This window comes from Triturus cristatus, chromosome 1_2 (genome assembly GCF_964204655.1).
Source record: "Triturus cristatus chromosome 1_2, aTriCri1.1, whole genome shotgun sequence".
NCBI lineage: Eukaryota > Metazoa > Chordata > Amphibia > Caudata > Salamandridae > Triturus > Triturus cristatus.
In genome coordinates, this window is record NC_140580.1 from 912,480,874 (window position 1) to 912,769,231 (window position 288,358).

Below are 288,358 nucleotides of genomic sequence, written 5' to 3' on the forward strand. Positions count from 1 at the left end.
GGAAGGTGCTTCTGTTTCTTTGGGTGGCAGGTTATGGAACATTTGAATTCACATCAAATGCTGACACTACCTCATTTCAATACAAGGATTGGTATCATGGCTCTAGCGAAGAAGAGCAACCCTGTGCAACATGGTCTGTAATATACAATGCTAATTGTGTGTCTACATGTTAACTGTGTTTTTATAGTGCTTAGCGTCTAGACGCTATAATAATGTTTGGTGTCAGAACTGTGGCCCAGAGTGTTGTAGAGACATCTGGTTTCCACTGTTTATCCTAGTTGTATGTGTAGTATATTTCTTGTGTGTATTAAAGTACTTTTCTTTTATAAAAAGTAAAGCACTGACTGGACATTGATTTTATCAGCTGGTAGTACGGTGTGCATTGTATTCTGAATATCTAACCCCACCTCACCTCCTTGAGTAAGCCTTGGACTGCTGTGCCTCGCTACCCTGAGAGTGTCAAGTGCTTGAGAGGAGTGCTTGGTTACCCAGTTTTTGGTCCACCAGTACTGAGGACCCAGGACAGCAGCAGGGGGAACACTTCAGTTGATACGATTGGAGCACAGTAACCCCTGAGTGCCCAGGTGCCCAGGAAACTAGGTCTAACACATGATATAGGAAAAAAGGTCAGTCTTTTATTTTTGGTGATTTTATTCGGCACTTGCAATACATATAAATTTTGTTGCAGGAAAATAAAATATTCTACAGAAATGTTTAAACTTTAACAGTTGAAAACTGCGAAGTGTTAAAGGGAACAAAGTGAAAGGGAGGAACACGTATCATCTCATGAGTGAATAGCTTCTTTGCTCATGATTTCATTCTTTCCATCTGGTATTTTGCAGTTTTGCATTTGTCAATAAAATACTGGATTTCATGTATCAGAATGAGCTCATGATAGCTTGCTAGGATAAGTGTTTGCGTCTGAGATCTGTGTGCGACACTTAATTCCAATACACTAATACTTTCTTTCCTCAGTGTCTAATAGAATGAGTGCCATCTAGTTAGGGTTGGAGAAGTATCAGTTATTTCTAATGATTCAAAACTGATATTAGAGGCTAATAAAGTGTGGTCAAAACAGACATTTTTCTCAATAAATGATCATGCACTGCCATTTTAACCCTTTCTTGAGTCAAACCTGCGACAGCTAATGATGTAATTTCGCATGCGATTGTATACAGTGAAGGGCTTGGAGCCTGCCCATTGCTTCCTCTTTGTTGGCTTCAATGCCAGTATTCTGCACTGCCTTCAATTTGGGCAGCGCAGGCCAAGCGTGGACCAAGCACAGATTGATTGAACTTAATTATTACCCATCCGCTGCTTGCGCTGTGATTGAGGTATTATTTCTTCTTCTGCCCTCCCACGCCGAAAGGCCCTGTCTGGTGCTCCCTTCCTTCTCCTCCACACGGTCCTAGTTTTGCTTTCCCCACCCCATCCTCCTCCTGCTGTCCTTAATTGCTGCATCCGCCTCTCCCCCCTCATTTTGCTTTCAACACCCCAGCTTTTTTTGCACAGCAGCGCTGGATGGTGTGCTACTTAGCTAAAAAAAAGCGATGTGGTGCGGTCACTGCTGGCCAAAGTCATAGAGCTTTTTTTCCTTGACTTTAAGCCATGCTGCACAGTTCGTCGTGCTGCTGTGCAACATGTCAAAAAAAATTGACAAAGTCACCAGATCTCTCATAGGCATTCTCCTGGCTTTGCAATGCTTGTTTTTCTAGCTGGTCCCATTCCTGAGATAAAGCAGCAGCGGCTGCCCCTCTGGGGTGCCAGGGTGCTAACCCACTGCTTTCTTCTGCCACTTCTGCTTGGCATATTGCAGCTTTTACATGAAAGCAAACGATCGCATGGACCTTTTTTCATGTAAAAGTTGTAATCTTATCATGCCAGCAGAAGAGGGTGCCACTAGATGTATTGTGCATATGTCAGGCAGAGGCTGTTTCAGCCTGGCCTCTCACATACACAATACATATCTGACATGCTGCTCTATGCTCACACAGTGCAGCATGTCAGGTAATGGAGGTTCAAGGCTTGTCCATCACACACCCTCTTGCCCAATCAGAAGGTGGAATAGAGTGAAAAGGTCTACCTCGGTACATCCAACCCTATTTCAACTTCTGATTGGGTTGAAGCTCATGGGGGTGCCTCTGGCTGTTGCAGCCAGACAGGAGTTGGAAATAGTGGTCCTGCTCAGATAAGTTTTTGTGTTTAAAAGTGTGAGTGTGTCTTTGTCTGTGCTCTAGGGAGCGCATGTGTATTTATGTGTGAATGTCATTGTGTGCATGCCTGCAACTTCGTGTGTATGCATGTCTGCTTGTGTGCGAGGGGAAAGTCTGGCCTGGGGGTTGGCAGGCTAGGCCCGAGGCAGAGTGCTGGATTGTGCTTTTGGGCCTTACCACTTAAATAATCTACCAGCTGCCACTGAGATAAAGTATTAGTATTTTAATCTGTACTCTGATTTTCTTCATAGGACAGCTAGGACTGCCACAGTGATAATAGCTTGTATGGCCTTCTGACTGTAGGAACATGGTAACAGGAATTTTGTACATATTTAAATACCATGCACCCTAGACTGTGGGCTACAAGATTCAGATAGGGGTGACTTATTAATATTAAAATGGAGGTTTATTGGCTGGTCAAAGCGGGTTATTTTACCAGATCATGCTGCAGATTCAAAACTTTAGCTTCTTCTATAAATTTCTGTGGGAGAGCTTTATCTAGGGTCACCCATGTGCAAGATATCACAGAGGAAGAAAAAGGGTGCTGTGCCACAAGAGAGTCAGGACAAGGGTCATTAACCTGCATACTGGATTGAATTTCATAGTTTTGAATACTGCTGCGAGTTTAAAAAGTACATTTATTTCTAAAAAGATAAGCACTGGGCTTAATATTGAAGTTATTGTGACTTTTTCCTGATTGTTGAGTTCTTAGCTTGTGCCCACATCACTGCCACCCTGAGAAGCCTGTGATTGCTCACCCTCACTACCGTGAGCAGCCAGTGAGGAAAGGTTTGCACTGGGCCCAGTTTGCAGTGTAATTGCAGGCCGGGCCTCAGGACACCTGTGGACAACGCCCTCAGCCTTCATGGTTGGTGCCCAGTTGCCGCTGGCTGCTCTGTGGCCCCTTAAACGGGGCCTGACAAACATTGTACCAATGTGTGACAGAATCCCTGTCAACATTGTAGAAATCTGCTCATCTCAAGGTAAAGTGCTGGATGTTTGGGTTACTTGATATAACCTTTTGTACTTGAGATTTAACTCAACTTTGATCAACATCACCCCAACCCCTGCCTATTTGGGCACACCGGAGGTCCCGTATCAGCAGAAATACTCATTAAACATACTCCTTTAGTGATAATCCCTGACAGTGCTGACTTCTTAAAAGCAACAGTTATTAAAGGTATCCTGGCCCTTTAATTTATATTGAAGACATTGCTGTGCTGAAAGAAGACCCACTCTCCGACTTTAGCCAAGATGCTGAAAGGGCATTTGATCACATGGAGTATGGCAGAAAGGTTTGGGTTTTCTCTATAGTTTATGTAGCCTTGAAAGACTCTCTTTAGGAGCTTCTTTACACTTCTATTCATAATTCAAAAGCCAATCAAATGAGCATTTTTTGAGGCATAAGACAGGGTTGCACCTTTTCAACTTTTTGCTTTAATTTCATTCATTAGTATTTCAAATTAGACATGACCTTGATCTCTCAGGGTTCAGTATGTTTGTTACCTACTGTTTTATGCTTCTGATTTAATTTGTATTACCCAGAACTACTTGCTGGAATTGCTGAACTTTAAAACTTCAATCCTGGTATCTGAACAGGTATCCCAATCAATCACTTTTGAATAGTCAGAAGCCCTACATTGTGCTCCCCTATCCAGCCAAAGTGATTGAGAAGGCCATTAACAAGCAACTCACAACCCACCTCGAAATTCACCACCTTCTAGCCAACACACTATCAGGATTCAGAAAAACCACAGCACCAAGCCAACACTCATCCTGGCCACCGAGGACATTCGAAACATCCTGCACCGATGAGAAACAACGGCCCTCATCCTGCTCGACAGCTCCTCTCTCGACCTTCAACACTGTCTTACACAACCTAATCAGAAGACTCCACGAGAGTGGCATATAAGGATTCGCTCTCAAATGGATCTGTTCCTTCCTCACGGGAAGAACGCAAAGGGTCAGGAAGCCACCCTTCACATCAGAGACCAAGAAACTGATATGTAGTGTCCCACAGGGATCATCCCTCAGCCCCACTCTTTTCAACATATATATGACACCGCTTGCCAACATCATCCGATCACAAGACATCACTGTCTTCTCCTACACCGATGACACCCAACTCACCCTCTCCCTGACAGACAAGACAATCACCACCAGAACCAATTTCACCAACTGCTTGACCATGGTAGCAGATTGGATTCGAACCAACTACCTGAAGCTTAACTCTGACAAGATGGAAGTATTGGTCTTCGGCAACAAGACCTCCCCCTGAGATTCCACCTGGTGGCTGTTGGAGCTAGGATCAACACCCACAGACCATGCAAGAAATCTAGAGATCATTCTCAATGACAAGCTCAACATGATGGCTCAAGTCAACACAGTGTGCACCTCCTGCTTCCACATCGTATGCATGCTGCGACAGATCTTCAAATGGTTGACTCAGAACAACAGAAAGACCGTCACACAAGCACTCATCACCAGCAGGCTGGACTATGGCAACACTCCCTATGCCGGAATCTCCAAACAACTCCTAAACAGACTCCAGACCATCCAGAACTCAGCGGCAAGATTCATACTTGAGCTTCAACGCTGCACCTTCATCACACCACACATCAGGAAGCTTCACTGGCTCCCCATTCAGAAGCGCAGCCAATTCAATCTTCTCACACACACATGCAAAGCCCTACTCAACACAGGACCAGAATACCTGAACAGCTGCATATACATTCACCAACCCACCAGACACCTACGCTTTCCCTCACTCTCAATCACACACGCACCCTGCATCCGTGAAAGCAAAACTGGAGGTTGTTTATTCCCCTACATTGCACCCAAATCATGGAACGACCTCCCTCATACATTAGAGTCTCCTCCTCCTCCTCTCACTTAATGAGGTTCACAAGAAGGTGAATACCTGGCTCTTCATATAAGCACCATGGGATCACGTATCTTGCCCAAGTGCCTCGTTACCCTCTCGGATGATTAGTACGCTATACAACTCAACATAGCATATTCTTAAAAACTAGTTGTTTACATTGCATAGTATTTGTTTCAGGGTTTCTCCTTGAAATTACCTTATGGTGACGGATGAAATGTAAGAGGTTGAATAAATGAATCTAGAACAACTAACTTTCAACTATTGTCAAACGGTTGGTACAACATATATAGAAGGGTGGTTGGTCGACCACCCCTCCAAAAAAGAAAAAACTAGTATTGTGCTTCGGTTCCACAAAATGTTACATTTTGAAAGACCAATGTTTTGCAGTAGGAAGCACAGAGGATACTGTAACACATGTGACTTTACTGTTACAAGTTCTGAGTCTCACAGTTCCACAGTGATCTCCTTGATATATTATCTTGAGACTTATTACTCAATGATATACCTTATGAATTGGGTGATCCCTCTGTACATACATGTGTTTTGTATTATTACAACTGTTTCTCCTATAATATATAATGGACAACTGGTAAAAGATGTTGACTGTCTCTCACTTATCTTTGTGTAGTGTATTCAAGTACGTTTACTGCCTGATATTCGGAAAGGATATGGAATGCAGACAGCAGCTTACCAAGATTGTATTGCCACAACTGTGTATATGAATTCAAGAGTTATTCTGGAAAAGGATTGTTAACGTCACAACTCAGTACAATTCAGATTCACAAGAATCATTCAAAAAGTAATGTTCAATCACAATACCACCTTTAACAGATCTGTCCAGAATCTGTTAGTGGAAAGCGGGACAACTCAGACGAATGTCAAGGTCATGAAGTAGTTCTGGACCACTGGAAACAGTATATGGGATTCACAGAAACAACTGTCTTCAAGCACGAAGAAACAAGATGAATCTCAAATTTAGTAGGATGAGGAGCAAGGGGCTGAATTTATCGGACATAGGGCTAAACTGCCCTGAGCATGTAGCGCTGCAGCATGTATGACAGCAACAGTTTTAACAGTTGCCAAAATCAGGAGTGACCCCAGAGTTGTGACCTCAGTCTTGATGAAGCATCACACTAGCAGTACAACTCTGGCCTCAATGAGGAATGACCCTGGAGGCATGTTCACAGCCTTTGTGAGGTCTAGCTTTGGAAATGGGACCCAACTTCCCTGCAACAAGCCTTGGTTTGTCATGACCATGGGGACGTGAGCCCCCCCTCAGAGGAGGGACCTTGAGGAGTCTGGCCAGGAGGTTTGACGCCGAGGAGTTAATCTAGAAGTAGACCCCAGCTTTGGTGAAGTGTGGCCACAGATGTATGGCTTCAGCCTCAATAAAAGTTATTCCACAAGGGATTGTTGGGTTTTTAACCCTGGAAGTACGACCCATCCTCGAATGAGAAGTGCCCTGCAAGCATGCCCTACCCTCGATGAGGAGTGGCCCTCTACATCACCCTCCTGCATTGTTGAACTGTGAAGATAGAAGCATGAATCCAGACTCTAGGAGTAATGACCCGGTGGTGTGACCTGCCCATCGGTGAAGCGTGACCCCAGAGATATGACTGTAGCATAGGGCAAGTTTGACCATCTTCCAAGAGGATCAATTGTAAAAGTGTGGCTGCAGTCTTTTTTTATGTATTTTGATTAGGTTTTTTGCATGATGATATCAGATTATAGAGAACCCCAAGTGGGCAATTCACATAAGACAGTATATAAGCATTAACAACATGAGAAATCTGCAACTCAGTCTCGTGCAGCATATGTGAAAAACAATAGGGGAAAAGGGGTGAGAGAGAGAGATAAACAATACTCTGGGCCCAAAGTACTTGGGTAAACTAAACAACAGTGCACCTGTGATGACTGATGTGTACAGAACATCTGCTTACAAAATGAACAAACATGGAGGAGCTCAGGCAGGAGGTTTCGACTTCGCATCGTCTTGTGGATCAACTATTCACCACAATCAGGGGCAAATGAGGCAACAGTAGCACTTATACAGGAGACAGAGAGCCAAGGCAGCAATAACTAGTTAACAAAGTCACGCATATATTGCAATGTTAGACCATTATCAAACATGGGTCCCATACTAAACGTACCAATGGCCTATTCAGGAGAGGGGTGACTGCCATCCTTTGAGTTCTTGGACATGAACAAGTCCGAGTCTGTAACACTAGACATCCCCCCCCCCCTTCTCACCAGGTCAGTAAACTCTTGCACTTTCACATCTGTCCATTTCACCCGTTCTGCCTGCACCCTGCTAGCATTGGGGCTCCCCCTTCCTTCCATTGCATTGCCATTTGTCACTTAGCCAGTATCAAGGCCAGGCCCACAAACCTGGTTGCATCTCCAGTCTTCTTGGACTATGACATGATACCAAGCAGGCAGGTCTTAGATGTACCTGGCTCAGGATCTCACCATTTCACCAGTTCTGCCTGTACCTCACTAGCATTGGGGCTCCCCCGTCCTTCCATTGCCTTGCGATAAGTTACTTAGCCAGTATCAAGGCCAGGTCCACAAACCTGGTTGCATCTTAAGTCTTCTTGGACCACAACATGACACCAAGCAGTTAGGTCTTAGGTGTCCCTTGCTCATTCAACTCAGCTATGTGGATGATTTGTCGCGACACACAGGAAAGGTATGGGCTGAGCCCAGAACATATTCAGGTAATCTGCACTGGTGGCGTGACATCTGGGGCAGGAGTCCGATGCCGTTGGAAATATCCCATGGAGTTTACTCTGTGTAAAAAAAGACTATGCTAGTATATGGAATTGAATTACCTGGAAAAGGACATTTGTAGACACTGTCCTGGGGAGACCCACTGCCCTCTTCATCTCACTATTGGAAATGTCTGGTTCACACACAGTTCCAGATCACCTTAAGCGCAGTTAATATGTGGGTCACCAGACGCTCAGCCCCCTATTGTTAATGCAGGGTGCACTGCAGTGTGTATGTCCGCGATAGTCATATTGTCACCCCTATGTTTCTCTAAAAGCGTTGGAGAGTGCATATTATAGGCAAGAAACTGGCCAGGAGGCATCATGGGGAGCGCTTGCGTCAGTTCATGGAAAGAGGCAAAATGGCTGTCAATGACAAGATCACTGAAGTATTTCACCTGCCAGCGCCCAGATACAGGACTCAACCCTGTTCTGCAGCTTGTTGAATCGCGGTAGCGACAACAATGGTAGTCGGGGTGTACAAGGTGTCTCTGTACGTCCGTGCGCGAGGTGGTGCATTTCCAGCTATATTTGTCTACCGTCACCAAGTAAAAAAGAGCACAGGAGCCATCACAGGAGTCCAGCAGGTGCGTAATGATTGCTTCACCCCTGAAGTAATTGTAATATGCTGCGTTGCGGGGACCACATGCGCACTGCGGCGCTAAATAATGGACGCGTCGCTAGTGTATAGTTTTTAACTATATCCTAGCGCCGCTAGTGTATAGTTTGCTAGCATGGTCCCAACTAACTCGCTGGGCCACACCTATTTATTTTTATATCCCTGGTGCATTGCGTCATGCACCGGAGCCGATGTGTACGCTCCATGAGTGGGTGAACTGCACCGTCACCCCACACATGAACGTTACATTCCTTCTAACCTTTATTTAAACACTACAAAATGCAAACACAAAATCTGTTACCAGCTCATGATGATGAGTCCCCTTTCCGCTCGACACCGCAGGCCCAGGTCACAGCCCTCCACGTGTCCTTGGTTCCTCACATCATGAATCCTGCAAGACGGGAGGATGGGGCAGGATTGCTCGTCAGATGGTACCTTGAACGCCCTCCCTGGGATGGGGACAGCGACGGAGGGATTTAATTTGAGGCGCAGTCATCAGGGGACCTTGGTGGGGGGCTGGACTGCCTTCTCCATCGGCCACATCAGAGGCAGCCGTGGGGGTTACTCTCTGATGGGTTTCACACTCCTCAGACACTCTCTCACTTGGACTGGCCGCCCCTCTTTCCGAGACTGGAGGGTCAGGAGTCCCTGCGTGAACCCTTTTGAAGAACGATACATTTCGTGTGAGTTCTTCCGTCCCTCTCTGAGCAGTGACCATCACGCCAGTCTGGCGAGTTACTGTCCATTGGGACTGCTCGAATGGGAGGCGGAATTTGCTCCCCGGGTGTTTGTCCTTGACGTAGACCCTGTCCCCTTCACCGATGACCGACTCTCTAGCTTTTTGGTGGACACTGGACTGATCATTGGTGTTGGTCCTTTTGGCTAGGACCCGGGCGCTGTCAATCGGGGTAGGAGCCCAGTTTGGGTGATGGGGAAAAGTGTCTCGTACCACTCAGCCCATGGTCGCTGGCCCCGGTGCTCTCTCCGTTGTGAGATGGTGCGTCAACCTTTACTCTCTCAGGAAACTGTATATGGCTCTTTCCAGAGGCGCTTCTTCGGCATGAGCAATCCGAATGACCTTGTTGAGGGTGCGCATGAACCGCTCAACTTCCCCGTTTGCTTGCGGCCAGCGCGGTGTTATTTGCCGATGGTAAATGCCCCAGGCCCTGAGATAGTCAGCGAATTCTTGTCCCTGAAATGGTGAACCATTATCTGTCTTCACCACCTCGAAGATCCCGTGGGTAGCAATAATCTTCTCCACCTTGGTGATCACCTCCGTGGCGGTTTGGCCTCCTACAATTTCTACCTGGGAGTACTTTGTGTAGTCATCTATGACTACAAGGGCATAGCGTCCATCTGGCAGGTGTCCAAAGTCTATGCTGACACACTCCCACGGTCGTCGGGGTTGTCTTCTGTGATGATGGGGGCAGATCGCTCCGGTTGACCTGATACCTGGCACCACTGGCATGTCCTGATAGCCTGCTCTACCATCATATCCATCCCTGGGAACCACACTTTCGTTCTCAGACGACTTTTCGTCTTCACGACACCTTGGTGTCCTAGATGTGCGAGGTCGACCGCCTGTTGAGCAAGACTGGACGGGATGACGAGTCGCGGGCCTCTCAAAAGGCACCTACTGTTGTCGACGGATAGCTCATCTTTGACTCTCATTAACGACTCCAACGTGACCTTTGCTTGCATAGTCCGTCTGGTCATGCTGGTCTGGACGAAGGGCCAGTCGTTGGCTCGAATCGCTAGCTGCAGACATTCGTCACTTCTGGAAGCTTCCACCAGCGTGTCGAGCTTCATTGGAAGCTGCCGGGACCATTCGGCTATGAAACAGACATATTCCTCGGTGTCTTCGGCCTCCTCTTTTTCTGCTTTGGTCGCTGCCCTTGGGTGCCTTGAGAGATAGTCTGCGGGGTTGGACGAGCCTAGTTTGTACTCGACCCTCTAATCATATCCTTGTAGCTGGAGGATCCATTTTTCTATCCTCGGTGGGGGCTTCGAAGCGGACCCTTGGAAGAGAGGTATAAGAGGTATAAGAGGCTTGAGGTCTGTAGAAACTGTAAATGGGTGGCCATACATGTAAATGTGAAAATGCCGGCAGGCCCAATGAATGGCGATCGCCTCCCTTTCAATCTGAGAGTAGCGCTGCTCGGTTTCCGTCAGCGAGCGGCTTGCGTAGGCGCCCGGGGCCTATTCTTCATTACTTTGCTGTTGCGTGAGCATCGCTCCTAGCCCATAGTGGCTGGCGTCAACGGCAATGTTGGTAGGCCGGGCCGGGTCAAAATACGACAGCGCGGTGTTTGCGGATGCTTTGGTGTCTCTGAAAGCTTGTTCTTGATCGGGCCCCACTGCCACGTGGCAGCGGTCGTCGTCAGTTCCCGAATGTGCTTCGTGAGGTTGGTCAGATCTGGGATGAAGCATCCACAGAAGTTAACCATTCTTAGAAAGATCTGCATTTCCGAGATGTTGGAGGGTGCCGAAGCATCCTGGATGTCTCGTACCTTGTCGGGATCTGGGGCTACTCCTTTTTACGAGAACATATACCCGAAGAAGCAGATTTTCTTGTGCAAGAATTGTCATTTTTAGGTCTCAGCTAGCGAAGGCTGCACTTGCGCAGTCTCGCTCGCGAGATTTAATGACTTTGAGAAGTGGGGCTTTAACCCGCCCCTCTTCTCTCCTCTTCTCCATTGGCTGGCCTCTTAAATGCTGGTCAGCCATTGGAGAAGAGCTTTGTCTCTCCAAACAAGCCCCGTCCTTTTTGGATTCGGGGGCGTGTTTTTTCGATTCTTTCTCTCCTCTGGAATGTAAACATTCCAGCCAATGGCAAGAGGAGAGAAAGAAAAAAACACGCCCCCGAATCCGAAAATGCCGCTCCGTTTCTCCGAGGCATTTCTGCTTCACCTCGGAGAAACATGGTCACAAAGTCGGCGGGGTCCTAGGGTCGGTGTCAGCCATGCCATCCTGACACTCTTACGAAAGCTGAAAAGTGAATGTACTTAAAGAAGCATAGAACACCTGTATCTGTTCCAGTGATACAATGTTGTTTTTGTTGAATTAAAGTCGATCGCGTTATCAAAGATCCTCCATTTCTTAGCCTGACGATATTTATCCATCGAAAAAAAAATTCTCGATTGCCATCCGCTTTTGGGTTGTCTTTAAGCGCATATCACAGTTGCGGCATGTACAACACAATGTATGTATATAGCATGGCCAATTTTAAGTGTAAAATCTGATAAAATGTGTTGTTTATAGTGTACTCCCTAAGGTCGGGCGTCACAGAAACTACATTTCCCAGAATACATGTGTCCGAGAACACTTGTATGTTGGTGTTACTCTTAAAGACCCGGTGTTCTTAAAATGTATGGCGGCGAGACAAATGTTAGTCTTTGAGATACTTCCATCAGTTCACGTCGAACCCCTATAAACTGTACCCCCATCTAAGACATTTGCTTGCCTCTATGTTTGAAAAATAATTCTGCTCCACTTAAATAGTGGTCAAACTTGAGTGGCGCCACATAAATTTGTATGGGCGGGACCCGGTGCTTTCCACTGCAGCCTCTTTTCCGCTGCCGGAAGTTCCGGTTGAGAATAGTGGCCATTTTGTTTATCACTCCTTTCAAGGGTACTATAGTGGGAAGTGCACCCGGTGTCCCTGCTCTCTTTGCAGTCATGTTTCCTCTGGCTAGAAGTGCTCTCTCGCTGTCTGGTAAGGACGGGTGACATTGCATGGACGCGTTCGCTGTGGTGCTTGAAGTCCAGACGGCCGCTGTTGTTTTTATCTCTTCCGACACGAGTGATATTCTTTCGGGGTTTTGCTTCTGTCAGTGCAACCTCACTCTCCGTGCTCTCAGTAGCCGAGTATACTTTATGCAAACCCTTTAATGGGAGAGGAGGACATTTGCATAACTGCAGTTTTTAAATGCTGGATAACAAGTATTGTTTTATTCGCGTAGTAAAGATATAGTCCAAAGGCTATCCTGCTTCCTGTATAGAGCTGGTTTTTGTCCGACCACTAGACATAACTGCAATCCCTTGCTGCACCAGCCGCTTGTAAAACTCTTGACATTTCTGATCTGCCTTTGTTCCGAAAAGATTAATTCTACGTTATTGTGATACTGAAAGGGCCTTCTATCCTGCATCTGTTAAAACCGGTAATGTCCTTTGCATGTCAGAGGTAAGTCGTGCCCTTGAGCATGAAGTTCACCTTACTAACGAAAAATGCAGGGTTTGTTAACTAGCACTCCAGGTCCTTAAGGGCACCCGGGCAGGCTCCTGATTTCTATATTCAGACATTTGACAACATGTTGTTACTAATTTGGCTAGTTCTGATGTGGCCACCGCGGAGATGTAACAATGACTGATATTTTTAATATAGCGATTTATAATACACTGCTGCCATGTGTAATCACTCCTTATCTCTGTTGCGTCCCCTATTTAATTCTAGTCTTTGTAGCGACACCTGAAGGATGGTATTCTGAGTCAAGTGTTTATCTCGCTTCACAATACCTATGGCTGAAGGAACAATGCCATTGCAACCCCTCATTTTAGATTCTGCAACTATAGAAGCTAATCCATCTTGCACCTACTTTGCCGTTGCCTAGAATTCATGTTGGCACGCAAACTATCCCTTAAACCAATGTTTCAAAAAAAATTAAAATGGGATATTTCTCAGAGGGTTTAAAACCCGTATTCCGTCTGAGATATCCCGGTTTGTCAAATTTATGAGCATCATATTTAATAGATTTAAATCTTTTAATAAAAATTTATTTTGCTAAGCATCAACATATGTATCCATCTGAAGCAGAAGCCAGAAGAGGAAGTGCACTTTCATAGACACTGTTAACATTTGAATATATCATGAATATCAGTTCCTGAATATTCAATGGCAAACATGTTTATGAATTGAGGAATTTGACCCTAAAACACAGTGACCTCAAACAAGACCTGAGTTTAACAGACCGTGGTTTAAGTTGTATTTTAATGAACTATAATTTTTCTTAACCTCTATTTTTTAGTCTTATGGGATTCTTTGCTCTCTCTTTGTTTTAGCATCCATATTTTACTAATTGGAATATTTTAAGCAACTTGAAACAATAATTAAATTAGGGATTCAGAATTATTTGCGAACTGCATCAAAGCATATTGCCAAAATAGACACTTTAAAAGCGGGCATAAAGAGAATTCTGTTTAAAAAAGATAATTGTATTCACTTGCACCCCATAATGTTTTCTGGAAACAGTTTCCTGATGCAATTCTCACACCTGACAAAGAGAAATACCGGTTAACCCGATGGACCGAAAAAATAGAATGATTTCATAAGAAAAGCGTGGTGTTTGTTAGTCTAGAGTCTGAACGAGAAACATAATGGTTTTTAGACTGTTTACAGGAGCACTGATATCTAGACCATGTGCTCTGACCTAAAATATGTTGAAATTGGTTATAATTCAAAATTATTGGTATGTTTATTTTACCTAATTCCCTAATATATGGTACAAAGTGTACGCAGGATCTGTAAGTTAGATTCCACTAGTGGAGTGCTGCATCTATTGTGCCGGCCACTATACTAACAGTGTAAACATGCTTCATGTCTTCCATTGTAGCCTAACTGGATGTGTAAAAACTGCAATTCACCATGCCAAAATAATCCCTTTCAAGAGGTCTAAACCTTACGCTTAACTAACAATGTCACCTCTAAGTAGTCCTTATAGCCCTTCAGGCAGGGTGCATGGCATTAAAAAGTAGGACATGTAGCCTTGAATCCTGTCCCTCTTTAAACATTTAGGTTTTGATTGCCAAGTTGTGCATTGCAACCGTAGCTTTATGGCTTTCGTTTTAACTTTTTACATGCATCTCTCTGTCAGGTCTGACGTGAGTGGGTGGCTCTGTGTGTGGGTGGGTGGGTGGCTCTGTGTGTGGCTGGGTGGCTCTGTGTGTGTGTGGGTGGCTCTTTTTGTAGGTGGCTCTAAGCGTGGTGGCTCTGTCTGTGTGTGGGTAACTGTGTGTGTGTGTAGGTGGCTCTGTGGGTGGCTCTATTTGTGTGTGGGTTGCTCTATGTGAGTGGCTCTGTGTGGGTGGCTCTGTGTGTGTGGGTGGCTTTGTGTGTGTGGCTCTGTGTGTGGGTGCAAATGCAATAGGTCTCGCATTTGAGAGTGATTAAGCTATTGACATTGTAAATAACAATGCCGTTTCTTTAAATGTTTTAAAAACAAAAACATAAACAAAAATAATGTCATGAGCAATACCAATAGCTCTAACTTTAACAATGCCGAGACCATTGCATAGTAAATGCTTGTTCTTTTTTGTAGTATGAGGCCGGACGCTCGGATCCGTTGGAGGACACTGCGGAGCCGTCTGTGGTGATCTTCCAGGGACGTGGCGTACACCAACAGGTCGTCGCTGACGTTGAGGACTCCTGTGAGCCCGCTTAGGACTTCTCTAATGGTGTTCTGAAACACCTCGGCGGCGCTCGAGATCCCGAAGTTGAGGCGATTGTATCTAAGGCCTACATGGGTGATGAATGTAGTGACATATCGGGAATCCACGATCGGGGACACCCATGGGGTGGGTCCACTGACCTTCTTTATGATCACTTGCCGTTCCAATGCCTCTAGCTCCTCTTCAATTTTCCGTTGGAGGTGGAACGCTGTACGTCTGTGTCTCAGCGCCACCGGTCGAACTGACTGGTCGATGTGAAGTGATACCTCTTTCCCTTTCAGGCATCCTATCCCGTGGAAGATGTCATCAAACTCCTCCATCATGGCTGCTAATTCCTCTTCCTGGACAGCGAGGTCAAAATAGATCAGCCGCAGCTCTTCCACCGCATGGTCACTAACTAGCATTCCGCTCCCTTCTTCTGTCACATACACCGTGTTGGGGACCCTCAGCTCTTGATGCCGGAGTTCAGTTTTGAAGCACCCCAGGAGTGGGATGGGTGTCTTCTGCCCACACGCAACTACACGAATCTTGGTTCGCGCGACGGTGGGCATGGACTCCGGTTTCTGTACTCATTGGTGGCCATCAGTTCGATTGATGCCCCTGTGTCTATGGTGGCCTGCACATCTTGGTGGTGAATCTGAATTCGGCACTTTGGGAGCCTGCGCCTTTTCTGCGGTGGTTGGTCCACTGCGAATACGTAATGGACGGGATAGTCTCCTGTGTCGTCATCCATGTCATCACTATCTTGTGCGTCTCCTACGGTCTGGGCCATTTCTTTCTGGGGCTTCGATGATCTGCACACTGTTGCAAAATGGTTCATTGGCACGGTGTGGCCCTCACGACGTTCGCCTGCTCAGTCTTGATGGGGCGGTGGAGAGCAGCCTCCATGTGGGATACCCTGGCCTTCGCCAGCTCCTTCGAACGTCCCATGGTGAGGATGTCTGCCAATGGTTTGCCGGATTCTAGGAGGATGTTCTCTCTGAGCTTTGAGGAGTAGCAGCCCTGTATGATCTGGGCCCTGATTTCTTCCTGTTCATCCGGGAAGCCGCATGTGCTGGCCAACTCCTTCAGGCGCCCATGGAACTCATCTAGCAACTCCTCCGCCTCCTGTTTAGCCTGCGGAATATGAATCTTTCATAGTCCCTGTTCGCCATAGGCTCGAAATGCGCATTGAGAGCGTTTAGCAGCGTCACGTACGTCTTGGGGGTGGCCTCTATCAGCGTTTTGTATATGCGATGTATGTCCTTACCTCCAAGGTGGAGGAGCAGTGCTCTGCGCCTGTCACGGGCTATGCCTGCCCCTTCGAAGTAGAATTGAAGACGTTCTATCCAGTCCTTCCATTTAGGGCGAGTAATGAGGGAGCACCATCAACTATGAAGGGCTGTATGACCCGAATTGTCGCCATTAGGACGTAGCTTGTGGTGTACCTCGTGGCACGTGCATTGCCTCACTCTGGCTGGATGGACAGCCGCCTGACCGATGGTAACCTTAGCTCTGCTGCACAAGGCCTTGTTGCACGGTGTTCTGTCTGCCCGCACCAGTATTCAATGTACACCAGGGGGCGCTGGGGGGTCGAGCACCTGCGTGAGCGAGGGCCAGGCCAGAGCCGACTTGCTTCGATGGCGCGCTGGGGAGCCGAGCGCCGTGCGGTGAAGTAGCGTGCGTTCGCTGCCTGTTCGTCGCCAGTGTAATATGTTGCGTCGCGGGGACCACATGCGTGCTGCGGCGCTAAATAATGGATGCAACACTAGTGTATAGTTTGTTAGCACGGTCCCAACTAACTCACTGGGCCACGCCTCTTTATTTTTATATCCCCGGCGCATTGCGTCTTGCGCCGGAGCCGAGGCGTACGCTCCATGCGTGGGTGAACTGCACCGTCACCCCACGCATGAACGTTACAGTCATCACCTAAATACTGCGATTCCGAGTTGTCAGTCCCCAACCCACCATAACAGTCACTGTAGTTTCGCCGCCATGTCATAGAATTCAAACCAGTGGCGTAATAAACTCGAGGGGGCCCCGTGCAAAGTACATGGAGGAGGGTCCCCACGCTCCAGACCCAGTCAGCAGCGCTCAGACAAGCGTCCCACAGCCTGAGCATAGTGCCGTAGGGGTCCCCATGAAAATTACTCCTCCCTGCACTGCGGGGCTGATTCAAAGACGGGGACCCTAAGCCACCTTCGGGCGGGGGTAGCTGCAACTTTTCTTAGAGAGCATCTATGGCGTGCACCTCCCCAGATCAGGCTATCCGGGGTCCTGTTTAACTAGGAGATGGCTGCAGTCTTAATGAGGAGGCTCCTGGCTCGATGAAGCGTGACCATAGAGGTGGGACTCCAGCCCGAGTGTAGCGTGACCCTGGCGGTATGATTTCATCCTCTTTGAGGAGTAGCCACAGTGTATTATTCCAGCCTCAATGAGATTTAAGAAGTGTCCGTGCGAGCATGGCTCCAGTTTTAATGCGAAAGGACTTTGGAAGTGTGACCAGTGTCTCCCTGAAGCTTTATCCTGAAGGTAAAGCACCACCCCCCCCACCCCACCCCAGCTCAATGATCTTTGACCCTCCAAGTATAGCTTCTGATTCGGTGAGGTGTGACCCTAGAAGTATGACTCCAGCCTTATTGGGGGACAACCCTCTGGGCCACAGTGTCAATGAAAAGAGATATGACACCCCACTCCCAGCCTCAATGAGGCGCAACCCATAAGTGTGCCTCACGCTTCAACGAGGAGTGACTTGAGGGCCTTACCCCATCCTCCCTCGATGAGAAGCTTTCACGAAGGCGTGGACCCAGTCTCGATGAAAACCACCTCTGGATGCAAGACACGCCCCCTTCGCAGGTGTCCTCAGCTGTTTCGAGCTGCCAGATGCGCCTTGCTCTTCCAGTCAGGTGAGGCGCAGAGCAGGCTTATCCGCGCTTAGAGAGGCTTAGCGCACACAGGGCCCTTTCTTTCCTCTGTTTTCCTTGTGGGTTGCAAGATCCCCAGCATGACTGGAACCAGACCCGGGTTGTCGACAGGTGACGTCTTCCCAGAGGGCGTCAGGATCACATTACGTGTCACATTCGCACTCATCCAGCTGAAAGGAATTGTTAAAGGTTTCCTTCCAGTTGTGGTATTTCAAAATCCCTATTCGATGTAAAATCGCTTCCTCTTGTAATTGAGCCAAAGTGTTGGAATAGTGGCATACAGAACAATTGGGTAATTTCCAAGCAGAACAATTTCTCTGGAAGGCCTCAGGTTCCTGACTCTGCCCCAGCCCTGCGTTTATCCGTCTCTTTATCTGGCTTTCATACTTCCTCTGACGTACACTTTCCTGCTCCCTCGCTCAAACACGTTAATTTGCCTCTCTAGCATAAAATATTTCATTTGATGTATTTAAGATGCTCACATTTCGCTGGGAAGAGAGCTTCAAATTGGGGTAAGAGCTCTTGGAAGAAGTATGAGTGGCTCCCTCCAGAGATATGACAGGAATGCTTCTGCCGGGACACCGAGTGAATGCCCCGATTACTTACCGGTAATCTTCATTACTCCGAATTAGTCTTCCTCGCCACATGACTAACGAAGTGAGCTTCAGCTCCACCACAGAACCCTCCAAAGCAAAAGTTAGCCTCCCATGCCTCCCATCCCTTCCCAATATGGCCGACCCCTACCCCCATGGACACTACAAGAGGCGGGCCGGCCCACCCCCAAAGCCTGAAACTATCAAGCCAAACATGAAGCCGATAGCCAGACAGGGAGGGAGGGACGGGAACTCATGTGGCGAGGAAGACTAACTCGGAGTAATGAAGATTACCGGTAAGTAATCGGGGCATTACCTCCTCGTTAGTCATCCTCGCCACATGACTAACGAAGTGAGCACATACCCAAGCCAAACGGCTTCATGGTATACAACAAAACACCACCAAGGCGAGAAAAGGTAAACAAAACAACTTTATTCCAACGTGTAATGAAAACCACAGAAGAACACAGCCCAAGAAGGACATTCAAGGGGAGGCAGAACCAGCACTCAGGACAGCCCCCGCAAAATCCCCAGGAAGAGAGCCCCCCAGGACCACCCGGTAGTGCTCCATGAACATGTGGGGAGAGGACCACGTAGTCGCCCGGCAAATCTCCTCAGTGGACACATCCTTAAACGAGGCCCAAGACACCGAGACACCCCGGGTGGAACGCCCCTGGACAGACCCCGGGAGGTCAGACCCCTGGGCGCTGTAAGCCAGCAGGATAGCCTGCTTCAGCCAGCGACTGAGAGTGGAAACGGAAGGCTTGTGCCCCGACCGCACCAGGCCAAAGGTCACAAACAAGCTATCACACTGACAAAAGGAGGCGGTGCGATCCAAGTAGATCTCCACCGCTCGACGGACATCCAACAAGGACAGGGGAACGCCCACCGAGGGGGAAAAGGAAGGCAAGGAAACCTCACGAGAGCGGTTAGCCAAGGAGGGAATCTTAGGCAGAAACCGGGGATCATGGCGCAGGACCAGCCGGTCCGGCAGGACCCTCAAGAAGGGGGGAGACCGAAGAAAGGACCCCAGTTCGCCCATGCGGCCGGCCGAGACAATGGCGACCAAGAAAACCACCTTGAAGGTGAGGAACTTCGGATCCACCGACTGAAGCGGCTCAAAGGGAGGACCCTGCAGAGCCCGCAGGACCAAGGGAAGGTCCCAAGGAGGAGAGAGGCAAACAGCCCTAGGCCGCCTCAGAGAAAAGCTGCGCAGCAAGCGGGCCACCAAGGAATCCAGGAGGTCCAGGTCCGGACTGCGGAAGACCCGCAGGGCAGCCCACTGAGCCCTAAGAGTGGAGGTAGCCAACCCCAGGGAAAAACCCTCCGCCAAGAAATCCAGAACCCTCATGGGATTCACCGAAACCGGGTCAGAACCCAGCAAGCCGCACCAACGGGAAAAAGAGGACCAGTGCCGGGAATAGGACAACAAGGTCGAAGACCGCCGGGACCCCTGCAATAAAGCAACCACCCCCGGGGAACACCCCTGGGCCAACAAGGTCACCCTCTCAACAGCCAAGCCTGCAGATGGAGCCGGCGCAACACCGCCCCGGGCAGAGGAGGGCCCCGCAAGGGGAACGGGTGATCCGGAATCGGCCAGCAAGACTGAATCGCCAGCTCGCCCAGGAGAGGATACCAGGAGCGGCGCACCCAACCGGGAACCACCAAGAGCACCAGGGCCCAGTCCAAACGGATTTTGCAAAGGACCCGAGGAATCAAGGGAAACGGAGGGAAGGCATAAAGGAGACCCCGAGGCCACGGGAAGGACAGAGCATCCACCCTCCAGACCCCCGGACACGGATGGAGAGCGCAGAAGCAGGGCAGGAGGGCATTGTCCGACTCCGCGAACAAGTCCACCCGGGGAAGGCCAAACAGGCCCACCAGATGGCGAAAGACCGACGGCGACAGGGAGAGGGCACTCAAAGGCGCGAACACCCGACTGAGATGGTCCGCCACCACATTCTCCGACCCCGGGAGATAGACAGCCCTGATCGACAAGACCGCACCCTCCGCCCAGGACAACAGTTCCCGGGACAGCAACCACAGGGAGCGCACCCGGCAACCCCCCTGGTGGTTGATGTAACACCTCACCACCTGCTTGTCTGTCCGAACCAAAACATGATGACCCTGGAGGGAGGGAGCAAAGTCCTGGCAAGCCAGCAGTACCGCCTTCAACTCGCGGTAGTTGGAGGAGCAGCGGGACAGAAGAGGACCCCACTGACCCTGTACCGACCGGGACCCCAAGGTCGCCCCCCAGCCCAGGTGACTGGCATCGGTCGTGACAACCCGGGATGGGGAGACCAGAAAGGGAAGACCCTCTGAGAGATGGGACGCCACAAGCCACCAACCCAGGTCGGACAGGATCTGGGGAGACACCGGAACCGGAGCTTCGTAGTCCTCGGAGCGGGGGTCCCAAAGTGACAGGAGGTGATTGACCAAGTGGTACAGGTGAAGGCGAGCCCAGGGAAGAACATTGATGGTTGCAGACATCAACCCCTGAACCCTCAACCACAGACTCACAGGAGCAGAATCCCGCCCCAGAAGAGCCCCCAGATCCCGCCACAAGACACTGCGGCGTGCCAGGGGCAAGAACACCTTGCCCTGAAGCATGTCCAACCGACCCCCAATGAAAATCAAGTCCTGGGTGGGTTCGAGGTGGGATTTTCGGAGGTTGATCAGGAAGCCGTGGGCAGACAGGACCTCGCAGACCCTCCGGACGTGAAGCCTCCCCTTCGAAAAAGAAGAAGCAGAGATTAACCAGTCATCCAGGTAGGGAAAGACCCTGATCCCCTCCCGGTGAAGAACGCCCACCAATGGCGCCAGGACCTTGGTGAACACCCTCGGGGCAGAAGACAAACCAAAAGGGAGTACCTGGAACTGGAAGTGGCAGGAACCCACACAGAACCGGAGGAAGGGCTGAGAAGACAGGTGAACCGGCACATGGAGGTAGGCATCCAGCAGATCCAGGGAAGCCACCACCTCCCCCTGGACCTGCAGCGGCAGAATCTCCTGCAGAGAAAGCATTTTGAATTTAGCGCGAGGAATGAATGAATTCACACGTTTCAAGTCCAAAACAGGCCGAAAATCCCCAGACACCTTCCTTACCAGGAACAGAATGGAGTACACGCCGAGGCCCCGCTGAGATGGGGGAACAGGCCGGATGGCCCCTTTCACAAGTAGGTCGTGGATGCCAGCGAGCAAGGCCGTCCGTTTGTCCGGAGAGGAAGGCAGCGGGGTAGCGCGTCAGGCGCCCGGAGGAGGAGAACTGAAGGAGATGGTAAGACCCTCCCTCACGATCCGAAGAACCCAAAGGTCCGTGACAGAGGACTCCCAAGCCGGAAGGAAGTGGCGGAGACGGCCGCCCACCGGGAGCCCACCTGGCGGGGCCAGAAGATAGTCAGGACTTGGGGGCGGGGGCGGAAGCAGCAGGCTGAGACCGGGACTTTGAGAAGAAGGGAGCGCCCCGGTCAAGACCCCTACCTCGAAAGGGCGCACTCCCCCTGGGAGCGGAAGAGGTGGAAAACGCCCTCTTGGGACCCGGAAAGCGGGCCCTGGACGAACGAAGGGGGGCCAGCAGTTTCCGGTCCTCAGACGACTTTTTGATCATGTCCTCCAGGGAAGACCCGAAAAGCTTTGGTCCGGAAAAGGGAATCCTCATCAGCAAGGCTTTCTGGGCATCCTCAGCCTTCCAGTTGCGCAACCAAATCTAGCGCCTGGCCTGAATAGCAGCGCCCCCAGCAGCAGCAGAAGCCCCCAAGGTGTCGAAAGAAATGTCAGACAGGAGACGAGTCTGCTGTTCCATAAGCGCCAGGGTAGGCACCACATCCGCCCCCTGGTCCATCAGTTCCGCCAAGGACTGGAAATCCTTCAACAAGGACTGCACCATGTAAGACAGGTAGGCAGAGGCATGAATGGAAAAATTGGCGGCCGAATAAGCCCGCTTGGCCGCGGCCTCCACCCGCCTGTCAACAGGGTCCGAGGGCGAGGCATCCTCGGAAATGATGGAACCCTGCGAGGAAAGCCCCGCCATCAGAGAGTCCACTTTGACAGAGGAAGGGTACTCCTTGGCAAAGTCCTGGATGGCATAGCGCTTCGCCAGGTACCTCGGGAAGGCCTGCTTGTCAACCTCCAACCATTCCCCCTCCAACACCTTTCTCACGGAGGAATGAAGAGGCAGAGACTCCGGCTCCTTACGCTGATACTGTAAGAAAATATCCTCCGAAAAGTCCGAAGCCGCCGGAGCCGGAAAAGCCAAGTTCTGTTTAATGTGAAGAAGAACATCACGCAACTCCTGACCCTGCACATAGCGCCCCCGGAGATCCTCCTCCTCCCCCTCAGCGTCTGAAACAGAAGAGGGATCCAAGCGAGGACGTTTCGGAGAGGAGGGACCTTGCCCCGAGCGCTGCGCAAAAGCAGCCGCCACTGCAGCCTGAATCATCCCCTGAATAGATTGCAGGGTGATCGCCTCAGGAGGAACCTGGGGGGGAGGGTCCTCCCCAACCGGGACATCACCATGTTCCATGACCAAACATAAGCAAGGACGCCAGCACAGCCAGGACACCAGAACAGTGAAGCGAAACTGAAAAAACACCCGCTCCTAAATAGCAGAGAAGAAGGCGGGAGAAAACACCTGAGAGAACCAGCGCGGGACCAGCCAAACCCCGCCCCCGGGACAGCGAGCCGGGCCCCGGGCAGGAAATTGACGAACGGAAGCCACGCCTAACAGACACGGCACGGGAAGACTCAAGCAGGAAGGACCCGGGCAGAGACTCCGCCGAGACCAACACCATCGTGCCCCTGAAACCGGAGAACAAACACCCGGAAGGCAGGTAAGCCAGGCCCCCCAGCCGCCACCCGCCACAGCACCCGGACGGGAAGGCGGGCGGCGGCAGCACATAGACCCGGGCTGTACACACGGGTCGAACCCCGCAGACTCGCCAACTGCCCCCGCGCAGAAGCGGGAGGCGCATTTAATCAGAATGTCAAGCCCCCGCCCGAGTCAGAGACCGGCGGGCGAAAAAACAAACGGACATCGCTGCACAGCCGCCGCCTGCACCTAGGCAATGAAAGGCGGCGGCGGAGACAACGGGAACGGAATCCGAGAATACGCCTCCAGAAGGGGGGAACATTGCGAGCCCCCACCCTCGAGAAGAGACATATAAAAAGTCCGCCCCCCCCCCCTGACAAACCCACGGCCCGCTAAAGCAGAGCCTAACCGGCTCGAAGGAGAAATAAACAAAAAACGCCCCAAACATACTGGGGGCCAAAAGCAGGGGGAACAAACAGAGTCCAAGCCCTAGGGTCCGCTAGAGCAGGACCTCCAACCCGAGACCCACGTACCTGCTACAGCAGGCACCACTTACCTGACGCGCTCTGGAGAGACGTGTGCAGAACAAAAAAAAACAGGCTTTGGGGGTGGGCCGGCCCGCCTCTTGTAGTGTCCATGGGGGTAGGGGTCGGCCATATTGGGAAGGGATGGGAGGCATGGGAGGCTAACTTTTGCTTTGGAGGGTTCTGTGGTGGGGCTGAAGCTCACTTCGTTAGTCACGTGGCGAGGATGACTAACGAGGAGGTAATGGCAGGCCTATTGTCTTTGCGGGTGTGTCCCGTGACCCCATCCCTTGGGTGGACCCTTGAAGACTCCCAAGAGAGTGAGTGGGTTACAGGCATACAAGTGGGGCTTCCTGGGTCCTTCTTAATGGTCAGGACCTCACGTGCACGGAACGCAGAGCAATGGGGTGAACTGCTGGCCGGCGCTTCCTTCCGGTGCTGTCTACCCCTTCTTCGGCATTCGCTGCAGTAAGCACACAACCCAACACATTCATGTAATACTGAAAAACTACTGCTCCAGCCCCCTACCTTCAAAAGGGAAAGATGTATGGCTCAATCCTTCTCAGGCTGTGGGGCTAGAATCTGGAACTCCCTTCCTCCGACCCTCGGAATCACAGCCTCTATCCGGACTTTCAAAACAGATTTTACATTTCTTCTCTTCCTCAGGCACTATCAGGCTTAATTCAACTCTCTCTCTCATGTCCCTCAAGGCTGCTTGGCATTCATTTGAGCGCAACTCTGTAAATATGTCTTCTATACCTGTATTAACCTAATTCTTGCACCTCTTATTATATCTTTACTTTTTTAATTATCCTGATTGCAGTGCTTTAAATGGGCCTGTACTGTCCAGTACGGAGTAACGGCACTTTTTTTATTTTGAGAGGGCGTGTACCGGCTCTTCTCAAGACAGACATAATACTTTTAATTGGAGAGTACCGGCACTTCTCAGAAACAAGCAGATAATCTGGTACAAAGTACCTGCACTTCTATTTTCCCATTTCAAGCACTGTTTGTCACTTGTTAGCATGTAATTCTCCTTATGTAACGTACTTGGTTCTATTGTAAAGCGCTCTGACACCTGTGGGTAAAGTCCGCGCTATATAAAACTGCATCAAATAAATAAATAAAAACCTAGTCTATGCAGGGCATATACGATGAGGGTGTGGAAATCAGCAAGTTCCAGGCTGAAACTTCCAGTACCACAATTTTGCCCTTGGCATCCCTTAAAGGACACGGAGGGCGGCGGGTGCATTTAACTTCTCCTCAGCAAACAGTGACATTCTAGAAACACCTAAATCTCCGTGCCCTGGCTATCGCTCCATCTTGCTGCCCTGCCATAGAAATCCGAGCACCTGCGCCAACAATCACATCCAAGTTAATGTCAGGTGTCAGCCGGCACCTGAAGTGACCTAACTGTAGTGTGCCACCCGGCACCGAAGCCACGTGCAGACACACGTCCTGTCGCCATGACGCCCGGCACAGCGGCAGGCCATAAAGGGCTGCCTGAGTGAGCGCACAGGTTCAGACAGGCCCGGGCCTCTTATTTCGTGGCTTTTGTGGGCGAGGATGTGACCTCATCGCGTCCTGCGCCCTCAGCCACAACGCCGGGGACTGCACCAGGGCCCCTCTGGCTCACACATGAACAGGCTCTACCGCCCTAGATGCCCCCTCGAAAGCATCAGTGCCTCAGCCAGCAATCGGAGCCTGTGATCCTGCCCAAAAAGTTCAGCACCACCCAGATATTAAAGGATTCGGGCAAGCTGCCTGGACTGGAATTTGGGAGGCCCCACATGGCCTTTTCTCGTGCATTGTACACACTAGGGTGGCTTTGTCCGCATAAGAACGCACGAAGGTGAAAGGATGTGGCGTAATGACCAGAACCGGGGAACCAAATTCGAGTCTCTGCCTTGGCTCAACATCATGTGATTCTTGGCAAACCACTTAATCTCCCCTTGCCTAAAACAAAAATAAATGTGTCCTGGTGTAATGTAACTGGTGGCACTCAAGGGTTCAAGCGCTCCAATACCCTCGGGTCCAGTCCGCACTTTATAAAACTTCCAAAATACAAAAGTGAGATCATGACAGGCTTCAGATCAAATTATCCCCACAAGTACCTACCTTCCGTCCAGCCAGCCAGTGTTTAGAAGCTGCGCTTGGCCTTCGCAGCACTACCAGCCGACTACCAATCGACATTCAACAGTGAGTGATAACGAAGAAGGAAGCCTGCAAAGCCCACTGAGAGGCGCCGGAAGCAAAACCCGCAGTGCGCCTGTCGCCATATGGGGAACACCCCCAACCTGCTCTCACCCTTTAATGAGCGTGTCGCATCTGCTACATCGACTTCCTACTACTAGAGATCGCCCACCTCTTCCATAGGTTATGATGCATGAAGGCACCACCGGTGAAAGTGCACATCGACTGCCCAGTGCAACCAACAGCCCTAAAACTCGGAGAATTCCTTTCCACTTCCGCCTTTTGGTTAAAGCAAAGCTCTAAAAACTGAAAAAAACTGGGGTAATCACAAACGTGTCTGGTACGACACTAGGGGTATCACCCATGGTTGTAAAGACCAAGCCAAAGCAGTCAGGTGCAAATTGATTGTGTATTGCCATGAAGATCCCAAACAAAATCATCAGGAGGGAGGGTGGGAGGGGACATTGCGCACACACAATTGATGACCTGTTCATTGACCTAAAGGGTCTTGGTGGTTATCAAAGTGAAATCTCAACAAGGGAGACCACCAGATCCCCCTGGATGGCAAGTGCAACTACATACCACATTCTCAATGCATACACATGGGGTTGCAACGGTATAACCAAGGATTTACAATGCAATGGTCTCGGCATTGGTAAAGTTAGAGCTATTGGCATTGCTCATGACAATGCCGTTTCTTTAAATGTTTTAAAAACAAAAACATAAACAAAAATAATGTCATGAGCAATGCCAATAGCTCTAACTTTACCAATGCCGAGACCATTGCATTGTAAATGCTTGTTTATTTAATACAAGTTGACAGCTGGGGTGGACAGATAGACAACCAGAATATATCCTTCTGGCTGGATCCCTTTGAACCCACGGGGGTGGGAGGGCTCTAGGCGACAACATTATCTCACAGCCCGTGCCCCTGCATTCATATTACACTATCGCTGTATTCTCTGAGCCCTGTCTTGTCATGTCTGCATGCTTGCAGTGTCTCAAAGCGCTTTGAAACAGCAGACAGGCAGCATACCAGCGCTACATCACAATTTGTAAACAAACAAAACAGTTCAGACACTCTTTGTCACTCCTGTTCTTTACAATGATGCCCTTATCTGTTCTAAGCCAGACCCCTAAACCCCAACCACACACATAGCGCCCAGAAACATTAAGAGGAGCTCAGACCACCAGTCCGGTAATAGCGCCAGAGGTACATGAGGCTGGGGGTGAGTTTGCATGAAAATTCATTGATTTCCCTGTGTGCCTCGCTGCGCTATGTTAGCACTGAGTGCGAAATTCTAGTTTCACAGAGCACTGTATAGACTGGATCGCTTCTGGGTGCTATATTTAAATGTAATGCTGCGAAGGATGTCCCAATGACAACACAGGAAAAGAAATTGATGCAAAGGAATTGCAGATCACACGCTTTTCAGGTTGGGCAGGTCCAGCCCCCTTTAGATTTATTTCACGCGTTGCATCATGGTATTCGTAGTCTCAATTGGCAGTCATTCCTTCTCAGCACTGTAAGTCTTCACAAACATATGTTGATTTTTCTGTAATCTTTGTCAACAAAAAAAGCATCTACTTACAGTGTAAACAATGACGCAGTTCAAAGGGCAAGCGACAGAATTGCCTCTCCGGGGGCGCACGCACCCCTGCGCAGGAAGCAAGGCTCCGAGGGACCACGTTCATATGCTTGAAAGCGTGAGAGACCTCAGCTGAGACAGCGCACGGGGTGCAAAGCGGAAGCCGAGCCACTACAAACAAGCATTGGCAAACCCAATGTATCTGGACTTGGCAAGCTGTCGCAATGGATATTTTGCAAGCGGCACAAAAACAAAAAGAGAAAACAGGCAGCTACCTGACCAATCCACTATATGCTTGCAATAAATATTGTGAAATTAAAAATAATAACATCGGACTGTTTTACTGGTGATGTTTTGTCACAAGCATTTCAGTTGTATCGTGCATTTTATTATTATGTGACAGGGAGAAGAAAAAATCAACACCGAACAAAACAATTAAGTTAAGGGGAACACTTATAAAAGCAATGTGTTAGGTTGTGTCTCCCAGACCGTGCAAGAGGTCTGGTTGCACACAGAGGTGCAACTAGAGCCCAATTTCGAGGGGGGGGGGCTAAGACATTTTTTCGCGGGGGGGGCTGGGCTGAATCTTTAAGCAATAGGCAGAGTGGAGCTGCAGGGGCTCTTAGAAGGGGTGAAACACCAGCGAGGCCTCATTAACATGCAAATGGTCTTTCAAAGACCTGTGAAGTGCTCGGGTGCGGCTGTGTGGGCACTGGGAAGCTGTCTCATCCCGGGCTGCCACACACGAGGGGGGGGGGGGGATGAAGCCCTTTGAGTCCAATTGGTGTTGCGCGCCCGGTCCCTGGGGACGGAGATGAGGAAGTAAAGGGGGTGGGGGGAGGAGTAGAGAGGTGGGAGTGTAGGGGCCGCCACAAGTGTCACCAGACAGCTGGACCTTAACGTTGTGCGCAGGCAGCCTGGGGAAGCTCGAAGCAGGGAAATCCACAGCAGTAAGTTTCCTTGCTTTGGCCGAGGCCGCAGGGCAATTCAGGCCAGAGACGGGGTGGCAAGGGCGAGTGAGGTCCTGGCGAAGGCGCAGAGACCCGGAGGAAGTGCGGAAGCGAACGAGGGGTTGGAAGCGGGCGAGGTGAGGGCCAGGAACACCACAGCCTTTCTCCGAGGCAGAACAGAAATGCCTCGGAGAAAGGCAGCGTCGTTTTCGGATTCGGGGGCGTGTTTTGCTGTTATCTCCTCCAGCCATTGGCTGGAGGAGAGAATGAGACTTCTTGCAAAAAACACGCCCCCCGATCCGAAAAGGACGGGGCCTAATCGGAATGACTGACCTCTTCTCCAATGGCTGGCCAGCATTCAAGAGGCCAGCCAATGGAGAACAGGGGAGAAGAGGGGCGGGTCCAAGCCCCTCTTCTCCAAGTCATTAAATCTCGGAGCTAGACTGCGCAAGCGCAGCCTTCGCAGCAGAGACCTAAAAACTGTACTTTGTAATCTCTTCGGCAGCTGAAGTCTTTCAAAACGCAATCAAAGAGACATTAACCAGACTCAAAGGAGTCCTGAATGTGATTCACAAAATCTTAATATATACTTGCAACAAATTCAAATATATCCGCTGCCTCAGAGCTACATTACGAAGGATTTTTAGACAGCAACCTGACCCTCCATCAACAGAAGTGAGAATTCAGGAAGATAGAAGTCCAATTCTATTGGTACATCTCCTGCTCTGGCATTAGATTAAGCCCAATGAAAGTTAGACATTAGAAATGCTGCCCATCCCCAGAGCACGATTGAGGTGCAGGGATTCCTGCGGATGGCAAACTATTGTGTAATTTCACCCCCAATAAGGCCATGCTATCTGAGCCCCTACAAGTTTTGACAAAGAAGGGGACACAATGAGAGTAGGGCTGGCCTCAACATGACACATTCCTGTTGATCAAAGACCTTACTTGCAAGACTTGACCGTCAAGTACTTCCTCCCAAACTGCAGCACAGAGCTCGGCATAAATGCCAGCCCAGTGGACATAGGGGTAGTACACATGCGGGAGAAAGCTGTCAAGGAATGGGGAGCCATTGTATTTGCAAGCTCTGTCCAACACAGTACAAAAGTACCCCCAGATTAAGAGGAAAGTCCTAACTATAAAGCGAGGCTGCACTTAATTCTGTTGCATCCTTGTGGCCAGCACTTCTAGGTGGTGAGTGACTACAAAGCCATCTTTCTGCTCTATGCAGGGACAGCACCTCATCTACCACCCCTGCCTTGAAAATTGGACACTTGAACTCCAAAAACACAGGTTGACGTTCGCTTACCAACCTGGATGCAACAATCAGACAGATACCCACCGCTGGGCAAGCCAACACACTCCCCATAAGCCAATGATACATCCTGGTACTGTGGTGAGTATGTAGTGAAATTAATAGTACCAACAGAGGCATTCTACTCCGGAGATAGGATCATCACCCCCCATGATCTACGGCATCATGTAATCAACGAGGCTCACAAGGACATAAAGGAGCTACAAAAATCAAGGCAAGACTAAGGGAGAAAGTATGATTCCCATGTATGGATGTCTTGGTAGACAACTTTGTAAATAAGTATAGGTGGTGACAGGCTGCAGGGGCCGTGGACTACCCAGCCCTGGTAATCACAGAAGATGAGTTTACCGCCAACTGTAGTGTAGCTAGTGAAGACTATATTTATTTAGGATTTGTAGAGCGCGTTGCTACTCAAAGAATTCCGAGCTCTGACAGCAAACGATGCAAAGGAGCAGCCACCCCATTCGTTCTTCTTGAATCAAGGCACCACCACCAGCACAGCACTCGAAGAGTAGAGGGATCTGGTTGGGTGATAGGGAGTAAACCTCTTGGACAAATGTACTGGACCTACCTGATAAAAGGCCAGATGGGCCAGAGTGAGACATTTGAACTTGATGTAGTCTTTAATGGGCAGCTAATGCAGCTTCTTCAGGTGATGATGGATATGGGCCACTCTGGCGACACTTAGGAGTAGCCAGACTGCCTCATTTTGTACCAGCTGAAGTTTCTGTAGCCGTTAGGCTGGTAGACCCACATACAGAGAATTTAATCAAGCCAGGACGGGATGAGAGCATGAATGACTGTCTCCTGGGCCAGAGCAGGAAGTAGGTATAAACATTTCTTCAAGGATTTAAGGAGTCCCAAGCATGTGCCAACCACTGGTGACACTTGAGCCCAAAAGAGATGAGATTGTAAAATTTGAACCCTGGATCGTGCGCAGACGTAGCTGGGGATGGGGGGTGGGGTGGGGGCAGGATAAGATCGGGCCGGCAGTTTCTATCCCAGATGGATGGAGGGAGCCAAATAGTAAGATTTCGGTTTTGCTGGATTTACACAGTAGATTGCTGTCATAGACAACAGAAAACCGCTGCAAGACAGGACTTAAATTTACTGTAGACATTGGACACAATCTTATCCAATGTTATCAGTAGCTGCGTATCAGCAGCATAAGACATGATCTGGACACCAAAAGATTCCACCAGTGATGCCAATGGGGGTCATTAAAATGAATTGGACTCAGGAATGAGCCCTTGGCTACTCAAAATTTTAGGACATTCGAGGCAATTGGTGCAATCCAGACTGATTGACTTCTATTCGTTAGGAAAGAGCTGAACCACCAATGCCTATGTTTAGCAGGCGCTGGAAGAGAATGGCATGAGAGATAGTGTCAAAGGCCGTGGATCAGTCTAGCAATATCAATGCGACTTGTTTACCTTGGTCCACCGTCATTTTTATGTTTTCAGTAACCTTGACCAACATAGTCTGCGAACTAAAATGCAGATGGAGAAAACAATTGGGATGGGTGCAAAAGCTGGCCCTCCTCCAGGAAATTAGACAACTGTCTATTAATACACCTCTCCAGTATTTTAGGAAAAGTCGGCAATAAGGAGATCAGACTAAAATTGCTTAAAACAGATCTATCAGCCAAAGGTTTTTTCAATAATTGTATCAACCGAGGTTGTTTCCAACAGCTAGGAACAGTTGCAGGTCAAATAGAACTATTCAGGAGATGATTTGAAACAGAAATAATGGTATTCAGACAGGCAGGCAAAATTCTGAGAGGACAAGGATCAATAGGAGAGCCTGATTTACATGATTTTAAGGCTTGTCCTGACTCCTCCAAATAAATGGAGGAAAACTTGCAGAGGGCGTAAGAAGAGAAGTTAACTGGGCAGGAGGATGAGCTTTTAAAATGGTGGTAAAGTATTACTGTTTTGTGACCGAATTTGGTTGCAAAACAGTAATACGTACCATACCAATTTGGTATTTGGAAGGGACGGCCAAACCACTCCCCTTCCAAATACCAACTCGCAAACGCAAATTGCAATTCAGTAACAAGTTACTGAATCCCATATTGCATTATGTACATCTGAAAAAGCATTTTCCGGTCGCAAACGGCTCGATTCTGAAAATCGGACCGTTTGCTACTGGAATAATGCTTTATACATCTCACCCCAAATTACCAAAGTGCCTCAGCTCGCTGAGAGCCAAAGATAGAAGAATCAATCCGAGATAACCACAGGCCAATGGAGAGGTGGAAACAAAACCATTTTCATTCGCGTGGAACATGTTGGAAATTTGGAGTGGGCCATCCACAACGTCTTATGGACGTTTCTTAACACCCCACACTGCATCACTTATGAGCCCCAGCAACCATACCCTTTGACTGGCACATCACCAATACCATCATAGTGTCATCAGGATGAGTGCCAGTGCCCCCATGATCAAAGTCAATTGAGAAGCTAACTGAGCCACAAGATTCAGAGGCAGTGACCTCCAGCTAGGGGATATGGTACTAGTCAGGAACTGCCACCCTGGAGGGAAATTCAAGTTGCCAGGTGAGAGTGAGCCATGGACGGTGGTCAACAGAAAGGGCACCACAGTGGTGACTGCCACAAGAGGAAACAAGTAGGATGAACTACAGTGTCTCTTGGTTTTTAAATAATTGTATGTATCATCTGGGTTGGACATGGATTATTTCTGGGTTGGACATGGATTATTAGAGCCAGTCAACATTGCAATATTGGCTAAATAGCCCCTTATAACAAGTACATATTTTTAACACGTCTTAAACCGACATTTTTAAATACCTTTTAATCCTATTTTATTGTGTATACTATGTTTAACTCTGCTTATTAGTGATGATTTGTGCTAATTAACTCTAGTATGTATTTTATCTTATTTTCCTGATCTTTTAATATTTTGTGGAATTTTGACATCTGGAGTTTTTAGTCATGAGTGGAATGATTTATCGCATGTCTTTTATGATGAAATAATATCGAAATAAAGACGTATGAACTGAACTGTATGTATCATCTGTCTGTCTAAGAACCAAAGAGAAGACTTGAGTGGCACTGGAGAAGCCGAGTTGGATGGTTGGACCCCCTTAGTGTCACTAGCAAGCCTCTCCTCACCGATTGCCACCCCAAAGCCATTAGTTGTCCCAAAAGTTCCCTAGCAGCTCAAGCAGTTTGCCTTGTACCCGGGAGTCAGGGCGAGAGTCCCTACTATCATTGACCCAATCCACTACCATCTTAGAAACTGAAGATTGAACAGAATTTACAGAGGGGCTGATGAGTGAGTGCATAGTTTGATGCATGTTAATTTAAATCTACGTGGGGAAAGGCTATGTTGTGCTGCCAGGCTGCTACTCCAGAGGCAAACACAAGTTCCTCCACCTCGACTCTGGATGTTGCGTTGAGTTATAAATTAAGATTGGCTGATCCCAGGCCAACATGTACCCCTCAACCAATGTTTGTGTCTTCTGTGGGTGGGGTGCGTGCCAATACTACAGTAATTCACTGCTTACAGAATAGATTTAAATCAGAGCTGTGTTGTGTTTTTTTCTCATATCACTTACAAATATTGGTCGTTGTTTCTATTCTTGTTTGCTTTTACTCATACTGCATCTTTTCAAACAACAAGGGGACCCAAGTAAAGTCAGCCAGGGACCTCGGGAATCAATTATTTTGTGCTACAATGGTCCCTAGGGAGGAAGGGATAGGAAGTAACAAAGGAATACAGACTCAATCAGTGCTGTGTTGGTTAACTTATCCAGCCGGACAGAGGTTTAATATTTAATTTATCAGCAAGTTTTCTGGATATAAACAAACACAAATACTGAAAAGTGGGACACAAGCCTGCATCCTACTACACAAACATACAAACATAAAATAGGGAGAACATTTAAGCGAGGCTCAAGCAACGCTTACGGTTTGTTTTGACAAGTAGTATGAATTTTAAGAAACAAATCGCAAGTAACGTCTCAACACAGTTAATAATGACCACATTTAGTTCATGAGGCGTTTTAAGGTGTCAACGACGTTTCGATCCAAGTGAGCAATGCGTGGATCATCTTCAGGACATTATATTAGCATGCCTGTATATAAGTGCCTAAGATAACTGTAAATTAGACATAGGTCAAGAGAAGGGAGGAAGAAGACATAAGGAGAAAATTAGGGGGGTGTATATCATCGGTATACAGCCTCGAGAGAACACAAGCTAGTCTGAACAAAAATTTTGAGCTTCAAAGAATTATCAAGACGCATTGGTAAAAAACAGTGGTAATAATGAATCACGTGGTGCAGTGAGAAGGAGTAAGTGACTAAGTGAGATTATAAGTCTTGGATTTAGCGTGACTGCATACATTTAACGCTTGGTTTTGGTCTTTACTTGAGGAGAGTCCCTGTCTGTGTATCCGCCACACTACATGACCTCTCTCCGGTACAAACTAACACCCCCATTGCTTTCAGGCCATTGTGCTGCCATCACGAAGTCGTATTACACGTAGCCCCTTCTGAAGTGCTCCCTGAAGTGCCCCTTGATCCTCGACCTGCCAGTACCGCATATCTGCGATGGCCGGTAAGCATCATCGCACACACTTTCTTCCTCACACTCCCGCTTCCTCACTGCCGCTAATTCTGGGTACTGCCCCACTCTCGTAGGAGCCCCTACCGAGCCCGGACGTTCCCGCATCCGGTGTTGTCACACCCACAGTCTCGTTGCAGGCCCTTTGAACACCCTGTCCGCTGCGCACAGCGGTTATCTCTGAGCCCCTATCCTCTTGCTGCTACATTCCCTTGTCTGCCAAGCACGGCGGTCATCCTAGAGTTCCTACCTTTTCACTACGGCATCCTCTTGTCCTTTTTAAATCACGCAGTCACTGCACCGTGTTTTTATGCTTAAATATGGTCTAATACCCGCAACAGAACCTTTTTCCTCACTCACTGCGACGTTCTTGATCAATTTCTCTCTTTTTCTCCTCCACGTATCCACTGCTCCGCAATTTTCTTGTTTATTAAAATGCTAGTCTCCTACCATAAAAGCTAATACTGCTGAATGTATTAAAACCTTTACAACATGACACGATTGTTTTGACCAAGCGTTAAATGTATGCAGTCACGCTAAATCCAAGACTTATTATCTCACTCAGTCACTTACTCCTTCTCACTGCACCACGTGATTCATTGTTACCACTGTTTTTTACCAATGCGTCTTGATAATTCTTTGAAGTAAAACTTTTTTGTTCAGACTAGCTTGTGTTCTCTCGAGGCTGTATACCGATGATACACCCCCCTAATTTTCTCCTTATGCCTTCTTCCTCCCTTCTCTTGATCTATGTCTAATTTACAGTTATCTTAGGCACTTATATACAGGCATGCTAATATAATGTCCTGAAGATGATCCACACATTGCTCACTTGGATCGAAACGTTGTCGACACCTTAAAACGCCCCATGCACTAAATGTGATGTCATTATTAACTGTGTAGAGACGTTACTTGCGATTTGTTTCTTAAAATTCATACTACTTGTCAAAACAAACCGTAAGCGTTGCCTGAGCCTCGCTTTAATGTTCTCCATATTTTATGTTTGTTTGTGTGTGTAGTAGGATGCAGGCTTGTGCCCCACTTTTCAGTATTTGTGTTTGTTTATATCCAGAAAACTTGCTGATAAATTAAATGTTGAACCTCTGTCCGGCTGGATAATTTAACCAATACACCTTTACTAATACTGAAAGCAAATACACCAGGAAACAACCTTCACAACGCGGTCATTACACCGCGATACCTTTACAACGCGGCAAAACACACAAGATGATGGACGGAATGTTGCACATTGGCAAAACATTCACCCCCAGTCACAGATCTGGGTTTAATCCATCGTTATTTTGCTCACCACGCCACCCCAGGAATGTTGCACATTGGCAAAACATTCACCCCCAGTCACAGATCTGGGTTTAATCCATCGTTATTTTGCTCACCACGCCACCCCAGTTCAGACATGGCCATATGCAAATCAGTCTTGACCCTGTGCCTCATGGGAACAGTCCAGCCCGAACTGCCAAGCCATGTCTTTCCTGGACCGGAATCAAGCATCCTAGGACCGGATTTGGGGTTTCACTCCTCTTCAGCCAAGATAGCTTGACTCCAGTGGCGTAGTGAGCACCGCACCCACGTCTGGGCATACCCTTTCCACATTGGGCGAACAGCAAAACACACAAGATGATGGACGGAATGTTGCACATTGGGAAAACATCCACCCCCATTCACAGATCTGGGTTTAACCCATCGTTATTTTGCTCACCACGCCACCCCAGTTCTGACATGGCCATATGCAAATCAGTCTTGATCCTGTGCCTCATGGGAACAGTCCAGCCCGAACTGCCAAGCCATGTCTTCCCTGGACCGGAATCAAGCATCCTAGGACCGGTTTCGGGGTTTCACCCCTCTTCAGCCAGGATAGCTTGACTCCAGTGGTGACCGCGTTGTTACTACGCGATGCATCGCAAGCCTAAACAACGAATTCCACTAGGGGGCGCTGAGGTGTTGGAAATGAATTCCAACACCTTCCCTACTGTTGCGCAAACTGGAGTAGCAATAGTAAATTATTCCTAAGTCCAGCGCGCCCCCTAGTGGAACTCGTTGTAAAAACTTGTGATGTAAATGCATTGCTTCCTAACAACACAGTCGCTGTAACGGCCGCGTTGTAATAGCACGCGATGTAATCCATCGCATTGTAAACAGCTATGTTCAAATAAGACTCCTGGTATTTAGGTATGAAATTGTCTTTTTAGGTCTGGCTTGGCAGCTATGTTGTCTGGTAACCTTATTTGATCAACCTAAAAAAAAGAACACTTCAGGAGTGCTACAGAGTGTGGCTTTGGCTCTACCAGCATATTGGTGGACAGGAGTATATATTTTGATTGGGCAGGATCTGTGCTCTTCCACAAAAAAAGTGCTTCCCTTCCATGCAGCTGTGATTATATTGTTTATCCATCTGCCTGAGCTATCAGCAGTATGGTTCCTTAACCTTTCAATGCTGTAATGCTGGTAAAATGTTTTAGGAAAGTATATCATTTACTGTGTTTGTTTTTCTCTGGTTGCAGCCAAGATGGGAGGAGGGCATTCATGAAGAATGTTTTGCTGTTTTCCAATACCAGATCCCTCCCCATTCATCATTAACTGTAGACTTCAGAGTGCTGTTGTGTGCTTGAGAACAGTATGGAATGCCCAGGGCTACACTAATCTACATACATTTTTAGTTCTGGCACGGCAGCGCAGCTTTTGTAGGACCTTATTTGCTCAACAACAAAGAGCTTTCAGAGTACTACTACTATGAGGGTGGGCTTAGGCTCACCCACATGTTGGTCCCCCTGCTTACAAGATTTAATTGGGCCGAATGTGTGTGCTTTCACTAAATGCTTTCACTAAAAAAGAGTGCTTGTACTGTACTGTTTGGCTAGTGACAAAGCTTATACTCAGTACAGCCGGATTGAGTTGGTTATGGTGGCAAGCCAATGATCATGGCTGCAGGCCTGATCTGTTGATTATGAAATCTTACAATAAAGGCACTGGGCTTGACATAGTCATTGTGAAAAGCATATCTTAAAATCAAAAGGCATTTAAGGGTGGATTGGATTACTCTATATTAAAGCCTAGAGATGATTATTTTGTTACATGGGATCTCAAAGATTAGCGAAGTAGGCACAGGTTTTTGTGTTAGTTATCCCTTGTGACAAACTGTGGATATAGAAGATTTTAGACTTCAAGGGCCCGATTCACAGAACTAACTTAAGACAAAATCCTAAACTTACTACCATTTTGGTATTCACAGAAGGCACTTACTCATTTTGGTATTCACAGAAAGCACTTACTCATTTCGGTATTCACAGAAGTTTGGAGTCCTAACTTTAGGACTCCTAAATGCCTTCTGTGAATACCGAAAGTCTTAAAATTAGGATTTTTCTCAGTTTAGTAGTAGTATGGTTAGGACTCCTAACTTTAGGACTCCTAAATGCCTTCTGTGAATACCGAAAGTCTTAAAATTAGGATTTTTCTCAATATAGTAGTAGTAAAGTTAGGACTCCTAACTTTAGGACTCCTAAATACCTTCTGTGAATACCGAAAGCCTTAAAATTAGGATTGTTCTCAGTTTAGTAGTAGTATGGTTAGGACTCCTAACTTTAGGACTCCTAAATGCCTTCTGTGAATACCGAAAGTCTTAAAATTAGGATTTTTCTCAATTTAGTAGTAGTAAAGTTAGGACTCCTAACTTTAGGACTCCTAAATGCCTTCTGTGAATACCGAAAGCCTTAAAATTAGGATTTTTCTCAGTTTAGGAGTAGTATGGTTAGGACTCCGAACTTTAGGACTCCTAAACTGAGAAAAATCCTAACTTTAAGACTTTCGGTATTCACAGAAGGCATTTAGGAGTCCTAAAGTTAGGACTCCTAACTTCTGTGAATACCGAAATGAGTAAGTGCCTTCTGTGAATACCAAAATGACTAAGTGCCTTCTGTGAATACCAAAATGGTAGTAAGTTTAGGATTTTGTCTTAAGTTAGTTCTGTGAATCGGGCCCCAAGTGAGGCCCTCTAAGGAGGTATGGTATTGTGCTTAGTAAACTAACTTTATATACCTTTCTAATTTTATCGCTGTGTCCCTGATAGTTGCCTTGTGGAAAAGTTTACGCTCAAAACAGTTCACCAGAATTGGTAAGGTGACACGCTATAATCCTGATGGATGCACTACGGAACGTTATGTCAGATTCTTTAGGTCTGATCTGCTTATTATTAAACAATTATAGCAAAAGGTCTAGTATTATTTTGTGTTGAAAGCATTTGTTAAAGCCAATTGGATTTTAACAGTTGGTTGTTATCACATTGTGTTACAGGCTGTTAGACTTGGCCCTCTCTGCAAGATCATCTCAAACTTTTTACATTCTTCCTACTGTTTTGCTGAACCCGTTTTTGTTGGCTTTTAGAACGCTGCACACTTTACCACTGCTAACCAGTGCTTGTGCTCCCCCTTTTAAATATGGTAAAATTAGCTTACATGCAATTGGCACATTTAATTTACTTGTAGATCCCTAATATAGTGGTACTACATGTACCCAGAGCTTGTAAATTACATTCTAATAGTAGGCCTGTAGCACTTATTGTGCCACTTACTTAAGAAGTCTTTTAAGCATGTCTCAGGCCTGCCATTCGACCTGGCAAAATAATCTTTTTGTCAGGCTGAAACCTTCCTTGTTAATACATACAAGTCACCCCTAGGGTAGGCCATTAAACCGCCCATAGAGGAAAGTGCAGTGCATTTAAGAAGCTGAGCTGACATGTACTTTTAAGTTTTATAAGCCTTGGTAGTGAAAAACTCTTAAATCCAGTTTTCACTACCACAAGGCCTACCTCTCCCATAGGATAACATTGGGTTACCTTATTACATCTAATACATGATAACTTTAAATTGGGAGCAGGTAAAAATATCGAGTTTGGTCTCTAAAGAATTGTAATTTAAAACCCTCTTTAATGATAAAGTTAGATTTCAAAATTCACAATTCTGAAAATGCCACTTTTAGAAAGTGCAAAAAGAACAATTGATGGACAGAATGTAGAACAATTTCATACATTCACCCCAGTACAGAGATCTGGGCCTAAATCCATAGTTTTTTTGCTCCCCATGCCATTCCAGTTTGAACGCAGCCATATGCAAATCAGTCTTGACCCTGTGCCCAATGGGAACAGTCCATCCCGAACTGCCAGGCCAGGTTCTCCTCTGTCTGGAAACAAGCATCCTAGGACCTGTTTCGGGGTTTTGCCCCTCATCAGCCAGGATAGCTTGACTCCAGTGGCATGGAGAGCACGGACACACGTCTTGGGCATACTCGTCCCACTCGGGGTGACAAATGCAAAAAGAACAGTTCATGAACAGAAGGCAGAATAATGTCATACATTCACCCCAGTACAGAGATCCGGGCCTAAATCCATTTTTGTTTTTGCTCCCCATGCTATTCCAGTTTGAACCCAGCCATATGCAAATCAGTCTTGACCCTGTGCCCAATGGGAACAGTCCAGCCCGAACTGCCAAGCCAGGTTCTCTCCGGACTGGAAACAAGCATCCTAGGACCGGTTTTGGGGTTCCACCCCTCATCGGCCAGGATAGCTGGACTTCAGTGGCATGGAGAGCATGGGACCCACGTCTGGGCATCCCCGTCCCACTCGGGGTGACACATGCAAATAGAACAATTGATGGACAGAATGCAGAACAATGTCATACATTCACCCCAGTACAGAGATCTGGACCTAAATCGTTTTTTTTCTTCCCATGCCATTCCACTTAGAACCCAGCCATATGCAAATCAGTCTGGACCCCGTTCCCAATAGGAACAGTCCAGCCCGAACTGCCAGGCCAGGTTCGCCCCGGACTGGAAACAAGCATCCTAAGACCGGTTTCGGGGTTTCACCCCTCATCAGTCAGGATAGCTTGACTCCAGTGGCATGGAGAGCACAGGACCCATGTCTGAGCATACCCGTCCGAGGGTGACAAATGCAAAAAGAACAATTGAGGGACAGAATGCATGCAGAACAATGTCATACATTCACCCCAGTACAGAGATCTGGTCCTAAATCCGTAGTTGTTTTGCTCCCCATGCCATTTCAATTTGAACCCAGCCATATGCAAATCGGTCTTGACCCTGTGCCCAGATCTCTTGACTGGGGGTGAATGTTTGTTTTGCTCTGCATTCCATCCATCATCTGTGTGTCTTTTGCTCTCTATCCCTAAGTACGCCGGGTATGCCCAGGCCTGGGTCCCAGGCTCACTGTGCCACTGGATTCAAGCTAGCCTTGCTGATGAGGGGTGATGCCCTGACACCGGTCCCAGGATGCTTGTTTCTGGTCCAGGGAGGACCTAGCTTGGCAGTTCGGGCTGGACTGTTCCCATGAGGAACAGGGTCAAGACTGATTTGCATATGGCTGGGCCTAAACTGGGGTGGCATGGTGAGCAAAAGAATGATTTATTTATTTAAACTTCTAGAGCGCGCAGCTACCCACAGTGGGTTTCCCGGCGGCTTAGGGACAGACTGAAGAGGGGAAGGAATGTCAAGCTGATTTTACTGGGCTACAAGTTACTGCTGGAAGAGCCAAGTTTTAAGCCCCTTACAGAAACGAAAGAGATTGGTTTCTGTCTTTAGGGACACAGGAAGAGCATTCCAAAAACGAGGACCTAAAAAGGCAAAGGAGCGGCCCCCCATCTTTGCTAGCCCAAATCTGGGAACAGAAAAATCACCGTGTACTGATGATCTTAGAGTTCGACTGGGTTTAAAGGCCTGAATAAGGCCCTGAAGATATTTTGGGGCTGACCCGTGTTTGATTTTAAAAATGTGACACAGGGCTTTGAATTTAATTCTGTTTGGAATTTTAAGCCAATGAAGGTCACAAAGTGCTGTGGAAGCAGAAGTTCTCCTAGGAACATTGCAGAGCAGACGGGCAGCAGCGTTCTGCACAACCTGAAGTTTTTTTATGGTTGTTAGGTCGGCTCCAAGATATAGGACGTTGCCATAGTCCAGGCGGGAAACAACCAATGCCTGGACTACCGTTCTTTGTGTGGAGAGGGGCAACATCCACAAAATCTTCTGAAGCCATCTCAAGGTGGCAAAACAGATAGAGGCCACCTTTACAGCCTGCTGTCTCATTGTAAGTTTCTCATCAATGATAAACCCGAGATTGCGAACTGCAGTTACAGGTTGCGGGGTAGGTCCCATATCATTGGGCCAATGGTGGGGGCCCCAGAGATCCTTGTTCTTGCCTAGTATCACTACCTTGGTTTTATCACCGTTAAGCTTCAAAAAGTTAATCTTCATCCATTTGGAAACACGAATCAGACCTTCTTTCAGAGCAGAGGTGTTATTGCACTCTTTATTAGAGAGAGAAAAAATGATCTGTGAGTCATCGGCGTATGAATACAGTGTGAGACCAGCTTCCTCTACAATAGTAGCTAGGGGTCTTACATAAATGTTGAATAATGAGGGGCTGAGTATCGACCCCTGGGGAACACCATACGCCGAGGGATAAGTTGTAGAAGAAGCAGAAGAAGAAAACACCTGAAAAGTGCGATCTTTTAAAAAAGATGCTATCCAGGCTAGAGCCGCACCCTCTACTCCCAGGGACCGGAGAGTCGCGAGGAGGATGGAATGGGACACAGTGTCGAACGCCGCACTAAGATCGAGAAGGATCAAGGCTGATGTTTTTCTGCGATCGACACTGTGACGCAGACTCTCGGTGACTCCTAGGAGTGTGGTTTCAGTTGAATGATGCGCTCTAAAGCCTGATTGGGACGGATGTAAAAAGCCCGAGCTCTCCACAAGATGTGTTAATTGTGTATTTATGTGCCTTTCCAGTATCTTTGATAGAATAGGGAGCAATGAAATTGGTCTGAAGTTAGACAAGTTGGTGATGTCCGCTCCAGCCTTTTTTAATAAGGGAATTATCATTGTATGCTTCCACTCCTGTGGAACATATGACTCAAGTAATGAAGAGTTGAGAAGATGCATTAGCACTTGACGTGGACTAAGTTCAAGTAGTTTTAAAATCTTGGCGGGTACCGGATCCCGTGGGGAGCCAGATTTAATGCTATTTAGGCAATGGAAAAAAGAGGCATCCTCAAAAGGTAACCAGTTTGCAAGTTTCGTCCTTGTGAAGAGTGAAATATCTGGGGTCAGAATAGGGTCTGGCAGAGGTGTATCATTAGATGTAGAAGTACTTAATGAGTCGTAGATGCGCTCTACTTTAGATATGAAAAAATTCGCAACAGAATTGCATTGAGCCTCTTCCAGTACGGGAGGGGCTGGTACCGTATCTGCTCCAGTTAATTTCTTCACAACCGAAAAAAGAGTACGAGGACAATTTTGGGCATTAGTTACTGTGTTCGAAACATAGGCAGCTCTGGCCATTTTACAATGATGATGGTAGTCCCTAAGGGCTTCCTTGTAGGCTATTTTACGGGAGGCAGAGTAAGAACGTCTCCATTTTCTCTCAGAAATCTTACAGCTAGATTTCATGCGTTTTAGATCTTCAGAAAACCAAGGCGCCGGAGGTCGATGAGATGAGGAGTTTTTGAGTGTTAAAGGAAGAAGTTCATCGATGGCAGAATTTAGTCATTTGAATACTTCAGAGTTTAATACAGATGTGGATGTGTTGGTATTAGGAAGAGTATTCGATAAACGTGCGTTAAGATCACTAGTATTGAGTTTGTGCCAACGACGTATAAACACATCCTTACTACTGCTGTTTTTATTTTGATTTCCTGTCTGAGATAAGGCAAGGTGTACAGCATAATAGTCCGACCATTCCAATGGACGGGCAGGAAAAGAACATTCAAAAGGAAGATTTGAAAGAACAGGGTTCAATAAATGCCCAGCAGAATGTGTAGATCCAGAATTGCATAATAAGATATTTAAGGCTTCCAATTCAGATAAAAACAATTTACTGACATTACATTGACCATCTTCCAGATGGAGGTTCAGGTCGCCAAGAATGGAAAAGTTGGCCGCTTTCAGGGAGAGAGGAGCAATAATGTCTGCAAAGGAAGTTATCCAGGTGTTAATGATGGATTTAACCCAGATCTCTTGACTGGGGGTGAATGTTTGATTTGCTCTGCATTCCGTCTATCATCTGTCTGTCTTTTACTTTTTGAAAGTTGGCATTTTCTTGTTTCAGCTGTTTGGTACTTGCAGCCTGTATCCTGGGTCACATGACTAGGTGTGGCTGGCAGTTGCTCTTTGTGTCTTGTTCTCAGACAGTGAGACAAAGAGGGAATAGGTGTTGGCCAGATGGGCCATCTATGACTTGATAGAGGGGGCAGAATTGTCACCTACCACACTTGCACATCACAAGCCTCTGCCTCAGCACACTCACAAAGGGTTTTGCAATAGTCTGTTGCTCCTCGGACAAGCTGGGGCCAAGGCAGGTGGTCAGGTGGGCTGTAAATTCCAAACACCACTGGGGATGGAAGCCTCCAGAACCTTCTCCTACTTCAAAGCTGGCACCATGTATAAATAGTGGCCCACAGACCCAACTCTTCAGTACCCATCTAGATTCTGAAGAAGATTCTGAAGAAGGCGTGCTTTGCCGCCCTGCTGCAAGAAGGAGTGCTACTCTGCCTCCCTGCTGTCTGAGTGAGTAAGACTAGACTTGCATCTGGAACCCAGGACCACCAAAATAACTCAAATAGCTAATTGGCTGACCTCCTGATCAGAGCCTCAGGGACAGAAAAGGCTTCAACTCTCTTGAACCCTGCACCTGGTCTCTGCCTGATGTAAGTCCTAACACCCTCCCCCCCCCCCCCCCCCCCCAAGTGGCTCACCTCCAGTCCTGGATCCTTGGAAGTGGGAATAGAAGTGCCTTGCCAGCCCAGCTGTGGTTCTTAACCAAATCTAGTGCAAAGCCCCACAAGGCCTCGCCACACAGCTACAAGCTTCCCCAGAACCGCCGCAGAGTTAGGTGGAGCCCCGCAGAGCTTTGCTGCCCAGCTGCCCACCTCACCGGAACCGACACGACTCAGCACAAAGCCTCGCCACACAGGTTAATGGGAAACAATGCAGCATGATGCAACCCAATGCAGGACCTCGCTTCGTGGACCTTGCCAGGCCTTAGAAGCTATGCCAGATGACACGAAGCCTACCAAAGCCTTGCCATGCAGACCATGCACCAGGATTTAAGGAACTCGTTCAGCTGGCCTAAATTGGTCCATGTTTCCAACCCGTCCTCCATCACGGTTGGCCTGAACTTGTGACTTTGCCCTGGTCTGGCATGTCCAGGTAACCAGAGTTGGCGCTTTATGCTTTTATGCACTGTTTTCACTTAAATCTTTAAAATTACATATCCCTGGGTCTACTGGTTGATCTGTGTTGTTTTGGTCTCAAATAATGTTTTTTAATGTATCCTATTTTTCTAAATTGGAGTTCGATTTTTCGTATGTTTTCACTTTATTTCTGTTTGACGTGCTGCATAAATACATGCCTCTAAGTTAACACTGACTGCTTTTTGCCAAGCTACTAGAGGGTTGAGCACAGTTTAATTTAGGGTTTGCTTGTGTTTCACTATGACAAAAATTGTGGTTCCTGCTTCAGTAGGTTTCACCCTCCTGAACCAGTAACCCAGTTTGCTACACAGGCTACAGACAGGTATTTTCTCAGATTACCATAGCATGCAAGGATTTTGGCATTGGCCACCCACTCAGACAGACTCTGGAGGTTTTTAAAGTCATGGTTTTTGTTAGGCAGTACTTAGAGGAGTTGTTTATTGTTTTGCAACTTTATTGTTCTATATATCTGTAATTTTATAACTGTATCCATTATGGTTGCCAGTTTATGCGTATTGGAATAAGGCCTGTGTTGGTTAAGGTGAAGCCAGTGCTAAAAGATTTAAATCTTATTGGTTCATTGAAAAAAGTAATGCCAGCTTCCGTAGGGTTGATCTGTTTAATATGAAACATTATGACAATGCCATTAGGAATGACCTACTTAGGATAAAAAACACTGTGCTGAAGCCAATAGGCTGATATTTTGTTAAATGGAATTTCAGTGATTACCATAGCAGCATGGGTTTTCATGTTGGTGATCCATCCCCACAAACCGAGGGGTAAAAGATATGCACTGTGACAATCCTTGTTAGGCTGTCTTGGGGGAGATAGTATTTTGCTTTGGCAACAGTAATGCTGTATATATTAGCAATTTTATGACTGTGTGCCTGATGATGTCCTTGTGGGAAGGCTTCTGCTCAGTACAGGGAGCCTTGAGGCTTTTTTGATGACAAGCCAAGAACAGCTCTAGATCTGATTGGTGTGCAGGAAAATATTGTGCTAGAAGTCATAGGTCTGATCTGTTTATAATGAAAAGTTACGACAAAGGCAGTTGGCCTGGCTTTTTAATTTGTTAAAGTCAATCGGTCTACAGCAATGAATTGTTATCCCACTCTGTTACGGGCTGTTGAGAGGTATTTTGTTACATGTAAACTCACGGATTACCAAGGCAGGCAATGCTTTTGGTGTTGGTCACCCAATCAGGCAACCTCTGGGGGTAGAAGATGTTCACTGTGATTATTCCTATTAGGCTCTATTGAGAGGGGTTGTGCATTGTTTTACCAACTGGAATTTTATACATATTTTAATATTTTAAACACCACATGATGGTTACCAGTGAATGTGCACTTCAGTTGTTTTGTGTTGGATAGTAGAGAATAGAGGCCCTATCACTTCACTTGGAAAACATATGTCTGATTCCCTAGATGTGATCTGTTTAAAATGAAAGTTATGAGAAAGCAAGTATGCCTGCCTTGCTTATTGTGAAAAACTTCTGTTAAAGATAATAAACTTTTATGGGTAAATTTGTCATTATTCTGTGCTAAAGCATATAGGCAAGTATTTTGTTACACGGAATCTCAATGATTGCAATAGTAGTCAAGGGTTTTAATGTTGGTGACCTGCTCAACAAACCATGGTAATAGAAGATTTGCAATATGCTAATCCTTAATAAGCTTTATTAGCAGGGATTTTATATTGTCTGATAGAGACTTCTATCCACAGATTCCTTACCTTAGAATTATCCCCAGGCATCAGACTCGATTAGGACAATTTTCATGAGCTGTACCCCTGTGTGCTGGTAGGTGGTGTAATTCGGCTCCGCATGGCATTGTCCGCGCTGGAATTGATGTGCGTGGTATGTATATAGGCGCTACCCAGCGCGCTGATGCCAGTTCTATTTTTTTGTTCCAGGCCAGTAAGCGCAGATCCAGAGAATAGCTATCCCCAGGCACTTTTTGACTGACCTTTTTTCATACCTTTTGTCAATAATATTTGAGACTTTTTCTCCTGGTGTGGCAGGGATGTCCACAGGAAGACTGGTTTCAAGCCCTGTGGCACCTGTCTTCAGCAGATGTCGGTAACAAATTCACACATTTGTCTCTGGTGCCTCAAGCGCAACCACAATGCCAAGTACTGCGTCAGTTATCGCACCATGCACCCCAAGGCCCTTGAAGGAGAGATCCCTCAAGGTCCTTGATGCTCGAAGTACGACGCTGTGACAGTCTCGATCCCGGTCGAGATGAAGGTATCGAGAATGGTCACAGAGCCATTCCAATCGCTCGTAATCGCAGTCAAAGTTGTACAGGCATTCAGATAAGTCCCACAAATGGAAGAAGAACAAGAAGTTGAAGAGGTCTTCGATCTCGCCTCATATGTCAATGTTATCTGACGAGGCAAGGGAACACCACCATTCGAGGCCTGGCTCTGCAGTTGAGCCGGTGCCAGGATCGTCTTTGCGCCTCCCGGGGTGTCGGAGTGCCTCCCCGAGTGCCAGAGTTACCCCTGCATAACTCCATCAGTTTTTTGAGGCTATGCACCTCATATTTGGAGACCTATTTTTGCTGGTGTACCTTCAGGTTACGCAGGTTTGAGAGGGACCCTACTAGTCTGCTGCCAGTGGGTTTGTCCACGGTGGCAGTAAGGCTCCTTGGATCCATGGACGGATCTGGAGTGGCACTGGTCAAGCCACCTCAAGCTTCCCTGGCACCGGCTCCGGTGCCCACTGGCAGCACAGTCCCCATAATCATCCCCGACTCTGACATGAAGTCGGATGGGCATCATCCGACACCGACTCCGGTACCAACTGGAGACATTCACCCAGGCCCGGGCTTGTACCCTATTTCTATGGGCTAGGACTTGGGGATGATTGGGAGGGGCCACTGGACCTTGATTAATACCGGCCCCTAGATATCACTGAGGACACCTGGTGTGAGGATATGGCGGATGCCAGTGGTCTGGACGCCTCCCCAGATAATGGCTTGGTCTCTCCTCCTACCATGGTTATGAAGAAGGGACCTTCATTTGCTATGGTGGTGAGGACGGATGCTGAGGTCCTGGACCTTCAATTGCCCTCCATAGCTGTCAAGACAAACATCTTGATGGAGGTGCTTCAGCCAGGACTCAACATAAACAAACTGCTTCTCCTGTTTGAGGAAGCCCTCATGGACGTCCTACTCAGGCTCCTCTGATTAATTTGATTGCCCGCCGCCACCATCCCGCCCCAGAGGACCCTCTGTCAAGAGCCCATGCAGGGCTGAAATTTCAGGGCATTTCCCTGGTGGTTCAACACCTGTCAGTCTCTTTGAACGCCAGAGCGGACAAACTCATCCGCAGATGCCTAGTGGATCACAAGTGCCATTTCCAGCCGGAGCTAATGTAAGGTCTCTTACAGCAGTAGGGAGAGCCTTTGATTTACCTGTTCACCACTGCAGAGAACGTGCAATGTCATCAGTTCTGCGCGCTGGAGTTTCCAAGGCGGCTCTTGCTTGGAGACGCTTTTCGTCTTGAGTGGAGCTCTGCCCTCCTATACGCCTTTCTACCAATACCACTCATTCACAAAGTTCTCATGAAGATCAGGAATGACCGAGCCCAATTAATCTTTGCGGTGCTGGACTAGGCTCAAAGAGACGGGTACCCCGAGCTGTTGAGCATGTCCATCGGTCCTCTGATCACGCTGCCACTTCGGGAGGCTCCCCAGTCACAGCAGGATGGGAGTGTTCTCCACCCAATCCATTCAACACTCCACCTTCATGCGTGGAGATTGAGTTGTGATGGTTGACAGCTTTTGACCTCCGCCCGAAGTCTATAATGTTATTTTGGCAGCTAGACATCCCTCCTCCAAGACAGTATACACCTGAAGTTGGAGCATGTTTGTGGCATGGTGTACTGACAACCAAGTTGACCCCTTGTCTCCACCCCTGTCCCAAGTTATTTTGTTTATACTTACCCTGGCCCGGCAGGGCTCTGCATTGGACACTTTGAAGGGTTATTTATCTGCTATCTCACCCTTTCGGCTGTTGCCAGATCAGCCCTCCCTTTTCAAGCCCCCTGTTGTAAATATGTTCCTTAAAGGTCTTCAACACAATTTTTCCTCCAGCTCCCTTTGTTTTGCCTCAATGAGGCCTAAATTTGGCTGTTACTTTATTGGTGTGTCCAATATTGCTGCTGCTTCGTAACTGCTCTCTTCGGCTCCTCATCATCAAGACGGCCTTTCTGGTGGCAAATACATCTTTCCAAAGGGTCAGTAAGTTGCACGCACTGTCATTTCAGCCTCCGTACATTTCCTTTCATCCAGACAAACTGGTGCTTTGTCTCAAGCATCCTTCTTGCAGAAGGTAGTTACCCCATTCCACAAAGGCCAGACCATCACATTGCCTACCTTTTACGCTTCCCCTCATCCCTCTAAGGAAGCAGAGAAACTCCACCGCCTGGACCCAAAAAGAGCATTGTCATTCTACCTACCTGGCCATTTCGGGTGGATGATCAACTCTTCATCGGCTGTCAGAGCCAAGAAAGGGAAGGCTGTGCAGAAGCAAACCATCTCCTGATAAATCGTCCTCTTCATAAAGATCTGCCAGGCACTGGCCAAGAAGCAACCCCGGGAGGGCTTATATACTCATTCTACCAGAGCAAATACTGCAACCACTTTATTTTTTATTTTTTTAAGCATGCAAAGTTACGGTCCTGAATATCTGTTAGGCTCCAACCTGGGCTACGTTGCACACATTAAGCAAACACGACTACCTAGACAGTTGGGTCTGCCAGATGGACACTTTGCCAGTTTGGTCCTGCTGGACTTTCTAGTCTAAATCAAGTTTAGATACCAACCTCCGTGGAGGTATTACTAAGGTATTGATTCGAAGATAAGGAATCTACTGCTAAAAGTCTTAATCAGACGAGCAAGTTACTTACCTTTAGTAACGCCTTATCTGGTAGAGAATCTATCTAGCCACAGATTCCTTACTGGCCCACCTATCCTCCCCGCTCTGTAAATAGATTTTTAATTTAGGGCTGTTCCCATTTCAGGGCCTTAATTTCACACACCATTAGTCAGTGTTCTTCGTAACTCTGTGCTTCTGGTGTGGAAAGTCGCAAAAATAAACTCACATCAGCACCCTGGGGTGGCGCCTATATAGGCACCCTGCACATCATTTCTGGTGCTGATGAAGCCATGTGGAGCCGAACAATGCCACCTACCAGCACGCAGGGGTACTGCTCATGAATAATTTCCTGATCCAGTCTGACGCCTAGAGATAATTAGACAGAGTCTCTATCATGTAAGGCATAATCAAAGGTAAGTAACTTGTTTGTTTTGACTACTGCAATTTTGAACATAGTTGTAATATTTTAACCATAATCTTGATAGTGGGAAAGTTTATGCCCAACACAGTCGGTCTGTGTGAATTATGGTGACAACCCAATCATAAAGCCTGTAGGCTTCGTTGTTAATTATGAAAAGTTAAGGTAATAAAAGTAGTCCTGGCATTTTGATTGTAAAAAGCATATGTTAAAGTCAATATGCATTTAAGTGTCGATTGTTATCACTTTGAATTAAAGCCTACATTTATTTTTTTGTTACATGGAATCTTACAGATTCCCTTAGGCAAGGGTTTTTGTGTTAATTATCCCCTCTGATAAAGCATGGGTCTAGAAGATTTGCACAGTAAGAATCCTTATTAAGCTCTCCTAGGGCTTCACTGCTCAGGTGATAAAATGTAGACAATTCGCCACCTCTGCACGGGCAGTTCTATGCCCCACTGAACCTACCAGTACCCCTCTGTCGACATCTTCCCTAGCCACTAACACTGTCCATGGGGAACACGTACACTCCCCTGCAGATCCACCCGTGAGGCAACAAACCCTAGCTTGCTCAAAGGTGCACCCCAGTAGGCCAACAGTACCACTATGGCCAACAAGGTGATGTGGCTCATTCTGCCCCCTAGCTCGGACTTCTGTCCCCAACCCAGTGCAAGCTATGACTTAAAGGCTAACAACCAACAGAGGCCACTAACAGCTGTCAGTGGCATGAACCAGGCCCATCCTCCTGGCCATCCAATGCCAGATGGAGGCTCCAAGCTGGGGCCTTGTGTAGGCCTCACTTCCAGCAGGTGGTCTGGCAAACAGTTTCCCAACTGCTCCAGACAGTCCATTGACCTCTTAGGTTCCTCAGAGTGGGGAGGCTACAGCTCCGAGTTTCAACCCTCCTTCCACTCTTACTCCCACCATCTCTGGGGTGACACACTCACACTGCTCTGCTCAAAGTCCATACCCCGAGACTGAACTTGTCTTGTGTGTGGCAGTCCAGGACTTCCTGGAGAAACATGTAGTCCCTGTCAAGAGTAACACACTCTGGTAGTGTCATGTAGGGCTCGTTCTGGAGCAGGCCTCCTCTCTGATGTCTCTGACACAGAGCAGGCAGCATCTCACGGTCAGACTTGTCCTTACCAGGGTCAGTCATGGGGTGCTTCCTTCTCAGAGCCGAGAACCCCTGATACTCTGGTCCTTCCACTGTGGGTGGCATCCTTAGCCCACCCTTTACTCTTCATCTGGATCTCTATACCCTACATTGCGGGACAGTACTACTAGGAATCATGCTTTTGGGGTGCCCTGGACGTCAATGGGCACTTGGGGACTGACAGTGACCCTCCTCTGTACAAGTAACCGCTCCCATTATAAGGAGTACATGGCCATAGGGAAGACATTTTCCTGCTAATGGACATGTGTTACCCTACAGATCTCTCCTAGGAACTCTGTTCTGGGGAACCAGAGTTCCTACCACTATGTTTTGGCTGTCACAGGTATTTCGCAGAGCAATGGCAAGTATCGCAATCACTGTGACCATCCGGAGTACCCTCTCCTGGATTACCAGCTTACCTTCTGGGTCGACCTCCGAACTACGGGATTTTAGGATATGCTCTACTTTAGCCTCCTGGTAATAACCCCCCTCTAGGGCGATATTAGCCACCCCTTTGAAGTGCCCTACAGAGTTCCCCTTCTTGTGCCATGACTGGAGATAGTCATAACACTGGGACAGGTAAACAGGCACTCTTTTGGGGGCCCTTTTTTGAACTTCTCTGGATTATGCTGACCGCCCCCCTCCCCTGTGGAGGAGAACCTGAACCACCCTTCCTGTGGTCACCCACTGGTGCCTTCTGTGACCCTGTGGTGTGAATTTAGAGGTCAGCTTCCAAACTCTGTTGGTACAGTGAGCTTGGTGTCTCTTAGTTAGTGGCGCAATTCAGTAAAGCAATTACTTTAAATGTGCTCCTTTTCTAACCAAATTGTACAGTCCATAATATTCCTTTAATTTGCTGCCCTTTACCCAACCATCCAGTTCTGTGCTATAATCCACAAAATCCACCCTTGACTGGTGTGGCTTCTGCCCATCTCTGAACTTCAGGCATACTTCTCATGGGTCAAAACAAACTTACTGATAAGTACTTCCTTAATGGAGGCATACTTCATCTAGTCAGCTGCCTCTAGGGCCAATAAAACATCCCTCCTAGCACTAGGCATGTGCTTCCACAGACTGGCCACCAGTCCTCCTATTCATACATAGGACTATCTCATATGCTGCAAGCCACATATCTATGTCACCACATAACTAGAAACCAGGGGTCAGATGTACCACCGTTTTTTGCAGTCGCCAATGGGAAATTGGTCTGTTTGTGACTGCAAAATAGGTCTGTGCAATGTACAAACCCTATTTTGTGAATCGTTAACCTATTACCGACTCGCAAAATTGGGTTTGCGACTCGCTATTAGGAAGAGGCGTGCCAAGGGCGCCCTTCCAATAGCGAGTCGCACTTCTATGTATGATTGTTCTGAAACCGCAATTGCAGTTGCAAAACACTCACAGTTTACCACCTACTTCAAGTAGGTGGTTATCCACCCGCAAATGGGAAGGGGTCCCCAAGGGACTCCTTTCCCTTTGTGAATGTATGCGAAAATATTATTTAATAGCAGGCTGTGGTCCCACTGACCACGGCCTACTTAAAAAAAATTCAACAGAAACTTTTCATTTTTCTTTTTTAAATGCATCCTGTATTCCTTTAAAGAAAACGGGCTGCATTTTTTAAATAAAAACTACTTTATTTAAAACGCAGTGACAGACATGGTCTTCTGCTGACCCCCAGCAGGCCACCATCCCTGTGAGTGCTGGCCATTCCCAAAAGGTTTGCAAATTGCAACCTGCCTCATGAATATTAATGAGACAGGTCGTTTGCGATCCCATTGGGATTTGCAAACAGTGTCCGAGACACTGTTGTACATTCCATTTTGCGAGTCGCAAAATGTCGCAATTTGCGACTCACAAACTTGAATGGTCATACATCTGGCCCCAAGTCTTCAGGGAAGTGGGCTCTTATCTCTCCAAGTCACTTCCCTTTTTCTGCCATCCTCCTCTCTGGACTCAGAGGCCATCTGGGACCTCAAGTCCATCTTGCGCTTCATCTTTCCTGGGCCAGCAATTCCTTCTCCTCCTCAAAGTCCAGTGTTAACTTCATTGCCTCCAGTGCCAATATTGCTGCTGCCTTTTTCTCCTCAGCAGCCAAAGCCAACTTTTTCTCCTCTGAGTCTAGGGTAGACAGCTGCACTTTTAAGGCCCTTCCTGCCCGTCTGTCTGCTAGCTCTCAGGGCCTCTGAGGTAGACAAACTGTGGGCCAATACACTGCTCCGTGCCCTGGGCAAAGCAGGTGATGCTGCTCCTTGGGGATATCACTGTGCTGGCACTGGGGCTTTCTAAAGGTCTTAATCATTTCTATCTTCAGCTCTTAAGGTGCAAAAATTGAGAGAAAGAATATATTCAGAAAAAGTTCAAAATGACCCAATTAAGACCAATGCCAATTCAAAATCCCAAAATTGTAAATTGAAAAAGTAATTTATTTCACCTTAAATTACTGTGTGGTACTGCAAAACACAAATCCTGGATCCCACTACTGAACAGCAATTTAAGAAATTGGACTATTATTTTGGGTGGGTGGCCACACAGAATAAGACGGATTTCCTATAGCTGGTCTCTGTCTACAATGGCATAGTGGGTAAATAACATTGGACAGTTATTGATCTCCAGTGGCTGAGAGTAATTCAACAATTCCTTCTGCCACTTTGTTGTTTGCTGTATCTGAGGACCAGGAGTCCATCCAAAGTACACCCCCTTTTGAGAGGCACTCCTATCCTTTAACTGGGCTGAGTAAAATGGGCTGTATTGTATTGTATTGTATTTCGTTCTTGTAGAGCGCAACTGTCACCCTACGGGTATCCTGGCGCTGTGGCGGCAGCAAATAATTATTGTAGGAGGGATAGGTTGTAAGGAGGAACGACTCTACAAGGAACAGTGGTGAGAATCCTCTATCCCTAAAACTCTCAGTTTGTGTCCATGCCTTCTCCCAGTATCACTTGCAAACCCACCATATGACTATCTTCCTGCCTGGCAATGTTTAGTGGGTCTGAAAGTGACATTGTAAGCTTTGAAACACCGCAAACTGCATCTAAAACCACTCAATGGTTGTGGAGATATTTAGGTTAAAAGCCCCATTTGGTGGGAACCTCTGTTTCATGCTAATGAGCAGTATTTCCTAAAAAAAAACAGACTAAGGGCCTGATTTAGATCTTGGCGGATGTGATACTCTGTCACAACAGTAATGGATTTCCCGTCCGCCGAAATATAAATCCCATAGGATATAATGGGATGTATATATCCATGGACGGGATATCCGTGTCCGTTGTGATGGAGTAACCCATCTGCCAAGATGTAAATCAGGCCCTAACTCTTTACTTGACTGTTGTTCCACATAAACGTGGTAGTCAGCCGTCAAATGATTGCACTTTTGATAAAGCCTACGGCAGTGTCTTATTCCTTGTGAAATACCTTCATCAAAGTTTGTTTGTAGTGGTTAGGCGGGGTGGTTTATTGTGAAAACCTAGCATTAATATTAATAAGCAGTTGTATATTCTTTATGGAGACCTTTTTTCAAAGCCAATGGGTAGAGTTGTATTTATTGTGGAAAGCCTCAACTACACAGTCTTTTTTTTTTAACTATGTTCATTTAAATCGGGGGTGTCCAACCTTTTGGTGCCATATGAGCAAGTGAAGCGATCCTGCCCTGGGATGTTTCAGGTAGGAGTTGATCACATGCGAAATAGCAGAGCCACTAATAGGGCCAATGGTGCATTTTCCAGCCAAATGTGTTAGTAATTGATCTATAAGTAATTTGTTTGATTTAGTGCCATTTCTGTCGGGGCACTCTGCTACTCTGAACAGAGGTACTTTGTGAGAACCCAGTCAGTGTCTCCACTGTAATGTGAGTGCATTATAAAGGTTAATTATTAATTATAGAAATAAGACTAGAAATGAACTGTTGCTTGTTACCCCTTATTAGTTGTCTGCTTCTGTAGCCAGAAGGCTGGCTAAGTGAGGTGGACTCTAGCTTCAGACAAAACACCTCTGTTTTAGAATACAAGAGTTTGAATCCCAGCATGGCAGACCTAGCCTTCCATCCTACAGAGGACAGTAAATTGAGAGGCAAAAATCAGGTAATTTAAAACACTTAAAAACAGCAGAAGTGCTATAGTTAGTGCTATATGTAATAAACAACCAGGTTTCTAATATCTGAATTCAGGGGCGAAGTGGAGGTCATAAAAGATTTGCATTATCAAAACTTGGATTGTGTAGGAACATTAGGATTTTAATGCATGCATGGTGTAATATGGAGCAGAGGTCATTGTTAGAGCTCTTTGGATGTCAGTGGGACTGCAGATTAATACATAAGAGTGAAATGTATGGATGCATTTAAACTGAACACATGATTTGTTGACAGGACACTGCAGACTAAACAAACCTTGGGGTTTTCACCTCACTAAGCCTGCACTAAGATGTTCCCCATTACCTGCTCAGTATTCCCTCAACTCTTCTTGCCTGCCTCACCTATAGACTGGGCAGGGTAAAAGCAGAGAATACAGTGGTACTGTTAGTTACAGTCCACTCTGGCCTGAACGCTAGTTATTGTGGAGGCCTATGATGGTCCTGTAACACTTGCAGGCAAAGCCTGAATTGGACACTGAAAAGTGATTACCAGAATGAAAATCATTAAATATTTTGGAGGGTTAAGGTGCCTGCTGCAGTGCTCTGCATGTAACTTGCAAGGAATCCAGCGTTATTGCTTACATCGTTTTGTAACCTGATATCCACGAAGTTCCTAACCTGAAGCTCACAAGTTCCACGAAAGAAGTTCAGTGAGGCATTCACCGATAGAGCCCATTTCTAAAGCATTTGGAAGGGCTGTATGACCTTGATTCTACACCACTTGAAGTTATAGAATTTATTTTATGTAGTGGGCTCCAGCCTCTAGATGAGTGCTCCAGCCATCTACTAACTTAGAGGAAGATTACTCTGGCACTCCCCAAACTATTCTTCAGCTTCATGCTACTCCAGGTTGTTCCTTAACTCGTCCTGATGAAGACCCGCATAGATGTTTCTGAGTAACAATGAGACTTTGGGTCGAAACGTCAACAACTTACTTAATATTTGCCTGTGCTCATTCCATATCCCCGAAGGGCAGCCAAGAAGAATTATCTTTCTTCCTGTATACATGGGACCTAAAAATCATAAAACCATACCATATAAGAAGGCTGTTTGTAGGAGATTGTTTCACTGAATCGCAATCTGTATTTTGTGCTCTCAGTCACACTCTTTCACTTGCTGCACTGCACGAGCACCTTCACTTTGCACCTATGGATCAGCATTCATCAACCTTTGTGAAAATATCTTAACTTATATTTGTTTCCAATCCAATCCAAATTCCTTTATTTCGGCCAATTAGGCCATAAAAGATACAATCACACAATACATTAAAAAAAAATCACAGAGAATAAAAGTAGTTAATAAAATCAGTAAAATCAATACACAAAGGATTGCGGGCATCTCAAACCAAGAAATTCATTGGACAGACCGGTTGTTAATTAATTTGGACCTTATCTGCCACATAGCCATTAAAAATTTTGCAACTGCAAAGACTATATGCGGACTAGTATTTGTTTTCAGTATTCTATACACCTGGAGATGACTCCTAATGCCCAGGTTTCTGCATAGCGGAATTAACCAGTACCTTCTTGGTCTATTGTAAGCTGGGCAAAAGAAAACAATGTGGGTTTCTTCCTCATCATGAATACAACAGCCAGGGCAAGTTTTGTCATTATTTTTCGACCAATTGTTTCAATATATGCAAATACTGTAACTCAAACAGCCCCTTGTGTGTATTTGTATAAATGTTCTTTTATATGCCTTTCTTCAAATGTTTTTTCTTATATATTTGCGCTTTAGAGGATTGACACCCCATATAAACATGACTAAACAATAACTACACAATTGTATTTGAAACAGTCGTTCTGCTCTGACAGGACCGCTGTTCTTTTTGCACTACATGTAACCGGGCATCAAATCATATATTTGAATCCCGTCAGGAGGGCTAATACACTGAAATGTTAATATTTACTGTATTCTTGTTTTATACGAATATGTGTTATACATTTATTATACGATTATGTAATGTAATAGTTAAAATAGTTGAGTACCAACAAAATAAAACATAAACCATAAAACAGCACAATTTAGTTTGGTAATAAATATCTCCTACTATTACATGCCAAAAATAGTGTCGTGCATGGATGGTAAATGTTAATCTATTTTCACGTGAACACCTGCATACATATGACACTTTATGTCACATATTATAACACCGATTTAGAAAGACATTTTCAACCGTAAACACGCATTTACAGCTGCATTTAAGCCTGCTAAACATTCACAAAAGGATTGCTAGCAGGTGTAAATGGTTTTACTACTAGGTAATTGTACACTATAACAGCACACAATTACGCGGTAGTAATCCACGGGCAAGGGTATGGGAGTTGGCAGACCAAGTCACAGTTTGCTTTGTAACTTTGGCACACACACCAACTTATGACTATCTAGGTTCACAAACTCCTCTCTGACTCATCCCTTACCCTTGACGCTTACCTGAAGAACTGGGGCTACTCCCCTTCTAGGTTGAGAAGGGGAACAGAGCACCCTAAAACGCCTACGTGAAGAAAGTTCTCTACAGAGAAAAGAGTTTTTCCCGTGAAGGAAAAGAAACTAAATTCTATTCTGCAGTTGGCTTTTCACAATGCAGAATTGTCGAGTTCTTACAACTCCCTATTGGGAAAATGCTAACTCCCGAAAACGTCCCATGATTTTTCAATAATATGCCTGAAAACCTGCCAAGGTCGCAGCTTTCAATGTATACTCCTCAGAAGATTTGTGAATTACAAAAAGCAGGTCATCTACATAGGTTCATCATGGGAGTGCTCCTACACGCATCTTTATCCTGTAGAAATCCCAACTAGGGGCAGCCCCATTTGTGTTTACAGTGCTCCTACAGACCCAACTTTTCTACCTTTTGGGACTTAGGCTCAATATGCTTTGAAGCGGTGTGTTATTTTCTTTGCAAGTGTTGAAGAAAGGATGCGCTGTTTCTTGCATTAAGCAATTGCTGCTGCTCTCTGGCCCTGTTCTTCAGATATAATCAAACACAGTTTCATTAGAAATCCTTTGCATTTCAATCATAGAGGATGTCGTGCCCTTTCTTTTCTTTCATCTTCTTTCATCTTCTTTTTATTGTTTTTTGAAACACAAAAAGAGTGCACACCAGACACTGCACATGGCACCATAAACATAGATGCACAAGTTATTACAGACATCTGTTTCAAAATCGACCGTGACAACAACAAAATAACTAGAACACATTGAAGGGCTAGATGTGCCACAACATGTCTCCTAAAGGAAAGAGTACCTGGAAGTAAGTCCTCCATTTGCTCCATATTCTCTTATACTTCCCCGGACAACCTCAGCTTGCTTATATTGTTTCTACAGCCAGAGCACAGTAGTTCATACCACGAAGCCATTAAAAAATCGAAGGGACGTAGGCTGGAAGCTGTGTATTGTGAAATAATGTAATAAAGGGCTTTACAAAAAAAAAAAAATCGAAGGGACGTTAATGGCCCTCCATTATCTATCAATATCACGTTTGGCGCATAAATAACCGACATATGATAGCAATTTGTCTTCTCCCGACCCATCCCAATCATTGGTTATACCGAGCATAGCACATTTGGGATCTAACAGAAACCGGAATCCCATCACCTACTGTAGTGTGGCGTGGACCTGTGCACTATACATTTGAATGTCCAAGCCATGTGAAGGAAGGGCACCGTCTCCAATTGGCACCTGTTGCACATCTTCCTCCGGAATCTACCCATTTTGTACTTTCTGTCCAGGGTATAATAAATCCCATAGAGATATTTGAATTGTATTAAGTGCTATCGCATTGAGGTCGCCAGTCCCCTGGTAGCCACCTTGGCCTCAATCCAATCCTCATCAGCCAATTCACCTAGGTCAGCTGGCCACGTATCCATCAATGACAAGAGTGGATCCAGGGAGTTCACCACCAAGGCTTTATATAAACTTTAAATGCCGTTCTTATCTATATGTTACAGGATCAATTTGGCCTCTATCGCGTTAAAATCAAGAAGAGGGGTTTGTTGTGTCTTTATAAGTTTCTGAGATGTGGCACAATTGGAAAAAACTAAAAAGTTGTGTTTTATGCATATCAAATTCAAAGCTCAAGTCAGCATGGAAATCACAATACCCACAGTGGTGTAAATTTAACCAGTTTTTTATTCCAGGCCTTCTGTCGCAGTGTTCTGTAGCAAAACACTCCTATCAACCTGGAGACTGAAGTCAGAGAGATGGATGACTTATGGCCGCATAATTGTGTTAGTATTCCTTGTCTCTCAAGGTAACTCAATTTAAGTCTAATGACAGGGCTGTCTCAATCCACATACAACAAAATAATCTAGACAGGTGCCTAGAAAGACAAGTGCACTACAAGTGCCCAAGTGGGGCGTAATCACCTTCAAGCATGAAAATATAACTTGGATATGTCGTATGTATCAGTAGTAAATGAACAATTACTCACAAAGACAAAACAATATAGAACATTGAATACATTGACATACGTAGATAATTCTTAACACCAAAAACAAGTTTTCATCAATGGAACTGAGTTCATGTGTCTTTTTAATTCTTTGTCAATAAAGATGAAACAGCTTGACAGAACGTTGCTTATTCTCAGCAAAAGTCTGTACTTCCAATTTCACATGTCAAATCCCAATGCATTTCGGGCTTTAAATTTAGCCCTTCGTCAGGGGAATCTATAAGAACGAACAATATTTGTATCAATTAACATATAGACATCAAAGATTGTCATAATCAACACATGTACAATTATGCTGCTCAAGGAAAGGCAGGGTTCTAAGGAATAGCATTATGGTCTTTGCAACAGAAGCGGAATACCACCACCAAAGCAATTGTGAGGAAAAGTGGAAAAGCGAAAACCCTATATTCCACAATTGTGAACTGTTGTTGAAGACAGTGTGTAATCTAAACAGGACCAAATCATACCTTGATGTACTACGATGAGTGAAACACAGCTAAAAAATCGAGAACGGAGACCTGAATATATCTGTGCAACACCTGAAGTTACGCTGCAGAAAATGAAAACGAAAACTCAGAAAGTCGTCCCAAGTGGATCCACACCGACCAAACCAGTGAAAATCCACTTACCAGCAATATGTCTCAATGTCAGGTTGAGCGTCCGGGTGAACCTCTGTTTACCGCCGCAGATAGCAACACGCGAAAGGTTTAAGAATGCGGTTGCAATGATATTCAGCGTTTTAACTATAAAAATATAACGAAACCCAAATGTCAGGATTCTAATCTCAAAAACTAGCTGAAGCTAAAGTTTTCCAATAGTAAAGGGACGCTTACCCAATCAAACTGTAATCCACGCGAAACAAACACCAACAATAGCGTTTGGAGAGCAATCCGTGTTAGCGTGTTTAAAACAGAACTAGTCATAGAAACAGGACTGACGTGTAAACTGCTCTAATCCGATGACAAGAGGTCGCCATCTTAGAAAGAGAACTCTAATCCAGTCGTGAACTACACCAAAACTAAAGACAAATATCATTAAAAAACCTCATTAAACCGGATATAGAAAAAAGAGTGGAAAAAAGAAGAAGGAAAGCCACTGATGCAACAAACCTATAATGCTTTACAAAAGTCAGGGTTATTTAAAAAATGATATCAACACAATACATAAATAACCTTTTGTAAATATGCAGTGCAACCCCCGGGGGGGAATTTTAAAGAAAACAAGCCAATTCAAACTTGTCATTGAGCCCCTTGGGCAAGAGGCTTACAGCCAGTCAGTAATGGCAAGCATCTGGGCAGCCCAGTAGTAAAGTTGTATGTCAGTAATCCCTAGGCCCCTCCATTAAACAGTGACTGGACACATTTGTTAAAAGCCACAAGTGCCCCACCGCACAGCCCCCAGAGATAAGAGAAAAAAATTGGTTTGAAGACTTTTAAAGAATTAAGGAGATGGACGGTGTGCATAGTTTTGCAATGTCTACAGCTGTTGCCTCAATTATATAATTTGTATACGCTACCTTGACCATTATCGAAATAGAAAGTTTACCCCGAGCTGCCAAATTTCCCCAACAAAGGGACCGTATTCAGTCCCCAGTAATCAGTCGGGTGCAGCAATACATATATGCCCAAATATTTAAAGGGGCCCGTGAGACACGAAGGGGGGAAACATGAAGATCACCCGATTCTTCGAGCTTCATCAGCGGAATAAGTGCCCCTTCCCACTTTTGTTGCTCTAATTACTGGGCTGTTTTGTATGGAACATTTTAGGAAGTCAACTAAGGTGAAAAAACTGTAGTCCAGGGGCTGTAGGTCGGACCAGGCAGATTATTCCTTTTCTGAGGTTTCTGTGGCCTCTCTGGACCTGGCATAGCCCCATCTGAGCCCTACAAAGCTTGCAGAATCGGTCCTCCAAGACCTAACATTGATCAAGATCACCCCCTAGTAGAGAGGAACCTGCCTCCAGTGTCCAAGGGTCAGGACTGAGCAAATCACCCTTCTAGCCCTCTGAATCCCAAGAGGACCTTGCTGACCTTTGTCGTACACTTCTGACTCGGAATACAGCACAAAGCCTGTGGTGGTAATGGGCTCCATTATCCCCTTATAGGGTTTCTGTTTCAAAAGGAGACAGACTTGAGTTACTGGTTTCACTCTCTCTTGAGAGAAAGATGCAGTTGCTTCAACCAGGAGACCTGTGACCCAGCTGGACAACAATGATTCCAGTGAGAGTGGTTCAGGCACCTTCTGAGACCCTTCTCTTCAAAGGGGTGTCAGCGTCCCTACAAGGTCAGCCTGCGGACATTCCTGAGGTCTCTCGGCTCTCACAGTGCTTCCTTGTTAAGGATGCCTTAGTGCATAGCTCCAGGTATTCTACCACCCGAAACACCTCATCCCTCTCAGGGGTCTTTCCCTGAGGTAGGGCCTTTGTGTGTAACCATTGGCCTTTTAGAGAAGTTCAGGAAACCTCTACATTCCTGGCCATGGATGCTCCCTTTTGGGGACTAACACTGCGCACCCTAGGAGGGCCTGCATCCTCAGTATCCTCTATCAGTCCATAAGGGTCCTCTTCATAGGCCAATCCTGGAGCCTAAAAGAGTAGGACATCCTTCCTCGCAATCCTTACAGTTCTAGTAGCAGCCTAGACTACATTACAACACTTAGTTTCTTCAAGGTCATCTGTCCTCTGTGTGTGTGGAGCAGGATACATAGGCCCTGAACCAGTACAGCCTTGGAGTCTGACCTAAACTTTTGCCTAACCCTTTGTTTGTCACTTCTCTCCTCCTCTGAAGGTACTTCCTCTTCCAGAGCCTTGAAGAATTCCCCTCTCCTGGTCCTCCAGCCACTATGTGTTCTCCCATCTAAACCAGAGTCCCTCTCTGTGAAGTTCAGCCAACACAAAATGTCTTCTGGAGTTCTCAGCATTAGGCTCAGCTGAAGCTCTTTCTCCGTGCTTCCCTTGCACCACTGTCCCCAAGGGATGTCCCTTTGAGACATTTCTGGTAGGTGACCTGGTATTCCTCTGGGTCATCCGCTAACAAAACAATGATACAAGGTTGTTCCTTAGGAAGCGCACTCAGGGACGATCCGCTTATTCACTGACAAGTTCTTCTGCTATTTTGTTCCCACACAACTAGAACAGACAAATGCATGCCAAACTTTTTCACACCCTGGTATTCCAAAGACCTTGCTGTCAACAAATAGTCCATTTGCAGGCAGGAAATAAATTGAAAGAAAAACAGAAATCCCTGCAACCTCATGCTATGGAAGTCTGTCCGCAGGACACACAGACAAGTCATCACATTCGCTAAAGACATGCACTATGCAAAAACCATCAATAAAGCTGCCAACAGAGATTGAATGCTCTTCAAGAAGTTCATGCCTTGCCTGATCCTTCAGTCATACACTCCACTGACCCTGACCTCTTCTTAAGTGAAAAATACAGAAGACTGACAGCACAATGAAAGCAGCAAGTCTGCTTCTCTTCTGACTAGGTGTCTGTACTGCATCCTACAATGGTCACCCAGTCCACACCATCATCCTGAATTGAATGAATACGAATGAATACACATTTATATAGCGCATGGCTACCCAAGGGCATCCCAGCGCTTAATGTGGCACCTTAGTCAAACTAAGAACAGATCACAGAAAAAGAAAAGTTTTAAGCAGTTTCCTGAATTTAAGATGATTTGATTCCAGCCGTATATGATCGGGAGTCCGATTCCAAAACTTGGCGGCATTATATGAGAACTGCCGACCTCCCGTTCGAGATCGCTTAATCGTGGGAACTACGAGTAAGCGTTTATTATTGGATCTCAAAGTCCTAATGGGGCGGTAAAGTTGCACCATAGATTGAATCAATGGGGAACCTTTCCCAGAGATGGCTTTATGGACAATGCACATTGCCTTGAAACGAATCCTATCCTGGATGGGAAGCCAATGCAAACCAGTAAGAGCTGGTTTGGCTGTGCTGCGTTTGGGAATGTTCATTAAAAGGAGAAGCTGCACAGTTCTGAACAATTTGCAGTCTATTAGTGGTGCACTGTGACGCACCCAAATAGACTGCATTTGCATAGTCCAGTCGAGAAAGTATCAGTGCCTGAACTAGAACTCGTCTAGCGACGAAAGCAAGAAGAGGAAGAATCTTCCATATCATCCTGAGAAGTCCGTAGCAACTAGCTGCGACCTTGCGAGCTTGCTCTTTAAAGTCCAGCTTGCAGTCAAGCCAGACTCCCAGACTCTTGGTCTGTTCTTTTGGAGCGGGTGGGGGGTCAAGACAACTGGGCCAGAGAGAGTCTATATTAGCAGGGACAGAATAACCAAGAAGCATGATCTCTGTCTTTGCCCCATTCAGTTTTAGGAATGATTTGTCCATCCACTCAGGGATCTTCCTAAGGCATGATGTTAGGCCAGGCTCAGAATTGCCCTGTTGGCTAAGGGATACCACCAGCTGGATGTCGTCAGCATAGGTGACGATCTGGATCCCCCAAGGACACACCATTTCTGCAAGAGAACTCGTGTAGATGTTAAACATGGTAGGACTTAAGGAGAATCCCTGGGGGACTCCACGCCGCAGAGGAATCTGATCTGAGGAAGCTTCATCTTCGTAGACAAAGAAACAATGGTTTTCGAGGAAGGACTGAAGCCAGTTCAGGGTGACTCCAGCCACACCCAATTCCCTCAATGCTACCCCCTGTGAAGAGGTTGTCTTACCCTCGACTTTCATCAAAGCCCTCTCTGAATAAACTCTCTCATCACTACTGACAATGCCTCCCTCACGCAGGACAGGCCCTATATGCTGGTTCTGAAGGAACTCACACTACACCCTGATGACCCTACTCATGTCCAGCAAATCACTGAAGTACCCTTTATTGACAAGATCATCGAAAGAAGAGTCTACTCACAACTCCAAGGTCATATCAGTTCCAGCTATCTTCTGCATGACTATTAATCCGGCTTCGAATCACATTGCAGCAGGGGGACAGCTACCTTACAAATCATAGCTCATGGCTTTCTGACCACAGATAAAGATGACTCCTGTTTACTGATGGTAGCCAACATTTCAGTGCCCATTGACACGTTTGATCATCCTCCCCTTATACACACACCTTGAAGTCTGTTATAGGATTAATTTGCACTGCCATTCACTGGTTCTACCTCGCCAACTGACACCAACTCATCCAACACCAATTCCGGGGCCTCCAGGTCTCAGAAGGTCCCTGCTCTCTTTGATGTCTCCCAAGTTTCCTTCTTGCCCCCGGTCATCTTCAGCCTGTACACGGTGCCCTTTGAAACCCTACTGCTTTTATATCAGCATCACAAGTCACCAATATGTGTATGGTCCCCAAGTCTACTTAAAATTCCCCTCCGCTTTAGCTATCCAACTTCTCCAATACTGCCTACGCCCCCTCTAGGCCGGGATGTAAAGGACAGAACCATTATTATTATCAAAGACCAAAAAAACAACTATCCAAAGTGTGAAACTTTACAGCACCCAAAAACCACAACAGAAAGAGGCTTCGGAATTTACATCTGCATCCGCCAGCCAAGGATAAATACTGAGCAGGAGCCCCAGGAGTCGGCAGAGTTTCTCACTGATTGATGTCCATGTCCCACACAGCTTCTTGCGATAGCCCAGATCAATATGCCTGGTGATATCTGTCCATTTGCTAACAGTGCCCCAGTCCTTTACTGTCAAAGGTTAGATTTTTCTGGGATCACATCTTGAGTACAGGATTTGATTGGGCCGAATTTGTGTGCTTTCACAGGGATAATTATCTTGCTATCACGATAGGTTTCAAAGGTTCTATTAAGGTAAATGTAATAAAGATGCATTCTTTCTGAAAGTCATGTGCCTATCTAGCTGAACTTGGACCTTTATTAACTGAGATAATATTGTTTAGACTGTATTTAGCTCTAACATTCACCAGGCCTCCAATGAGGTTGGCCTTCACTGCTCTCCCACAGCTACCACTGGTGTGTCCAGAAATGTTTGGAGTGTACAATTCTTGGATCCAGAAATGTATGGAGTGTACAATCCTTGAATCCAGGATACTGGTCCAGGAGGGACAACTTGCAGCATCCCATTTGAAGCTGCTAGAGTCTCTTTACAACCGTCAGGAACTGGAAATTCCTGGCACACTTTTTGTCATTCCCACGTTTTAACAATCCCCCTCCTTCTGCCTGCCACTCTGTCTTGTAATATTTCCAGCACTCTTCCTGTTACGGTTCATCTATTTCCCTGTTAATCTCGACCAGACGTACTTCTGCATTGCTTCATGTGCTCAGAGGTTTTTCAGGGCCCTTGATGTGAAACTCACAAAAGATGAAAGTCCCAGGAAGCAGCTGACCAGGTATTTGCTGAGGTTTAGTGCTGATAAGAGGAATTGACTTTATGGCTTTCTTGGTGGTAAGATAAATTGCTTTATGATCTTCTGTACACTGTCAAAGGTAAGAACTGGTTCTCGATGGGTACTTCAAGCTGGGCACTGTTTGTTCAAATATTCACTTGACGTTTAACTGTTTAATTGCTGAGCTCGGAGGTCAGGGGTTAATTTCCCACACTAAGCCCAAGTGTGCCTCTTCGTTTGACACTGGCTGCTTCGAGTGCTGCATGGGAGGGGGGCTGGGCAGAGAGAAACTAGACACATTCTCAACAGGCAGGTCGACTCTGAAAAACTGCTAAGTTTAGGACCAATCGGTTATTTATCAGACGGGACTTATGTGCTTTTCGCGGGGGGGGGGCGGGGGTTTGAGGTAGGGGGGCAGACCACTGTCGTGCTAAATTGTGCTGCCTGGAACAGACTTTATATATTATAGATAGTGCTTGTATCTATATTTACATCATAACAAAACCTATTAAATTCACTGGAAAGCACAGTTAAAAACTGAGTTATGGTTCTGGAACAAACGTGTAAAACCGCTGAAATATGGCAGTTTTTATTATGAACTCACACAACACACAGCGTAACCCATGGCATCTGCCGTGTGCATGTTTGTGGTTTCACATGTTTGAGCCAGAACCATGGCCCAGTTTTATCTGGGTTTTTTGGTTGAATTTCATAAGTTTTGTTATTTTGTACTTAATTTTCAACCCCCACCGTGCTCTGCCTTTTTTTCTGTGTGCAGAGAGGAAAGGGCATAGGGCCTGGCCTGTGACCAGTCCCAGGGCCTAACCCATCATGGCTCCCCTTCCTCCGCTTTGCACTGAGTTTGGCCATTGGCTGGGGAGGTTGGGCCAGGGCCTGGCTGTGCAAGGAACTGCGCCCAACCTCCATTGGTTACTTAACTACCACTGTTCATTCATTGCCTTCGGCCGTGCCTATTGCAAGTGGAGCACTGGTAGGGTGAACAGATTCTCAAAACAAAAAACCGGGGCAGGTGTCATAGACATAGAAGTAGGACTGACAGAAGTACCCATGGCTTTAAGTGGGATGAAAAAACAGGGAGGGGTCTCTCAAGGGGTGTGGCTGATGTAATTAAGGACGTGGCTTAAAAAAACACATAAACTAAAAAAATCTGTACTTAGCATAGCGTCCCGCCCGAAAAATGTGCTGCTTCTGTCATTGTATCCAGATAAATAATATAACGAGTAACATCACACCTAGAACAAGCCTGGACTATTGGCTTTGTCAACAATATAACGAGTAACATCACACCTAGAACAAGCAAGAGAAATAAGCAACAACTTTGAATTTGCTGTACATAACATTGAAAATGCCTCAGTTCTGGAATGAAGAGGCAGACTGTGAAAGAACTATGGGGCATATTATCAAGAAACGGTGTTAACATTATCGCCGCTTTAGCGGCAGAAAACTGCCGCTAAAGCGGCGATAATGAGCTTGATAATATGCCCTTGAGAATTCCCATAGAAGCCCATGTTCTGGTGTCAACATGGGCTTCTATTGGAATTCTCTGCGGCATATTATCAAGCCCATTATCGCCGCTTTAGCTGCAGTTTTCTGCAGCTAAAGCAGCGATAATGTTAACGCCATGCTTGATAATATGCCCCCGAAACGGATCTCTTTAAAAGCAGTGAAGGGTGGTACTGATGCAGCAGTAAGCTTTTTTTTCTCCGTGAGGGCAAAAATGAAGAGCCCAATAGAGACCTGTCTCAGCACCTATGAGAAGTAAAGCAGGCGCACCGAGCGAGACACTATTTAATAACCGGGACATTTAACTGTTTAACCCGGGCACTACGCAAATACCAGGACATTCCTTTAATTTGGAGCAAAGTGTCGGGACACCGGGACACTGCTCCAAACACCGGAACCGTCCGGGGACAACTGGGACATCTGGTCACCCTAACTGCACAGGGCCTGTATTGCAGCAAGGCCCAGCACCTAACCTGCGGCGCGCTGCACAGCACATGTTGGGAACAAGGCCTGGCCTGTGGTCAGCCCCTGCACCCTACCTCCTTCTTTAAAAAAAAAAACTTTCATTTTAGTGTTTGGCTTTCCTTATGCTTTTTTGTAACATCACATGAAACTCGTGAGTCGGCTCCGACTCTGGAGTCAAGGACAAAATAGTGGTCGAATCCAGCACTTAAAATGGCCGCTGGCGTACTTGTGAGGCTGCTCGGACTCACGACACACGGGCTGAAGCCAGTGCTTTTTTCTCAGGAGTGCCTTATATTTTCTACACCTCCAGGTACCTCTCACCACAGCCCTGGGGTCAGTAACCTTTTTGATTGGTCACCCATGGCTGTGGAAATATTTTTTCGCAACAAAAATTGTGAGTGAAGGTTAGCTCATGAGTTTCAAGCTGGCCAAAAAAACGTGTCTAGCCCTAATCCAGTCACTCATGTTGTGTAAAATATCCAAAATGTAATTCGCCTGATTTGAATGTCAGAGATATACAAAATTGTTAACCCCTCAAATCCAGCCTGGTGCTCTTTTTAAATGCGAATATCTCAAACACTTACTTAACGGATATACAACAAGTTGATTTTTTTTTTTTTAAGCATGCTTTCAGAGTAACGTTCTACTTACTTACCAGGTTTGGTGCGAATCAATTCAGTGGTTTTTGCCCTATTTTTTGGCAAATTTCCTATGGAAGTTGAAATGGGAAACAATTCACTTTTTCTGTCCCCTTTATTTTTTTTTTCCTTTTGATGAATCTTAACAAAACTTGGAATGCCGAAAGTTAGCTTCCTGAGTTAGTGGATTGCAAATTTTCGTGCAAATCGGACTGCAGGGTCAAAGGTTATATTAAAATCAAGAAATGCCTTTGAATGGAAAGTGAGGATAGCCCCTAACTACACTGTAGCGACGGCAACTGTGTAATAATATAATCAACATATCTTCCGTGTCACAAGGGTGATTTTCAGCTGTACCTGCATTATTTAGCTTAGAGCAATAAACGTTGTTGCCTCCTTGGACTAGTAGTTTCATTATTAATTTTTTTTTTGCAGAGTTTTATATAGCGCGAACTTGACCCGAATCAGGTATCAGAGCGCTTTTACATAGCACCAGTTACGTTACATGAGGACACACATTCATTTTTGGTAGGCACGGAGAGATTAAGTGATTTGACCAGAATCACAGGATGTTCAGCGTCATTGCCGAGACTCAAACCCAGTTCACCAGGTTCGAGGTCGACCGCCCTAGCCGTTAGGCCAACTCCTCTCCCCTATTAAGAATCTGAGCAAGCAAGTCCGAGCAAGTTATGTTACGTTGGCCAAAAATAAAAGACTGGCTAAAAATCACCCGTATGACAAGGAGCCAGGCCCTGCTTAATATGAGCCAGAGGTTGCAGATGAGGACCACTGGCGCTAATTTTGAGGACGAGCTTCTATTTTTCATCATCAGACTTTCACCAAATGCAAGAGAGGGAGAAAAACACTAAAGGGGGAAGAAAGAGGAAGAGGAAGATGAAAAAACAATGACTAAGTTTGAAAAAGAACCTGCAAGAGTGAGATATAGGGCGAGAGAGTATCTGATGGTGGATGAAAGAGGCATGAGGTGGATTTGGAACTACTCACCTTTGGAATTCAGCACCCCTGATATTTGTAGCAACATCTGCGGGCTTTTCAACAAAACTTTGCACCCAGCACATATTGTTTTACAAATTAAGCAAAGGAGCCAGGTGATCACTATATAATATTCAACCAATAATGTCTGTACCGACATTGCATTGATATCACTTTTACTGACGCTCCGGTGGCGTTGCTCTCTACCCCATGTTTACAAGGTAGCGTTAAGCTAAATAACTTGATTTAACGCCACCTTGTAAATATGCTTCTAATCGCAGAAGTCCACCGCGGCAAAGGTGCTTGCAATGGGGGTTGCAGTGGGCGTTCTGCCGCAACACCCATTGCTTTTTGACGCTGCCCCATTCTTACAAGGATGGGGCAGCGCCAAAAACTAAGACTAGGTACAACCTGGCCTTAGGATGGCGATACGAGGAGAAATTATTACTTTTTCGTCGTATTTTGCTCTTTCTATGTGGGCTGCATTCTGAAGCACACATAGAAACAGCAAAACTCCTTTCAAGATTATGTGCAGGAAGATGTCCCTTCCTGCACATAAACAATTAGCCCCTGCAGCGCAGGCACCCTTGCAACATGGCGCAAGGGCGCCTGCGGTGGCGATAGGCAGCTTTTTTGTGCTAGGGGAAAAGCAGGGTTGTGCAAATTTTGGTAAATATGGCACATCCCTGTGTTAAAAAAATGTCGGAGTGCTGCGTTACCAATTTTGGAGTAACACCCCGCTCTGACATTTTATTGTAAATATCCCCCTTTATGCACTGCTGCACAGCTGTATCAACCAGCATTAGCAAAGCCAGTAGGTCCAAAAGAGACTACTATTGGCGTTGCCAATACTTGTTTTATCACTGGGCCTGAACATCAATTATTTTTTTCGACGCTTGTTTTTTAGAGTGTCAAGTGGCATTGGCAGGCATGCAGTGCCTTGCTACAGGGCTCCCACTCCTCACCCACTATTAGAAATATGCCTCCGAACTGGGCCATGCCATGGGCCAGGCCCTGCAGCCCAGGGCTCCTCGTTTGCATATGGGTGCCTTGAAGGAAGATTCAGCAGCCTGGATCAAAGGCATGATACTAGCCATTTGGGCCCAGACTCTGCTTAACAGCAGAAGACAGGACAGGAGATGACTTTTGAGGAGGAAGAGAGGCAAGGTCGAAATGTCAAAACGTCACTCAGCAGACACTAGTGGGCCAGACAAGGTAAAGCTGGGCGCTTGGCCGGACTGCAGTGGGGCAGCAGGTGTGGTAATGGCTGACTTCAGGTCTGCTAATGCTGCCCATCGCTAGCTGTGTATTTTGATGTTTAACGATCCATGGCCTCAGACAAACCCCAGCTTAGACCACCGATGCGCAGTGATGGCACTGTTTACAACCACTGTTTGTACCTTCTGAGCTGCTTTGTGTTCTGGGCTCTTGCATGTTTGCCGTGTCTCTGAGAGACCAGAAGCGGCTGTGGGGCACGTTCCTGCTAGATAGTGCGCCCAACACCAGCACCGTCTTACCCGAGGCTTTTATTTTTTGGGGCGAGTTTTATATAACGCGAAATTGAGTATATCAGGGCGCTTTTCATAAGCACCAGTAGGACACATTCATTTTATTAGGCCCGGGGAGATTAAGTGATTTGCCCAGAATCACAGGATGTTGAACGTCCCTGCCGAGACTCGAATCCGGCTCCCCACCTTCGAGGTCGACTGCACTAGCCCTTACTTTAACACTGTTCAATCGGCTCACTTATGCAAGTCTATAAAAATCATACTATCTCCCTTCTTTGAGGGATACAGCAATAACCAAAAGTATGGCCAGATTTCGGTTTCTGATGGAAGGCAAAGAGCAGGGCTTTAAGTGGGCCGGGTCTCACCGGTGCCCAGTGCACCGGCAGTGTTTTTCAAAGGGGCCTCAAAACGGGTCTCTATCGGGCTCTGTTTTGTGCCTGGCACAGGCGGTCCGTTTTTTTCCGGACTGCAGTGACGGCACATCGATGTGCGCGTGCTCGCTCACACTGCTCACTTCTCACTAGTGGAGAAGCTATGGCATGACGTCATGCCAGGTGAGCGTTGTAGGGGACGGAAAATCCTTTAAAGAGTCATTTTCTCTCTGGATTTCCCTTCTCTTTTTGAAACTCAGGAGCAGCAACATTGTCCTGGTGTCACCAGGGCTTTAAGTGGAAGCTTTTTCAATATTATATACAAGCCATAGTTGCTGCTTATTTATCATATGCAACTAAAAACCATTGACAAAGCCAATAGTCCTGACTTGTTGTAGGTATGCTATTACTTGTTGTATCATGTATAGCCACGCCCTTAATTACACTGGCCACGCCCCTTCAAGAGACCCCCCAGTTTTTTCATCCCACTTAAAGTCCTGACAAAGAGGATGAGGGCGAGACTGTGGACAGTCTGCAAAAGCACACACCAGAGTCCCTCTGAGGGCTTGCATGGGCCTGTGCTTGATGAATGGAGCATCAGCGAAGACTTGATGAAGAAGCTTCAATTGCTGCCTCTGTCAATGTTTTCAAAGTTTTTTTCAAAGTTTGTTTCAAAACTCATGACCAGTATTGCTTTTTGGGCCTGCCGCTAGTGTCAGGTTTCGCTCTCCCTCGCCAAACCTCATGTCTTCCATAAAATTCATAATATACATAGACACACACATACACAAACACATACACACGTTTACATACATACATACATACAGTGTCACCCTCTTTATCCATTGGTTTGTCATGCACATTTTGCTTCCACACACCAGTGGTGGGTGTAACACAGACCCCTCCAATACCTGCAGTGTAGGGGGGCCCCAACCCTTCAGGGGCACCTGTAAACATCAGGAGACCCCATTCAATAGACAGCCAATGACTATCTGTTAGTCATGGGAGACTTGTGAAACCCTCTTCACATTATGCAGGAGGAACCCTTAATTTAGCATTATGCATCTGCCACACAGCACAGAATACAGCACTGGGCAATTATTTAAAAATATATTTTTTTCCGTGGTACTTTTTACCACTTTAAATGCCAAATGCCCACGTTTGCAACACACATAATTAAAAATCTCTTGCTTGTCAAGGTTAGGCCTGGTAACTTTGCCAATTCTTGATTAGGATGTTTTCTGACAGGGAATATGGAGGCAGAAGCTTGTACAAAAAGATGGAGCTAAAACTGATATAGGTGTACTTCCCAATCTGTACTGCTTGACATTCAGCAGAATAGAAATCTGAAAGCAGAGTGATATTTTTGAATTATATGACGATGTTCTTTTACAAATTAACTTGGGTGATATCAAACAAGTGATTTTGTTGGCGATGTTTGGCTAAAATGGGTGGGGGGGTTGTCACTGTTTACTAATACAGCCGGCTAAATAATTCCAAGTAAAAACTCAGAATAATGTCTTTATCTAAAGGCAGCATTGGTTTGAAAGTCACCCTGGCTGCCAAGGCGGTCATCTCTTGATGACCCTGAAGTTCTGAACTTGAGGCTTAAGCCGCTCTCTACCTGGTGTCCTGACATGTGATCGACTCTCTCCATTCCTTCTAGATTCATCAGCCTATGTGTAACACTTCAGATTTCACAAGAGCCAGTACCCCTCTGAGCATGTTAGAACCCTGCACAGAATATGAGCCATCGTGTATATTTATGCACACACAGAAACAATCTGAACATTGTTATGTTTACATTTTTTAACCCAAAACATAAAAAATAACTTTTCTTACCACGCCGATTTCTTTCCCATGCATCTTTTTTATCCGTTGGTTGCACCTCATATGCAGGAATATTTACAGTCAACACTCTTGGCACGGTGCGAACTGGCATGCCTGAAGATGTTGGCAAGGCAGGCTGTGTACACATCGCTCTTGCTTTAAATAGCTGGGAGGTACCAGGCTATGTGCAGATACTGGGCCTTCGTGTTGCCACTGTTAGAAGACCCCAGTGAACAGCCAAGACTCTGTTGGCCCATACAGTGCCAGGTGTGTAAAGCAGATATTTGGGTATATTTCAGTTCACCTTCCAACATAAGATGTAATAGTACACAGAAATGCAGGACAAATATTACATTGTGCTGTATTGGTATTTATACAGCGCTTTCCAGACCTCTTGTGTGTCCTAAATTGCTTTCCTCATTGTTGAGTAAGTAGCTTATCTGTATTTATTATTTAAATAGCTGTTCGTGGTACTGACCAAGTCACAGACATGCTCTGATTTTCATCAACTTCCTGGGCACCATTTGAGTATGCGTGAGAGCGTGCTGGTTGAAACAATTCTTCTTGCAACAATGAACCAGTGAAGGGCTTTTAGGGTAGGGAGGATACAGTCATGTCTACTTACCATTCCTGGTTCTTGCACAGGTTTCCTCTTCACCACTGAGTGGGACACTCTTGGGGCCTAGGCTCATTGGCCCCTGCGGCTATCACTCACGGTACAAGAGCGACAATGATCCCTGGGTGTGGAGAACCTCTGTTTCCGCTTTATTTGTCCCTGCCACTCTCGCTCTTTATTTTAGTTGGTTGGTGCTGGGGGACTGTTTAGGTTAGGTTGGGTTGCATCAACATTTTTGATCTTACCGTTTACCCTTAAAATGTCATAATATCACTCTTGATTAGTTTTATAACCGTTTGGATTCAATTTTCTTCATTTCTCGTAAACTGGTTTTGTCATACAGTTCTCCATGCAATGTTTTTTTGTAATAACCATACTCGCATCAAGACATGTTTTACCTTTCTATAGGAAATCATCCTCGATGTATAGCAAAAGGAACTCAAAGCGTCTTCCTATGGGTTGTATATTTGGTATTTCAGTGTGGGGCAACTCTCCAGGTCCTGGGCCTTTTGGGCCAAATTCATGGTGAGTAGCGTGCACACATGCGATGAATATTTTGCTCATTGCAAGTGTGCACTCTCTTCCTGCTCGCTGGTCCCAGATCACAACCAGGCCTATGTGCACTACGTGAGCCGGGCAGCCAGCACAAGTGGTCTGCAATCCCCACTGTAAATACTAAAGCAGCGCCTGTGCCCATTCATTTGCCAGAATTGGTTTTAACCATGAGACTCAATACACCAGTGGTGATGCGCTACTTGAGCGTTCTTATAAATGGCCTGCAGTGTAAAAGAAGGCAGGCTGTCCCCGGTCTAGAATTTGCTTGCCCCTCGTAGAGCATTGATACAGGTCAGGAATTGCACAGAGAAAGGGAAGCTGCGTGAGAGCACAGAGCCTGGCAAAAAAACTAAAAACAATTCTTAATGAGGGATGTGACTAGCTTTACACCCACCACACTCCAGGCCTGTCGTAGAATTAGTGACGTGCCAATTTACGCATACGCACGTGAATTTGCGTACCTGCACATTTTTGCCGATATGGCCCTGCGCAAAGTGTATTTTTTTCCACCCTGGTGTCCACCCGACATAGAGCTTTATGGCATTCTTACTTCTACCAGAAGTCTACGCGCTGCTCACACATTGGGAGGCGTGCACTTTAACCCACTGAGCTGTCCTTCTGGCACTGTGCTACTTTGACAGGCTATATAATGCGACCTGGTGAGGACAAGCACGTGAAACCAAAAATTAGAGTGAGGGATGTAAGCATAGCTGTCAATGAGTCCTATGTAAAAGAGGAAACCCTCAGACAGTATTGTTTGTTTTTTAATCAGCAGGACTTTGTTTGCTGGGATTTTTAAAGCCATGCTGACAATATTAAAAGCTAAATGACAGCTCCCAGAATCCAACGCGAGTCTGTTGTCAATGTCTCGCATGACGTAGGCCACTTAGCTGTAAGTCTAGTTACCTCATTCGAAAGTGTTTTAGTTTTTTTTTAAGCGATATATAACTTCATCTTCTACATCTTCTGCCTCTTCTGGTTACATGTGCTTATCCGGCAGGTGGGTGGAGTTGGCAGGTGATTTCCTTTGAGCCCAGGAATCAATGTTGGCTTGTCTTGCTGTAAAACGATATCTGCAACTTAAGCGGAGTTTCGGTTCAAACAAAGGAGTTTGTTTCGGGGCAGTGGCTGGCTGGTGGCAGACGTGTGTGAGTGCGTCTGTGTGTGTTTGTGGAGCTAGGGTGTGTGTGCGCAGGTGGGGGTGGATGAGGGGGGTGGGAGCGGGCAGGAGTCCTCCCTTTGTGTTCAGAAAAAAAAGAAAAAGTTACAAATGTGAGAAACCGACCTGCTCCCTTAATTGTACCGCACCTGTGTGCGTAACCCCGGGCCTTTGGGCACCTGTTGCGCGCCTGCGGTGGAATGTCAGGGCTGTGCATTGTGGCGGAGGCTGCTGGCCACTCCTCGGCGGTGAGAACGGCGCTCAGACAGTGTGGGAACTCTCCTCCCCTCGGCCTGCCAGCCTCGCACTATCTCTAACCCGGGGCTGGGCCCGGGCCTGTGAAGTTAATGAATTAAAAGAGAGGGCGGGAGCGAGGGAGGGAGGGAGGCAGCGGGCGGAGGGAAAGGAAGCGGACAGAAAATTCAGGTTTCAAGGCAGGTATGGGAGCCATTTAACACATTTATGGTATGTCCCTTATCGCCAGCCCATCTGATGTGTTGTTGCACAGGCCTCGGCCCCAGACTGTGGGAACATTTCTTGTCGCTCACCTATTGTGGTTTGTCGGGTCACAGGTGAGTTCACAAGCGGCAAAGGAGGGACTGAAAGAACACTCACTGTTGTGATGGGGCTCGCGCTGCCCGTTTGCAGAATAAACAACTCTAGGCCTGGGCACCTGCTCCTGGCGGGCACTTTAGCTTGAACCGAAAAACATGTTTTGTCTCATTGACTGGGTTTCACTGCTGGGAGCTGAAGCCACTGGCAGATCCGCGAGAGGGCCGCGCCCCTGGGAGGCCGGTGGGGCTGGGACAGCGTCAGTCCAAGTCAGGTAGCGTGCCGGGCACTCGCCTGTCGCAGTACTTGAAAGTGAAATATAAAAGTGCAGGTGCTCAATATTGTAAGTGCCAGAACAATTCCATCAACAGTGCTGCACCAGTGCTGGTACTTCTTTTCAAATCAAAGACGGGCAGGTACTCAGCGTGCGGCTGTCTGTGCCAGTTTAAGGCAATGTCTGTTCGTCGATCTCCTCATTTAACCTCAGATAAATCCACTTCCCTTTGGGAATGCCAGGCCAGAAAACCCTTGCTTCCTCCCCTGGTGCCAGCCGGTTGGGTTGGGCATATAATAACAATCACTGCCAAGCCAATAGGCGTGGTGTCGACTGCCAGCCTTTTGGGTGTACAGTGGTTGCTTTTCCGTATTTTGTAAAACGTTATTGCTGGGGAAAGCCCTTGCTATGAAGTTGGCTAAAAACACCCCCCAAAATTTGTTTTAAAAAACCCAAATTGTATAGGTACTTCCCTGCACTGAGGAGCATTTGTGCTTCCTTGGAAGGAGCAGAGAATGCCATCACTCATCATGCAGTTAGTCAGTGGCTGGAGTTAGCTTTCCCATTGCACCTTGCTGTAGTGGGAGGAACAAAAATGTGTTTGACAATTTAAAACGCCAATGAATGAAGAGGGCTGCTGAAAGCCCCAATATAATGTTAGTAAAATCAGCAGGCCTTGGCTAATGCCAGACTTAAAATCTATTTTGCATTAATTATGAAAGCATATGTTTGGTTTTCTAGCTATTGTGTTGTGAGTGTATTTGGCATGGGCTGGTTTATCTGCTGGTACATTGGTTGAGTGATGGAAAAAACTATAGCATATCATTCTTTTGTGTGAGTCAGATGATTAAACTATGGTTGGTTGTTGACTGCTGAGTGTTATGATATTAGTGTTAGTGTGGGGCAGAAAGTTTATGATTGTGTTGACATTACTGTATAATGGGAGACATCCGTTAGATCGCGGTCTTCACACAGCAATACCTTTACAACGCAGGCATTACAACGCAAGTCATTGCAACGACTTGCGCTGGAATAGAATGCTTTACTATTCCAACACCTTCCCTACTGTAACGTAGGCTGGAGTTGGAATAGTAAATCATACTATCCCTAAGTCCAGCGCCCTCCAGCGCAAGTGGTTGTAACGACTTGCATTGTAATGCCTGCGTTGTAAAGATATTGTGGTGTGAAGACGGTGATGTAATGTCACATATTCCTGTATAATACCCAAGCTAACCATAGGTCAGCAACTCTCAGCTTACCTTAATATAGAAAGTAGATGTTGGATTGTTCCATTTCTGTGGGTTGTAAATTGTAGATTGAAGTTGAAGGTGTGTCTATCTTCCTGGGTTCAGTTCTGGGTTGTGGAATGATGTAGTTATCTTGTAGATAACTATGCTTTTAACTGTCTTACGAAGTGTATATGTTAACTTCCTGGACTCTTCAAATCTGGGCAGGTAATGAGTTCCAGAGCTTTGCGGCTTGAATTGAGATAGCAGTGCCTCCTACGGATTTCTGATGGTAAGGCGGTATGATGATTTGTGGTGCAAGCACGTGATGGAGCAGGTAAAGCAAAATTTTGTATACCTTCTCTATTTTGCATGAAATTTAATTATGTAATCATTCTAAATATTAACTTGTACTAAATTGTGTAGAGTGGTATGATTAACCAAAAATTGCACCTTAATAAACACGAGACTACACGTGGGACTAAATGCTAATTGCATGGCTAATTATTAAATAATTAACTGTGGTACGCAAACTAACTTTAGGATGTGTTGAAAGAGAGAATTGCATGATACATGTTGCTTTTGTGATGGTTTGTGCTCCCAGTGCTGCAGAATGGTGAGTATTATTGCTTTAAATGTTGCTACACGCTAGGAAAATATTAATATATATTGGGATTAGTGCAGGTTTAAACATTAGAATCTTCATTTCTATATATTAATTACTGTTATGTTTGTTTTTGCTTAAGTTGGCATTCAGGCCTACTAGGCCGCAGTACATAAAATGGAGTTTGGAAGTGGCCACCGTCATGTGAGCGCGATGTCGACTGCACAGACTCGGATGGCTCTGAAGATTTCCAAGCGATCTCCGATGAGAAACAAAATGTTCCTTGTCAAGGATAGGAACGTGGAGGACTGCCAAGACCAAGACTAGTGTGAATGGCTGAGGGGACAATAAACGACCTGTACAAGAAGGCTTACATGTTGTTACTTCGGAACTTTCGCCTGTGAAACTACGAAAAAGAATACAATTGGGAAGATGTCATGCCTGGTCTCATGGGAAACAGGCAAACATGGGAATATTGAATAGACTTACAATTTTCAGAGGGTTTAGCCAATCAGAACACTTTCTACCCCTAAATTGTTGCGCATTGTCCTAAAAGTAAGGAGGAAAAGAGTATATAAGAAAAGGATTTAGAAGAGGGAGATATAGGCTGTTGGTGTGGAGAGTCGATTTTCTGGATTGTTGGTTCGTTGGTGCGATCGCCTGGTCCCTTGGCTAAATCGTGGGGACTGCGTCGTGCTGAAGGAGATTTCCTGGACTTACCTGGGTTTTCTTTGATTATAAAAGGATGATTCCATCTGAAGGGATTTTGATTATTGCTGTGGGTTGACGGGTTCTTCTGGAAGTGGTCGCCAATGTCCCAATTTAGGTAAATATACATGTCATGTCAATTTATGTTAAAGATCAAAGATTGGAAATCGCTCAATAGAAAAATTGTTGAACTGTAATCCTGAATATGCCAACACAAAGTGACCTAATTAGATAAACTAAACTTTGATTAATAAGAAGGGAGTTTGTGATTCTTTAATAAGGTATTGAAAAGCTAATCGAAAAGGTTCCGAAGCTTTAAATGTGTTTTAGCTGGTTCTAAATCACCATCAACCAGTCCAACTAATTGGTCCATCAACCAAGTTGTGGAGTGCCTTGATGTTAAAGTTAGGATTCTATAGGTGCAGATGTATATAATGTATATAATGTAAAGGAATTACTCCCAATAGGTAATAAGGTACACCCCACATGTCCAGTGCTTCTTTTCCTCCTGTGTGCAGATTCAAGCGAGACGTATGTGTGTTGGTGTTATGGGCCCCACCAATGAATGAATGTATGAATGAGTAGTGTGGTGACGAGTCTGTGACATAGGGAGCATATGTAAATTTTTCATTTTCTGCTGGAGCACACGCATTGCAGTGTCCTGTTTTGTATGTATGCTTGAATTTAACTGGTAGGCCCCAAGGACAACGTAAAGTGCCTTGAATAGAGCTCTTCTAGTAACAGATAGCCAGTTGAGTGGTTGAAGGACTGAAGCTATGCATTTCCTTAGGTGAACGTGGCGGAGGAGTCTTGCGGCAGCATTTTGAATTAGTTGTATTTTGCGTAAGATGAACTTGCATGTGCCGAGGTATAGGCTGTTAGCATACTCCACAGATCATGGTTTCTGTCTTGGTGCTGTTGAACTTTAGGTGGTTACTCATCATCCAAATGTTTATGGCACAAAGGCAGTCATCAAGTTTTGAGTTTTAGAGGTCTTCCGGGCCATACATTTTTAGAATAATTCACATGTCATATGCATAGTTGTAACATATGAGGTTTAGTGCTTTTACCAGGTTTGGTAAGGGCGATAGGTATATGTTGAAAAACTAAAGGGGTCATGATGGACAACTAAGGGGTGCCAATGTGTATGTTGGGTGTGAGGAGCTGGTTTGAAAGGAGGTAGGTTGACAACACTTTGTCCCTGAGGTAAGACACAATCTATTTTAGAACATTGTCATGTTTTTTTAGTTGATGAACACTATGTAATAGTGTATGGTAGTGGACAGTGTCAAATGCAGCTGATAAATCCAGAAGTAATAAGCAAGCCACTCTGCTCTGGTCCACTGTACGTTTGAGGTCATCCTAAATTGATATGATAGCTGACTGTGCCTCTGCCTGGTTTGAAGCTGGACTGCTGGTTTGACAATTCTTATGTTAATTCTGAAAGTTGAGTAAGTGCTTCTCTTTCAGATATATTTCCTAAGAATGTTTATGGGCACTGCTGCCACTGGTGGGTATTGTAGCACTCTACTGCTGACTGTTGAGAGCGGTACTTGGTGGGCCTGTGGTTTTAATCTGAGAAGTGTGTGGTTGTAGTATGTGGGAAGAGTTGGACGTTGTACTTGGGACTAAGACACGTGGTATGGTTGTCTCGAGGTGAACATATTATTGCCAGTATGCTTATCGGTGTTTATAGGTCATGTGAGATGCACTTCATTCAAAGACACCTGATTGATACATCATTGCATGGAGGCTGTTCAACATGTCCTTTGTGTCATGGGGGAGGGGTGTAGATTGGTCTGTCATTCTGTGATTGATAGGCGTTGCCCTTTAGATGGATTGATGATTACTTAAAGGTGTGAATTTTCAAAGAGAGTTCTAGGGAGAAGCAACATTAGGCTGGGGATACCCATGGGTCCCTACCACTTTCCCATTCTCGAGACTCTTCGGCTATCTCAAGGCAGAGGGCCATGTTGAGTGGGGCACATGGGTTGCTTGGCTGCTAATCTGCTCCCCCCTGCATGAAGGTCACTTTTGGCCCTGCTGAGGGCATGGGCTGCTTATGGGCAGGAAACTTGGCATGATAACTATGAAGCCATGTCTGGACTGAGTTCACAGGAAATAGCAGGAGTGGCCCATGCAGTTAAGAGCAGTGGGGCCGGTTAGGGGGTGGGATTTTGTCACACGACAAAGAGCGAAAATTAAATGTTTATTTAATTTTCCCTCATGGTCATCTGTTGAAATCCCCCCTCACCCAGCCCCACTGCCCCACCGCTCTTACCTGCACGGGCCGCTCCTGGGAAGTAGCCTTGTTATAAAGCCAGGACACCTTGAGCTCTCCTATTCTTCAATGCAACCTTGGCTTGGGCCTGACGCCACAACCAAACATACCCACCCACGCAACCCACTTTAGAAGCGTTTTGGTGGCAGTAGAATCACAAATATGACCAGTCAGTCCAAAAAGAAATCAACAGGAGATGGCACTACAGAATAGGGTGTAAGAGATCTTTATGTTGAAAAACCGAATAAACAATGCTTGTGGTTATTGCAACTAATTATTAAACATTCCATTAATTATATTTATAAATACAGGACATTAGTGGTCAAACATGTACTGTTACCATCAGACAATTATTGCACTCAAGGAGGCTTTAACGCTTCAGTCGAGTAGTGTTATTAGCAATGGAAGTAGATAGAAGAGAAGTCATGGGACTCTGTAACCTGTCTCTCGTAATAGCCACCTGCATCAATGTATTCTCACTACTTTTTCCCCTTTCTTTTCTCTCCTTTTTCTCTTTTTCTTTCTTTTCTTTCCTATTTAGTTTTCTTCGAAAAACCGACAACATACTCAGTTTTTACGTTAGCAATTACATTATTCTTGTTTTTTCCATTTAAAATGTTATTGTAATTTATTTACTGTTAAGTTCCATTGTAAATTTGCTTTGTATTTTGGTATAATATTACTGATGTTTTTATTTTAATTATTTGAATGCTTGTAATTTCTATTACTCTATCTTATTTGATTGTGATATAGTATCGTAAAAGAAATATGGGATACTACCTATTTTGTGCACTGTACACTTTTATTCTCTGTAAATTTGTCCCCAAGGTTTCAAGGCTTTGTGTGGCTGCGTAGGGCACATGGCTTTACTCCTGTTCCACTGCTAGTTTTGGGACACAGTAACCTTGTGGATGGAGGGGCAGAACCAGGATGTGTGTCTGGTAGGGCAAAGCCCTGTGATTGTCCCCCAGGATGAGGGTAGTTTCTCCTTTGTGTATGGGTGGAAATGAGTTGGACACTCGGCCAGGCGGCTGTGAAAAGTGAACAGCCTCCAATGTTGGCCTGCTCATAGTTTAAATAATATGGTGTGTTGTATGTATGATTAACTCAGAAGTATGTAACCTTATAATATTGTTCTCAAGAATTGTTACAGGGAACACCTGCACCTAAACACTGGTTATTTGATCTAACATGCATTACAAAACGAAATGGAGGGGGATTCCGATGGATGATGACGAAAGAAAATTAATTATTTATTTAATTTTCCCTCTGCATTGTCCCTCGAAATCCCCCCCCCCCCACACCCGGCCCCACCGCTGTTACCTGCACGGACTGCGGCTGGTCAATGGCTGAGTTGGAAGGGGAACTTGGCACATCTGCAGACTAATATTTATATGGCTTTACATGAAAGATAGGCATTCCCAAGTGGGGTAAGATTGCTGAGGCTGCCATAAAGGTTTTCCTGCAGAGTACTCCCTCCATCCAACTTTGTACGGCATCAACTGCTTCTGACCACTAGAAGTTGTAGAACATCGGTGAGTTCGATCCATTAGGTTTGGTCATTCAACCATCCACTGGAAGCTGTAAGACTAGATCTTTTGATGTCAATACAAAAATAGACTGGGTCTCAGAAGGTATCAAAACAATGTATCAATATAAGCTGAGGTGTAGATAAATACTTCTTTAGTACCATATACGCCTCTCCTTTTCAATATGAGGTAGTCACCACCAGCTTTATACCTTCAATTTTAAAAAAACAAACTACAAATTTCTTTTACAATTGGAAGTCCCCACTTTTTATCTCCCCTGTCCAAAATTTTATATTCACTTTGGTCGCATCGTGGGATGTGATTTGTTCACTATCTAACACCACATTCTTGTTTGCTTTTGGACACTTTATATATAATTTTTTATAAGCGAGATGACAGCCAGTGATGACAAAAGTGGGCATAGCTGGTGAGTACCAACCAGCAAGCTCGATTGGTGGTGCGCACGTGAGGTGTCATCTCGGCTTTCACATTTTTTTCATAATTTTGTTTGACAGTTCACTTGATTGACTTGTTTTGTATTTTGGACAGGGGAGATAAAAAGTGGGGACTTCCAATCGTAAAAGAAATTTGTAGTTTGTTTTTTAAAAGTTGAAGGTATAAAGCTGCTGAAAAGGAGAGGCGTATATGGTACTAAAGAAGTGTGTATCTACACCTCAGCTTATATTGATACATTATTTTGATACCTTCTGAGACCCAGTCTATTTTTGTATTGACATTGTTTGAGTGGAGGGCGACTTGGTGCCTTTCTTTCCCTCTATAGCTCCTAGTTGTTTGTATATTTAGGACGGCGGATCAGCCGTGAGAGCAATTTTAAATATAAAAATGTTTCTTTGTATAATTACCTTTTAGACACACACTCATTCTGTGGTTTCCTATTTCTCTCGTGTCGTTTAGATCAGTGTTCAAACTAGACTCGTGCCCATAAGTTAGGCAAATGGATAGAAATTGTTTGGCATTTTCGGACGATCAGATTGCGGCAATTTTGGCAGGTCCTTCTTTGTTCCCAGATGCCCCTCTATTGAATGTTACATCAGCAAGGGAAGAGTGGGAAAAGCTCAGTACGACTAAGAAAAAGCAGGTTAGAATAGCGCTCCATGGGGCATTGATGACCGAATATTTGAGAGCAGGAGCAGCCCCTGCAAGCCTTTTGGTGAGGATAGAACCAAAAATTTTCTTAGAAGACTAAACATTTAGATTGGATTGGAGTTATATAGCCAACAAGTGTACACATGATTGGCTAATCCTCATATTTAATACTGCGAAACGGTTGAGTGAAGAATTACTCAAAGAAATTCTGGATTTAGAGGAGAGCATTAAACGAGATACTACTTTCATTGACACCAAAGAACAGCTTTTAAGAATCCAAGAGGATCTCAGTGATTATAAAAACTATATGATCAACCAAAAAATTAAAGGGTTAAAACGCAATCTTGATCGCTTTTCTCACGAATGGGCTTTTCCCTACGTGGAGGATAAGTATTACCATTCAGGTTCTGAACAACTACACTCAGTGGGGAGAGGAAGGGGTGGAAGACAACAAAATAAGCGTACACCTAATAACTGGACTTTTGATAATACCTCTAGTGAAGAGGAAGAAGGAGGCCAACAGACTAATCCTGGCCGAGTGAGGTTTAACCAACAAGAGAAGAGTAACGAAGATTTAGGCACCCTACTTTGTTCTTTTTTAGGACAAAGCCAAAGGGGCAACAGAGGGGGTGGTCAGGGCGGCAGAGGTCGAGTGCGTGGCAATCAAAACCAGCAATGGCAAACACATTCCCCGAGGATAACACGCTGTCATGGGCGGAATCAGGTATGAAGAAAAACAATATAGTGGTAAATCTGTCAGACCATACCCTCACCACGAGTGAGGAGAGGGTTTTAAACAAAGACCTTGGGTTTGTTCCCACTCCAACCCATGATGCTTTTAAATGCAGAGTGGAATTTCACGAGACAATGCGAAAAATAAAACTTAAAAAGTTCTTTGCAAACAAATCACAGGATCCATCCCCAATGTTTAACACTACATTAAAGAAACCTCCTCATTTCTGCCCTCCTACTACGATGGTGGGTTTAGAAGTTGTGTTTTTTGAAAATAAGGTGTTACAAGACATTATGACATTTGAACAGAATGGAAAAACTCAAAAATGTAATAATATGAGCCGTGAAGATTGGGATGCGGTTAAAAGTTTGCAGAATAACCCTTTACTTACCATAAAAACAGCTGACAAAGCTGGAGCAGTGGTTGTGATGAACTCTACCGACTATGATACTGAAGTGATGAGATTATTGGGAATGCGTAACAACTATCACCCACTTAATCACGATCTGGTCAATGAATTACAGGAGACGATCAAAATTATGGTAGACATTGCAAAAGAAAACAAATGGATAACAACAAGAGAAGCGGAGTTCCTGGTTAACAACAAGCCCAGGACTCCGGCCTTCTATATTCTACCTAAAATACATAAGCCACAACGTCCTCCTCCGGGTCGGCCGATTGTGTCAGGGCTCCAATCAGTGTTGGAGCCCCTTTCACAGTTCGCTGACTTTTTTCTTAGAGAGTCAGTAATTAATCAACAATCCTTTGTAAAGGATACTACTGAGATCCTTAACATCTTGGAGGACTTGTATTTTGATCCGGGTTGTGAATTGTTGGTTACGATCGACATAGAGTCACTCTATACCTGTATACCCCAGGATGCCGCGCTGGTAGCAGCAGCGCGAGCTCTGAGTGGGCAAGAGTGGTTCTATGATGCACCGCAGTCATTTGTACTGCAATGCATAGAACTTGCCCTTACCGAAGCTATTTTAGCTACAAGAATAACATGTATTTATAAACCACAGGCACTTCAATGGGCGCTACTATGGCGCCTAGTCTGGCCTATATTTATGTTGGCCAGTTTGAAGAACACATCATATACCATCAGTCTAATCCTTTCCAGAGGAATTTACGCCTCTGGAAGCGGTATATAGATGACGTGTTCTGCATTTGGTCAGGGGGAGAGGATACTCTGCTTGAGTTTTTCAATTGGCTTAACCAGCAAGATGCCAGTTTGAGATTTACATGGACATATAGTAGCCAAAAGGCGGTATATTTGCATTTAGATATCCATGTAAAAGAAAATACATTGTGTACTGGAGTCCATCAAAAACCAACTGATAGGAACTCACTCCTGTCATATCAATCATACCACCCCAGAGCTCTCTAAGATAATTTGCCGGTGGGACAGTTCTTGCGGTATCGGAGGAATTGTTCCTCCACCGCAGTATTTCTTGAACAATCAGAGGGGCTATGTGAGAAACTTGAGATGAGGCAATATCCCCGCAAGATCATTAGACAAGCAAGAAAAAGAGCGATAAACACTCCACGGAGTGTGTTGCTTGAAAAGAATGAAAGGGTGAAAGAAGAATGTGTGCCTGTGGTAATGACTTTTGATCCATTAGCAACGTGTATTCGACAATCAATACGAAAACATTGGTCATTATTCTCCACTAAGGAATTTACTATGCCCCCACCGAGATTCGCGTTTAAAAGATCTAGCAACTTGAAAGATAAACTAGTGCATACCCGAGTAGAAACATTTCAGAAATCAAAAGAGACGACGGTTCCCCCAGGACATTATCCATGTGGGTCGTGTTCAGTATGTAGTTTGACCAAGAAGACACTGAGTGTAGTTTTGAATTCAGGACAGACATGGTATCTGACACATTTCAGTAACTGTAACACCACGAATGTGGTGAACAGGTTAACATGTCAATGTGATTTACAGTATATAGGTCTTACCACGAGAAAGATCAAAGTTAGAGTGCAGGAACATCTCAGCACCATTAGAACAGGGAAGTTAACAACAAAACTGGTACAACATTGTCATGAAAATAAACATACATTTACCTGGGTAATACTTGAGAAAATAGTAGGAGACCCACAGAATATTGAGGGCCTTTTGGCCTCGAAAGAGGCACGTTGGATTTTTCAAGAGAGAAGCGATCAATGTGGGCTGAATGACCAAATTGAATGGAATAAGGCTAAACAATGAGTATAGGGTAATGAGATTGTGGGCAGAATGTGAAAACTTTGGTGTCTTTGAGATGTAATACAGGAAATGCCTTCTTGCTTAAGCTCTTGATTACATTGAACATTTAACACGTTTGGCGTGCATATTAGCATGTAATCCTCCCTGTTTGGTATCTGTGATGTATGCTATTCCGAAGAATCTCTTAGTTGGGGCATGACGCATTGTATTGCCTGTGTTTTGGAAATGCTGGACCCTAAAAGAATATGTCCTGTATCAATGAGAATCTGTATAGTATTCTTTTGCACGAACACATACATTATGATGCAGTAAGGCTCACTAGTTGTTTGAAAGCTAGATAATGTAGGTCGGTCCTATTAGGACAGCATGATTTGCTGGAAGAATGGACTAATCAATGATGACAATTTCTACATGTGATGAGTTCTGAAGAATAATTTGGCACGTACGATGTTGTTTTGAAAAATAGAGAATGGCTTTTTGTTTGATTTACACATGTAGATAAACTTGATAAAGTTCAATAACCGGAGCAGAAAAACTAAAATAAAATTGACATTTTGTAGGTGTCTGATAATTTGACACAGATACATAGGAAAAGGAAAAATGTTGCCTTGCATATTTTGAAATCAACGAGTCGGACAAGTTCTGTTTCGTGTTGAAAACGGGAGTGTTCTAGTATTATGTGTATACAAGCAATCCCGGTTCAAGATGGCGACTACCGCTATAGCAGGGTGACGTCACCGGCTGCCTCTCGCGAGAGCATTGAAATGCAGGCGTCTGACTGCGGAGATCAAACGGTCAAGACGATAAGCTCCTTGAGGCCCCTCGTGGTAAGAGTAGATGTTTGGTGTGAATAGAGTGTTCTCTATGTGTCCGGCGTCTCGGTTTATGAAGCGGAGACGTGTGGATGAAAGGATTTTGTTATGAACTTCGGAATATACACGATGGTGCACAGATTCTATGAGAGATGTTAGTAATGGTGCGTGTGCTCCTGTAATTTTTTCAAGCGGGGCGGTTTTGAACATGGAAACAACCTGAAAAGAATAGTAGAACACGTGTGGAAGTTTGTGAATTCGAGGGACAGTTTGAAATATTGAAGTAGGAGAGCATTTGTTTGACGATGAGAAATATCTAAGGGGTGTGTTTTGAACCTGTGGCTCTCCGAGAATGTTTTTATGATGGTCTGACATATGAAGGAACAAAAGGATTTGCATTACAGCTGAATGCGAATCCAATGTGAGGACTCATATATGGAGCCCAGTGTGTGACCTATAAAAACGAGCCGGTACGAGGAAGTTTGGCTCATTAAGGGTAAATTATACATCCTTGTTAGAGAGTTTATTATATATAAAAAAAACTTTTTAAAAAACTATCATTTTTGAGAACGGGATAATATGAATGAGGCTTGTGTGTCTATTTGTTTTTACCTTTGGCAGTCCCCGGAAAAGTTACTGAAGTGTCCATTACTGGTGCCAGGCGACCTTGTTTGCCCTGAAGAAATTGCCTAAAAGTGTTGTGGCGATGAAACATGTTGGCACATTATAATGGTATGCCTGACAAGCAACCTTTTTAATTTGAATAAGGTGCACAGAGAAGGAATAATAAAGTTGGTCTTGTGAAAAGTGCATCCTCCTTCAATTTTATATTCACTTTGGTTGCATCGTGGGATGTGATTTATTCACTATCTAACACCACATTCTTGTTTGTTTTTGGACACTTTATATATAATTTTTTATAAGCGAGATGACAGCCAATGATGACAAAAGTGGGCATAGCTGGTGAGTACCAACCAGCAAGCTCGATTGGTGGTGCACACGTGAGGTGTCATCTCGCCTTTCACCATTTTTTCATAATTTTGTTTGACAGTTCACTTGATTGACTCCTTTTGTATTTTGGACAGGGGAGATAAAAAGTGGGGACTTCCAATCGTAAAAGAAATTTGTAGTTTGTTTTTTAAAATTGAAGGTATAAAGCTGGTGGTGACTACCTCATATTGAAAAGGAGATGCGTATATAGTACTAAAGAAGTATGTATCTACACCTCAGCTTATATTTATACATTGTTTTGATACCTTCTGAGACCCAGTCTATTTTTGTATTGACATTGTTTGAGTGGAGGGCGACTTGGTGTCTTTCTTTCCCTCTATAGTTCCTAGTTGTTTGTAGATCTTTTGATGACCTAATTCTTCAAATGGAATTCAGGCGCACTTCTCTCTTAAAGGGGCCATACAGGAATGATGTCACATTAAGGGCCCGATTCTGATGCGGTTTGGAAAGCTTCCCGACCGAATCGGTTTGGAAATGGTTTCCGACCCACTCGGATCAGGAGAGTCCGTCCGACCGAGTACAATGCATCCGGATGCTTCCAGATATTATTTGGTTGGAGTCCCATTGACTTCAATGGGAGCCTATGTTCCTATCGTAGTTGGGCCCTCGGTCGGGAAGACACGTTCCTGCTCCTACTCGGAATGAGCAAATGCCATTAGGAGGCCTTCCTAACCGCATCATAATTGAGCCCTAGGTGGGAATGCTTTCCTAACCGCATCAGAATCAGGCCCTAAGTCTTAAACCCATGGCATCATCAAAGAGGCACTCAGTAATTTATATTGTTGGTGATACAGGAGGATTGGGTAAAGAGAAGTGGAGAAGTGGGTGTTTCCTTTTCAAAGTAGGTGGTAATGTCACCCCCGGAGAGGATGCTTAATACTCTGTCTGAAAAAAGAAAATAAAGGAATTGGCAGCTAAACAATGGTTTGGTCGGAGATTTCAAGAATTGCTTTGGGAGTTGGTGAAACGATGGACACAGGTTTGCTGCATGGCTTGGTAGTAACTAAAGATGTGCACAACTTCATATTTTTGAAAATATTGCAAAATGTTCTGTCTGACTACTTTTATGGAAAACATTTTCTCCTCAAGGCAGTCCCTGCAGCCAAAAAACGTATGTAAAAATATGCACCCACATAATTAATTTTTTTTATGTAATATGAATAATGGAAATTTCAAACAAGCCTAGTGGTAACATATCATTGGTTGGTTTTAATCCAGATAACTAGAAATTATAAACTCAAGTTTACGCAGAGGTCACGATCACCCCTTGCCACCTCCACATACTTTGACAAATCCTTTCCATTTTTGCCCTTCTTCTTGGGATCACTCTGTTCCTTGCTGTGTCTGTATCTATATCTTGTTTGGGGTACTACAACATCTGTATTCAGGGCAGCCAGACAAAACCATCTGCAAAATTCAAAGCGCTGAGGAGCGCGCTGCTTGCCTCATTTTCCTCTGTATAGCTGCTACCACATCATCACAATGCCACTTGCGCTGATTGCTAGTAAGGGACAGGCTCCCATATAAAGCAAGCATTGGCAAAGGTAATAGATCTGTATTGCATTTTCAGTCCTAAAACATTCCAAAAGGTTATTGCAGTGGAAAAAAACAAAAACCGTTCCTTTCTGCATACAATGTATTTATGAGACAAATAATTTATTGTTGGGATGACTGTGTATTTGAGGTGTAAATATACTCTCTCGACATTGTAATGCAAGCGCTACATAAGAGGTGAAGTTATGCACTAAAAAGCCAATAGCATCAAGAGAGGAAAAATGCTCTTCTGGGTGGAGCCAAATCCTACTCCATGTATATTTTAAAGAACTGGTAAAAATAGGTCTCGCAGAGAGCTAAGTTGCCAAGCAAGACTAATAAAATTATATTGTGCATCCTTTACAAGGCCTTGGATGGAGCTGTGAAACTCTGGCTCCCATATCCAAGGTCTTGCAGACTCAGCAGCCTTTGATACCTTAATTCGTTCATATGTCAAGAAATCAGAAATACGAATAAATAGTATACCACTAGGTATTAGGCGCTGAGGGGCATATGTATCAAAAGATCGGTTTGTGAGTCCTTAATAGCGAATTTTAGCGAATCACTATTAAGGACTCGCAAAATGAAATGTATGTCGGTTTCACAATATTAATTGCGATTCCTACGTATTCCTATGGGCCTAGAGGTCCATACAATGAATGGGAAGACATTCGCATTTTGCGAGCACCCATTAGGTACTCTCAAATTGCCAATGCAATTTCAAGGGTGCAAGGGTGTCAAAAGGATACCCTGTTGCACCCCTGAACTATGCATGTGTGCACATGTGGCACACATACAAGCCCTAAGGGCATGTATGTGCACCACATGGCACTTTGAAAAATGCTAAAAAGTGCATTTTTCTAGGAAATCGCAAATCACCACGAACTTGAAGTTAGTGGTAATTTGCGATTTCTTAAGGCAAATTCGCCCAACTTGGGTGTTTCCAGAATTGCATTTAAGGAATCACAATTTGCGATTCTTTAAATGCATTCGCAAACTAGGGAATCACAAATTTTGCGATTCCCTATTTTGCGATGTCCTTTTAGGATGATACATCCCAAAAGGCTTTTTCCCGTTCACAAACGGGCCGATTCTGAGAATCAGCCCATTTGCGAACGGGAAAAAGGCTGGATACATATGCCCCTTAGTCAAGCAAGCGTTCGCAAAACCAGTAAGTCAGGTGTTAGCTCCCAACTTTTGGCTTTGTCCATGTTTGTGACTGGTTTTTGCAAAACTGTACAAGGGGACTTGTGGAAGAGCACAATGCTGTCATTCACAGAGAGGTAGGCCGGCGGCTGAAGTGGGCTGACCGTGTGCCCCATGCTGTATGCTTTAGTGGGTGGACCAAGAATGTGAATGACACAACAACAGACCAATGGATAAAGACAGCAGGCCGAAAGCCCCTGTAAGTAGGGATATTATATATATAATTGTATTAAAATCAAAAGGACTTTGCTGATGCCAGAGGTAAAACAACACAAAACTGTTTGCATCTGGATTTTGCCCATTTACCCAAGTGAATCTCATTTAATGATCAGGAACGATGGAGATTCTGGACATGCTGGTGCTTTTGGAAAGCTGGTAGGGCTGGGCCAGACTCAGTCCTACTGAGCCGTCACAGGAATAAGAAGGCTTCACTTCGCATGTAAAATACTAGACCCCCCTCTTGCAGCTGCACAAACAGCGTCGTTTTCCGAAGAGCAGAGGCGGAAACCTGAGTGTTGACTTTCCACTGACCCCTGCGTGCAGTCCTGGAGACCCGGAGAGGTCAAACTCTCTTCTTTAAGGGCCTTTCTCGGCAGGTTTACAATTTCAAAACCCCTTTCTTCTTTTCTCTCCTTGTGAATCCCCCCACAGCTGGAAACCTTTCTTCTTGCACCTGTCCAACAGAAAGCTTCCCTTATCTTTTAAACCCTTCCAGAGGCGGCCGGCCTACAGGAAAATGAAAAAAAATCCTTCATAATGGCACCTCTGAAAAGCTAGTTACCGATATCCCTCTCCCTTCGTAGAAATGTCGTCTAAAAAGTAAAAGATTTGTTACCAACAAGTGCACCACATTCACCGGTCTCAGGGCTAGAATGTGACAATCCGTCTCAATACAAAACTTTCCAAAGCTTCCAAAGTAAATGTCAGAAGAAGGGGCACTTCCCTCCAGCAGGGGGCTCCGGAGATGGACAGAGTACTCCTTATTTGTACATTGTACTCCAGTGAGGCCTCCAGCACTAGTCTCATACAGTTTGGTTGGTGCCTTCAGACCTGGGAACATTACTCCAAATCTAGACACAACACACCGGCCAGCCCTACACTGATTTGATTGGTCCTTTAAGGCCTCCAGTGGTGGGTACAGTGCTCAACATCTGGACAGAGTACTCGGTTGAAGCTTCTAGAGCTGAACATATTGCTTTAACAAGGCCTTCAAAGCAGTTCGTATTAGTCCATGTCTGGGCACAGCACTCCTAAAGAGCCTCCAGAGATTGACAATTTAAACATTGCGGAGCTCGACAAGGCATTTTATCAAGCAAGCATAAGGGGAAGTTGTTTGCTTGCTGCCCCTTCCAAAAAAAAACGCAAGTTACAATAATCAAAAAAAGGGCAGCTGAGGAGCATGTGGGGGCAGATCTACTTCAAAAGGTCTGAAGTTTTCAAAAGCAAAAAGGGCCATGGCATGGCTGTGATGTCTGAAACTCACAAATAAATAAAAGGCATTGAAGGTAAAAAAAACCTCACTTTCTTAATTATCTTCCCTCCAAGCTTGAGTCCGCCATGTTAGCCCAGCATGAAGACATTGCCGAAAGGGCCATGCAGAGCAGGGAGCTCAGCGCCTTCTGCATCTTTGCAGAATCCTGAAACCAGTTGGCATGACTTTTGGGTACTTCTTTCTGACAGGAGGGGACAAGCAACAAAGGGGGGGGGGGGGGTTGTGTAGCGGATGAGAGAAGCAGCAACGGGGAAAGGGGCAAACCAGACAAGTAACAATGCAGGAGGTGTGTGGGGATGGGGCGGGTCAAGCAACAATACGGGAGGGGGAAGAAAAGAAGCGGGTGCAAGGAAGAGGAATAAACAAGCATTTACAATGCAATGGTCTCGGCAATATTATAGGTAGAGCTATTGGTATTGCTCATTATTTTTTTATTATTTTTGTATCCCTAAATAAATGGCATTGTTATTTCTATTGGCATTAATTTTTTTTTGCATATGTGATACCTATTGCATTAGCAGAGAGAGAGTGAGGTAGTGAGATAGAGAGAGAGAGTGAGGTATTGAAATAGAGAGTGAGGTAGTGAGAGAGAGTGAGGTAGATAGAGAGTGCGGTAGATAGAGAGTGAGGTAGTGAAAGAGTGAGTTAGTGAGTGAGGTATTTTCTGACGTAGTGAGATAGAAACAGTGAGTGATGTTGTGAGATAGAGAAAGATTGAGGTAGTGAAAGAGAGAGTGAGGTAGTGAGGGATGTTGTGTGGCGCTGAATGAAATCATGCTGATAGGAGTTATGTGGCATGATGGCTCTCTTGGGAGGAATGCAAGAGAGAGGCGACAGAGAAAAGGAAAAGCTGGTAAGGATGAGAGTGCATAACATGGGAAAAAGACAGAATGAAGGGGAGAGAAGAAAAAGGACGCAGGAAAAGTGGATAGAGCGGCAAGTGAGAGAAAGGCTAGAGGATGGAAGAGCGAGGAGGGCAGAAAAGGGAATGAAAGGAGGAAAAGGGACAGCAAGAGGAGTGCGAGAAAGGAGAAGGAAGAGAAAGAAAGGAGAAGAGTGGTAAGAGTAGAGGAGGAGGGAGGCAGACTCAGAACGGGGAGAGCTGAACCGGCTGCAGTCAGTGCAGTCGATGCTGGTCCGCACATGAGCCTCACTGAACTCTTGATGTAATCCCTACATGTTCATGTTAAGCTAGAGCTTTTGAACTGTGGTGTTCAATCCGTGGCTTTGGGATTTTCTTCCACAGCAGCCAATCAGCAAGCAGGTTCCCGGGGAGGCGAGCGGACCGCCATCAGAGCCAATCAGCAATCACGCTCCGCTAGACTTTTACCAGTTCCTAAAACAAGAACTCAACTGCCACTCGGCATACCTCCGAGTCAACCTCAAACATATGCCAGAGCTTATCTGCTGACACCCAAACCGGCTCGCAGGAAGGGCGGGGTGGCAGTGGCCGGCCAACCACATCCACCAGCAAGGCCCTCGATCTCTGAGACCTGTGGGTGTGCCAAAACACAACTCACAGAGGGAGAGGCCCCACGGGGAGTCACAAGAGCAGGCTCGCGTCCATTCCGAATGTCTCTACCTGAGCTTCTCGCTCGCCCTTCACTGTGTGATGCGATGCCCCTGGAGGGAGGGGGGGAGTTTGGCTGTAAAGCCCCAGATTCCGCGCTCGGCTCAGTGGCCTGTTTCTCACCTGCAAGCCAGTTCTTGAGCTGCACGTTTCAGTCGCTGCTTTCCGGCACTCGTAGTTCGAGTGTTTGAAGCAATGCCTCCGCATGAAAAGAAACTAGCTGAAAAGAAGCAGTATGCTTGACACCAGCAACAGCAGACCGAAAAGGACCCCAAATGGTGTTCTGGAACTTAACGGTGTTGCTGATCCGGAAGGTATTCCTGACGCCTCTCACAAAGCTCTAGTACACAAAACTAACGAGACCCAGAAGATGGAAACACGGAACAGGCGCTGATGTGTCGCATTTGTATAGCACCTCATACCCCGACGAGGCTCCAAAGCGCTTCTGGGCTACCACGGAAAAAGCAACTCAGTTTGCTGTGCCTGCTTAGTAGATTGTGGATTTATACTGTGGGTTGTGGGCCAACGCGTTTACAAGTGCAACACACATTAACACAGCACACATTTTACCTCAAAGATCAGTAACATCCTTGTCCGATGGGTATAGAGAAAATGCCTCTCCCTGTAATAGATTACAACCTTTAAACAACCGTTACCAGTACCTGGCGGTAGTAGCCGCCATCGACTATGCGCTAAACCACACTCTGTGTACTGCTGGCATTGAGAGGAAAACTCGAGTCCATGTCACAGAAAAGATGCGAGAGGAGGACGAATGAACAAAATGGAGGCAGGGTGGCACCGTTCTGACACAAAGGAAACGAGTCTTTCAAAGGGGAAGTAGGTAGGAGACACCACCGCCTTTCTCCGAGGCGAAGCAGAAATGCCTCGGAGAAACGCAGTGGCGTTTTCAGATTCGGGGGCGTGTTTCTTTTTCTCTCCTCTTGCCATTGGCTGGAGGAGAGAAAAACACGCCTGAGAAAGGGCGTGGCTAAAAAGTGGAAAGAAGAGCACGGAACACGTCCCCGAATCTGAAAAAGACGGAGCCTATTTGGAGGGACGGCTCTCTCCTCCAATGGCTGGCCTCCGTTTAGGAAGCCAGCCAATGGAGGAGAAGCAAAAAGAGAGGCGGGCTAAATAGCCACTCTAAGAATCATTAAATCTCCGACTTCCGGTTCTGCCTTCGGCAGACCGGACGGTCCTCGACCTAAAAAGGACCTCTGAAAGCGGGAAGCAGTGGAAGGACACAGGGTAATGGAAGCAGTACTTGGACCATGCTTCTGGGTAAGGTATAAAAACACAAGGAGGGAGTTAAACCGGCATTTTCTGACCAATGAGAAGCAAGGGAATGAAACTGGTGATGAAGCAACCAATTGCAAGCAATGTGCAGACTGTAAATCCCTTGTAAGTAAATAAAATATATTGCAAGCAACAGTGAATGTGTTGTCTCAAGTGAGACCTAAAGTATAGGGAGTGGGGGAGGAGGGAAGTGGCAAGCCGACAAAGAGGCGAAGTTGCGCGTTAGACATACAGAAGGCCATAAAACAACCAACAGTGCCCGCAAAACACATAGGGGCTCTAGGGTTAAAGCAGGAGCATGTTTAAGGAGGAGGCAGGGATGGGTTGTTCCTGAGAGGAAACAGCCTTTACCAAGCAGCGTTTACTACGCATTACCTTTACCACTCAGTCTTTACCATGCAGGTAAGTACCACACAGATAAGTAGCTGTACCTTTACCACACAAATATCATTTCTAATAACATACTTTTTATGTTATTAAAAAAAAGTGATTTGAGGCTTTAGGGAAGGGTGGAGGTAAAGGGAAGTAAGGGTGTTTAAGGGTTGAAGGGAGGGTAGAGTTAAAGGGAGGTAAGGGTGATTTTAGGGTTTAGAGGTGGGTGGAGGTAGTGGAAGGTATGGATGATTTTAGAATTCAGAGGAGGGGAGAAGCAAAGGGTGATGAGGGTGATTTAAGGGTTTAGAGGTGGGTAAAGGTAACAGGAGGTTAGGGTGATTTTAGAGTTCAGGGGTGGGTCAAGGTAAGGGTGTTTTTTAGGGTCTGGTGGGTAGAGGTAAAGGGAGGTAAGACTGATTTTATGGTTCTGGGGTGGGTAGAAGTAAAGGCAGATTAGGGCGATTTTAGAGTTCAGGCGTGGGTAGAGGTAAAGGGATGAGAACAAAACATACACCTTTTGAAAACACGTGTGTTTGATGATACATAAAACATCATCCAAATGATAAAATAGGTAAACAAATAAATAAATGTGGCACATAAACACATTTTAATTCTTAAAACCACATGCTGTCTGGCAGCTTTCGTAGAGGAATAAAGTATGTTTATAGCTTCATAATCAGTAAAAGCGACAGGCAGCCAAAATGTATATTTGAGGAGTAGCTGTTTTTTAATTTAGATGATGTTTTATTCATCATCAAACACGTGGTGTTTTCAAAACGTTTATGTTTCCATGCTTACAGCTCAGAGACAATATTGTAGCGTGGAAATTACTTTATATCGTAAAGCAATTTATTACTTAGTTGTTTGTATGCTTTTCAAAATAAGTCTACCATATTAAGTAATTTGTATACTACAACATTTTCATCAACTCATAATCAAATTGTCATGCAAAAACAAAAAGAAAAATTATCACAATCCCAGTGCAAGAAGCACGGAAGAACACTAATGAAGAAATCAATCAGTACTTGTTCCATTTTCCAAGGAGTAGACAAACATACAACAAGCATTGGCATAGCCAATAGGTCTCGCCTTTGGGACCTTATAGGTGGACTACTGGTAACAACATTTGCAAAACAAGACACTAGAGCAGTAGAGACCTACCTTTCTATGTAAAGAAAAGACAATCCAAGTATACGTAAATACATACTGAAATGACTCAACCTAATCCCTGAGTGCAAGGAAGGATATGGACCCCCTGTCTGCTGTTTGAAGGATGAATCACAGCAATAAACAAGGTTCAGTGGTGGGCCCCTCAGGCCTTTCTGCCCCGGTGCAACTGCTCCACCATTGAAAGCTACGTACCTGGCATTACCCTATACGTTCCACGGTTTCTGCCAAGCTGTAATGTAACTTATTAACATACTGTTATCTCAAGATTAATATTTACTCTTATACTCAAAAATCCAAAAGCATGTCCTCTGGTGATGCCCATAGTACATTTCTAACTACACTGCTGAATGCATATGGCACCCTTAAACTAGGGCCTCGGGGCATCACAGGGCATTCTATGAGGGCACAAGTTGTGACAAGCTATCTGCGTACTTTGAGGGAAGTCAGGGGGTATAGCTGGTCATCTGACAACATTCGTCTGAGGGGAGAGCGGAGAGTGAAGAGGTTTGGGGCAGGTTGTAAGAGGGTGCGAGGAATGGCCAGAGAGAGAGAGGGAGAATGATGACACGTGAGGCGGAGGGAGGGAAGTGGGCAAAAAGTGAGGGAGGGAATTGAGGCTGACAAAAATGCTGGAAAATAAAAGGGGGCCAGGTAGGAAAGAAGCGGGGGGTTGTGTTTGAAAGGGGGAGTGAGATAAGGAGGCTGAAAAGCAAAGGGCGAAGCATAGAGGTGAAGAGGGAAGAAGGTGTGAGGAGCAGGGAGCTGAGAGAAGCACGGAAGTTTAGTGAAGCAAGGAAGATAAGGATCAAAGAGCAGTGGAAGAAGTAAGATAAAGGTGTAATAAGAAAGTGGAGGGGCAAAAGAGGCATGGAGAAACAGAGGAAGTAAGTTCAAGGAGTAGGGAGCGTGGAAGCAAACGAAGGAAGAGAGGTGAGAACGGCTTAAATGCAGTCATGGGAGAGAAGAAAGGAACTAAGAAAGAGGGAGGTGGAAAAGCAGAGTGGAGAGATGGTGGAAAATAAGGGGGTAGAGGCAGAGTATGGAAAGGGAGAAAAGTGGGGAGGGAACGATTTTCTTTTGCAAGCAATTAAATTAGTTTGCAGCAATACCGCCAAATCTGAAGTGCGTCTCTATGTGGGATGCATAACCATTTTTTATGCTACTTCTTAATTCTCAATTTAACATACTCCCAAGCCCCGTAAACACATCGGGCCCGATTCACAGAACTAACTTAAGACAAAATCCTAAACTTACTACCATTTTGGTATTCACAGAAGGCACGTACTCATTTTGGTATTCACAGAAGGCACTTACTCATTTCGGTATTCACAGAAGTTAGGAGTCCTAACTTTAGGACTCCTAAATGCCTTCTGTGAATACCGAAAGTCTTAAAATTAGGATTTTTCTCAGTTTAGTAGTAGTATAGTTAGGACTCCTAACTTTAGGACTCCTAAATGCCTTCTGTGAATACCGAAAGTCTTAAAATTAGGATTTCTCTCAATTTAGTAGTAGTAAAGTTAGGACTCCTAACTTTAGGACTCCTAAATGCCTTCTGTGAATACTGAAAGCATTAAAATTAGGATTTTTCTCAGTTTAGTAGTAGTATAGTTAGGAGTCTTAACTTTAGGACTCCTAAACTGAGAAATATCCTAATTTTAAGACTTTCGGTATTCACAGAAGACATTTAGGAGTCCTAAAGTTAGGACTCCTAACTTCTGTGAATACCAAAGTGAGTAAGTGTCTTCTGTGAATACCAAAATGAGTAAGTGCCTTCTGTGAATATGAAAATGGTAGTAAGTTTAGGATTTTGTCTTAAGTAAGTTCTGTGAATCGGGCCCATCTTCAATACGGAAAAACAGTCATCTTATTGTAGACTGTTACTGCAGACATTCCAACAGTAAATTACTTTTAAAAGAAATGTCACAAATCGCATTCTCAAAGCACATGTCTTTGAATTTATGACTAAATCTACCGCACCTTGACAGACCTCCGACAATCTCCATTCTCTTCCGAACACTTTACTCACCGTTTCTGAGTTCTGCTGAGACATTTCTTTCCTGATTGCGAATGTATTTTCTAGATTAAATTCCCGTCTCTGAAGCCTGCCTAAATACGCCAGTGCTATACAGAAGTTTAGTGACGCAAGGAAGATAGGTAGGAAAGAAGCGGGGGGGGTTGTGTTTGAAAGGGGGAGCGGGATAAGGAGGCTAAAAAGCAAAGGGCGAAGCATGGAGGTGAAGAGGGAAGAAGGTGTGAGGAGCAGGGAGCTGAGAGAAGCACGGAAGTTTAGTGAAGCAAGGAAGATAAGGATCAAAGAGCAGTGGAAGAAGTAAGATAAAGGTGTAATAAGAAAGTGGAGGGGCAAAAGAGGCATGGAGAAACAGAGGAAGTAAGTTCAAGGAGTAGGGAGCGTGGAAGCAAACGAAGGAAGAGAGGTGAGAACGGCTTAAATGCAGTCATGGGAGAGAAGAAAGGAACTAAGAAAGAGGGAGGTGGAAAAGCAGAGTGGAGAGATGGTGGAAAATAAGGGGGTAGAGGCAGAGTATGGAAAGGGAGAAAAGTGGGGAGGGAGCGATTTTCTTTTGCAAGCAATTAAATTAGTTTGCAGCAATACCGCCAAATCTGAAGTGCGTCTCTATGTGGGATGCATAACCATTTTTTATGCTACTTCTTAATTCTCAATTTAACATACTCCCAAGCCCCGTAAACACATCGGGCCCGATTCACAGAACTAACTTAAGACAAAATCCTAAACTTACTACCATTTTGGTATTCACAGAAGGCACTTACTCATTTTGGTATTCACAGAAGGCACTTACTCATTTCGGTATTCACAGAAGTTAGGAGTCCTAACTTTAGGACTCCTAAATGCCTTCTGTGAATACCGAAAGTCTTAAAATTAGGATTTTTCTCAGTTTAGTAGTAGTATAGTTAGGACTCCTAACTTTAGGACTCCTAAATGCCTTCTGTGAATACTGAAAGTCTTAAAATTAGGATTTCTCTCAATTTAGTAGTAGTAAAGTTAGGACTCCTAACTTTAGGACTCCTAAATGCCTTCTGTGAATACTGAAAGCCTTAAAATTAGGATTTTTCTCAGTTTAGTAGTAGTATAGTGAAACAGAGGAAGTAAGTTCAAGGAGTAGGGGGTGTGGAAGCAAACGAAGGAAGAGAGGCGAGAACGGCTTTAATGCAGTCATGGGAGAGAAGAAAGAAACTAAGAAAGAGGGAAGTGGAAAAGTAGAGTGGAGAGATGGTGGAAAATAAGGGGGGAGAGGCAGAGTGTGGAAAGGGAGAAAAGTGGGGAGGGAAGAGATACATCAGGAACTGGAGGTGAGATGGAGTAATGAGTGATCAGAGAAACTGCACGAGAAAGAGAAGAGGGATGTGGAGATGATGAAAGGAGGGAGGGGAGAAGCGATGGAGAAGAATGTAGCGCGCGAAATGGCAAATTACAGGAGAGAATATATCAGAAAGAGAACAAGCATTGGCCGTGCGGCCGTGAAAGCGACGCGGCCGCGCGGCCGTGAAAGTGATCATGCTAGGAGCAGCAGCTGTTTTTAAGCACACTTGTGCTTGTGGCACCATCCACCTTGCGGGAGCGGGCAGCAGCCAATTAGCATGCGCTGCTGCTCGCTCCCGTAAGGTGGATGCCGCCACACGCACGAGTATGTGCTTCCAAAACCAGCAGAGCCAATGCTAAAGGTCCTCCTATGCATGGCATGCGCGCTGTGTAGGCGAGACCTAAAAACAAAACTGAAGCCCACACATGCTCACCAGTGATAAGCAAGAAAATAAGAGTGACAATGAATCCAACAAATGTTAAGTAAGGGTCCAAAGCCCTTTTTAGTTGTTTTTTTAAGTATAAAAGTTCTTTGCAAGCGACAGCGCGCGCTGTCTCGGGCAAGACCTAAAAAGTAGTTCCCTAAATTGAGCAGTGGAAGAACACAAGTAAAGGACCTATGCTCCGGAAGAGAGGGACAAACACAAGCTGGACAGGGAAGCCACTGAATATGAAGCAAGTAAGAGATTGACTATAAAGTCAACCGGTAGGAAGCTATGGGTGGGCTTTAAACCCACTGTAAGTTATTGGTAAGCTTGCAATCGATCATTTTCATCCAGACAGCTGTTCATTCTGGTAGGTAGGCTGGGCCCAAAAAGGCCTTCAAACTTGCACATCATGCTTCAAATTAAGACCCTGTCCTCCAATCAGGTCTTCAGAGCTGGTCTTATTTCCGCAATAAGGTATCTGAAAGAGGACACAGTTCTTCATATCTGTAAACAGTACTCTGTTGGTGTCTCCGGAGCTGCTCCAATAAGGCCGCCAGAGTTGTGCAAAGTACTCCGGCTCTGTGGATACAACACTCAGATAAGCCCTTCAGAGCTGGACGTACTCAGATTCCAGATGAAGTCTGCAGAGCTTTACGAATTACTGTCATGGGCCTTCCCACTGATGTGTAATGCTTTATCTCTGCTGTGTTACTGCTAATAGGCGGTAATCTGCTCTGTCCACCTGAATGCCAGCAGATGCCCCCTCCTTAGGACCCAAGCCGTCTCTGTTTTGCTTTACATCCCTCTACCATCTCAGTCCACTCCTCCTAACTTCATCCTAACCACTCTCCTCTTCACCGCATGTTAGTTGGGTCTGATGGCTCAGTGGAGTGATGCATCCGCTGCTAGCATGTGTGTTTGACTCGACAGGACCCAGTGGTGTTCACTGACTCCAGCCTCTGATAACATTTGTTATTCAGCGCCATAAAAGCCTCAAAAACTCAAATATTCCACCCGTGGCTGCTGCTGGTCGGTTTTGCCATCTCATGTTCTGCCCCCAGTACTTTTGGCTCACATTCACAGAATAATGCAACTTGACATACAATGTTAAATTGTGAGATTTAAAAACAAGGCATGCTCAATGAATACTGACATGTGTCTCTGCACTTTACAAAACAACAGCAGCACTGGATTTTTATTGAAAATTAGACATCGGTTTTTGTATGCTAAAATTTATATATTTGAATACAATGACTGTGTTTGGCAGCTAAGCTTGGGCTGAAACTAGTGGTAGGCATGGGCTTGTGGCAGGTACCCCTAGCTTACCTTTTAGTACCTGTGGCACTGCCTTTCTAGCCCTGGTCTCAGGAGTCATGCAGACAGTGGCAAGGACAGAAAGTTAGCAAGGTCCTAAGAGCTCGGCCCTACTCTCTCTAGTATCTCCTCCTCACCCTTCCCCTAACCACTCAGCAGCAAAAGGGAGGCTGCTAAGGGACTTAGACAAGGGATAAAACCTATGAACGTCAATGGGATAAAAAAGTGCATGCTTGCACATCCGCTACTCCTGGTATTTTGGGGGATTGATGCCCCTGCATCCTATCCTTCTTGTTTGATCTCGCGGATTGCCAGATAGGCTTCTCAGAGCAGTTATCTGGGCAGATCTGCGTCTCTATGACACTGCCAATAACACAGAATCTGCTATGGTGCTGAGCAAGGTAATCTCCATCACGCTAGGTGAGTAGGCACTAGCAACAGGAAACCATTACTATACGAGTTGACACCAATTATAGAGAAGTCAATTTTACAGGTAGAAGGAAAAGGAACTACAGGTGAAAAGAGAAGCATGTTTTGCAATGCAGAGGGAAGCAGTGGAGGAAGGCAGCAGAGTAAATAAAGGCCCAAACGGGGAAGACAAATGACTAATGTGGCAACTGAGGCTGCAAAGCGATATTTTAATATTTTGATGTAAGGAAAAAATGAAGGGATGGAAATTTTGGTCTGATCAGTTACAGTAACCTCAATCGTCTTTCTTCATGGCTCTCACCAAGTGAAGACAGGATTGGTAAAGTGGATTAGGAACTGCATAGACAGCTAGTACATCGAGCCTGCGTATCCTAAGGCTAGAAGATGCTCAGTGGGTACCACTGGGAAAAGAGTTCTGATCCATCGCAGTTCATGGCATATCTCAGGGGATTGGTAGGTAGGAAGGGTTCCATATTTTTATGGTTTAAGTGTTTTTATTGTATATCCAACATAAATATATGCATGTAACTACTTCAATACACGGCTATTGTGCGAGCCCCCGCCAGACAGGTCAACATCGTATCCCGTGTGTGCATCATGTACAGAGTCTGAGCATCACTTTGATCTGGCGCAGCTCTTGCATATGTAACACAAGACAAAACATATCCCCCCAACAATGAGAAACCCCTCCCCCTCCCCACACCCCCGTGCTCCGCGTCTTTCCTAACCCCTCTGATGAGCTGCTAGTGCCCTCCACCTTCCGAGGTCCCAGCAATACGTAACAGTCTGAGATATCGGGGACAAGTGACTTCCCTGAATTGGGTTCCATATTTTTAATGACATTACATGATACAGCATATGAGAGAGACTGGAAAAAAGTTAAGTGGTTTTAAAAGATGCCATTGAACCATGGCGGTCGGCCATTACTCTGGGACTTGCCTGCTGTTACCTCTTCCCCTTCAGCACTTCCCTTTTGAAACAAGAGTCGAGGCAACGTTTCTGGACTGGTTATAAAGCGATGTTTTGAGTATTGCAGTCAGCACACGCTATGGCGTGAGTTGTATGCGTTGGTAATTTTAAATATACATTTTCAGTAGTTTGATGCATTCAGCCAGAACCCCCAAAAAAGTTTTTCACTGTGTTTGTAGTGAATTTCATTCTATTTTTAATGAAGCACTTTCCAAACCCTGCAGCCACGGCCTTTGGCCATCAGGGTCAGACTGACCTCTAGGTCAATCAGACAGTACCTGGCGGGCTAAACAGACAGGTCAGTGTGTGTTCTGTGTTTTGGGCTGTTAGTGGGCCTGTTTTATGGTCTGCTGTGCAGATTTTAACTGTTGATTCCCCTCTTATTAAAACAAACATTACATGCAGCAAGCTTAATTCCATGCAGCATTCCATACAAAAAATAGTGCTAAAATTAGACTTTTTTTGGCTTTCTAATTCCCTAATGGGGGCCACTTTAATTTTTAGGCCGACCCTGTTAACCACGAAGAGAGGGGGTTGGCTGCAAATCCTGACCAACTTCTGCAGCTCTCAGCCTTTGGCCTTGCTGAGCCGGGTCTGGATGGGGCTGCACAAGGCACACAAGTGAGTCTTCACAGGGCATGGCTCAATCTGCCAAGCTCTGTTATGCACGACCTTTGGCCATTCACTGTTGGGAGTTTGACAAAGGCTCTGTGCCCTATGTGCTGCTGTCGGTTAATCCCTACAGCAGGGACTGGGTGCAGGCTTTGCCTACAGCCAATACCTGTGCCCTACTCACCTCAGTCAGCCTACCTCCTTGGTGCATGACCTACAACTGTGCTCTGTGGGTTAAATGTAAATATAAATGTATTTGTAAAGCGCAAACTACTCATCCTTATGGGTCTCAAGGCGCTGGGGGCCGTTGTGGAAATTAAGTGAGCTATTGCCCAGAGTCACATGGTGCTGAGCTGAGCTGCTGCCAGAGCCAGGGATCGAACCATGAGCCCTTTGCTCCGAAGTCAGCTGCCCTGGCTGCTGCATCACACCTCTCCACTTGGGTGGAGGGCCTGGCTTGCGGCCAGACCCTCTGTCCATGCCTCTGACATTATTCAACATTTGCTGTGAAAGGCCTTTGGTACACAGATGTGGTTTGGCACAGGGCCAGTGGGGGCGCTTCTGTTGCAAGCATGCACCACCCACTGCATGCCGTCTTCACCATGCACAGTGGGGGTTGGACGAGCACCCCAGAAACAGGCTCTGCGCTCAACTTATCGCTGGCAGCCGTCACCACTGCAAGCTTCGTTGTCCTCTTTTTAATGGGATAGTAGCTTGCTCTTTTATGCACTAAATGGCGGCTCTTTACAGCACCTACAGTAACTGCCGGTGAACCACGATTCGCAGGCTTTGAACGTTTATTGGGGTGTTTCAAAGTGCATTTTTCTAAGTATGCAGGTGGTTCCCAACACCATCTGAGGTCGTTTTTTCCACAGCAAGAAAATCAAAACTCAGTGTTGACTCCAAAAGTTTCAAGATAACAGAAAACAAATCCGGAGACCCTCTCCAGTCAATCACAACGATGACAAAATCTAAATGTGATTTAAAACGGCAGAAATAAACACAAATTCGACACATTTAAGATGGCCCTGAAACACTTGTAGATGTTTATTTCTCAAAAAATACTGAATAGATTTACACCAAACTCATGAACACATACATGCTTTTGGAGTAAAGTATTGGTTTCATGCCAATTTTCACAAAAGTTTGTAAAGAAGTTTGGGCTGACTAATTTGGGAAACACCTCTTTTTCCATACACCCTTCATTTTTTCCCCATGGACGGATCATAATAAAATTTGGCATTCTGAACCTTAGCTGACTGAGCTGGTAGATTGCCAAAGTTCATGGAAATGCGCCCATGAGGTCAGAAGTTATAGGCAATGGAAATGCTGTCTGACTGCAGCTGTGTAATATATATATGTATATTACCTACCGGCGGTCGCCAGTAGGTAGTTATAGGACTCGTACCCCCCAGGATGGCCCCCGGCCCTGCCCCCAACCAAAACCCACAAAGCGATGCTTGACGACCAGAGCTGTGGGTTAAAAAGGCCATGTTTATTACCAATCATCACACAAACATGACAATATATAATTCATACAATTTAATACGATATGGATTTATCAAATTCAATCGTTAATTAATACTTATATTTAAGTTGCCCCTATCTTCATGCTCCATCCGCAAGTCGGGCAGAACTCAATTTATTTACACTAAGAACGTTGTCTATTGCTCCAGCACTAAGGGGCCTTCTGGCTCGCGTCCCCCAACCAACTGAGAACCACGCAAGGCGCAACCCACCTGCGTCCTTGAGGGGTGAGCCCCTGCCATCTGGTCCTTGTCCGCCACCTGAGGGGCCCACCCCTCCACCACCAAGCTGCCCATCGGGGCTCGTAGGGAATAACCAGGGGCGGAAGCCCCATGCCCTATTTTAAACTGGCGCCCTTGCCCCCAGCCGGTGTCCTGTTCTCTCTGGGGTGAGCTTACCGTCTCTCCACCTCAGTGCTGGCCTAAGGAGTATGCAGGAGGACTCCCCTTAACAATGTAAAGGCAATTTATGTGGCCTCTTTACCGCCGCTTAGAATATTCCACATGCAACACCTCCCCAAGCTCTAACTTTAGGGACGGGTGGGTGGGAGATTACAGGAGACCCCTGCATACCGGGGCCGGCGCAGTCAGAAAGAGGGCGAGGACAAGGGCAAGTTGCCCTAAATAGGCCCACGCCCTCTCACCCCTCGAGGCGCCGGCTCCAGACGGAAGTGACGTCACGTCGCCGCTGACCCGGAAGTACTTCTTGCTGCAATCCGGCTTTCTCCAAGGACGAGAACCACCAAAGGGGAGGGACGCGACCGGGTGCCCGGGGGGCCGAGTCCTAAGTGCGCGCTTCATTATATTTCGCGCTTGGCATAGGACTCGTACCCCCCAGGATGGCCCCCGGCCCTGCCCCCAACCAAAACCCACAAAGCGATGCTTGACGACCAGAGCTGTGGGTTAAAAAGGCCATGTTTATTACCAATCATCACACAAACATGACAATATATAATTCATACAATTTAATACGATATGGATTTATCAAATTCAATCGTTAATTAATACTTATATTTAAGTTGCCCCTATCTTCATGCTCCATCCGCAAGTCGGGCAGAACTCAATTTATTTACACTAAGAACGTTGTCTATTGCTCCAGCACTAAGGGGCCTTCTGGCTCGCGTCCCCCAACCAACTGAGAACCACGCAAGGCGCAACCCACCTGCGTCCTTGAGGGGTGAGCCCCTGCCATCTGGTCCTTGTCCGCCACCTGAGGGGCCCACCCCTCCACCACCAAGCTGCCCATCGGGGCTCGTAGGGAATAACCAGGGGCGGAAGCCCCATGCCCTATTTTAAACTGGCGCCCTTGCCCCCAGCCGGTGTCCTGTTCTCTCTGGGGTGAGCTTACCGTCTCTCCACCTCAGTGCTGGCCTAAGGAGTATGCAGGAGGACTCCCCTTAACAATGTAAAGGCAATTTATGTGGCCTCTTTACCGCCACAAGGGGGACCAGGGCAGACCGCCCTTCGCCCTCCCCACCACGAGGCAACCCCTGGATCCTTCATTTCCTACCAATCCTCCGGTTCGGAGCCATGTCGGATTCAAATGCCTGGATTCCTTCTCCTGGATCCCAGGTATACCTGTGCCCACCTTTGCAGTGAACCCAACGCTCCCCATTTTTCGGCTGCATCAACAAGCAGGCCCCCTACCCAGGGCAACGCTAGGCCATACCAGCCTTCCCAGCTCTTGGCCGAAATTTAACAGGGCATCTAACCATAATTGTGGCTCTTAATTTCTCCCTGGCGTCCTGAAACCACGCTATCTTGGCAAAAGACCTACCTAAGTATGGGTAAAATCAGGCCGTCGTCATTTGCTAGCTGCCCATGTGTGGGTTCGGAGTCACCCCCCGACTGCAACTCGCGCAGCTGCTTGCAAAAGAGCCATGCTGACCCAATGCGTGGGCAAGTGGCCCCATATCTACCTTGCTTTTGGCAAACATACCCACTCCCTCTTGACTGCTAATGAGACACAGTAAGAGATCTAGACTTGCTTGATCTGAAGGGGAAGGGAAAGCTTTTCACCAATCCTGAGTGTACACAGACACCGCATCAAAAGACCGTGTTAAGCAACTGTTCCACTCACTGTGAGGAAGCGCGCATAAAGAGGGCACAAGGCATGCAGTACTATCTGGCTTGTTGCGCATAACGTGGCACCACTCCTGCTTAGGATAACCAACTACCCCGATCGCCCAGCTGCAGGAAATAATCCAGCACGCCATATGCACTCGCTAAGCACAAGTCCGCACCTGTTAAACGAGGGCCTGCGCGCCCCCCAGGGCATCCACCAGCCACTATAGTTCCGTACCTAGTAAGCTCAGGTCATAACCTCTCCCAGGGAGTAAGCTTGTACCTCACAAACCCAGTGAGCAGGAACCGCAGACCCCCCCATTGACAAGTTTTGGTACTGCTGATTTGAAATAGAACAGGAGGGTGAAACTAATAATGCCGATTTGGATTGGCCCAGTCCTATCTTCCTAAACAGCCATAGTCATCCTCCCAGATGTGTCGCCCAGCAGGTACCTGAGTGAAACCGAAAATAGTGATGCCTTATAAAGGAAGGTGTGCTGAAAAACCCCCTTTTCCCCAAACGTCTTTTGTGCGAGTTTTATATAGCGCGAAGACCGGAAGGTATACGCGCGCTGCACGTGGGCCCCAGTCGCGATATAGACATACACAATAAATTTGCTATACATGGTCACATGGACACTGTGCCGTTTTTGGCGTCATTTTTCCAAGGGCAATCAATCTCATATGACGAATGGGTCACCTGCTGGCCCTTCCAGTGAGCCCGACGTAAGCTGAGTAAGTGCAAAAAATTACCAGACCCAGAGGAGGTGTGGCTACTTACAAAAAGGGGGGGGGGGTTACAAGATGCCTACAAGGGTGGTGTTGAAAGGACACTTTAACCCCCCTACCCCAAGTATCCTAAGGAAGGTACGCGGCCTACTGGACCTACTAAGGTGAACTCAGATGAATCCTGTTACCCGAACAAGCTATCCATAAGCTCTAGTTTTGCAAGCATGTTACCTGGCTGTACACAGCAGACAATGGGACACATGCTAGACCCCATGAACGGGCAACTGACTTATGACGGAAAAAAGGAGAGATTCCTCCAGTCTTGCGAACATACCTGTGTAAGGTATACAGCCCCACCCCTACCCCATGTACGCTCTCCCCTGGAGGGAGCAATGCAGCAGAGGGGGGGGGGGGGGGCAAGGGACCCAGAGATGGAAAAAAGGTGGCAGAGCCTCAGCGCACTACACCAGAGCTCTAATTGCGTTACCGGAGAACTCACGCCATGTTGTCATTAAGCGAGTCTGGCAGTAGCCTCCTTGTACCCCATGTTTATCCGAGCTTTTTTCCCCAACCCAAATGTAGAAGGTGAAGTGCACAGTGAACAGATGATATTGTGCACCGATGGTATTGTGCACTGCCAAGAAGTGCCCCCCGCACATAGTGAGATGATGTTTATTGTAGGCAAACCACGGATTTTATCTTAAACCTAATTAGCGGACGTCAGGGCATCTGACCCCCTGGTGTCCCAGATGCGCACTCCTATGCTCCTGTAAAAAAGAACCCTCCACCGAGCGACCTGTCGAATTCTACCCACAACAGGTAAACCCCTTCTTGTGCCAACCCTGGCGTTTACCCTAGCAACGTCCCTCAGCAAGACTTGCGACAAAAATCCCCAGTATGCAAGATGTTGCACTACCCCTCAAATGTCCTCCACTGCCCTCTTGGCAGTATATCATCCCACTGATTAGCCCAGCTGATTCCGAGCCCCCCTCACGGGCTCCATCATGTTACCGAACGGCCCGCCAAAACGCGGGAATAAGCGAATTGCCCTGAGTCGCGCAATGTCAGGTGTTCCCGCCGGAATTCAAGCCCGGCTCCTCGGAAACGCCGACGACTCCCCCAGCCGAGGGCCCCACCGACTGCCCTTCGCCCTGAGCACACCACTACCTCCCACTCGCATCGCCCAGATCTTGATGCCCACATTTGTAACCACAACTTAGCCTAAACACCAGCTTTCTGCCTATCCGTCTACTCACTACATCAGGGTTCTTGCTAACTCAGAGGTCCCACCCCATCCGCGACTCATGCTTGAGTAACCCCACCGCTTTCTGAAAAACCACTGAAAGCCTCCCGCCTACCTTGCGACACTTATTAGATGCCATCGGTTACCAATTGCAACCAACACAAGATTGGAACAAGGCACTCCCAGACGTCTTATCTCGAGCACCCCATGCCTGCTGAGCCGCCCCCGGCAGTAATAACCTGCCTAGTACTACCGGTCTGACATGTAACACAGCACAATTACTCAGGGTCCGCTCCATCACTCAGGATCTGCCCAACGACCTTGAAGACCTTAATCGTCACCTACGGCTTGACCCGACCCTTATTAAGCCTAGCCCTCCTCGTCCATAGCCCCTTCGGGCCTCTGGAAAAGCGTGAACTACCCGAACGATCTAGCGATGTTCAGCCGACATCAGGGCATTAGCAATACATCATGAGCTAATGTCCCCTAGAAGAGGGTGCTGTGGAAGTCGCCCACTGAGTAAGCAAATCTGGTGCCAAGCAAAAAGCTGAAATACTTACGAGTAGAGTAAGCAGTAGTGAAAAGGAATCTATTAAAACCCTTCAGAACATAGAAAGGGGCCTGAAACCTTGCATATATACGATAACACAAGGCCCGGTGACGAACTAGCAACATACAAGCAGAGTAACGAAGTGCAATGAAGGCCTTCAGACTTGACTAACCAGGGATCTCCTGGGCTTCATCTTTTATCACCCACGTGAAACCGCGCTGCCCAAGCCATGGACATGTATGACCTACAAACCAATGCAAATGTAAAACACTGGACGCCTATGGCAACCGACGGACAAACGGCCGTTTCAAACCTTAGAAATCGACGGGGATTTCCACACTAAAGGCCGTATAAAGCTTCGGTGCTCTGCAAAGGCAGCGAACGAAGGCCACTGGAAAGCTGCTATGTCTATAGTCATTACAGAAAGCAGGCTATGTAAAACCGAGGACATTTACAGCCACGAGTGACAGTGCGGATTAATCCCCAGTGACCCTCAGTTGTAACCTTAGGAAAAAACCCACCAAACTACATGAACAAACATTGGCACAGGAAAGAGCACAGCACATTATTTGGTAGCTAAAAAAGGCTAATCTTGATAACCCACGCGCTGATGCTTATATATGCCTGTTAGCAAACATAGCCATGCACATCAATGGGGTGCAAGTACCAAGGCAGCATTTCCCACGAGGGGCAGCCCAACCTTTTGAATGGCGACAGGTCGAGCAGCTGACGCGCACGCCCATCCCGCAACCCCAGTGAATTTTCCGATCGCATGCTCTCAAATTACGATGGCCTAGCCAGAGGCCACATTCATGACCTGATCACCCCAACAATACTTAACTTTCGACCGAGGGGAACCAAGAACACCCCTCATAGTCAGAAATACAGGTAACCACAGGCAAGGTAGCGAAGACACGGGCCTATTTAAGAAACTGATGCCCAATCCCTTCCGCCGCTGGGATACCGTAACGGTGACAAAGCAGCCACTCCATTCCCGCGTGTTTTTTAATTCTATTGCGCCCATCTACGGCCGCGCTCCCGGCCACTTCTACAACAAACAAAGAGGCTCCCTTCCCTTTACCTCATAGCTCCACCACACCTATGGCACAATCTTCTCTTCCAAGCCGCGCCGCACTCCCGGCCACTTCTACGGCAAACAAGGCCGCCATGGAACTCATCCGCTCACCCACTTCTGGACCCGCAGCCATGCTCTCCCACAGCTGCCGTCCCTCAAGCGCCACAAGCACCGATCCTCCAACGACGCATACTCGATGGCCCCGACCACGACGAGATTACAGGAGACCCCTGCATACCGGGGCCGGCGCAGTCAGAAAGAGGGCGAGGACAAGGGCAAGTTTCCCTAAATAGGCCCACGCCCTCTCACCCCTCGAGGCGCCGGCTCCGGACGGAAGTGACGTCACGTCGCCGCTGACCCGGAAGTACTTCTTGCTGCAATCCGGCTTTCTCCAAGGACGAGAACCACCAAAGGGGAGGGACGCGACCGGGTGCCCGGGGGGCCGAGTCCTAAGTGCGCGCTTCATTATATTTCGCGCTTGGCATAGTTAGGACCTCGCTTCTATTGAAAAGGCGTTTTTTGTTTTGCCAATTACTTTGGCACCGTTTGACGAATCTTTAGGAAATTCTCCAAAAAGAAAAGGTCTATCCAGGTCAGCTCCTATCCTGAAAGATTGAGGGTGATTTGTCAAGTGGGGGCTGAGAAAAAAGGGGGGCCCCAAAAAGTGTTTTCTCCATGTTAATTTCCATAGGAAATGTTAGCCAAGGCTACAGCCCGAACTGCTGAACAGAATGACACAAAATTTGGCAAAAAGGTAGCTCTTGGATCAGAAAGCGACCTTTTTTTTTAAATTGTGTAAATCCGTTCAGTAGTTGCAGAGAAATTTAAAAAATAAGAGTAAAAAAAATCAGTTTCCCATAGGAAACTTTAGCCAAGGCTACAGCCCGAACTGCTGAATGGAATTACACCACATTTGGCAAAAAGGTACTGGTTGGCTCAGAAAGCGACCTTTTTCAAAAATGGTGTAAATCCGTTCAGTAGTTGCTGAGAAATTGAAAAAAAACAAATATCGATATCTAGGGGCGTGGTGGATCCGCGAACCCTCCCGACCACGAGCTTCATTTTAATTGGCTGCCAACACTCCAAACCAGGAAGTGTTGGCAGCCATCTTGTGACTCGGTAGAACCGAGTCACAAGAAAACAGAAAAACAAAGGTGAAAAAAAAGAAAAGGGGGCAGGGTAGAAACACCCTGACACCCTAGGCCTGCTCAGGGCAAAAAAAAGAATTTTAAAAAACGGCCGAATTTGCGCCGGGGTCACGAATCCGGCTGAGAATTTTTTTAAAAAACGAAGCGCGGAAGCCCGCGCTTTGTTGTATTGAAGCCCCTGGGTGGGCCAGGTCCCGGGGGCATGGAAAAAAATATGGGGGGCCGCAATCCCCCCACACTGCCTTGGGGACTGCCACCTCCCCAGGGCAAGATGTATGAGTTGGGGGGGCACGCAGCCCCCCCGCAGCCCCAGGTAACGCCAACCCCGGGGCTAATTTTTTTATGTGTGGGGGGCCTCCAAGGCCCCCCCAAGCCCCGGGGACCGCCACCCTTTTATTAATTAATTTCGGGGGGCCCGCTGCTTTTAAATGTTAATAAATAAACCTGTGGGGGGGTCTGAAACCCCCCACATGCCCCGGGGACAGCCACCTCCCGGGGCACTAAAATGCAAATGCATTTACAGCCACCCTGTGGCGTTTGGATTTTGGCGGCTTGCCTGAGCCGCCGAAGGTGCCCTGCTGTGTTTACAGACCGGCGGTTGTGCTAACAGCATGACGGCATATGGAGCAGGAGCGGGATCGGGGGTTTTGAGGTGTCGGTTCTTGGAGTGAGCTGTATGCCGCAATCCACTTGGAATGAACAACTGCAGATTGCATACGACCCACTGAGGTAGAAGAAGGGCACCACAAGTACTAGAAGGCTATAGGAGTGGCTACGCCCACAGAGGCGGCGATTTGAATTGAACACAGGTGCTCCAAAAACTTTTTACCATCCCGCAGTCAAAAGCCTCAGTTCCTGACTATAAGAAATGCGATGAGCATGAAACGCATCGGACTTTAAGGCGACTTGAATGACAGTAGTTTTCTCCTGAATGCGGCAACTCCCAATAAAGAATTTAAGCTACACTTACCTGCTGTGGGCCCTTCCTTTACAGGCACCCTGTGGCGTTTATATATGTATATTAACTACTGGCGGTCGCCAGTAGGTAGTTATAGTTAGGACCTTGTTTCTATTCAAAAAGTGTCTTTTCTTTTCCGAATAACTTTGGCGCCGGTTGACGAATCTTCGCGAAATTTTCAAAATGTTGGTCTCGTTACGGTCAGCTCTCCTCCTGAAAGTTTCGGGGTGATTCGCCAAGTGGGAGCAGAGAAAAAAGGGGGGTCCCAAAACGCGTTTTCTCCATGTTATTTCCCATAGGAAACTTTAGACACGACTACAGCCCGAACTGCTGAACGGAATTACATCAAATTTGGCAAAAAGGTAGCCCTTGGTTCAGAAAGAGACCTTTTTTTTTTAAATGGTGTGAATCCGTTCAGTAGTTGCTGAGAAATTCAAAAAATTAAGAGTCAAAAAATCAATTTCCCATAGGAAACTTTAGACACGACTACAGCCGAAACTACTGAACGGATGTACCCCAAATTTGGCAAAGAGGTACTGCTTGTCTCAGAAAGCAACCTTTTTAAAAATGGTGTACATCCGTTCACTGAGAAAATCAAAAATAAATGTTTCGATATTTAGAGGCACGGAGGATCCGCGCACCCTCCCGATCACGAGCTGCATTCTAATTGGCTGTCAACACTTCAAACCAGGAAGTGTTGGCAGACATCTTGTGCCTCGGTAGAACCGAGGCATAAAAAAATAGGAAGAAAACATGAAAAACAAGAAAATGGGGCAGGGTAGAAACACCCTGACCCCCTAGGCCTGCTTAGGGGGTCCCACAAGGAACCCCATGGCCAAAAAAAGCATTTTTGTTTTTTAATCGCGGGATGTGCGAGGATCCGTCAAAGAAAATTTTAAAAATGAAGCGCGGGCTCCTGCGCTTCGTTATTAATAAACCCCCGGTGGGCCAAGTACCGAGGGCGTTTCTAAAATGTATTTGCGGGGGAACAGGGGGACCCCCGCAGCCCTGGGGACCGCCAACCCCGGGACTTTCTATAAATATTTGCAGGGGGAGCACACAGCCCCTCCCCCGCAGCCCCGGGGACCGCCACCCCCCGGGGCTTTTAGTTTAAATAGGTGGGGGGCCTCCAAGGCCCCCCAAGCTCCAGGGACCGCCACCCCCCGGTGCTTGTTTTTTTTTTTTTCAAAATGTTTTTATTGAAAGCAATAAGCATGACAAAAACACATGGCATACATACAGTTATTCTCCATCCGCACCAATCCTTCTTTAGTATTGTCAATAAAACAGTTATACGAGACTTCCAGAGCATCAACCGTGACCCCACAGTACAACAACCCCGACACTTACCTCCCCCCACTCCTAATCAGACATTTGGTTTGCCTCCAGTCGTGGTGGTTCGCATATATACTCTATGAATTTATTCCATTTTCCCCAGATTCTTTCACATTTTTGAGGGCACCCCCGATGCACATACACCGCTCTTTCCGCCACCATAGCTTCATACATATCCCTACACCACTCATGCAACGTGGGAGATTCACCGGATCCCCACCTCCTCGCAATGTTCCTTTTAGCAAACATGATTCCTAGTGTTGCCCAGTCCTGTGTCGGGTGGGTTAGATCATTTGGTTCCCAAATATTTAGTAAGCACCGTTTCGGCTCCGGGATCAACGATTCCTCCACAGTTTGAGACACTGCCCTCATTATCTTGACCCAGTACGCCCTAATCTTCGGATATTCCCACACAGTATGGTAGAAAGTACCCTCCTCCCCACAGTCCTGCAGACAGAAGTGATGTACAGCCATCTCTATTTTGAAGAGGCTCAATACGTGCGGTGAAGCACTTTGAGTTGTATCAACCGCAAGCATGCCGGTATTGCGACTTCTCGAGGGGACGATAGTGCCTCTTGCCACTCTGCATCATCCACTTCTCCCAAATCTGCAACCCATTTCTGTCGAAGCTCTAATGTGGGGTCTGGCAAGTTGTTTACTAACTTACGATAGGTTAGAGAAGTGGCTCTTTTATGCATATAGTCAGTCAGTAACCTATCCTCCAGAGGTGAAGCCTCTGCCAAGATGTTCCCAACCGGTAGAACCGCCTGCAGCGCATGTTTAACCTGCGTGTATCTGTAAAGTTCAGACGAAGCGAGTTCGTATTGGGTCTGCAGGCGTTCAAATGGGATTACCTCACCCTTCCTCCAGAGATCACCCACCGTTGATATGCCTATCGCATCCCATTTATCAAAACCTTTGCTATTCTTTAGGCGCCCAAGCCGCTGAGAGGTCCAGAGTGGTGTCATTTGGGTGATAACCCTCTTCCATCCCAACCTGGCTTGCGCCTCATGCCATATGTGGACTGTGTTAAAGAACAAAACACCTAGTCCTCCCTGGATTTAGTTTAAATGACACAATTTTTTATGTACCCTTTCATGAATTGAAACACAAAAGATGGGGCTTTATAAATTGCCTATTATTCAAAAAGTTTTTTATTTATTACACATTCTTTTATTGTGTGATGGAGACAAACGTAACAAATACAAACATCTATATACAATATAAATGACAATACAATACAATGAACAGCACCCTAGGCAATTTAAACATCCAATCATCTACCATACTTGGCCAAACCATTCATACCAATAGGCTGACTCATACTCTACTAAACTAGAAGGCCCTTCAACAACTACTCCCTTTTGGGACACAGATAATTTATCCGTGTCAAACTTTTTAAGACAATTATTTTCTTATTAAACACTTAGAACCCGAAGAAAACATCAAGGGCAGGACTTTTTGTGTGGAGTGTGTAAAGGACCAACTGGTCGACTGGTCTACGCGTTTCAAACCTCTAACATTATGAGGTTCTCATCAGGACCCATAAATTCTGAAAAGAAAATCAAAAAAAAGAATAAAAAATGATAACTCTCAATTTTTATTTGGCATTTACAGAACTTGAGCCAGCCCCCATTCTCAGCCTGGCATACCCACCTTATGAATATTTATGCACGTGTGGTCTTAGCCTGCTTAATATCCAAAAGATTATTCAATCAGCTAGTGCCTGGAGCTGAAAACAACGAAATATGACAATAAACCTACTCGTCAAATACTTCACACACACAATGGACAGACGCACAAGGACAAGACAGTAAGTAGGAGAGTTGCTCACCCTACGATTTCAAATGCTTCCCAAATAGTCGGTTGGTCTAGCGTTCATGTGTCTATTGAAACACCGTGAGGAAGATCTGAAGTGGACAGTTTTGTCCAAAATTGAGCAAGATCCACGTGGTGGTGACTTGGAAGGTCGCTTGAGTCAAAGAGAGTCATTTCTAATTATGAAATTTAACACAACGACCAACGGTCTTAATGAAATAGCTGAAATATATAGACCGCTCACGACTTGAATAGGATCAGTGGACTTCTCCCTGTGTATAAATTCACATTTCTGTATCTCACCAAAGGTATCTGCCTTTTGGGGGATTTTTCCAACAATATATTCGTTCAACAAAACATAAAATATTTTTTGACTAAGCGTTTGTAACATTGGTCCAATGGAAACTATATTTTTTCACATCAACAGTTCATCGCATAATTACGATCTAATCGTTTGCATTGATATTAATCCCTGTTTAATAAAGTTTTCAACATCATGGACTAGATGGGAACTACATTTCCCATTGCTCCCAAGAAAAGAACTACAATTCCCATGATGCTATGCGCATCACCTATCGTTAAGGATCTAATTCACTTCCTGGTCACTCAAGCAATCCCCGGTTGAGGTATACGGCTCCGTTGAATGGCGAGAAGAAGCAATCACCAGGTAGGCGATGATCTATTGAGTCCACGTTATGTGGAAGCTCAAATCGGCACATTAGTTCAACAGCGTTATTACACACGCAAGCTTCACCGCTTCGCTCTTTCTATTCACAGTCTTTGATGGCAGCGGATTATTAAAAGCCCGATTACGCCCAACAAAGGGGACACATGAACGCTAGACCAACCGACTATTTGGGAAGCATTGAAATCGTAGGGTGAGCAACTCTCCTACTTACTGTCTTGTCCTTGTGCGTCTGTCCATTGTGTGTGTGAAGTATTTGACGAGTAGGTTTATTGTCATATTTCGTTGTTTTCAGCTCCAGGCACTAGCTGATTGAATAATCTTTTGGATATTAAGCAGGCTAAGACCACACGTGCATAAATATTCATAAGGTGGGTATGCCAGGCTGAGAATGGGGGCTGGCTCAAGTTCTGTAAATGCCAAATAAAAATTGAGAGTTATCATTTTTTATTCTTTTTTTTGATTTTCTTTTCAGAATTTATGGGTCCTGATGAGAACCTCATAATGTTAGAGGTTTGAAACGCGTAGACCAGTCGACCAGTTGGTCCTTTACACACTCCACACAAAAAGTCCTGCCCTTGATGTTTTCTTCGGGTTCTAAGTGTTTAATAAGAAAATAATTGTCTTAAAAAGTTTGACACGGATAAATTATCTGTGTCCCAAAAGGGAGTAGTTGTTGAAGGGCCTTCTAGTTTAGTAGAGTATGAGTCAGCCTATTGGTATGAATGGTTTGGCCAAGTATGGTAGATGATTGGATGTTTAAATTGCCTAGGGTGCTGTTCATTGTATTGTATTGTCATTTATATTGTATATAGATGTTTGTATTTGTTACGTTTGTCTCCATCACACAATAAAAGAATGTGTAATAAATAAAAAACTTTTTGAATAATAGGCAATTTATAAAGCCCCATCTTTTGTGTTTCAATTCATGAAAGGGTACATAAAAAATTGTGTCATTTAAACTAAATCCAGGGAGGACTAGGTGTTTTGTTCTTTAGTATTTCCGGCTCAGTTCTGCTGGTTTTTTGAGCCAAAGCCCAGTTTTGGTTTGTTATATGTGGACTGTGTGGCCCAATTAATCGTCTGGATTTATTTCTATTATACAGCACTGACATGACCCCATCCTCCCCCAGTCCTTGCCTATCCACCTGAAACGCTGGGTCAGTATGAGGAGCGTGCAACCAACTATTAATTACCTTTAGCTGGGCCGCCCAGTAGTATAACTGTATGTTAGAGAGGGCTATACAACCGTCATACCAGCTCCTGATCAACTTATCCTGCCTGATTCGTGCCGGTTTGCTCCCCCAAAGCATACCGGAAACCTCTGACGCAATTGTCTTAAAGTAACTCAGTGGCACGGGAAACGGAGTATTTTCCAGGACATACAAAAAACGTGGGAGCGCCATCATTTTAAAAAGTGCTGCCTTTCCCAGCATTGAGAGCGGCAGACCGCGCCAGACCAGCGCTTCACGCCGAAACCGGTCCAAGGGGGGTCCAAGATTTCTTCGAATAAAGTCATCGTGTGTGGGTGTAATATGAATGCCGAGATATTTAAAGGTGGCCTCCGTAACCTGCAGCGGGCAATCCCTCGGAAGCGAAGGCCTCGGACCACGCAGTACAAACAAGACCGGCTTGGACCAATTAATAGTGTATCCAGATACTCGTCCAAAAATCTCACAGATATTTAAAAGCACTAAGATGGAGCGGCCAGGGGACGTCAGATAAAGCATCGTCCGGATATAAAGAAATGCGGTCTTCCCAGTTTGGCGTCCATTGGAGTCGACGAATCAGTGGCTCCCACCTGATCCATGCCGCCAGTGGCTCCAACACCAGTGCGAAGAGCAACGGGGACAGTGGAAACCCCTGGCGCGTTCCCCGCGCCAGCGGGAAGTCTCTGGAGATGTGACCATTGGCCACTACATGTGCCAACGGTTTAGTGTAGAGCAACTGTATCCACGCACAGAATTTCGGGCCGAATCCGAAGTGCCTCTGGGCTGCAAAAAGATATGGCCACTCCACCATATCAAAAGCCATCCGCGCATCAAGGGAAAGGATAACCGCCGGCGCCTGAATAGAGGACATTCGGGCCATTACTCCCTGCAGCCACCGCAGGTTGAGAGCCGCACTCCTATTAGGCATAAACCCAGATTGATCCGGGTGAATTAGGGTCGTGAGATGTGGGGTCAGCCGCGTCGCCAACAGTTTGGCTAATATTTTAGCTTCAGCATTAATTAAAGAGATCGGACGGTAAGAGGCGCACTCCTCAGGGGGTTTACCAGGTTTCGGGATTGTCACGATGGTAGCCCTGCGTTGCTCTTGTGGGAGTTCCCCTGCTTCGAGGCTCTCAAGATACATATTTAAAAGATAAGGGCAGTCGTTGCTGCCGTCTTTTTTATACAGTTCTATGGGTAAACCGTTAGGTCCCACCGCTTTTCCCGACTGTAGGGAGCCGATAGCCACTTGCAGTTCTTCGACCGTTAAGTCGGCTTCTAGGGTGAGGGCGTCCTCTGGGGAGAGTTTAGGAAAATTAATATCCCTAATATACGTTTGAGCCTCCACCGTCTCTATTGTCGTCCGCGACTCGTTGATCTGTTGGAAGTATCCGGCTAAAACATTCACTATTTCTTCCGGTGCAGCAGCCAATGAGCCATCCGGTTTCCGCAACTGTGCTATCGTTCTGTTTGCTCGCTCCTTTTTATCTAGCCAGGCTAAAAGTTTACTAGCCTTATCCCCTATCTCATATATCGTATGCCGCATGGCTTGGAACCGAGCCCTAGTTGCTTCCAGCTGGTATTCCCGGAATTCACATTGCTTAGCACGCAGGATTCGGGACTTTTCCACCGATGGATCCTGAGCGTGCTGCTCCGTAGCATCCATCAGGGCGGTCTCTATGATATCGAGCTCAGCTTGTTTTGCCCTCTTGTGACCTGTTACAGAGGAAATGGCCTGCCCTCGGATCACCGTTTTATATGCTTCCCATAGAATACTTGGGGACTGGACTGAGAAAGCGTTCTCTTGGAAATAATGTTGTGTCGCAGCGACTATGTCTTTTGAAATCTTAGGGATTTGTAAGTACCCTGGATACACAGGATAGACCCTCTTCCGCGCTTTATGATGATTCGTGTGTGTTAGCAGTAAGGGCGAGTGGTCCGAAATACCCCTAGAGCGGATCTCAACGGCCACCACGTTCGCAAGATGGTCTGCGGCTGTAAAAAGATAATCAATGCAGGAAAGGCTGTTATGTACCCCCGATTGAAACGTGTATTGTCGCACTTCTGGATGCCTGTATCTCCATGCATCGGTTAGCCCGAGGGCATCTACAAAGCCCCCCAGACGTGTAGTTCCAGCCGTGTGCTGCCTAGGAGGATATCTATCCCTGGTTCCATCAATGACCACATTGAAGTCCCCACCGATCAGTATCGCACCTGCAGGAAGACCCAACACAAATGCGCTAAGCGCCGGGAGAGCTATTGAGTGAAGGGCCGGGGGGATGTATACTGACACGATATTAAACAGTTTCCCTTCCCATTAACATGAAATTGCTGCAAATCGACCCTGATCATCTGTATAAGTATGTTTTACTATTAGTGGGAACTGTTTGCGCACTAAAATACCTACACCCCTTGAACCAGAGGAGAACTCAGAGTGTACCACCATACGGAACCCCCATCGATCCAGCGCCCTACAGGTCGAGCCCACTAAATGTGTTTCTTGTAGCAAGGCCACCGCCGGCGCACATCTCTTTAGATGCTGTAGGACCAGACCTCTCTTTATTTTATCCCCCAGTCCATGTACATTCCACGTAAGCAGTGTTAATGGGTTAATCGGGGACATCGGAGGCAATTGTGAATTAGACTCGATGTGCATCTGCGTCATCCTAGTCCCTCACGCACAATCTGTCTACTCTCAGGATCATTTACATAGTGCATCCAGAAATCTTTACTATTCCTAGTCTGGTGGTGTGCCATGTGTGCCCATATCGAAATCAACACCAAAAACAAGTAATACCAACTCAACTTTTCCTTCCCTCCCAACCACTTCCCCTCCTCCCCCCCTGTCCAAGCCAAACTTCTGTTAGTGAACACCTTGTCATCATGATCTCGAAGGGAGCGTGTGTGAGTGCAGACATTATTCAAAGGTTTCCCTTGTAGGATACACAGCAGACCAATAAATCAATTTAGGGAAAATTGCATCCAGTACACCCATACTCGTCTACTCACCACAGTTTGGCTAGCCCACAAAAAATAATAACAACTGAAACAAACCCAAAATAAAGTACCTCCCTACCCAACTACCCCCCTCCCTGCTTCTCTGCCAGACGGACCCCCAACTATCCGCCCCCCCCAACTTAGCAGAGTGCTTTAATCCCACGGATAATACTTGCGTGCGGGGGGAGAAGTCCGTGAAAAGCTGTCATCCATCCCCTCCTCAAAGACATGGTATCAATAAGAACATGCCACATACCAGTCCTCAATGACGTTAGTCTGGTACTCGTGCCCACCACCGTCAAGTGGGAGGATCACGTTATACATATCTTTTACATGTAGCCATTGTCCTACTTGAACATTGCAAAGCCATAGAGCCTCTCTCCATCCCGGCCGGTCCCAAGTATGCAATATCTCCACATTTCAGTCCTGAACCGCAATCTGTTTCACACGTTCATCCTCATTCTCCCCTTCACGTTCCCTGGCATCTTTCTTTTCTCTGTGCTGCTGTTGACGTCTCTCCGATCTTCCGGATCCTTCCACTCGCCGCCAGCCCTCGAGCCAGTCATGGGCCTCTTCTGGGCTTTCAAAGAACCAGGTTTTGCCATCCGGTACCACACGCAGCTTCGCCAGAAACAGCATGGAGTATGGTAGTTGTTCTGCTTGGGTTTTCGGATCGGGTGGAACCCGCTCTACAGAGCCCTTCTGACCCAAAACAGAACGTTACCCCCTCCCTAGGGTCTTTTTACACCCAAATAACCACATATATACGTACCACCTAAGGACAGGGAATTCCTATTATATATATATATCAAGACCTCACAGCCTCGCAATCTCAGCAACCACAGTCTCGCGGCCTTAGGCAGACCCAGAATCTCCTACCCATTCGGCAGCGACACACACACGATCTCGCGACCTCAGTCAGGTCCAGAATCTCCTACCCATTCGGCAGCGACACACAAAGTCTCGCGACCTCAGTCAGGTCCAGAATCTCCTACCCATTCGGCAGCAACACACAAAGTCTCGCGACCTCAGTCAGGTCCAGAATCTCCTACCCATTCGGCAGCGACACACACACGATCTCGCGGCCTCAGTCAGACCCAGAATCTCCTACCCATCCGGTAGCAACACACAAAGTCTCGCGACCTCAGTCAGGTCCAGAATCTCCTACCCATTCGGCAGCGACACACACGATCTCGCGGCCTCAGTCAGACCCAGAATCTCCTACCCATCCGGTAGCAACACACAAAGTCTCACGACCTCAGTCAGGTCCAGAATCTCCTACCCATTCGGCAGCGACACACACACGATCTCGCGGCCTCAGTCAGACCCAGAATCTCCTACCTACACGGCAGCCTTGGCACGAGCTCATCCTATTATCACTGTAGTACCCGACAGGGGAATTGGGATTACTATATATCAGATCACACAAAGACCATTAGCGGAGCACAACCTGTTCTCTAGTTCGAGGGGCTTGTTTTCCCCCTCATCCAGTTACCACTTACCTGACCAGGATTAACCTCTGTTCATTTTAAGGCAACTCTGACTAAAGAATAGGCTATCCTCCTATACAAAAGTACACAACACATGCTAACGTACAACAAGCTAAATACTTTATTTAAATGCCACATGCACATTCGCAGAATACATTATATATATAGACAACCTGCAAGGAAAGTGAAAGGTTAAGTTGTATACTCTAAAGAAAAAGGGGTCGACTTCACCTTTATGGTACGTAGCCCGTGCTCAATGGTCATCTAGGTTCCCTTCTCGTCTATGCCTCGGCTTAGCCTGGAAGTCACCCCTCTGCAGTTGTGGGTCTGCTCCCTTCTCCCTCTCCGAGTCACTGAAACCTCGTCCTTATCGGCTACTCTCTCCTCTTTGGATTCAAGTTCATCATCAGTCTTCCCTGGAATAAGTAATAGCTCTTCTGCTAACGGCCAGATGCCGCCTATGGTCTAGAAGCAAGTGCCAGTATCTGCCTCAGACTTTCACTAATATAGATGTGCATTCTCTCATGGAAATTTCCAGCTCGAAACCTGCCGCCCACCAAATTCCTGTACCTCCCCGTACCAAGGACACTTTCCCAGCCGGCCGGCCTGATGTAGTGTCTTCGGCATGAAGAAAAATACAATCCTTCGATAAGGGCCGGCCTGAACCGGTTCTCTCCGAGCGAATAACACCTCATAACTAAAACATCCCCCTCCCTCTGGAAAGGTCCCGGGCTGCCGGAGCAGAAAGAAAGATGGAGTCTCTCCCGTTTGAGGCCTACCAGGCCTGAATTCAACACAGCTCCATGAAACAACCTCACTATAGGGCAAATTATCCTCAAGGCTAACGAATCTATCCCCTAGGCTATGTGTGTAGGCCCTGAGCTAAGGGTAGGAGCACGGGATGGTGTCACAAGTGTCTAATAGATAGGCCCTACTCACTACTCCAGTCCTTAGACTCGGATGGAAAGAGACTGAAGTCATATGGATTGCTCTGCAACACCGGAAGGCCGGGAAAATCGAGCAGTACAGTAGTTCCCTATGTCTGAGTTCTTTCTTAATCTCAACAAAACTCCTGCGACGTTTAGTTACTGCGGCTGTATAGTCCGGGAAGAATGACACCACTGAGTTTTGGATGCGCAGCGGTGGAGCCACCCTTGCCATTTGAAGTATAGCGTCTCTATCCCAGAAATTGAAGATACGGACCACAACTGGTCTAGGGGGAGCCCCGGGTTTGGGCCTGCCCCCCGGTACCCTGTGCGCCCTCTCCACCGAGAAGAAGTTCGAAAGTCCTCGGGTTGAAGTCTTTGTTTTATGAGATCCTCAACGTATAAATCCATGGCTGGACTCCCTTCACTTTCGAAGATACCCGTAATTCGGACGTTGTTGCGCCGCGAGCGCCCTTCTTGGTCATCCAGTTTCTCAGCCATAATTCTATTTTCTGCTTCCAAATGACTGACCCTTTGAAGCAACGCAGTGGTGTCTTTGGACAGGGATGTTGTCACTTGATCAACCTCTGTGACCCTGGCCGTCATCTTTTGAAAGTCTGCCCTCAAGAAGGAGACATCAGTTGAGATGGACCCTACTGTGGATTGCACCTTATCCGGAGCCGCCATAATATCTTCTAGTGTCACTTTCGTCGCTCCCTCCAAACCTAAGTCTTTGTCAGGGATGTCCTTGCGCTCAGGCGGAGTGGGATGGCCCTTCTGGTATCCAATTTGCCTTGCGAGTTTGTGCGTGGGCCCCTGCCCCCCATTGTCGCCCAGTCCTGTACTGCGCTGATCGGGAATCACCGCCGCCTGCCGTGGGAACACACTCCACGCGCAGCCTGTCAGTTTTCCCGCCACGCTGGAAGTTGATGGGGCGGGGGATCGGTGAAGCACCGTCAAGAAAAACGCCCCAAGTCACCAGCAACACCTGAGCGCACCGCACCCAGCCTCTTCTAAGGTATCAAGCCTCCGTCCCAAGCCGCGCCTGCAGCATACACAGGTCGTCAATGGTGTAAGCCTGGGCCCCGGGGAGATGTTGGTACTGAGTTTATGCCACCCCCCGACCCAGCAAGGGCCGTTCCGAGTGGTGCACTGTGTCTTTTAACCCCCACCACAGCGGGGGCACCGCGATCCAATTTCAGTTTATAGCCAATGACCATATGAGGTTGTTAGTCCCGGGCTGCTTCCACACGCCCGGCCTCACTCGGCAGCAGAGGTCTCATCCGTCTGCAGGCGCCCGCCCCCCCCTCTCCTCAGCGCGCTTCACTCTGGACGCCAGCTCCAGTCGTACCTGGTCCAATGTGCTGACCGCGATGCCTCCACCGCAGTGGGCCGCCCCGGTGCGCCATGCATCCACACGTGGTCCGCATCAGCCCCGCAGGCTCCCTGTAGGTGTGCGGGGGGGAGTGGGAGGCACAGGCCACAGACAGCAGCGACAGCCAAGTACAGCTCCCGGCAGCCTCCGTCCGCCGAATCGCCGGCTTTAATCTAAGCTGTCCGGGTGCCACAGCACACCTCCGAGGATCTCAGCAGCACACCAGTCCCCGGCTTCATCCACGCATCAAGGCCGCTTCCCTCGATACGCGCTTTCCGGAAGTGCACAGGATTCTTACCGGCCAGTAAGCAGAGCGCCCAACGCCTCACGGCCTCGGCTTTCCGAATGTGTCTATAGAGGCAGGATAAATGCCCGGATTGTGGACGGATTAATTAAGGAACCAACGCTTCCCTCGGAGCTCCTCTAGGTCGCTGCCATCTTGGTCGGCTGCAGACCACGCCCCCCTGTTTTTGGTTTTTTTTTAAAACAAAACTACATGTGTGGGGGGCTCGGTGAAGGAAGGGGGCGGAGCCTGAGGTGACACGTGTGCAAACACGCCCTGTAGCACGTTTTAAGTTGGGGAATTAATTCCTTTTCAATCCAGAGAGTCCCTGGGGGCCAACTAGCCCACCACTTACCTCCAGTAAGCGCCACTGCGCTGCGTTGCAGAGAGGTGGCCCAGGCCATGCCCCTTTTTACACCACTCTGCAACGCAGCTCTGTGGCGCTTACTGGAGGTAAGTGATGGGCTAGTGGGTCCCCGGGGACCCTCAGGACTCAAGGGTACTTAATCCCCAATTTAGAACGCACCAGGGGGTGCGTTTGCGCAGTGGTTCAGGGAGGGGTCATGACCTGATGTCACAAGTGTTGAAATGCGCCCTGTGGCGCGTTTTAAGTTAGGGAATTAAGTCCCCTTGAATCCTGAGGGTCCCTGGGGGCCAACTACCCCACTAGGTATGTCCATTAAGTGTGCAGAGTTGCATTGCAGAGAGGTGTAAAATGGGGCATGGCCTCGGACCACCTCTCTGCAACGCAGCTCTGTGGTGCTTACTGGAGGTACATGGTGGGCTAGTTGGACCCAGGGACTTTCAGGATTCAAGGAGACTTAATCCCCCAACTCAAAACATGCCACGGGGTGCCTTTGCACAGTGGTGAAGGGAGGGGGCGGGGCCTGAGGTGACATGTGTGCAAATACGCCCTGTGGCGCGTTTTAAGTTGGGGAAATAAGTCCCCTTTAATCCTGAGTGCCCCTGGGGGCCAACTAGGCCACTAGGTACCTCCAGTAAGTGCCACAGGCCTGCGTTGCAGAGAGGTGGTCCAGGCCATGCCCCTTTTTGCACCTCTCTGCAACTCAACTCTGTGGCGCTTACTGGAGGTACCTGGTGGGTTAGTTGGACCCCAGGGACCCTCAGGATTCAAGGGGACTTTTTCCCCCAACTTAAAACGGCCATAGGGCGTGTTTGCACACATGTAACCTCTGGCCCCCCTCCCTTCACTGGTGTGCAAACGCGCCCTGTGGCGCGTTTCAAGATGTAGTTTTAATCCCCCTGCCCTATTATGTACTTTGGAGTTACAGAGGAGGTCATGCTAATTACAGGGTACCCCAGCACATAGTGTTCCCTAGTGTATGTAGGTGTTTTCACTGTATTCTTAAGTGTCTTTTAGCATAGCACTGGCTCTAGGCCTGGTTAGTCAGTTACCACCAGTACCCGTCTGAAAACGTTGTGGGCACAGGAGGACTTTCTGCTCCTCTGTTGGTTCTTTCTGCACATATCTTCTTCTTCCTGCACTTTTCTTCGTCTTTGTGGACTTCTGTTGCTTCTGTCTGCATTCCTTTTTTTTCTTTCTGTGCGTTGTTTCTTCTTTCATCACATGTCCTAACTCTGTAGGCATAGTTAGAAACTAGCATTTAAAAAAAACTTTGAAATTCACTGAAAAAAACATAGGTTTCAGGCACGTTATAGTTAGAAATTAGCATTTAAAAAACCTTTGAAATTCACTGAAAAAACCATAGGTTTTAGGGAAAGTTATAGTTAGTTGGACATATCACTCGTACAAAACCAGAGAAATTCCCCCATTATAGTTAGTTCAGCTAACTATAGCTCACGCCCCCGCAATGCACTGCTGATGACGTCACATATTACATCACTCATGACATGGTCAGTGACATCACTGATGACATCTCAAATTACATCACTGATGACATTACTCATGACATCATCCAGTGACAGGGAATTTCTCTGGTTTTGTACGAGTGAAATGTCCAACTAACTATAACTTTCCCTAAAACCTATGTTTTTTTCAGTGAATACATATATATATATATATATATATATATATATATATATATATATATATATATATATATAATATATGTATGTGTGTGTGTGTGTGTGTGTGTGTGTGTGTGTGTGTGTGTATGTATGTATGTATATATATATATACAACAACGGTTTCCCCTCGCCCAAGGAGCAGTTGGCGTTAGGCTTCTGCCTAAGTACTAATAAAAGCTTTTCAACTGCACCGGAGTGCTGGAGGTTTCTTACAGATCAGGAGGGGAATCCGTTGTCAATTTTATACAGCGCACGGTGGAGCGCTGTACTTCCAAGCACCACCGGGGTTCAGCCTGCCACAAGGAAACACGCCAGAGCCAGTGAATATATATATATGTATTTCACGGCCAATCGATGTATTCGTACAAATTCACACAACTACATACACACACATATAAACATATATGCACACTCGTCAAGGCCGGACTGGCCAGCCGGGCAAGCGGGCAATTCCCCGAGAGGCTGGAGCCCCAGGAGGCCGGTATTGACACTTGGAGGCCGGTTTCAGCCTCTAGGAATGATCGTGCTCATTACCGATCGCGGCCACAACTTGAAGGAGCTGCTCTTGTTCTAGCGCACATTAGCACGTCTGCCATGCATGCGGGCTGAAATGTTGTTTTTGCCAGGGCTGTTTCAAGTTTCCAGTCCGGCCCTGACACTCGTGTGTATGTATACATCTGTTCAGGTTTTAATATGCAATTATTTACCATTTTTGAGTGTGGGGAGGGGCTATGATTCACCAGAAGTGAAAACACAAGTGGGTCGTGAGACGCCTCCCTCAATGATGGTAATAAGTGACATATTACACTCTGCATATATGGTTTATACCATGGTGTTTTTTTTAATAAATGTATTGTTTTAAGACAAGGTGCATAACTGAAACTAGAATGCAAGGGGTTAAATGTGGGCAGTAAGAAAAGCTCACTGTGAAGAGGCCTCCCACCCTTAGAAGACATGTAGGATCATTGTAACATGCAGTCTGAGGCAGTAAACAGTGTTTTTCTCATGTACATTTCGCAGGCTGTAGTAATGGTCGAATAGAATGTGACATGATGACATCTACAGTTTTGTAATCATGGTGTCTATTAGTATAGTTGCTGGAAATAATTGTTATCGGGCCAGAAACTCCTTTTGTAGCGTGTGCTGAGGTGCACGCCAGGATGTAACATTCGTGCCAGAAATGCCCTGTTTTGGAAATTTAGGGCAGTAACACCCTTGATATATTTCCTGAGAAATAAACCGATGTACGTTGACAAGCAAGCGCTGCCGCGGAAGCGCAACACATGAAGAAAGGCAAGGTTTAAGGGCAGAAGCTCGCCCTCCAGCAGCGCGGATGCAGACAATGGTGGGAAGGAAGTGGCGGCAATTACTTGTGTTTGTTTCAGACACGAAGCACCTTGGGAGTAAAATCAGAGAATGGCGGCGGTGGAAAGAGGTTGATTGGGGTTTCCCCGGCAGGCTTGAAAAGTGAGCTCGCTGTTTGATTGGAGGAAGGCGTGTCATCCTGGGCCTAGCGTGAAAGCTGCTGCACACGCACGCGGGCCTCCTGGGGGGCTTGGCACTGTTTTCCTGTGCAGTGAGTTCTCTTAAGGAGAGAGGCAATGCGGCGGGGGAGGGGGAGGAGGTAGGGAGGGGTTAGTAACTGGCAGTCGTATATGCTACCATTAGAACTGGTAGTAGTATGCTACCCATTCCCTTATTTCTTTTTTTATGTATTTATTTCCGGTTTTGTATAGCGCGGATCACGTGAAGTCCACGTCAAAGCGCTTTACAGTGGAGTAGAGATTGCGATTGTGTCGAAAAGGCAGCATTAAAATATACATCGTTAAAAAAGTGAACTTGTAAAGCTGACCTTAAAAACTACTGTGCTTTATACTAATAGATGTGAAATGAAAAACGCGTAGACATATTTACGTGGTCAAAAAGGATACCAGGATCTGAAATAGATAACGACATGTATTAGGAAGGGACGTAGGCATGTCCAGTAAGTGATGGGTTAACGCAGGAGTCTTCGTTTGGGGAGAGCAGTTCTTTCGTTTTTAATGACATATTATAGCCCAGCGTAATGGTGCGCATTTAGGATGAAAGGCTGACTGTGAACCGCTAGTAATGGGCCGAATGCTGCAGCTGGTGCATTTAGTCACTGCTACATTTTACAAGCTCACTGAGTTTATTCGAGGGTGTCTGTTTGTGATGTGGGACCTCGTCTTCCAACAGAGAGCTCTCTTGGGTGAGTATTCAGTCCTCCACATGGGTGCCACAGGAGACATCCATAGATTCGGCCACTTCCTAGCCACATCTTTTGGGGCTGGCAGAGACCAGAGGAATCCTATAGCTAAAAGGCCACCAACAGCGTGGAAGTTCTGTTCAGGTTGCTGCCAATTCTTAAATCTAAGCAACTTAAAAGAAGGGGGTGCAAGTTGTGAAGTCAAGCGTCTAGCAACTTCATCCACTTAATTAAAAAGTTTTTGATGACAGTGCACAACTGGTGTAGCTAAAAAAGAAATCAAAAAGAGACGAAAAGTTGGCTTTGTACCATGACAGTGGTGGTGCATGGATGGCGCATATAGTTGTCGAGTCGTGGTTATTGAAGGTTAAGGGCAACTCCTAGTATTAGGAGGACAACCCTTGGCAGAACATCGATTCAATCTAACGCGGTTTCAAGGGATTACAGGTTAAGTGATGTTAAACTTCGCATTTGACAAAACCTGACAAAGGTGGGAAATTTAATCTGCCTTTACAAAGGGCAAAGATTTCCAATTTCACCTGATTATGTGGGCGTAGTTGGAACTTCGTCCACGCGGCTGCACACCTTCTCCCAAAATGTAATCACTTTCAAACAGCTCCATAGCATGTCAATCAGTGCACTGAAGGGGCCCTTTAAAGGGGTTGAAGGTGCTCCGGAGTAGGGGACCCTGCTTGCACTCTGGAGAGCCCACAAACTTTTTTTTTTTTTATATTTACACTCTGCCTTGGTGTTACTCTAACCATGCAAGGTATGTATTCATGTATATGGTATTTCTATAGCGCAAACCTAGCTAAAAGGCAGCGGAGTACTAAGCAGGGTCTGAGACAAGCATAGAGTCACCGAGTGATAGGAGAGGCAGTTGGTTTGTGGACAGTTAATGCATTGTGAGGCGGCACAATCGTTTCTAAACATAACCAAATAATGGATTATGCAGTTTGAGGACACTACCGATAAAAATAGCTGACTTATATCTTTAAAACCAATATCTAATTCTTTACTTTCTACAGTGAAATATCCCAGTCAATAAGTCCACTGTAATTTTTTTTCCGTTTGGAAATTAACGTTTGAAGAACAAAAATTGAGTCTGTGATTAAGGATAGGTGAGGCGAGACCGGGAACCGACTCTCACCCCTTTTGAAGAATCCTTAAAGGACTGTCTTTTGGTGAGCCTGTCAGTCCCAACCAGATACAGAAAAAATAGATTTCTGGGCACCATGGTGCAAGTGAGGATGCTGACATATTGCATTGATTTTGGGGAGACCGCATCTACATATTTTTTCACCCTGAAGAAGCAAGCGGTTGACCTAATACACACCGTGAAACACATATTGGCTGTGTTCTTTTGAAGACAAGCAAAATTTGAAAGGGATTTATGTCATGGACCAGACTATTTTCTTTTGATCTAAATGAACTCTGATGTGAATTATGCTATAGTGAACTAGATGACATTTACATTGTATCAATTCAATATACTATCAATGAATTAACAAGTGTAACTTTTACATTTTATACATTTTGTACAAATTAAAGAATGAATATGTGTTAGAAAGATATAAGTTTAATGGCATTAATATCAGCACTCCCGCCAAACTACAGAATCTGTTATTGGGTTCTGTTCAAAAACGTTTGCACTATAGAAGACAGTAGAGGTTTAGCCAGCAGGGTGGGTTCCCGAGAATTGATAAAGCCTATTTTAAGTGTGTCTCTTTGTAGCATTAAATGCTTCATTTTGAGACACATTGTGATGTGGTGTTCTTCAAAGAGGTGATCTTTGGTAAATGGGAGCAGCGCTGGGCAGGTCCTGATGGCTATGGGATGTCGTTCCAGATCCTGGGTGCACAGATTGAAAAGGACCGCTGCCTTGTGTCTTGTATTTCACACTTCATACATAGTCTGGTAGTGTCCTGGTTGGTGTGCCTAGAAAGACCAGAGATTCTGAGCTTGTCTGCAAGGTAAGCAAGGGTAAAGGGACCAGTTACCTCAGGACATCTGGACATGTGCACAAGACCGCCTGTGCAATGTGTATATTGTGTACTACTGGTGCCATGCATTCCATACTGGGCCTATACTGCTGCAAGGTGAAGTAAGGCAGTCGCCTTAGGGTGCCACTGGCAGAGGGCGGCATTGGCCACCTCTCTGCAACTGGAAATAAAGCCGCTTTGCTGGAGAATCGTTGCATCAGCTTGCAAAAAATACGTAATAAGTCATATTTCTAAACGAAACGCCGGTAAAAAAAATACTTAACATGCATCGGGCAGACGCTGGTGGCCAAGATGTATTAAAAAGCAGAATACTCACATTTGTATCTACAGTGTGCACTCTCTTCGTTAGACATCTGCACACTTTCCACACATGTTATGTCCTTGTTGGGCACTTGGGAGTTTTAGGGTTAGAACACCGTAAATGAAAAAAATGTCTGTTTTTTGCCCAAAATGACACTGTAAGCTGCCTCTAATGACATGATATTGGTCAGTTATCTCGAACTGCTGAAACTAGTAAGGCGGCGGGTGTATCTCCACTATTTTTTTCCTTTTTTTCCAAGTCGGTCACACCTTTAGCCTGTTCTGGTTTTTATTCAAGAACAATTTGCATTCTGGGACGTGTAGTTTTAAGTATGGGCTCAAAATGACAGCATGCAACATATATTACAGGGGGCCATTAAGAACCCGTATGCTTTGTCATGTCTGAATGCCATTTATAAACAGCAGCATGTGTCTGATTCTCAGGAGGACTCTTGATTACGGTTAGCGATTTCGCAGACCTTGTCGGGGCCTTTCTGCAGGTTTATAATTGTGATTGGCTAATGTTTAGCATAATCGGCGTTGATAGCTACTTTATTTTCACTCTTACTTTTTTTTTCTGTAGAACTGTGAGGACTCCTGAGGGAGGGAGAAGCGGTTAATTTTGAGTGTCGATAATTTACCGTTCCTGTTTGATGTTGAGGAATTGGCGACCCCTGGTGTTGAATGTCCATACTTTCAGTGCTAGCAACCAAAGTGTATCACCATCTGACTGACGCCACTCACCACATCCAGTTTCATGCTATAGCGCCTACAGTATTGTAGTGCAACATTCAGAGGTTGAAGAGCATACAAGTATGGGAACTGTGATGAGTCAACGAATTTGGGGCCAATGCAACAAGAAGTATGGGAACTGTTCGTGTATGATGAAAAAAGATTGACAACGCCGTTCCCAATAAATAGATCTCGCCCACTTCAACCACTGCTTACATTTCAATATGGCTTGTGCCTGCTTCCCCTGTACAGGACGCGGGAGCGGTGGCCGCACAGGTGGCGAGATACACTGCATAGGGTGTGTGGTTTTTGTTTTAAAACTGCGCGGTAAATGTTTTCATGTCGTGCTTGATGACCGCCAAGCTGTGTAATTGTGTTTAGGGGAAATTGTGCGTGGTATTGTGATGGGTGAGAAGTGTGGGATGCAGAAGTGCAGTTTACAGTGTATTTTTGTGTCTATAGTCCACTCGAGAGGTCTCCTCTAGCAGTTATTAATTTTGGCTCTTGGAGCTGAGGGGGCATGTTCAGGAGTGATGTGGGTCAGAGATCTCTCAGGGTGAACTACATTACAGTCATTCTACTAAGCTTTTAGGGCCAGATGTATGACCAATTTTGCATGAGCTAATGGGTTTGAGAACCCGTTTGCGCATGCAAAACCAGCATGGGCCATGTACAAAGCCTATTTAGCGAGTCGCAATTTATTTGCTACTGGCTGAATAGGTTTTGCAACTCGCTATTAAGAAGGGGCGTTCCCTTCCTAATAGCGAGCACAAGCTCATGTATGAATGTTTTGCTGCCGCAATTGCGGTCACAAAACACTCGCAAATTACCACCCTCTTCAAGAGGGTGGTAATGAACTCGCAAAAGGGAACCCCGCCCCTTTGCAAATGCAGGGGAAAATATTTTTTAAGCGCAGGCAGTGGTCCCAGGAACCACTACCTGCCCTTAAAAAATGAACCAAAAACATTTCATTTTTTTCTTTTTTAAATGCATCCCGTTTTCCTGTGATGAAAACGGGCTGCATTAAAAAAAATCCTGTTGTACATCTAAAATAGCGCCTCGCAAATTGTGAGTCGCAGAAAACTTGCAATTTGCGAGGCGTTATTTTGCGCGTTGTACATCTGGCCCTTAGACCGAAGAAGTCAAAAAGAGACCATAGTAGGCATTTTCCAGGACCTGCGGGGTGGATTATGTTTTAGTCATTTTATGGCCATCAGTGAACAGCAGATACCTTCAGCCTTTTCAACTCAGTCCATAGAGGTTAAAGTGGCTAAATTCATGAACTGGCGGCAGGGCTTTAAGTGGGCCGGGTCCTGCCGGTGCTCTGCACCGGCAATTCTAAAAAGCCGACCGTGAGACAGGTCCCTAGCTGGCTCTCCATTTTTACCCTCACCCTTAGGATGAAAAAATAAATCTTAGCCCTGCAGCAGCACCACCCTCCACTGCCTTTGATGTAACTTCAGAGACTCGTTAAAGTTTTTTCACAGACTCAGCATTTCACAACTGAAGCATTTTCAATATTATTTACAACGAAGCCATAATTGGCGCTTATTTATCTTATGCAACTAACAACAATTGGCAAAGCCAATAGTCCTAACTTGTAGGTGTAATGTTACTTGTTGCATTATATATCTGGATGCAATGACAGAAGCAGCAAATTAACAGTGTTTTCCTTTTCTGCAGCACAACGATGCCTCCATTACATTTTGAGCACTGATTATAAGAATGACAATGATTCAATCCCAAAGGGTTTCCTTTGCACCATTGAGGTGACAAATAATAGGTCTACCTCTTATTTGATTTTATTGATCTCTCCTGCTAGAGCCTTGTTCTTGTTGTTGTTTCCTAGTGGTGTAGCCTGGCCCTAGAGGGTTATACAGGCTCTCCCCCACCTTTCTTCTTCACATAAGTATCAGTCATTGCCAGGATAGCTAAGGCTTTTATTATTCTGCGGTGACTAAGGCAAGCGCCATTTACATAACGCTAATAATAATTTGTTTTTTAGTACTATTGCCTGATTTAATGGTAATCAATTAACCAACATCGGAATAGGTAACAATGACACTTTTTTACTCAAATGGCATGGTACAGTTCAGTTTGTGTTCTCTGTTAAATAATTGGCTAATATTGTATATGCTAGAAAAACACTTCTGAAACAAAAAAGATCTGCTTTTGATCGTTTAGGCTTTGATCACATGTAACCAGGCATGCACACGTTTTTTTTCTTCTCTCTGTTCTCTGCCAAGAGGAGAGCGCATGCTTCCCTACGTCTCCGAATTGAGTGGTAAGTGAAAGATAAATACCCTGTATTGGCTGCTGTCATTCGTCGTATGGGGGAACTGCACCACCTAGTGGCAAGAGTAGAAGTTGCTGCTACAGCCCAATAATCAGAGTTACTGTATTATGCAAAGCATGCCACCAGCCGTTTGCTTTAGCTGATCCAAATACTTTGTGCTTCTCCCCTGGGGTAATAGTTATTCAATGCATGCATGCTGTTTGGAGCTTATTTACAAGCCCATTGAGCCGCCGGTGCGTCACTTGCCTGACCATATTTACAAGGCCATATAAAGTCACCCTGCGTGGCTATTCTGACCTTATGGGCCCCTTTCACACATTACTCTGCATGTAAGGGGCCTTCCATGGGTGTTACTGTGGGTTTTCCCACACAACATCCATGGAACCTGATACATTTCCAGATTTACAAAGTGTTGTAAACCTGGGAATGCGTCAGAATCCTACTCCTCCCAGGGAATGCTTAGGAGTAGCGCAACACGGAGGAATACTTTTATTTCTTCACATTTTTTGCTCTTTCTATGTGTGCTGCAACACACATAGAAGGAGCAGAATGCCATTAATGATTGTTTTTTGGCAGGAAGTTGTCCCTTTCTGCACAACAACAATCATCCCTGCAATGCAGGCACCCTTGTATCATGGCGACAGGGCGTCTGCTTTGGCGCACGGCTGCTGTTTGATCGCCGGTGCAAGAGAGGACAGGAATGCACTGCATCTTGTAGATACGGCGCATTCCTGCCCTTTTATTTTGATGCACAGGAGCGAGGCCGGAAGGCTTGCTGTGCCGAAGTGCGTCAAATTATAGTAAATTAGGCCATTTGTGTGCAGCTGATGGCCAAGCTCCATCCCCTGTGTCCACATTAAGCCAAGGTCTCCTCATCACCCAGAAGAGAAATAAAGAAATGCACGTCAGTTCTGGGATACTGAGCAGCATAACAAGCCTCCTTCCTGAGAATGAGGCGGGAGGCTGTACTATCCAAAGATGCTACCACTCCGGCATTAGCAACATTTTAGAGCATGCAAGTAACCCCCAGGAGTTTTAAAACTATCTGGCTCTGAGATCATGTTTCCTATATATAGTAACTTGTTTTAGCAGGATCCACTTGTCAAGCCCAGGGAGGGGGTGTTCACAGAGGCATCTTCGTAGACAAGCATTATTTTCCTCCTTGGAGTCCATTGTACCGTTGGGCTGCGTCTCACTCTCTGCGTTGGGATGCGGGTTGCGAGTTAAAATTACACCTTGGGACTGAGATAGGCTCTTCTATGTACGGTGTTGTTGATTTGATGTACCAAGAGGACAAGCATGGTCCTACCCCTCAGTGTGAGTTTGTGGACCCAGTCCCAGGCTCCTGGGTGACTCCACGTGGCTGCACTGGAGAGGTAGAAGCTAGCTGTTCCTGTGGGCATCCTGTATTCCAGTCTCAGTTTGACAAGGTCATTCCTTTCCTGGACTCCTCTTCACATGTGGTAGAGTTTAGCTGCATCTCAGCACAGGAGACAGTTGAGAAGGGCAACACTGCAAAGTTAGTAGACACCTTACCAGCAGAAAAAAGCTGAAATAGCTGGCATCTCTGCGTTCAGTGATGATCCCACATCTCTTCATAACAAAAGATGCAGGATTAATTCCTACAGGAAACATCTTGCAGACCCTGTTCTTATACACCAGCTTTCTGTCAATGTGGTATGTATAAGTGCATACACACACACACGTGTTATTCCAATCTAGGACCACGACACATGCATATTTTCTGTCCTTCTAAGACACACAGGAAACACATAAAGCTTCCACTGTAGGGTAAACACAATAATTATGTCCTTGCCACAAGTATTATTCTTATTCTTATTTTTGTAGGCTTCTGGAGTTTTGTCTTCAGTTTAGGGGGTGGAGGGGAGGGGGGGGCGCAAAAGGCTCTGTTCACATGAGATCAAATGGACAGTTACATGGACACTCAACCTCGCACAGACACATATATGTTCTTTCCCTGAAAGTTGTGTTATGCGGATTTCTTTTTTGGGAAACAATTTTAATGAGAAAAAAAGTGTCAAGAACACATCTACATATATAAAAAAGTAAAACTCTCCTGACCCCTGATCCACTAAGATCTGCAGGCCACACTCTAGTCATCTCCCATCTGGACTATGGACATGCCATTCTTGCAGGAGGTCCTATGTCTTCTCTTCCACCCATGAAGGTGGTTTTCTACTCTATGGCTTTGCTAATTGCATTAATTACGATGTTCAACCACATGACTCTAATGTTGAGGGAACGTCACTGGCTCCCTATACTGGCCAGATAGGCATTTCTTGTTCACAAGGCCATGCTCTTAAGACCACGTCCTACCTAGCTGCTCTCCCCACCAACTTGGCTGGTGAAAGTGTATTTAGAAGCAAAAACTCTCTCCTCCTCCAAACACCGACCATGAACACTTCCTTAGCTCTAAAACAGTCTCTGTGGTCTCCCCTAACCTTTGGCGCTCCCGTCGCATTCCAGCAGATCTTAACTGGTCTCCTCACATTCAGGAAGCTACTGAAAACCCACCTGTCTTAGTTGTACTTGAGCCTATCTGCCTCTAAACTCTCTAGTGCCCCTCGGCCCCCCTCCCCCTGCTGTACTACCATTACGACAGATCTAGCGCACCTAAAATGCCTCTTGTACCATCCTGGTTATTTTATAAATCACATTCACACCTTCATAGTTGTCGCTGTGCTGCGTGAGAGCACAAATACATTAATAATACGTGATCACAAAAACATTCATGTAATTCGAGAATAGAAACGAACCCAAAAATACCTTATTCAGAACTTTATGCAACTGAGAGGCAGGCGCAATGGTCTGAAGGGAGACAGGGGTGATGGAAGAGAGGGACCGCGGTGGAACAAAGGACAGAACAAAATGAGGGGACAGGGAAGAAGTCTGCACCCCCAAGGACAGTGAGTGTGCGTCGTGGTCTTAGGCATGTAGTCATAAAGTTCTGAAAGAGGTTGCAGGAGAGGAAAGGATGGAGAACAAGACCAAAGGAGACACGAGGTCTACTAATAACAATGAAAAGAGAAGGTGGTTGAAATCAGGTCAGGGGCCACAGCATAAGCTATCAGGGCCTGTGAGTCAGAATTCATGGTAGGTGGACTATTATCTATCTAGCTATGAAGCAGAATACTGTCTGTCTCCCCTGTCTATCTGTTGATCCTCCAGAGAGTTATCAATGAAAGCATGGCTTAGGAACCCACATCTGCCACTGTCATGTCTCCATGCTGCCCACCTGTGCTGTGAAGAGAGCTGCCCCTCTCCAAGATGGAGGAGACCCTTGTTATGCTGGTGTCTGTATCACAGCGGTGCATGTCAGCTTGTCAGCAACGCCTTCATGTTGTTATTCCCCTCCTGCTGGTGTTAAAACCAGCATCTGCAGCCCATCTCATTCCACACCTTTCTATTTTACTTCCTTTCCAAGTCTTCCATTTACTTGCAGTCGATGTCTCTGTTCACAGGCCGGGTGTAAAAACATGCCCAGGACTCAATTACTTGTGTAAACAGCTCTCAGGGGCTTGCTTGTCTGTTTTGTGAAGGCTAATTAGGTTTTGTGGTGAGTCCCTCTCTGCAGACCTCATACACAGTTGCTCTCGCAATTGTGAGTGGCAAGTACATGGACTTCTAGAGACAAACATTTTAATCAAGCAAGGAATCCAGAATTAGGGCTGAGATTTGCCGATTCCTCGCGCTCCCTTCTAGCCTGTCCATTCCCTGTAGCCAGAACCGTCAGTCCATTTCCTTCTAGCCAAGTCCATGCAGAGAAAGACCACCAGCCCTATCTGGCCTGTCGCCTCCCTGCAGCTAAGGACTGCTGGTCCCGGGCAGGCTGGCTGTGTTCTTCTACACATGATACCCAGCAGCATCGCCTCTTTTCGAAAACACTTAAAAACCTGGCTCTTTGCTTCTTAGTTCAGATTTCCCTGGTCCTTCTGATTACCGGCTCTCGATTTCTTCCTTGTCACTTTTTCAACCTGAGACACTGTTTTTCTTTTCCTAATCTCTCTTCTGGGCCGAGTTTCTCCCAAGGGGGGTTTAGAATTCCTGGGGACAGCGCCTAGATACCTGGGGGTTTAGAGCGCTTTATATATTTTTTTCATTTCATTTCATCATCCAAGCTGCTTTTGTCTCGTCAGATAAGGCCCATGATCTGCATTGTCTAGCTCCCTAAAGTAATGACTGCTAGGCCCATCCAGTCTTTGCATCCCCTTGCAGGTAAGGCCTGCGAGTAACATCTAGTCTGCCCATTTTTCAGGGTTCTGTCATATTGCAGACCCTATTTAGTATTATCTGTTTCCACATTTTTTATGTGTTTCTCTACAGCTTGTAGCGAATATTCTGTGTCAAATCTGTAAGGTTTTATTATGCATCAATTATATTTAGTTTGGCCAGGTCTAAACTGGGGTGGCATGGTGAGCAAAAGAATGATGGATTTAACCCAGATCTCTTGACTGGGGGTGAATGTTTTGATTTGTTCTGCATTCCGTCCATCAATTGTGTGTCTTTTGCTTTCTCGCCCTAGGTGCGCCAGATATGCCCAAACGTGGGCCCTGGGCTAACTGTGCCACTGGAATCAAGCTATCCTGGCTGATGAGGGGTGAAACCCCAAAACCGGTCCTAGGATGCTTGTTTCCGGTCCAGAGAGCACCTGGCTTGGTAGTTCGGGCTGGACTGTTCCCATGAGGCACAGGGTCAAGACTGATTTGCATATGGCCAGGTCTAAACTGGGGTGGCATGGGGAGCAAAAGAATGATGGATTTAACCCAGATCTCTTGACTGGGGGTGAATGTTTTGATTTGTTCTGCATCCCGTCCAACAGTTGTGTGCCTTTTGCTTTATATTTAGTTTCAAACCTGGCAGCAAGGATACATCAGCAAAACACGAGAATTCCCATCAGCCTCTAGGAGTGATATGACACTCAGCTATCAGTCTAATTTCCATTACCATAGCCAGCCTTTCAAATGAGCCTCGTAGGGATCTCAGCTGCACCTGCCAGTGCAAAGATAAGAGATGTTTTACTTCTTCCTGGGGTTTCCATTGTATGTCTAATGGATCTTTGATTGTTTGATCATTTGTTTCTTGGCTGAGGGTATTCGGAGTAAAGGTACTTGTTTGATTTTCTTTTGATGGGCTGTTGGCTTGCTGTTTGCTACTTGATAAGTGAGAAAAGCCAAGTCCTCTCTGAACCGGAACACAAGCAGCCCAAGACCGGTGTCGGCCTAGTTGGACCTCTTCTTGCGGGTGCAGCTTGGTTTCAGTGGCTCGGTGAGAGCGGGACTCATGCTCTGTTATGTTATGTTATGGTAGAGTCATTTATTGTAGCACGCGACTCACACCCTAAAGTGTATCTCGACGCTTGGCAACCGGAAAGGCAAGAGCAAAAACAGATGTAAACAGCCATGTGTTAGACATGAGTTTACACTCATGGTGGCCATACCAGTTGGGCTTAGGGCTTCACAAAGAAAAATATACAAAGAAGGGATGGATGCAATGACATAATTAATCATACCTCCCCCAGCCCACCCCTAATCCCACAAATGTATGTAGGGGCTGAAAACCGCATGGCCATTGCGAAATGTTGACACTACATGTAAAGCCATTTTGGGCATAAAAGCCGATTTTGAAGGAATTCTGATGTCCCTTCCCGTGAGGGAGGGCAGCCAGTGAGTTTCTGGAGCTGATATGCCACTGCTGTGGTGGCAATGTAACCTGCTGGACAAAACAATCGCAATCTGGTAGTGACAAGCAGTTCTCTGCCGTCAGAAAAAAACAACACCTTTACTTGAGAGTCCACTGTCTTCAGGGCTCTGGCGTTAGGCTTGGGGTATCTTCCCACCCCCAATACTGCAACAACTCTTTGGCAACGGTGGAGGCGGCACCAGTGGGTTAGAGTCTGTCAGGCGTCACTTCCGTCATTATCCTTACGACTGGAAACCCAAGTGGGCTGTTGAATTTTTTTCTTCTAAGTTGTTAAAAACAGTCAGGATAAATGCAGAACAGCGCACGGAAGAGGACAAGTTTCCCGCCTCCGTGCCCCGCTGCACTCCTAAAGCATAACTCACGAGGGGTACACAAAGGGCAGAGACAATGAGGGCCGTGGGGAGCCTGCTTATACCTCTGACACTCGCTGGGGTGGTGATGAGAAAAGCAAGCCCATTCTTTTTATTGAGCCAGCCCCACCTCCTCGCCTCCCCTCGTGCACACTCCCTTCCGAGGGGGTCTGTGCCGTACAAAGAGTCCTCCCTAAGCCCTGTGCCCAGGTGCACCTCTGAGCCGCGCGCGCAGGGGGTCCGAGTGTGTGTGGGGCTCAGGCTCACCCGGTGCCCCCACTGACACACTGGTAGGTGTACAAATGCCGCATGCTGGTTACAGCACAGGGGGTTAATGCTCCGAGCACACCCCGCTTCCCATTCTTCTGTCCTGTATTATCAGCACGTCTTGCGCTAGCCTCGCGCCTCCTCACGCGAGTAAACATTTGGATAAAGGCCTGAGCTCAACCTGAATGGCGGGGGTGGCCTTGTGAAGTGCCTCGCGCGCCCCCGATCGCTGATGGTTTTGTGCTGAAGTACACAGCTGATAACAAGCCTGTGACCCCGGCGGCGGCCGGGCCGCTAGAATTACAGGGTAACCAGGCGAAAGCTGGCTGCAATGCACATATATCATAGGTGTTGGGAATCTTTGAGCCACTGACTGTCAGGTCTTGCGAATTTGCACGAGCATACATTGCTGACACAGGTGCTTTCGTGCTGCCAATACAGCTCTAGGTGGGATTTCGTGGTGATGAAGGGCGGGTAGATGTGCCCAGGGGTCACTTATTCTGCTTTTCGTTCGATTAATGTGTTTAAATACCCCTTACAACCAACAGGCACTTTTAATGAGATTCATCTCGGGCAGCGCTGCGAGGTCATATTAGTGCAATGCAACGCTGCACAGATCTCTGTTACATAACATTCTAGTCACCGATTTTGGGCTTGCAAATCAACATCAGAGCTTTCTATCTTTTAAAATCCGCGCGCCAAGCACCCCTGCCTGCCCCGGCCCGTTCCCTACAGAAACACCTGGGCTGAGAGATGACGACGCACATCCCATGCACGCGACAGGCCAGGGTGCACAGGTGAGCGCGTGGCGCCGCTTGAAGTGCTTTGCATAACGGTACAGTTACAAGCAAGACCCGCGTCTACTTCTCAATCGGTGCCGGCCTTTGCATATTAGCCTCGGGAGGCAGATGTTTTTCCAAGGGACAATGTGAAAATTACCCTCTGAAGAACATCCCGGCGGCCGATGGGCCTCGGGTCCCAGTGATGAAGCCTGCAATCCAGGTTACAATAAAAGCATGTTGACTTTTGGGTACTCTTGTGTAGCCAGAGGAAAAAGTAAACTTAAAAGCTGTTCATCGTGTGATGAACTAACTGGGCATACTCCAGAGGGCACGTGGATGAAGAGAAAAGGGGCCATTTTGCAAGACTAATGTCTGGTGGCAGCCTGACAAAAACAGATATGTTTCAAGTCACTGCAATCCTCTTTCCATCAGGCCTTGACGCTTCCATATGGAGGGTGCATGTCAATTGCCTCTGACCCAGTTCCCATCCCAGCCAGTGGCGTAGCTAGATCTTTTGCTGCCCCGCGACGGCAGTGGGTAAGAGCGGGGTGGGGGTGGGCTTTGGGTGCTGATGCTCCCTGTTTTTGCCACACCGCGACGGGCGCAGGTAAGAGCAGGTGGTCGGCCGCTGCACCAAGAACTCATGCTACCAGGGGCAGACCGCCCACCCCCTCCTTGCTATGCCACTGATCCCAGCCCCTTTTGAATATGCTACATCAAATGACAGCCGGAGACCCAATTTGTGGTTTTTGGTTAGGGAGTATTATCCCAAGTCGTATTTATTAACATAAACACATCTCATCAGCTTCTGAGCATCACATAGCACATTTATGACCTGATTACGAGTTTGGCAGTGTGAGAGTGGGCTGCTACACCGACACCCCACTTCCACACCACCAAACTCGACCACCGGCTGCCCGCCACATTAGGAGTTTTCTCCTGGTCTGGCGGGTGGTGCCTATTAGAAAGGCTGCCAATGGGAGTGCCAAAGCCCGTTCCTGCATGGCATGGTCTGTGAGGTCCATGCCGTGCAGGAACATGGGGTGCCCCCCTGCTTTTATCCCTAGGCCTGGAGGCAACAGGGGGCATTGTCAGATAGACATGAGGTTCTCTACAATTTGATTGGTAGGATCAAATTGTAGAAAACTTCATGTCTAGCTGATAAGGTATTCGGGAAATCAAATTGTGTAACAAACTTGTAAATAAGTGTGATGTGGGATGTTGAGAAGTTGATGAAATATTTTTATGTTAATAAATACAGCCTCAGATGATATTCTCAACCCCAAAACTACAAATTGGGCCTCAAAATTTTTTTGTGAACTCATAAGGGCTTATTTAACAGCCTCCAGTGCATCACTTTTAACATGGGAAAAAATGACGAACCAGCAGTGCAAAGGGTTTGTAAATAAGCCCCATAGGTGCCCTTTCTACCAGGTTCCCCTGGCACTCCCAATCCTTTCGGACCTACTATGAGCCCAACCTCTGAGCAAAAGAAGTCCACCAGGGAGATGCTCCGGGCAACCAGGCGATAACTTGGTCCCCTGGCGCAGACTGCATCCTCTATGACCCCAAAGGGCCACCGACCAGTAGAGTAAAGAGCTGACATGGAAGCTTGGTAATGGCCACGTAAGTCACTGGCTCAACCCCCAGTAAAAGAACAAGGTTTTTGAAATACTGCAAATGTCCTCTTTTAGATCTATGTGAAACTGGTATTCTCTGTTCCTTGTTCCTTGCGAGTTGCTAAGTTGACCAGAAATGTCCCTGTCAAGCATGAAACCAACCTGCCCAGGCTATAAATAAATACCCCACCACAAGCTAGCCTGGTTGACCTATCATCTGATCCAAGCAAGCTACATGATAAATTGAGAAGCAAATAAAAACAAAGTAAATCATAAAGATGTTATTATCCACGGGGTAAAGCTGCACCCCATCAAGGATTAAGACACTTGCTCTCCTGATGTATCCTTGTGGGATTCACCTGAGTCTAGGTGTCTTTAGAAGCCTCAGCTCATTACTAACCTGAACAAAAATACAGCCACACCACACCTGCCTTAGAAGCATGTGGGAGCATGCTATTACTGCATCAGGAGGAAAATGTCTAGATTTTTTAAAAAATCATATTTTATTGAGTTTTCAAACTAAAAGAACGAAAGGAACATTCCGACAGATCATAAATGATACAGTAGCAGTAAAATAAATATGCTTTTAGCAGTTCAGCAAGTTATTTTCAAAACAGTTACATTACTGTATTTTCAGAAGTATCTGCCTCATCGGCAAGTAATCCCACCCCCTCCCAATGTCAATTGACTACAGAAATCCCAGACTCACTGTTGTGAAAACTTAGCTTCAGGAACGGCAGACAAGACATGTACCGGCACATAATTCCAAGCACTCAGCCTACAAAGTTACATATTACAGTTCCGTAGGAATCGTGTGGGGTCTGTTGGTTATAGAGTCTATAATTATACTATACAGCCTTGAAGTGATGTAGAATCTCAATGCAACAAAGATTCAGTAGTTATAAACAACTCCAAAATCGCGTCCCATTCCAACATAATCAGATTCTTTGACAAGCCTCTGTTTTCCTCCCTCCTGATTTCCTTACTTTCAGCCCTCCCCCAACGAACAACCTCACCAGGCCAAGCCAAAGCCGTCGGGGGCAATGCAGACTTCCAACGCATCGTAATTGGTATTTCACCAGAAGTATCATCAGATTGGAAAATCTAGCCTGCACTCCCTGTTTCTTGCGCTTTTTGCATAATCCGAGTAAGCAGTATTTGATTGTATTCCCTCCTGTAACCAACGCTACCTCACTAAGAATGTTGAGTACCGTTGTCCAAAACGGGGTTAGTCGAGGGCATGCCCATGTCATGTGAAGCGAGCTGGTGGTGGTGACATCTGGGATATATATCTGCTGTGCCCGGGAACATCTTGCTCAACCTGTGCAGAGTCAAGTGCGCTCTATGTAAGAACATGTATTTGATTAATTTAAACTTGGGGCTACAAGATGTTTTCTTAGGGTGTTCTAGTATTTGCTCCCATTCCTTATCTGACAGTACACGTCCAATATCATCAGGCCACATGTCGCTTAGCTCATGGAGCGGGATTGCCGCATGTGTACGAATACCTCTATACAACCATCTAGTTAAGTGTCCCCCATTACCCATGAGAAATAGCATGTTTACTAAATCATGTGTCTGAGGTTCCGTACCATCCGGTGACCAGGTATTTTTAACATATCGGCTTATGCTAGCGTGGAGGAGATATAGCGAATTTGGAACCTCTTGCTCCCTGACAAAATCTTCATGGTCCATTAAAGTGTTATCTACAAACAACATCCCAATTGTGGTAACTTCCTCTTCCGGCCATTTGGTCAGACTTCTGGTAGTGACTATTCTGGATGGTGTAGGGATCCCCAGTAGAGGGATGTTAGGAGCATAGGGAGGCAGGCTATTAGTGTAGTGAATATCCCTCTACCAGTAGGCAACAGCCACCTTTACTAGCGGCGGTGCTGTCCACAAGGGCTTCCCTTTGGGCAACAGCAGGGTATGGCGCGTGCCACTATCCCTATTTCCTGCAAGTGTCGTCCTGCTATCCAGTGTGATAGCCATTGGAGTTGACACACATAGCAAGATGCCTTGAAGTTGGGGACCCCCAGTCCTCCCCGATCTGCGGCCAGCTGAAGTTTCACCAGTCCCAGCCTCCTACCCCACATTAGCTCCAATAGGAAAATGTGTGATGGGATTATTATCGGTAAATTTGTAAAAAAGTAAAGCAGTCTTGGGAGCATAACCATTATTAGGTCTCGCTGAGCCAGCGCATGCGCTGCTCTGCGAGACATTTAGTTAGTGGCTTTTCAAAGTGCTACCACAATCTTTTCCTGGCCTCAAGCTTGCGTTCGCGAGTGCGTGCACGCGTGCAGCCGCCATGTGACTTTCATGGCTCATTAAGCCTTGCTCTCCCAATCGCCTCGCTCTGCCCCTCCCCCACCAAAATGAAAACATTGATTACGGGTACCCACATTGCTTCGAAAAGACCTGTAACCTTCCGAAGTAAAGGAATGCATATTTATATTGTCTCTCTGCGTGTGTTGCCAAGATTTTCTTAGAGCTAACACTGACCTCCAGTGTTCATTTTGTGAATTGCTTTTCTGTTATTATAAAATTATTTGCCAGCCACGGGAAGTCCGAGAATTCTAGTCCACACACAGTTTAAGAAGTGCAAATCGAATGAAAGTGTCAGTAAACCGTCCCCGACTACCAAGAAATGAACAGAGGTGGCTTATTTCTGCATACCTTTTTTATTAGAATGCCCTTCCTGGACGAGATCTAAATAGTCAATGTACTGGTGAATGGCTAGCTTGTAAATAAAATACTTAGATTTCCGCGTAGTTTTTTTCTCTTTTTAATGTCATTTATATTAGGGATTCCTTTACAATCCGTATATGAGGCGCATGTCCACCAGTTACCCTTTTAAAGAAAGGATTTGTGTACATAACTATGTTGTACGGTCTTCGAATACCTGAAACAAGCACCTAGCTTCGGTTTTCTCGTTACAGACAATTTTTGACATTATGAATCAACTGTAATAAGAAAATGTGGCATTCCATTTCGCTGCATTCTGCTAGTCCTTGCTGCGCCATTTAAGATGACGTATGCTTGTTTAAACAGAGGAGTCGTTTACAAATGTCTACACTTGGCATTGTCTTCCTTGTGCGCAAGTTCCCAGATAGGTTGAGCCATATATGAAGCTCTGGGCCCAGAGACTGCCCTTTATTCGCATAGACGTTGCAGCGCTCGGGTGGTCAGCTAAGCAGGTGCTGCTCCCTCAGGCGGAAGGACCTGCCAAGGAGCTATCACGTCGGCTGTTCCCTGAATAGCATGAGTTCTCGGCGATCTAAGACACGTTATGAGTCAGCGTGAAAATATTAAACTTAAATTTGTTTTTGTTTAGGTAGCTAGTGCAAAATCCAAATGTTGGCTATGCTGGCTGGATGTGTGCCTTGGGGTTTAGATGGGAGCGTCTCTCTTGTGTCTTTTTTATGCAGCTGCTGCAATTTCTTGGTGATTTTTGGCACCTAGGTGTACTTCGGACTGTAATTATTTATGTGGATAGCATCATTGTGGGATTCCGTTCAGCTTGTTGTATTTGATTTAACGTTGTGCATTTCTAACACTGGTGCCGGAAGTCTGTGAAATTTGAGATTCTTGTATTCATATTAACCATTATCAAGGGAGTAATAACACCACACCATTAGAATATTTAGTTTTCTTTTATTTTCTCAACGTGAAAAAACTCTTATTATATAATCATAATGCATAATGTGCTTATAGAGTAATTTAAAGATTGGCACCGTGCTGGCTCCTTTGTCCATAGTGGTATTAGCTTTGGGAGAAACAAGCATTGGCATACCAATAGGTCTCGCCTTTGGGACCGTATAAGTGTTTAGCCATGCAACACTTGATGTTGTTGCACCAAGGATATTGTGCTACATAACTCAAAACTTATAAGGTCCCAAAGGCGAGACCTATTGGCTATGCTAATGCTTGTTGAAATAGCCACTCTCCCCGCCACTGAGAGTGGGAGTGATGTCCAGAAAGCTACTTGGGTTTTTTGTGCTTTTATGGCATGGGCCAGATTACCGTCCAATAGATCCTGTGCCTCTCTGTATATTTGCATCCCTAGATGTTTAAATGTTACGGGCACAGTTGGGAATGTCTAGTGGCCGAAGTGAATGGGTTCTACTCGTGCAGTGTCCTTGAAATAATAAGAGTATGATTTTGTTTTATTTATTGCTAATCCAGAGAGCGCTTGAAATCGCTGAAAAATCGTGGGTAGTGGATCATGGGCAGCTTGTAGTTTATTTAGATATAGTATTATGTCATCCGCATAAGTGGAAAAAATATGCGTGGTGGCCCCGGTTTTAATAACTCAGTCTACTGCAACAGCACGTATTTTGACGGCTAATGGTTCAAGCTCTAACACAATTAGCAGTGGGGACAAAGGGCATCTCTGCCTCGTGCCTCTGGCCATCGAATAGGGCTGTGGGATGTAGGCCCCGGTGCAGGCCCTTGCTGTGGGATCCGTATAAAATATTCTGACCCACTTCATATACTCGTTGGGTATTCCAAACTTCGGGAGGGCTTGCATCATGTAGTTCCAGTGTGGAGTATCAAATGCCTGTCTCAGGTCTAGTGAAATACAGCCTGCTGTGTTGTCTACAGCTGTCATACTTGTTAATACCTGGTGTAGGTGTCTCGTATTGAGAGAGGTACTCCTGCCTGGGACAAATCCACACTGGTCTATATGTATCAGATGTGGTAAGTATTAAGTAGTCTACGGGCCAAAATTTTGCTTGGGATCTTATAATCCGTATGTAATAATGAAAGGGGGCGATATCCCAACATATCTGTGTGGGTCCCTGCCAGGCTTCGGGAGGGATGCAACCGATGCCTGCCGTGTAGTGGGGGGTAGAAACCCTGTTTCTAGTGCTGCATGATATAGTTTAGGAAAATGTCTAGATAACCATGGCAATTTAGTGACCAGCAATTCCAACAATCCACTTCAACCATGCTCCACTAGATCATTACCTCAAAAGGGAAAAAAAAGCAACACACTAACCCATAGGCATCATCTTATAGACACCACCATCAGTTTTTTGATGTGCAAACCTCCTTGGTCATTCCACCTGATGCTGAAGCAAGCTATTCCCACTTGCTCAGCAAAATCACCTGTTCAATACATTTCCCAGACCCTCCAGACATAAGAGTGGTTCATCACCAACACTTCTTGCAGAAACATAGCCTCTGGATGCACAGAGAAGAGGTAGATAGGGGAGGAAAAACAACAGACTACTTAGCTGCAGAAGGTCAAACTGCTTAAGATGACTAAATACCAGCGGCGGTCCTCCTCAATGGTGGAGGAGGGTCGCCCCACTGAGAATTAGAAATAAAACGATAATAAAACAATTTTATTATGGTTTTATTTTTCACTGACAGCCGATGCTGCGGAATCTAGGGTGGGGCCTGGCAATCCTCTCTTGACACTAGCCAGGGACTGGAAGGAGGAGTGGATGGCACTTGTAGGTACGCCTGGTAGTTTGGCCAGCCTTCTTAGACTGGCCAAACAGACATGCACACTTAGAATTTCTCCATCCAGCTGTATTGTACAGCTGGATGTAAAAATGGCACAGGTTCCCAGTTTCTACGTGGGTGGCTAAGCAGGCTGCTCAGGTTAATCCATTGCTGCTCTCACAGCATGAGAGCAGCGTCTGGATTGGGTGGGGAGTCTGGGAGCCTGTACTGGCCCAGGGACTTCTGGAAGAGAAGTGCACCGAGGCAGCCGGCAGATGAAGCAGCAGCTGGAGAAACAGGTAAATGCGTTTAAAAAAATGTATTTGCCCCACCACTTAATTTTTACAGCAGCTACTGCTGCTAAATACTATGCTCATGGAAGTCCAAAACTGGTTAACACCCAAACACCTGAAACTAAGCCAAGACAAAACAGAAATCTCCCTCTTAACAAATAATGGACAGGCCACCCTAGTACGTGAATTGAAAAATAGCATTGAAGCTCTAAACTGAAAACTGACTCTGGCTGATTCCGTCAAATCCTTGGGTATCACCCTGGACTCAAGTCTGTGCATGAATCCACACATAAAGAATACAGCCAAGAATGCATTCTACAACCTAAACCTCCTACGTAAAATCAAGCCATTCCTCCCCCAGAATGATCTAATAACTGCTGTGCAAGCTGTGGTTCTTTCACAACTGGACTACGGAAGCGTCACCCTCACTGGCACCGCGACGTTGCAACGAGCTCTATTAAGAGCCACACTAAATGCGGCAGCAAGGATGGTCACTGGAATCAAATATGATGATCACATCTCCCCTCCCTGACAATTCTAAAGTGGCTCCTGATTGAAGCATTTTGTTGTTACAAAACTGCCTGTCTCACTCACAAAGCCCTTCACAGAGGAAAACCAACCTACCTTGCTTCCAAACTCACAAAGCAAACACACAATGATGGACGAAGTGCTGAAACGTTTCAACCACTCACCCCCAGTCATGAGACCTGTGTTGAATCCCTCATTTTATTGCTCACTATGCCACCCCAGTTTGGACTTAACCATAATCAAATCAGTTGTTACCCTGCTCCTCATGGGAACAGCAGTAGCGGTTGCTACCTTACGGCTACAAGATCCAGAGGAAAGACCGCCCCCACCGCTCAGGAGGAGGACTCGCCATCGCACACAAGAGCTCCCTCCGACTCCACCTCCAGCACGAACGACCCCCTCTCCAACACGAACACCTCCACTTCCAGATCCAGACCAGCCCCAGAACCACCCTCCGCAGCACCCTAGCCTACAGACCCCCCCGGACCCGCGCTCCTTTCACTACTGCCATTGACGATCTCATCGCACCCCACACTATCGCCTCCACAGACTACATACTCATTGGAGACCTGAACTTCCACTTTGACTACCGCAGCGACCCAGACTCCACCGCCCTCCTGGACAACCTCGCCAAACTCGGACTGAAGCAGCTTGTCACCACCCTACCCACAAGGCCGGACACATACTCGACCCAATCTTCGCAGGAGGGACTAACATACACTTCAGCCACACCACGCAGCCCCTCTGGACAGACCACCACTGCGTACACATCTCCTTCAGCATCACCAATGCACACAAGCCCACCCCACACCTGCCACGAAAGAACTGGAGCAAGGTCACAGAGGAGAGCCACAACTCTACCCTCATCCATGACCCCTCCCCCCACAGCCACGACCGATGCCAACTCTGCAGCCACAGAACTACACTGCTGGAGGCCTAGATGCACAGAAAAGCTTGGTCCCGGCCACTGTCCCGACAGACTACACCCTCAGAAGGCCGCCTGGTTTACCACCGACCTCCAAGAAGCTAGACCCTCCTGCAGACGGCTCGATGGAGAAACAGCAAAACAACCAAAGACCAGTCCACCTACAAGCACACCATGACAGAATACCACCAACTCATAAGAACCACCAAGAGGACCTTCATCAGGAACAAAATCCTCACCAACGCCAGCAACTCAAAGGCACTCTTCAACATCATACAGCAGTTCACCAAACCCCTCAGTGAAGTCACGGATATCTCACCGTCCTTGGACCTCTGCAACAAGCTCAGCTCCTACTTCCACCTAAAGATCAAGTCCCTCTACGACAACGTCAGAGAACAGACTCTAACATAATCAAATCAGTTGTTACCCTGCTCCTCATGGGAACAGCAGTAGCGGTTGCTACCGTACGGCTACAAGATCCAGAGGAAAGACCGCCCCCACCGCTCAGGAGGAGGACTCGCCATTGCACACAAGAGCTCCCTCCGACTCCACCTCCAGCACGAGCGACCCCCTCTCCAACACGAACACCTCCACTTCCAGATCCAGACCAGCCCCGGAACCACCCTCCGCAACAGCCTAGCCTACAGACCCCCCGGACCCGCGCTCCTTTCACTACTGCCATTGACGACCTCATCGCACCCCACACTATCGCCTCCACAGACTACATACTCATTGGAGACCTGAACTTCCACTTTGACTACCGCAGCGACCCAGACTCCACCGCCCTCCTGGACAACCTCGCCAAACTCGGACTGAAGCAGCTTGTCACCACCCTACCCACAAAGCCGGACACATACTTGACCCAATCTTCGCAGGAGGGACTAACATACACTTCAGCCACACCACGCAGCCCCTCTGGACAGACCACCACTGTGTACACTTCTCCTTCAGCATCACCACTGCACACAAGCCCACCCCACACCTGCCACGAAAGAACTGGAGCAAGGTCACAGAGGAGAGCCACAACTCTACCCTCATGACCCCTCCCCCCACAGCCACGACCGACGTTAACTCTGCAGCCACAGAACTACACTGCTGGAGGCCTAGCTGCACAGAAAAGCTCGGTCCCGTCCACTGTCCCGACAGACTACACCCTCAGAAGGCCGCCTGGTTTACCACCGACCTCCAAGAAGCTAGACCCTCCTGCAGACAGCTCGATGGAGAAACAGCAAAACAACCAAAGACCAGTCCACCTACAAGCACACCATGACAGAATACCACCAACTCATAAGAACCACCAAGAGGACCTTCATCAGGAACAAAATCCTCACCAACACCAGCAACTCAAAGGCACTCTTCAACATCATACAGCAGTTCACCAAACCCCTCAGTGAAGCCACGGACATCTCACCGTCCTTGGACCTCTGCAACAAGCTCAGCTCCTACTTCCACCTAAAGATCAAGTCCCTCTACGACAACTTCAGAGAACAGACTCCAGAAACCACCCTCCTCTCTAGCAATGACAGCCAACCCACCATCACCACCTTGACACCGGTCACCACTGAAGAAACCACTGCGACCATGCAAAGCACCCACTCAGGAGCCCCCACGGACCCCTGCTCACCTCACATATTCCACTGAGCTGCCACCGCCATCGCACCCGAACTACGCCACAGCATCAACGCCACCTTCAAATCCAGCATCTTCCCCGATGACTGGAAGCGGGCTGAGATCAAGCCCCTCCTCAAAAAACCCTCAGCTGACCCGACAGACCTGAAAAACTACCAGCCCATCGCTCTCCTTCCCTTTGCAGCCAAAGTCACTGAGAAATTCATCATCACACAACTGACCACCTTCATCAAAGAGAACGCCATAATTGACGCCTCCCAGTCCGGATTCCGCAGCAACCATAGCACTGAGACCGCCCTCCTTGCCGCCACCGATGACATCCTCATGCTACTCGACCAGAGACACAGGGTGGCCCTCATCCTGCTAGATGTATCCACTGCCTTGGACACAGTCTCCCACCACACTCTTGCAACCAGATTCCATGACGCTGGCATTCAAGGACCCGCCCTCGACTGGATCCGCTCCTTTCTCACCACCAGAACCCAACGGATCAGACTCCCACCCTTCCTCTTCAAACCCACAGAGATCAACTGTGGAGTACCCCAAGGATCCTCGCTCAGTCCCACGCTCTTCAACATCTACATGGCCCCCCTTGCTACCATCGTCAGACAGCATGGACTCAGCATAGTATCCTACGCCGACGACACCCAGCTCATCATCTTCCTCACGAAGAACCCTGAAGACACAAAACTCAGCTTCCAAGAAGGAATGAAAGACGTTGCAGCCTGGATGAGCGACAGCTGCCCAAAACTGAACTCTGAGAAGACAGACGTCCTCGTCCTTGGACTCTCCCCCACTGCGTGGGACAGCTCCTGGTGGCCCTCCGTCCTCAGAAACCCACCCACCCCGACGGACCACACCTGAAACCTTGGCATCATTCTAGACTCCTCCCTCACCATGACTTGCCAGGCCAACGCCGTCACCTCCACCTGTTTCAACTCCCTCCGCATCCTCTGCAAGACCTTCAAGTGGATCCGATGCAAAGCCAGAAAAACCATCATCCATGCACTCATTACCAGCAGATTGGACTACGGAAACGCCCACTATGCGGGAATCAACAAATCCCTGCTACAGAAACTCCAGACCATCCAAAACACCGCAGCCAGACTCGTCCTCTGCACCCCACGACATGAGCACATGACCTAACACCTGCGAGACCTCCACTGGCTCCCCGTCGAGAAAAGAGTAACTTTCAAGCTACTCACCCATGCCTCCACAACATCGGACCCAAATACCTCAACAAAAGAATCTCTTTCCATGACCCCAAAAGAAACCTCCGCTCAGTCGACCTCGCCCTAGCAACGACCCCGCGCATCCACAGAACCGGCGGTAGAGCCTTCTACTACGTCGCAGCCAAAGCCTGGAACAAATTCCCAGTCAACATAAGACGCTCCCCCACCCTGCGCACCTTCAGGAAGAGCCTCAAGACCTGGGATTTCGGCTGACTTAGAGCTGCACCCCCCAGCACCTTGAGACCCTCACGGGTGATTAGCATGCTTTATAAACCCCTGATTGATTGATTGATTGATTGACCACACAACCTGAATCCCAACTAAAACCTTCTCGAGTTTCACAGTATTGTTTGTCCCTCTCCAGGAATTGCTGTCTTGGGACTTTATAAAGACTGTTCTGTAACTTGTAATCTGTAACCGATGTGACTTCAAATAACTCTACCCTGTAACCTATTTTTTTCTAACACTGCCTTCGACAATGTTTGACAATCAAATGCTAGTAAAGTGGTCTGATACCCTTGGTGCTTGCCAGCGCTATATAAAACTCTTTAAATAGGTTTAAAAAAAATATTGAGGCAAACTTACTGTTTAATACAATCAGATTTCCACCTCCCAATCCTCTGAACTATCTGATCATCAAAACCAGAACCAGCAGCTGACATTGCTGTGCCAATGCGAATTGAATGTAGACTAAAGTTAGACCGGTCAATCCCCACTAACCCCTAAACCAACTTCAGGACTTCTATTAACTGAAATCTGGAGAAAGCTAGGGGCATATCATCAAGCACTGCGTTAAAATTATCGCCGCTTTAAAGCGGCGATAATGGGCTTGATAATATGCCGCAGAGAATTCCCATAGAAGCCCATGTTGACACCACAACATGGGCTTCTATGGGAATTCCCCAGGGCATATTATCAAGCTCATTATCGCTGCTTTAGCAGCAGTTTTCTGCTGCTAAAGCGGCGATAATTTTAACGCCCTTTGTTGATAATATGCCCCCAACTTCGTTAGTATGGAGGAATAGTGCCCTGGCCAAAGCCACAGGGCTATCCACCATGTAATTCCTCACCGCTTGGAGAGAGCAACAGTGGGACCTGGGGGCCCCATTAAAAATGATCTGTTTACCATGCCCACCCTGATCAGTTATTAAAAGGGGCAAGTAGACAGCCAAAGATCCCCCAAGGCAATGAATCCCTTCTAATCACAATCCTTCATGGATATCAGGTTTTGACCTAGCAACTAGCTACCCCACCTTTAAAACCTCGTAAAAGGTCAGCAGAAGATCGCCCTGAATAGCAGGGCCCTAACTTCTGAGGAACATACTCACGGGAGCCCTCCAATAATGATCCCAAGCTTGCCAGTTTCAAGAGTTAGCCTATTATCTGACCTCACCCCTTCAAGTTTCTGTTAGCTCTTCATAGCCCTCTTAATGAGGAAGAAGTTAGCCAAATTCCTAGCCGTCTATCACATTAGCAAAGAAAAATATTGCCAACAAGTGTCACCATGCATACAAAGCTGATCTGCCCTCCTGCTTCCGTAATGTAAGGTAAGTCACACAAGATGACTCAGAAAACAACTCCACCCTGTCCGTTTGTTCCATAAAGCAAAAATAATGCTTATAGGCTTTTCTAGACATAGATGCTATGCTGGCCACCACAAATCCTTGTAGGACAGGGTACCAAGCCTCCATAGTTGGTCAGGGAATGGTGTAGGTACTTCCGCTGCCTCCAAATCGAAATGTCTGAATTCCTGTAGCTTGAAGCAAGACAAAACATCAACACCATTAGTTCATCATACCTAGTGCATGCTTGGACATACATGTGACATTATTCTTTAAATAGAACCAAATGATCACTTTCATCACCCAAGGATTCATCTTGCAATTCACATGATGCCTATTTATGGAATTCACCACTGTTATGTTGTCCGACCAGAATATCACTGACATATCTCAAAAATGAGCATGCCACACTGTCAAGGCTACCAAAATGGGAAGCAATTCCAGAAAAGCCACATTCTTCACCAAATCAGACTGCAACTAACCAGAATGCAACATCTGCACACACCATTCCTGGCCCAGGATCACTGCAAATTCCACAGTTCCAGCAGCATCTGTGACTAGGCCCATATCTTGGCTGGATTTAGGAGGAGCGGTCCAGACCACTGACCCACTGAGTTCTTCTAACAAAGCTGCCCATATTCTCAAATCTTGATTCACCTCTACTGACAACCTTATTAACCATGTCTAATGTTGTTTTAGCTTAAACTTGGACATTGCCTACATGATATATCTGGAGAAGAGGATGTTACTGGGTATGTTGTGCAGTGCAAAATTTGCCTACTCCACTAACACCTGGAACTGATGCAATGTTACCGTCCTTTCCTCCAAACACACACTTATGCAGTCCCCATCTGAGTGCTGAACCACGGCACCCAGACCAATCACAATGCTGCATTGCAGCGTAGTGATTGGCCAGGGGAGTCTGGGTGTTTCCTGGCTCCTGTCTGGCGGAGTCCTGATTCAGAGGTGATAAGGTAAGTTATTTATTTATTTATTTATTACATCCGCCTCGCCAATCCAAATCAGTGCCGGCCGCCACTGAGCACATAACACAGAAAAAGCAAATGTGCTTGAACTTTGAGGTATCTGGAAGCCTGCTACATATCTTTTTCATTTATGCCCAACATACATCTCTTCCCCCACTGTCCTGCAAAGGATGAAAAGCCTGGTGGAAGGGTCCATCTCTTTTTTTAGCCCAAGTAGCAAGTTAGGTGTTCACATCAGTCGGATCTTAAAATAATCTCTGATATGTGGCCTTCTTCCTCCTAAAGGCCCTGTTGGACTCTTTCCAGCAAATGCTCCAATTCCTTATGCACAAACACACAATTTTGTTTTGATAACAGGCCAGCTGAGGCCCCAAACCAGGGAAACTTCCTACCAATGCTGCCTGAAAAATTAAAAAAACTCTCACCCACTTTGCCTGATTTTTACCTCCCTTGGGGTTGTGTTGCCTGTGTGAACAATCCCTCGAATGTGATTGTGAGCACTTCTAACTGTGTTTTACCTCATCCCCGATCGAGAACTCTAAAATCAAGTCAAAAATCTCCACAAAGGAACCCATGAAAACCTTTTCTTTCATTTCCATAGACAAGTTCACACCCAACTGATCCCACTCAGACTGTACAGAGCCCAGGCCCACACTAAGCAAATGCATTAGAATAGATTTTGAACCCTTTTTCCAGGCCACAGTTGTCTGAACTGCAGCTGCCACAAGGACAGTTTTTACGCTAGAAGCATGCCCAATGACTGCCATTGCTGCCTGGGAGACCTGTTGGCGTGCTGGTGCAGGTGTAGTCCCCCTCCCAGGCGTAGATTTCCCCTGTTGTGGCTGTTGCACCGCTGCTCCCTGACCTCCTTTACCAAAAAGATCCAGCAATCTCCTAGCCTTAGCCAAGCAGTCTTCATCAGGCATCTCGGAAGACATACCAACTGTGAGGACAGTCATCAACCCCCCACCCCCACAATGGACAGCCATGGAACAATGCGTGCCAAGCTGGAAACTAAGTACGGCTGTGATGCAGAGGACAACACTACTTGTTGGCCATCATCCTTGAGTACCACACCTGAAGAAGGGAAAATCCCACTTGTGGCCATACAATCATTGTTGCTCTGCGCAATGTTAATTGATGACCATCAGTGCTGACCCCTGACACTGCAGGAACCACAACCATAGAACCCCAATCCACATCAGTTATCGTTCCAGCATTTGTTCCACTCCCACGCAAGACAAGTCCGGCAGGGCTAGTGTGCTCACCGGCCCCTGCTCACGCAGCCCTTTCTTGGGATTCTTCGCTATCAATCGGAAAGCAGCTCTTTCGGGCACCCCAGTCATCCTAGCAAGGATTGTCGGCCTAAATAATGCAAACAACTCCTCCATTGAGCAAGAGAAACACACCGGACGGTGGACTGCACCTCTATACCAGTTTCCTGTTTTGTAAAAGTCCCACGCTACAAACCCAGACACCAACCGCCCTATGGTGCCACTGTTATCCAGATCATAGAGCAATGCTTAAATGGTGTGCGTAGGGATATAAAATAAAAATGTCCAGGAATTTGCTCTGAGAATATCCGTTTCTTTATTGTTCAAATATCAACGGTTCACAAAAAACAGGGAATTTCAGCCAACGCGTTTCGTTCTCTTGGAGAACTTCATCAGGGCTTCTCAGGGGAATACCCTTCTTGAAGGAGAGAACATGTAAGCTCTCATAGATTGCAAGAACACAGTAATGTTGTGCGGTGGACCTGAAATCACTAAGGCCATGGTGAAACCTGAAAAACAGCAGTATTTCAACTGTAATTGTACTCCTGGGCTTATACGAGGAGATCAAAAAGGAGTATCTTCCATCAGCAAGGTTGTGACCATTCTATATTCGACTGGATAATCGGATAACTGCCACTGTTCACGTTGCTTTAAAAAGTGAGATCAGCTCCCGCTCTGCTAGAAACTCTTGAGTAACAACAATTATTTCAGACGACTCCAGGTATTATCCCTGAAGCTCATAGGGAACTACCCCAATGGCCACGAACAGGCCTGCTAATAAATCTCACGTAAGAACAATTTTATCAGACGACTCCAGGAATTACCTCTGAAGCTTTGAAAGGGAGCTAACCCAATAGCCACGATCAGGCCTGACAGCATCCAGGAAAGCTTTCGAATTGTCGCGACAATTGTGTGGCTCTAAAGCTAATATTTCTATTTTCTTCCCTGTTTCTAGGGAGTTTTGGGTTGTTAGCCTTTCAGCTCCAGAGTGCCTTCTTAAGTGACAGCTGTTTGCCAATTGGTTGTGTAGTTCCTTGTACATTTTTTAGCATTTCAGCGCAATCTTAGAATGTGCTTTTCAGAGAATTTCCCGGCTCCTTAAAGTTTATTTGTTATTTGGAAGATTTCTTGTATTCAGGCACTGCAGAATGTAACCTTTTGCTCACAGCGTTTGTGCAGATTTTGCAGGGCGTGGCTATGTCACCGGCAGAGGCTTGATAACAAAATTGCAATGAGCCTGACAGGAATTTGAGCATTTCATATCAACTGCTAATGGTTGTCCTTCACGTAATGCCTGAGGACCGAATAAGGAGGGCACTGTGTAACCAATGTCCTATCCTGTGAAACTCCATACATCCGGTGTTCAGAGTCAGAATCCCTCAATTCTTATCAAGAGGATTAAAGTCACAATTCTTTCACATGATGCTAGATAATGTGCACTAAACTACTTTTTAGGTAGAGTGTGTGGTATGAATATCATCTTTCATTCAATGCTACTCCAGATTCAGATCGGATCTGTGACTGGTCCCTGACTGTTGCCTGAGGTAATCTGAATTCTATTTGTAGATGTATTTTGATGAGGAATATCACCTTGTATTGTCTTCTGGTTTTAGTTGTTGCTCAGACTGAAGACTATAGCCCTGGGACGGCCTTTTACCATTACCGCTGCACTGGTTATGTGTGGTTCAAGAGCTGTCCTCCACGGATGTTGCCTGCCAGCCGAGATTAGCCGGCATTTGCAGATCTGGTCAGAGATTCTGAAAGATTTCAATGGTGCTTCTCTCCTAGGTCGATGACAGACTGTCTGCATACATCAGCTTTGCTTCTCAACAGAAGGCTTCAAAATTACATACGCGCTCTCGTTGCTTTTTACAATGATTATCAAAGATATGAAACTTTTATTTTTAGACATGCGTAGAGTATATCCATATAATCGAATGGCCACTTCTAAAATGTCAACTGCGTTTTCAGGCACTTCAGACTGATGGCACCTATACCAGTCAATACATACAACAAAAGGGACTAAGGAGTACTTTTGTGGGCAATTCTGATACATCCTCCCTCTGTACAGATCATCACTGGACACAGATATCCGGGTGTTCAAAGGAGGGTTTAGACAAGAACCTTCCTTATTATGGAGATGAGATTCATGAGACCATATTCTACTGGTACTACCACATTGCTGAGGAATTTCCTGAAAAGGATGTTTTCCCTCATCCACTACCAATTACATGCCTTATCATTGGGCACCTCCTCACTGCTGCCACCCTTTATGTGCGCAGCAGGCTTCCTTGGAAGCTCCTAGTAAGGTAGTTTGATGTATGTTGGGACCATTAGAGGTAAAAATGCATAATGGGTTGTCTGGAAGTAAATTCTTTATCGTTAGCCTCTAACTCATATGGATAAAAAACTATGTCCTAAAAGGATTGTGCAATTCAAGCTTCAAAATGGCAATTTTATTTTCCAGTGCTTCCAATTTATGACACCCATACTAATTAGTCATCTAATGAAATTGCTCAAGCTCAGGCATACTCTGTAAACAATAAAAACAGATAATCAGCGACACACAGAAACGACTTGGACGCATATAGGATGCCAGAGAGATTGCAGGAGGCCTTTTCCAGAATGTAGAATAATGTATTGTGTATGGAATCAGTAGTATACAAATGTATCCCTTTCATGTCTAGCCATGTGAATGCCCTGATGGATAAAACACAGATCCTTTTTTAAGGGTTTTTCTAAAATGCTCTTTTACAATGTGGAAAACATAAGCATATACAAAATAGGAAGCTCACCTGATATGAGTCAAAATGAAAAATGTCCTATATTGCAATACACAGTTGAAAACATAAATATATATAGCATAGATCTTTATACTATGAAAACTAAACACATTTTCAGGTAAATTACATCAGAACTATAAGTTTGATAAGCATTACAAGAGATTGTAGGTGTGTGAAAGATAACTTGAATAACTAAGATATAAATTAATAAAATATAGAAAAGAAGATGCATGTAATAGGGGCTAAATAACAAAACCAATATATATTTATTGAATGAACAAAACAATTAATTTAATATATTGGAGTCAATTCATTATTATTTAAAAATCTCCATGGCTTCAAATTATCTTTTGGTAATTGATACATCTGAGTGGATCTATTAAAATATTAGTTAATGGGCACCAAATGTTACCTCTTTTAATGACTATCTCTACAGTTCTCACACTATAAGTATCTAGCTTTTGACATATAAAATTATACCAAGCTATATACGATATTTTATCTGCTGATTTCCAGTTTGACATAATGACCTCTAATGTGATAGCAAAGAGTAAATCTGCAAGTTATTCATCACAACCATCTAGAACAACATTCCTATTTGAAACAAGCATTTACAATGCAATGGTCTCGGCATTGGAAAAGTTAGAGCTATTGGCATTGCTCATGACATTATTTTTGTTTATGTTTTTGTTTTTAAAACATGGAAAGAAACAACATTGTTATTTACAATGTCAATAGCTTAATCAGTGTGTGTGTGTAGGTGGCTCTGTGTGTGGGTGCAAATGCAATGAGGGAGACAATAGTAGTGCCACACCACATACACAACCTCTGAGACCCCACAGAATGCATGTTTGCGAAATGGCTGCATCACTTTCCAAAACATAATTTTTTCCAATGAAGATTTTGCAAATCGAACAGCACAAAGCATCCTCGCTCTCAATGGAACAGCGCATGTTGCCGTTCACAATCTGTTACCCACCACCTTGAAACACTGCATAGTTGGGTTCGGATCGGAAGACCGGGCACGGGCAGGTAGCATCGCAAAGTAAAGTAAATGACAGCCCTTGTCCTACACTTGCAGCGTCTGCCGCACCACCACTGCTTTCCGGGAAACACGTCCCATTCGAAAAGTAGGTCACCGTGCCGGTGTCAGATTCAGCCCCGCCTCTGCATGCGCCCCGCTGCTGCAGCATTACAGTGAATCACACGGAGCGCCAACAGGCACCTGATTAACCCCGGCTCGAGCCCTCTTGTTTACATCTGTCAACAGGAAGCCGTCACCGCCGGCTGCGCTTAGTTCCATTCAGCACCTTTCATTATCACAGGACGGTTTTACATTGCTGGTGCCGTAAATGAAATGTACTTGCATTTTGTACGCGTCAATGAAACATGGAGTGATGGAGATGCGAGATTCCAACGCATATGTGGACATTTCGAAAATTTCAATAAATATTTTTTACGTTTTATATATTTAAAGATGAAGTATATCAATTTAGAGTTCATTTATCATTTACTCCTTTTTTATTTGGCGTTTTTGTTTATCGCATTTTGAAACAACTGAAGTTTAAGAGTGTGGATAGCAGGCCGAGGGACAGCGAATTTGCATAATCCGATCCATAGCCCGTGATCGCCGTGACAGCAGCTTTTTTCCCATCCTCAGGCTGGAAAGGCAGCAGTTTCCTCAAGACTTTAAGGTGAAAAAACACACAGGGAAACTACAGAGGAAATCTGATTCGCGATAGAGAGAGCATTATCGATTTTTTTCTACAAGGCTTTTACCATGAAAGACTGCATGGGTAAGGAATCAACTTCTGCGGGACGGTATGTGTCCCGCCAAAGATCGGATTTACCAACGATGATTAAAACTTTAGTTTTGTCTGTTCAGCTTCAATTTCCATCAAGTTTCGAATAAACTACCTTGACTGGCTCGTGGAGAGCTCCTGCTTTCCACAACAAGTAAAGAGGAACAAGCCGAGGGCACCGGAAGACACCCCCGCCTTTCTCCGAGGCGAAGCAGAAATGCCTCGGAGAAACGCAGCGGCGTTTCCGGATTCGGGGGCGTGTTTTGCTTTTCTCTCCTCTTGCCATTGGCTGGAGGAGATAATGAGAAAAGTTGAAAAAAACACGCCCCCGAATCCGAAAAGGACGGGGCCTGTTCGGAGTGACGGACCTTTTCTCCAATGGCTGGCCAGCATTCAAGAGGCCAGCCAATGGAGAACAGGGGAGAAGAGGGGCGGGTTCAAGCCCCTCTACTCCAAGTCATTATCTCTCGCGAGCGAGACTGCGCAAGCGCAGCCTTCGCTAGCCGAGACCTAAAAAATATATCACTACCACTGATTTTGTTTATTAATGGTTCGATAAGTTGATTACAGTCATCCCAACAATGATTCTATTAGTGGGATAAGCCATTTATTTAGGCATAACATTTTCAAAGAAAGAGTAACCAGAATCATTTTGACCACATTCTTAATAAAGAATTGTATACCATTAATTTTAGCTTCAACCATAACCTTTCTACCCACCAAATCTGCTACTTGTTCGATAATATTTAAATGTTAAGTCTTGTGAAACAAAACTGCCACACCCATTGTAATACATGTTTCTGATGAACAAAGAGCTTCCCAACCCATTGTTTCTTCAACTTCCCAAAATCTACATTTGATAGTTGTATTTCTTACAAAAGGACATGACCATTTTGCCTAGCCAAATGAAAAAAAACTTAAAACACCCCACACTCCAAAGTGTAATGCACTTCCATAAAAAGTAACGTACAGAACAAACAATGAAATGAACAAAGATAAAAACCATGAAGTAGCAAACAGGAAAAAACAAAAACCATAAATCTAAAATACAATGTAAAATTTAAAAAAGTTACAAGTTTAATAATTATACAGTCATGGACATAAGCTCATTTAAAATCAAAAGCATACTCGGGGAGGAAACACACCAGACAAAGAAAGATGAGCTGTTCTATAAATAATAAACATAAAGGAAAACTGAAACAAATAAGAAACCATTGCAACAGTTAACATATTTAAGAAATATGATGAACAATTTATACTACAAATGACAATACAAAAAAAGGAATTACTAAGGAAAATATAACAGCAAGGAGAAGTAGTACCAAACTTTCATGTGTCCATTCTGTGAACGCCTGATATGACGAGGTACAGACGTACCCAGTTACGTTACGCGAAGCAACATCTGCCAAAGAAAACAAAGCACAGGGATAACACAGCAGAAACAAAATCACCAGATATATTATTAACAAGGATATACAAAACACAAACAATAATCTTAAGGTAGATTGTGGCATCTGAATGGAGAAAAAGATGAAAACTGAGACTTAAGAATTAAACCTTATTACGGAATAGCATTATTTCCAATATACATATCATCCTCCCTATGCTTGTTAATAAACTCTTTAAGTCTGCAAGGGTCTTCAAAAGAAAAACTCTGTCCTTATACATAACTTTAAATAGGCAAGGGTGGATCAAACCATATCTAGCATTCATTAGCTGAAGTTGATGAGGATCTAGGAATTCCTTCCTTCTACTTGCCGTTACACTGGAAATATCCAGTTAAATCCTGTGGAAAAGATAAATCACTTGAGTTGTTTCAGATTTTAGAGGCACATGTGGAAACAAGAACATACATTTCAATTCTTCTTAAAACTGGTACATGTATTCGAAATTGAGAAAAGCATTGGGACATTGGGACTGTCCTCTGAATACCGGGGCTGTCAGGGAAATTCCTGGGCATCTGGTCACCCTACTAGTAATTCACTGCACTGCACTTCTTTAGGATGCAGCTGCATGATTATGTTGAGCAGTTGCAGTGCATGTACAGAGAGGGGTTATCTATGTGTGGTGTATTCTTAAACTCTATCTGGGCTACTGACACTTGTGAGTAATGTACATGTGGAGAAGTGTGGCTCAATGATTAGAGCAGCAGACCCTGATGCAGAGGTCTAGCCTGGGACCAGGGTTCAATTCCCTGCCTCGGCGGGTCTTGGGCTAAAAAATTCCACGGACCTGATAATTCTCGCCTCGGTGCCATTCCAATCATGGAGTCCCACTCTGCAACTGTGGGCAATAGCTTGCTTAATCTCCACAACGGCCCCCACAACGCTAAGGATGCCTGGCCTCCACCTTGGGGGTGCCCAGGAGTGGATGCCTCACAGGGAAAGCCAGGATGGGTTCCACAGCGGTATTTGTACAAGCGCCTTGAGACCCTTGCGGGTGAGTAGTGCGCTGTACAAGTATTAATTTACATTTTTTTACATGGGTAGGTTTACTCCTATACTTTTGAGTGAATTTACTACTCTTAGCTATTCACAAAATCCAAGTGTAAATTTTCTCAGAGGAGCAGACTTACACATCTCCACCGAATGAAAAATGGGGTGGAGCCACATTTATGAGCATAAGTTACTATTGCCAGAAAGAAACAGTAGTGAGTCCATCATAACACATGGTCAACCACTGCAACTCCATCCTGTAGAAAATAATCGAAACAGTGGCTTTAAATAAAACCCCATACAAATAATGTTAACTTAACTTAGATTATTTAAAATAGTGAACATGTAAATAAATATAACCTAATATTTAAAATGTAAAATATTTGTATATGAAATATTTTAGCACCCGGTTTTTTAACAATATAAATATTTAACATAAAATATGCTTACTAATTTATTATACATTTCAATAAACCTTTTTAATTTTCCGTATACTTTAACACAGGGAGCTCTCCACCACCAACTATGGAGTCTCTCTATGTTAAAGTAAAGGAAAAAGTAAAAAATTTCATTAACACAAAAAAAATTGTAAACATATTTTTATGTTAAACATTTATGTAAACTAATTTTATATGTTTATCATAAATGTAGAAGAAAATAAAAAAGCTACAGCACCCTTAGTTTAATTTTTAATTAAATCTTGAATTAATTTAAAATATATTAAATTAAATTAAAATGATGCTTCTCAAGTTTAAATTAAAAATAAATTCTCAACTAATGTATATAACATTCATTTTTATAATGTCTTAATAATTATTAAAAGTGATCTATGCAATTAAAAGTAATCTAATTTAAATGTAATAAAAATTATTGTGACATTAATTTATAAATTAAAAATGTGGAAATATTTTATAATTAAATAATTCAAATGTTTTATTTTTTGGTTTTTCAACATTAAATAAAATGTATTTATATTTTAACTGTTTACATTTTTTTACATTTTGCTTACCATAATTTCCTATGGGGTTTTAGTTTAAGTCCCTACCTCCATCAGTTTCTATGGGAGGATGTTGGAGTGCCCTAAGTAGTACACTTAAATGTGTGAGGTTCACCCCAAAGAAAAGATAGGAGAGGTGGACATTCACAATCATAGGTTTGTGAATAGCATTTTGTAGTACTTTAGCATAACAGCTGTAGCACTATTAAACATACTACAAAATGCAGTTTGTGCATAGGCTCCTATGACTTTGTAACTGCTGAGTGCAGTCTTAATTTTTCAGTACCAGACGTTTGAAAAACGTTTAACTCAGAAAGTGCTGATCACAGTCAACTTTTTCCCAGGCCAACAGGTACCCACAGCTCCATGGAGTACATGGGTGAAGAATCAGTCAGTGTAGATATCTGTTAGTATCTGCTGCCCTGCAGAGCTCCTGGGCGGCCTTTACCCTTTGAGAGCACAGACTGCACACAGCTCCCAAAGGCTGTCCTCTGCCGGACTCACTCCAGCACAACTTTGTACAGCAGGCAGGATTTTCCTTCCTTCAAGGCAGTTCAACAGCATTCCTATCAGGTTTCAGACCCACACTTAGGGCCTGATTTCAATCTTTGCGGATGGGATACTCCATTACACACATAACAGATATCCTGTCTGCCCTATTACAAGTTCCATAGGATATAATGGAATTGTAATACTGCGGACAGACTATCAGTCACCTTTGTAACGGAGTATCCCTTCCGCCAAGATCATAATGGGGCCCTTGGTCTCAGTCTGGAAAGCAGGAGTGGAGTCAGAAGAGGTTGGATCTAGGACACATCAATCTTCTCAACCACGTTAGTGTGTGAGTCCTAGTCAATCAATGAGAAATCCTGCACAAAGCTGAACAGCCATCTCTGGTGCCACCTCTGAATTTTAAGGCACTTCTCTAATCAGATTGTAATTAACGGCTGTCTGATCGGCTTCCTCAGCGTGGTTAGTCCAATCAAGGTTATTTTGTTTATTGGATATAAACAGCCAAGCCACATCTTTTGCCAAGCAAATACTGGCAGGCAGAGAAGTTGAAGCCACGAAACAGGAGTCAGACATAGAGTAAGTGACATCACTGGTATCCAGCCAAAATCCTATTGAAACCAAACAAGGGGACCCCATCTGCCAGTATACATGTAAACAGAAAGTGACCTCACAAAATGTATCTTCATACATCTTTTTTGGGGATCAATATTACATCATCCATCTATATAGGAAGAGACATCTCTGTTTCCGTCCAAAACTATCTTTAAAAAGAAGAGACCAGAGTAGCAGACCATATTTGGCAGCCTCTATCTCATCAGGAAGCAACATCACCACTTTTACCAGCATCCATTTCGACAGGAAGTAACATCAACACATTTTTATGCATGAATATCTACTGCTACTGACATCATGGATTTCTCGCCTGAAATTTATTGTCAAAACTATGTTCCATTGCAGTCTCAAATGCACCTAGAAGAAAATAATTTGGGTTATATTTATAGTTTGGAGAGAACTGAAAATCCTTCATTTTTTGGAGCAAACTCTAAATATGGAGTAGACACGTCTGGCCAAATTTCCTCCACAATAGGGATAGTAATGTAGAGGTAATTCAGTTTGTGGACTCTAGTTCTTAATTAGCATTTTATTCATGAATTGGAATATTTTCAGTTGCTTCTAAACTCTGAATAAGGCAATTTATCATGCACCTTCCCAAAACCACTCAGTACCCATCCCCACAATCACAGCAAGACAGAGACCTATAAAAACTTACACCACATACTCAAAACACACAAGCACTACCTCAGGAACATGCCACTAAATACCACAAACCCTCAGACTACCAAACGCAGACACTCCAACTCATGCTCATCAACTCACCATCTGTAGTATTAGACGCTTCTGACATAGAAGACCTCATCACATATCACAACTTCGGCACTCTGTTTTAGAAAGGTGCCTCCTCCCCATGTCCTCACATATCTTAATGTCCTTGTTCCCTCGAGCTACAGCATCCAGCATCTGGACCGCTGTCTAAAGCAAGGAGGAAGCCTTAAGTCATCCTCGTCCTGCATGCTATCCATGAAAGCCACAGCCAACTCCTCGCTTGCCAGTTGCCATTCTGCAGCGAATGCTCCACTTCAACCTCATCTATAGAACATCTGGTCATGACAGGGACTTAATAGATGATTTATCATACCTCCTCAAAAACGAATTCACCCAACATATCCACATCACCCTCCTTGGTGACTTCAACCACACATACAATTGAAGCACTATGAAAACATGAGATACCTGGCACAACCTCATCACACTCAACGTGGTACAGCACGTCACCCAAACAGCATGCTCCATAGCCTACATTCTCAACCTCATTTTCTCAATATTATCTAGCGTTCAATGCAAACCACCCAAATCTCTGGATTGAACTGACCTACTTCCCATCACTGTCACCCTGCTCAGCACCCACATTACTGGAGAACAATGTGAATACCCAAGGTCTGCCTAAAATAGGCAAGTGCAAGCCAAACCCCTCATCATCTTGGTACTCCAAAGTCTTTGCTGACTACACATTTTCACAGTCAGTGAGATGTGACCTGAGATCTGCCTACAGTCAAACCCTGTGCATCCTTGGTCTCCTTTGTAATGCACTAGGCACCCTTTGACAGACACATCCCAAGGTGAGCATTCCAAGCCATCTAGTATACATTGACACTGTGTCTTTGGCCCATTACCAATTCTGAAGTGGATGTATGAGACTATCAGGGAACTGATGCTCTGCTACTCACCCTGCATAACATTATCCTAGCACACTCTGACTCAGAAAAGAGGTTTATTCTCCTATATAAAAGATGGAATAGAGAGGTGCTCGCACCGGGATTACAGTCTTTGTGCAGTGGGACTTGACCCAGGAAATATTTATCAACTCTAGGACCCCTCCTTCCATGGCCATATTCATCCACCTGAGAGGCCTTGGAGTGGAGTTCAGACAATTCCGGGTGGGTCGATGGTGATGTCAGTTCCAGTGGGCTGCCGGCTCCAACACAGCACACACAGAGGTCTCTTGGTTTTAGAGGTGACAGCAAGAGGCTATAAGACCGCAGGGCCACATAGGGATTTTACACATAGTCCTGTTGCTGCTCCCTTTCATGGATTTTTTGTAGACTTTGTTCCGCTCACCCATTCCCTTTCATTGTTGTTGTTTTTTTTACTTCCAGTTATGAGGGATTTGTTATCTGCGAGCATTTGTCATTGGATTTGATATCAATTTGAGGGTGATACTTGCTAAGTTAGAGAGTTTTGCCAGGGCATTAAACGGGATGAAAAAAGAGGGAGGGACTCAAAAAGAAGCGTGGCCTAATTAAGGGTGTGGTTTAAGCATGACACAACATTTCTGTGATTCCCAAACTGTACCCCTGGATAGGTATTTTGGTGCCTCTCTGAGCTTGTGAATATTTTGGTGAACTGTGTTCCTCCTTCACACACACTTGCACAGAACACAATTACTGGGATAGGTGACAATTGCTCTATACAGAGGCCAAAGATTAGATGACCATGTATTCTGAGCACCTTTTTGATCCACTGACTGTCGCCGTGAGCTTGCACTGCATTCAGCCTCAACTCTAGAGCTCTCAATCATGGCCTGTTATGACCACCTCGAGGCGACACAGTTTAAAGTATTTGCTATACAAGAGTAATATGCCTCAAGAAAAAAATACAGAAAACACAACATCCTAGAAAGAGCTAACACTCTTAGGGAATGCCAGATTAAGTAAAACATATGACATATAAACCTGAACTAAAGTACTGACATTGATTACCCTGATGTTTTATACATTCTGTTTTCAGAAAATGGTCAGTGTTTGTGCCAGTACAGTGAAGAACACTTGAGCAGTGCAATGTAGGCTCCACCCTTATGTGTTACAATTTTGAAATTATATACTCGTATTTGACATTATATTCACTGTATGCCTTAACTTCATTAGCACGTTTCTAGCATTTGAATGTATTAATGAAATGTATTATTTTTAGGGATTAGAGATTTATATACGTGTGCACTAATGTTCAGCTGAAACATGTATTCATGTACTTTTACTCATGGTTTACATTTATTCTTATAGTTACACTTGTGTAAGTACAATCATGTATTCGATTTCATATTCATGTATTCATTTCATATTAACGGCTCAGCTAACTTAGCCTGACTACAGACCTCAATTAAAAAGCATTTAATCTTCCCCGCATTTTCTTTCTTTCTTTGCAGGTGCATTATCATGATTCTCGTTAGTTAGAGGAAGGCTTATTGTTTGCATTAAACTGCTGATAGTGAGGCTTGAAGGGAAGAACTTGGCAGCGAACGTGGAGAACTAAAGGTCGAAAGAGGCCTTCACTTCTTCATGTACCAGGACTCAGAGATATTCAAGGTTGAGAATTACAGACCAAGTTTCGATGTGATGGTAAACTGAAGGTATGTTTCAAATGCTCTCTCGAATTAAAAGTTGGTTGGTTCCTGGTGGTGTGAAAAAAGATACGGATGTTTCTGAATCTCCTGTTACTTTAATTTGGTGTTCTTACAGTTAGAGGAGGCAGATTTCCTATAAAGGTACAGAGCTCTCTGCTTGCTTTACCCTTGCAAGTGTGGAGCTTTAAGCTAAACACCGAATTCCCTTTTCAAAGACTTCCACTGAAGTCCAACAATGCTGACACCTTCTATGCTCCCGAAATAGAGACCCTAGGTAGATATCCCTGTAGTCAATTCATGTTTAGAAGAGAGAAGGGAAGTTTCTTTATGGAACACCTGCTTGCTTTATTTTGTTTCTATATTGTTGTGGCTGTCACTATTCTGTATCTCATTTTATTATAACTCAGTCTACTGAGATATTTGAGCTTATCTGCTGTAATGCTGTATCAATTGAACTTATTTTTGGTTTACTTATGTACCGGATTGATTGGATTGGAAATCCAAAATGAAATCCCTTTAATCATATTTGGTGATTTCTGGTCCTTATTGTGACTTCACAATTGCTTCACAAGCAAGAAATGTATCATTGATCTCCTCTCCCTTACAGTGCTTCAAGTCAACAAACAAAGGTCCATACGACTAATGGGGAAATATCGTTGACGACTTTACAAAGAGACTGAGATGTAAGTACCAGTGCACTGTCACCTTGAATATAGGGACCAGTTTCAGCACCCATTTTTTATTACTACCGGGTCAGAGACCTGGACGGAAATGGCCCACTTAAAGCCAAAAGTTGGGTGTTTAATTTAAATAATCACACTTTGGTGTGTTTCTTTATTTCTGTGTTGCAGGGATTGTGGTTCTGAGTGCCAATCATCAACCCGTGACCTGCCTTCACCATTACACAAAATTAAAGAGAGGGGGGACACAGGGAGCTACATAAAGGTCCAGTGATTCGTGCTTCCGAGGAGAACCTTACAACCAACAAGAGTCACTGTTCCTATGAGAAGAGAGAGAAAGTAAGGGAAAAGAACTCTGGTCGTCCTGCTACTCTGTTTGTGGGGGACAGTGTGTCCTGATCTTGATGCCCTCACACACCCCAAAGGATGTCATGCTTCATCATTGGGCCGTTGCTCCTCGTCGGGCCGGCGCTGCAATGCCCACGGGTGCCCCAAAGGATCACTTTGTCGGAGAGCTTTTGATAAAGCTGTGTAGGTGCGTGGGGGTGAGAGGCAATGAAGTCCTAATGTGAAGTTAAAAAATGACTGGAGGGGTAGTAAGTGAATTTATTGAAAAAGTAAGTCCATCTGTCATTGTTAAAAACCAAGAAGGTGGTGCTGCTGTGAGGGGTATAATGGCCCTCGGTAGGTAGGTGTGTAGCATACCCCTAATGGATACGCTTTTAGTTGGACATGTTTCGCGCAAGTTGTGTTACATGAGGACACATTCATTTTTGTCAGGCACGAGGAGATTCAGTGATTTGCCCAGAATCGCAGGATGTTGCGCGTCCTTGCCGAGACTCAAACCCGGTTCCCCAGATTTGAGGTCGACCGCCCTAGCCGTTAGGCTAACTGCTCTCCCAACCTCTACAGAGAAGCCTCATTCAGAGTTTCTCTTAAAATTTGTTTTAATTCCACAAACCAATAATAGTGTCGCTGTGTTCACTAACTGAAGTAATGTATTGAATTCTGCATTCAACGGGGAATAATGTGCAGAACAGTTTCTCTTAGCTTTCCGCATTTAAAGGCATCGAGTTATGACATCTTTGCTGTCCTTTCACGTGCTATTACCACATTACCCCCAGGTCCCTTATGTCCTCGTCCCATTCATGCGCCAATATGTTAATGAATGGGACGAGGACAACAGGACCTGGAGTAATGAAGTTTACCGGTAAGTAATAGAACATTTTCTCTGCACTATTGCTTCATCACTTTTCTAACGGTCCTGCAAGCTCTAAATGAGAGGAGGTTTGTGTTACTAAGCAATTCATGTGTTTGTGCTGTATGTGATGTCCTCAGTTCTTACTTGCAATTACTTGTCATTACTCAGAGCGCTTAGATATAGATCAAGTCCAACATTAAGCACTTCATTTGAAAACTGACATGCATGTGTCCCACCTTGCTCTTCTTATCCGCTTGCTTCTCAGCTACTTGCTTTTGCCCACCTCTTTCATTTCCTGACCTCTCTCTTTTCTGTTCCTTTTCTACTGACAGTGGTGTATGTCAGGAGCTGATGTAAGAACTGAGGACAGCTAAGGCAGGCACGTGCATTGGAAAATCTCCTGTAGTTCTACCTGGAGCTGTGAGCTCTGTGATGGAACGCCACTGGCTCCCTCTGCTGGCCTGCACAATCTCCAGACCCTCTGAATCATTTACAAAGCCATTGCGACCCGCACCCTCCCCTGTCTGGCAGACAGCTCCCCATCTCTGGTGGTTCTCAGCACACCCGCAGCCATCAGGCAGGGCCGGCTCTAGGGCTGTGCGAACGGTGCCACCGCACCGGGTGCTGGCTTCCTGGGGGCGCCGTGAAAGTTTATTAAGCTTTTGAAGCACCTGCTGCAGCGTTTCTTTCTACCGGCAATTACCAGGCCTCACATAAATGTCAAGAAAACTCCTGTGATTAATTATGTTCCTGAAGCGAGATCAGTGTTTTGTATAGTTGAGGTTTTGACTTATGTGAAGTTAGTGCAGAGGGTTAATATGCCTGCTGTAAAGAACGTGTACCAAGTAGATTTCAGAGTGTGTATGATGTAAACAGGTCAGCAGATTACTGCTTTCAAAAGAGACATCCTTTTTTTACTTGCAATTTATAACTTAAAGTCCTAATATAGAATAGTGAGCTATTAACTTTCATCCCAGGCCTGCATACACACTGCAAAGTATACATTATTAGAACATTGATTAATGTTACAAAAAGGGTTAATTTGGCTAGAAATCAATTTGTATTATTAAAGAAAACTCCCAACTATGCTGTTTCTTTTTCGACTCTGAGTTTGTGCTTCTCCACACCAAGCACTCTTAAACTATACTGCCTACCAGTATGGATGACATGTGACTCCTACACTTTCAGTCCTTTGGCTTATGTAACATTTCCTATACACTGATTTACACGCGTATGATTGATTGTCTCTGTAATGTGTGTGTGATGCAAAGTGCTCGGACACCCTGCACTGGTATGAGTGGCGCTATATAACTAATTCAATGCATCTGAGAGAGTGTGGTTATGGTGACTTGGTCACTGTTAAAGGGTGCTAGTGAGAGAATCCGTGGTGGAGGTGGTCATTGGGTGGCGCCAACAAACATTGTCGCACAGGGAGCCAACAGCGCTAAAGCCGGCCCTGCCATCAGGACTGCCCCAATAATGCTCGAGGTTAGGAAAGAGCAGAGGGCGCATCTCTTTAAGGAAGACGACATCATGATGCAGTAATAGTCCACTTTCCACTCTTAGAAATCATTAGCCCCAAAGCTACCTTTATAATCTCTTCTTGACTATCTTGCCGTTTTGATGCTGTACAGTTTCCACTGCCTCTCTGCTGGATTCGTGCTAGTACAAGTACAGCGTACAGTAGTAGAGCCTCTCACTTCAGGTAAGGTCTCCAGTCCGAGAGGGCCTCTCCCCATTGGCTAACAGATCGATGCGTCATAGCTAGAGGTGGTGACCTAATCCTATTTCAGGTACTCTTCGAACGTTCACTGTAATATTAACACCAGGGAGTGCCCGGATGGAAGAAGATCCCAGAGGAGAATACAAATATATAATTTATAGGGGCACACGTTCTGTTGGGGACTTAAGAGGGGGCCTACTCGAAGGGAGGGGGGGGGTGCTACCCCAGGGCAGGGACCCTGTCGGAGGTTACAGGTACTGTTTTTTACTTAGGACAAAGACAATTCCACTCCCCGCCGCCCCCAGCCATGCAGAGATCTAAAGCAATTCCTTCTCCCGGTCTCTCGGTGGGATGCTTAGGCCTCCATTGCCCCCTAAAAAGCTACCTGCAAGGGCAGAGAGAATGGAAGGGCAGATGAAAGGGAAATGCTACGAAAGCACTTTTCATTGTGCGGGGATAAAGCCGTTTAATAACCTAACCACATGGGGTGAAGTGTTGGAAGGGGACAGGGAGGAGGCCGAGCCTCAGGAAGGGACTGCAGGAAGAGCGCGGGCAGCGCCATCCAATGGCTGCTCGTTCTTTTATGCTGTCTGTCCTGCATCCCCACACTCGGGCGGGAGGCTTTCTCCGAGGTAAAGTAGGGGTGCTTGAATGCAAGGGGAAGGGAACAGGATACCCAGGAAATTGGCCCAGCCAGTGTTTTTTTTAAACAATCTATTGGTTGTAAATATTTATGCATCCGAATTCTGGCACAATCTAATCAGAGAGGTTTCAATATTACGGGTACCACTGATCCGGGCAAACTCATAGCTGGTATTTTACAGTGTAACGATGCCACGTGACAATGCAGGAAAACATATAACAAGTTATTGAGTTAACTGGCAATGTCCCTTACTCACCAACATTACTGCACCCCGATATTTTACCCCTGGAAGATTTCAAGATGTAAAATCTGGTAAAGTCTACTTCGGAGAACAATGCCAGGTAAATTTATTCAAAAAAGCACCAGTTTCGCATGAAATTCTACATTTTTCTTGGGGGAACTCCTATAGGGTCGTAAATACCTCAACCCCCTCTGGGACACTCGTCATGGTGAGGCCCTATGTTTGCAGCACTTTGTTTTCATTTAACAAGTCAGTGTGTTTTGAGAATTGAACCAACTTGACTAACACAACTCATGACAATTAGGGGGGGGATTTACCAAGATTTTACACCGTGTTTGCGTCACAAAGTTGACGCAAATCGGCACAAAATCTTTTTTTCCGATTTACTTTCCAGCGCTTAACTTGTTTAGCACTGAAAATAACGTGAAAGTAACGCAAAGCTGTGCATAGGGCTGCTTCGCATTACTTAGCGCCAATGCGACATACCATGGGTGGAACATGGGCATTCCCATGCAACCACCCAAGGTTTCTGACGCTAAACCCAATTTACTAAATAAAGTAGGCAAGGTTTTGCGTTTGAAAACGGCGCCCTTTTGAAGTAGACGCAAGGAAGGAGAAATGCTTTAATTTCTCCTTCCTTTTCCAACTTTGTGCATGTGCTGCACTGTACAGCACACATGCAGAGAGGGAAATGGTTTAAGTCAGTTTATGCATAGTATTTTGTGCTTCGAAGGATATCCCTTCCAGTACAAAACCTATGCTAGACGCATGGAGACACCATGGCGCAAAGGTGTCTCCGTGGGGCACGGCAGCTGATTTCAGCGTCGGCGCTAGGGAAACGGGAGGAGAGTGCCATATTTCAGTAAATTTGGCGCTCTCCTCCTCTCTCGTTTGCATGCAGCGCAGCATTTGCGGCTGCTGCACTGCGCGATAAAGTGGTAAATCTGCCCCTTAGTTGTAAACACAAACCTGAAAGCAGGCACCCTGCCTCTGTGAAGCAGACTGTCAGCCTGTGTTTTTTGACTGCTATGAAGACTTTTGTTTAGGGTACATTATGCCATTTGCATTACAAGGGCAGGCCTGTGAATACATCATGGCACATACATGTGTACTCTAGAAATGTTGTGCGGCAGTGTACTCCAACCCATCTTCTATACCCCAGAGGTAATGAGGGTGCTACAGACACAGTGCAGCTTGTACTTTATAATTGAAGGGCCTTAGCTGTTAAGAGTGCAGGAGCAGTGCAGAAATGGAGTCCTCTTGACAGATGATGGCTTATTAAAAACAAGCATTGGCATAGCCAATAGGTATCGCCTTTGGGACCTTATAAGTGTTTGCAGTTAATGTTGTTGCACCAAGGATATTGTGCTGCATAACTAAATACTTATAACATCCCAAACGCGAGACCTATTGGCTATGCCAATGCTTGTTTAACTCTGTGGTGTGGGGGTTGGTTGTCTGGAGCGCGATTGCTTTACAGCCGCTCGTAGTGAAACCAAGAGTTCAGTTTCGAACCGGTTTAAACATTGCAGTATTTTGTTAACAATGGCCGTTGGGTGTCTACGTGTGCCACCTGCGAAGCCACGGAGCTCGAACTTCGTGCACAGAAGGATTAGTGCAGATCTTTTAAAGGGAATACACCCTGTTACATATGTCATGACAGTCGCATTTCTGTTTTTCAGAGCTGCTGCCGTGTCTGTTCTCTTCGCTGCCAAAACCCTTCCACGAACGCACTTGTTCGTTCAACGGTAGGGATTCCTACCCCAGAGGGCGCAGTTGCCAGCTGTTAGAAGCTCCTTCTGATGCCCATGGAGTATTGGAGACTGCCAAATTCAAATAGGATAAATATGCAGGGAGTTGGCAGAATCCTTACAATTAGCTTTTGTCAGTAGTGGTAACAATTGCAAAATAAAAATAGCTTAAGTAAAACTTTCTGGAACGTGTCCCACCATGACTATTTGTGGCCATTTTTGTTGAGATATGCTGCGTTCAGTGGATTCTGATTTGGTGGAGATTGTGTTGCTGTGTAAGTAATAATTGTTTGTTGGTGTTATGTCATAGGTTGTTTGTGTATCGCGTGTTCCCCCGTTGCACCTTCAAAACGCTGCAGCGGGAGCTGGAAAAAGTAAAAAGACGTGGGATGGTGGAAGAAAAAGAGATGACATAGCCCGTATGCTGCTCTGACGGTGCTTCAAGGCGCTGGCGAGGGAGCGGAAGGCGTCGATGCAGGGAATGGGAGAGAAGTTAAGGAGGTGTGTGTTAGATCATGTTTAGCTTGTTATAGCCCTAAAGGTACATTTGGGCCGCTTCAGTGAATCAACGAGCACTAGTAAAAATGCATCTCCAGGCCTTGGATATTAAAGAATAACCCTTGAGGAGCTGTGGCTGGAAAAGCCTTTGGAACTCTGCAAGGATACCAGCACATCTTTGAGGATTCCGCGTGGATGAAAACCACACATTTCAACCGGATTAAAATGAAGGAATTTCAGACTCATTAAAACAAAGGAGTGTCAAAAGGATCGCAAAAGCCTCGCGCGATCCCTGCCTGTCTGGAAAGGTGACCCTAGCAGAAAACTCTGCCCAGATAAACCAGTGGTCCGCGCGCACCACATAGGAGAGGGGGCGAGGGAGCCTGTCATCTGTGACGACAGGCTGATGCGTGTCCTAGACACGGACCGGAATGACTCATTAGGGGCAGATTAGGCACGAAACATGTTGACCCACTACACCGCGACAGCCCTTTAGGAACATTGCATCCACTTAGGGCTCCAACACTATTTTAATTAAGACGGAGCTACCTTAGAAAATAAATCATATGAGAATAGGACTGCTCCAGACTTATTTTAATCCACTTACCTGTGCACTACCCAGCCCTCACACCCACACGCACCCAACGGCTTCTTCAAAAGATCTCCGCCAAAGAGCCCCGTTTACGCGATCCCGGCGGGCATTGCAGCGCCGGCCTGATGAAGAGCATGGCCCAATGATGAAGCATGACATCCCTGGGAGGTGTGTGAGGGCATCACAAAGAAAGACCTCCCTTTCCCCGCACCTTCCTTTAGGAATTACACACCCTTTTGATACACAGTTCTACCTTGTAGCTTGTGTGTAGGACCTATTTAAATACAGCTCACTCATTTTCTCAGACACTGTTTTATTTTGTCCTCATCACCTTCATCTATACCAATTTTAATAAGCATCTCGGTATACTGGACCAGGATGCAGTTTATGGGTTTGCCGGAGACGGGTATGCCAGCCCATTTATTATCACATAATCTGATAGTTGTCACAGTGTAACTACAGGACTATACATATATGAGTTCATGTTCAAAGTGCTCCCTCTCTTTTCTCTACCCTTGTAGCAATAGGTAGCCAAAACCCTTATCTTTCTATATGAGAAGCATCAGTTATCTGGCCTGTAACAATTAGTTATCTCTTTAATCCAAACCACAGCCGAGGTAGATTCGGTAATGTCCATTTTTTTTAACGACTTGCATGCAACATTGCATAGAATAACAATTTTCACTTCCATGTGTATTCATTTCCACTCTCACTTGGGTCCAAACCAAATAGTGTAAGGGTTGGGCTCAACTTAATATTTTGTACAAATCAATCCCTAGCAGCTTTCAAATATGGGCCAGTCCTCTGCTTCTTAAACAAAACTTCTTGATTCTTTCTAATCTTTGAAAGCTTGTGTGGAGTGCAATACACCCTATGTAACATGCCAAACTAGTTCTGTTTACAGTGGGGTATCATGTGCTTAGGTGCCATCAATTTTACAGGTATTGCACCAGAAAGTACCTTTCCTATGTCATATACATTGGTTGCATCTTGTTCTTCTCTCTCACGCATATTCCCTTGTATCATTTAATTGTTTTCTTTATTCACTCTAATGTCCTGAATTTTGGCTTCCATAAGTCCTTGGTCTTCTTGATCCCAGCATTTTGAACCATTCCAAGGTGAGTTGCATAAATGCGAATCTTGCTATTTTTCTGTCAATCTTATCCTCAGCAAGGTTATGAGCAAGGTTTCAGTTTTTTGTGTACGATCAGATCCCCCCAAACTAATATGCTGCTTTCTTTTAAACGTGTACTTAATTAATCTTTTAGACAATCTGTTTGACTAGCAATTCCTAAATAGATGCCCAATTATTTCAATATGTGATGCGCTATCTTACTCTAATGGAATATCAAATAGCAGCACATGCTCACAGTGTTTTAAACAAATTTGTTGGAGAATTTTGGGGATCCAGATTTATATAAAAATGATCCCTCCTGACATAATTTTTTCAAAATTGCCTGAAAGGTTAAGCCCTTATCAGACTGTTCTGGAGAAGAAATTAACATTCTACAAATTTTTAAATTGGAACGCCAAACAGTAAAATAAAATATCTGGAAGCTGAAGGCCTCCATTCACTAACGTACTTCTCAATTTTTTCCATAAGATCTTGATTTCCTTTGAAACCTATATAAAGCTATTTATTGCTTAGTATTTTGGATAAACTCTTTTTGTCGAAGGCCAAAGAAATGCAGTCGAGCAGAAAAGACAGTTTCAGAAGTACACTTATCTAATTAAGTTGGTTCTTTTCTAAATAGTTAACGGCAGATTATGACATTTTTTCAATAATGTATTTATCTCGTTGGGGACATTATTTAATTTTTTTTCAGGGGTATTATCAATATTATGTGTAATAGTTATGCCTAGATAGTATATTTCCTTACATCTAAGTGTACTCTTTATTTCTATTTTTCATACCATTACTTCTGTTTTATCTTGACTGCAAGTAGCGCCAAAAGCTCTTGATCAGAAGTCTGTATGCTTTAAATTATCTTGTCAGGCTCTGTCCACACTCCTGCATGATCAGATAAGTGCACTGGAATATGTTTAATATCCATAAAAAAATGTTTAACACCAGCTCAAAGGACCAGTGTTCAGTTCTGCAATAGTGGGCAGATTTCTTATTATGATACCAGTATTTCCTCTTCACTCTGCTCTGACACTAAATGTCACATAGCCCTAAATCTTGTTTACGATTCTTTCAGCAGTTAAATACTTTCAGAGAAGAGCTATTTAACACATTCTCCATCAAAGTACAAAAATCGCCTCCCAACATAATAGGCAGCTTGTGTTCCACCTATTTAGAGAAAGGGTGTTTCAAAGGTTCAGTATCATCTATATTTGGACCATAGTAACTGACACAAACGACAGCAAGTTGTATATTTTCAATGTTTACCATCTTCTTTGGAGTTTAAAATTGCAGTATTTGAGGTTTTTATCACAATACCAACACCATTGACATAGCATAACTGACCTGTACTACTCACGTTTTCAACCCATCTTTCCTTGTTGAACAAAGTGGTGCATTCTGGCCTTGTCACATGTGTTTCTTGGAGGACTACTATGTCGGCTTCACTATGTATTATACAGACCACTGCATCCTTTTAATGAACAGCCCGTTCACGTTCCAGGTCATTAAATGTATTTTCCCAAGGTTCATAGCTAGTATTAGATAAGAGAATCTTAATCATCCTTCTACACCTGTCATTGGCATGGGATTTAGATCTAGAGGACTATTTAGGCTTTTTACAATTTTTCTCCCACTTGCTCCTCACCCACTATGTATCTACCTTTGGGAACTTTCCAATAGGACTATTTACACAAGCTGTGCCATCTACTCTCCCAGTCTCTCTCTTATGTGTTATACTCTCAATTTCTGCCTCTCTTCCCCCTACCCCTGACTTCTCCTTCTAAATTTAACAAGCTGAATTTGCTTTTATACTATAAATTAGCTCTTCTACTTCTTCCTTGCCTTTAACATTTTTCATTTTATTATTCCATATAACTCTCATAATTGCAGGGAATCTTAACTGGACTTTTTCTCCCAGCCTTTGTAGTTCTTTGATTCTCCTTCCTAATGCACACTGCATTTTCTATGTTTCATGGAATACATCCGATCTTATTGAGAACGAGCTTTTATTATAAAATATTGTCTACGTTTTGAAAGTGGTTGTTAAAATTAGCTCTTTAATAGAGTACGTCAAGAAGTTACTAAGTAACTTCCTTGATTTCTTATGGCTTAGATTATTCTAAAAGGGTCTCAATACACCCTATGGAATTCCTGTTCAAGTTGCCTTTAACTGTTCAAGTTGCCTTTAAACACCCCTCTTTAAGGAGGCTCATCACAAAACTCTTTGTATCTACTCCAGCAGTACCTTCGAGTATATTTAGTATGATTATATGATTCCTCCTTTCTTTTAATTTTCCAATCTTTATCACGTTTCTGTCATGGCCTTGTCTTGAGCTTTTACCAGGGTAATCTCATGCAAGGCTTTCTCTACATGTGATGTTACCTTTTCCAATGTGTCCTCCAATCATTTTGTTCTGACAGCTCATCCAGTTTTTTTTTTCAAGTGATTGACACATCTTGTATATCCTTCTGATTACTTTCTAATGTGGCAAACCTATTTCTAATCTCACAATATATCTCATTTAGTATTAGTTCAAGACTGTGTTCCGTTGCCTCACATCCTTGTTGACCTCAGTCACATTTTGTCACTCCTGATTTGAAAATTTCCAAGTTAATCTTTTGATTGTCCAAACTACTTATAATACTTTGCTCGCCAGCTAATATCTCCTATTCATTGAGTGGAATGATTTCAGGGTTTATTATAGCACAGCCATTGTTATTTACCTGTAATCTTAACCCTGCCATCTTGTTTGTAAGCAGGTACTTCCATGCACCAATATTGTACCTAACTCAGGTGTTATCCTCCTCTGTTTATCTTGTGACTCTTCGCCTGCCCTTAAACTTGCAGTCACACCAGTGTTCTCAAATCCATACTACTCTTGAGCTGACTGGATTTCCCAGAGTTGACTTCACTTTTGGGATTAGGCTCTTCATTTTTTTGTTCCATGGCGATCTTTGAAAAAGACCTTAAAGGGGGTGTGAGTCTACCAGGATTATTCTTTTTCCTCTGACCAAATTCTGATTACAGATCTTGAGTTCTGACTTTATCTTCTCCTTTGTCATTATTCCTTTCAGATTGGCACCCAAATTATGCTTATCTTCTCCAAGACCAATTTTCTGAGATGGGGAGCTTTTCAAGTTTATTTTATCTACTCTAAGTTGAAATTTATTCATTTTTTTGTGGGCTTTTCAGAAGCGAATCTGTTTTTAAATAGACCCATTGTACTCTCCCCAGTAAAAATATTGGGGAATGTCCCTTACATTTGACTGAGTACTTCAAGCGCACAACTCTCTCAACGTTCTTTTTTTGATCCTTGATACTATTGTGAAGGTTTTCTTCTTTTGCTGTCCTCAACATTTCTGCATTTTTCATGTATTTTTTCCAGTATATGGGAAAGTTGATAGACCATCTGGAAGGAAACCACAGAAGATCCATTAAAACGGAGATCAGAATGTGGGCTCCCAGCAGACCACTCAGCCTGTCACAATGATCCCTCCAACCTGTTGTTATTTTGTCATGGTTTTTGTACAACTTTATTGTTGGTGGTACTGCTGGCCCACCAATATAGAAAAAATTGGTTAAAAGCAAAAATATTGTTTGGGTCTTAAAAAGACTATTTTGCCATAGTAGTCCCTGGCACTAAACAGAATTACTTTGTGTGTGGATAGGTTTCTTTCTAGGTCGAGCTTTAAGACCAGTTTTTCTTTTTCAAAAAAATATCTTTATTTGCTTTTGTAAAATAGACAGTCTACAAACGACATTGAGACAAAATAAAATGGGGGGGAGGGGTAGGAAATTAGTTGCTGCATGTGCACTTGTGATACATGTGACAGGCACGTAGTGCTGACATTAGGATGCATCAATTGCATTGTGCGGTACATTCGTTTTCTCCATCACGTCTAATGAGCTTTGAGACCTGTTGTACATGCTTTGTGGGCTTAAAGCCCTGCCACTGCTTTTCGTTTGCTTGTTTCAGTGTCATTAGAAAATTCTTTTGTCTTTCATCTCCTCCCACAGAGCAGGGACCAAGTACTATATCTTTAAACTTTAGTTGTTTATTTGTTTGTTTGGGGGACTATGTATTTAATTATTTCCTGCTCGAGTTACAAGGTAGATGTGTGTTCAGCTTCAGCACCTGTATTTTATTGCATCTTTGCTCCCACCCCCTCCTTCCTATGTTGTTGATGTCATACTTTCTGCACCTCCACCTCTGTTGCTTGTAGACCCCGTTACTTGTGTTCTGTTCCTAGTACTGCACGCCTTTTATTTTATCAGCACGGCGCCCCTTCACAGTCACCGCGCTTCGGGTTTCACCCCTCACTTTTATCTACATGTGCGCTGTGCTTCCTGTTTCAGCGCACCACCCATTGGGCCAAATAACCCCTGTTAGATACATACTTGTACAAATACTTAGTAAGCCCTCATCCATGACAGACATATCTTCTAACTGTAGCCAGGTCTCTATATTAGAAAGCTGCATGATAAAAAGTACATTATATGCATTCAACCATGGCTGCCTCGTTTAACTTATGAGGAGGAAAAACTCATAAGATAGAGAGAATGATTGGGGGGCAAAGACCAGTGAGATTTCAGATTGTTGTCTCTTCTTTGTTCCATAAAATACAAGCCATTGGAGTTTTAGCTTGTAGAAATTAGCTTGTTTGTTTTCCTGTGCTCGCCGTAGGATGCTCCAGGGTCACAGATCGACAGTGTGCGGAGTCCTGATTGGCTGAAAGTAGTGTGTCGTAAATACTATGGCTAATATCTGTGTCAGCTTTGTACAGTGACCGGATCCTGATTTGATGTATGGCGGCAGAGGTACTCTGCTCAGCACAGTGCATGGGGTTGGGGTGAGCGGGTATGGTCTCCAAGGCTGCAGATACTTCTTTTCACAACACATGTGTAATGAGCAGAAAGGACTGACTCAAAAAGCCTAGATGTGCTGAATTACCACTTACCCTATTTGAGGTGGGGCACTCACCTGCAGGTATGCCTTGCTTAGTAGCCAAAGTGCAGGAACTACACCCTGCAAGTGACACCTTAAGTGTGCAAATCGTCTTCCAGTGCAGTGTCTAGATATGCCCCGCTGTAAACAAGTAAACTGTGTTTGGTAAATTACCTGTGGGGGAGTGGTAGTGAAGGGATGTCATCTGCTTTACATAAATAATTCATATATGTTGCGTTCGCGGAGATCCATTTTAGGTAGGACTTGTGATCATCCTATATATTTTTCTTTACTTAATTTAAGGGGACAGTAGGAGTTTTGTCAGAATCTTAATGGGAGATATCAAATCTGAGACACTAGCTCAAGGTCAAGGCAGATAGATTTGTCTTCCACTCATTCCACACGCCAATAGGTGGGTTCATTGTGTGTTTCCCACTGTCAAAAGCATCACTGGATAGGCACAGAGCTATGTGGGATAAAACTATGTAGTATTTGACTAATAACTTGTCTAATACTTTGTTGGAAGTGATGGAAATTCATAGAATAGTGAACATTGGAATGTTAGAAAAATAGGTTGTCCATTGAAGAGGAATATCTAAGTCTGTGGGTCATTGAAACCTGTTTTGCAATATAAAATTCCTGCCCCTCAATGCCCACCCCCACCCTTGGACGTGCCCTGAGCCGCTACGGCCCCCGTAAATGTGTGGAAGGATAGCGCCTTCACATGAGTAGAGCCATATAACAGTGGTTTTGGCCTCAGGTCTCCGTGGGGTCTCATCGTTGTAAACATCCCTTCAATGTGTGGACATATTCCTTGTGAAACATCAGAATATCATCACTCACAGTGTAGTTAGTAAGGGTGGGCGTAGTGGGCGTAGTGGGGCTACGTGAAGCAGCGCGTAGTGTGCCCAAATCTACGCACACTCGCGCGCTCCGCGTAGCTCCACTACGCGCCGCCCGCCTCCCGTCCACCCTCCTTTTAAATAATACCCTGCATGTTAAATAATTAAAAGTAAAGAGACTTTCTGAAGCGCGGCGTCTCCGGGGCTCCCTCTTCCTCGTTTCCAACTTCTTGTGACAAATGCGCATGCGCGGACGCCCGCGCATGCGCATTTCTCGCAAGAAATGCGCATGCGCGGGCGTCCGCGCATGCGCATTTGTCACAAGAAGTTGAAAACGAGGAAGAGGGAGCCCCAGAGACGCCGCGCTTCAGGTAAGTCTCTTTACTTTTAATTATTTAATATGCAAGATATGATTTAAAAGGAGGGCGGGCGGGAGGCTGGTGGCGGGCGGCAGGCAGCTACGCTTCGCCCTGGTGTGTGCGTAGCGCTGCCTGCTTCGCCTACTTCGAAAACTGCGAAGCAGGCAGCGCTACGTACACTACGTGGGCGAAGCGTAGTGTAACGCCCAGGGTTAGTAGTTAGCCAGTGGATAAAGTGGAATGAACTGTTGCCCCATGCTGTATGCTGTACTAGGCAGAAGAAAGATGTGAATGACACATCATCAGACCAGTAGAGGATAAGGGCTGGCTGAATACCAATATAAGCAAATAAGTGTATCTATCTATCTATCTATCTATCTATCTATCTATCTATCTATCTATCTATCTATCTATCTATCTATCTATCTAGTTATATATATCTATATAAATAGATAGGTATAGATATATATATGTGATGACATCATCCAGTGACTGTGAGTGTTTTTAAAAAGTTTATGAGTGTTAAATATATATACCAAGGTGTATTGGTGAATCAGTGGGTGTATGAATGCCTGTATGGATGATTCAGTGGGTGAGTGCCTGACTGTATGAGTGAGGGATTAGGTGTCTCAGTGAATGTATGGACGAGTGACTGTTTGTGTGAAAGTCTGAATCAGTCTGTCGGTTGGTGTCTAAGTGGCTGTATGGGTGTGAGTTGGTACGTGAGAAGCAGAATCGGTAAGTGATTGGTTGTCTGAGTACCTGTATGGTTGTCTGTGTGGGTGGGTGAGGGGGTGTGTGACTGCTTGTATGGATGAGTGAGTGGGTGAGTCAATGGCTGTATGGGTTAGTTAGTGCATGTGGTAGGGGCTGTATGGGTGAGTGAGTGTGTATGTCTGTGTGGGTGAGTAAGTGGATGTGTCAGTGGTATATGGGTGAGAAACCGGGTATGTGAAAGGCAGTATAGGGGAGTGATGGTTGTATATGAGTGATTATGGGTGAGTGAGTGAATGTGGGAATGGCTTAATGGGTGAGTGTGTGCTTGTGTCAGCGACTGTATATGTTAGTATATGTATGAATAAGTGAGTGGGTGTGTGTGTATCTGTAGTGGCTGTGTGATTGATTGTATGGGTGAGTGACTAGGTGTGTGAATAGCTCTATGGGTGAGTGACTTGACGTGTGAGTGACTGTATGAGTGCATGAGTGGATATGTCAGTGGCTGTATTAGTGACTGAGTGGGTGTATGAGTGGCTATATGGGTGACTGAGTGGATGTGTGTGTAGATCAGGGGTCTCCAACCTTTTCTGTAATAAGAGCTACTTATGTTCAATGAAAATCATCCCAAGCTAATTGTATTAGTGATGCAAAATTGACCATATAAGACACGATTACATCAGTGGGCACCATATGCAAAGTTTTGAGCAGTGGTCACCTCTGTTTATCATGCAGAGTTGCAGCAGTAATGTACAAATGCCTTTGTCCTAGTGGAATTCCTCTTCGTGAGTAGTACATGACAACCATCGCTGCATGCCTCTGACACCAAGGTAGTAGTAATAGTAATATTTCTCCCCGATGCTGCATGATTTATCACTCAAATATCAATGATAGATCTATTTTGGATTTTCAGCCATTTTTCTCCAAACATCCGCTTATGATTTCTAGAAATACATATATATTTGTCTTGAATACAATTCAATTTTGGTACACATATTAATTTAACCAAGCAAATTTTCTGACTCAGTAGGATTTTCTACCCACAAGAAAGCTACCTAGAGGTATTTGGAGAGCTACCAGTAGCTCACGAGCTACCTGTTGGAGAAGCCTGGTGTAGATCTCTGAATCAGTGAGTGGATGCTTAAGTACTGATCTGGGTCTGTGAATGGGTTTGCGAATGGTTGTGTGGGAGTGGGAGTGGTATATGAAGGGTTCTATGGGGTGTGAGTGGGTGCATCCATGATTCTGTGGGTGATGTCATCAGTGAGGTCATTTGAGATGTCATCAATGATGTCATCAGTGATGTCACTGACCATGTCATGAGTGATGTAATATGTAGGGTCATAAGTAGTGCATTGTGGGGGGCACGAGTTATAGTTAGCTCAGCTAACTAGATCTGCTGAATTTCACTGGTTTTGTATGAGTGAAACCTGAGCCTAACTATAACGCCCCTGTAACTTTTGGTTTCTTCAGCAAAATTCTATTCTTAACTATAATGTCTATGTTACCTTGGGTTTTTTCAGTGAATTTCAAAGGTTTTTAAAATTCTATTTTCAAAGTATTTTGTCCCTGTAATTGTTTGAGTTAATTTCTAGGGTTTATTTTTAGTTCTAAGTATACTACAAAATAAACATATCCAAAATGGCACAACTAAAAAAAAAATCCAGAGCCAATCACAGATCTACTTACTCTCTGCTGAATATCCCTACCTAATTTTAGCTACCTGCATATTTACACCATCTAATAAAATATGCTCCTTTTTGTATTAGATTCTGTACTCCATTTCAACTGCTTTTCATTTTTAAATCTGTCTCATTCAGCGCCAGCCTTCTCCTGTGTGCTGCTCATTCTTGCCTTCAAAATGGTTAGAGTGTGGATTGTGGGTCAAAGCTTTGTGTTTTGGGCCAGAGAGTGTGCTAGAAAGAGTGGCATTGGCAGGTACTTGGGTTTGCCTAAAGTGGACATTACTTGGGTTAGCCAGAGAGGGTTTAAATGGCATCAATTGCTGCCTTTGGTTGACAGCATTGCGGATTGCCAACATCCAGACCTCATGATTGTGCACTGTGGTGGCGATGATCTAGGCACACTTACTGGGGTCAGACTGGAAATCCTAATGAAGGATTCCTTTGGTCAATTAATGGCACTTTTCCCATGCTGCCTTGGTGTTCTCCAACATTTCCGAGAAGCAGAAATGGAAGTGGTCAAATGTATTCTGTCCACAGATAGACAAAGCCTTGAAAAGTTTCAATAAAACTGTTTCTGCATTTCTCAGATACCATCACATGAGCTTGATATACCACAAGAATTTACACTTTGACATGGACGGTATCTATAGAAGAGATGGAGTTCATTTCACAGAGAAAGGTAACAGGGTTTTCATTAACAACTTGAAAATTGCATACTGTGTATGTGTAGTTATCATCTACACACAATAAACACTGGCCCATTTTCTTTTTAAATCCCTTTTTAAAACTCTTGTTTGACTTCGTGAATTTGTCACGAATCCACAAAGCAAAATCACACATTAATACACAACAGCATATTTAGGATTTACGACCGCTTTGATGTTTGATCGCGATCACTTTCGCGGCTTGGCATAGCCAATAGGTCTCGCTTTTGGGACCTTATAAGTATTTAGTGATGCAACTGTTGCATGGCTAAACAATTATAAGGTCCCAAAGGCGATACCTATTGGCTATGCCAATGCTTGTTAAAACTCTTGTTTGACTTTGTGAATTTGTCACGAATCCACAAAGCAAAAGCACACATTAATACACAACAGCGTATTTAGGATTTACGACTATGTGATTGACTCTGTGCATCTGCCAATGGGTGTGTGAGTGTGAGTATAAGTGTGTGAGTGGGTCTATGAGTGGATGTGTAGGTGTCGGAGTGAATCTCTAAGTAGCTGCATAATATTCTTAGTGAGTCTGTGGGTGGGAGCGTGAGTGTCTGAGTAGGTTTCTGAGTGGGTCTGTGAATGTCTGAGTGGGCTTGTGACTGGTTGTGCGAGTGTCTGAGTGGGTCTGTAAGTCACTGTAAGAGTGTCTGAGTGGATCTGAGAGTGAGTGTGAGAGTGCCTGAAAGAGTCTGTGAGTGGGTGAATAAGAGTCTGAGTGGGTCTGCCAGTGGATGTGAGAGGGTCTAAGTGAGGCATCCAAAGTGTGAGAGTGTCTGAGTGGGTCTGTGAGAGGGTGATAGAGTGTCTGAGTTGGTCTGTGAGTGGGTGTATGAGTGGCTGTGTGGGTCTGTGAATGGGTGTGTGAGTGCCTGAGTGGGTGTGGGAGTGTCTGAGTAGGTCTGTGAGAATGTCTGAGTGGGTATGTGAGCAGGTGTTTGAATGTCCGAATGGGTATGTGACCCGGTGTATATGTTTGTGCATTGGTCTGTGAGTGGATGTAAGGGGGTCTAAGTGAATCTACCCGTGGATATGACAGTGTCTGAGTGGGTCCTTGGATGGTTATTAGAGTGTCTGAGTGGATCTGTCAGTGGGTGTATGAGTGGGTCAGAGACTGGGTGTGAGAGTGCCTGAGTGGAACTGTGAGTGGATGAAAGAGTGTCTGAGTGGGTCTGTGAGTGAGAGGGATATTGTTTGAGTGGGTCTGTTAGTGGGTGTCTGAGTGTTTGAGTGAGTCTGTGCGTGTGGCAGTGTCTGAGAGGGTGTATGAGTGGGTGTGTGAGCATTTGAGTGGGTCTCTGAGTGGGTATGTAAGTGTCTCAGTCAGTCGATAAGTGGATGTTAGAATGTCTGAGTGTGTCTGTGAGTGGGTGTATAAGTGAGTCTGTGAGCGGGTATACGAGTGTCCCAGTGGGTCTGTGAGTGGGTATGAGAGAGTCTAAGTGAGTCTACCGGTGGGTTTGTGAGTGTCTGAGTGTGTTGTTGAGTGGATGTGAGAGTGTCTCAGTGGGTCTGTGGCTGGGAGTAAGAGTGTCTTAGTTTGTGTGTGAGTGGGTGTGTGAGTGTTAGAGGGGGTCTGTGAGTGGGTGTGTGGGTCTGTGAGTGGGTGTGTGAGTGTCTAAGATGGTCAGCGAGTGGGTGTGAGAATGTCTGAATGGGTATGTGAGTGAGTGTTTGAGTGTCTGAGTGGGTTGTGACTGGGTGTATAAGTGTGTGAGTAGGTCTGTGAGTGGTAGGTGCAAGACAGTGCAAGTTAATCTACCAGGTGGTGTGACAGTGTCTGAGTGGGTCTGTGAGTGAGTGTGACAGTGTCTGAGTGGGTCTGTGGATGGGTGTAAGAGTGTCTTAGTGGGTCTGTGAGTACATGTAAGAGTTTTTGAGTGGGTGTAAGAGTGCCTGAGTGGGTCCATGAGTGGGCGTAACAGTGTCTACGTGGGTGTGTGAGTGTCTGAGTGGGTCAGACACTGGGTGTGAGATTGTCAGACTGGGTCTGTGAGTGGGTGTATAACTGTGTGAGTGGATATAAGAGTGTCCCAGTGGGTCTATGAGTTGGTGTGAGAGGGTCTAAGTGTATTTACCAGTGGGTGTATGAGTGTCTGAGTGGATAGGCAGTGGGTGTGAGAGTGGCTCAGTTGTCTTTTGAGTGGGTTTAAGAGTGTCTAAGTGGGTCTGTATGTGGGTGTGACAGTGGGTCTGTGAGTGGATGCATGAGTGTCTGAGTGTGCCGGTGAGTTGGTGTGAGAAAATCTCAGAGGGTCTGTGAGTGGGTGTATGAATGTGTAAGTGTGTGTATTTTTTTAGCAGAATTGGCAAATCTGCTGCAATTTTACACTGGTCTACACTGAGCAGAGCAGTGGATTTGTGAACCCTCGCGCATGGTTAAAAATGTTGTGGGGTATTTTATAACCCATTGGTACCTCTACCCTGACCCCTTGTAATCCATTACATCAGAATTTTCCAACCGGGGACCGCGCCCCAATATCTAATATCAAATGACACACAGTTGATGGACGGAATGCAGAACACATCAAAACATTCACCCCCAGTCAAGAGATCTGGGTTAAAGCCATCATTATTTTGCTCACCATGCCACCCCTGTTTAGACCTGGCCATATGCAAATCAGTCTTGACCCTGTGCCTCATGGGAACAGTCCAGCCCAAACTGCCAAGCCAGGTCCTCCCTGGACCAGAAACAAGCATCCTAGGACCGGTTTCGTGGTTTCACTCCTCACCAGACAAGATAGCTTGAATCCAGTGGCACATTGAGCCCGGGGCCCATGTCTGGGCATACCCGGCTCACTTAGGTCAAGTAAGCAAAAGGCACACAGTTGATGGACGGAATGCAGAACACATCAAAACATTCACCCCCAGTCAAGAGATCTGGGTTAAATCCATCATTATTTTGCTCACCATGCCACTCCAGTTTAGACCTTGCCATGTGCAAATCAGTCTTGACCCTGTGCCTCATGGGAACAGTCCTGCCAGAGCTGCCAAGCCAGGTCCTCCCTGGACCGGAAACAAGCATCCTAGGACCGGTCTCATCTGTGTGTCTTTTGTCTCCAATATATAAAATGGTAGACAAAATTTTCTACTTAGGTTGCGACCAGCCAATCACGGTGTTGCTGGTGGCACCTGGCTTCGTGGATCCCCCCACGGGGTGATCCGATGAGGTTCAGTGGCCCTAGATATCAAAATTTCTTTTTTCTTTAATTTCTCAAAAACTACAGAGTGGATTTACACCAAATCACAAAAAGCATGTTTTCTGAACCAAGATCTATCTTTCTACCAAATTTGGTGTCATTCCATTCAGCTATTCAGGCTGTAGTGGTGTCTAAAATCTTAATAGGAATTAACATTGGAAATTAACTTTTTTGACCCTCCCCCTTTTCTCAGCCCCCGCTTGATGGATCACCCCAAACTTTCCATGCACAGCTAGACAAAGTGGAGCACTTCTTTTGGAAAATTTCATTAAGATCTTTCAGATGGCGCCTAAGTTGTAAGCAAGTCAAAAAACGCTTTTCTAATAGACCGCCAGTAGTATATGTATATATATATATATATATATATATATATATATATATATATATATATATATATATATATATATATATATATATATATTGGGGAGCATTACTTGTTGGATATATATATATATATATATATATATATATATATATATATATATATTACATACTGGCGGTCGCCAGTAGGTAGTTATAGTTAGGACTCTCTTTCCATAGGAAAACCGTAACATTCTATTTGGAATAACTTTGGCGCCGGTCGACGAATCCTCGCGAAATTTTCAAAACTAATGGGGCGCTACGCTCCGCTCCTACCCTGAAAGTCTCGGGGGGATTCGTCAAGAGGGGGCTGAGATAAAAGGGGGGTCCCAAAACGCGTTTTTCCCATGCATTTTTCCATAGGACCTTTAGTCCGAGCTACAGCCCGAACGGCTGAACTGAATTACTTGAAATTTGGCAGAGAGGTAATCCTCAGGTCAAGGAAGTGCCTTTTGTAGGTTTGGTGTAAATCTGTTCAGTAGATTCTGAGAAAATAGCCTTTAAATCAATATATATATCTGAGCCAGCGTACGGTGCGCTTACGGTGCGCTTACCGTACGCGTACGGTGGCGTGCGCAAGCGCGATTCTGATTGGCCCTTAGATCTTAGTAAACATTCGAATCGGTCTAAACCAGAAAGCGGCGGCCGCCATTTTCTCTCTCGCACTCTGACAGGGGGTTGAAAAACAAAGTGCAAATCATGTAAAGGGGCTGTTTACACAGCTCCCAAGCACCTAGCCATGTCGAGGGAGTCCCCAACGATCCCCCAAGTGAAAAAAGGCAATTTTAATTTTTTCAAAAATTTCGCCGATTACGCTTACCGTACGCGTACGGTAAGAAATAATAAAAAAAAAACAATATATCCACATTCTCCCCACCCAGCCGAATACGTGAGGAGCAACTTTGCACCTTGAGGAAGTTTCCTGCTACCTGTGTCATCTCAACTATTTGTTTGTTTTAAAATCATTTTCCACAAAGAGGGACTACCAGACCCATGATGCTTTGCGGACGGTGGGTGTGCCGCCGGCCCACAAGGGCGTGACTCTGTTAATTAAATAAAGGGAAGCATCTGGTACCATGGCTTGTGGGTTTGTTATGCTGCCAGGAAGAAGGGCGTAAGGCCCGAAACGCGTCGCAGCTCGTATTGGATGGTGAATGGCTGCTGGCACTCCCTTGTGCAAGAATCACTGCTCCGAGTGCTTCCCACAAAAGGCAAACTCTTCTCTTACATTATCCGGCCCGCCAGGTCGAGGGATAGCACCACCGCGATATCGCTACAGCGGGTCCGTGGCTGTTTATTGGGGCAGCCGAATACGTGAGGAGCAGCTTTGCACCTTGAGGAAGTTTCCTGCTACCTGTGTCATCTCAACTATTTGTTTGTTTTAAAATCATTTGCCACAAAGAGGGACTACCAGACCCATGATGCTTTGCGGACGGTGGGTGTGCCGCCGGCCCACAAGGGCGTGACTCTGTTAATTAAATAAAGGGAAGCATCTGGTACCATGGCTTGTGGGTTTGTTATGCTGCCAGGAAGAAGGGCGTAAGGCCCGAAACGTGTCGCAGCTCGTATTGGATGGTGAATGGCTGCTGGCACTCCCTTGTGCAAGAATCACTGCTCCGAGTGCTTCCCACAAAAGGCTAACTCTTCTCTTACATTATCCGGCCCGCCAGGTCGAGGGATAGCACCACCGCGATATCGCTACAGCGGGTCCGTGGCTGTTTATTGGGGCAGCCGAATACGTGAGGAGCAGCTTTGCACCTTGAGGAAGTTTCCTGCTACCTGTGTCATCTCAACTATTTGTTTGTTTTAAAATCATTTTCCACAAAGAGGGACTACCAGACCCATGATGCTTTGCGGACGGTGGGTGTGCCGCCGGCCCACAAGGGCGTGACTCTGTTAAATAAATAAAGGGAAGCATCTGGTACCATGGCTTGTGGGTTTGTTATGCTGCCAGGAAGAAGGGCGTAAGGCCCGAAACGCGTCGCAGCTCGTATTGGATGGTGAATGGCTGCTGGCACTCCCTTGTGCAAGAATCACTGCTCCGAGTGCTTCCCACAAAAGGCTAACTCTTCTCTTACATTATCCGACCCGCCAGGTCGAGGGATAGCACCACCGCGATATCGCTACAGCGGGTCCGTGGCTGTTTATTGGGGCAGCCGAATACGTGAGGAGCAGCTTTGCACCTTGAGGAAGTTTCCTGCTACCTGTGTCATCTCAACTATTTGTTTGTTTTAAAATCATTTGCCACAAAGAGGGACTACCAGACCCATGATGCTTTGCGGACGGTGGGTGTGCCGCCGGCCCACAAGGGCGTTACTCTGTTAATTAAATAAAGGGAAGCATCTGGTACCATGGCTTGTGGGTTTGTTATGCTGCCAGGAAGAAGGGCGTAAGGCCCGAAACGCGTCGCAGCTCGTATTGGATGGTGAATGGCTGCTGGCACTCCCTTGTGCAAGAATCACTGCTCCGAGTGCTTCCCACAAAAGGCAAACTCTTCTCTTACATTATCCGGCCCGCCAGGTCGAGGGATAGCACCACCGCGATATCGCTACAGCGGGTCCGTGGCTGTTTATTGGGGCAGCCGAATACGTGAGGAGCAGCTTTGCACCTTGAGGAAGTTTCCTGCTACCTGTGTCATCTCAACTATTTGTTTGTTTTAAAATCATTTTCCACAAAGAGGGACTACCAGTCCCATGATGCTTTGCGGACGGTGGGTGTGCCGCCGGCCCACAAGGGCGTGACTCTGTTAATTAAATAAAGGGAAGCATCTGGTACCATGGCTTGTGGGTTTGTTATGCTGCCAGGAAGAAGGGCGTAAGGCCCGAAACGCGTCGCAGCTCGTATTGGATGGTGAATGGCTGCTGGCACTCCCTTGTGCAAGAATCACTGCTCCGAGTGCTTCCCACAAAAGGCAAACTCTTCTCTTACATTATCCGGCCCGCCAGGTCGAGGGATAGCACCACCGCGATATCGCTACAGCGGGTCCGTGGCTGTTTATTGGGGCAGCCGAATACGTGAGGAGCAACTTTGCACCTTGAGGAAGTTTCCTGCTACCTGTGTCATCTCAACTATTTGTTTGTTTTAAAATCATTTTCCACAAAGAGGGACTACCAGACCCATGATGCTTTGCGGACGGTGGGTGTGCCGCCGGCCCACAAGGGCGTGACTCTGTTAATTAAATAAAGGGAAGCATCTGGTACCATGGCTTGTGGGTTTGTTATGCTGCCAGGAAGAAGGGCGTAAGGCCCGAAACGCGTCGCAGCTCGTATTGGATGGTGAATGGCTGCTGGCACTCCCTTGTGCAAGAATCACTGCTCCGAGTGCATCCCACAAAAGGCAAACTCTTCACTTACATTATCCGGCCCGCCAGGTCGAGGGATAGCACCACCGCGATATCGCTACAGCGGGTCCGTGGCTGTTTATTGGGGCAGCCGAATACGTGAGGAGCAGCTTTGCACCTTGAGGAAGTTTCCTGCTACCTGTGTCATCTCAACTATTTGTTTGTTTTAAAATCATTTGCCACAAAGAGGGACTACCAGACCCATGATGCTTTGCGGACGGTGGGTGTGCCGCCGGCCCACAAGGGCGTGACTCTGTTAATTAAATAAAGGGAAGCATCTGGTACCATGGCTTGTGGGTTTGTTATGCTGCCAGGAAGAAGGGCGTAAGGCCCGAAACGCGTCGCAGCTTGTATTGGATGGTGAATGGCTGCTGGCACTCCCTTGTGCAAGAATCACTGCTCCGAGTGCTTCCCACAAAAGGCTAACTCTTCTCTTACATTATCCGGCCCGCCAGGTCGAGGGATAGCACCACCGCGATATCGCTACAGCGGGTCCGTGGCTGTTTATTGGGGCAGCCGAATACGTGAGGAGCAGCTTTGCACCTTGAGGAAGTTTCCTGCTACCTGTGTCATCTCAACTATTTGTTTGTTTTAAAATCATTTGCCACAAAGAGGGACTACCAGACCCATGATGCTTTGCGGACGGTGGGTGTGCCGCCGGCCCACAAGGGCGTGACTCTGTTAATTAAATAAAGGGAAGCATCTGGTACCATGGCTTGTGGGTTTGTTATGCTGCCAGGAAGAAGGGCGTAAGGCCCGAAACGCGTCGCAGCTCGTATTGGATGGTGAATGGCTGCTGGCACTCCCTTGTGCAAGAATCACTGCTCCGAGTGCTTCCCACAAAAGGCTAACTCTTCTCTTATATATATATATATATATGTATATATATATATATATACATACACCCACTCAGGACATTTTATCCATTTACATGTCAACAACAACAGCAAGTGTTGGTGTTTTCTGATATATACTTATCGATGGCAAGATTATTGATGTGTGGGTATTTTAACAATAGTATTCACATGAAAAAGGCAGTGTTGCTGAAACCGGTCTGTTTTCAGAAATAATAAATCCTGGAATTAACCCTGTGAGTGCCTGTTCTACTTGTTGTAGGAGTTCATTGGATATATGTCTATATAATGGCGAGTTATGGGCTTGATTTCTCAGGAAGAGTATCAGTTCCAGAGAATAGAACATGCAATCACACCAGTTTTATATCTCATACCAAAAGTGCATAAAGACATTGTCAATCCACCTGGGATGCCAATTATATCAGATATTGGAAGCTTATTTGAAAATACATCTAAATGTATTGACTTTTTTCTGCAACTGTACATACAAAATCTATCTTCATATATTCAAGACACTCGGGACTTCTTGAATAGGATATATGATATAAAATTAGGAGGCATCATATATACTTATCACTGTGGATGTGACATCACTCTACATGAGTATTTCCCCCAGTGATGGTTTGAGAGCAGTTGAATACTTTTTGGGCAACAGGCCTCTGGACCTTTTACAGAACACAAAAATTATATTGTCAATGATCACTTGGTGTCTATACAATAACTTCTTCCTTTTTGACAGGGTGATTTATAGATAGAAGAGATGTATAGCAATGGGCACCAGCTTCGCCCCCAGTTATGCTAAATAGCATATAGCCTGGTGGGAGGAGCAGGTGCTTACGAATCAGCATGCTGAAGAATGGTCTGAAAATGTGGTCCTTTGGACCCCTTATATTGATGATTTGTTTGTCATATGGAGGGGGACAGAAGAAACAGCAAGAAAATTCACAGAGAGTCTTAACAATAAAGACTTAAATTTGTAATTCACAACCATCATGAGTAAAAGCAAGGTACATTTTTTAGACCGGACAGTCGTTGTCAGCAATGGCAAAATCCATACAAAAACATGTAGGAAACCTACAGCGGGTAATTCCCTGTTGCATGCCCACAATTTCCATTCAAATAACCTTAAATTCAGTATTCTCTATGCAGAGAATCTTAGAATGATGTGAAACTGTAGTGGCACAGGGATACTAGGAGGACTGCATCAAGATTTAAAGAAAAGTTTCTTAAACTGTGGTTACAGCAATTGAATATTGGAAAGTGCCATCAGCAAAGTAAATTTAAAAGACCGTTCTTAAAATCTCTTTCAGAGAGGTGCCATCTATAAGAGAAAAGAGAATTTGAACAAAGAACAGAATGAGTTGAGAATGCTTACAAGGTACCGTAGAGAAAATCAGAATATATGAAAGATTCTCTTCAGTCTTTGGCACCTCATCAAAAGTGACCCCACAATAGGAAATTCAGTACCAGCTAAGCCACTGTTGACTTTCCATCTGGCTAAGTCTATGCGACAAAAGATGGTAGTTAGCAGCCCTGAAACGCAGACCCCAGAAAATTGGTTGGCAGGGAACCCTGGTTTCAAACATTGCTTTAGCTGCAAAGCCTGTAAGTTTGGGGCAAACACAAAAGAAGTCAAGTTCCCATTGTCTAACAAGAGTTTCAAGATCAGAACACCCCTACATTGCAAGAGCAGATTTGTGGTCTATGTTCTTCAAAGTACATGCCCAAAAATGTACATTGGTAGTACTATCTTAAAAGTACATTTGAGAATATCACAGCACATTTGGGCAATAAAGAACAATGACCAAAGTTATCCAGTAGCCCGTCACTTTAAGGAAGTCCATGATGGAGATGTGTCAAAGTTAACATATTTTGTGATTGATTCAGTGCCCCCGAACATCAGAGATGGAAATAAGGAACAGCAACTGAGAAGACTAGAATCGAGGTATATATTAAATGTAAACAATAAGATGCCAACTGGACTAGACGCTGAGGAAGAACTCTATGCCTATTTGTAATATTTATATGGAAGGCAGCCTCACCCTTGTTCTCCAAGGTTCATTTTAGGTTATAAGGAAGCAACAGTGTTTAACAAGTTACAGGATAAAATGTCTTAGCTGTAACTCACTGGGTATGTAGTTGAGTACGGTGTATGACATTTTTCAACATCCAGGATGCATTGACATGAGTATAGGAGTTTTAATTTATGTTAAGAATAGTTGATTATAAGTACAACCTTTATGTGCAAAAACAATGTAGGAACAACAAATGAAATTTACGTTATGTTTCTTTTATGTACTTCAAGTGATAATATTTTAGCCTACTTGTGCATAATCTTAGAGAATTTGAAGCACTTTGCACTTTAATTATTTGTGTATATATACAAAAAATCATATTTATTTTTTACAAAAAAAACTCATAATGAAATGATACAGGATTTGACCTCTTGTATGCGATATAGAGAGAACAAATATTGTCATGAAAGAGATATCTTGAGGAATAAAGTTTTCAAAAATAAAGCCAAAAAAAGAGTGCTAAAAGAATGTGGAAAGAACTCTTGGTTTTTAGGACAAAATTTCTCATGAAATTTGAGTAATCTAATTGTTATAAATGGTATTGAATATATTTATTGCACACTCTTGCATTTGAAATTTGTAAAGTCGACAGCTGAGCGATGAAGTATTTTTTTCCTGTCTATGGGTAACATCAACACGTTGCACGTATTAATTGGTCACCCTAAAAATCATTTTGAAAAAGGCTGGGGTGCCAGCTGAAATGCATTATGTACGGAATTTTATAAATACATTTTGAAACCAGCTATCCTGTGGGGTGTTGGAGTTTGTCCGGGAACATATATAATCATCAAAGAGTTGCCCCATGCTGAGATGCACTCCCAGGAAAGTATACTGCCAAAAGCTGCGTCAGTAAAATACCCAACAGTTTACTGTGATGCGTTTTGGGCTTTCCACCCTTCATTCAAGGCAAACTGTGACAATGATGGCTAAACATAACTGCCAGTACTTCCCCAATTTATATAGTTACACCCATGTAGGCCGGCAGATCACCATCGCAGTTGAAATGCATGGTGAGACTGGTAGTTGACATCATGACCCATGTGGGTCTGCTTGATACCATTACAAGTTATAAAAGTTCTTTTAAAGTATTCTAAAGAATCACAGCTCTCAGATACAAGACGCACCTTCTGCTCCGCGTTCAGCCATCAATGTGAACCAGCAGCAGACCCGCTGTAGATATTGCAATGGTGCATCTCTCGACCGGGCCGGCCGTCATACTTAATCATCAAAGAGTTGCCCCATGGTGAGATGAACACCTGTAAATATATATATGTGTGTGTGTGTATATGCGTGTATATGTATATATATATATATATATATATATATATATATATATATATATATATATATATATATATATATATATATATATATATATATATATATATATATATATATATATATTTATATATGTCTCTGTGTGTAAGTTGTATGTGTGTATATGTGTGTGTGTGTGTGTATGGTGTATGTGTATATATGTGTGTGTGTGTGTGTATCTATATATATATATATATATATTCACTGAAAAAACAAATGTTACAGGTAACCCTGGGCGGACAACTACGCCACGCTCGCGAAGTTTGCGTAGTTTGTGGCACTTCGCGCTACGCGAATTGCACGTACCACAGTGCAAAATCGCGACCGCTCGCTATGAGGAACTACCAGTCCGCTTTGAGAAAGCTGCTGCTCGAGTAAAAATCTACTCGAGCGGCAGAAAACTACAGCTCGCACTGTGCAAGATGCCGTTTTCAATGATTGCACAGTGCGGACAAGCATCCAGCACTATGCAATCATCGCTAACATCACACTACGCAGTTCGCGTAGTGCTACGAGTATCTCGCGAAGTGCACTTCGCGTAGCTACGCGAGCGCTACTACGTGAACTACGCCCAGGGTTAGTTACAGGGACGATATAGTTAGGCTCAGATTTGGCTCATACAAAACCATTGAAATTCAGCAGTTATAGTTACCTGAGCTAATTATAACTTATGATCAGTGTGTGAGTGGCTGTATGGGTATGTGAGTGGGTGTTAAGTGGCTGTATGGGAGAATAAGTGGGTGTGTCAGTAGCTATATTGGTGAGTTACTGAGTGGGTGGTTTGGGTGGGTGAGTGCATGTGTGTGAGGAGCTGTATAGGTGAGTGAGTGGCTGTGTAAGTGGCTATATGGGTGGGAGAGTGTTTCTTTGAGTGGTTGTATCGTTGACTGTGTGGCTGTGTGAGAAGCTCTCTAGGTGAGTGAGTGGGCATGTAAATGAGTGTATGGGTGAGTGAATGGCTCTCTGAGTGTGTGTATGGGTAAGTGACTGGGTGTGTGAGTAGCTGTACTGTTCAGTCAGTGTCTCTATGAGTGGCTGTATATGTGACTTGGCATGTTAGTGCTTTTTTCAATGTGTACATGGGTTGGTAAGAGGTTTGAGAGTGAATGTATTTGTGAGTGGCTGTATGGGTGAGTGAGTGGCTGTGTGAGTGGCTGTATGGGTGAGTGAGTGGGTGTGTGAGTGGGTATACAAGTATGTGAGTGGTGTTTATCAGTAATTGTATGGGTCTGTGAATTAACCCTGGGCATAGTTCGCGAAGTAGCGCTACGCATAGCTACGCAAAGTGCACTTCGCACTACGCAAGCTACGTGTAGCACTTCGCGGACTGCGTAGTACCCTGTTCGCACTGTGCAATATGTTGTTTTCAATGATTGCACAGTGCGGACAAGCAACCGGCACTGTGCAATCATTGAAAACAGCATCTTGCTTAGTGCGAGCTGTAGTTTTCTGCTGCTCGAGTAGATTTTTACTCGAGCGGCAGCTTTCTCAACGCGGACTGGTAGTTTCTCATCGCGAGCGGTCGTGAGCATACGCGACCACTCGCAATGAGAAACCTGACGTCCCCGCATTGAGAATCTCGCCGGGAGGTTTATTTTTCACGCTCGCGATCGCCAACTTAATGTTGCTGATCGCGAATGAGAAAAAAGTCTCGCCGGGATGTCATTTTGCTTGCTCGCGGTCGCCAACTTGACGTTGAGGACCGCGAGCAAGCAAAAAATGACCGCTGCACTACGCAACGCTACGCTACGCATGTTTGCACTGTGCCACGTGCAATTTACGTAGTGCCAAGTAGCGCAAACCTCGCAAACTACGCGTGCGTAGTGTAGTGCTTTGCCCAGGCTTACTGTGAATGTGAGTGATTGTGTGGGCGTGTGAGTGTGCATATGAGAGGTTGTATGGGGGAGTGAGTGGGTGTGTGAGTGGTTCTGTGGATGATGTCATTTGAGATGTCAGAACAATCATACAGAAGGGGGCCCCTGTAAAGGATGCCTAGACAGGGGAACAGGGGAAAGCAATAAATCAAATCAAAACAAAAACCCACTGCCTGAATTATTTAGTAGATCTACAATGTGTCAGAAATAAGGAGTCAAGGGAGACTTTCAATCCAGTCCCCTGGGAGTAAAGAGACCAGGGTGCTCTGTGGAGACGGACAATCTAATCTATATAACAGGAAAGAGAGCTGAATTATATGACAATAACATTAGTTTTATTCAACATTTTCAGATATCAAATATTGCATAAGGACAACATTGAATAAATGTTGCAAAAAAAACAAACACATCCCATGCATAGGAGATGCTGTAGGTGAAAACAGTACCCAGGTGCAAGACAGACAAACTAAATCCTCACATACATACCACAGATTCATGCTAACTCGTTCACACAACAAATGTTCAATGTTCTTCCACTGACTCCATGGAAAATCTCCCAAGAGGGTGATGGGTGATATTTAATATACACCTCAGTATGCAGAGCTTTATAATAATTGCTTGTTATGCTGCAATCATGGAATGAACATGGATGGTTAACGGCCAATGGTTAAATAATACTCTTAAAACTCCATGTTAACCTCGGGGGTATGCATATCTCCGATGGAAAGAGCTGGAGACGTATATGTCAATGGACAACTGCACCGACAAGCCTTTCGGTGACCAACCCCGGATGGGTCACACCTTCTTCAGGGCGCAGAGGTGGAGATGAACGGGAGGAAATAAAGCACCTGGGATACCTGAACAGTAGCCCGAGTCTTAATACAGGCCTGTACACAAGACAGAGCACCTCAAACTGCAGGGGAGCCGGGCTCCCAAGTGATCAACAAGGAAATCTGATTTAACAGGGTGCAACTCTTGTCCGTAGGGGCCCGTGACACACCCACCTGGAACACGGATAATAATTCCTCCGGTTCGATGTGGGCCACTTTCCATCTTATTGAAATAATGGATGGGGGCAGCCGATGACAGCGATCTTCAAACACTGTGGCAATGTCGTGCACCGGTCCTGAAAGGCATCTTCCAATAGCTCACGCAATGAGAAATCACCAGTGATGTCACTGGCCGTGTCATGAGTAATTGTAATGATGCGGGGTCTTAATCTTGATTTAAGATGTTTATTATATGGACACAGAGCAGCCCATTTGCTTCCAGCATACCGGTCTCCAGCAACTGACTAAACTGGACCCCTTGTAGATTCTACGTGGCCATGGCTACACGACCACAGTTCTATCCATGACATCACTACATCTTCCCCCTTCTTAACAACAAAAGGTATTACAAATAACAAATGACAAATAATAAAAAGAGAAAAAGAGAAATAAATCATTAACATTGTTCAATCAGTCTTTGAGTATAGGTTTCATTTGAGGGGTTTATAAACTTTTTAAAATGTGCCTTATTTCTTATTATCACTTTACTCTCATTCTGAGCAGTGACAGCTGAACCTTTCACCTTAGTCACTTCCAAAGGAGATGGGTGAAATCTGCTCATAGACTCTCTTGTTTGATTTTGCCTTACCAACACCAGATCCCCTATTTCATAGTTTCCTCTGCAAACATACTTTCTTTGCTCCGCATTCTGCTTAATTTTTTGTTTCATTGTCTCATCTCTCTTTGCAATTTGTGTATGTTCTTTAGGAGGTCTCAAAGGCATTTGTGGCAAACGTGTTTGTCTAGACTGGCCATTAGCTCTGCAGGAGTTTTTCCAGTCGAACCATGAGGTGTATACCTGTAGTCACGTAATACTTGACACCCAGCTTGATTTACAGAAATATCTGTTAATTTTGCCCTCTGCACACATTTTTTAATGTGGCCATCAGTCTGTCCACTATAGCATTTACTTGTGGCCAAAGTGGGGTAATCTTCCTATGTCTCACACCCATATACTCAAGAAATGTTGTAAATTCTTTCCCATTAAAAGGTGAGCCATTGTCTGTTTTTAAAACATTGGGTATACCCCAAGCTGAAAACATTTCATCAAGAATATGCAAAATCACAGATGCAGAAGTGGACGACACTGTTTTTACGATTGGAAATCTAGAATATTCCTCAATCAGAACAAACAAATAACGCCCAGAATCCAGAGGTCCATAAAAATCACGTGCCAGATCAGGCCAAACAGCATCTGGCAATTTAGACATTTGCAATTCTTCAACAGTTCTTTCTCTTGTGGTGCACTGACAGAAATGACAAGACTGCGCAATTTCTTCTACTTGAATTTCAAGCCTTGGAAACCACACTTTTTCTCTTAAAAGACTTTTTGTTGCTGATATTCCCCTATGACTTTCATGTGCAAGGTTAATAACACGTCTTTGCAGACTGCTTGGAATAACTATCCTGTTCCCTCTTATAACAACACCAGAAGTGGCTATTGTCAATTCTGCTTGAATATTTTTGAAAGCACGCATATCTCTTTTGCATACTCCTGGTTGAAATGTCATTGAAACATTGACATGCTTCCATCTATTTAAGTTTATTATTCTTTTCACTTCCACTAAAGTATTGACTTTATTAGATTCATGAATTAGTTCTTGTTCAGATATCACTTCAGGAACTGTTGACTTAATAATGAAGTTTATGTGGTTTTCTGTAACATTCATTTCAATATTATCTATCCTCATCTGTTGGATGCCTAGACAAGTAATCAGCTGGATTATACTGTTTTCCTGGCTGATGAATTATTTTAAAATCATAATCCATTAACCTCAAACCCCATCTTTCAATCCTAAGGGGTCTTTTCGCTTTCGGATTTCCAAAAATAGTCGTAAGAGCTTGGTGATTTGTCACTATCACAAATGTTTTTCCATACAAAAAATCATGATAGTGCTCTCATGCCCAGACTATCGCCAAACGTTCTTTTTCCGGTTGAGAATATTTTTTTCTATATCCGTCAGTCTTCGGCTAGCATGTGAGACCAAAAATCTTGGGGTGTCTTTTCCTTGTCTATGTTGAAACAGAATAGCACCTAGTCCCACTGGACTTGCTTCTACCATAATGTCTGTGCACAAGTTCATGTCAAGGTATTTCAAATTCGGTGCTGTTGCTATGTCACTCTTCATTTTCTTAAAAGCATTGTTGCATTCTTTACTCCAGGAATGTCCTATTCTTTTTCGTTAGCTCTCTAAGGGATGAACTGACAGTAGCATAACCTTTGATATAACGAGAACAATAACTGGCCATTCCTAGAAAAGAACGCAATTCTGTTATGTCTTTCGGACAAGACATCGCCATTAGAGATGACACTTTCTTTGGATTCTGGTCTCATTCCTTTGATTGAGAATATATGACCATAAAACGTTAACTCCGTTTTACCAATGTCACACTTTTTAGGGTTCAGTGTTAACCCAGCTTTCATACGCTCTTGACAAATTTCTCTTAGTGCTTGATCATGTTCACTTTTTGTTTTTCCAAACACAAGAATGTCATCGCTGTAATTCATTGAATTTATTACTGGTCTGATAACATTTTTTATAATTTCTTGAAAAATCTATGCAGCTGAGTATATTCCAAAATGTAGTCTTTTGTATGAAATAAACCCATATGTGTTGAAAAAGTCGTAATATCTCTTGATTTCTCATCAATTTCCAATTGATTATATCCTTTACAGAGATCCAATTTCAAGAAAATTGTCGCCCCATTCAAAATACTAATCATGTCATTCAAATGGGGCCCAGGATGTCTCTCTCTCTCAATTGCAGTATTCGGTATCCTCATATCAGCACAGATTCTAATCTGGTTCGTATATTTTTTTGGCATTACAACAATCGGAGACACCCAAAGTGTTGGACCTGTAGCAGGCTCAATTATGTCTTGTTTGAGTAGAGAATTAATTTCTTCTTCAACTTTACCCTGCATGTGAATTGGAACTCTCCTGTGCATTTGTGCTACTGGTTTCACTTTCTCATTTATGTGCAACGAAATGGTCTTCCCCTTCAATTTTCCAAGACCTTTTCTCAGAACAGGAAACTCTTTTAAAATATGTTGTTCCATTGTCATATGAAATGCCATAGCCAACAGTCCCATTAATTGAGCTGTGACATTGCTTAACAAACATGGCCCAGCAGTTTCTCCTTTCAACACATGTATTTCTTCTTTAAGAGATACCTCTCCATACGATACATTTTCTTAAAATTTCCCTAAACATGTTACAGGTTTTTTTGCACCCCATTGGAAAACTTTTACATTTGATGAAACAAGAGGAGGTTTGTTTTCCATTTTGTCATATTCAGTTGTACACATGATATTACACATTGCTCCACTGTCTAGCACAAAAGGGACTTTTTGAGACCCTACTAATATGTCAACAGAAGCTAGTTTATCAATATCTTCCTTTTTTAACAAATGGATCTTTTCACCTTCATTCTTCTGATATTAAATACAAACGCTCTTGTTCAAATCCATCAGCAGAGGAATCATCAAAACTTTCCATTTGTTTGACATATCTCGTATTTCCTTTCACTTGACATTTCCACATTTTCCCACTATCTTTTATTTTGAATTTACATACAGCAGAGAACTGATTCTTCCTTCCACACTCTTTGCACTGTTGTCCGAAGGCTGGACATGTATTCACATGTGGAAATGGTTGTCCACATCTGTAAAATATTCTTTTTTCCTTCCTAAAGCTTGCTGGTTTTTCCACTCTGTTATTAGTTTTTTCATCCTTCTTTTGATCTTTTTCTTCACTTTTGTTGTCTTTTTTGGTCATTTGGTGGACCTGTTCTAATGCTTTAACTCTTCCTTGTACCATGTTATTTGCATGTTTTTTTGCTTGAGCATCAGTACGTGCCATACGTAAAATTATTTTCAAGTCGTAGGTTTTTTCAAGAAGTTTTTTTTTTTAATTCTACCGAATTGCATCCTTGAATGACCCTTAACCTGACAGCTTCCTCGTTGTTGAACTTTTAATTTGGTCACAAATTCATCAATGGTTTCATTGTCTTGTTGACACGTCATGCTAAAAGTGTACCTTTCAAAGCCTACATTTCTTTGTGGGTCAAATCTTTCGTTCAAACTTTTCATGATGCCTTCATACGTATTTTTATATGCATCTGGGAATGTAACTTCCACTTCATCACCCACTAAATTGAGGAGTAAATCTTTTGCTTGCTCATCAGTATACTTTTTACATGTGGCCTCAAGAAAATGTTCAAATCATCTTGTCCATTTTTCCCATCTTTGAGCAATCGTTTGCTCATCTGTAACATCAAATGGTAATGGTCTTCTATAAATTGCGCTAGACACACTTTCCTCTTCTTGTTCATCCATGTGTCTGTGTGTTGACACACTGTTTGAATTTTCACCTTCTTCTAGGAATATGGTATCCATTTTACATTGTTTAATTGTTTAATCCTGTTTTATTTGCTTAAAACTGAGTTAAACTGATTTTGCCAGACCTTAATATGGAGTCATATAGTATTTAATTGCAATGTCCCAAAACTTGCCTGACTCCAAGATGGCCGCCGAGATTTCTAAAGTCCTACGTTATTTCCTTTTGCCTGAATCTAAGATGGCCGCCGGTTATGACACATCAGGCGAAATTACGCGAGATTTGCTGTGCACATGCTCGCATTTATGGGAATCGTTTTGCTCCTCGCGCTGCACCGGTAAGCAGTTCTCCTTCATTATTAAATTTATTTCTAAGCGCGATAGCGCGATATTTACTCAGTGCATTACACAGGCATATCATTGATTTTCTTTTTAAACTGACCACGCCGATTTCCTCATTTAAACAATATACAGCAAGCGCTCTTACCGTAATCATAGGAGCAAAATGCCAAGATGAGGCAGAAGTGAGTTTGCATTGGCGCTCGTCGCCAATCTGTAATGATGCGGAGCCTTAATCTTGATTTAAGATGTTTATTATTTGGATACAGAGCAGCCCATTTGCTTCCACCATCCCGGTCTCCAGCAATTGTCTAAACTAGAACCCTTGTAGATTGATTCTACGTGGCCATGGCTACACGACCACAGTTCTATCTATGACATCAGTACAGTAATGTAATATGTGAGGCCATATGAAATGCATTGTGGAAGCGTGCGTTTTTTTTTTAAAGTAACTTTATTGGCATTTAGATTTCATAAAGGACTATAGTACAGCCAAGTCATGAGACATCAAAACATTCCCCTATTCCCTCTTATCCATCATCTCATCTGGTCAGTCACCGAAGGCACCATTGCAAAACATTATCTATACAAGTAATGAGGTCTGAACAGGAGGGAGTCTGAATTTCCATCCATATCCTCTCCATTGATGTCATGTATATTTCTGCTGCACCCCTCCTTGGCTTACAACGTTATGCCAATCCAAATTTGGGTATATTCTACCCTACCCCTCTCTCCCCTACTTCCCAACTATAATCCCGGGTATAATAGCCTCCTGCATGGTTAATATACCGTATTCTTTAATGTCAGGCTGGAATAATGCTGCACCCTTATCCTAACTTCCCCCATTTGGCGTAACTCCCATCCCATGAGTAGACTCTTGAGTGCCCGTGTCCTGCTCCCCCTTCAGATCTTGTAACATTTGATACCATGCAAGGAGGTCTTCTAGCTTTTCATCTCTACGCGTCATCTTAAGTCGCACCCTTTTCGCTGTTGCCCATTCACACATGTCCTTCCTCCATTCTCCTACCTCCAGAGGTTCAGGACAGAGCTACACTATTATGAATTGTCTTTTTTTGTGAGCACCAGTCGCAGGGAAAGAAAATGCCTACTTAACTTTTGTTTCTGGGAGTAGGTAGTAGGCCAAGCAGCACCTGCCGGATCTCTTTAGGGATCACCTATCCTGTAGCTCTCTGAAAGTGCGTTCGCACCGCATCCCAGTAGGAGACAAATGTCAGGCACACCCAAATCATATGGCGAAAGTCCACCGCTTGTGATCTACATCTTGAGCACTCATCACTTCGGGTTGGGTAAATTTCCTGCAGACTGCAAGGGGTGAGATACACTTGTGTACTTTATTATATTGCAGGAGTTTGAATCTGGCATTGGAGCTAACTTTTTGCACCCCCTCATGCACTCTCTCCCAGTCTCTGTCTGACAATGGCTCCTCTGGCACCTCGTCCCAGGAAGTGTACGTTATATTTAGCTCAGGTAACTATAACTGCTGAATTTTAATGGTTTTGAATGAGTGACATCTGAGCCTAACTATAACGTCCGTGTACCCTTTGTTTTTTTTCAGTGTATTTACTAACTGTAACCTGTTACTTTTTAGAATGGGTGTGTAAGTGACTGTATGGGTTGGTGAGTTGGTGTGCGAGTGGCTGTATGGGTCTGCGATGGGGTGTGTGAGTGGTTCTGTGGGTGTGTTAGTGGTTGTGTGAGTGCTGTGTGGGTTTCAATGGGTTTGTGAGTGGCTGTATGGGTTTGAGTGGGTGTGTGAATAGCTGTGTGGGTGTGTGAGTGGCTGTATGGGTCTGTGAGTGGCTGGAGAAAGGGGGCAGGGCCTCTAATGAGCTCTCAGCAATCCCGCTGTGTGGGACTTTCTGGTGATAACAGCAGAGATCCTTGGTCCCCAACAATCCTCAGCATCCAAGCGGCTTAATTCTCCAAGGAGTTGTCCACCAGAAGGTGCGTTTGTACAGTGGTGGAAAAAGGGGGTGGGACCTCAGATGAACTCTAGGCAATCCCGCTGTGTGAGACTTACTGGTGGTAACAGGTGGGGTTATTGTCCGCATCAACATTCAGCATCCAAGGGGACATCATCCCCAAACAAGTAGTGCACCAGGAGGTGCGTTTGCAGAGTGGTTGACTAATGGGACGGGGCCTCTGACGAGCTGTCAGCAATCCCGCTGTGTGGGACTTGCTGGTGGTAACAGAAGGGGTTCTTGGCCCCCAACAACCTTTAGCATCCAAGGGGACTTCATCCCCCAACAAGAAGTACAGCAGGAGGCACATTTACAGAGTGGTAGATAAAGAGGGCGGGGCCTTCGACAAGGTCTCAGCAATCCTAATGTGTGGGACTTACTGGTGGTAACATGAGAGGTTCTTAGCCCTGAAACCCTTTAGCATCCAAGGGGACTTCACCCCCAAGGAGTAGTGCGCCAGGAGGCACATTTGCGGAGTGGTTGAAAAAGGGGGCGGGCCTCCGACAAGCTCTCAACAATCGCTCTGTGTGGAACTTACTGGTGGTAACAGGAGGTGTTCTTGACCCCAATGACCCTTAGCATCCAAGGGGAATTTATCTTCAAATGAGTAGTGCACCAGAAGGTGCGTTTGCAGAATGGTGGACAAAGGAAAATGAGCCTCTGGTGAGCTCTCAGCAATCCTGCTGTGTGGGACTTACTGTTGGTAACAGGAGGGGTTCTTGGCCCCCAAGGACCCTCTGCATCCAAGAGGACTTCATCTCCCATAAGTAGTGCACCAGGAGGAGCATTTGCAGAGAGGTGGATGAGGGGGTAGGGCCTCTGATGAGCTCTCAGCAATCCTGCTGTGTGGGACTTACTGGAAGTAACAGGATGGGTTCTTGGCCCCCAAGGACCCTCAGCATCCAAGAGGACTTCATCCCCCAAAGATTAGTGTCCTAGGAGGCGTGTTTGCAAAGTGGTGGTCAAAGGAGGTGGGGCCTCTGACGAGCTCTCAGCAATCCCCCTGTGTGAGACTTACTGATGGTAATAGGAGGTGGTTCGTGGCCCCCGAGGACCCTCAGCATCCAAGGGGACTTCATCCCCCAATTCGTAGTGCACCAGGAGGCGCGTTTGCACGGTGGTTGACTAATGAGTTGGGCCTCTGATGAGCTTTCAGCATCCTGCTGTGTGGGACTTACTGGTGATAAAAGGAGGGGTTCTTGGCCACTAAGGACCTTCAGCATCCAAGGGGACATCATCCCCAATGAGAAGTGCCACAGAAGGCGCGTTTGCAGAGTGGTGGACAAAGGGGGCGGGACTTTAGATGAGCTCTCAGTAATCCTGCTGTGCGGAACATACTGGTGGTAACAGGAGGGGTTTTTAGCCCCCAACAACCTTTAGCATCCAAAGGGACTTCATTCCCCAAGGAGTAGTGCACCAGGAGGCACATTTGCAAAGTGGTTGAAAAAGGGGGTGGGGCCTCTGACGTGCTCTCAACAATCCCCCTGCGTGAGACTTACTGGTGGTGACAGGAGGGGTTTTTGCCCCTAATGACCCTCAGTCTCCAAGGGGACTTCATCCCCCAATGAGTAGTGCAACAGGAGGTGCATTTGCAGAGTGGTGGACAACGGGGCAGGGCCTCTGATAAGCTCTCAAGCAATACCACTGTGTGGGACTTACTGGACATAACAGGAGGGTGTCTTAACCCCCAAGGACCCTCAGCATCCAAGGGGACTTCATCCCCCAATGAGTGGTATGCCAGGAGGCGTGTTTGAAGAGTGGTGGACAAAGGGGGTGGGGCCTCTGACGAGCTCTCAGCAATCCCGCAGTTTGGGACTTACTGGTAGTAGCAGGAGGGGTCCTGGGCCCCCAAGGACACTCAGCATCCAAGGGGACTTCATCCCCAACAGGTAGTGCGCCAGGAGGTGCATTTGCAGAGAGGTGGGCAAAGGGGGCGGGCCTCCTATAAGCTCTCAACTATCCTGCTGTGTCCGAGTTGCTGATGGTAACAAGAGGGGTTCTTAGCCCCCAACAACCCTCAGCATTCAAGGGGACTTCATCCCCCAAGGAGGAGCACGCCAGGAGGTGCATTTGTAGAGTGGTTTAGAAAGGGGGCAGGGCCTCTACTGAGCTGTGGCAGGATTTGCAGTTCCACAGGGGACCCATATGGGATTGCGCTGAGCACTGCAGGGGATCTATGGATTCCTGCACATTGAGAAAGAAACAAGGTGTTTTTATGGCCTTTATGGTTTCCAATTGGACTCCTCTAACACAGCCATGGAGTCAAGGTACCTTTACCCTGACCCCTTTATTCACTTTGCACAGACATTTTCAGCTCTGGGGACTGTTTCCTGAGATATAAAATGGAGAATGCACTTTTCTGTCAAGTTGTGATCAGCCAATCAGGACACTGCTTTGGCACCTGGAGCTGTGGATTCACCGCAGGTGGATCCACAAAGGATCCATGTCCCTAGATATACAAATTAGTTTTTTAGTTAATAGCTCAAAAACGACTGAAATGACATATGCCACATTACAAAAAGCACGCTTTCTGGAGCAAGAGCTAGCTTTCTGCCAAATTAGGTGTAATTCTGTCCAGCGGTTCAGCCTGTATTCGAAGTTCAAAATCCCTATGGCATATTGCTTCAGGAAAACTTGTTTTGGGACCCTCCCCTTTTTCCCAGCCCCCACTTGATGGATCACCCTGAAATTTTCAACACAGCAGCTGAACTGACCATCGTACTAATTTAAACAATTTCGAGAAGATTCCTAAAGTGGCGCCAAAGTTATTGGCAAAACAATAAATGCTGCGGAAACAGGGTCCTAACTATAGCTTAAGTTATGTCTTGGGGTGCCCATGGCAGGGGGGAAGTGGTCCCTGGGGCTGAAATTGGCCTGGGGGGGGGCCCTCCCGAAATAAATATTTTAAACAAATTAAAAATAAAGGTTGGCCCCAGGGGAAGTTGCAGGAGGCTGCGCCCTTTATCTCAATCACTCTGAAAAGTGGCCTCCTGGCGTACAACTTGTGGGAGGATGAAGTCCCCTTGGCTGGTGAGGGTCCTTGGGGGCCAACAACCCCTCCTGTACTTCCAGTAAGTCCCACACCGAGGAATTGCTGAGAGGTTGTCGGAGGCCTGCCCCCTTTCTCCACCACTCTGCAAATGCACCTCTGGGCACACTGATGGCTGGGGGATGAAGTCCCCTTGCATGCTGAGGGTGCTTGGGGGCCTACAACCCCTCCTGCTACCTCCAGTAAGTCCCAAACTGCAGGATTGCTGAGAATCGTCAGAGGTTCCACCCCCTTTCTCCACCACAATGCAAACGCACCTCCGGGTACACTTCTGGTTGGGAGATAAAATCTCCTTGGCGCTGAGGGTCTTTGGGGACCAACAACCCCGCCTGTTACCTCCAGTAAGTCCCACCCAGTGGGATTGCTGAGAGCTCATGGGAGGCCCACCCCCTTTTCTCATAACTCTGAAGACACACCTCCTGGTGCACTTCTGGTTGGGGGATGAAGTCCACATGGCTGCTGAGGGTCCCTGAGGGGCCAAGAACCCCTCTTGTTACCTCGAGGAAGTCCCACATAGCGAAATTACTTAGAGATCATCTGCGGCCCTGCCCCCTTTCTCCACCACTCTGCAAACATGCCTCCTGGCACACTACTTGCTGGGGGATGAAGTCGCTTTTGATGCTGAGTGTCCTTGTGGGCCAAGAAGCACTCCAGTTATCAGCAGTGAGCCACACAAAGCGGGATTCCTGAGAGCTGGTTAGAGGCCCCGTCCCCTTTCTCCACCACTCTGCAAGCGCACCTAATAGTTAAAAAACATTGAAATTTACTAAAAAAACTGAAGGTTACAGGGATGTTATAGTTACAAAAAAGTTTTTAAAAAATTGTAGAAATACACTGAAAAAAACAAAGGTTACAGGGCTGTTATAGTTAGGACACAGAATTTTAAAAAGCTTAGAAATTCTCTGAAAGAAACAAAGGTTACAGGAACGTTATAGTTAGGCTCAAATTACACTCATACAAAAGCATTGAAAGTCAGCAGTTATAGTTACTTGACCTAACTATAACTTACACCCCCACAATGTACTGCTTATGACCTCCTATATTACATCACTCATGGCATGGTCAGTGACATTACTGATGACATCACTGAGGACATCTAAAATGACATCACTGATGATATCATCCAAAGAACCACTCACACACCTACTCACACCCCCATACAACCTCTCTTATACCCACACACCTTATAACCAACACAAACACTGACATACCCATTCACAGACCCATACAAGTACACATGCAACCACTCATCCCTCCATAGAGCCACTCACACACCCTCTCACTCACTCATACAGCCACTCACACAGCCATTCACTCACCCATACAGACACTCATACAACCAGTCACCCACATAGCCACTCACAAAGCCATACACTCACACATACAGCTACTCACACACAGACGTATTCACCTACATAGTCACTCACACACCCATACAGCCTCTCAACACAGACATGCATTCACCCATACAAGCATTCACTTACTCACTCACACACCCACACAGCCACTTACATGCCCATTCACACATTCATACAAGCACTCCCATATCTGCTTACTCACCCATACAGTCAGTTACACAGACACTCACTTTCCAATACAACCATTCCCATACCAACTCACTTAACCAAACACTGACTCAAACAGCCACTCACTCACCCATATAGCCACTTACACACCCAGCCACTCACTCATACAGCCATTCAGACACCCACTCACTCACCCATATAGTCACTCAGACAGCCACTTACTCACCCATGCAGTCACTGACACACCCACTCATTCACCAACATAGTTACTCACACACCATCACCCACCCACACAGCTACTTAGATACCTACGTATATACCCATACAGCCACTCATTCACCCACAAAGCCACTCACATAATCACTCACACACCCATGTACCACTCAGATAACCACTCACGCACCCATACAGCCACTGACACAGCCACTCTCACACACATACAGACTTAGTCAGAAATCCACTCATTCACCCATACAGTCACTCATGCATGCACTCACACACCCATATAGCCACTCACACATTGATACAAACAAACATACACCCACTCAGATTACACATGTTAGAGATAGTATCACTCATTAGTAGTATAGCTGTATACTAATCTAACTATTGTAGTAGGTTAGAATATATGTTTAACATCCATAAACTCTTAAAAACACTAACACTCACTTGAGGATGTCATCAGTGATGTTATCAGTGATGTCATTTGAGATGTCATTAGTGATGTCACTGACCATGTCATGAGTGATGTAATATGTGAGGTCATAAGCAGTGCATTGCCAGGCATAAGTTATAGTTAGCTCAGGTAACTATAACTGCTGAATTTCAAAGTTTTGTATGAGTGAAATCTGAGCCTAACTATAACATCCCTATAACCCTTGGTTTTTTCAGTGAATTTCTAAGTTTTTTTAAAATTCAACTTCTTAACTATAACGTCCCTGTAACCTTTGGTTTTTAAGTGAAAAACAATATATATATATATATATATATATATATATATATATATATATATATATTCACTGAAAAAACCATAGGTTTCACACATGTTATAGTTAGCGGAAATTTTACTGATAAAAAACCAATGAAATTCCCCCGTTATAGTTAGTGCAGGCAACTATAACTCACGCGACCGCAATCCTCTGCTGATGCTAATACTGTATTTAGACACTTATTTGCCCATGTCTTCTTCCATACATTTTTAGCTATACATATATTACAAATATTTTTTTTTCATAAAGACACATATGTCATCAGCAGAAGATTGCGGTCGCGTGAGTTATAGTTGCCTGCACTAACTATAACGGGGGAATTTCATTGGTTTTTTATCAGTAAAATTTCCGCTAACTATAACATGTGTGAAACCTATGGTTTTTTCAGTGAATTTGCAAGGTTTTTTAAATGCTAATTCCTAACTATAACGTGTGTGAAACCTATGGTTTTTTCAGTGAATTTGTACGGTTTTTTAAATGCTAAGTTACTTTACGCCATTCGTGGCGTGCACGCCCACTTAACGCAGTTCGTTCCGTGCGCGCACGGTGCGCTTCGCGCACCGTGCGCGCACAGTGAGCACGCGGTGCGCTTCGCGCACCGCGCGCCCACTTTACGCAGTTAGTGCCGTGCACGCACGGTGGGCACGCGGTGCGATGACAAAGCAAGAAAGCACGTCAACAAATCTGTTTCTGCTTTCCTCCGTGACTATGGTATGGGTGCCATTTACCACAACAACTTGCGTTATGACATGCAAGACATTTATAGAGGAGATGGTGTGCACTTCAATGATGAAGGGAACAGAGTCTTCCTCTTGAACCTTAGACTCTGCATCGGTACTTACTTGTAGGTACCACTAAAAAATCATTTCATAAACACAACGGCTCTTTTTAGAGCCCCCTAATATCTAAACACTTAAATCTGATTTTCATTTTTTTTTTTTTTTTTTTCTACCGTACGCTTACCGTAAGCTTACCGTACGCGTACCCCGTGATTTTTTTTAAAATCAATAAATGTTTTTTTTGTACTTTTCTGTCCTTCTTTGACCCCCTTACAAATGTTAGGGGGTCTGTAACTCTCCTCATTGCCCCCTTTCCTTGTTTTCACTCTTTTTTTTCAGAGTGAAATACACAAAATGGCGGCCGCCGCTTCCTGGTTTCGGCCGATTCGAATGTTTACTAAGATCTAAGAGCCAATCAGAATCGCGCTCGCGCACGCCACCGTACGCTTACCGTAAGCGTACGGTAAGCGTACCGTAAGCGGGCTCAGATATATATATTGATTTAAAGGCTATTTTCTCAGAATCTACTGAACAGATTTACACCAAACCTACAAAAGGCACTTCCTTGACCTAGGGACTACCTCTCTGCCAAATTTTGAGTAATTCTGTTCAGCCGTTCGGGCTGTAGCTCGTTCTAAAGGTCCTATGGAAAAATGCATGGGAAAAACGCGTTTTGGGACCCCCCTTTTATCTCAGCCCCCGCTTGACGGATCCCCCCGAGACTTTCAGGGTAGGAGCGGAGCGTAGCGCCCCACCTATTTTGAGAAATTCGCGAGGATTCGTCGACCGGCGCCAAAGTTATTCAAAATAGAATGTTGAGGTTTTCCTATGGAAACGTGGTCCTAACTATAACTACCTACTGGCGACCGCCAGTAGGTAATATATATATATATATATATATATATATATATATATATATATATATATATATATATATATATATATATATATGTCGGTTTGATTGATGATGATGAACTCAAGTTTCTAAGGAATGACAATCCAAGGGTTCCATGTCTATATCTCTTGCCTAAGGTGCACAAGCATGCCACCAAACCACCAGGGAGGCCGATTGTCTCTTCTAATGGAGGACTGCTTGAAAACACTTCTATTTTTCTGGACCACTTTTTGGCACCTTTTGTTAAGGATCTAAGATCATATTGCCAAGACAGCACTGATTTCCTGAATGGGATCCACAACATCAAATGGGATAAGAGTTTTTTGCTAATTTCTTTGGAAGTTTGCTCTCTCTATACCTGTATTAATCAGGACAAAAAGTGGTTGAAGCTTGCCTATATTATTTACAATGAAGGACAATTGACTTGTATGAACATACGGTAATGTTGAAATTGATGATGTTATATTGCTTACAGGAAAATATTTTTCTATTTGACAAAGTGTTATATCATAAAAAATCTGGTACCGCCATGGGTGCCTGCTTCGCCCCCAGTCTGGCAAACTTGCTCCTGGGATGGTGGGTGGAGCAGGTGGTATGGACTGATGCCAATGAGAACTTCACTAACCATGTGCCATAATGGCTGGAAATATATTGATGATCTTTTCATCATCTGGGACAGGGATAAGGAGTTAGCCCTGAGATTCATTGAATCCTTGTCACACAACAATCTAAACTTGAGTTTCACATATAAATTCAGTGAGACAGAATGTGATTTTTTAGATATACATGTTATGGTGCAGGGCAACAAACTGGTAACTAACCTGTTCAGAAAGGAAACGGCAGGTAACAGTACCCTGCACACATGCAGCCATCATCCTGTGTCTCTTCTAAATAGTATCCCTTATGGCAAACTATTGCGGGCCTGTAGGAATTGCAGCACCGATAGTAGCTACAAGAAGGAACATGATACTATGGTACAAAGGTTCAAACTAAGAGGCTACTCAGATAAAATCCTGTTGCAAGCAACTACCAAGCTGAAAAATGTCAAACAGACAGATGTTCTATTTACATCTGACAACATATCCCGTAACAGTTCATTGACCATTGTCCCAAGATTGATTACCACATTCAATACAAGATCAAATAGGCTCAAATCAATTATGAAAAAACATTGGGGTCTCATTCGGGCAGATCCCATTATTGGGGAAAGTGCAGGTAACTCACCCATTGTAACCTACAAAAAACCAAGTTCCCTTAGGGACAAATTGGTTAGGAGCTATCATCAGACTGAACCAAGTACTACATGGTTAGAAAGCAACAAAGTCTTCCATAAATGTAATGCCTGTAAGGCCTGCAAGAATAGTCAGAGCTGTAAGACTTTCAAAACATTCAATGGCAAAGAAAAAGCAATCTCCAAATGTATCACCTGCGCCACTAAATTTGTCATTTATGCCTTGGAATGCCTGTGTGGTCTCCGTTATATAGGCAGTACCAAACTGCCGGTAAAAAAACGGATATTGGAACAACAAAGGGCAATAATAAACCTGGATTTTATTATCCGGTAGCCAGACATTTTTATAATGTCCACGACAGCAACAACAAACTACTCAAGTATGTGGGTATTGACAGAATACTGAAACACATCAAAGGTGGGGACCGGGAAAAACAATTACGGATCCTAGAGTCCATTTACATCATTGATTTAAATACCAGAATGCCTTTTGGTTTAAACACAGAAGAGGAATTGGCAACACATATAGAGGTTTAACTGCCACCGTTTCACATGTTTCCATCATAAGGTTTTAATATTCTTTTATTTTCTATCTCTTCTACTTTTATGTAAATGCTTATTTCGGGATGCTTTAGTTAAGGGTGCACTGAGAGTACGTATCCCCTTGAGGTTGGTTCCTCCGGATTACACTTATTTGTGTAAGGTACACAGGCACTTGCCCTTTATTTCCCGTTTAATTATGATTTTCCCCTTTGTGATCATCGTTTGGGTTACTATTATGTGCCCTGTTGGTCTTTCCTCATAGTGGATTTAAATTAATATACGTATATTTTTACACTTTATCACCTAGTATTCACCATTTTTATTATACAATACAATATTGTATGCCTGCAGTTGCCCATTTTCATGCTTTGATGATTTTTTATTATGATCAGTACATATAGTGTGCATGAATTTCATGATTGTTCTCTAAATATCGTCATTATGATATGTAAATATGATTCTCTTCTAGTGCTGGACATGAATTCATATGGTGATTTTGATTTTCAAATCTATTTATGTGGGTATATTATATGTCATATAATTGTTTATTTAAAACATTGATTGCCGTTAAGTTACATTTGCTATGTGCTAAGGAATTTTCGTTTATGAATGTTAATGAATTTTCCTTTACAAATGTTAAATGGAATTGCCCAACTTTATTGCCATAGTACGTGCATAACGAGAACAACCTGAATCTTTCTACTGTGTCTATTGAGTCACATGGTAACCATACTGCCGTACAGCCCTTCGCTTATCGAGTTATATTTAACCTTGATTATTATGGATATGGAGGGCATGTGTGCTCGTTAATTACAAAGGAGCACTTGTGATAATAAAAAGCATATTATGGTATATTTGATTTGATTTGGTATATTTTATACATAATATTGTATCATTAGTAATACACTCTTTAGGATGTTTTCCATTTCTATGATGACGTTGCATGTATTTTAACGGCACTGCTGGGAGTAATTTGCAAACTTGACAAAGGCCGTCCACCGAAATGCGTTGTTTTGCACAATAAATCGCCTCTTTTTCGAGTATAGAAGGATTGTTTGGATATATATATGTATATATATATGTATATATATTGTTTCCAAAAAGTTCCTCAGAGGCAAGACCGCACTCCAACAACCGGTAAGTTCCACTTTTTATTAGAAAGACATGTGGCTTCTCTTCCCCATTTTTCGTCCCCGGCCTGACGCGTTTCAAAGCGATGCTGCTTCTCTTCAGAGGCCGTGTCAGCAGGCTTTAATCACGGCTTAACCATATTCCCCTGCATGTTTTTTCAATGTCCATGGCTTCCAGTGTGCCACTCCCTTTATTATCCAGATTTTAGTGCATGCTGGGAATTGTGGTACTTTCTGCCCAATTATTACCCTAAAGTGGGTTATCCTGCTGACACATAATTTAGGACACTACTCACAGCCCTCCAGTGTGCTTCAGAAAGGGATTACACATATCAAATTAATTTGCAAGCTGTTGCCATCCGATTGCGAAATTTCACTCGGTGGGGTCTTCATTGATAGAAGTGGTGCGTTGTCTCCGCGGCCTGAAGGCGCCACGATTAATTGTTTCCAAAAAGTTCCTCAGAGGCAAGACCGCACTCCAACAACCGGAAAGTTCCACTTTTTATTAGAAAGACATGTGGCTTGTCTTCCCCATTTTTCGTCCCCGGCCTGACGCGTTTCAAAGCGATGCTGCTTCTCTTCAGAGGCCGTGTCAGCAGGCTTTAATCACGGCTTAACCACATGCTTAACGGCATTAACCACCAGATTTTAGTGCATGCTGGGAATTGTAGTACTTTCTGCCCAATTATTACCCTCCAGTGGGTTATCCTGCTGACACATAATTTAGGACACTACTCACAGCCCTCCAGTGTGCTTCAGAAAGGGATTACACATGTCAAATTAATTCGCCAGCTGTTCCCATCCGATCGCGAAATTTAGTGCATGCTGGGAATTGTATGTGTCAGCAGGATAACTCACTGGAGGGTAATAATTGGGCAGAAAGTACTACAATTCCCAGCATGCACTAAAATCTGGATAATAAAGGGAGTGGCACACCGGAAGCCATGGACATTGAAACAACATGCAGGGGAATGTGGTTAAGCTGTGATTAAAGCCTGCTGACACGGCCTCTAAAGAGAAGCAGCATCGCTTTGAAACGCGTCAGGCCGGGGACGAAAAATGGGGAAGAGAAGCCACATGTCTTTCTAATAAAAAGTGGAACTTACCGGTTGTTGGAGTGCGGTCTTGCTTCTGAGGAACTTTTTGGAAACAATTAATCGCGGCGCCTTCAGGCCGCGGAGACAACGCACCACTTCTATCAATGAAGACCCCACCGAGTGAAATTTCGCGATCGGATGGGAACAGCTGGCGAATCAATTTGACATGTGTAATCCCTTTCTGAAGCACACTGGAGGGCTGTGAGTAGTGTCCTAAATTATGTGTCAGCAGGATAACCCACTGGAGGGTAATAATTGGGCAGAAAGTACTACAATTCCCAGCATGCACTAAAATCTGGATAATAAAGGGAGTGGCACACCGGAAGCCATGGACATTGAAAAAACATGCAGGGGAATGTGGTTAAGCAGTGATTAAAGCCTGCTGACACGGCCTCTGAAGAGAAGCAGCATCGCTTTGAAACGTGTCAGGCCGGGGACGAAAAATGGGGAAGAGAAGCCACATGTCTTTCTAATAAAAAGTGGAACTGACCGGTTGTTGGAGTGCGGTCTTGCCTCTGAGGAACTTTTTGGAAACAATATATATATAGATATACAGATATGCCAAACCAGAGGTTAGAGGACGCTATAGTTAGCTGAAATGTCAGATAAAACATAAAGTTTTAAGCAACAAAGCCACTGAAATTCACCAGTTTTAGTTATCTCAAGTAACTGTACCTCATGCCCTAAAGTAACTATAACTGATGCCCCCACCATGCACAGTGTTGTTATCAATGATATCATTTCATCTATCATGTCATAGAACATGTCCTAAATGATGTAATATGTGAGGTAATTTGAAATGCATGGCGAGTGCGCAAATTATAGTTGCTCGGTCCTGTGCCCAAAACTTTGCTGCCGCACACGGCTGACTATGTAATGTAAGAATATAAACTGTGTCATGTTAAGTCAGGCAGAGCTACTGTCTTCTCTAAAGCTCAAAATAAAAAAAATAAAAAGTGGCTGGGCCTATTGGCTTTAGCAATGGGTCAGCATGTCAACACATATATAAAGCAAACCTATTGGCTAATGTAAATTTCATAAATTGCAATATTTAATAAGAGTGATTGTCTCAAATAATGTTTAATAAAGCATTTTAAAATCATTAAACATATCTTTGAGTCTTTTTTAAATGTTTTAGACTTCAATGTGCACCCATAGCAACAACCACAAGGGGTCCCTGCACTCCAGCTGAACAGCAAACAGCTTCAGCTCAGAGTGCTTTAAAAACTATGGATTCATTGATCCAGGAGACTTCCTGTGTTTTTTTTAATGTTGCTAGGGGGCATTGGCTCTACCCCCTGGTGTATACGCCCCATCTGGCCATCGAACATGACGATGAACACCAGGTCCCACTGAGAGCAATGATACCTCACAGGCAAGATTCTAGAGCATGCGCAGAGATCAATAATATAAACAGTACCACAAGGGTATGGCAGGCACTGGGCAGACGAGCGGACAAAACCACGGTATATGCACCGGCACTCCCGATGCTATGCCACCCTAACATAACAGTCAAAATCGAACCTGGTGCAGCGGTATTTCTGGGAGAGGCTGAGATAAAGATCACTGGGGACGTGTTCCCCGATGGGAAGTTCATAGGGGCATATTTACAAGGTCTGGCGCATCTATGCAAATCAGCAGGGATGCGCCAGAACACTTGTGACAGGCAAAACCACCCGTGCGCCACCACTGATGCGCCGCATGGATGGGCAGATGCGTGTCGCATCCCCCATCGTAAAGGCGGCGCACTGCTGGAGTCACGTCGCAAGCGCGGCGCAGCTCCAGCAAGGCTCGGGGGCGCCCTATGCCTAACATGCTGCGTCACTCCTTGTGCCTGCTTCAAGCAGGCGCAGGGTTTTGATGCAGCATGGCCGTAAAAGTGACTCAGTGAAATCTTGTAGATTTCACTGCGTCACGTTTACGAGGCGTACCTGCGAGGGAATGCCCACCCTGCGCCGTAACGCCCGACGCAGGTTTCATGTGGCGCAGGGCTTTAAAATGTGATGCATCTCCCTAGATGCGTTACGTTGTAAATAGGGCGCAACATGGCGCAAGGTTTACGCCGCCGCTGCGTCACAGAAGTGACGCAACGGCGGCGCAAATGAAGCACAAGGGGCTTGTAAATCTGCCCCATATAGTTGACCTCAATATCACAATCACAAGGCCGAACCCCTCTCATACATTTTAGATATATCAGGTGTTGTGCGGCTCTACGCAAACTGTACCCACAGTTTCCCGAGGAACCCTCAACTCTGATGGCACTCCAGACCCTTCTCAGCAGCACTTCCAAAAAAAACCTTATTACTAAACTATATATTGGGCTAGCAGATCAGTGTGCGTTGCTAGATAAATGGATCGCTGTCCCAGACCCGCAACTTAGCATAGCAGAGTGGACCTTCTGCTGCGCTCCGACTAGTCAGCTCACGGCAAATGTTGGCCTACACATAATACATTTAAAATTCCTGCAGCAAAGGTACTACACACTGGCCAGACTGTTCAACTATGGTCTCCACTCAGATTACTATTGTACACTGTGCAGGGCTGGGGAGGTGGATTACTTACACTTGGCCTGGGGATGTGCCCCGATGTATCAATATTGGGAACCCGTAACACGAGTATTCTCACAGAAGTAATGTTGGAAAATGTATCAAGCACCCACAGATGTCTATCCTGGGTTATGTTAAACCACTGCAACCTGCCGATCGCAAAATAGTGGCGGTTGCCATGTTATTAGCCAAAGGAAGAGTTGCCATACAATGAGGGGAAAAGTCGGCCCCTAACATGAAACAGTGGATGCGAGATATTGCACATTACAGAGACCAGTTAGAGACCGGAACCGCAACAGGTGTCACGCCTCAAGGACATCTGGAGCCCAATGATGGCCTATTTATTAGCACTTCCAGAGGAGACCCCATGAGGACATTACCTAACATGGGCGAACACTGCAAGATAAAAGAGATGGGCAAAGAGAGATGACCCCAAGGTTTACGTTTAAGAAATGTGACATAGTAAATGGCAATTGTTGTATTGTTGTTGTATATGTTATATATGACGAAAACACCAATAAAGAAAATACATTTTTTTAAAAAACATTTTTGCTAGGGGGCTTCTGCAGTTCTTCACAACAATGAGAAAATGCATGGTGTTGTTGTCACCTCTTCGGAGGGCAGCACCAAGATTTTAAAAAATCACTTTAAAAAGCCTTTGCAGGTTATCATGGGGTGCTACTTGCAAGAGCAGTGAATAATAAATGATTGACTGTTGCCCCTTACTTATTGTTCTTTATTTTTAAGTTCACCCCGATACCTACGTCGGTCACCCACAACTCATATGCGTGTGGCCGTGGGGGGGGGCCAAGGCCCTCACGGCCCCTACAGGTTCACCAGCCAACACCCATTGTGGTTCCGGCAGGATCCGGCCATTACATTTTTCTTGTGGGTGCCTACCTGGGTCACCTGCAACAGTCAAAGTCATGACGGGCCTATGAGGGAATCCATGGGGCTCCTGCCGGTCCACCAGCCAGCACCATCCAAAGTGGCTAACAGCTGGAGCCAGCTATATTTTCAAATTGGTTTCCCATGTGCCCACCTGGGGCACCCATGGCAACCCAAATTTGTGGGAACCATGAGTGGAGCCCAAATGTCTCCACAGCCCAAGCGAACTTCCCAGCTAACTCCTACAGTGTGTTCCAGTGGAAGCCAGCTCTGTTCCTTTGCTCCCACCCTGACAGAAGTAGCTTATTTTTGGGCTTCTGCCTGGGATAACTTGGATGGGGTCCCTGGTACACTGCACTCATCGGACCCTGAGAGACTGGCCCCGTGGCTCTGGTCTATCGCCCTCCCGCAAAATGTAAATCTCGTCCCTGGGGTATAGGGTCCCTTGGGCCTCCATGAAGCTATGGGAGGGGACCTGCATGCCCTCTTCTCTGAAAAACAATTGGCCCTGGGGGGATGGGGTCCCAGGGGCCAGCAAAAGGCTCAGGGAAGGGGGGCACGTATTCCACTCCCAATGTTAAGAAAGGTGGACCTGGGGAATGGGGTCCCTGAAACCTAAAAAAGACTCGAGGAGGGGAGCCACACATCCCCTTTGCCTAAAAATGGCCCGATGAGTGGGGCTGCATGCCTCCCTCCCCTAAAAAAATATAAGCGCTGTCCCCCCTGCCTGTATCCCACTCCAGGGGTCTTATATTTACAAAGGGCGGAAGCCTGGAGTCTTTCTTTTTTTAGCACTGCGGATACAGAAAAATATACATTTTTGGGCACAGGGCAGGTCCCTCGAGGAACCTCTCCCCACCAGGCCTAGGAGGCAGGATACTGAGTCCCCAAGTCCTAAAATGGCTGACGCCACACCTTTGTTAATGTGGTGGCATTCAATCAGATCATACATTTTGATCTGCCGGTCCTCCACAGCGTGAAATATTCAAATATTTTTAACTTTAATTTCTCAAAAGCTACTGAACAGATTTTCAAAAAGTCACAAAAAGCACACTTTCTGTACCAAGATCTAGCTTTCTGCCAAATTTGGTGTAATTCTGCTCAGCCTTTTTGGCTTTAGCGGAGCCTAATTTTCCAATGTAAAAGTGCATGGGGAAAACTTGTTTTAGGACCCCCCCACCCCCGCCCCCTTTATCTCAGCCCCTGCATGACAGATCACCCGGAAACTAATCAGGATGGAGCTGAAGTAGATAAGACTTTTGGGGGGGGGGTAAATTTTGTGAAGATCTGTCAAACGCCTCCAAAGTTCTTAGCAAAGCCAAAAAATCCTTTGCTATAAAAACGTGTTCCTAACTATAACTACCCTGTAGCTACCTCAGACATGAAAAAAATGGTGCCTTGATGTTAGCATTGGAAGGATATAACTCTTACAATTATACAATGATAAAGAAGCTATGCTTCAATAATGGTATAAAATCAAGAATAGGAAGGTAAGCCATTGCGTCAGGAGCATCGAAATGAGATGAGCAAGGAAGCCATCCAATTGCAAGCAAGGGGCTGACTTGAATGGCACTTTATGTATTGTAAACTATAGTTCTTCAACAGCAGCTATAGCTGTCTGTAGGCACACCCCAATAAGTGTACTTACATACTGTGCTGTGCCTGCTTCTGAGATTGGACTGGCAAAATGAAGAGAGAAAACAACCCGCTGCATTCACAGTATTACACAACAAGTTAGTGAATAAGTGAATGAATGAGCTCTCTTTGTGGAGGATGTAGTACAGAAAGGAACACTCTGTCAATATGGTAGGCGTGCCAAAAGGGTGGGGTACAGAGGAACATCTCAAACTGTGAGCAAATGAACTATGAATTGAGCACAGTGTCTATGTGAGAGAGGGCCGTTGTAAGATGAAGTCTATGGCATTGTGCACTATTACTCTGCCAGACCATGTAGTTTGAGTGTTAATTCGTTGTGTGACCAAGGCTCATTCCTCATTTTCTTTTCTCTGATCACTCCCTCCTTTCCTCTTCCCCTCACTGCTCCTTGAAGGAGTCTCTGAGCTTCATTAAGCACTGTGCTAGAGAGTACCTTGATGACATCTGGAAAATGAGTATACTGCTTGGCCTGGCCAGTCTGTTACAATAAAATTAACAAATATGTGTTCCTACAAAAAATAATTTATAATCAGCAATGACTCAAAAAGTATACTTCTCACTACGTCTGGGCAGTGAGCAGTGGGAGTCTTCTCTGTGTTTGTGGGTGGCAGTGTGTGTGGTGAGAGAGAATTATGTCACTTATTTTGCCTGTGTTTTGCCTATGTTTTCTGTTCTAAATGTGTAATGGAAACTTGCTCTGCTGCCCTAAGGGCTGTAACATCTATGTAGGGAGAATATTTTATGATATGGTGGCCCGAGCGTATAGATGTTGCCCCCCTGGACAGGGGTGAGGTGAGGGGTCCTCAAAAGGCATTGCTGTTGCTGTTCCAAAACGTTTCAGCGTGACCCATGGGTTGGGAGGTAAAAGCCCACTGAGCCTGGCCTCCTGCTGTGATTGGCTGGTGGTGGCCCTAGTTTTGCCATGGAAGGCTGCATGGGCATCAGTCAAACAGCAATTAAGCTGAATTTGGTGGGGGACATTCACTTCTTGTTCCAGTGTGACACTTCTGCAACTGACCTGCACACCGGCAGGACTCATCTTCCTCTCGTTGCTTCCCCCACCCACCCATTCCTTAATGTCAACTACTTGGTGGGGGGTTTTAATGAAATTTTGCATGTTTGTTTTGCCTTGTCGTATCTTGCAGATTATTGGTCACCAAATATGTAGACACATTGGCATTAGGCATCCTAAAGTGAGGCAAATTCTGCATTTCGCTTACATTTTACCCCAAACAAGGTCAGTGGTACTGCTGTGATCAAGTTGTTGTGGGTGGGTGTTACAGCGACTGTCCCTAGCCCATCACGGGTACTCTAAAGCACTGACCTAGAGAAGTGGGGAGATGGTGATCATGCCAGGAGACCTAGTTACAGCTCAGTGGCCCCGGACAATTTCCTAAGAGGTGCCACTGGGATCCTGGTTTTGGGTTGGCCTGGCAAGGTTTTATTTGGGGCCCAGATTACTTGTGGTTCAGCGCTCAGGCAGGGAAAGGGGACCTGGGCATGTTCTCTAAGCAGGCTGTAATGCAGCCTGCAGGGAGAACATCGACAGTGCGCATCTCGGGCTGGCCTGTCATGCGCACGTAGGAAGTGCAAGCCACTCCTCCCCTGCCCTGATCTGTAAGCAGAGCAGCCCCACACACCCGCAAAGCTACTGCAGCAGGGAAACATAAAATGACAAGAACAATGATTTATTTCACTGCTGCAAAGCAGCGAGGTGACTCTCCTGCGCCTTAGCAGAGGAGCCGCCACTGTATAGCTGTTCTCTGAGTGAGGCAAGCTTGCTGCTACGCTTGTGTTGTTGCACTGCTGCTACTTGTTCTGCTCAAGTTCTGTCTGCGAGAGTACCGGCTCGTACTGTGTTCGTTCGGAATTAGTGCAACTCGACGACCCCTTTTCACCACATAAACGCCAATACTTTTTGGCTTCGTTCATTATTGTTTCCGTAACAACTTAGATGCAGTGATTCAATTTCTTGGGAAATGTGTTAGGACATGTCTATTGAAGTCAAATACTCCCTCCAAGCACCCTGTCGTTCGACGTTGTATCTACGGCAGCAGAGCCATGTTTGTTTTATTGTGTTTATTGTGTGCCTTCCCGCTCAGAGCTTCTTTGAATCCCACAGCGGCCTTGTCGCATTGATGGGAAAGGCTTTAATCTTTGAGAAGGGGTTTTGTCTTGGGGCCTCCTGCCTGGCCTTGGTCGTAAGACAAAGGGATGTTTACACTAATGGACCTGCGTCCGTTGAGGGCGGATACACTCGCAGTCCGCGCAGCGGCAAGCCCCGGCAACCTCACCATTCCAACATGGCCCCATCTGTTCCGAAAACCAATATTGACCTAGGACCCCATGCCAGGGCGCCTTAGTCAAACGGTTACCAGACAAGTTAAGGGGATTTTATTGTCACACACCAGACCCCGGGAGAGGACGGTTCTTGGGGAGCAGGGAACAATGTGTCTCCAAGCTTGAGGGGGGGTGGGGGGGCACTCCACTGGGAGGACAGAGGAACCACGGGCCTCCACAGTAGGAATCTGTAGGGGAGAGGGCCCTTCTGAAAGGGCTGCCGCCATGCCGCCTGGTTTAATGGGACTGGCTGAGAGGGGGGATTGAGCCCGTCCTCTGGGACAGCCTTGTCCCAAGCTGGCGGGGCACCCCATTAAAGAAGGGAGTGCAAAGATGCCAGCAAAGCATATTGTGGGCACGGGCTTCAGCTGCAGATTATAGTCAGTTAAGAGGCACTAATGACCTCTCTCCTTGGCAGGCGGGGTGGGGAGAAACAATTGTTCAACTATTTGTACATGGTGTGTAATTGTTCGCATAGCGCCATCAGGCGGTGCTGGGGGAGCTTGCATCAAGGTGCTTAACGAGCAGGCAAACGAGATATAAGAGAGTACCGAAGATATGGCTGGTGTCTTGGGGAGCCGGGGATTTTCTGTGAGGAGAAGCACGTGTGGCTTGAGTGGCAGGCATTGAGAGGGCATGCACTTTATTAGGCTGATATACAGTATATATTATGTACTACTTGACACATTCCTCAAAACTGTCACTACTTACTTCTGCCAAACTCAGCTGTCGATAGCCTAATGTACTGTCACAATATCATGCACAGCGTTTGTGGACGAAAAACGTAATTTATAAATAAATAGAAATAGATGGATGGTTCGCTGTACATTATGTGTGGACATCAGATGCTTCAAAAATAGATATGAACACACCTACGCAAGGAACACGTTGTTTATTTGTATGTGCGAATACGTGTTAATTTGTGTGTGTCATTGTATGCCATTTCAGCAAAACTTGGTAGGGTGCATTAAAATGGGCTTGGAAACAGAGAGAAGGGACAGGTTAACTATGAAACAAATATCTGAACTACCTCCAGTATATACTTACAGGAATCTGGGTTTAGCTAAAATAGGATTTTAGAACAAGGGTCATAAAATGTGGTGCTTTAGTGAGGGTTGGGTTGGTAGACCGCAAGTCTATCATAATATTGAAAAAATACTTAGGGCCTCATTTATGAAAAGTGACGCATCACTGCGTGAAAACAGTGATGCATCACTTTTCACTGCGCCCTCCCTGCGACTACAATGATGCGTCATATTTACAGTATGACGCATCATGTCGCAAGGAGTCACAGATACGTCAGTATTTCTGACGTATCTGTAGGCGCAAAAGTGACGCATTGCTGGAGTGTGTCACAAAAGTGACGCAACTCCAGCAATGTGTCCTTTCACATGGGGCAAGCCCCATGTGAAAGGGCCTGCGTCAGTCTTACGCCTGCTGTGAGGCAGGCGCAAGATATTGACGCATTTGCACCCTAGAAGTGGCGCAGTGAAATCTCGTAGATTTCACTGCGTCACTTCTACGATGCTTACTTACGTGGGAACGCCCACCCTGCATACATTATACCTGACGCAGGTATAATGTAGCGCAGGGGTTTACAAAGTGACGCATCTAGGTAGATGCGTCACTTTGTAAATATGGCGCATCGTGGCGCATGTTTTACGCCACTGGTGCGTCACAAAAAGTGACGCACCGGTGGCGCAAAAGTGACGCAGGGGCTCATAAATGAGCCCCTCAGTAAGTAGTCGGGTAAATAGGCACATTATAGGCCGACTCCGCGTGCCAAGCATTACAGCCATTGGTCACATTCTGAGACAGTAGCTTGTGTCTGACTTCCACTATCCACTTGTAGGAGGGCCCTGTACATGTTCCATACGTCACACGACTTTCTGGGTATTGTCCCAGCACATGGAATTGTCGTAACCTGACATGTGGTGGCCACAGACCCCAAGGGTTGTCAGTACGAACGTTTACGAGTCAGTGCCTTAACCTCAACGTTCAATTGTAGCCGCAACATTAGCCCATAGCCCACAATTCTGGCACAAAGTAAGGAAATTATTAACACATAATATTATTTATGATATTGACTCTGATCAATAATAAAAAGAAAAGAACACTCAGAAACTCAAGCTTTTTAACAGAGCGATAAACATGTCCAATCGTAAAATAGGAGAATCCACTGACAAATACCTTCAAACCTGGATCACACATCCTCAGCGCATGCAAAACTAACATTGTCAAAGTCAGCTTTGGCAGCCAGCATTTTGGCTTTGCTAATGCTTGTTTAGTTTCATCATTGCTTTTACAAAACGTAAATGTTGGGAGAGCTGTTAGTCTCTCACCTATTTAAAAAAAACAATGGCTAAAGCAAAAATATACTTTGATCTCAGAAGTAGAAGTTTCAATAATAGCCTCTAAAATTATGGAAACTACTTTGAGGCCCATTACGATGGGGGCGGATGACAAGGGAGCCAGTTACCGACCGCCGAAGGTGCGGCGGTCCCAGGATGCGCCCGCCACACTGGCGGGCGCATCCCGCATTTTTTACATTGTGGTGGGCGGTGCTGCAAGCAGCACCCGCCGCAAGGTAAAAAATGCATGTTGTGCATTTGAATGCACAACGTGACAGGCACCGCGCAGTGCCTGCCACCTTGTGCATGCAAATGTGGGGGTACCATGGGTACCCCCGCATGCACCCCCCCACCCCTGAACACCCTGGCCTAAGGCAGAAACCGCATGGAAAGGCACATCTCCGCATTCATCCTAATATGGATGGCGGTGTCTTCCGCCCGGTCGCCTGTCCGTCCAACGGGAAACCAGCGGACGGTCTTTCCGTCCGCCGGGGTCCCCCCCGCCATCGTAATGTGGCGGGGGGAAATGGTAGGCGGGCGGTGAGAATTGGTGGGCGGATCGCCACCGCCATATGGGTGGTGGCGATCCGCCCGTCAACCTAATCGACCCCTTTGTATGCGGATATGCTCCCTGGGAACCAGCGGAATGTCATCACTCACAGTGAAGTTAGCCAGTGGCTGAAGTGGGCTGATCAATTGCCCCATGCTGTTCGTTCTACTAGGTGGAATTAAAATGTGAATGACACAACTGAACAAGGGATGAAGAGGACTGGGTCAAAGCATATTATTTACATAATTTTAGTAAAATCAAAAGCCCATGTTAACGTCAGACCTAAAAGTGGGCACGGTGGGAAAGCAGATGTGTGGCAAGTGTTGTACAAGAACTAAAAAAAAAGATGGGTCACCAGAGCATTTATTGCTTTGAGGTTACCCTACCCCTCTTCCCCAACTTCTATAAAACAGTAGATGGTACCTTCCAGATCCAGTTCTCAGGTGTTGCCGTGCAAAGTATATAGCAATCAAAAGCAACCCCTTTTCCTGTGCTTTCCTGCTGCCATGCTGAAAAGTGTTCAAAGATGCAGCCAGGAATTTAGTTGGTATCAATAGAACCCGGATACCCCCCATCTCGCCCCCGCTCCCCCCATGTAACCACAAAGTAACCTCACTCCTGATGTGGGAAAAACAGGCCATGTTTAATACAATAAATCTTCACAAACATGACAATCAAATATCATTTGACAATTCTTAGGTCATGAATCTCTTCCTGCGGGGACAACGACGACTCCGGAATCTTCTTACTTGCAGCGGTGTAGGCGTTCGTTGGCGAGACGTTGGGCTTGGCCTGGAACTTTGTCGGTCGTCGGGACTGCTGCTCGTCGGTTGCCGTGCTGCTGGGTGCATGCTGGTTGGGGCTCGGAGCTACGACGGTGTTGGTGTTCGGCGGTTGGGTCGAGGGTGCTGTTGCCAGGTAAGGTGCTTTGGGGGGTGAGGACTCGGGCTCGGCCGCTGGGGTTCTGCGGGTGGCAGCGTATATTTTGTTTGCTGCTCCCACGGGGCTCTGGGCGTGTTGCGGGCCTGCTCCCCTGAGCATCTGGGTGCGGATCGAGGCGCGTGGGTTTGTTCAGCGTACGAGGAGAGGTTCGGCTTAACTTTACAGTGTGGTGCATCTTCCTGTCTCGATAAACGGCGCCAATTTGGGGCGCGAAGAGTTCGCGGGCGATCCGTATTGCTCGTTGTGTGGTCTGGACGGGAGTATTGTTGACCGGCTTCCGCTTCTGGCCGCGCTGTGGGTTATTGCATTATCGCTGGCTAGGCGAGGGGGGGTATAGGTGGTGTTTTGCCCGCGCCTGCTATCTGATCGGGAGGGAGCTGCTTTTTTAAACGCGTAAGGAAGGGCCTTTGGCGGTGCGTGGGCTGGTCACCGGGTGTGAAGGCAGGGAACTGGATATGTCGTATGGTGGGCGTGTTCGTGAATCTGAGGGCCTTGTTTGAATTTTAGACCTTGGTCGGCGTGCGCACGAGGAGTGTGGGGGTGGTATCAACAAGGGGACTGTGAGATCAAGGGCACTGCGAGCACGGGCGGTGTAGGCAGGACACATTAAATTTGTTACAGGGTGCTGGGGGAGGACGGCTGTTTGTGCAACCATATCCTCAGGGTCTTGTGAGGGGGCGAGCGCCGTCGAGCTGCCAGGGTGTTGAACCAGCCAGATCCGCTTGCTGCAATATGCCTCCCAAAAGGAATCAGAAGAGAAAAGGGGGGCATTCAGAAATAGCGCAATTGTTGAAATTGGTGCTAGCAAAGATGAGTAGAGATGAGGACAGTGAGGCCGAAATACCGGAAGATGAAGGGGGTGAGGCTCCCGAGTCAGATAGCGAAGGGGTTGCAGTGCCAGTAGCGCCGGAGCGCCCACGAAGGGCGATAGTTCCACCGAAGGCGGCCTTTCCGCCATTGGTGAAGAAAGCGAAAGGGGGCAAGAGGAGGAAGGTGGTGAAAGGGAGTGATGGGGCTGTTCCGGGGAGGCTAGATTTGCAGCCAGATGTGCCGCAGCTGCCGGTAGAACCTGCGCCAGCCATGCTCCCTACTCCTATAGCCCCCCTGCCTGCACCTGCGCCCCCCGCTCCTGTAGTACCCTCACTGGCTCCTATACTACCACCTGCGCCACCTCCGGTCCTTCCTGAGCCCATAGGGGCCCCACCAGCTCCACAAGAGGGGGCAGGGCTAGCTAGGGATGATATTGGTTTGATTTTGGCGGAAATTAGGGGAGCTTTCAAGACCTTGGCGCCACCCGCGAGTACCCCGGCCCCCCCTGTGCCGGAAGTTCCGGTGGCGTTTTCACCACCAGCAGTGATACCAGTTAGACAAGCTGAGGTAGTGGGGGCGCAAGTGCCTAGTACGTTAGGGGGAGGCGGTCAGACTGCTCACTCTAGTATTCTGGCAACCGTGGCAACGTTGTTGTCACAGCTGGGAGCGCCAGCAACAACCGATACAGCGACTGCCCCATGGGTTCCACAGGCGGGGGGGCGGTTCTGGCAGAGCTGGGCAAACAGGTGGCGCTATTAAGTAAGGCACAGGAGACAGTGACGAATGCGCCTGGACCAGCGGTGGGTCAAGCGGCCCCCACGCATGCAGTGCCTGAGGTGACCTCTGCAGGTAAGGCAGTGGAAGGCTCAATTAATGGGGGAGGCAATGAACCTAAAGTGCCAAGGGGTGTGGAAACGGTGCTGTCAAAGAGAGGGAACTTGGCGGCGCATGTGGCACAGGATGTGAAAGAAAAGATTTGGAAGGGTGACTTTGTGGACATATTTTCACTGATCAGACCAAGGCGAAGGGATGAGGCCACTGGAGAGAAGGACAAGAAGGAGGGTTCCTTTAAGGATAGAAAGCCAAAGATGAAGGAATCCATCTCCAACTGGCTGTTTGGTTTTAACGTGTTTTCAATCATAATGCTTGAAAAAAGGGCAGAGTTGGCAGTGCCATTGATTTGTTATGCGAATAAAATCTTGAAGGTACAGGTGACATATGGGGGTGACGCTTGGTTAGATTACGACAGGGACTTTAGGTGGGCTAAAGTTGAAGATCCTGATATGGGGTGGGACCAGACGGAGGTGAACGTGTGGCTAGAAAGTGTGAACAAGTTGCATGTGAGGCAGCCCTTTCGGACTTCCCAAGGAGGCCCGGGTGAAAAGAAAAGCGTTACAACAAACAAATGATGGACGGAATGCTGACAATGCAGACATTCTCCCCCAGTCAAGAGATCTGGGTTAAATCCATCGTTCTTTTGCCCACTACGCCACCCCAGTTTAGACATGGCCATATGCAAATCAGTCTTGACCATGTGCCTCATGGGAACAGTCCAGCCCGAACTGCCAAGCCATGTCTTCCCTGGACCGGAATCAAGCATCCTAGGACCGGTTTCTGGCTATCAGCCGTCATCAGCCAGGATAGCTTGACTCCAGTGGCGTAGTGAGCACGGGTCCCACGTCTGGGAATACCCATCCCACTTAGGGCGAAAAGCGTTACAACAAACAAATGATGGACGGAATGCTGACAATGCAGACATTCTCCCCCAGTCAAGAGATCTGGGTTAAATCCATCGTTCTTTTGCCCACTACGCCACCCCAGTTTAGACATGGCCATATGCAAATCAGTCTTGACCATGTGCCTCATGGGAACAGTCCAGCCCGAACTGCCAAGACATGTCTTCCCTGGACCGGAATCAAGCATCCTAGGACCGGTTTCTGGCTATCAGCCGTCATCAGCCAGGATAGCTTGACTCCAGTGGCGTAGTGAGCACGGGTCCCACGTCTGGGAATACCCATCCCACTTAGGGCGAAAAGCGTTACAACAAACAAATGATGGACGGAATGCTGACAATGCAGACATTCTCCCCCAGTCAAGAGATCTGGGTTAAATCCATCGTTCTTTTGCCCACTACGCCACCCCAGTTTAGACATGGCCATATGCAAATCAGTCTTGACCATGTGCCTCATGGGAACAGTCCAGCCCGAACTGCCAAGACATGTCTTCCCTGGACCGGAATCAAGCATCCTAGGACCGGTTTCTGGCTATCAGCCGTCATCAGCCAGGATAGCTTGACTCCAGTGGCGTAGTGAGCACGGGTCCCACGTCTGGGAATACCCATCCCACTTAGGGCGAAAAGCGTTACAACAAACAAATGATGGACGGAATGCTGACAATGCAGACATTCTCCCCCAGTCAAGAGATCTGGGTTAAATCCATCGTTCTTTTGCCCACTACGCCACCCCAGTTTAGACATGGCCATATGCAAATCAGTCTTGACCATGTGCCTCATGGGAACAGTCCAGCCCGAACTGCCAAGCCATGTCTTCCCTGGACCGGAATCAAGCATCCTAGGACCGGTTTCTGGCTATCAGCCGTCATCAGCCAGGATAGCTTGACTCCAGTGGCGTAGTGAGCACGGGTCCCACGTCTGGGAATACCCATCCCACTTAGGGCGAAAAGCATTACAACAAACAAATGATGGACGGAATGCTGACAACACAGACATTCTCCCCCAGTCAAGAGATCTGGGTTAAATCCATCGTTCTTTTGCCCACTACGCCACCCCAGTTTAGACATGGCCATATGCAAATCAGTCTTGACCATGTGCCTCATGGGAACAGTCCAGCCCGAACTGCCAAGCCATGTCTTCCCTGGACCGGATTCAAGCATCCTAGGACCGGTTTCTGGCTATCAGCCGTCATCAGCCAGGATAGCTTGACTCCAGTGGCATAGTGAGCACGGGTCCCAAGCTATCCTGGCTGACGAGGGCTGGGCACAGGGTCAAGACTGATTTGCATATGGCTGGGTTCAAACTGGAATGGCATGGTGAGCAAAAAAACGATGGATTTAGGCCCAGATCTCTGTACTGGGGTGAATGTATGACATTGTTCTGCATTCTGTCCATCAATTGTTGTTTTTGCATTTGTCACCCCGAGTGGAAAGGGTATGCCCAGACGTGGGTCCCTTGCTCTCCATGCCACTGAAAATCAAGCAAGCCTGGCTGAAGACGGCTGAAATGCCAGAAACCGGTCCTAGGATGCTTGTTTCCAGTCCAGGGAGGACCTGGCTTGGCAGTTCGGTCTGGACTGTTCCCATGAGGCACAGGGTCAAGACTGATTTGCATATGGCTGGGTTCAAACTGGAACGGCATGGTGAGCAAAAAAACGATGGATTTAGGCCCAGATCTCTGTACTGGGGTGAATGTATGACATTGTTCTACATTCTGTCCATCAATTGTTGTTTTTGCATTTGTCACCCCGAGTGGAAAGGGTATGCCCAGACGTGGGTCCCTTGCTCTCCATGCCACTGAAAATCAAGCAAGCCTGGCTGAAGACGGCTGAAATGCCAGAAACCGGTCCTAGGATGCTTGTTTCCAGTCCAGGGAGGACCTGGCTTGGCAGTTCGGTCTGGACTGTTCCCATGAGGCACAGGGTCAAGACTGATTTGCATATGGCTGGGTTCAAACTGGAACGGCATGGTGAGCAAAAAAACGATGGATTTAGGCCCAGATCTCTGTACTGGGGTGAATGTATGACATTGTTCTACATTCTGTCCATCAATTGTTGTTTTTGCATTTGTCACCCCGAGTGGAAAGGGTATGCCCAGACGTGGGTCCCTTGCTCTCCATGCCACTGAAAATCAAGCAAGCCTGGCTGAAGACGGCTGAAATGCCAGAAACCGGTCCTAGGATGCTTGTTTCCAGTCCAGGGAGGACCTGGCTTGGCAGTTCGGTCTGGACTGTTCCCATGAGGCACAGGGTCAAGACTGATTTGCATATGGCTGGGTTCAAACTGGAACGGCATGGTGAGCAAAAAAACGATGGATTTAGGCCCAGATCTCTGTACTGGGGTGAATGTATGACATTGTTCTACATTCTGTCCATCAATTGTTGTTTTTGCATTTGTCACCCCGAGTGGAAAGGGTATGCCCAGACGTGGGTCCCTTGCTCTCCATGCCACTGAAAATCAAGCAAGCCTGGCTGAAGACGGCTGAAATGCCAGAAACCGGTCCTAGGATGCTTGTTTCCAGTCCAGGGAGGACCTGGCTTGGCAGTTCGGTCTGGACTGTTCCCATGAGGCACAGGGTCAAGACTGATTTGCATATGGCTGGGTTCAAACTGGAACGGCATGGTGAGCAAAAAAACGATGGATTTCGGCCCAGATCTCTGTACTGGGGTGAATGTATGACATTGTTCTACATTCTGTCCATCAATTGTTGTTTTTGCGGGTGAAAAGAAAGGCACATGTTGGGCGTTCAACAGGAAAACATGCTCATGGGCTCCAGGGACATGCAAGTTCAGGCATGCATGTGGTTACTGTGGCCACCCTTCCCATCCCGAGTTCAAATGTATCAAAAAGTCCAAGGAAAAAGGGAGAGAGGCTAAGCCCCCATCGGCACAATGAGTTACCGACGCCGGTCAACGTAGGGAAACTGATGCTCTGGCTAAATCGGTACCCTGACAGGAAGGCAGCCAGAATGTTGTTTGAGGGTTTTTCTGTGGGGTTCCGCATTCCTGCCGTTGGGGTCCCACCGGTGGGTTACTGTAAGAATCTAATGTCAGCACGGATGCACTCAGATGTGGTGACAAGTAAGGTGAGCAAGGAATTGGCACTGGGGTGGGTGGCGGGCCCCTTTGGATTGCCTCCTTTGCCCGGGTTTGTGTGCTCTCCCCTGGGGGTGGTACCTAAAAAAGAGCCTGGGCAGTTCAGGATGATTCATAATTTATCAGCCCCGCAGGGGGCATCAGTAAACGATGCAATAGATCCAGCATTGTGCTTGGTGACATATGCTTCCTTTGATGCAGCATTACTGAAACTGCGGGCCCTGAGGCCACACGCTTTGTTGGCAAAGACTGATATTGAGTCTGCATTCCGGCTCCTGCCGGTGCATCCGGATGACTATCACCTATTAGGTTTTCAGGTTGACTCCCGCTATTACTTTGATAAATGCATGCCTATGGGGTGCGCTGTGTCTTGCAAATATTTTGAGACGTTCAGCACGATGCTACACTGGCTGTTTGTGGAAAAAACCGGGCATAGGGAGATAGTGCATTACTTAGACGATTTCATGATCATGGGCCCTCCAGGGTCTGAGAGCTGTGGGCGGGCTTTGGGTCAGCTGGTATCTTTGTTGACTGAAATGGGAGTGCCCTTGGCCCCGGGAAAGACTGTAGGTCCTGTGACTAGCCTGTCCTTTCTGGGGATCGAAATAGATACCGTGGCAGGGGAGTGCAGACTGCCGTTGGACAAAGTGAGAGCATTCTCTCAGGCCATTGACGCCGCCTTGGCAGGCCCCAAAGTGACCCTGCATCAACTCCAGGTTTTGGTGGGTCAGTTGAATTTTGCACTGCGTATTATCCCTATGGGCCGCCCATTCTCAAGGTCCATTGCTCGGGCCATGACTGGGCTCACGCAGAAGTACCATCATGTAAGATTACGGGCTGAGGTCAAGGAGGACCTGAGGGTATGGCGTGATTTCCTGAAGGGATTCAATGGGAAGGTAATATGGCCAGAACCGGCACGGTCCTGCTCTGAATTGGGCTTAATTACGGACTCAGCGGGCAGCATTGGTTTTGGGGCAATTTTGGGGACCCAGTGGTGCAGGGGCGATTGGCCATTGGCATGGCATGAGAACGGGGTGGCCAGAAACATTGCTTTTTTGGAAATGTTCCCGATAGTGGTGGCGGTGGAGATTTGGGCCCCCTTTTTCAGGAACAAAACTGTGGTCTTCTGGTCTGACAATATGGCGGTGGTGGATGCCATTAATAGGCAGGGGGCTTCATGTAAGCATGTGTTGTGTCTATTGAAGCATCTGGTTTTGGCCTGTTTGAAATTTAATTTGGTGTTCAGGGCCGCACATATTCCTGGTGTACGTAATCAGGCCGCTGATGCTTTGTCTCGCCTCAAGTTGCAGGATTTCAGGAAGTACCATCCGCTGGCGGACGAGCAGATGACGGCTTTCCCTGCTTCGCTATGGAGGATTGGAGTGCCGGATTAGCAGGGCTGGTGGGAGCATCTCTGAGCAGAAACACGAGTCGAACTTATCAGCAGCATTTCAGGGATTACAGGAATTTTGTGGGGCATGCAAGCCCAAATCGCCCCCCTGTGACACTTTGTGAATATTTAATGGTATTGAGGAACCAGGGCAGAGCAGCGTCTTATGCCAGGGCGCGCGTAACAGCGATAGGCTTCTTTGCAAAGTTGGCAGGGATCCAAGACCCTGGGGCTAGCTTCATGGTAAGGAGGGCATTGTCAGGTTGGGTCAGACTTGAGGGGTCTAGGAGGGATACACGCAGACCTCTTAACGTACAGTTGTTAAGGGACATCCTGGGAGTACTGCTGACTGTGTGCACATCACGGTATGAGTGCACTTTGTTCAGGGCAGTTTTTTCTTTAGCCTTTTATGGGGCCTTCCGCTTAGGGGAGTTGGTGGGAGCTTCTAAGGAGGATCAGACAGGGGGACTGCAATGGCAGGACACAAAATTCGTCTCTGGCAGGTTAGAGGTGGTCCTGAGGCGTTCTAAAACTGACCCTCTGGGGAAGGGATCCATTATTTATTTATCTCCAGCCTCAGGGGACGTGGCCTGCCCTATAGCCAATATGGAAGCTTATCTGTCAGTACGCCCCAGCGGGGTTGGGCAGGCGCTGTTTATTCATGAGCAGGGCGCCTGTTTGTCAAAATTTCAGTTCAAGGCAGTCTTTAAGCAGGCGTTGAGCGCTTTGGGGCTGGAACCCACAGGTTATTCATCGCATTCTTTCAGGATAGGGGCAGCAACTCTCACAGCTGGAGCTGGTCTAACGACTGAGGCAGTTAAGAAGGTGGGGCGCTGGTCATCATCATGCTTCAAACGCTATGTGCGTCCTGAGTTGCTCTGACGGACTGTTTTGATTCAGGATTGTCTTATGCTGACATGGCTTTCTTTCCCCTCATTTATTAGTATGTCGACGAAGGTAGTCTGGGTGCTGGGGCATTCATTCGTGCGGCGCGCCACGGTTCGGCTGTGGCAGAGGCGAGTGGTGAAACCAGCCGGTTTGAAGAGGGCATCCTTTTTGTGGCGAGGCGTCGGTGGCTTGAAGATCCGGCAGTTGCGCCAGCTGGTTCTGGAGACTCAGAAACGCGAGGGACTTCCGTCCCCGGATTTGATCATTTTGCACGTGGGTGGCAACGACATGGTGGATCTGGGTCGCATGGCTGTCAGAGAGGACTTACTGACGGAATTTGCTTGGCTAGGGAGGACATTCCCACAGGCCAGGATTGCTTGGTCGTGCATGATCCCCCGCCGGGTATGGTCAGGAGGGGTCAGATCCCGTGCCCTGAATGTTTCGGTGAGACGCCTGAATGGGGAGTTGGCTAGGCTGTGCTCAGTATCGGGCCGTCTATGTCACATCCCTCATAGACTGATTTCTGGTGAGCAGATGTTTCACTCTGATGGGGTGCACTTATCGGACATCGGCACGGACTTATGGATCAAAGGGATTTGGTCTTTTGTGCAGAACCTTTTCTTTGGTGGGGAGGGTGAAGGACCTATGGCCCCTGGTCACCCTAGTGGCGGAATAGAGGTCACAGGGTTGTGATTTGAAGACAACGGGAGGCCTGTTGGCATACTCCTGAACCCAGCATTGAGGGGAGAGATGGTAAGCTCTCCTCAGGGAGAACGGGGACACCGGCTGTTGGGGAGGCAAGGGCGACAGGTCACACGAGCCTCCTTGAACAGCCTGGTGGCGAGGGGTGGGCCCCCGGTAATACACGGACAAGGATCAAGGGAATTGGGGGCTCACCACTCATGGACGCAGGTGGGTTGCGCCTTGCGTGGTTCTCAAACGGCGGAGACGCGAGCCTGGAGGCCCCTTGGTGCTGGAGGGTATTATGGTCTAGAAGGATAGTTAGGTTGTGAAATATGAACACTTGGTTTAATTATGTGATGTTCTTAAGATTCATGACCTAAGAATTGTCAAATGATATTTGATTGTCATGTTTGTGAAGATTTATTGTATTAAACATGGCCTGTTTTTCCCACATCAGATTCCGGAGTCGTCGTTGTCCCCGCAGGAAGAGAGGATGAGTGAAGGTGAGAAGCGGGCCTAAATAGCCCCTACGCCCCACCTCCACTCATCTTGACCGGAAATGCGCGTTCGCCCAACGTTGCTATAACCCGGAAGGACAACCGCTGCCCGGCAACCAATTAGGCTGCCGGCCAAGCTGACGCCCCCAAGGGGGTGTGTCGCACGGGGCGGGGGGGAGCCGGGTCCTAAGGGCGCGCTTCCGGATGGTCTCGCTTGGCAAACTATGAGCAGTGCATTCCTTCTGATTACCAATGGGGTGCTGGTACAATAACCACATCGAGCCCTTCTGTCACTGCCAGTGGATAGCAGGATTACGCTGGTGCTTTCTCAGTGACAGCAGAGAATGGATGAACAAATTACATTTTAAATTATGTTTGTCCATGCTTTTGTTTTTAGAAAAAATGTAAAATAAATTAATGAGTGCTTTATTTCAAATAGTTGATAACTAGGATGGGTTATTGTCTTCTACAGCGACACGAAGAAGCTTACACTTTAAAAATACAGATAGCAATATTCATAACAAAGTGGTAGTGAGAGATGATCTTTCTCTGGATTGTCTTTTAGGGGATTTACTGTATTAAACTGGATTTGTGGATGTCATCCTAACTAATTCTCATACTGTCCTCTTGAGGTGTTCGTTGCGAGGAAGCGAGGTCCTCTAGGGGGATCACAATGGGTTGCGTGGCGGATCTACCGCTTATACAACATTTAAATAATGAAAATGGGTTGCTTGCCCAGGCATATGTCCAGTTGTTGTTGCGTCGAGTTGTTGGGATCTACTGATACCACCAGAGTGTTTGACTGACTGAAATCTGTTATACAGAGCATGAGGAGAAAGACAGAAGAAGGAGGAGAAGAGGAGAGGGGGACAATGTTGCAAAGAAAGAGACACACGGGGGTAATGGTCAAAAAAGGACTGGGTTTGGCTGGAAACAGAAAGTGGAAAAGAAGGTGAAGAGAAGAAAAGCTCGGTGAGAGGAGGGTTCAGCAGAATAAGGGGGGAATGGGTAGGGTGAAAGCAGGACGCCGGAGAAGAGAACCCACAGTGTTTTCATGTGGCACAGGAGGAGGTCTGTGCTGATGTCTGCAGAGGCTCAGTTGGGCCTGCAGCTGGTGAGCTTCTTCATCAGGGTTGTGGGGACTACTGCAGTAACTCCATTGAGGGTCTTAAAAGCGTCCTTAGATGCTGCAGTTGCTACATTCGGAGCCTACAGGAGATCAGCTGAGTTCCCGTCGGAGCTCACATTGGCTACCTCCAGGAGTTCCGTGGGATCCCACAGGAGCTCGGTTGCACAGTGCATACCTGTAGGAAAAACTCTGTTAAGTGCCTGCAAGACCTGTGATGGGTTTCTGCAGGACCTCTGCTGGGTTCCAGCAAGAGCTCTATTGGGTGCTTGAAGACCTCAGCAGGCTGCTTGCACTGGCTCAGTGTGCACCATGTGCATGCAGCATTAGATGGCCACGGAAACTCTCTTGAGCATCTGTTAACACCTAGTGGGGTGTGTTTGGGGTGCTTGCAGTGGTCCAGCATACTTCGTGCAGGTGTTCAGTGTCATATGGTCTGGTACGGCCTAACGCCCCCACCTCCCCTGACGGCGACAAAAAACAAGAAGTCGTTCTTGTTTTTGGAATAGGGGGTCGTTGACCCCCGATCGTATTTATTAACATACAAACAAATTATATTCATAACATATCATAACGCAGAAATGACAAGACAGGATTCGGTACATTTGCTTATATCCTAGCTTTAACAAAACTCTAATACATAAATGTTCCTATCCTAGTCTAAACACATTGTAGTTCACATTTCTGCGTATTCGTCTGAGCCTACGGCAAGGTCAAAAGCTGGCCCCTCCCCCTTACACCGAAACTGTCCCGCGCACCCCAACCGGGATGCGCATGCGCCGGAGGCCCAGCTGACCCGGAAGTGCTTACCCCCAGGCAACCCCCAAACGTTCAGGACTTACTCCATAAAGGGGCCATGCAGACAGCGCAGCTTACTTATGCCCGCATGCGGGGTGGCTAACCAGCCAATGGAAAGCGTAACCCCCCCTTTGTCCCCGCACCGTTCCAACCAACTGGTTGTAACTGCCCCTGGTGTCTGGTGAGAACCAAATGTCCCTCCCCTCTGGGCGGCCCACGTAATGAGACGCCCCAAAAGATGAGTCAATTTAGTCTGTCCAACCTATGACCTTACCGCTCGCCTACGGAATATCGCCTAAAAACACGACAAAAAAGGCATCACAACATATCTAAAATTCGATAATCCTGTGGAAAAAATTTACAGAAAAATATACATTTTCACAACAAACTCTTAATTCAGGGATGGTGGGTGGGGAAAAAAGCGGTTAGATAGCCTCCCGAGGGAGGTGGAGCACATGCACCCGATGTGCTATCCGGATACAAGAGAATGAGTCCTGAGCTCCCCCCCGGTTTTAAGGACCAGAGGGTCGCCCACGCCCCCGGAAGTGATCAGATCACTTCCGGAGCACGGGGAAGCCTCACGTGACCCGGAAGTGATTCAATCACTTCCGGGGCACGTCCACCAGGGTGAGACCAGGATTGGGGGGAGGGGGGCACAGTTGCGGTAGGGGCACGGCCGACCACCATAATGGCGGCGGTGCCGATGCTGGCCCCGCCTTCCTCTATGGTCTGGTACAGCCTAACGCCCCCACCTCCCCTGACGGCGACAAAAAACAAGAAGTCGTTCTTGTTTTTGGAATAGGGGGTCGTTGACCCCCGATCGTATTTATTAACATACAAACAAATTATATTCATAACATATCATAACGCAGAAATGACAAGACAGGATTCGGTACATTTGCTTATATCCTAGCTTTAACAAAACTCTAATACATAAATGTTCCTATCCTAGTCTAAACATATTGTAGTTCACATTTCTGCGTATTCGTCTGAGCCTACGGCAAGGTCAAAAGCTGGCCCCTCCCCCTTACACCGAAACTGTCCCGCGCACCCCAACCGGGATGCGCATGCGCCGGAGGCCCAGCTGACCCGGAAGTACTTACCCCCAGGCAACCCCCAAACGTTCAGGACTTACTCCATAAAGGGGCCATGCAGACAGCGCAGCTTACTTACGCCCGCGTGCGGGGTGGCTAACCAGCCAATTGAAAACGTAACCCCCCCTTTGTCCCCGCACCGTTCCAACCAACCGGTTGTAACTGCCCCTGGAGTCTGGTGAGAACCAAATGTCCCTCCCCTCTGGGCGGCCCACGTAATGAGACGCCCCAAAAGATGAGTCAATTTAGTCTGTCCAACCTATGACCTTACCGCACAGGCCTGCATAGTAGACCGACTATCAGGCCCCCCCGCAAACCCAAGGTCATACTTACCAATGGAAACTCTCCAACCAAGCTAAAATATTGCCCAGGAAGAACTCGTTACCCAACCGAGAGAGGTGGACTCCGTCTTGCACGTAGCACATGTCCCCCTTAATGCATCCGTGAGCAATCACCTGTAATCTAGGGGTCCTAAACAGCCTGTTTATTTTGTTATTGACCCTCTGCACTGAGCGGTTGAGCGCCTTCACTGATACCCCCCCACGCCATTCAAGTCGTGGTATCATGTGTGACCACACGATAACCGTCTCAGGGCACTGCTTTGCCAGCCATGCCGACTCCGACAGCACCGTCTCTATCAGGACCCTCCTGTTGAGGTGTACCAAATCATTGCCTCCCAGATGCAAAATGATGGCGTCGGGAGGGGCATCCAAAGAGGTAAGCATGTGACCTACCCGTTCCCTGAACCTGTCAAAACGTAAGCCCCCATGGCCGAAAAAGGAAACCCTGAAGCCTAAACGCTGTGCACGTGCTGCCCCATTGCTTGCCCTGAAAAAACTGCCCAACCGGGACACATAAGAATGGCCAAAAACACATGCATGACGCTCCCGCTGTGCCTTCGGGGAAATCCTTGTGGACTTGACTGTGTTGCTGTCTTGGTGGGGCGTCGCCGTCACTCTACCTGCGTGGCAGGCAGAGGGAACTGGTGGTAGACAAGAAAAGAATGCCGTCAGTACCGTTAACATATGGAGTCACAACATATCCACACGCACATAATGCCTGAAGCAATTGGAAGCCCACCGCCCAATCCTGCGCGCCGCCTCTTCCCCGAGACCCTGCGCAACCGCCTCGGTGGCGGCACCAATCCTGAACGAATGTGTCCCAAAACTACCTGGGTCCAGACCCGCCCTGCCTATTGCCTTGTCTAAAACCCGCCTAAACTGGAACCTTGTCAGCGGATCCCCCCCCATGTGTATCAGCAATGCCCCCCCTATCACTCGGCCTGTGTGACAGGAAAGCCTCCACATGATAAACCGGGCAGCAGGGATTGCCCGGCGCCCGGCTGAGAAACACTACCTGACCTCTTCCCTGCTGATCAGTCTTTGAACGCCGGATTGTAACTTGCAAAGCACCGTTGTGGAAATGAATGTCACCCACCTGTAAACCACCCTCCAGGTCCCTTTTGTTGTTAGCCACTAGTTCCCCTATTCTAAAGGCCCCATAGAAAGCCAACGTAAAGGCTGCCCTGAACAATAAGCATTCAAAAACGCCGTTGCAGATCTGTTCTAGCGCTGTCAAGACTGCAGTCAGGGTATTCAAACCTATAGGGCGTCTAGTATCCGGCGCATTCCCCTGCAAACGCTGCCAGCCCTTCAATGCCTTACGCACTATGAATGATTGCGTAGGGTCTCGCCCGCCGCCCAGCTGTGCAAAGAATGAAATTGCAGCTATGTGTCTCCTAGCTACCCCAACCGACTTCCCATTGTCCGGCAGGGCTTGCAAGAAGCAGCAAACCCCGCCCGAATCCGCCCAATGTGTGCCCCCCTGACTCTGTAGGAAATTACAATATGCACCAAACGCCCCTTCGTATGCCTTGCGCGTTCCTGGTGCTAGACTCGCTGCCACCAAGTCTGGTAAGTGTGGGCACCAATCTGCCAGAGCTGCTCGGGAAACGGTGTTGGGCATGGTGCTGCTCCCGGGAGTTGTGCTCTGAACACCTGCATCTTGAAACGAGACAGAGCGTCAGCAGCCTGATTCAACACCCCCGGGACATGTTTCGCTCTAAAAAGTAAATTCAGCTGGAGACATCTCAACACTATTTCCTTAATCAAACGCAAGATCATTTTACATTTTGCCGCCTGGTTATTTATACACTCCACTACTGTCATGTTATCAGACCAGAACACCACTGCCTTATTGCGTAGTTGTTCAGGCCAGACACACAAGGCCACCCAAATGGGGAATAATTCCAGGAAACCAATGTTAGACGTTAGTCCATTGTCCACCCACCATGTTGGCCAACGCTGCGCCACCCACTGAACGCCCAGAATGGCGCCAAACCCCTCACTACCCGCGGAGTCCGTCATTAAACCCAACTCCTTGCAGGAAGTGACAGGGCCGGGCCACAGGACAGAGCCTTGAAGTCCTGCAGGAATGCTAGCCAAATCCGCATATCCTGCTTGACCTCGCCGCTCAATCTGGTGTGGTGGTGTTTGTGTTTAAGGCCTGACATTGCCTGTGCAATGGACCTGGAAAAGGGGCGTGCCATAGGTATAATGCGTAGCGCAAAGTTCAACTGGCCCACCATCTGTTGTAGCTGGTGCAACGTTACCCTTTTTGCTTCCAAACATTGCCTCAGTGTCTCCCCAAACCTAGCCACTTTGTCAGCGGGAAGCCGTGAGCATCCCGCGACTGAGTCCAGTTCAATCCCTAAGAACTCTATGACCGGGGAGGGGCCCACGGTTTTTCCCTGCGCCAGGGGTACCCCAAAGCTCTTCATTAATGCGCAGAACTGCTCCAGTGCCTGCCCACACCCTGCGCCCCCTGGAGGCCCCAGGAAGAGAAAGTCATCAAGGTAATGCAGCACATGCCCATGACCTGTCACCTGTCTAAAAACCCACTCCAAGAACGTACTAAACATTTCAAAGTAGGCACATGATACCGAACACCCCATTGGCATGCACATGTCCATGAAAAACTTGCCCCCAAACTGAAAGCCCAGGAGGTGAAAATCGCTCGGGTGTACGGGCAGGAGCCTGAAAGCAGACTCTATGTCTGATTTCGCCATCAGTGCGCCCGGCCCCAGACCCCTCAGCATCTCAATCGCCTGATCAATAGATGCATAACGCACCGAGCAGCAATCATCATCAATGGAGTCGTTCACAGACTGCCCCCGTGGCGATGACAAATTATGAATCAGCCTGAACTCTCCAGGTTCCTTCTTCGGGACTACCCCCAGGGGGGAACACACGAAGTTATGCACTGGAATGCTGCCAAAAGGCCCTGCTACTCTACCCAATCGACATTCCTTTGCAATCTTGGCCTCTGCCACCCCGGCATTTTGGGTGACCGATACTTGATTCCTGCAGAAGGAGGGACCCACAAAATTCACCACCGGAATTCTAAAACCAACTCTGAAACCCCCGATTAGGGTTTTTGCAGAGGTTGCGCACCTATATCGATTTAACCAGGGCATCATGGCGTGGAGGAGGATGGGAGTCCTACCTCTGGTGGAAACCCCTACCGTCTGGTTTCTTCCCCCCCCCTATCTTTCTGCTTCTTAAGACACTTTGCCTCGCCATGCCCTGCGTTACCACAGAAACTGCATGCATGTCTAAACCTGCATGTCCCTGGTGCCCTAACGCAGGAGCGTCTGTTGTAATCCCAGCAACATCCCTTCTTTCCGCCCCCCCCGCCCTGCGCAGCTGGGGGGAACGCCCGAAAGGGCTGAGGTTTTGGCGAGTCACTGACAGCCTCCGCTGAAAGGCCGCCCACATGATCCAACCATGAGATCCCCTCTTCCTGATTCCACTTTAACGTAGGATCAGAAGCCCTGATACGCCTGAACTTCTTATCATACTCCAACCACCCCGAGCCCCCTTTTGTTGCCTGCGCCGTTGAAATCCTAGACATGTAGCATGCCATCGCCGGTGCCTCCTCAGGAAAACGCTCTGTCACCACCGCCATGTAGATGTTATATGCCAGCATCCAATGCCTAATGTTCTCCTCAACCCTATACTTTGAGATTTCATTAGCCCACTCCCGCGCAGGCATATAATCCTTTTTTCTCCTCATCTCCTCCCTCTCCACATCATCTATCAGGAGTGAAAAAATATCGATATAGGTCCCTTTCCAAATGCGTTCCTTCACCTCCTGCGCCAGGTGGCGCGAGAGTGATTCGTAAGACGTGCGTGCCTCACCCATGCCCAACATTGGCAATGTCTGTGGCTTACCCTGCAAAGGTCCCGGGATTTCCTTGGGGGCCCCAACCGCCGGTACGTCTTTAGGCTTTGCTAGTTCGACAAGCTGCTTCGTCCTTTCCAACGCGTCCGCCCCGACAACACCCGCCGCACTCACGTTCAAACCCATGCCCCCCAGCCAGGGAAGCACAGCTGCTAAACTGGAAACAAAATCGTGAGGCAGCGTTGGCACCCCCCCAGGTGCAGGGGGAAGAGGTACCGAAAGCGCAGGCAGCGCCGGGACTGGCAGCGTTGGCGCCGGGGTAGGATTTGCAGGCGCAGGGGGAACAGGTAGAGAAGGATCTGGCATTGCTGGCACCGGAACCGCTGGTATTGGCACCGCTGGCGCGGGAAGGGGGATAGGGGGTGCAGTCGGGACCAGAGGCGTCGCGGGGAGCAAAGGAACAGGCCCCCCTACCGGGTCAACAGGCAGGGGCTCGCCCGCCGGTGCGTTAGGCAATGCGGGAAGTATAGGCAAAAATGGGGCCCCACCACTACCGGGGACAACCCGCGGGCCTTTCTTAACTCTACTCCTCTTTGGCAAGGGAGGAAACGCTTCCCTTGGCGGTAAAGCGTCCCTGCGCGATCTCCCAGATGGCCCCTCCTGCGCATCCAGCCTTTCTGCCAGCTGTGCCATGGTACTATCCATCTCCCCAATCTTCCTCATGAGCGCATCTAAAACAGTCGCTATACCTGGGCGCCGCTCGCCGCGCTTAGCCTTTGGGGGCATGGCTACACTACTACCTGCACCAGACTTTACCAAATATTTGATGGAGGAAACACGCGGGCCACTTCACCCTCGCTACCGGAGCCTCTCTACTGGCTAACCCAGCAGGGCAGGTGGGCAAAAGGCTCCAACCCGCTTGGCTCCCAGCAGCGCTGGGGTGCAGTCCACAGACCGTGTCCTCAGGCACCCTCCGATGTTACTGCCGCGTCCCACCGATGAGAAGGCACCTTCCTACACCTGGAGCTGCCTTTACCCGATCTGCGTAGTGCGTGTAACAGCGTGCCTTCCTATGATGTAGGAAAAGAACAAAGTGATTAATAAATGCTTGCTATAATGCAATATTATTAAGCGCCTGATGGCATCCAAGACCGTATAGACTTTATGCAAGAGCAACCAAATTTCAGGCGACCTGATGCCACCCTACATGTCCCACAGCCGACAGTATTATTAAACTAGACACAACCCCCTGGTAGAACGGGCAAAACGCTGCTTAAATTGCACCCCACACTCACTGCTACCAAACTCCCAGCAACGGTGACCAGATCGCAATAGGCACAACAAACAAGGTGGAAAGACGGGGGCAAGATGCTGTTAATATTGCACCCCGCCCTCAAGGTCTGCTCTTAATGCACCGCCCGAGAGCGCGTTCCGAAAAACCCCCCCGCGCTACAAACCAAGAAGGCAAGGCGCGCTCGCGAACCAGCGGGGCTTACAATCACCCGCACTCGGGCAGGGGAAACGGGAGCGGCGCCGCGCAGCCTCCGGGGGCCGACCATGACAATGAAATTTACACGCGCCGACCCCGGAAGCTACACGCCACACCGCCCGCGCTCCCCACACCGTACCTCGCACAAGAGGAAAAATACCACCGAAAGGTTATTCCCGCCTGTGTCCCCCACACGTGTCTGGCAGCAGCGTGCTCCTCGCCGAAAAGTTGAAAAACGGCCAAAGACTGCTTCGGGCGTCCCGCAATCCCCCACAAGCCGCCAACTGGGTCCCGTCGCTCTACGAACTCCACACCGCAACGGGAACCTGTAATAAAAAGAACTCAACACCGCAACGGGAACCTGTAATAAAAAGAAAAAAGCGGTTAGATAGCCTCCCGAGGGAGGTGGAGCACATGCACCCGATGTGCTATCCGGATACAAGAGAATGAGTCCTGAGCTCCCCCCCGGTTTTAAGGACCAGAGGGTCGCCCACGCCCCGGAAGTGATCAGATCACTTCCGGAGCGCGGGGGAGCCTCACGTGACCCGGAAGTGATTCAATCACTTCCGGGGCACGTCCACCAGGGTGAGACCAGGATTGGGGGGAGGGGGGCACAGTTGCGGTAGGGGCACGGCCGACCACCATAATGGCGGCGGGGCCGATGCTGGCCCCGCCTTCCTCTCTCTGCAGTAACCAGCACCCCACTTATTCCATAAAGCATTGTGTTTTTCTGTGTTTTGCTGCACCTCGAAAGAATATCTCTGATGCAGTGTAAAGCTCTTTGTTTACCTTACTGGCGATGTTAGCGCTCGACAAAACCTCCAAATAAATGCACAATGGCAATATGTGTACACCTCCATTGTAAGAGCAAAGACTTCTCACAATTGCCGGAGGCCAATGATATATTTAGAAGCCGAAACTGGCAAAACATCTCCTGCACAGAAACAATCTGACTTTAGAAATTCAGTCTTTGCATCTGTTTGCCCCTGAAACGCAAACGATACACACTCTTACTGCATTCAGGAAACGTTCGAAAGCCCACCTCTTTGGCCTGTAATTAAACGACTCTGTACCGTGTGTCTACCCAGCTACTATATTTTGTTCAATGTTTCCTCTCTGATGTTAACTACATATTCAGCTTTGAGATCTTGGCCTGATGTTCATTGTAAAGCATTCTACTAAGACTGTTGGCTCAGGTACCGCCGCAACATGTAAATAAATACCAAAGACAAGCTAAACTCAGAGACCCTTGACTGTGGGCTGCTGGGATAGCTGGTTTCTTTAAGGGCTTGTTGAGCTGCGGGACCTTTAGTCTATCATCCTTATAAGCCCTGATGGAGCAGCACACAATTTTCTTATAGGCACAGATATGTTTTACTGCTGGAGAGTGAGAATGTTCCAGGGTACCCAGCTAAGCCAGTAAGTAGTGGAATATTTCATGAATTCTTCTAGAATGTGCTCGCAATATATATGTTTTTCAGCAAATCAATTTAGGAAATTGTGCTGTGCACTTAAGGTTTTGGTGCCATTTGTTTAGAATAGATTAAAATAGATTACTGGGAGAAGAGCTACGAAGAAGAACTTCTGGAGAGTTGGACTCAGCGACCACGCGAGCTCTCACTGCATTGTAGCTGCGTAGAAACGCATGCTCTGTGTCTGCTTTTAGCTTCTAGTCCAGGTTGATGGGCACCGTAGTGAGTAGCATAGACCGGACCACTAAAACGTATTTTGCATAAACAACGACCAGTGGCATAGTACGGATGCCCTGGGCTCTAATACGGGGAGGGAATCTTGTCCATGGCTTGGTAGTGAAAGAAAGCCACAATTGCGGTTGAGGAGACCTCGCACACGGCTGAGGTTCTGCAGAAAAGCTTGCACTTCAGACATTTTCCACGGACATTTTTCGCTAGTGAAAGCCTGATTAAAAATATTTATTTTGGGGTGGTGGGGGGGTGCTGAATGTGGGAAACCCCATAGAAATTGCTGCACAAACACATGTTCAAATGATATTCCCCATTCCAAAGGTGAAAACCCATGGTGCCGAAATACCGAACCACTTACGTAGGTAACGATTTGTATAGTAATTACTGGTACGGCATAATGCCACCTCACTTTCCTGAACAACATTTTATGAGGGCCTACGCATCCACACATAACGTGTAATCTTATCGGCTCTGTGGACCCTGCAACCCGGGAAGTTAGGGATGGCAAATTCTGGGCGTTCTGCGGGCTGTGGGTATCCCCGACCCTAATACACAACCCAGGCGAATGGGCGCGAAATCTTTGCAACCTGTTCTTTTTAATGGCAGAAGCGCCTCGTTAGGGGACATTAGCGGCGCTGTCCACATATTCATTGCACATGCCTCCGAGCAGCGCAGTAACCTCTCATTAATTTGATTGCTGTGTACAATTTGTTTTATTTGGCCGTTGATTCCGCATTAGGGATCGGAGAGGGGCAGGCCCGAGGCCTCGCGGGACAGGAGGGCTTCTGCTGCAGAAAAGGAGAAATAAAACAGGTGAATTAGCATTGCCGCGAGGCAAACCCCGTCGACCCTCCACCGAGGGCATGCTTCAGACGTGATTTTATTTCCTGACTGGAATTACCTCAGGCGGCCCTCGGCGGAGATTATTAACTTGGCCGGGGCTCCCCGCCACGTTGCTTGCCTCCTAGCCCCCAGCGGTGCTGAGTAAACAGTTTTTTCTTTTCAGTCTTGGCAAATGGGGGGTCCCCGGCCTGCTGTGTGTGTCCAATCCGTGGTGAATGAGAGGGGACCCCGTCAAGCCTCCATGAAAGGAAAGCCCTTATTGTTTCGGTGACACAACCTGGCTAACAACCCTGTTTGAATATGACACGAGGTAAATAGAAAAAGAGGTGGGTGATGGGGAAGTGTGGGGGCTGGGGCGGGGTGTGCAAGGGCTAATAACGAAAGCAATAGAGATTAGATGTAAACTCTCCATCTGTTCCCTGAACGTTATTCCTGACTATTTATGCATAGCTCAGCATAAGGCCTGGCATTCCACTGTGTGAAGGATTGCATGCATAGTTGCGCATTTGTAGAAGTGCACTGGGGGTAACCTATTCCACACACAGCTATCTGACAGTGGTAGATCTGCCCAGAAGGACATCTGGACTGGGGCAGAATGAGTCTCACCTCAGAATACGGCAAATTAGTGCAGCAGGAGCTCAATATATACAAGTCCACAGGTCATCCCACCACTATCCCCAAAAGCATAATTTTTAGCTACACGTGTATCAGGACCATCATGAAATCCGCCCCCCCCCCCCCCCAAAAAAAAAACACTCCAAATTACATTTGTATTAAAAACAATTCAAGAACGAAAAAAAAAAATGTATGACATAAGTAATTGTATTACATAGCTATTTGTTTTTTTCAAATATGATATCAAAGCCCCAGAAATGTATGCATTTCCTATATCATGCCAGGAGTCCTTAAATAAACCTTTATAATAGATACTCATAGAAAAAAAGAAAGGCATAGCACGTAGATTTTGCTGGCCCAATAGCAGAGACGACAACCATGATGCTTCGGCACATGAGCTGCACACCAAGAAAAGAGTGGTTCCTAAAACATAGGACTATTTTTGGAATAAGGGACACAAAGTTCCCTCAATTTGTGCAGATATATTCTCTAGTTTACAGTGGGTAGGATTTGTTCCCCTGACAATGCGATTTGGAGATGAGAAGAGTACGCATACCAGTGAGTTTTCCATCGTCACTCCTTCCTTTCTGTACAGAAGAGCAGGCCACCTTGTACTGTGTGTAACCCGTGCGGTTGTCAGATGTAAATAACCAAATAGCACAGATAGTCATAACTTTGTTTTGACATCGTATCTCCAGTTTATCAATTTCCTTGATTTGTACGTAGTTAGGATAATAGTAGTTTCATATTGTGTAGCGCTGTATGAAGTCAGGATCGATAAAATTAGGGAGACATCCATTACAACGCGGTCTTTACACCGCAATACGTTTACAACGTGACGATTACAATGCAAGTCGTTACAATGATTGGCGCTGGATGGCGCTATACACTAAGGAATAGTATGATTTACTATTCCAACACCTTCCCTACTTATACGTAGGCTGGAGCTGGAATAGTAAATCATACTCTTCCTAAGTCCAGCACCTCTAGCGCAAGTCGTAATGACTTGCGTTGTAAGGACTGTGTTGTAAACGTATCGCGGTGTAAAGAACACTTTGTAATGTCATACGTTCATAAAATTATAATGACTTGTTCCCAGGGCCCCATTCTGGTAGGAGAATATTGTGAAATACACTCTGCATATCATTTTTCACAGCGCCTGCAGCCCAAGAAAGCAAACAATTCCAGAACCGATAGTGATTTATCATCAACACAACTCATGTACAAAGATCCTTATCTGGATCAAACTCATTTTATTTTCACATTAACCAACACAAAATCACGAGTAAGCCTTCAGTAAACTAAAAATGTAATACTTTTCTAATAATCAATCATATTCAACTAATTGATCAAATCACAAAACTTCACGAAAAAGGCACCTATACCAAGAAAGCGCTATGGTGCCATATTCATTGTTGAAACCCTTATCCAATTGCAAAGGACATAATCTTTTGCTGACTTTTTGGAGTTGAATTCGAAAGTATTGACCAATGAGTGGATGCATGACTGTGGAAGAGGTGTGGCGCAGCGGCCAGGGTGCCTGATTCTGGACCATGTGGTTCACGGTTCGATCGCCGGCAGCAGGTCAGCCCAGCACCATGTGACTCTGGGCAATAGCTCGCTTAATCTTTCCGAGTGCCCCCAGCACCGGGAAACCACTTCAGAGGTAGCTGTGCGCTTTACAAATTCAAGGTTATTATGACTTCAGTAGCTATGAAAAGCAAATTAACTGAAGAGAGTTGCTAACAAACATAGCACTGGACGTGATGCGCATGGTAAATTAATCTACTACAGAGAAGGCTGCCTATAAAGGACCTAGACATTTTCTTTTTTTTTTCTTGCCATTGCCCCCCATCTTGCCTCTATTCCGCCGTCCCCAACCCTCTATACCTACGCCATGGCCTCCACATCCTGTCCCATTTCTATGCGCACCCTCTACTGTTGTACACGGTCTCCTCTGCCCTTTGACACCAATCAAGACCTTTTTTCCACTCCTTCTCCTGTGGCGGTGCCGAGGCACCCCAACTTCTGGCGGTTTGCGCCTTGCCACCCCCGCCGACAAGGCCAGCCACAGACCCACATATCTGGACCAATCTTCCTCACCACGAATCAATAATAGCAGCAATCTTGGGTCTAGGGGAACAGGCTCTCCCACCACCTCAGACATGATGCCCGTGAACCTCTGCCAGAATGTGGACACCTCGGGACACTCCCATAATATGTGTATGAAGGTTCCTTCCTCCCCGCATCCCCTAACACATAGCGCAGAGGAAGCCCGACCCCAAGAATATAGGTGAGTGCGAGGGTAGTATATGCGGTGGAGGATCTTGAGCTGTACCAGTCGAAATCTAACTCGCATAGCTACTTCTCTTGGACCCTGAAGCGCCTCCTGCCAATCCTCATTGTCTATAGCCCCCAGGTCTTGGACCTAGATATTTTCTGAGAGAATGCTGTCTTTGAAAGGTCGATACAGCTAGGGCTGGGTTAGTTCCATGCCATGATCTCCTTTACAACTGAAAATATAGAGAATGCTCCGTCTTTGATTGGGTCAACACATTAAAACAAATGCAACTCTATAAGGTGAATTGATAAGTTGTTTATTTGTTGTAATTATGTGGCTGTCAATTTTGAATCTAAAACCCAACCCATCATCACTAAACAAAGAGGCATTCTGGAATATAAAACCCAATATGACATCATGAAACTGCTTGACATTCTGGAATGAGAAACATAGCCAGGCATCCCAAACAAAGAGCCTCTAGAATCTTAAATACAAAGAGGCCCAAAGAAACACAATGGCATTCTAGAATTTAAAGCCTTACCAGCAAACCAGAGGGACGTTTTAGAATATAAAACTCAAATGGTCATTATAAAACAAAAGGGCATTTTTGAATAGAACAAACAAAAGAAAATTCTGGAATCTGAAATACAACCACGTTTCTTCAAAGAGACATTCTGGAATGCAAAGCACTTTTGGGCATCACCAAACAAAAACATCCTGGCATCTAAAATCCAGCCTTACACCATCAAATGAAATGACACTCAACAATTCTTGCTGTTGGTGGAATAGCTTTGGGGAAAACTGCATTTTTCTTCTTTTTAACTGTGTGCCCCCTTTAAATTGGAAGAATAATTCAACAACCAGCAAATTTAAGTGTGGTGATAATGCAGGGGAATCCTTCCACTGTGTCATGGACAGTAGGAATGTAACGTGCATTGCGATCATCTACACAGCTAATCCACCCTTCAAATTTATTCTGGGCAGTGTACTGTTTTTAGGTCTCGCCTGAGCCAGCGCATGTGCTGCTCTGCGAGACATTTAGTATTGAGGTTTTCAAAGTGCTACCAGAGGCTTTTGCTGGCCTCAAGCTTGCGTTCACGTGAGTATGCACGCGCGCAGCCGCCATCTGCTTCCCTTCCAGCACGATCACTTTCACTTTCGGCCAATGCTTGTTTAAACTTGCAGCGCGCGCTTGTTTTATTTAGGCACTGGGACTTTCAGTGATTTCTTTGATAAGCCCAGAATCACACGATGTTGAGCTGCGCCGAGACTCGTTTATCAATTTAGTAGCAGTTTCCACACAGCAAACAGGAAGCTGCCATTTAGATCGCGAGCGCGTGCTTGTTTTATTTAGGCATGAGGACTTTCAGTGATTTCTTTGATATGCCCAGAATCACACGATGTTCAGCTGCGCCGAGGCTCGTTTATCGATGTAGCAGCAGTTTCCACACAGCAAACAGGAAGCTGCCATTTAGATATTTGGGATAGCTTTGGCTCACATTTTCTTTCTTCTCGTTAAGCACAGTGTGCTGGCCCCTCCTCCCGGTCTGGGCTCCGCAGCCTAGTCAAGGAATTTGCGTCCGCCGAAGCCCCGCCTCCTCGGGTCCTCCAGCTCGCTGCTTCAGGTAAACAACCCTCCACTCTATTTACAATCAATAGAATGGATGCAAATTGTTGTATTAGATGCAAGTGTTTCGCAGGAATGCAGGCAAGTTCCACTCAATATCTTGAGCCTTGAAAATAGCACACTGTGGCCCCTCCTCCCGGTCTGGGCTCCGCAGCCTAGTTGTGACATTGACGTCCACCCAAGCCCTGCCTTCCCAACCCATCCTGCTGGCTGCTTCCAGTTGGATACTCCTCATTCACTTTCACCGTTTCAGTTCAGCCATACGTGGTGCTGGAATAGTACTGTTTTTAGGCTTTTAGTGCGATTCTTTACACCCTGCTTCACTCCAGTGAGCCTTAGGTCATCAGCTCGAAAGTACCAAAACATGGAGAGGTACGAGCCGCAGCCAGCAAGTCTCCAGTTGCTGTGAGCATGTTTAGAGTCTTTATGTCCGTTTCACATCTTTAATGAGCAATTAATGTAAAGATTGCTGTGGAACAGCCTTAAACAAAAATAGTTGAAATTTTTACGAGCATTTTCTCTTTAAAATGGTTCAAGTTCATGGGGATGTGCACAGAGAAGCACAGGTAGGAATTCTGCTCTTCGGTGGCTTTTGGGAGCTACATCGGATCTTAGTCATGTCTTGATTAATAGGACAGCTTGTGTACCCAAACTCACCATCCACCGGCATAAATGTTATTAACAATAGCCATCAAATGTAAGCTATGTTGGAGCTAGCTAAAAGTTTACAACAAGGCAACTGAAGAGGAGTCCGCGTATTTTTTGTATTAACATTCTGCATTCTATTTTTATTTTTCCTCTTGAATTTTTGGTAAAATGTTTGGTATCAAATGTATCCGCCTCTTTAAATAAAAGTACTTCAAAAGCTTTCACCAAAAGGAGAAGTGTCTGTATCTCCACGAGTGCCGCCTCCAGGAAGTCTGCTACCTGAACGACATGCGCCTCACCTTGCCACAATCTCTGATCTCACCCCCTTTTTACTTGGGATCACAGTTCTCACACTTTCTTAATGCACATCGACCGCTACTCTCTATCGACCCAAAGTGCATTAAACATCCAAAGCCAAAAGAGGAATCTCATGCTCATCGACATGGAACTGCTTCAGGGTCTCCACACAACCACCTCCCCCCCCCCCAACCCATTTGAGTTTCTTCTCCTAGCAGTCTCTGGCTGTGCTGTTTATTTATGTACTTCTATTACATCGTTGGTACATAGGGACAAGTTCACTCGTGGACATGGTAGGAGCAGCCAGAGCATTTATCTGTGCGCAATCAAAGGAACATTTTTGGGTGAAAATTTAACACAAGCGTTCAGATTGTAGCATCGTAGCCCCCTACTGGTCATGCCTCCTGTAGTGGCCTGCTACTAAAATTGGTGAATTGTACTTGATTTTTGATTGCGTTCCCTAACCTCTCGCAATTAACTTCCGGTGAATGTCCCGCCTCGAAACACCGCAAGCATGTGACTGACAATTTATTTGTTCAGTTGGATGGCTGCTTAGCTGCTTCCAAGTGTGCTGTGCGTGCCACTGGTACCATGAGCCGAGGCTGAAGCCAGCAGATAACTGATGCTTCTGAGTTGTACCAAGCATTATGCAGTCATGTTCACCTACCTCCTTAATGAGTCCCCATTCACCTCTTGAACCATCAGCTATCATGCATCTCTGAACTGTGCTCAAGTCATAGCATGCATTGGAGCTGCTTCTCACATACTCATAGGTCCCTGGCAGGCAAGACAATACATGTACATGCCAACACATTGCTTCTTTGCCAAACAAAGACATTCATTTTTAACTGAAAACAGTCCATGCTATATGCAACACGTTCAGATAGCCCTGGCCTTTTAACAATACGTTACATTCTGGGACTTGCAACATTGCTTTTAATATTGTTGTATACAGTATAAAAACCATAACATGCTAAATGTTGGTCGGTTGAGCCCTAGCTCATTGAAGATTGTGACATGGATTGTCTTGACAATTATAGTACCATGCCTTCAAATCTGTATGAAGATGTAGTAAAATGATTACATTGCGAGGTGTAGTATTTGCTGAGCAGTTCGGCTCACGAGTCCCCTTTTTGTTGATTTAAATAATAGGTCGGGGAAGCAGGGCAAATGAGATTTGTTACTAGGTCTTGCACTTTGCCAAAAGCTGGTTGCTTGTGTGGGGTGCTGCTTTTGACAAGTTAGTGTTGATTATCCCCACAGTTCCACACCACACAATTCAACTACTCACCTTTCCAATCCACACCGCATAATTCGAAACCAAACCACATAAGTCAATTAAACAACCCAATTACACAACATTCCACATACATCCAATCCACACCACAAAATTCAACAATACACATAATTAAACTCCACTACATACCACTGCACAAATACAATTACATATAATTACACTACATAACACACAATCCCACGCCACATAATTCCAGTACACTCAATGCCACATAATTACTATCCACTTATTTCAACAGCACACAATGCCACTGCACAAATACACTCCACACCACTCAATTGCACAACTAACAATTCCAATCCAACCCACATAATTCCACTACACACAATTTACATACACTCGATAACACATAGGTAAAAAACATTGTCATTTACAACGCCAATGCCTGTAACTCAAGCAAATGGGAAACCTATTCCATTTCCAATGCTTGTTTAATAGATTAGTTCAGTTGTACATAATGTCTTCTTGGTTATATACAAGATAACAAAAATGCTATAACTTTTTTTATTATAACTCTTCAACATGCTGCACACAAGCCACACTGCCTTACAACATAGCCTAAAGACACTGGCTAAATCAATAGCTCTGGCTAAACACTTATAAAGTCCCAAAGGTGAGACCTATTGGCTATGCCAATGCTTGTTATAGTGTGTCTGCAGATCTAGGGCACTCATGAGAACTTTTTAAAATGTAGGGAGTGTGCAATACATATGTGCAAAATAACAATACTGATAATAAGGAAAGACCCAGTTTAAATGAAATCAACAGAACTACACCTACAAGGCAATTTTAGGAGACATTCATCTGCACTAAAAAATGGATGCAGCAGTAACAGCATCATTGTGAGGATCGCGGACTAAATCAACTAATGGAAAGCGTGAACCATCGGTGAGCGCGTCGTTAGGGCCCGGCACCCCCAGGACCCAAGCCACACCCCCCCCCCCTGTTGATATTGTGTAGAGCCCAGGCCAGTAGCCCGTTGGCTGCTGGCCGGACAAAATGCTTCCGGGTCAGGCCATGACGTATGTCCGGTCATGGCCTGGCCCGGAAGGGAAGGGGTCGAGGTGGGGGCTATTTAGCCCCAAGTCTCGCCTGGATGCGTTCTCTTCCTTCTTCCTTCCTGGGACATCAGTGACCTTTTTCATCTCCCACCCACCCGTCCCTTGGTTTGGAGGTTTCTAGGGGCTAGTTAGGGCTAGTGTGGGGGAAAAAAGACCACACAACATGGATTTTCAGGGTAACGGGATGCCTCCTTACATACTCCCGAGGCCAGCACTGAGGGGAGAGGCGGTTTGCTCATCGCAGAGAGAATGGGGACACCGGCTGGGGAGGCAAGGGCGCCAGGTCACGAACGCCTCCTTCGCAGCCTGGTGGTAGAGGGGTGGGCCCCGGAAAGGACGGACAAGGATCGAGGGCTAGGGGCTCACCGCTCAAGGACGCAGGTGGGTTGCGCCTTGCGTGGTTCTCAGTGGGAGGGGCAAGCCAGAGGGCTCCTTGGTGCTGGAGTAAGTAGATAAGGAGATAATTCATAACCGGTGGTTATGATCAATGGTATCACCTGTAAATATTAAAAATGAAAAGTGTGAATTTAAGAAATGTATTTAAAGAAATATCTTGTCATGTTTATGAATAAGTGATTGTGTCTGTTGGTTATTAAACATGGCCATTCTTCAACCCACAATTAGGTTCTGTTCTAAGTTTATTGTGGGATTTCAGGGGGTTGGGGCGGGGGACTAGTTGGGGGGGTCCGGGCTCTATTGGAGTACACTCTCATCCTTCTGGTCTTACTTTAGATGTCAGCTGCGCTCCACCAGCACAATTACACTTAGTGTTGGTGTTGTATTATACTTAGTTACAGGTATATGTGTCTTTAATCCTGTTGCCATGGTAGGAATGTTTATGTTCACTGGAGTCTCTCGGCAACGTTCAAGGTCTGACAGTTACTGGACAGGAGCTTGGAAGAGCTGCAGAGAGACGCCAAACTTGATAAATCGACCTGTCTTCTTGGAGGAGTCGTCATTTACATAACATGAACTGGCGATGAGTGTGGGCTTGGGCTAAACCCTCTCTTGTTAAGTTTGAACTAAAAAAACGCATAAGCCCAAACTAAATGCTAAATGCCTTATTTACTATAGACCCTTATCCTGACATAGGATTTGTCCATGCACCATGATCAAAGTTTTTTCTTCATCTCTTCTCTCACACCTTTGACTGCCCCGAATTTAGCTACTCTAAAAATGACATTCCCGTTACTCTGCAAACCATAAACTTTATTATAGAAACAAATCACTCTTTCAAACAAAAAAAAATACTGGTTGCTCAGAAGAAATACTACACCAACCTTCTATCCTCTCAGGGGGTCTGCGACTGCTTAGAACATTTAATAATGTGAACAGGTTAATACAGCCTATACAAATAAAGAAGAAAAATGTATAATTGAGCATTTTAAAAACTTCTATAAATGTGAAGAAATTTGAATTTGAAGGCTAAAAATTGAGTTAGTATCCTCAGATGGATTCGTGGTAGCAGTTTCATTTTATTTATTAAAGTGTGCAGTTAATTAAAACCATTGCACTAAGGGCATACATAAAATTATTTACGTAAAATATTTTCAGGAAGAAGACAAAACCAGGTGTGCAAGATGTTAAAAAAAGCAGTTCAAATAAATGAATTCTTAGTGCAAGATATTATAAATATAAAGTGCTTATTGTGATAAATTATCTGTAATCGAGCATACGCTGCCAGTGGGCATTAAAGTGGCAGTGCAACAGAAGTTAAGTTAGGTGGTTGTTTCTTTGATCAAGCCTGATCAAGTATTTTGCAAGACTGCAGAAGATCTGCATGTCGATTGAATTTAAACAAGTAATGAGCACAGGCCTGCAGCAGCATAGACTCCTCTGGTTCCAAGCTGGTATTAAAATGGTTCTTCGCTCTATTATGTTTGCCTCACATATGCAGATCTGGTGAACCACAATCTCGGGTGATTTTCATCAATGTCGACTCCATTGCGCCGGTTCGCTTTCGTGAAGTGGTGGTAAGCAGCCCAGGTGGTATCTTGGAAAGGAACTCTGTTTTGATCTGGGCTTTAATGTCATTGCCCAAGTACGGATGTGGTGCTAGCTGCATATAAGACGCCATTGTGAACCAAGTATGTTGCCTCGGTGCAAATGCATCTTTGTCTGCCAGCAGCGAGCAGGTTTGGACAGTCTTGATTACCAGGCTTTAACTTGGGAGAAGGTGGGGATTGTCTCCCATTGGCAGGACCGGACTGGGAACCAAAATCGGCCCTGGCAAAGTGCTCGGCCGCCCACCCCCGCCCCCGGGGGGTTGGGGGTGTCGCCGAGCTCTTTGCCAGGGCCGGTTTGCGACCGATTTTGTTACAGGGCCGATTTGCAGCTATGCTGCAAAAACGGCCCTGTAACAAAAACGGAACCCCAGGGGCCCAAAACCAGCCCCCACCCGTGCGGTCCACCGGGGGATTGCCCGGTGCCCGCTACAGCCAGTCCGGCCCTGACCATTGGTCTACTAGGCCAAGGGCTGCTAAAGAATTGATGATATAGTCTCTAGCCAGGGAGTAGTCTCTGCTGGTGATACCTGCCCAGAGATGGTGATTCAAGGTCCGACTGTTGGCCTGTTTTAGCTTTTAGCAGAGTTTGATGAACTCTCCTTGCCTTGCTATTGATTGCTTAACTAATTCAAGGCATAGTTGGGCTGGGGATGAGTGTCCCGGCAGCAAGAAGACTGACTTAAAGAGTTTGGTAATGGTGTTATTCAAGTGAACGTCATCTCCAACCCTTAAGGCTTTACTTCCATAGGCGATGGTTGGAACCAGTTTGGTCTGGATTATTTTCTTGAGCGGGAGATATGTGGAAGGTTTTATGGCTGCTTTGATGAGCTTGATAGCTACAGTAAGAGCTATTGATTTCCGGTGCATCAGCTCAAGATGCTGTTTGAAGGAGCCACATCTGTCGAGAAGCATGCCCCAGGTATTTGTACTCTCTTATCTCCTCAACACTGTCCGTGCCCAGGGGCCACTGATGGAGGTTGCGCCCCTGTTTTCCCAGCTTCATTATATTGGACTTCTTTAGATTAATTTCCATTGAGTTGACTATGGAATATGAGGCTGTTGCACATAGAAGCCTTTGAAGGCTGATTTTTGTTTGGTTGAGTAGCACTATGTTGACAGCGTACATAAGACATGGTACCAGAATCTGGCCCAGCTGTGGTGGGTGTGAGTTAACCTGGGCTAAGCTGGTGGGCAGGTCAGCTAGAAAGAGATTTAAGAGGGTGAGGGCTAGCATGCACCCTTGCCGTAATACTTGATGGGTTGGAATCTTTCTCGACAGGTGGACACCGTCACCTAGCTTAATTCTGACCCAGGTGTCTGTGTGAAGAAGGATCAGGGCTGTCAGCACTGGGTCAGGTATATTCCACTTGGCCACTTTGTTCCATAGTTTTCCTCTGCCTACTTGGTCAAAAGCAGTCTTGTAGTCTATACAGGAAAGATAAAGGGCTGATTGGTTGCCTTGTATGTATCGAACAGCAAGGATATAGCCAGTAAATATATTGTAGTTCCCACACCTTTAGGGAACCCTGTTTGATTGATCAGAGTAAGGCTCTGCTCAGTGACCCATGACACTAGCTCCTCAAGGAGGCAGCCAGCAAAGTATTTAGATTCCTCCTCCAGGAGTGCTATAAAATGGTAGATTGCAGGGTCTGAGTTGTTTCCCCCTTTGTAAATCGGAGTACGAGTGGAGCCTTTCCATGAAGAAGGGATGGTGTTAGAGGGGGTTATGCGCTCGTATACAGGCTCCAGGTATCTTGCTAAGAACGAGTTGTCTTTCAAGATAGCTGTTGGAGAGCCATTTGGGTCTGGTGTGCCTTCTCTACGGCTTTTTGATATTTGATGCTTAGTCATTCCTGCCCGGATTGACAGGAGGTTTGTGGCCAAGATTCCAGTGGTAGTATTCAAGGGGACAGGTCAGGCCGTTGCTCAGTGTTCTGTGACCTGTTCCGCACATGGCGCACTGCCAGGAGACTGATGTGATTTGTGAGGTATTGATACCAATTTTCTTCTGAAATATTAATTCAGTGCATTGTCAGTGGGTGTTTTATGATAAACTGAAAGAGCTTGATCGACCCCCAACTTTTTCTGTTGAGTGTCAGACGGGCAGCTCTTTGCGCGTTACTGACGCTACCTCCTGTGACTGCCTAGTTGTTTACAAATTCAGTTGTAAATTGCTCTCAGGTAGTGTGGGTTGCGCTCATATTGTCCTGGAGGGCTGTCAGTCAACACTTTGCTTCTTCCAATAGGGCGTGGATTGTCCTAGATGACCATTTCAATTTTGTATTATTTATAGTGAAAATGCTATCTTGTATTGCATCTGTTAATTTGTAGCTGTCCTGGGAAAGTGCAAGGCGATAGGTGGTCACCTTCTTCCCTCTGCATTATGGAGAAGTTGGAAACTAAGTGTATAACTGTATGAGTGTGCGGTAAACTCCGCTCCGCCTGCAGAGGTCGCTGAATTTTGCAACTCCGCACTTCGCTTGGAGCACAGTGCCTCCCTTGGGCCTGCAAATCGCTGACCATGGGAGAAGTGTCACATAGCTGGTCCTGCTTTAACGCGGAGTGTTAGCTGTTGCTACTTGTGTCACTGAATGGGTCTGGACAGCCGCCACCCACAGCAATGGGCTTGGCTACCGCTGACTCTGCTCAGTGGCTGTTGGAGAAGGAGGAGACCATATTCCTGCACAATGGGTTGATCTGGGTCACCAACTTAGCCGAGCTCCCCAGCGAGATCGGGGTGTCTGAGGCTGGCAACACCGAGCTGGAGGTGAGTCTTTGCCTGGGCAGGGGATGATCCCATCCCTGCTTATACCAGTCCACTGTGTGTACAAGAGGGTGGGGTGAGGGCAGGACTCATACCTGGGAAGTGATGTGGTCAGACGCAGAGTACATAGATTTTGTACAGAAATGGGGCCATGAGGAGGAGAGCCTGACACCAGACCAGGGTTATGTGTCCAGTTATGGGGGGAGGAGAACCTTATTCTGCACCTGAGGTAGATTAGGCCCACACCTTCACCATCTGGCAGCCCTGGTATTCATCAGAACTTAGCCTGCTGTCCCTTGCCCAAAAACAAATTATGAGCAGGGCTTAGTGACCTGCGGACTGTTTGTACCTTTTAGACAAACTCCTCCCGTCCTGTTCTCACTAGTTTCCTGCCCGTACTCTGACTGGCTGGTGATCTGCAGGTGGAAAGCGTAGGTCCACTGTCCTGGAAAAAAGACAGGCCATGTCTGAGCTGGACCACTCAACGGCTCTGCCCAGCTCCTCCTGCTCTCCTTGTAAGTCGAGAAAAGTCTTTCTCCCAGAAACTATCACATACTGCGTGTTGTGTGACTGTGGTCTTTACCAATATCATGCAAAGCAGGTGTAGGTAAGGCACCCTCAGTCACATGTACAGATGTGGCCCAATAACATCACACAAATAGTCCGGAGACCAACATTGTAACTGTAGCTGTAGTGCACGATCACGTGAACATACCTGTGAGTGACACACCAACATCACAAGCAAAGCTATAACTCAATATTGTAACATGTTTAACTGTGAAATACTAACATGACTTGCTTATCAATCAATCAATCAAGCTTTATTCGACAGTTGAGTCATAAAAGCACATACAAACATCACACAGATAACATATAAATTACCTAAAAATATTTAAGACAAGCATTAAATCCGATATTTCAACCATCAATAAGCTAAAATCGATTTAAAACCATATACAGATATTCACAAAATAAAATAACACGTGTATAAAAAACTATGTATATGTTTCCATCATGAAAATAGATATTTGATCAAATTTGCACTGTTACAATCAATTTCTACAGGTTGCCATCATATCTCAGTGCTTTAGATCGTAGACCCCAAGCCCACCCTAGGAACTTGGCCACTGCTATACAGATAAGAGGAGCAGGGTCAGTACTCAAAATGCGAAGAGCTGTTCGAAATTCCTAATGCCGAGCGATTTACTTACAGGTTTTATCCAAGTTTTACGGGGTTGCGTGTACATTGGGCAAAAAAACAGCAAGTGTTCTACAGATTCACATTCCTCTATGCAATTATAACATTTATTGCTTTTATTTTGGGTGTTTTTCCAATTAGCAGTAAATTCGGCGACCGGTAGGGCACCCACCCGTAACTGGAAATATAACTTGCGGTCAAAAGGCCTTTCTATTATATCCCAGTAACTTTCGAGTAATGGGCTGATTTTAAGATCAAGAAAGCGGCCTGTTAGATGGGAGGAGAGGCCTTGCGTGGTTTCTATCATATAGACCCATTCCCAGTAAATAGCTTTCAGTTTGTTCTTAGAAGGGAAGGTAGCATTTTCTGGATCGTTCCATAGTTCAGTCAGGCCTATGCTGCTCAGGAGGGATTTGATGCTGCACAACCAATGATAATTATGTGATGAATTAGATTTAATTATATCCATAAAGCCGCACTTATAGTGCTCAAGTTCATCTGTGCACCAAAGGCGACGCCAATATAGCAGTGGGCGAAGCTTAATGAGGTGTGCCAATGGTTTTTTCCCTAGGTCTAGCAATAGAGGACGCAGTGGTGTACTAGCAGGGAGGCTTGTGATTTTACGCAAGAATGCATTTTCAAGCACTGTCAGTTTGTTCAAGTTACTAAAGCCCCAAAGATCAGACTCTTATAAACATGAGCTCAGTAGCATTGTGCCATATGCTTCCAGAGCTGGAGAAATTGGCTTTGTATATGATCTATTAAATCTAGTTAGAAGGGCACCTGATTTTTGTTTATGCATTAGTGTCACTCGGTCCATTTGGGAGTCCCAACGCATGTCCTTCTGTAGTGTAATACCTAGATATGTGAAGGAGGTTACCTCCTCCAGGGGTAAATCATTCATAAATATTTTCCCCCCAAATGATTTGTGTGCGTTGAACGACATGAATTTAGTTTTTCCGGTGTTAACTAACAAACCCCTTAGTTTGCAGAACTCTTCAAAGCGTCCAAGTGCCTTCTGCAGGCCGCTTGGGGTCTTGGAGATAATCAGCGTGTCATCCGCAAACATGAGGATGGGAACACGTGATCCAGCCAACACAGGTGCGTCGGTGGGGGTCCATGAGAGAAAGTCGACCACACCGTTGACAAAGAGCGAGAACAGGGTAGGCGCCAAGACGTACCCCTGCCTCACACCCCTGTCAACCGGGAAGTCTTCCGTCACCTCTCCCACTTCCCCCCAGCGGACCCTGGCCACGTTGCCCTCATGCAAGCGGATGACTACAGAAAGGAGTTCAGGTGCAAAACCCATCTCCCTCATGACAGCCCAGAGTTTAGTTCGTGAGACCAAATCAAATGCTGCTTTTAGGTCCACGAAGACGGCATATAATGCACCCTTGCCTAGGATCACTGTCTTCCAATATAAGGTGACAAAACGGAAGATTTGATCGATTGTGCTTATCCGCTGGCAAAAACCTGCCTGTGCGGGGCTTAAAATGTCCTGTTCTTCGACCCATAATAGGATCTTGTGTAGAAATAGGCGGGCCACTATCTTCTGGATTGAGTCTATAAGGCTAATTGGCCTATAATTAGCCGCAATAGACTTTTCCCCCTTTTTGAATACAGGGACTATTTCTGCTCCCTTCCAAGAGGCAGGGATATCGGCGCCCTGGGCAATTGCATTTGCAAGGCGCAGGATATATCTGCACCATAGGTGCCTATCACTGATGAACACATCTGCAGGGATTCCATCCATCCCAGGGGCTTTGTCCTTAATCACTTTGTCTAAGGCCTGATCTACGTCTCTTAAAAGGAATATTTCTTCTGCATAGTACACATGACAATGAGTATCGCCACAGCATACTTCTTCACTAGGAGCTGCATACTGTGGTTTAAAATGGTCAATCCAGGAATTCTTAGCCACGTTGTTCTGGGGCCGCTCAGGGAGTCCTTGCTTATCTGTAACGGGCCATGACATTCATAGTTGTGGCACATCAGCATGGTATGCACACCTCTGGCACACTAACATGACATTCACAACTGTAGTGAACAGATCTGACATTCATTGGTGTGGGACTCAGGCATGGGAGAGGCAGCTGTGATGCACCAATCTGTCAAGCATAGATGTGCATACAAATGCGTTGTGCATATTAGTGGTGCTCTAACAAGGTGCACACCTGTGACACACCGACATGACACCCGTATCAGTGACATGCAAGACAGACATTAATAGCTGTTATAAACGCATGGCATGCATAGCTGTACTACACAACATGATGTACACAGGTGACCAACAATCATGATATGTTTAGCCATACTGCACAAACATGGTATGCTAACTAGGACATAACCCTATGGATAGCTATGTTGTACTCACATGACATTCATAGCTGTGACATACCAACATATTCACATCTCTGGCAGGCACACTAACATGACATGCATAGCTGAAAACATACAAATATAAGATGCATGTAGTGCACTAACATGTCAAGCAATGCTGCGCGCACAAATATGGTTCGCATTGTGGTGGTGCACTGTGTTCAAGGCAAGCATAACTGTGTCACACCATGTGTTCATAGTTCTGAAATGCCAGCATGACGAGCTGGTCACAGTAACATGTCCTGTTTAGCTGTGGACCGCCACGCACCAACATGGTATGCACAGCAACGTCACACAAACATCATATAATCTGCCAATGTCCAATCACAAAACCTGAGCGGTTTTCAACCTAAATACCTGTAGCAGGACGACCCACATGTCAGCGTTTGTGCTCTGTGCATCTATACTGCTTTATCCTGTTTCCGATGACTATGCCGGTGTCAGAATAGTTTCTTTCAATTTAAAGTTGATGTTATTTGTGGATCTGAGCAAACTGGATCCTTCAATTCTTACTTTCTACAAGTAAGGGCATGTAGAGTTTCGCTGTATTTTTATGACCAGGTATGAACTATGAAGTTCTTTGTGAAATGTAGCAGTGTTGGTTGGAGATTTCTGGCGCTTTGTCTTAGAAATCGCGTTGTGATACCTGGCACAGCCCCTATGGTCAGGGCTACCTGTCTCACTAGTGACCCTAAACAGCACTCTAAATCAGATCGAGTGGTGAAAAGAAAAAACTAACTATTCACTGTAGTCCTTTGTCTGTGTTGACGAATGATTCGCTAGTCGCACTCGCTGCTGTGGAACTCCGCAATGGGGAGAACTGAGAGGGGACCACTTTGGAATGGAAGACCTTCGTGTGCTGTTTCCAGTAGGTGGGATTTAGTAGCTGCACAATGCTTGTTCATCATCATCCACAACATGTGGGATTGGGAGGCAATCAGCAGCAATTGAACGCCGTTCGCAGGTAATCACAGAGCAACTTTTTAGTATCTGGATTCAGTGAGGCGCGTACTAACCACTTCACGGTGTCAGAAGGAATATCCTGTGATCTGGAAAATCTATGCATTCTGTTTACTACTAAGTAAACAAATTCTCTCCGGTATACTTTTTCTTTATTTGGAATAAGCGAAAGCAGCACACCGGCCCCACTTAGGACAAACTCTAGGGGTGGACCATTGGTCGAGCCATACTTCGCCTGCTCGCGGAACTCCGCAGATTTTGGCAGAGTTCTTTGGTAACACAGCAGAATTCCATGGAGTAAAGCGCTGCCCAGGCCTATATAAATGGAGCAGAGAGCACTGTGAAGTCTATTAAGGAGTGCATCTTGTAGTTGTGGTAAGTGAAGGATGGTGGGCATTCATCTTGGAAATGGCCGTAGGTTGGGCGTAGGTTCAGGAACTCAAGTTCTTTGATGAGGTCACTTCGCTTTTTGTGGTGCTTGTAGATGGAATTTTGAGATTGTTCTGGGACCCACAAGAGGGCTTTCTGGACCCACAATAGGTCCTCATCTTACATTAACCCTAATAGAGTCATGTTGATGTCCCCAGAGAGGATTATTTTGGGAGGATGTGGTTCATCTTGCAGGCCTGTCATTTCGTTTTTCAGATTCGTTTTGTTGCTGGAGGTATGTAGATGTTCATGAATGCTAAATTTACATCTGTGAGTCCTGATTAAAAAGCGGTTAGGACTGTTTGCAGGCTGCTCCAAACTGTCGGTTTCATGGGGTGATTACCTTTTAGAGCCGTCTTGATGTAGAGAGCAAGGCCACCGCATAGGCGGCTGCAGTGGCTATTTTTGTGGCAGGCGTTGTATAGCTGATATAACCTGGAATTCTGGGTACTTTTTCAACCCCTGTCTCTTGAAACAGGATTATTTAAAAAGAGACCAGGAATTTCAATGTCTCGTTGTCTGCAAGTTTGTCTGACAGGCCATTGATGTTCTATGAACAAATTCGAAGCTTGCCAGCCTGGTCGGGCAGTGCGGATGCAGTGGTGCTTATTCATGCTTGATGTTTTGACTCAGGGCTCCTGGAATCCAGCTCCAGTCATTGACCTGCGAAGGTGCTCTGGTGGTGCTCACATATGGCAGAGGAGCATAAGGGCTGAGCGGTGTCGGTGATTGCTCTGTGCGCTCCTCACAATCGAACTTAAGTGTTTGTGTGAACGAATGGATGCCTGAAATCGTCTTGTGAGTTATTAGAACATGGGTGTAAGCCGGTTTTACGTCAGATGACACTGATATCCCCCAGCTTTTGAGGGTCACGGAGACACTTAAAACCTGGTTAGCAGCTGACAATGATGACCAGGGCACCTTGGTGGTTTCTTTTGTTCATCCAAATGTTGGGGCCAAGAATTCAACCAAAATTATATCAGCTGTGGTCAGGTTCTCAGTTTCTGCAATTTGGCTGAATAGTTGGAGGATGTTCCTGTGGTTGATATGGTTGAAATTACCCCTTGATTGGTATTCAGGGAAGCAGTGAAAGTGCATCAAAGAGAATATAGTATGGACGATGAGTGGCCTCAATTCAATGTAGAAATGCCCCAACCTTCCTACTAAAACTAACATTTTGATTGTTTTATATTTGTTTGTGAATTAAATAACATATTTTATCATTTGTGCATTTCTTTTATGAATGCTTCTTTCTGCAGATTTTGTGTGTTGTTTTGCAGTTTAAATCATCAACAATGCTAGGGCTGGGGTCCTCGGCTACCAGAAAAGACTCAGTGGAGGTTCCCTGAGTCCAATAATGACTCAGTGGGTTTTTCTGGGTTCCTGTAATGATTAAGCAAGGGTCCTCAGAAGTCAAAGGGATAAGAACCACTGTTCTAGATTAAAAGTCTCTCCCTAACTTTGATTGTAATCCCAAGGACCTCAAAGCCTTCAATAAAAAATCAAAACCTAGACTCTGATTTGCTATCCAATTATAGACCCATCACACTCCTACAAGCTATCTCTAAAATCCTTTAAAGCATGCAGCCATTTAGAACATCAAGCCCTTGTTGCCCCACTGGCTGGATTTCGTTCCATTAGAAGCAGTGTGCCTGTAGTGGTAACCACCATTGGGATCTTCGGAGGGCAGCTGACTCTAATATTGCGAGCACTGTGATCTTACTAGATTTATTGGCACATTCGATCCAGTGGACCACAACATTTTGCTTTTCAGTGTGTCGTGTGGAATAATCGGGATGGCTCTGAATTGGCTGTCATCTTTTCTTATGAATCGATCCCATGAAATGATTCTTGATTGCTTTGTGATCTTCTCTGTACCTACACAGGGGTCCAACAGGGGCCTGTACTATTCCCCTGCTTGTTCAACATATATATAATACCCCTCATACTACTAATCAGATGTTGTGGGTGTAAACTCTATACCTACGTCGATGATACCCAACTCTTATTCTGCTCCAAAGGGAACCATGACAATCTAAAAGACTGTATGTGCAATATGGAGAAATTAATGTACCACCATTGGCTGAAAAAGAATCTTGAGAAGTCTGGAGTTTTAGTGGCAGGGCTAGCCTTCCCTTTGGACTTCTCTATCATGGGCATGGCCAACTCTAGATGCCCGTCATCCCCAACCAAAGAACAATGCCAAGAGCTTGGGATTCACCGTGGACTCCAAATTAATAATGGACAGTCAGGTTTCTGCTGTTGTCTCCTCCTGTGCTTTCCACATGGATAATCTAGGACCCATCCTGCACCTACTTTCTGTTGATGGCAGAAGATGAGCCACAGCAGCCATCTTTGTCTCGAGATTAGATTAGTGCAATGGTCTATATCTTGGCATAAATAAATCCTAGTTATTGAGACTCCAGCCTATCTCACACCAAGCTGCAAGATTTGTCATATCAACTCCTCCTTTTACCAGTGCCAAATCTAATCTTACCAAGCTCCCTTGCATTCCCATCCATAGTAGAATCCATTTCAAAATAATATGCCTAGCTCATGAAAGGCTGTTGCGGAAATCACCAGATACACTTCCGTTTGTGCACTTTGCTCATTTTTGCAAAACTTTCTTTGGAGGAAAATCTTATTTGGTACTAGTCCCTCGATTATGGAATGTTTTCCCACTTGGATTGGAAACTGTCTCTTCCTATTGGCTTTTCAGAAAGAAAATAGGGCTCTACTGAATAAGGCTTCCCCTGGTCACACTGTGTTACACCTTGCAAACCTATCGGTAAGAAACCCAGCAGTATATGTGTGCTCTATAATGCACAACCTAAACTAAATTAAACTAAAATACAAAATTAATACTTGTGACATAGCTACTGTCTCCTTAAATGTGCTCAATACAGTTGTTTAAATTAAAAGACATTTCTGAAATTGCGTTTTCGTTTCATCTGGGCGAGCCAAAAATAAAATTACATCGTTCTCGCCCCTTTTGTAAGGATGAGGTTTTGCATATTTACTATATAAGGTTGAAACTCCAGCTTGTTTTTTTATATTTGGATTTCCCCACAATCTTTTGCTATGGCCTTTGAACCCCATATTTATTGTAGTTAGATTTCTCTCTAAACTAACAGCCAAACAATTCATTTTGTGGTTTGCTGCAGTTTGTTTTTTTCTGCAAACCACCATTGTTTGTCATCACTTAAAGCACCTTGCTATTTCTTTTTTTTTTTTTTACCATACAGTCGTGTGTGCTTGATGTTAGGGACATTAGGACTGCAATTGCCCTAGTATAAACACAGCTGAGTCACTCTATGACCGTCATTCCAACCCCTTTGGAAATTCTTTTGGACATGACACTGCATTTAACGACCCAAGTCGCATATAATAAATATCCGTGTATTTTCAGCTCCAGTGAGATGGTTTCTCAGGGACCGTCACTTGAAAAGAGAGAGTTATAAGAGAGAAGAAAGTGAGAGATCCCCAGCGCTTGCTCCAGGCAGGTCATAAACATTTTTAAAATCACCGAATTAAAAAAAGGTTAAAACGCCCACCCCTCAATAAAAGAACCGCTCCGTGCTGCGGGTAATTGCCCTCTTCTCCCCTGGAACCAAAGTGATTTCGAGTAACTAGTGATTTGCGCTGGAACGGGCCCTCCCTCTCGCCCCCTCCTGGGAGCAGGCTCCCCAGGACTGCGCCTGCAGCATCCTCGGTGGACATCAGAGGAACCGAGGCGAGGGATGCAGGAGCCGACTGGCCCATGGGGGTGGGGCACCGCACAGCAGCCAGGAGGTACCACTGGAAGGCGGGAGGGATGGGAGGGAGTCCAACAGCCAGAATCTGCCGCGGCCTTTTTTGAGACAACAGTCTTTACGGGTCTCATCCTATTTCCATGTGGTGAATCCGACCTCTTTAAAGTGGTCAGTCAGACTGTATGTGGTCCAATAATGTACACGATACATTCATCTGATTTAACACACCGAGACTAGTATCCACTGAACGCTACAATCTGAATGATATCTGAGCGCTATATTGAGTTGTGCACGTTTTTACAGAGCACAGAAAGATAAAAGGCTGACTCGGCAAGCCCATATAACCTGTGTCTTGCAGGTAACACACAGATCTCTTCAGCAGGGACACCAACCTACTGGGATATTTTAACAGGAAAACATTTATTCTGGGAACATAAGGAGAGCCACTGGGAAGACACGAGAATAACACGAGAAGGGAGCCATGGAAATAGAAACAAAACCCTGGGACATATATGAACAGTGGAAGAGAGCTAGGAAACGAGGCACATACACTGGGGAGATATTGGGGGCACTGGGAAGATACGGGAGAAACCCTGGAAGACAACTGATGAAATACGGACCAGGCCATTGCGTCATTTTTGTCCTGGTTGTTGCATTTGGAGCCCACCGACACTATTCTTGGGGTCCTGCTCTTATTTTCCATCATCAAACTTTGGCCCAGAGCAAGAGAGAGAAAAGCACAAAAGGGGGAAAGAAGGGGGGGAAAAGGCGACAAACAGTGACAATGGATGAAAAAGAACCCGAAAGAGTGAGAGAGAGGCAGGGAGTGTGAGGTGGAACCTGGACTGCCCAGCTTCGGTATTCGACACCCGCAGCATCCGATGATGCCCTCTGCAAGCTTCTGAGCAACACTTTGGGTCCAGGCCTTTTACAAATTACCAGTGCACTGATAACACACAGAGAGGTAGAGAGAGTGCTAGTTATGGAAATGGTACTTGTGAGACAAGACATAGGCAAAGGAAAACACTGGGGAGCCATGGACGTGGAAATACCTTGGGGTGAGAGGGACAGTGAGGAGATACGGATGCTGGGGAGACATGAGTACTGACAGAAGCACCGATACTGAGAGTGTTGGAGACACATGACATTTCAAGGGAGACCAAGAGCTGAGGATTACAGGGGAAGCTTTGAGCAGATACAGGAAGGCAAGGAAAGGAAACAGGAAGATTTGGACACATGGAAAGGCGTGGAGTCAGTGAGACACAGAGGACGGCAGAGCGAGACACTAGAAGACTGCGGGACATACTGACAGTATCAAACAAACATTGGCAACGCCAGTAAATGTTGAACCTATTGGCTGTGCCGGTGGTTTTAGCGATATGTTACTGGATAAACATTGCGTATTGACGTTAAGTAAAAAGTTTTAACTTGTTAACATTTGTAAACCTTCTTTCCTTTAGTGAAATTTTGCATTGTAAATAGAAATGACTTTACTAAGTATTGGTAAGGACTAGCGGTCTCGACTCTATGAGGATAAACTACTGGGTTTTTCGATGCTTTTATAGTACACGTGACCTGAGGTGCTTTTATGTGTCCTGGTGAGTTCTGATTGTGGGAGAGCTTTAATAATGGTGCACGCCTGAGAGCTTCGAATCAGAAGGTGTGAGTCTGTGGGCCATAATAATGTTCAGATTATATGCTCATGCACTCCTTGGCCTCTCTCCAGTGCGCACAGATTGATGTCACCTATGTGCCATCTGCAATTACCATTTCTAATTATTTGCAACAAAATAATTGTAGTTACTCATTTGTATCACAGGTAGGGGACTGCACTGATACCCTTGGAGTCAAATCTAAAACTTGTGGAGCAGAAATAAGGAGCAGTCGCTTTGCTCCTCAGCGGCACTCACTCTGCACTGTCTCTGGGAGGACAGGAGCCCGGCTGCTGTTACTGTCAGAGGGGGAAGTCATGCACTTCAGTGAAAGAAAGCCAAGGGTCTGACCTGCCCCACTGTGTCACCCATGGCCACAATTGTTCATTCAAGGGATCTTGGTGCCACATGGACTCCTTTAGAAGCAGAGCTGCAGTATTTGTTCCCCAGCAGAGGTCATTTAAAAGCTGTGCTGGTCATTTGCTCCCTGACAAAGCAGATGCAGCTATCCGCAGCTTCTATGGGATTAAATCTGCAGGGATGGCAGACAAAATTAGTGCAAAAATAGGATTGAGACCAGGGTCTGTCACCACCCTACATGCTGGGGGTCGAAGCAACGCAGGGGGTGGGCAAAAACAATACGGATAGTGCCGTGAGGAAAGCAAACAAACAGGGAGACAGCAATGTTGCATGTGAGGTGGAGGAAAAGTAAACAGGTGAGACATCAAGGTGGAGCTGGGTGGGAGAAGCAGAAGACCGAAAAAGCAACGCAGGAGAGAAGCACACGAGGGTGAGTGCATCATAGAGGAGCATGTGGGAGAAGCAGACAGGCTGGAGTCAGAGGTCTACCAGTAACGCATGTAATGTCCTGCGGTCTCTGTAACAGAGGTGCTTAATTTTCACTCAAAAATAAAGAATAAGTGCTTCAGGGCAAACTTTTTCTTACAAGCCCACTGCCAGCGCTGCTGAACATCTGGGTTGTGGATGCCAGCCAACATTACCTAGTTTTGATTTCACCTTATGTGTCTTTCTTCCACCACCCTACACTTCCCAACTCTTATCGCTCTCATGTAGAATCTTCATCTCTGCTTTCTCAGTTTTTCACCACCTTACTTTATTTCCCTTTCTCCTTTTTTCTCTCTTTGCTTCTTTCTCTCTCTTACTCTTGGTCAAAGTCTGATGATGAAAAATAAGTTAGATGAGCACAACCTTCAAACATCAGAACGAATTAAGCACTGTGTAGAGGGGACTAATGTTCACTTCAGCATGAGTTTGTGAGGATGTGATATCAGTGTGTACCCTGTGGGAAACAGCCTTTACAACGCAGCCAGAACCATGCAGTGCCTATACAATGTGGTCAATACAACAAATGTGTCTTTAGCATTCCTTTACCACGCAAGTCTTTACAACAACTTGATTTGGGGAACGCTTTGTTGGACTGGTGTTGGGTTTTAAATTCCAAAACTTTCCCTACTGTTGCACAGGGGAAACAGGGTTTACAACGCTGTCGGTACAATGCAGTACCATTAGAACGCGGTCAGTACAACGACCGCGTTGTTACCATGCATACCATTACAACGACTTGCTGTAGGGGGATATAGGTGTTGTATTTGTAATCCAACACCTTCCCTACTGTTGCACAGACTGGAGTTGGAATAGTAAATTATACTATTCCAAACTCCAGGGCCCCCTACAGCAAGTCGTTGTAATGACTTGCGTTGTAATGGAATGCCTGGTAACAACGCCGTCATTGTACTGACCGCGTTGTAAAGGCATGCGTTGTAAACACATGCGTTGTAATGTTATATATTCATCGCAAAGATTGGAGTTGGAATAGTAAATAAAAGTCCAGTGCTTCCATAAGGCAAGTTGTTGTAACAACTTGAGTGGTAAAGCAATGTGTGGTAACTACGTATTTGTTGTATTGACCGCATGGAAAAGGCATGTGTGGTAAATGTATGCGTGGTTCCATCATACAACCGTACCCTGTAAATCAGACTTGTATGGCTTACAATGTTGGATGAAGGTCTGACAGCACAAATGACAGGGGAGGTTCCCATTTTTTTTTTTTAGGTCTCGCCTGAGCCAGCGCTTGCGTTGCTCTGGCGAGACATTTAGTGAGTGGGCTTCAGAAAATGCTACCACACGCTTTTGTTTGTGGCCTAGAGCTTGCGGTTACGCGCGCGGGCGCTTGCTTATGAGCAGAGGCGCCATCTGGCTTTCCTCTCTCATCAGCAGCGCATGTCTTGACCCGCGGCCGCATGGCCGTGCTTGTTTAACTTTGAGCGCGCGCGCACACCACTCGAGTGCTTGCCACCGTCGCCACCCCGACCCTTTTGCTTGTCCGATCCCAGCCCTGGGCTCCAGAATTCAAGGTGGCTATTTTTGGCAGCCTCGTTGGATCGGTTTTCAAGCTTGTATGCAAAAAACTTACTGCCCAGGAAGACATTATTAGCAGGAGACAACTCAGTAAGACGGTACTTAAAAAAATCCCCCACACAAAACACATTAAAGTGGTTTGTCTAAAATGCCTGCCTCGCTCCCAGCCTCTGGCATTAAAGTGTTTCCTAACCCAAAGACAGACAACGGCCTGAGCCCCCATCTCTCTGAAATACGCACACACAACTTGCAAAACAAGAAACAAAATCTGGGTCGCTTGTTCCAGGCAGTGTTTACGTTGTAAGTTATTGCTTTTGGTCACTTGCTGTGCTCTCTTGCAGTGTTTGATGATCCAGAAGTAACACATCCTTTCAGAACTAATCTACGAGAAGAACTGACCCCGGATCAACATCTGTTAGACTCCACGGGTAAATCTCCTTGTTTCCTACTGTTGCCGAGGCTGCCAGAACCACCGCTGACCCTTCTCAGGGACATCAAAGCAGGACACCTTAAACCGCCCCTCATTAACCCCCAAGCAACAGTAAGCCCCTTTTATGGGCCAGCGGGCTGTATTCCTCATCAAACAAGACAGAAACAACTGTAAGCTGGAGTGCCAAGCACACTTCCCGATGGAGCGTGGCTTTTCAGCCGCTCGACTGGCTTCCAAGAATATCAAGATTCCCAAGTGAACTGCAGTCTTATTTATTATTCTAAAAAAAAAAAAGATGGATAGAAGTATAAACGCACGCCAAGTATTCCCAATCCTGTTTTCATTCACATTTAACACATTTTCTACACTAAACCGAAATATGGATTTTTGGAACGATTAACCCGTTCTTATTCCTCTGGCACATGGACCTAGAACACTTCCTAGTCTGTGTCACAAGAGAGACCCAAAAAACCTTCAATGCCATCCTCCCCTGCACCCTTTTCAGAAAACTCCTGAGGCCCAAATCTGCATCCACTGCAGGTGTTGATCTTACAATGCAAATGGCTCAAATAGTGACTGCAAGGTATTCCCAAAAGGTGACCTGCACTCCTACATTCTAATACACATATCCAGATATGTCCATGGAAATATGTATATTCTTACGTGCCACTGCCCAGAGGCAATGTTATTTCACTATGCAAAACTGTGAGGCATGTGCAATTATGCATGCTGAAATGCCCCCACATTCTTGCAAATAGAAATTTACAACAATTTTCCAGAACTACTCCTTGAATCCCAGAACTGTTGCAGCGTATGAAGCGTTCTTCTGGAAATCTTTGGGCATGCCTTAATGTTGTAAAACCACAGCCACACGTGGAAGTAAGCCTGTGGGTGCATTTTTAGGACTTTTTTGGGGAAATAGAACTTAAGTTGGAAATAGAACTGCTCATACCTCATACAGAACAACACTCCCAATTTTCGGTGGACCAACAACAGCTAAAACAAGTAAAAAAAAAATGCCACCTAAAATACCACCACGTAAAAGCGAGAGTTAAACCCTTGCCACCTTTCGGTACAACCAATATGGAAGGACCCAAGTACATGCACTAACGTGATTCAGACCGCCAACGTCACTACTACTGTTAGAGTAAATATTTTACTGGTCAGGCATTCTCGTTATTTGCACATGCACTTTCAGTGGTCATTACTGTAGAGCAGAATTGCAACCAGAAGCACTGACATTAAGCCACTCAAGGCTGGTAAGTACAATGTTGCCCACCCATGTTCATTGAGTGTCAATATGCTTGACCACTGGAACGGTACTAAAATATTTACGAACCGCAGCTCCATTACTACTGCATGTTTCACCACAATTTTTAGGTTTGATTGTGCTGAAATGTTTAAAAGAGTTGGGTTTACTCAAGCATTGGCATAATCAATAGGTCTCGCTTTTGGGACCTTATAAGTATTTAGTTATGCAGCACAATATCCTTGGTGCAACAACATCAATTGGCTATGCCAATGCTTGTTTTACTTGTTCCCTCTTTCTGTGAGTACCCCACAATTTTTCACACCACAGTACATTTCACAGGATAGTTCAAAAAGGTCAGCCAGAATCTGTCTGACAACTATATGTAGTTGATTTTCTACTCTTTGGCAATACAGTTTACCACAGTCCTTCGACTGAGGAAAAATCTGGTAAATATGCCCTTTACCTTTATTATCATGCCCATAAAAACTTGAAATATGTCCGCCTCCTAATGGCAGTGAGCTTTTGGTCCAGCTGTAACAAGCAACCACTCTATCAAGTATATTTAATTGACCTGCAAGTCCCTTGTACAGTGGTATCCCATATACCCTGGGTCTGTAATTTAAATGCTACCGCTGGGCCTGCAGCACTGCTTGCGCCACCCACCAGAGTACCCTTTCAAACCTGTCTCAGGTCTGCCACTGCAGGGCCTGCATGCACAGTTTACTGCCTCATTGACCTGGCATTTAAAGTTACTTGCCAAGCCTGAAACTTTCTTTTTACAACATATAGGTCACCCCTAAGGTGGGCCCCAGGTAGCCCTATGGGCAGTGGTGATAAAAAGTAGGACATGTTCCTTTATTTGTGGGACGTCCTAGTAGTGACAAACACCCTATTTCATTTTTCACGACTATGAGTACTGCTCCTCTCGTAGGATAGCATTGGGAATTCCCTTAGATGTTAGTAAGTGGTAATTTCTTATCTGAAAAGAATAACATTGCAATGTTTGGAATAGTGGTGATAAATCCTGCTTAGTAGTGTATGTAGATTTTTCATTACTATTGTAGAATTGCCACTGAACTATGCTATGTGCCACAGTGACCTCTATTAGACACATGGTGTAACTGTACCATGCTTTGTGCCGCAGGTGCTTCTATTGGTCATATGGTGTAACTACACCATGCTACTGGCTAAAAGGACATCTATTGGTCAAATTGTGTTTGTGCTACATGTTATTGACCACAAGGACATCTATTGGTCACACGGTGTAACTGCACAATGCTATGTGTCACAAGCACAACGTTTGGTGACATGGTGTAACTGCAGTACATTTTGTGCCACAGGGACATCAACTGGTCAGTTGGTGTGACTGCATCATGCTATATTTTACAGTGACATCTGTTGATTATATGGTATGACTGCACCATGCTAAGTGCTATAGGGGCATCTATTGGTCACATGGTGCAACTACACCAAGCTGTGTGCCAGAGGGACAACTATTGGTCACATGGTGTGACTACACAATTCTGTGTACCACAGGGACATCTATTGGTCACATGGTTACATGGTGATACTGCACCATTCTATGTGCCACAGGAACATCTATTGATCAAATGGTGTAACTGCACCATGCGATTGGCTAAAGGGACATGTATTGATTACATGGTGTACAGAACCATGCTATGGGGTACAGGGGCATCCATTGGTCATATGGTGTAACTGCACCCTTCTGTGTGCCACGGGTACATCTATTGCTCACATGCAGTATTGGCAGCACATTATTTCACACAGGGACAGCCATTGGTCATGTTGTGTAACTGCACTATGCAATGTGACAACAAGATGTCTATTGGTCACATGTTGTAAATGAACCATGATATGTGCCACAGGGACATCTATTGGTCATATGGTGTAACTGCTCCATGCTATGTGCCACACGGACATCTATTGGTCACATGGTAAAACTGCACCATGCTATGTGGCACAGCATCATCTAATGAGCATATGATGTAACTGCACCATTGCTATTTTCTACAGAGACATCTGTTGGTCAAACTGTACCATGCTCTGTGCTACAGGCAAATCTACTGTTCACATGGTGCAACTGCAGCATGCTATGTGCCCAGGGACTTCTATTGGTCACGTGGGGTAACTGGGCCATGGTATTGGCTACAGGGACATCCTTTGGTTTCATGGTGTAAGGGCACCATGCTATTGGCTAAAGCTACTTCTATTGGTCACATGAAGTAACTGCAGCATGGTATTGGTTAGAGGTACATCTATAGATCACATGGTGTAACTGCACCATGCTATGTGCCACAGGGACATCTATTGGTCACACGTTGTAACTGCACCATGCTATGTGCCACAGGGGCATGTCTTGATCAATGTTGAAAATGCACCATACTATTTGCCACATGGACATCTTTTGGTCACATGGAGTAACTTCACTATGCAATGTGCCACAGTGAAATCTTTTGGTCACACGGTGTAAGTGCACCATGCTATTGGCTACAAGGACATCTATTGGTCACATGCTTTGGCTGTACAATGTTATATGCCACACTGACATTTGTCAGTTTCATGCTGTAAATGCAGTGTGTTTTGTGCCACAGGGACATCAATTGGTCAGATGGTGTAACTGCATCATGCTATAATCTGCAGGGTCATCTATTGGTCATGTGGTATGACTGAACCATGCTATCTGCCACATGGGCATCCATTGGTCACATGGGGTAACTGCACCATGATATGTGCCACAGTGAAATCTATTAGTCACACAGTGTAGCTGCCCTATGCTATTGGCTACAGGGATATCTATTGGTCACTGCACCATGCTGTTGGCAAAATAAACTTAAATTGGTCACATGGTGTTACTGAACCACGCTATTGGCTGCAGGAACAGTCTGCTGGTCATGTGGCGTAACTGCACCCTGCTTGTGCCACAGGGACATGTATTGGTCACATGGTGCAACTGAACCTTGCTATTTACTACAGTAACATCTATTGGTCACATGGTGTAAATCCAACATGCTATTGGCTAAGGGGACATGTGTTGGTCACATGGTGTCACTGAACCATGCTATTGGCTTCAGGGACATGTATTGGTCATATGGTATAACTTACTGCACCATGATAAGTGCCACAGGTGCATCTATTGGTCACAGTGTGTAACTGCACCATAAAAGCCACAGGGACATCCATTTGTCACACGATGTAACTGCACCATGCTATTGGCTACAGCAACATCTATTGATCACATGGTGTAGCTGCACCATGCTATTGGCTAAAGAGACATGTAATGGTCAAATGGTGTAAGTACACTATGCTATGTGGCCACAGGGACATCTATTGGTCACATGTTCAAACTGCACCAAGGCATGTCTATTAGTCATATGGGTGTAACTGCATCATGCTATGTGACACAAGGACATCTATTGGTCAAATGATGAAACTTCACCATGCTATGTGGCACAGAGACATCTAATGAATATATGATGGAACTGCTCTGTTGCTATTTTCTACAGAGACATCTGGTGGTCAAATTGTGTAACTGCATCATGCAATTTGTCACAAGGACATCTGTTGGCCACATGGTGTAAGAGCACCATGCTATTGGCTACAGAGATATCTATTGGTCACATGGTGTAACTGCGACATGCTATGTGCCCCAAGGACATCTCTTGGTCATATGGTGAAAGTGCACCATGTTATGTGCCATAGGGATGTCTGTTGGTCACTTGATGTAACTGCACTATGCTATGTGCCACAGTGTCCTCTATTGCTCACATGGTGTAACTGCACCATATTATATGCCACAGGGACATCTATTGGTCACATGGTGTACTTGGCCATGCTTTTGGCTACAGGCACATCTATTGGGCACAAGGTGTAACTGCACAATGTTATGTGTCACAAGGACATCTATTGGTGGCATGGTGTAAATGCAGCACGCGTTGTGCCACCGGGACATCAATTGGTCCAATCGTTTAACTGCATCATGCTATAATCTATTGGTAATGTGATGTAACTTCACCATGCTATGTGCTATAGGGGCATCTATTGGTCATACTGTGCAACTACACCAAGGTATGTGCCACAGGGGCATCTTTTGGTCACATTGTGCAATTGCACCATGTCATTACCACAATTACATTTATTGGCCGTATGGTGTAAATTTACCATGCTATGTGCCTCAAGGACATCCATTGGTCACTTGGTGAAACTGCACCATGCTATGTACCAAAGGGACATCTAATGATCACATGATGTAACTGTGCCAATCTATTGGCTACAGGGACATCTGTTGGTCACATGTTGTAACTGCAGCATGCTAAGTGGCACAGGGACATCTATTGGTCATGTGGTCTAACTGCAGCAGGCTGTTGTCTACAGAGACATCTATTGGTCACATGGTGTAAGTGCATCATGCTATTGGCTGTAGGGGCATATATTGGTCACATGGTGTAGCTGCACCATGCTATATGCCACAAGGACATCTATTGGTCACATGGTGTAACTGAAGCAGGCTTTGTGCCACAGGGACATCAATTGGTCACATGGTGTACCTGAATCATTCTATATTGCACAGGGTCATCTTTTGGTAATGTGGTATAACTGCTATCTGCTATAGGGACAACTATTGGTCACTTGGTTTACACACACCAAGCTATGTTGTAACTGCATCATGCTACTGGCTAAAGAGCCATCTATTAGTCACATGATGTAACTGAACCTTGCTATTGGCAAAAGGGACTTTTATTGGTCATATGGTGTTACTGAACCATGCTATTGGCTACAGGGACAATCTGTTGGTCAGATGGTGTAACTGCACCATACTATGTGCAACAGGAACATATATTGGTCACTGCACCATGCTATGTGCCACAGGGACACATATTGGTCACATGATGCAACTGCATCTTGCTATTGACAACAGGTGTCCAATTCCTGGTGTTTCAATGGTTCTGTGTGCTACTTTAAAAGCATAGGCAATGGTAATTTCTTTTACAGAGACAGGAAAATATGTTTTCTTTTCACCTTGTTTGAATATATTTCTTATTAAGTATGTTGTACCCTGGAGCATATACCCCCACACCCCTCTCTCTCTCTCTCTTTCTTTCTCTCTCTCTCTCTCTCCCTCTCTCTCTCTCTCTCTCCCTACCCCCCCCCTCCCTCTTTCTATTCGTCCATTCCACACTGTAAACAATGTTACTCTAGGTGTACACTAACCTACAGCACTTCAGAGGATTAGGTTTCTGATTTAAATGTCATATATAGGTTTTGATTCACACAAGTATATAGTCACAGTGGCCTATTGGTTAAGGTCTTAGACTTTGCCTCCAAAAAGTTGTGTTCACTTTCAGGTGTGTCAGTGGATTTGGGTGCTTGGGAAAAAGTATAAGCAATGCAAATTTATTTTACAAAGTTAGTAAAATATGTTTCTTTTCACCCTGATGTCTAAGAAATATTAATTAGATTCTGTTCCTATAATTAATTAATTTATTTTATGTTGTGTCATTTTTTGAATACCAAGCGATTGGTTTACCCAACAGAACCTATTGTAGACTGTATTACCAATACCCTGGTTCTGAGGGACACAGGCTTTCCCCATTATCTTTAACAGTTAAAAGAATAAGCAGTGGTCATTTCTTTGACAAAGGTTGGTACATATTTGTTCTTTTTGCGTTGTTTGAATATATCTCTTTTTAAGAATGTCATACCTCAGAGAATACAAAATCTTCTATACTGCATAGGCTTGGGTTTAGATTCAAATTTCATATATAAGTTTTGATTCGAACCAGTAAAGAGACACTGTGGCCCAGTGGTTAAAAACTTGTTGTTTTACTCTGAAGTGAAAGTGTTCAATTTCTGTGCTAAGTCAAAAGTATAAGCAAGGGTTTTTCTTTGACAAAAGTTGAAAAATATTTTTTCTTTCCACCTTGTTTGAATAAATCTCTTTTTAAGTACGTCTTACCCCAGAGAACACAAATATTTTTTCTCTCTCTTCCTCCCTCTCTCCCTTTCTCTCTCCTTTTATTCCACACCATAAAGGATGTTACTTTAAGTGTACATTAAACTACTGTACTTCATAGGCTTGCCTATTTGATTTGAATGTCATATACTGGTATTGATTCAAAGCAGTAAGGAGTCGCAGTGCCCTACGGTATAAGGTATTAGACTCTTACTCTGAATGTAAATTGGTCAATTTCTGGTGTTTCAATAGTTCTTTGTGCTATGTTAAAGTATAGGCAACATTACCCCAGATAATAAAAATCCTCTCCCTCTTGCCCTCTCTCTGGCCTTCCATCCTCACTGTAAACAATGTTGCTGTTGGTGTACACTATCCTACTGCACTACATAGGCTTGGGATTTCAATTTGAATGTCATATAGAAGTTTCGATATAGCTCAATAAAGAGTCACTGTGGCTTAGTGGTTTATGTCTTAGAGTCTTAATCTGAAGTGTACTTGTTCATTTCCTGGCGTTTTAATGCTTCTGTGTGCTCAGTTAAAAGTATAGGCAAGGGTGTTTCTCTGACAAAGGTTGGAAAATATTTTTCCTTTTCCCCTAGTTTGAATATATCTCTTTTTCAGTAAGTCTTACCCCAGAGAATAAAAATCTTCTCTCTCTCTCTCTCTCTCTTTGTTTTTCCATTCCACACTGTAAACAGTGTTACTATAGGTGTACATTAAACTGCTGCACTACATAGGCTTGCGTTTTTAATTTCACAGTGGCGTAGTGCTTATGATCTTAGACTCTCACTCTGAAAATGAAGCGCTCAAATCCTGATTTTATTAGGGTCCTGTGTACTCAGTTAAATACATAGGCAATGGTAATTTCAATGACAAAGAATAAAAAATATTTTTTAGTTTTATGTTGTTTGAATATATCTCTTTTTAAGTATGTCTTACCCCAGAGAATAACAATCTTCTCTCTCCTTCCATTGCACATTGTAAACAATGTTACTGTAGGTATACACTAACCTACTGCCCTACATAGGCTTGGTTTTTCAATTTTAATGTCATATATGTTTTGATTCAGACTAGTAAAGGGTGACAGAGGCCTGATGGTTGAGGTATTAGGTTCTTATTCCAAAGGAAGTTTTTCGATTCCTGGTGTTTCAATGGATCTGTGTTCATGTTAAAGCATAGGCAATGGTCATTTCTTTGACAAATTTGGAAATCATTTTTTCTTTTCAACTTGTTTGAATATATCTCTTTTTAAGTGTATCTTGCCCTAGAGAATAGAAATCTTCTCTCTATCGCCCTCTTTCTCTTTGTCTCTCTCTCTCTCTGTCATTCAATTGCACATTTAAACAATATTACTGTGGGTGTATACAACCTACTACACTACATAGGCCTGGGTTATTGATTCACATGTCATGTATAAGTTTTGATTCAGACCTAGTTTGTAAGGACTCAGGGTCTTACTCTGAAAGTTAAGTGTTTAATTTCTTTTGTTTCAATGGGTCACAGTGCTCAATTAAAAGATTGGCGATGGACATTTAGGTAACAAAAGCTGAAAAATATATTTTCTTTTCACCTTGTTTGATTATATTTTTTTTAAGTGCGTCTTACCCAGAGAATAAAAATCTTCTCTCTCTCTCAATACCACTCTCTCTTCCTCTGTCTTTCCATTCCACACTGCAAACAATGCTACTGTAGGTGTACATTAAACTATTGCACTACAAAGGCTGTCGATGTTGATTTGAATGTGATATATAAGTTTTGATTCAACCCACTAAAGAGTCACAGTTGTCTAGTGGTTATGGTCTTGCACTCCATCTCTGAAGGTTAAGTGTTCAATTACTGATGTTCTGATGGTTCCATGTGTTCATTTAATAGTATAGACAAAGGTAAGTTCTTTGATAAAGGTTGGGAAATATTTTTTCTTTTTGTGTTGTTTGAACATATTTCTTTTTAATTCTGTCTTACCCCAAAGAATAAAAAAACTTCTCTCTCTTTCTCTGTCCTTCTATTTTACACTGTAAACAATGTTACTGTAGTTGTACACTAACCTACTGCACTACAAAGGCTCGGGTTTTTGATTTGAATGTCATATGTAAGTTTTGATTAACCCTGGTAATAAGTCATTGTGGCCCAGAGGTTCAGGAGTTAGCATTTTACTTTGAAGGTTTACTGTTCAATTCCTGGTGTTTCAATGGTTTTGTGTGCTTAGATAAAGGTAAGGGTAATTTCTTCAACAAAAGTTGGAAAATATTTTTTCTTTTCACCTTGTTTGAATATATCTATTTTTAAGTACGTCTTACCCCAGAGAATAAAAATCCTCTCTCTCTCTCTCTCTCTCTCTCTCTCTCTCTCTCTCTCTCTCTCTCTTTCTCTCTCTCTCTCTCTCTCTTTCTCTCTCTGTCTCCGTCTCTCCCTCTCTGTCCTACAATTCCACACTGTAAACAATGTTACTGTAGGTATACACTAAATTACTGCACTACATAATTAAGGTTTATTCTGATCAATGAAAAGTCACAGTGGCCTGTTGGATAAGGATTTAGTCTATTATTCTGAAGATTAAGTGTTCTCTTCCTGCTGTTTCAATAGTTCTGTGTGCTCAGGTAATAGTATAGGTAATAGCAACCTGTTTGAAAAAAGGATGGAAAATATTTTTTTCTTTTTTCTTTTCAGATTGTTTGAATATATCTCTTTTAACTTTGTCTTACCCCAAATAATAAAAATCTTCTCTCTCTCTCTCTGTCCTTCTATTCCACACTGTAAACAATGTTACTGTAGTTGTACACTAACCAAGTACACTACATTGGCTTGCGTTATTTATATGAAACTCATATATATGTTTTGAGGAAACCAGCAAAGAGTTACAGTGACCTAGGGGTTAAGGTCTTAGCCCCTTATGCTGAAGGTTAAATGTATTTTTCCTGGTGTGGTTGTGTGTGCTCAGTTAAAAATATAAGACGTGGTAAAGTAATTCATTGTTTTAAATACATTTAACACCACAGAATTAAAATCATCTTTTTCTTTCTCTCTATCTCTCTGTTCCCTCAGCCTCTCTGGCCTATCATTCCACACTGTAAACAATGTTATTGATTACACTAACCGACTGCACTACATAGGCTTGGGTTTTTTATTTGAATGTCATATATGCGTTTTGAACCAGACTGGCAAAAAATCATTGTGGCCTAGTGGTTTAGTTCTTAGACTGTACCTCTGAAGATTGAGAGTTCAATTCCTGATGTTTTGATGGTTTTCTGTGCTCAGTTACAAGTATAGACAAATGTTGGAATATACTTTTTCTTTTCACCTTGTTTGAATATATCTCTTTTTATGTATGTCTAACCCCAGAGAACAAAAATCTTCTCTTTCACTCATTCTCTCTCTCCCTCTCTCTATCCTTCCATTCAATACTGTAAAAAATGTGACTGTAGGTTTACACTAACCTACTGTGATACATAGGAGTGGGTTTTCGATTC

The 288,358-nt window shown here is 45.6% G+C and overlaps 1 long non-coding RNA gene across 1 annotated transcript; it reads left to right on the forward strand.

The window, feature by feature from the left end:
- The first annotated feature begins 76,389 nt into the window (after positions 1-76,389).
- On the forward strand, positions 76,390-79,315 carry LOC146868304 (uncharacterized). Its single transcript, XR_014966199.1, has 3 exons — positions 76,390-76,520; positions 77,975-78,083; positions 78,493-79,315. It is a non-coding gene; the product is annotated as an uncharacterized LOC146868304 (long non-coding RNA).
- Positions 79,316-288,358: the final 209,043 nt, after the last annotated feature.